The sequence below is a fragment of the Periplaneta americana genome, chromosome 13 (assembly GCF_040183065.1).
Source record: "Periplaneta americana isolate PAMFEO1 chromosome 13, P.americana_PAMFEO1_priV1, whole genome shotgun sequence".
Lineage (NCBI taxonomy): Eukaryota > Metazoa > Arthropoda > Insecta > Blattodea > Blattidae > Periplaneta > Periplaneta americana.
The window spans coordinates 39,979,652-40,268,009 of record NC_091129.1 but is presented as its reverse complement, the minus strand read 5'-3'; the positions used below and the strand labels follow the sequence as shown (position 1 = coordinate 40,268,009).

General features: G+C 36.4%; 1 long non-coding RNA gene and 1 other non-coding gene across 2 annotated transcripts; one reads left to right on the top strand and one right to left on the bottom strand.

Moving 5' to 3' along the window:
* The first annotated feature begins 64,618 nt into the window (after positions 1–64,618).
* Positions 64,619–203,296, top strand: LOC138711553 (uncharacterized). Its single transcript, XR_011335377.1, has 5 exons — positions 64,619–64,928; positions 99,043–99,168; positions 168,984–169,029; positions 198,113–198,196; positions 203,087–203,296. It is a non-coding gene; the product is annotated as an uncharacterized lncRNA (long non-coding RNA).
* On the bottom strand, positions 114,302–114,375 carry TRNAG-GCC (transfer RNA glycine (anticodon GCC)). Its single transcript has one exon. It is a non-coding gene; the product is annotated as a tRNA-Gly (tRNA).
* Positions 203,297–288,358: the final 85,062 nt, after the last annotated feature.

Here is a 288,358-nt window from a genome sequence, read left to right as displayed (position 1 = left end):
TCAAACGCAACCACACTCACACAAATCCTTGCAACCTCGCACACAGGTTCCAATAATTGCAAATTATGCATTAAGTATTCGAACGAACGCACCAACTCCCAATACACGCAACTGCACGAACCCATAGAATGCGCTCACACACTTGCAAACTCATACTTAATACCGCACACACGAACACCACTTTCAACCAACGTACACACGCAAAAAATGTTCAACCACACACACATATATTTGCAACAACACAATTGGCCATTGCACAATGCATGCATGCATACATACATACATACATACATACATACATACATACATACGGTCCACACTTGTGGAGTAACGGTCAGCGCGTCTGGCCGCGAAACCAGGTGGCCCGGGTTCGAATCCCGGTCGGGGCATGTTACCTGGTTGAGGTTTCTTCCGGGGTTTTCCCTCAACCCAATACGAGCAAATACTGGGTAACTTTCGGTGCTGGACCCCGGACTCATTTCACCGGCACTATCACCTTCATTTCATTCACCTAGATGTTGATACAGCGTCGTAAAATAATCCAATAAAAATACATACATACATACATACATGCATGCATGCATACATACGCATGTGTATATGCAAACAGTGAATATAGGTGTGAATATATCACATTATGACACACTGTTTACACATTCACTAAAGGCCTAACTGTGCAATTTTTACATAGTTTGTATGTATTGCATATAAACTGCCAATTCTTTAATAGTCTTATGTACCGGGCCTATACAAAAATCATTACTGGTTGATACAATACAGTTGCACTCTAATTTTGTGCACAAATCGCTAGCACTTGTCTGTTTCATTAAAGTGGCTACTTTCTTGTGTTTAGTCCCATTGCATCGTCAAATTCACATGCATCGTGATCTCACGTGATTTCAGGTGAATCAAGTAGGTCTACTGCCATTCTATTGTAGGAAAACTGTATATTTTAATAAACATTGTCTTCTCTTGATAAATAAAAAACCAGCTGGACACATTTTTATGTGACACAATTAATATTGCTGCTGTATCGTGGGATTAATTGCCAGTATTAGATCTTCATAGACAGTGTATGAAACAGTACATCAGATATTAGCAAGCAATCTAACATTCTGCTCACGTGATTGACAAAGACAAACACAGCTCGACACAAATACTGCCCATACATATTGACTAGGGAATAAGTGCTAGTATCATATATTCACAAGCAGATAAGCATTTTGAAATGGCAGACTACTTGAAAACATGTAAAAAAAACCGCACAAAATATACAAATTAATTATTATACGTGTATTTAAGATAAACAAAAATTACACCAATAAATACGTAAATTAATTTAAAAACATAACCTACCTGAGTCACCGGCGTGGCTCTGTCGGTTGAGGCGCTTGCCTGCCGGTCCGAAGTTGCGCTCGGGCTTGAGTTTGATCCCCGCTTGGGCTCATTACCTGGTTGGGTTTTTTTTCGAGGTTTTCTCCAACTGTAAGGTGAATGCCAGGTAATCTATGACGAATCCTCGGCCTCACGTCGCCAAATACCATCTCGCTATCATCAATCTCATCGACGCTAAATAACCTCGTAGTTGATACAGCGTCGTTACATAACCTGTCACAGCTCGGCCTCGTAAGTTCGAAAATTATGCACGTGGTTTTCAGAAAATGATCATATTTCTTGAAAACTTGATGAATGTGACACTATCAGACAAGGACACTATCAGGCAAGGACACTATCAGACAAGGACACTATCAGGCAAGGACACTATCAGGCAAGGACACTCGACATTAGTACCCTGTCAGAAGTAGGTAATTCATGATTACAGTAAAGTTATTTCCTGTAATCTACTGCTGTCACAAGTTGTCCACTCGGTTTGTCTTTCGAACTGCTGGGTGCGGCTGTACTCGTCAATGTAACGGATGCCCCGCCCCAGGTAACACGGCTTCTTCAGAAAATATTGCTCCTTTCAAGCCCATTGTGTTTCATCGACTTGAGGGAAAAAATCTTTGGATCGGCCCTTAAAAAGATGGAAGGAGACTGTAACAGGCCACTAGGTCTACTACTTGCATGGCTGATGATGATGATGATGATGATGATGATGATTGCTCCTTTCACTGCAGAGCTGTCTACTGTAAAGGAATTTGGTTCAGCTACTAGCAGTGTGAAATTAGATATCTTCTCACGACATTCCGGTTTTCAGAGGAAAACATGACTTCGAAGTAGGTCTTTGTAAAGAGTAAGCATTTTAAATGTAGTCTTGTGCAACCACCTCCTCTTTCATCCAGGCTGGGATCGGTAATGACGTAATGACTACTCCCATTTCTATACATTATACAGATAGAGTACATAACTCAGACATATGAGTAGAATAATATTTGCAGGCTTATTTTAATTTACAATTAGGCACAATCCATATCGATATCATTACTGACGTCGCCATTATCGTCATCGTTACCGCTTGGTCCAAAATTAATTATTATTTTTCCTCTAATGAACTGACGTGTCTGCAGTAGGTCTACCAATTCTACTGTCACAGCATAAAGTCCTTTCATTGTCGAGGTTTGTAATCGGACCAAATAATATCTCCCGTCGTCTTGTGTGCTCGAATGCAGTGTTTCACCTGATCCCAGGCCAACTCCACCGCAATGATGTATCAGTTCTACGTGGTACAGTAATTAATTTCTGACACTGACGCCTGAAGGATAGGCATCCACAAGAATCTGGATGTCTCACAAGATGCCGCGTGATACGGCGTACACTTAAACAGATCGACATCCTCCCTCAATATAGTCGTCGTTGGCCGCTATGCACGTCTGCCAACGTTGGTGTAACAGCTGGAAGCACCGCTGAAAGATGTTGGCAGGAAGATGCCGTACGGCTTCTCTTGTGGCAGTCATGACCTTTTCGGCCGCATAAAACTTACGCTCTCGTAGGATTGATTTCATGAGGGGAAAGAGAAAAAAAAATCGCATGGTGCGAGATCAGGTGAGTACGGAGGATGTGGCAAAACAGCGGCCTGTTGCCTTGCAAGTTCCTCTTGGACAAGGATGGAGCGATGTGCAGGGGCGTTGTCGTGTAGCAACAGCCAATTCTTCCTATGCCAAAGCTCAGGACGCTTACGACGAATTGAATTGCTTAAACGGCCAAGAATCTCTTTGTAGAGGATCTTGTCTACAGTTGCACCTTGTGGGATGAATTCTATCTGAACAATTCCATTTGAATAAAAAAAACTGTGAAAGCATCACCTTGCCTTTTGACCTGTCTTGTTGCGGATTTTTCTGTCGTGGAAATAATGGCGTTTTCCATGTGGCGGATTGTCGCTTCAGTTGCGGATCGTAAAGGAAACACCATGTTTCGTCTCCAGTTATGATCGGTTATAGCAGTTTCGCCTAATTTCTGACAGAACGTGACGTTTGCCCGTTGCTCAAACTGCAACATACTCGAGTTCCGACGCGCGCATTCAAATCACCGTCACAACAAAGACCATCGTTCTGCTTACAGTGCATGCACTCAACTGTCTCTTGTTGGGTCGAGAGACTAACTGACAAGGTATCATACCATGGCGCCACCTATGCGCTATAGTGCACCACAACGCCACTATGCGCTCAGTATTAGAACTTAATGACTGTACCACGTAAAAAGGTAATGAAGGAATCTATGACTCTGTGCTTCGAAAAGCTCGTCTACACGGCATTCCTTGACCTTTTCTTGCAAGATAATATTTTAATCGATTATTTTATGAAATGCTATACATATCTTTATAGCTGTTAATTATGCTCTCTTTTAATAAAAAAAACCCAAACACCAAAGCATCGGCAATTATTGAGGTCGACAAATTTGTACAGGAACCACTGCTATCGAGAAAGGGTAACCCACTTTCTTGGTGGAATGAAAGAAAAGAGGTATATCCAGATTTATACAAACTGGCAAAATCTCGGCTCTCTAGTGTTGCTACATCTGTGCCTTGTGTGAGAGAGTGTTTTCCAAGGCAGGACACATAATTGCGGATGCAAGAAATCGTCTGAGTGGCAAAGAGTAGAACAACTCTTATTTTTGAGTGAAAATTTATAAAGCGTTATTTTAGTTAGGGCCTACATATTGTACTCACTACTCAGTTTTCAACAAAAACATGAACAATTGTGGGAGGCTGTGAAAGGAAAGACAAAGAAGTGATATTTTAAATTATCAATAACTATTTAACGATTTGAACTGTAGTGACTTTTTTTTTTAAACCTCGGTTGTTCTGGAGTTGGAGGGGATTGCAACATGCGGCGCGATGGAATTTGTTGAGGTACGTTTTAAAAGTGACGTAGAAGTACCCATTCAAACCTTTGCCATTGACCACAAATTAATATTTACAGAACATCTACACAGTGTTGCCAATTCTCTGCTGATTCTGACAGATCTGAATTTCATAAAAGCTGGAAAATATGCTTGTATGCAATGAATTGTAATTGTATACGTTAATTCATGCACAAAACAGGTATTTGTCCCATATGTGTTAAAATAAAAGAGGGATTCATCTGCTGGCTGAGTGCTATGTGAATTATGTCAAAGTTCTAAGTTTTTTTTACAATACATATCAAGTGAATTAATTCTTCACAGTAAACATAGTTATAAAATTAGATACACAATATTATTTCATGGCAGATTTTCGCATCAGTTTAGGAGATTCTATAGTAGAGAGATTATAGTAGTTAGTCGGAACCTATCTGGTAGAGTTGGCTGCACTGCATCTACAGCACACCACTCAGCTGACACAGCACAGCCCGAATGAACGAATTGTGAATCGTGTGTGAACTTGGTGAAGAGAAATGTGAACGGTATCATTGAGCGCTATTAAAGTTATAAAACACGAATGTGCGCATTTCCCCAATTTATTATAAAAAAATTCTGTTAATCACTCAGTATGCAAGCACAAAACAACTCAAAGTCACTTTACACGTGTGTATTCAACTACAGTTGGTAATTCAGTCCATTCAGTGTTCGTTCGTTCGTTCAATTGTGCGGCACACGTGAACTGTATATGAACTATTAGTTAAAAAATAATGAACGAACTATGAGCAGTTCGTTTGAACGAGTCGTTCAAATGAACTAGTTCGTTCATGAACGACCCATCGCTACTATACATAAAGCTAGGGCAGGGCGAGGGGCATTACTCTGTGATGACGTAACAGTGCGCTAGCTCGAGCTTTTTCTCAGGTGATCGACCCTTGTTGGCTTGCAGTAGACTTGGCTTTCCTGACAGATGTGACAAATCATTTAAATGACCTAAATATTTCCTTGCAAGGTAAAGATATCCTGATTATTATTGATTTGTTCAATAAAATTAAAGCACTTCGGATGAAACTTAATTTGCGGACACAACAAATGCAAGAACGCAATTTGCCTCATTTTCCAAACCTAAGCAAATTTGTGTCTAATGTTACAGATTCACAATATGTTGCATTTGTGGAGTCATTGACTAACTTAGATAAGGCATTTGAGGAATTATTCGATGAAATAGAATCCCTCCAGTTGGATTTTCATATATTCATGTTTCCATTTTCCGTTGATATATCCACAATTCCCTTCACGGTTTAAATGAAATTAATAGATCTGAAATGTGACAGCTTTCTTGAGGTGAAGTTCAAAATAACTGAAGATATAACTACAGCAGAGCATCGATTATATGGGAAATGCCTGTTATTAATCGGTTGAGAAGCTCTTATCGTCCAGTCTGCTGTCCAAAAATCTGGAAGTTAGAATTTATAAAACAGTAATATTACCGGTTCTTCTGTATGGTTGTGAAACTTGGACTCTCACTCTGAGAGAGGAACATAGGTTAAGGGTGTTTGAGAATAAGGTGCTTAGGAAAATATTTGGGGCTAAGCGGGATGAAGTTGCAGGAGAATGGAGAAAGTTACACAACACAGAACTGCACGCATTGTATTCTTCACCTAACATAATTAGGAACTTAAAATCCAGACGTTTGAGATGGGCAGGGCATGTAGCACGTAAGGGCGAATCCAGAAATGCATATAGAGTGTTAGTTGGGAGACCGGAGGGAAAAAGACCTTTAGGGAGGCCGAGACGTAGATGGGAGGATAATATTAAAATGGATTTGAGAGAGGTGGGATATGATGATAGAGACTGGATTAATCTTGCACAGGATAGGGACCGATGGCGGGCTTATGTGAGGGCGGCAATGAACCTTCGGGTTCCTTAAAAGCCATTTGTAAGTAAGTAAGAGCATCGGTTATCCGAAACAATTGGGGACGGAGGTTGTTCGGATAACCGATATTTTACGAAAGCAAATTGTACCGTTGTGATAGGAGCAGTATGAAACAAAGAGACACTGATATTAAAAAAGAAACTGTAATACAGTATATATTTTGTATCACACGTCTTACAAATAACACAGAAAACTGACTAGCCTGGTTTGACAAGTTCAAAACGGCCATTAAAGTAGGCCTACAGTTTAGGAAAAGAAGTCCTTTTTTTGCTTTCGAGCTGAGACTCGTTTTTTTGCCGCTAAATCTCGCAAACAGCGCTAGCGAAACTCCTACATGACGCGTGCGCAAGTTCAAATTTTCCGACTGGAATGCCTTCGTTTAATCATGTTTCCGTTGATCGGTATTCGGATAATCGATGCTGTACTGTGCATTCTATCATTATGCCTCATCTGATCGTTTTTCACGTCTGCACAGGCATGCAGCAAACATAATAGTATGACGTACTTATGTGAGCAGGTTTTCTCGGTTCTAAAGATATGTGAAACCAGCCACAGATCATAGCTAAACGATAATCATTTGACATCCATGATTCGGCTGCATTGGAGTATGTCGATTGTTGCAGATATTACTCGTCTGGTGGCACAGACACACATGCAATGCCTAGCATTTTAAGTAGTGCTGTTGATCGATGAAAATATTTAATCGATTAACTTTTTGAATTTAATCAGTTGAAAAAATGTTTTAATGTACTGCAATACACAATTATTGTTAAATTTAACTTGTGTTCGGTGATAAGCATAAGTGTTAAATGTTGTATATCTGTATATATTGTATCGTTACATTATATTAATTACTTACTAACATATTTATTATGAGGGAATTTTTTAGACAAACATAAATAACAAAGAGTATGAAGACTCACCCAGTTAATACTGCTTCATGCATGATTTTAAACATGTGAGTGCATTCACATGCTCCGAATTAAGTGCCACTCTACGTTTAGTAACAATGTTTCCTGCATCATTAATAAGGAGCGGATTCCTATGTAATTAAATATTTTTCTTGCGTGTGATAAAACACAATTAACAAAGTTAAAAATTCCGAATGTCAAGTTTCAAGTTTAAAACCCGAATTTTATTTCACATAAAAACGCATATTTTCACAAAAAAATTATGTAAATACATATTTTCAGGAAATCTATTATAAACACATAGATCTTGGAGTTTTTTTACTTAAATATTTTTTTACAAGAACTTTTAAATATTTTAAAACTAAATCAATTATATCACTCAGAAATACGTTATCTTTTTAAGAATTCTATGTTTCTTCGTGTTTCTATGGACTGTGTGGTGTATCCGTGATCCATTTTTGTAATAGTATCGCCTCAAGTTCTGAGAACTGCTAGGTAACATATCAGTGTTATTATATGAGAATAAATTAACATGGACAAGAAGGATAGATTTTGCAACACATAATTAGGAATGTTTATTGTTGCTGAAGATGATTTCATTCCGCGCTTTGTTTGTGAAACACAACGGATAAGAGCTCGGGTAAAAACATTATTTAATTTAAACAAATCTCTCGCCTCTCGCTCATGTCTATGAAGTGAGGAAATACATCTTCTTGTGATTCCCTGTCATCGGACCATCAGCATAAGCTGCGTAGTGCAGACGTGGTGGCGTCGCTATAGGAAGCTTTTCTCCGACATTGTCAGTCAGTAGCTATAATTTTTTGCCTGATAATAGATGTAAGAGAAACGGAAATAAAATTTGGAGCTCTCATATTGTATGATTCGCTTACAACACACTGCGAATGTGCAGTAAACAAGAGCCCTTGTATATGCTACTTGTGGACAGTCGTGTGAAATTGTTGCCTATAGGCTATATATACAGTGGCTCCCATAAATATTCGGTTCGTGGTTGATTTTACAGTATTTTGCCATTGTTGTTTTATTCTGTGTCCAAGCGAACCTGCATTTCGTTGCAGATACATAATTTAATCACTTTGTACATAACGTTAAAGAATTTACATCGAAAGTTTAATATTTACAATGTAATAACAAATAATCGGTAAGTAACATCAAAGTTCACTCTCTTTAATATTCGGTTTTGATTTATTTGCTTTCAATCTAATGCACGTTTTCTGTTGACATCATTCTAGGGTTCAGTAGCTAACGCGCAACCATTCTGTCTACACGTTGTGTACAGCCCAGGCGAGGTTGGATTACTCTTCAGGTCGTCAAATGGGTCGCAAAGGAAACAACACAACTTTTGTGATCTATCATGACGAAGAGGGGCTAAAATACTCAAAAATAGCCAAAATATTAATGTGAGTAAGAGTACAGTTGGGGATATAGTGAGAAGATAGAGAAACGAAGGCGAAATCGAGTCCATACCAAAAAAAAAAAAAAGGTAACCAAAAAAATTAACTGAACGTGAAGAACGCTGCATCCTGAAGAAAATAAAAGAAAATCCTCGACTAAGTGCAACGAAACTTGCAGCATGTGTTCGTAAAGAGTTTAGCAAGCAGATAGGTGGAGAAACAATTCGAAGAGTTTTAAGGAAAAAGGGGTTTAATGGGAGAGTATGTAGGAGAAAACCTGACATAAATGAAATAAATAAAAGGAGGCGCTTCAGTTCATAAAGAGGAAAACTGGGGGACGATGTGATAAAAACAAATTTAACGTCTTCGGGTCGAATGGACAACAGTATGTGTGGCGTAAGGAAAATGAAGATCTCGGGAAAAAAAAAAAAAAAAAAAAAAAAAAAAAAAAAAAAAAAAAAAAATCTGTTGCCAACAGTGAAACACGGTGGGGACAACATCATGGTATGGAATTGTATGGATGCAGGTGGATTCAGTGAACTTGTTTTCATAGAAAAAGGATGGATCAGCATGTGTATTTGGATATTATGAAAAATAACTTAAAACGAAGTGCAGAGAGTCTAGGATTAAAGACAGTTTCAAGTAGGCCTGCTATCAGGACAATGATCCTAAACACAAAGCTGAGAAAGTGTATTTATGGCTTCTATACAATTGTCCGAACCCCAACACAAATCACCGAATTTAAATCCGATTGAGAATTTGTGAGAGGAACTTAATCGCAAGATCAGACAAACTCCTATCGCTTCCAAGACAGAACTTAAACGGAGATTAACGGAAGAATGGAGGAAAATTAGTCCCCAATTTACTACGAAGTTATCCAAGAGCATGAGAGCATGCCAAGGCATTGGAGGACTGTTGTGAGGCAAAAGGGGTATTCAACAATATATGAATTGAACAAACCGAATATTAATGAGGCACTATGTTCTATCACAAATAATGTATTAATGTTTACAATTTTTTATTTATGTAACAGAGAAGATTTTTTCATTTTGTTGTAATTCTATGTAATTTAACGGAGAGCATAGTTTTAAGTTTATTATAGTGCACATTTTTATTTTCATTAATTTTTTGAAAATAGTTAGTGTATTTATTTTAATCTTACATGCCAGTCAAACCGAATATTAAAGGGAGCCACTGTGGGTGGACTTACATCAAGAACCGCTCAAAATTTTAATTCCGTATCTGCACATATCAGCCAGAATCTCAGTCAGAGGTAATTTTCTGAGAAATGTTTTAAATTTTTAAAGTGTTGCCATGAAGCCTAAGATTTCTCTTAGTAAAAAGCAATGTTTTATACTTTTTTCTAAACAAACCGTATTGGTTTTGACACCAAATTAAAATGAGAGAATGAGCTACCAGGAAGTTATGTGTGCATAATATAGGGTTGATGCAAAAGTTCGTAGTGTTCTTTCACTGTGACAAAAGTTTTTATTTCAGATGTATAGAGGACAAAAATTAATCAGTAATAGATTCTCCTATATTACCTATGACTTCCTCTCAAGACTGGAATAGTTTTTTCATTACGTCTCTGAGAAAATCTGATGATTTAGAGTTAAAGAAGTTGCCCTGCCAAATTAGTGAAAAGTATCATAGTTATCAAAGGAGTTCCCTTGAAGATTGTTGGGTAGAGAACGGAAAAGGTGGATATCTGAGGGCGCAAGATCGGGAGAATATGGGGGATGTGGAATCACCACCCAACCAAGCTCCTGGATAGCTGCTTTCGTCACGTTAGCGGAGTGCGGGGGTGTATTATCTTGTTGCGGCACCACTTCATGCAAATCTAGTCTTTCAGGTGAAGCTTCCTGTAAAGCAGATTTGAATAATTTCAAGGGAAAAATTGTTCCGGGGCCGGGTATCGATCCCGGGACCTCTGGTTGAACGTACCAGCGCTCTGCCAACTGAGCTACCCGGGAACTCCACCCGACACCGTCAGCCCACGCGAACTGAAGCGCCTCCTTTTATTTATTTCATTTATGTAAGGTTTTCTCCTACATACTCCTTTTTCCTTAAAACTCTATGCAGTCTTCCAGTTCTTGTGTAGTCAACTACGGCCACAAGGCATCAGAGTCGTTATATTGCTAGGAAGCAGTTCGTAGTGCACGAAGAGTAGTTTATCCCACCGGACGCATAACATCATCTTCTATGGATGGACACTAACTTTTGTGGAGAGTGTTTTGCAGTGAAATGACAGAACTATTTCCTTGCAGTGCTCACTCCGATGGTATTCTGTCGTACACGGCAAAATGTTTCGAGCCGTCTCCGCTGCCTTTGCTCCTCTACTGAAGAAAATGTCAGAAATGTTCTTTTTTCCTTTTACTTGACAGTCCATCTTTTTTAACACGCAAGTAGCACAAACTATCTTCAAATCTGCGAAATTCAAGGCATATCTACAAACTCAGCATTACAAATAACAAATGGAAAAACGATAAACAATCTCCTAACAATGCAGTGTTGTGATTAACAAAAACGCTGCGAACTTACGCAGCAAGCTAAACTGGAGGTCGTGTAAAGAGATTTTGGAGGGTTGGTCGCGAAATGATTTACAAAATAAAACTAAAGAAGAAGAGCCTTACTAACAAATACTTACTGTACTGTGTTTTTAGAAACATAAACAATATACAACGAAATAGAAAGGAAGTTTCACTTAGAGTTATGCACTAAGTAGAAAATAATACTATTGCAACAAATATGCCTGTTTTTCAGAAAGTAGCTCTCAAATGTGGACTCTGTTCTCGATACACATACAGTGATATCACTTTCAAGTTGCATGAGAGTTCTCTTTTTTTGTTTTGGTGGAAATCATAGACGAGAAGTTTATTTTGCTTAAATAAAAAATTGTAGAGTAGGTTAGTAATTGAACGGCTACATCCGCTCCTTGTTTATGCGGATGACTTGATTATGTTACGAGAAAATCCACAAAATAGTATGGAAAACATGGGAATTTTCCTTGAAGCAAGCAAGGAGGTATGTTTGGAAGTTGGCCTAAATCCCGAAAAGACAAAGTATATGATTATGTCTCGTGACCAGAACATTTTACGAAATGGAAATATAAAAACTGGAAATTTATCCTTTGAAGAGCTGGAAAAATTCAAATTCCTTGGAGCAAAGTAACAAATATAAATGATACTCGGGAGAAAATTAAACGCTCAATAAATACGGAAAATGCATGTTATTATTCGGTGGAGAAGCTTTTATCATCCAGTCTACTCTCAAACAAGCTGAAATTTAGAATTTATAAAACAATTACATTACTAGTTGTGTATGGTTGTTAAACGTGGACTCTTACTTCGACAGAGGAACGAGGTTAAGGGTGCTTGAGAATAAGGTGCTTAGGGGAATATTTGGGACTAAGAGGGATGAAGTTACAGGAGAATGGAGAAAGTTACACAACGCAGAACTGCATGCATTTTATTCTTCACCTGACAGAATTAGGATCATTAAATCCAGACATTTGAGATGGGCAGGGCATGTAGCACGTATGGGCGAATCCAGAAGTGCATATAGTGTGTTAGTTGGGAGGACGGAGGGAATAAGACCTTTAGGGAGTCCGAGACATAGGTGGGAGAATAATATTAAAATGGATTTGAGACATGTGGGATATGATGTTAGATAATCTTGCTCAAGATAGCAACCGATGGCGGCTTTATGTGAGAGCGGCAATGAACCTACAAGTTCCATAAAAGCCGTCAGTAAGTAATTTATGTTACACGTACATATTTAAATAATAATTTTTTTCTTTTAAATTTCATCCAGTTGAACGCAACTGCATAATAATGGATTTAATATCCATCTGTGACTGCTGTATTTTCAGTGTGTTGCGGAAAGTACTTACAAAGCTGTTCAGAATTTTGCCAATTTAATTGATTGTTTGCAAAAACAAACTCAGTACTTTCAGTATCATACGTAGCTAAACATTTCAATTAATTCACAGTAATGTATCAAGTTCCTTCTTTAAGTGATGTAGACTATAAAAGTTTTTTTAACAAATCCTTTCACTTTATCCTTGGCTTTATTATGCGAGCATCTTGGCCTTGCAAATTCTTACTATTCAAAGTGTTTGAAAATATCAGTAAAGTAGGCTACAGCGGGCAACATGTAACATTTTGTGTCATTTTTGCACTGTATTTTCTATTTTGGTCGTTCTTTGGGTCGTTTCCACTGATTTTGAATAAAATTACCATTGTTTTCGATTTTACAGGGATTTGTATTTTTCGAAGGGGATTAAGTGCCCTACCAGTTCGGTAGTGAGGGTCGCATACAGAAGTCTGCCCAATTTCAAGCTTGTCAAGGAAAAAACTCTTGGTGTAAATGATGACCACAGATCGAAACGTGCCAGTTAATTTCACCAGAAACAATGCTTCTTGGTGCACCTAATGGAAATCGAGGAACTTTACTGAATATGAAAAGAGAGCGTTTTCTGTGATGGAATATTATGAAAATGTCAAATTTGTTATTACGATAGTTCAGACATCATTTATCACGTAGGCCTTTTCCTTCTGAGCTGTTACTGGGGAGTATTATGTGAGAGTTTTGAAGCACCTGTGAAGAAGAATAAATAAATACGGAGAAATATGACTCAGTATTAGATTTCAACTGTGTAGTGATGAAGATGGTTTATTTAACAACGCTCTCAAATGCATATGCTATTCAACGTCGAAATTGCACGTATTCGAACATGGGGGGGTAAATTTTGCATGAGTCCCTCCATCAGGGACGGGGTTGTTTCACATGCCGAAAATCTTTGATTCGAAACGAATATGTGAAATTTAAAGTTCTCTACATATCCATTTCAGTTGTTGAAAGTGCTTCTAAATGTACTGCGCATTCAATAACCCAGGCCATGAATGAGAGGTCACTGAGTAACATCTGTCTACTGGTCGTTTCTCGTCCAGAATACAAATTTTGTGTTGTTACACTACCTCATCTAAATACACATCTCATATGTTGATATAGAGAGCAATGAAAATCAGGATACACAAGTAAAAGAGAATCAAACCAAACAAAAGTAACAATGAAAGTCTACGTAATCATGTAAAACGATTATGAAACGCTTTAGAATAAACTTTTTGGAAGCCGTGAACTGGAATAACATTTATTATATTTTATGTATATTATGTATATATATGTATGTATATATATATATATATATATATATATATATATATATATATATATATATATATATATATATTGCCAAGATCGCTATGGTCTAATTTAGTGGTTCAGTCAGAAAGGAGCCAAATCCAATTTTCTATTTCCTTTGGAGAAATAGAGGAGGTGGTACTGAGGATTATGCTATTGTTACTATATGACAACTGTGAGCAGTATGGGGTGAAGATAAATGCGGACAAGACGAAGACCAAGGTTATCGGAAGAAAAATAAAGAATGAGGCAGTGGAATAAGCGGACAGCTTTAAATACTTGGGTAAAAATATGAGCTGCTGCAGGCAGTCAAACGAGGATTGTAATGACAAAGGAAGCTTTTAATAGAAAAAGGAGCATCTTCTGCGGATCTATGGAAAAATGACGAAAGAAGAGACTGGTTAAGTGCTTTGTGTGGAGTGTGGCATTGTACGGGACAGGAACATGGACATTACGTCAGTGAAGAGAAGCGAATAGAAGCATTTGAAATGTGGATATGGAGAAGAATGGAACATGTGAAATGGACAGACAGAATAAGAAATGAAGCTGTGTTTGGAAGTGTGCGTGAAGAAAGAATGATGCTGAAACAGATCAGGAAGGAAGAAAGGAATTGGCTTTGTTACTGACTGAGAAGAAACTGCCTGCTGAAGGATCCACTGGAAGGAATGGTGAACGGGAGAAGAGTTCGGGGCAGAAGAAGATATCAGATGGTAGACGACATTAAGATATATGCATCATATGCGGAAACAAATAGGAAGGCAGAAAATAGAAAAGTTTGAATAATGCTGAGTTTGTAGTGAAGGACCTGTCCTTGGGCAGAAGACTATGAATGGGTGTAAATATGTTTCTACTCCAATAAGCGATACACTACTTCCTTGTTAGTACAGCGGATACATTCATTTGCCGCATTTGTGGCTGCAGTGCTAGCGATCTGGCCTCTCACTCAGGCGGCCCGAGTTCGATCCTCGGCCAGGTGGTGATGGAATTTGTGATGGACAAAACAGACTTTCCAGAGAGGTTTTCTCGATGTACTCCCGTTTCCTCTGTCATTCTGTCAATAATCTCCATCTACTCCCTCATTTCATCCATCATCCATTCATATTGTCTTGTGGGTAGTACATGCTCCCGATGTTGATACAGGAAGAGCTTGGGGCTCCGGACTCGTGGGGCTCATCAGAGGGGCCTGGTGCTATCAGGACGGCCCACTGTCAGCGTCAGTTAATCAGGAATTTCTTGGGACTAATCAGGCTACTCCTTTGCGGACGGGACCTGGCTCTAGTACGGGTCAAGGCTAGGATGGCTTACCTACCAGGTCGGATCCACGAATGCCACCCAGGCCTTCTATCGGACTTGGACAACCCTCGTACGATTATATAAAGGCGCACAATGGGTCGGGCCTAGCCAAGCATACATTAATTCATCTTCCCCGCTCGCGGATGTGCGACAGTGATGAAGTTAGTATTAATGTGAGCTGAGTTACATATTAAGCCTACAGTAATATTCAAAAAGTAAAAAACACGCTGAATTTGACGTTTTATAACTGCTGTACGTTTTATTAGTTCCACTAAATATAGCCCAGATATTAAGTGAGAAGTTATATTCAGTGTAACCAAACCAAAGCATCTGAAGACGGATGAATGTATTCGCCAAAAGAGAAATACATAATTTTTGGCTTCCTCACAAATTTAATTACCTTACATCTATTCTAACTAATAAAGACCATGTAATTCAATGCTCAAAGTGATTTTAAGAGACAACGTTATGTAACTAATAGAGTAAAATATAGGAAAGTTGATGGCGAAAATGTTAAAAGATTCAATAATTATTTAGAAAAATTAACTTCAACTTCCGGTGTGGCTTAGTGGATAAAGCATCAGCACGTAGAGCTGAAAACCCGGGTTCAAATCCCGGCGCCGGAGAGAATTTTTCTCCGTTCCATTACTCTTTCATCGTATGATGACGCAGAATATCTGCATGGAAATATCATATGTACTTCGGTACATTGAAATAATATATGATATGCGTAAATCACGAAGTGATTTAAGATGGCGCTTATTCCGTCGGATCCCGGCCAACTAGTCACTCATAACGAGTGCACCTGAGCACATGTGTGGACTTCGGTCCTATGTTCATAGACATCTATGACGTAGTGCAAAGGGCGGCCAATAGAGGGAACCCAAGAGTTGGAACTCAATCAGAGACGATTCTGTTCGGCGTCGGGGTTGTATCCGGTGTGGCTTAGTGGATAAAGCATCAGCACGTAGAGCTGAAAACCCGGGTTCAAATCCCGGCGCCGGAGAGAATTTTTCTCCGTTCCATTACTCTTTCATCGTTCAACAATGAATATAACACAGGGACTTTTACAAAACTGCAATTATTAAAACTACAAATAACCTCATAGCATGCAAAATAACAATTAAAGAATGGCACTAATGATTATTAATAACTCACCACATTTATTGAAACGATAGGATAGGCCTACTTACTGTTAACATTGTTATCAAAAACTACAGGAGTCACAGCTTACTCCACTTCTTTTCGCGAGATGGACACATTGTGTAGTCTAATATAATTTGAAACAAAATATGTATATTGGCTCGCAACTAGGCTGATGCTTTTCGAGGATAAAACTGTTCTTACATTTCACGCAATAATGACAAATTGTGTGTGACGTAAGTGCTGAGTTTCCTCTTTGTTAACAAAAACAGCCTTATGCATTGATAAATAGAAAATTCAAGTGTGCCCTATACACAATAATTAAATACTAAACTCTTGGTCGTACAAACTTATTAAATATATATTTCGCTTATGCTCAGTCCGTTTCATTTTAAAATTTTTTGGGGCAATGCAGCCTCTATTCAGAGGATTTAATCATCCATAAACGAATATTACGATTTACGGTACGCCTACTTTAATTTAAATCCAAGGGAATGAGACATTTTTAGAATTGTTAAAGTCTTAACCAAAGTCTTAACCATTAGTTATTTATTTATATATAAATCAGCTTTTTACAAAAACAATTGCGAAATGTTTAAATTAAATATTAATGTGTCCGAAAAATATAATAATAATAATAATAATAATAATAATAATAATAATAATAATAATAATAATAATAAATATTTGAGGAGAAAAATTCGCTCCGGCGCACAGTGGTTTCAAACTCAAATCTGACTGGACGAAAGGTATAAAAGTTTGAGCTTCAAAACAATATAAATACTGCAGTTCTATAATCCTAAATAGTCGTGTATCTACGATTCGTATTCAGTTGCCATAAAAATTATCGTGGTCTGCGCAGGTGCAGGTAGAAGCCAAGTGTTCAGCACAGACATTCTATTCTCGTTAGCATCGCCCGGCAAGTTACCTTCGGAACATCGATGTGTGAAGATATAACATATTGCCAATCCCCTTCGAGTTTCGATGAATAAAACTACAGGCATTTCCCTACATTTTTAGTGCATTTTCGAACTTTACCATTGTGTTATTTAGTTATAATACTCATTAATACATAGAGAAGTGTTCCAGGAAAATTTTTAAAATTGTATTTGCTGTAGCAGGCCCGCAAAAGCAAAGGCCACAAAAGGCCATTGTCAGAGCAGGTTCAGCATTTACATTAGTCATTTAGGTATGTAACTATAAAGGTTTTATAACCAACTTCAACCACCTTCTCCTTTTGTTTATATTTTAGTGATGGTGGACGGAATTCCAAGAAGAGAACTAGTTGGCATTTAGTGAAAAAAAGTAATATTTTAAGAAGATTAGCCTGTGTGTGTGAGTATGTATTAATTAAAATGGTTTAGGAGATTCTGAGGGACATGATCGTAAATTAGTGCAGAAAAACGTGCTGAATTCTGAATGAAACTTAAAGAGCAATGGACTAATTGCTTCTACGTATTAAAAATATTTTCTTAAGGAAATACAAGGATTAGTTAAGTGTTAAAATGACTTTTTTTTTAAAATAGAATGTGTCTAGCAACGAAAAAAGAAAGATCGTCCACAAAGGCCGTTTCATGAATGTGCTAAGAAAAGTCAGAAGAGGGAACTGAAGCCTTTGCTGGAAACACACTCGGTTGATGAGATTGCTCTTGTCGCAGAAATTGATTTGAGATCAACATACAGGCCTGATGCAGCAGAAATGGTTCTTTGAAGAGCCAGGTTTGGCATCAAACTACTGGCGTAGATGAAGGCTTGATTTAGTGATTTGGAACCATCTTTAAAACCAGTGGTCGTCATTTCGTAACTCGCGAATCAACCCCTTAATATACAAGCGGGGGAGGGGTAAGGCATGATTTCCATCCCCTTAGCCAACACTTGTTCATTCGACGTTAAGGAATCTGGATACCCTTCTCTCCTACATTCCCTTCGCTGTGTATTGCGGGCTGCATTTTATATGACGTAATCTTTGCCGACCACTGCTTAAAACAATCGCCAGTGGGTACAGTATTAATATTGGAGAGTTTGAAAAAATACTGTTTGGGCACTGTAGAATTCTACATCCAGAAATATAAGTGGTATTACATAACGCAAAGTGTGCATAAAATACTTACCCATGGTGCACAGTTGATAAAGTAAGCCGTACTTCAGTTGGGATGATGTCCGAGGAACCCCAAGAAGTCCGAAATAAAGATTACAAGAATTTCAGGGAATAAGCTTATCACGCGCGCAAATTTTGTAGAGCCGATACGACGATGGATTTGATGGAATTTCCTCTGGCCCGATGGTAAGCAGTCTTCGTATCTAACGCCAAAAGATTAGAAAAAGTGTATCTTCTGATGCAGATCTACTGAGACTGCTCCAGGATCACGATGGTAATGATGATGATGATGATGATGATGATGATGATGATGATTGAAAATTAATAGAGTTGCAACTCTCTCAAATATCTGTAAATATTTCAAATGAGTTTATTTAACCAGAGTTAGCGGTTTTGTTAACATTGTATTAATATGTAGGCTATTTTATTTTAAAAAATAAATTATATTTGACTCAATATGTACGACTGTTGTGTATTTTTAACATATTTCACAGATTAAAATCAAATAGAAAGTATATAATGCATTTGTGATTTCGTTCCAATCCCTGCGAAAATCAGTTTCGTAAAATTATTATAATTCTTTAAAATTCAACCCCTTTAAAAGGGTGGTTTATTCTGTGCAATCGTAATCAGAGTTTACACGCGAATACAAAATGCCATTTGTAACCTGTATACAAAATTTTATGAAAATCTTTTAGAAACGAGGAGAGTTATTAATTTTGTCCCGCTAGATTTGTATTTAGAAACACTATGGGGCGCCGGGAATCGAACCCGGGTCCTTGGTTCTACGTACCAAGCGCTCTGACCACTGAGCTGCGCCGACTTCAATCCACAGCACCGGACCGAACCCTGCCCTTTCAATGTTTCCCTTTGTGGCCTGACTCCAAGTTAGGCGTATATGTTGACGTATATGTCCAATATCAACTGCCATTATACTAGGAGCGCACTCAGCTGAGTGACTTGTTTGGCCGGGATTCCGCAGTTACGTGCACAGGAATCTGTACAAATATATGCACTGCAGCTATGAGAATATTATAGATTTTTTATTAATTTCTCCTCAAGTATTAATTGTCAATATCACAGATATTATTCTGTAGGACAAATTAATAAAAAATCTATAAATAATAATTTATTTTATTTTATTTTAATTTCTCTTCTGCTAACCCAAGTCTACAATTAATGCAAATAGGCCTACATAAGTAGTAGCAGCAGCAGCGTTGTGAAATACTATTATTGGAACTGTATCATACAAGAATATGAAATGAATTGTTCATTAAAAACTACAAGACATTTTATTATTGAAAGTTTCCCGTTGTTTCCGTTAGCAACATTATAACCAAATTACCACTTGGCATAATTTCAATTTTGTAATAAGAAGTTTAAAGTGGTGTTAAAGGACTATTTTTTTCATAATATTTACTCTCATTAAGAATTTCATTGTAAATAATTAATATACTGACTTGTCCATCCCACATTGTATAAGCTTACTAAGTAATATACATCAAAAGAAATATACATTACGAAGCTTATGCGCTTACTTAAAAATAAGATATATCTTCTGTTTTGTTGGTTCTGTGTGTGCAGTTGTATGTTGAACACACAGCCGGCATAGTTCCAGCATTAAAAAATTATTTTACATCAGATTGACAGTGTTAACACGCGTTAAGCACAGCACATTCTGCTTTTCTATAACCAAACAAAAAATGGCGGTCCATAGTACCGCAGGGAGAGCTTATCAATGGTATGTTGCCTCTCTATAGTCAACTCGTTGCGCAGCTATGCAGGCCGGTTCCGCTGCTAACAGAATCTGTTGGCGCACGGCGAGCGGTCGTACGCCGGCATACGGTCAAGTCCGTACACGCTGCACTACGCAGACCGTCACACTCCTTTACCTCTTAGCTTGTAACATGTACAAAGATAATGATGTTGCGCGCAGAATGACATAAAATTGTCTTATAAATTCTTTATATTTTTATATCTATGATTGACCAAAATAATTTTGGATATTCGAAAAATTGGGGTGCGGTATTGTTCTAATTTGTATTACCTCTACCTCTCGGTACAGAACTATCAACTATTAATCCCATTTCCAATCTAAATTAACCTATCATTGTTTTTTCTTGGCAGCTAAGATTGTCTTTTCTTCCGGATTTCAAACTTGCCATTTTTTTCAATTCCAGTCGATACGAAATGTGCAACAAGAATTCATTCATTTACTGTTCTGCCCAAGGGCAGGTTTTTCACTGAAAACCCAGCTTTCTCCAGTCTTTCCAAGTTTCTGCTTTCATTTTTGTTTCCTCATATGATACAAATATCTTAATGTCGTCTATCATCTGATACAAATATCTTAATGTCGTCTATCATCTGATATCTTCTTCTGCCCCGAACTCTTCTCCCGTTCATCATTCCTTCCAGTGCATCCCTCAGTAGGCAGCTTCTTGTCAGCCATTGATCCAACCAATTCCTTTTTCTCTTCCTAATCAGTTTCAACATCATTCTTTCTTCACTCACTCTTTCCAACACAGCTTCTTTTCTTATTCTGTCTGTCCATTCCACACGTTCTATTCTTCTCCATATCCATATTTCAAATGCTTCTATTCGCTTCTCGTCACTTCATCGTAATGTTCATGTTTCTGCTCCATACAATGCCACACTCCATACAAAGCACTTCACCAGTCTCTTCCTTAGTTCTTTTTCCAGAGGTCCGCAGAAGATGCTCCTTTTTCTATTAAAAGTTTCCTTGGCCATTGTTATCCTCCTTTTGACTTCCTGGCAGAAGCTTATGTTACTGCTTACAGTACACCTCAAATATTTGAAGCTGTCCACTTGCTCTACGCCTCATTTAGAATTCGCAAGTTTATCTTCTGTATCTTTCTACCTGTGATCATGCTCTTCGTCTTATTTGCATTTATCTTCATCCCATACAACTCACAGCTATTAATTAGCTCCAGTAGCATATCATTTAGTATCATTTCCTCCTCTGCTAACAATGCCATATCGTCAGCAAATCTTATGCACTTCATTCTTCTTCCTCCTACTATCACTCCCATGTTCTTAAAACAGTTCTTTACTAAATCCTCCAAGTAGATGTTGAACAGTGTAGGTGATAAAGGCCATTGTTGATGTACTTCTCTCCCAATTTCACTTCCTTCTGACATTTCTTCTCCTATCCTAATTTTCACTCGTTGTTTCACATCTGTGTTACTGGTTTACAAAGTCGTGTAGGAAGAGGCCTTGAATTCTTATAAAATTTTTGTGCCAAATCACTACAGCAGGCTTACGTTTCTGAAGGTACTAAACACATCAGAAACATATCTGGATTATCGTAATGGCTTGACTTGTCTAGTATGTTGAATTTCTGTTTATAACGACTTTCCCTCTATTGCTGTCACAACCCCACTTACATACATGTAATAACCGTTTCAAGTATTTCTTGTTGTACCAACACCACCCTACTTATTGTATGGTCAAAAATGGCTTGTAATTTTATTTCGGCTGGAATATCAGTTATTTCAACTTTTTCTTGAGGTGGATCACATACCTTCTTTGCTCCCTACAGCTTGTCGTAGGAAGGATAAATTTTATTGCTTCTGATTTTAGAACCCATTCGTTTATTCATATATTAACGCTTAATCAACTTATTTTCCACAAAATAAGAGAAAGGTTCCTCCGGTGTACAAGATGTAGGGGGAAAATGGTGATTCATGTGATTTCTTACATTTTGGAAGACCTAGGACGGTTAGTTTCGGTCACTTGGCCTAAAACAATAGCTGCAAGCTTTTTTTTCTGACAATCGAAGAGAGTCCTGTGTTGCGAATGATAATAATTATTCTTACTTTTTGTTACGATTTTCTGGATCTTCCAATACCAGAAGATAGTAAAAGAGACTTTTAAACTCAAAGTTGTTTTTGCAATTAATTTATAAACTTTTCAGGGAACTTCAGACTTTCCTGCAACCAGTTACAATACATTTTTTTTTTCATTCCTTAATTAACTCATCCCTGAATCTCTAAACTGTTTTCTTGAAACAAATTAATACGTCCTGTAAGCATTTCTGTATACTAAATTTATTTTGTACATAATCACCTAAATCTTAGCGTTGGCACATTAGGTCTAATGGGTCCATTCTCGTCATTGTCGGCAGAAACCGTTGTTTCTGCCCTGAAATAAAATAGTTTTTTCTTCAAAGGCGCAAAGATCGACAAATCTGAAAATAAGCATTGTGAACATCAAGAGTTTACCTACATTTTCATCTGAAAAGTGCACCACTTGCTGAGACCTGTGATAGTTAAAATTATATTTGAATATGGTACATTCAATTTCGTTTATACTGTAAACAAGTCTGTATATATGGACGGATTTAACTATTTTACATTCCCTTAAATTGAACAAAAATTGTATGAATCTAAAGTACATGCCTGTTAGTAACACATCCATTTCAAAATAATACAATATAGCGCTTGAATAGCTTTCTCAATGTATCCAACTTCACACGCTAGAACCAAGTCTGGTGCGCAGCTGATGCTCCTCATCTGTAAGCCCACTTCGAGGCTCTCCAAGCAGCTGTATCCTACTGCAATCTTAATTTCTTTGAAGTTGTAGTTTAGTCAACTCTCCGAACCTCACAAGTGAAACCAAGAAGGCACCACTGAGGAGGCAAGTAGGCCAAGAGATAGTGGGATAGAGTGGCCAGTTCCTCTCCCCCTTTTCTTGAAGGATGTTGACGTATAGATGTTTATCCAAACTATAAACATAGAAATGGTCGATTTTGTTAGGATCGCTAAATTGCGGTTTTCCCTGCTAGATTGAGCATGTGGACCGATCTGCATAGGAACTCTCTGTACACATGCGAGTGAGGGAATATATTTTATTCACTGACAGTATTATTCTTCATGTTTTTAATCACATTACTGACGTAAATATTATATTATTTCTGGAATTTGATGAAGCGCTGAACAGAGTTAGAATTGAAACCTGCCTTCGAAGGAAGAAATGTTTATTTTGTTGTTGTGAGCTTAGGGAATTATTTCAGTTGATGTGATACTAAGTTTATAAAATGTTGTAATGCATTATATTGTCACTGCATAGGAAGTTGCCGACTACACTTCGATTCAAAACCCTTAGTTATGCACTATTCGTACGTTTAGGTTCGATCCGAAGGATGTTACGCTTGTGCATCTGAGGGATAATTTTTTGCGGAACGTATAAAGAATATGAGCTGCTTTAACTGAAAAATGAGTATAAAGAAACGACTTAATGTTTTAACATGTAAATAAAAAATTGATGTTTTTGTGTTTTCCCCACAATCACTTTCGTCTTTTTTTCACACTTGATATGTGGGTCATCCTAATTCATTAAGCGTGGGAATACGTGATAATTAATTGCTTAATATTTACGTTTACAAAAAAGACAGTGTTATATTGCCCATATAGAGTAATTATTAACATATTTGCACCTTTTTTATATTTCTTGTTGTAAAATAAAATAACTTAGAAAATATAACGTATTGTATTACCACAGTCTAGTACCTATACAGTCACGAAGCTCAATACGTAGGGAATATGCATCCATAGATAGTTGATAACCACATACAATGCGTAATAGTACTGGCACAGTCTATTGTTCCTAGTACCCTCAACATCTAAGTTTCGTGACTGTATATACTAGACTAAGATATTACAGAGTGATTTATATAGAACTGACACATTTCTTTCTTTAATTATTCCGTTGGAAATTCATTCAATGACCCAATTTTAGTACCAAATTAAGCAGAATGTTCTGGAGTTTCGATTCCTTGTCACTAGATGCGCAGATGTTTATGTTTTATTCCTATTGCTGGCAGCTGTTTTCGACATTTTGTGTCAACGTGAAAATGCAGTACACATTAAATCAACGACTCTTCCTTGTGAAGCAATACTGGATTACGAATTCAATTACAGCTACTCAAAGGGCATATCAGAGAGAATTTGGTGTTCGCAATCCTCCCAAAAGAAACACAATACTGGGACTGGTAAACAAATTGGAAACAACTGGATCTCTGGTGAGTGAAAAGGGCAAGCATCGTTCATCTAGGCTTCCCACGGTTGTTGTTGACGTAAGAGCACGACTGAAGCAGTCACCCAAAAAATCATTAAGACGTTTGTCGCAGGAGACAGGGTACACCTACTCAATGTGTCAGAGAGCTGCGAAAAGTGCAGGCCTAAAGCCATATAGGGTTACGGTTGTTCATCAGCTACAAGAACCAGATAAGGATAAAAGATTGAATTATTGTCGTTGGTTTCAGACGTTCATTGTGCAAAATCCTGCCATATTGTCCATCACATGGTTCACAGATGAAGCATGGTTCCATTTATCCGGTTATGTGAACTCACAGAACTCACGCCATTGGGCCATCGAAAATCCACATGTCATCCATGAAGCACCTATGCACCCGGTTAAAATCGGAGTTTGGTGCGCAATATCCGCACAGAGAATAGTGGGGCCAATTTTTTTTAACCAGACTGTGAACACTGCAGAGTACCGACTGATTTTCATGGAGTTTGTTGAGCAACTGGACGATGTAGAGCTGAGTCAAGGATATTTTCAGCAAGATGGCGCTACATGCCATACATCAAATGAATCCATGGAACTAATTGCAAGTTTCTTTGACGACCGAATAATTTCCAGGAACCTGTGGCCACCGAGATCTCCGGATTTGACAACGCCGGACTTCTTTCTATGGGGTTACTTAAAAGACAAGGTTTACGCCACACGTCCCCAGACATTGGACGAACTGAAGCACAACATCACACAGGAGATTCAAGCTATTGACAACAGAGTCCTCCAACGAGTGGCCAGTAACATGGAATGACGTGTTGAGTTGTGCCTTATGCAGGATGGAGGACATTTTCAACATTTGCTATAGAGGTAAATAATCTCCCAAAATTCCTCTACATTTTAGGTATAATGAGTTGTCGCTAGCACAATTCGTTTTGAAACAATGAAAGAAATGTGTCAGTTCTATATAAATCACTCTGTACTATATGCTATGCATTGCACTTTATTGGTCTGTCTGCATCAGACATTGCAGTTTCATATTATTCTCAACAATTGAAATAGGCATTATAAACCGTTATGGTATATTCGTCATCATCTCTCCCTCATGCCGTTCGGAACAGTTCTGCTTCAGTACTCGTGGCGGACATATTAATATCCCTATACAATTATGTAGCATTGAGCCTTGCGATATAGAATTTAATAAATAAGTAATGTCCAACTAATAGATATTTATATAAAATTTGGATATTTACAGTTAATAACGTACTAAATTTTCACATAAAATATTGGCTGCGATCAGTATGTTATAAATTAAAAAGATATAGCAACAATGAGTATCAATTATTCCTGACTGCATGATGCGTTGAGGAAGGTGGTAATGGATAGCAAACTTCACAAGACGGAAAAAGTAAACTGGTGTGATTCTGTCTTCCGGTGACATTTGCACTAAAAGTAAATAAATAAATAAATAAATAGAAGTAACCTATAGGTAAATGAGAAGTACTGTGCTGTTGATATCAGTTATTTTTACTTCATTCACATACAGTATATATACCTTAAGGAAATGGAATAATTTTACTGGACGTTATGATATGTTGGTACTACTGTAAAGTAGTGTGTTGAGCGTCCTCGTCTCCTCGTGTGATTCAAAGCGCGGACTCTCGGTGGGTGATATTTCAGTGAATGGTGAAGTGTTAACTTAATACATATCATACAGATATATCGTAATATGTGTGTGGTGAAAAATTGGAAAATACAGAGCTTCCAAGGAATTCCTTCGCGAGTTGAGAGGTTAGTTTAATGTTTATAATTATTGTAAAACATATATGGCTTCTATTTTAAGAATTGTAAAATCTTCCGTCGACAACACAAATATTACACAGTACGACAGATGTTCGATATATAGAGGAGCTACTTCAAAATACTCATTTTTCTCCGTATCACATTGATTTCTATATAGAATTTACGCTGGAAACCTTGATAGTAAATGAATCGCTGTATGAAAAAAGGGCTTCAATCCACATTTTATCGAATATGAGTTCTGCAATGCTTGGAAAAAGTGGCATAAGCAATTTGCCAGAAAAATGTTTTATTAGTTTATTGATAACTTACTGAACATCTGCTCGCTTGGGAAAAAAGATATAAGTATTTCTCCCACTATAATAATTCATACAAAAGAAAATCAAATCGACATAAACCAGTGTGAAGACAGTTTTTTCCTTCTCCTTTAAAATTAACTTTTTTGACTTGTGCGAATTTTCCCGAGCACTACAGAGTTATTGTTGAAAATTGGTATGTTACTCGTGGTTACATCGATCTGTGGTGGAAGGTAGTCAGTCGCATATGTCTACACAAAAATACGAGTTCCTAGTTTAAGTGACATGTGCAGAAATGACCTCAGTCCAGGACTGAAGTCCTCTTTGCATATAACTCGGCATATATTACGGACTTTAAAAATTACATTGCAGTACGTATCCAGTGAAAGTGAGAAAATTTATCGAAAAATTATTGCATTCATTTATTATCATAATTCACTGTTCTCTTAAACTGACTGAGAATATTGGAAATTGCTGCAAATCAATGACTTTCCCGTTGAAATGTGTCATATAAAAAAGTTTTTGTCCCTAAAAGGAAGCAAAGAGAGCTAAATTGTATTAAACTTTTTTCTTTGAAATATCTGAAAGAATAATACACTGAAATTAATGATATTACTTTACGTTCATCCTCTTGTAAATCTTATAGCATAGGCTATCGTTCCTGTCTCAAGATACTCTTATGCATTGTAGGCTAACTAGAATCAATGTTCACATTTCGCTTGCAAGGTGCAGTAACTGGAAACAGTTTTTCGAAACAAACCGACTCGGAACTACACTGTTAGGTTAGGAGTCAAAGTTTTATTAACTTAATAATAATAATAATAATAATAATAATAATAATAATAATAATAATAATAGTGGAGCAAATGAGAGGGATATGGAATACAATTTTGTTTTCTAATCCTATCGTCTAAAATATTTATGTGACAAGACACTTTTCATGATAATGCTTATTACATTTATTAGATATAAACGTAGAAAGAACATGATGCCTGCAATAGACAAAATTTTAGAAAGACCAAAGATATAAAAATGATGTGTTTATGGAATATAGTTATACTCTATGGAATACCCATAACAAAACCATTAAAAATATTATCACTGATTAACGTTACAACTTCTTTAGTGTGTTAATTATTACAAAAATTACCTGGTCGACTGGTTTCGAAGTGGTGTCCGTCACTAGGCTTCGGGCAATGACGGACATCATGTCGAAACTAGTCAAGCAAGTATTTTTTGTAATATTAACAGAGTAAAGAAGGTATAACGTTAATCGGTGATTATACAATTGTTAAAAGAATTTATCAAAGAATGAAGTAAAAAATATTATTACAAATTACAAATATATGGATATGATTCCTATTCTGCGCACTGTTCATGGAGGCCACAGCTCACATTGAATACCTCATTATGCAAGCGTTTCCTCTGGTATCTTCAAGCAATTCACTCCCACTAAATATATGTACAGTTTGTATTACTATCTTGTGGTTTGGAATGTAGGCTTCGAAACTTTTCGTCACAAGATTCTTTCAACTTTACTTCACGATGGTTAGGATTTGTTGCGAGGGCTCCGTAGCTTTCTGCTTCCTGATGTATTCGATAATAGAGAGCTGCAGATTGAGGTTTAGAACCGGTTTAGATTCGACCGACCGAATATTTGATTTTCAAGCTGTTACCCCTGACTGTATTGTAGACTAGACAGAACACTAGGTCACTTAATCATATAAGAAAATGACATTTTTGAGTACACAATCAGGGTAACAACTGAAGGAAATTTACTTTGTCTTATTGAAGAAATGTGTTTGCAAGTACTCCTACAGTTGATTCGACATATAACACATATCCTTTTATTATTATGAACATGCAATAACTTCATAAGTATCGTTTATAGGTATTTTAAACTTTGAGTCTTACGATTACAAGTTGCTTATAAATGTGTTAAACAATAGTATAGTTTTACATGGAACAAGACGTGCATAAACCATGCACATTTTTCTTACCAATAAACGCTGGCGTTTTATTATATAAAAAAAATACCAGTGTTAAACAGTATGTCATAACTCTATAATTTTATTACGTCGTAACTTTTTCTCGTCACATATCAACTAAATCTCGTTCGATTTGTATTACCCGAAAATCGATATTACATAGGTGCTTACTGTTCACGTAACATATCGCGGATGGTTTAGAGCACATATCTCACACAGAAAGAAATGAGAAGTGGGGGAAAAAAATACTATTTCCAAATTGCGAAAATACAGAAAAATTAAGTACCATATAGGTCTACAGTACTTTAATACGTCATTGTGTATATTAATAAATGTCTTGCATAATAGGTAGGCATTATATTAATGTCATAAGAATAAAAATTTAAAGAAATCCATAGCGATACAGCCCTGAAGAGTCAAGACCGACCAGTCGGCTGCTGGCCTCACGCCCACATGCCGACGCAGATGTGGACGATCATCCAACCAAAATGGAGGTATCGTGTGGTTAGCACGATGATCCCCCCAGCCGTTAGAGCTGGTTTGCGAAATCGGATTTTCGCTACCTATCGTAGTTCCCCAAGTGCCTCACGATGCTGGGTGGGCACCGGTCCCATACACTGGCCGAAATTTCATGAGAAAAAATATTCCCCCATGAGGATTCGAACCAGCGCGCATTCCGTAACGCGAATCCTAAGCAGGATGCCTTAGACCGCGACTCCACGGGGACAGCCATAAGAATACTCAGCTCATATTTTACAATATCGTAAACGTATGTTTTGATCATAAGTAGGACGAGATATATGCGGTACTTATTCTGGCAAAAAGGGCAAAAAGAAGATGTAGATTATATAGTCAACTGTCCGAAGACGGGTCTGATGCCTAGAAGACGCCACTTTTAAAGTAACTAGGTCAAGTGATGATGGGGTAGAGTGGTCAGTTTCTTCTCCCCCTCCATTGCATGCATTGCCGACTAGCTACATATTACACAAGTCAAACTTGAGTTATGAAGCAAAAATTTCTAAATAATGGTTATTGAAGGAGACAAGTTTTCTGTCAATTTATTTCAAATAGAAAGTATGTTTTATTTATACCGAAGAAAATATAATTTAACCACTTATAATATTCAAGCACTTAGATTTCCACTCGCACCAGAGCCCTGCTTTCTTATGTTCATGAATACTTGACGCCATTTTGTAACTTCTTTGGTGTAGTTTTTGCAGAGAATTATAAGAAAATTTGATTCAAAGTATCTGTCACCATTATTTTTAATTATTCAAGTTAGAGGCAAGTGTATTTAGTAACGAAAGTCAAGCGTGCTTTAATCCATTCTCTACCCCAAGAGGACAGGGAAGGATATATTAAAAAAAAAGGCATGACACATTTATTTCCCGAATTCGAACACAGAATATATATGCCTAATATGGTCACCGTATTCATAGATCTAGGTATAATTAAAATTAAGTCAATACTTCATTTCTTCCCCATGTGCGAAGACTTCGACGTGATATTAAAATTTGTGGTTCAGAACTTTTAGAACCACCTGATTAAAATATTCTTTTACAATTTCAGTAACAATTCATATATATTTGTTGGAGAGTCTATATTTTGCTTTAAAATTCTCATCGTTGAATTTAAATGGATAAAAAGGATTTTTCTACTGCTGTATTTTTCTATAGCCACAATTATTTATGCCATCAAAGCCTTCAATGATACCTGGATTTATTAAAATCGTTTAAATCTACCATATAGCAAACGATCAGCTGTTTACGGAGTCGCGTCGACCTGGTTGGCAAGTTGGTATAGCGCTGGCCCAAGGTTGCGGGTTCGATCCCGGGCCAGGTCGATGCTTAAATGCGACAGGCTCATGTCAGTAGATTTACTGGCATGTAAAAGAACTCCTGCGGGACAAAATTCCGGCACATCCGGCGAAGCTGATATAAACTCTGCAGTTGCGAGCGTCGTTAAATAAAACATAACATTTTTACGGAGTCGGCCATCTTGTCCTTCTGTACGAGCCTTACACTAGGGGGATAGGTTGTGTAACGATTATCATCTGTAATTGTACACCTCTTATATATAGAATAGCTTATACGTTGTTTATTATTTACGTTTTACGTTCCAACGGTGTATAAGTCCTGTGTAACCTTCATACTGTACATAGTTTATTAGTAAAATGAAAATGTATAACTAAAAATAAATTGTTATTCATATATAATGCTTTTTAACTACTGTAAGTACATATACATTATTATTTCACTGAGATGTCATTTCTAAGAAAATAGAATGTGAGTTTTAAGAAAGAATATACCATAATTTTTAGCAAAATAAAATGTAAGTTACTTTCAGGTTTCTGGGCGCTGTAGTGTCACACTGCATGTTGTTCTTGAAGATAGGTCATTGAAATATCTGGAAGACACAATGACGTGATCCGCCTTAACTGCTTTATTTGAAAGCACATTTGAAGCCCATCAAGACAACCTATGAACAGTGAGACAATTCAAAACTTATTTATGATTTAGAATGGAAAAAGGGACCTGTTGTCGCCAAAGTAAATTTTACAAGAGAGCTGAAAAGCGAAGTTAATCGAAATTAAATTATTTTGTTTTCTATTTTAGTTTCTTACAACTATTTCATAAAGATATACCAATAATAAAATTTCACTAAATATATGTTCAAATGACAAATATAGTTTGGATTATGTAAGTTGAATTTTAACCATCTTTTCTCAAAACACTGTTTTTCCTACTGGAATTCAGAATGTTACATCCCTGTCGAATTTTTAGATTGTTGGGTCAATTTTGTATTAATGGCTACACTGTTATTCTTTACAAGAAGAATTGAAAAAGTCGACTGAATTTTTCCGACAGTAGGTTCCTTTTCCCTTTCCGCATCTCATTTGTTATATAATTTATACAGTACAAATCTGTAAAAAATGTTTCTAGTCACAAGAGATTTTCTTCTATTGTTGTCAGACCATTTTTCCAAAGCGCACCTCCCACGTTATGATGCTAACTGAAACATAAGGAAGGAGTTACGATAGTATCCACGAGATGGAAGAACCAAATAGTGATGACTTGCTGGTATTCCAAAACCGCCTAGTATTTCATATCCTCTCTTTTAGTATAATAATAATAATAATAATAATAATAATAATAATAATAATAATAATAATAATGCAGTGATAATGTATTCTCGTGTAAGGCTAATATAAGATGTTTTGTTTTGTTGCAGGTAAGCGACCCCTCCATGTGTCCAGCTCTGTCGACGTCGACTGTAAGGTAACTTTTTTTAAGTATTGACTGGGTACGTTCCTGTGGGAAATCTCTTTATTGATGAATGTCTTTCAATGAGTACAATAAACATAGTAATTAAAAATATATATATTTCGGATACTGTAGCCTATCGTCACGGGTTATTTAATTCTTCCTTTTCGATGGAAGAAACTAGGAACCGTATGAGAAAAGTGCTGACGTATCACGTGATTACCGTAGGCCTAACACGTAACATTCAGAAAACGGCGTCTAACTTTATTATACTCGTATTATATAGAACGACGTATCTCGTAAATCGAGCCGCAATCTTTACGTTGCAGAATTTCAGAAAATCTATTTGTGAATTTTTTTAGTCGACAGTGTTTATATTCTGGTATTAAAATTGGTGTGAAATTTCCACATTCAGTTGTGAATGAATCTACCGTCGGAGAGATATAGAAATACAGCCGTAAAATCGTCTGTGTAACCTTTTTATCTGGTTAGTTGGTCTGTAATCATTACAGTGATTGCAATATTATAGTGATAGTGAAAAGTTTTAATGAGTGAAAAGTTTATAGTGTCAGTGAAATGTGTTCTACTCGTATAGCGTCAGTGAAGTGTGCCATAGTGCCAGTGCAGTGAGTGAGATGGGAGTGAAGTGAAAGAGTATCAGTGCCAAAGAGAAGAATGGAGCGTGCGAAATGGACAGACAGAACAAGAAATAAAGCTGTGTTGGAAAGGGTGGGTGAAGAGAGAAGATAATGCTGAAACTTACCAAAAAAGATGTAAAAGGATTGGTCTGGCCACTGGCTGTGAAGAAACTGCCTACTGAAGGATGCACTGGAAGGAATGCTGAACGGCAGAAGAAGAAACTATCAGGTGATAGACGACAGTAAGATAATATGGATCATATGCCGGGACTAAGAGGAAGGCAGGGTGTGGGAAAGAATAGAGACAGCAGGGTTTGCAGAAAATTATGAATGAATATAATATAATATAATATAATATAATATAATATAATATAATATAATATAATATGTTATAACATAGTATAATATAATATAATATAATATAATATAATATAATATAATATAATATAATATAATATGTATTGTTGTATGTATGTATGTAATGGCAAATTAGGTTTACTTTAATTAGGTTATTTTAAATTATTATTATTATTATTATTATTATTATTATTATTATTATTATTATTATTATTATTGTTATTATTATTATTATTATTATTATTGGTGGTGGTGGTAGTAGTGGTAGTAAGTAGCAGCAGCAGCAGCTGTAGTTATTCTGTGTAGTTATGCCGCCAGTGCCACCGAGTGTTTGCCCTTTTGCACTTTGAATAAACACATACAAATAAACAGTAGATTGATTACGAAGATATAGCCGTTCACCCCTTATTCTAATGGACGCCTACATTTAATATTAAAGGACAGTGACTTGATCACACCGTGACGTTTTTTGATAATATAGGAACAGGTATAGACAATATAGTTGTGTAGATATTTTAATATTGCGTCTATTTTTTGACTAATTTAGTAAAGTGACGCACGTGGGATGCGAATAAGTTTTTCGTTGTCTGCAGAAATATCCCATATAAGGCAAATATAATAATTTGTTAGGATATAAATAACTTTCAGTATCTTTGTAAGAATAAAGAGAAATATTTCAAGTTAACAGTAAATATTAAATTGATATTTGCAGATTAGCAGATTTTACAGTTTAATAATTAATTCTGTTTCTAGTACATTAAAAAGCCTACCGAATTTCTGAAAGTTTACCCATTAATATATACATGTGTAGCTCAACTGATGAATAATTGTTTAGGTTTGTAAACTGAGTCATTTGCTTGCTATGTACTGTGTATTTTTTTTTAGAGCCACGAACGTAGCTCAGTCGGCAGACTCGCTAGCCTGCTGATCCGGAGCTGTAGAATGTTGCCTCATCTCTCTCTCATTTGAATCACACAAGCAGGAACAAAGTGCCAATACCCATTTTTGCAATAAGCAATATGGAACTAACTCCAATGTTGGCCTTCTACTCTGTGTGAGTCAAAAACTGATGCGAGCTACACCACTGATCTGAAAGAGCATTTCAGAATGTTAATAATGCAATCATTACTTTCGTAATAGTATCGATGTTGAATTTTATCTGTAACGATTTGCTAAACAGCTGTAGCTCAAAAGCTGTATTTTGGACTTGGTTCCATATTGCATAAGTGCATCCTAAAGATTAGTAGAGTCAGAACTTCGGTACAACATTGGGTGAAATCTAGGAACATTCAAACAGTTTCTTGTTTCTCATTTTCAGATTTTATTGCTTCCGGGATTTAAATGAAAGTACAAGATTTGTTTCTACATTTACTTATAGGCAGAACTTCACTTTTGTATAAAAAATCGCTTTAATTTTATGGCTTAGCCCACGAGACAGACTGCCTCGACTCTCGTCCTGGTATTGCCCTTGCATAGCCTAGTTGGTCGCCACATCGTGTGGCGTGCTTTTCTAACAGATGTAGGGGCGGCAGCGTGAGGAGCGTAGATGGCTGGAGCGGCGGCAACCAAGAGGGCGGCAACAGGGGCGGCGAGGGCGTGGCTGATGGAGTGCACGCTATAGGATGTTCAGAAGGGCGTGGCTGATGGAGTGCACGCTATAGGATGTTCAGAAGGGCGTGGCTGATGGAGTGCACGCTGTAGGATGTTCAGAAGGGCGTGGCTGATGGAGTGCACGCTGTAGGATGTTCATAAGGGCGTGGCTGATGGAGTGCACGCTGTAGGATGTTCAGAAGGGCGTGGTTGATGGAGTGCACGCTGTAGGATGTTTCGAAGGGCGTGGCTGATGGAGTGCACGCTGTAGGATGTTCAGAAGGGGGCGACGGTGCCACTCCGGTCGTGGTGGTACTGACCAGCACCAGGAGGGCGGTGAGGGCGTGGCTGATGGAATGCACGCTGTAGGATGTTCAGAAGGGCGTGGCTGATGGAGTGCACGCTATAGGATGTTCAGAAGGGCGTGGCTGATGGAGTGCACGCTATAGGATGTTCAGAAGGGCGTGGCTGATGGCGTGCACGCTGTAGGATGTTCATAAGGGCGTGGCTGATGGAGTGCACGCTGTAGGATGTTCAGAAGGGCGTGGTTGATGGAGTGCACGCTGTAGGATGTTTCGAAGGGCGTGGTTGATGGAGTGCACGCTGTAGGATGTTCAGAAGGGAGCGACGGTGCCACTCTGGTCGTGGTGGCACTGACCAGCACCAGGTGGGCGGCGAGGGCGTGGCTGATGGAGTTCACGCTGTAGGATGTTTAGAAGGGGGCGACGGTGCCACTCTGGTCGTGGTGGTACTGACCAGCACCAGGTGGGCGGCGAGGGCGTGGCTGATGGAGTTCACGCTGTAGGATGTTCAGAAGGGGGCGACGGTGCCACTCTGGTCGTGGTGGTACTGACCAGCACCAGGTGGGCGGCGAGGGCGTGGCTGATGGAGTTCACGCTGTAGGATGTTCAGAAGGGGGCGACGGTGCCACTCTGGTCGTGGTGGTACTGACCAGCACCAGGTGGGCGGCGAGGGCGTGCTGATGGAGTTCACGCTGTAGGATGTTCAGAAGGGGGCGACGGTGCCACTCTGGTCGTGGTGGTACTGACCAGCACCAGGTGGGCGGCGAGGGCGTGGCTGATGGAGTTCACGCTGTAGGATGTTCAGAAGGGGGCGACGGTGCCACTCTGGTCGTGGTGGTACTGACCAGCACCAGGTGGGCGGCGAGGGCGTGCTGATGGAGTTCACGCTGTAGGATGTTCAGAAGGGGGCGACGGTGCCACTCTGGTCGTGGTGGTACTGACCAGCACCAGGTGGGCGGCGAGGGCGTGCTGATGGAGTTCACGCTGTAGGATGTTCAGAAGGGGGCGACGGTGCCACTCTGGTCGTGGTGGTACTGACCAGCACCAGGTGGGCGGCGAGGGCGTGGCTGATGGAATGCACGCTGTAGGATGTTCAGAAGGGGGCGACGGTGCCACTCCGGTCGTGGTGGTACTAACCAGCACCAGTTGGGCGGCGAGGGCGTGGTTGATGGAGTGCACGCTGTAGGATGTTCAGAAGGGGGCGACGGTGCCAATCCGGTCGTGGTGGTACTGACCAGCACCAGGAGGGCGGCGAGGACGAGGATCTGGAAAATAATGCAGTAGGGTCAATTGCGATATTATTGCACAGGCTTGAAGTCTTTTGACATATCAGATACTGTTAACACCATGGTGAGAACACATTAAAATTATCACGTGGTTTATATTAAATATTTCATACTAGCATATTTGGTATTACTTTGTTTTAACATAATATGTTACCATTGTACTACAAAGCAATGTAGTAATATGATATTTTCAGTGCTTAAACTTAATGATATGATCAAGTAGCACAAGATTTGAAATATCTCAAAGTTTTATATGTAGGTACTTGCAGTGGAAGTAAATAATTGCCATTAAGATATTCGTCCTTCTGTTGACTGGCTTCGTGTAGTTTACAAATTTGAGAAGTGTTTTGAGGAGTAGCATGGGACTACATTAAACAAGTTCAAAAACCTAGCACAAACATTTGCTAATATATTGAACGAAAAGATATCGAGTAGGCCTATAGATCCATTCGTTATTGAATGTTACTCCACAACTCGATCATCATGAAAGCCCTCAACAAACGCCGGCAAGGGCAGAAAAGTACAACTAGCCGTAAAACAGCGAAGAAAATTAAGAAAATCGTCAAGTATGTAATATGAACACAATAACATAATATTCTTCTTAGAGAGTCATTCTGTATTATTTTCATATCCTCACATAAGTGTTTAACGAAGTCTAAAGAGTCCACAATACTTGAAAAATTGTTTGCGTTCACAATGGTATTTTTGTGAGTGTCATAAATATCTTCGGTGCATTGCTTTCCATAGTACTACGAGGCATGTTAAAAGTCCAGCCTTGACGGCAAATGACGTCACGAGGGGTGTGATGGCCTTACATTCTATTCTATTTTCCTTATTGGAGGAGGCTAGCTAGGATAGCGAAGTATAATATGTAGAAAATGACTGAGATCTGAAAATGAAATGTACACAAGAAACAGACATAATAACGAAGATATTGGACAATGGAGCAGTATGTTTTAGTAACAAGTATTATTAGAAACAGTGTGTGTTCGATATGAGTGAACTGAAATGCAAGAACAGAGTCCTAAAATTGTCAATTTTGAATGTTCTAAATTAACATGTATAATTAACTACCCTGAGACCAAAAATTGCATTTTTCACATTTTTGTGTGTATGTCTGTCTGGCTGGTTGTTTGTTACCTTTTCACGCGATAATGGCTGAACAGATTTATATGAAAATTGGAATATAAATTAAGTTCGTTCTAATTTAGATTTTAGGCTATAAGACATTAAAAATACTTTATTCAAAAGAGGGTTATAAGGTGGCCTGAATTATATAAAGCGAAATAAGTATATCCAATTTTACTGAATGAAAAATGTTACACAACAAAAGTCTCTTTAAAAACTATGTCCGATAAGTTTTATTCTATGCAAAATTTTGATAGAACTGATATTTAAAGAGATATGAGTTTTAAAATAAAAATACGTTTTATCAGTGGCGCCTGAGACAAATAGGCTATAATGAAATGAAAACAAATGACTCAGTCTATTTAAGTCGAACTTGCATACAAAAAGCGGGGAATATTATTCATTTAACACTATTCTTATATGGATACATTTTTATTCTATGATAAATGTTTTTTCAATATTAATATATAGAGTATGTTTGTGTGTTTTTATGAAGTAATCTCAGTAGCTACTTAACCGATTTGGATAATTCCTTCACTATTTGAAAGTGTAATTTCTCTAGATGGAGATAATACTATATGAGGACTGAGTTAAGATTAACATAGATACTTATGCACAGAAAACTTGATATTCTGTCGAAACATTGCATAGCTTGACTATATAAACTTCATTAGGTTCACGTAAAATAGGCCTACTCTTAATTTTATACACTTCAGTTTCTTTTTGTCCAGAGAACATAATGGTACTTTTAAACAGTTTTGTCGCAAAGGTGAATAATTTTACTGAACCAAAAATATGCACATATGAAGTAAAAATTAGTATTTTACCGCTGAGCTCACTGCAGCTGAGTTACTTTAAAAAGTGTCACGAAATTGCATTCCTGCGCTAATAATTTACCCATATTCGTTTCCTGTGTTTCTTAAAATAATATTTATGTGCCACATTCATTTCAATTTTTAAATTCACATAAACAATGATGCACAACCAAACAAGTTGGTTCAGACGGCAGAGTTTGAGACTCGCATTCGGGAGATCATGGGTTCAAACTCTTTTTCCGACCAATTTGACTGCGGTTTTTCATGGTTTCTCTTAGTTATAAAGGCAAATGCCAGATTGGAAATTTACTTGCCGTGATTCATCCCCGCCTCAATTATTATCAATATAGGCCTAATAAACACATTAATCAAAATCTATGATCAGTTACATGAACACAAGCCATCTACAACACACAATACAAATAGGAACTCAACAAGAGTAAAAACGGCCTGCTGATATACCCATACATTCTAAACACGCGACATGACCACAGATGGCTGATGTCAAAGCGTGTATAAATAAACTTAAATTATAAAAGATACACATTGCGGGCAACATAAAAAATTAACTTCATACACAATCCACGCTATATTGAAATTAATTTGGAGTGATTTATTAAAGGATGCATTGAAGACTAATTTAGAAAAATGTCAAACCAATTATGCTTCATCAAAAGCGGATATTCTCTGAACCAAATTATCCTATTTTAGTTATTTTAAAATAATAATAATAATAATAATAATAATAATAATAATAATTAAGAAACATGTGAAAGGAATATTATCCTTGCATCAAATGAGTGCTCTCTGGACCAGATGATCGTATTAAATTATTGAAATACAATTTCAATGAAGTGACATATTAAACGATTTATCCATCTCTCTGGACCAAATATCCTATTTTAATTGTGTAGTTACTTTATATTTATTTCTAACAAGTGCGTCGAAGCACATGGGCATGGCTAGTATATAAATTAGATGGATGGATATATAGCAAATTTACAATGAATAATAAATCATCACGAGTTTAGAAATATACACTAATTTGTATAACTAGTCAATACAAAATAAAATATTTCGGAATATGTATGATAAGACTTCCTTGTGTTAAATTCTAAAGTACCTTGTTTACATGTTTCGACCTATTTATGAGTCATCCTCAGAATTGGTCGCTGTTGGTCTTGGTTTGTCTGTATATACAGACACACGAAAACACACCCCAACGAAATTCTCAACACACAACTCAATTTCAGAACACACACACTCTTTGACTCTACACTACACCACACGAACACAACCTCACAGGAAACAAAACAAGAGGTGCCAAGACCAACAACGACCAGTTCTGAGGATGACCCATAAATAGGTCGAAACATGTAAAGAATGTGCGTTAGAATTTAACACAATAAAGTCTTATCATACATATTCCGAAGTGATACAGTGTTCAAAGTTGTATAATCAATATGTATAAAATATTTATTAATTAGAGTTATTTCTCTTGAATCAACCATTCATTGTATAACCGCGGATGCTGGCATAAATTTTACAATTAATAAATCAAAATTACCAAATCAAACTTCCATTAACAATAAATTAAATTATCATTAAGATAAGCATAATTATTATAAACCACGTTCTGCCCCTACCACCCATCACACTGTGCTGGTGGTTCAGCCTCAGCTGCTGCCACACAATGCACTGTGTAGCAGACTGGGGCGTCTTCTTATTTATAGCTGAATATAAATTAAGACATTAATAAGAATTCGTAACCCAGAAACTGTTGATGTCAGACAGACGTGATCAACCATCCATCAGGTACAGGAGTAACGTGTGATCCAATGCAATGCAGAACTGTTGACCTCACGGCCACATTTCAGGCAGACATGATCAACCATCCATCAGGTACAGGAGTAACGTGTGATCCAATGCAATACAAAACTGTTGACCTCACGGCCACATTTCAGGCAGACGTAATCAACCATCCATCAGGTACAGGAGTAACGTGTGATCCAATGCAATGCAGAACTGTTGACCTCACGGCCACATTTCAGGCAGACGTGATCAACCATCCATAGGTACAGGAGTAACGTGTGATCCAATGCAATACGGAACTGTTGAGCTCACGGCCACATTTCAGGCAGACGTGATCAACCATCCATAGGTACAGGAGTAACGTGTGATCCAATGCAATGCAGAACTGTTGACCTCACGGCCACATTTCAGGCAGACGTGATCAACCATCCATAGGTACAGGAGTAACGTGTGATCCAATGCAATACAGAACTGTTGACCTCACGGCCACATTTCAGGCAGACGTGATCAACCATCCATCAGGTACAGGAGTAACGTGTGATCCAATGCAATGCAGAACTGTTGACCTCACGGCCACATTTCAGACAGACGTGATCAACCATCCATCAGGTACAGGAGTAACGTGTGATCCAATGCAATACAGAACTGTTGACCTCACGGCCACATTTCAGGCAGACGTGATCAACCATCCATCAGGTACAGGAGTAACGTGTGATCCAATGCAATACAGAACTGTCTTCCTCTACAAATGACTTGCTTATATACACGAACAAATGTTGGAAAAGCTTCGATAATAGCAATCGATTACAAATTCCGCGAGTATACACGCGTATTTGCTTTCCAATTATTTGAAACATTGAACATTAACATACAGGCCTACGAGAATATTGTCACATTTCCAAAGTATACTTGAATTGTACCAACTCTGAAATCTACTCCTCGACATCTACATACTTATATACTTTCTTGAACATTACACATTGCATTCCATTAACATTTCATTAAAATTTAGAACGTCCAGGATTAATAAAATTATTGCATACCGTACATCTCTTTGATTTCATTTCCTTCATAACAATATTTTTTTTTCTCTCAATTTTTTTCAAGCTCATTGTGGTTGTCGCATTTTTGCACATAGGCTACACATTGAATATCAAGAAATTCCAAAACAAAATGTGACAAATGCGACTGTAGCTTAAACATTAGTTTGAAAAAATATTAATTGTGAAATTGAGTGTAATATTCTAAATGTAAAAAAAAAAAGTGGCCATAACTTTGTGAAACCCAAACGATCTCATAAAGGGAGCGGATGTTTTTAAGTTGGTTATTTAACGACGCTGTATCAACTGCTAGGTTATCTTGCGTCAATGAGATTGGTGATAGCGAGATGGTATTTGGCGAGATGAGGCCGAGGATTCGCCACAGATTACCTGGCATTCACCTTACGGTTGGGGAAAACCCAACCAGGTAATCAGCCCGAGCACAACTTCAGACCGGCAGGCAAGCGCCTTAACCGCGCCGGTCAGGGTGGATGTTGGTGATAATTAAGATGCCCTTAAAGTAATGGAAAAATGACATGAAATGAAAAGCAAAGACATTTAAATATTATACAATCAGGGGTGGTCCATGTCAGTGCCTTCATTCTCAGTCTCTTCCTCCCGCTCTTTACTTTTGTCACCAATCTTTCTAGATGAGGGAGTATGAATGACATAACAAAAGCGGGAGCAGCGTGCATTCTTGCAATCTTTGTGTTAAAAATACTGTCTACTACAGTACATCCCTTCCGAACCATAATGGGGACACAACGTCTTGTTGTGCAGGAAACGGTAAAATTTTCTCCCTTTTCAAACATAAATTCTAAAGACATCGGCGTACCGACACAAGAACAATAGCGGTCAAAGTCCTTGCTGCCTAGCAGTTATATTACTTCTGTTGTGTTAGATGAAGCCTTTAGGGGAATGAGGGGTGGACTCAGAATTTGTTCCAAACTAAAAAACTCAAACTTCACTGTTGTTCACTTAGTCAGTAGGTAATTACTACTGACCTGTTTGCTTAGAAAAAAGTAAAATGCTTTCCTAATGATCCAAAAGTTCTTCGAACTATTAAAAGTTAACAAAAAAAGCCGAAAAAAAATATAAAAATGACCTATTAGTTAAAAAACGTCAAAATGCAAGAAAAAAAAATGCAATATAACAAATTAATTGTTACATTGATATTAACATAGAAAGGATTTCTATATTAACAGACATAGGCCTACTACCAGTGTGAAAAATAAGATGACTTGTCATCAACATCCGCCCCTACGTCAATACGTTCAGCTGTAATTTTCTGAAATCCAGATCAGCTGATATATGGTCACAACTTTTAATAAGGAATTTATTAGTTTTGAGCACTATGATAAATATTGTGTTCTCTGCTAATACAGTACGACGCTCTCTGTATACAGCATGAGACCACGACTACACAACAGCAACGACATTAATGAAATGAGTGTTTGCAAATAAAGAGTGGCACACGCAGGAGGGAGGGAGGAGAAGTGGGCTCCATTTAATAAAATGAGTGTTTGCAAATAAAGAATGGCACACGCAGGGGGGAGGGAGGAGAAGTGGGCTCCATTTAATAAAATGAGTGTTTGCAAATAAAGAGTGGCACACGCAGGGGGGAGGGAGGAGAAGTGGGCTCCATTTAATAAAATGAGTGTTTGCAAATAAAGAATGGCACACGCAGGGGGGAGGGAGGAGAAGTGGGCTCCATTTAATAAAATGAGTGTTTGCAAATAAAGAGTGGCACACGCAGGGGGGAGGGAGGAGAAGTGGGCTCCATTTAATAAAATGAGTGTTTGCAAATAAAGAATGGCACACGCAGGGGGGAGGGAGGAGAAGTGGGCTCCATTTAATAAAATGAGTGTTTGCAAATAAAGAATGGCACACGCAGGGGGGAGGGAGGAGAAGTGGGCTCCATTTAATACAATGAGTGTTTGCAAATAAAGAGTGGCACACGCAGGGGGGAGGGAGGAGAAGTGGGCTCCATTTAATAAAATGAGTGTTTTGCAAATAAAGAGTGGCACACGTAAGAGGGAGGGAGGCCAAGTGGGCTCCATTTAATAAAATGAGTGTTTTGCAAATAAAGAGTGGCACACGCAGGGGGGAGGAAGGAGAAGTTGGCTCATGCATTCACAAAAAAGAAAAGATAATAGAAAGAAAAGGAAATGTTTGTAATATTGGATTGACGTGTATAATTGCGGGAATTGTGTGATGATTAAAGCATTGAATTTCAAATAGGCATCAATGTGAATCGATCTTCACGATTTGTAACGTTTATTTGGACTGTGTTTAATAGCCCCAACCATTCCCGCCAGCGAATCGCTTTCAACACTGTCTGTACGGCTCAGTCGATAGAGATAGTTCTTCAGATTCAGTTGATTGTGGATAGCCCCATCCGCAAACTATGCGGCATTCGAAACAGGGAAAGAAATTAACTCATTTGTTTGCAATGTCCGGGAAATGCGTTGTTTTGAGTGTTCTAAAGGGAAAAAGTGACAACATATAGGCCTAATAGAATTCTAGTCATTAGATAATTAACTAATACTAATTAGGTGGTATATCTTTGTTGAGGTGTTATGTGTTATATCTGGATATGATAACCTCATCTTGCGGTTCTATAAGGAAATGAACTGAATATCTGTAATGCGGGTCAAATGATTAACAATTTCCTTAAAACCTAGTAGGCCTAGGTAAGAGATGCAGCCACATAATATAATATAAATATTACGTTTTGTTGAATTTTCGTTTTTGATACCTGCTTTTGAAGCATTAGAAGTATTTGGCGAAGATCTAGCTACTTAAATAGGCTAACACTAATTAGAAATACTTTTCAGAATCCGAATCGTGCTGAAGATGAAATTAAGAAACGCATACGTAAAAAAAAAGATCTCATCATCACGTAAATAAATAAATGATATGTTTACAATTATTATTAATTGATCACTAGTTTAGAAAATGACTTCGAATTGTATAGCTAGTCAATAAGTAAAGTAGTTAATAATCTGAATTGTTTCTTTTGAATCACTGTACTGCTGCTACATCACTGTCTATGTACTATGTAGCAGAGCTATTTGTATATATTAAGACATTAATAGTAATCTATGCGCGACAGCCCATGTAGTGTCCTCCTGGAAACTCGGCATTCTATCTGGCTGAGTGTCCACCTAAAAAAGCGTATTTGCAAGGGTTACGGAAACCCAACAAACCAAACATAACATGTCACTGATCGTTTATTTTTCTGTCAAAATATTGGCAGCACTGCTACACTAATTTCTAAAGCCCTCTGATAGATATCTATCGTAATTAAAACTCACAATATGTAACGGATTGACATTTCTGTCAGTAAAAGGCAAAATGTGACGTCATTTTTGTAGTTTTTCAGGAGCGAAATGTTAGAGATTGAACGACTGCTTAAAATGGTAATAATTATCATGTTTCATAACAAAAACTAATAGAAATACATATGCATGTCATACGTTACCGCAATAAAGATACTATAGGGATACACCAGACTTGAGGGCTGCCAACTAGCCGGAAGTTTGGCGAGTCTCAACACGAGGCCGTTGGCCGGTATCAAGCTTTAAAGACTCAATTTGTGGCCGGCCGGTTATTTCATCAAGCAAGTTTAAGAACTTACATTAAGAGCTTTTATTGAATAGGCTGAAAGAGATTTTCCTGTATTTCGTGTAACATTTTCCACTCAGAGCAGCTAAAGATAAGGGAATTTCCAGTTTTACTTGATGGTTGCAACTAGATGCAGATACTCCCCGTGCTTATTGAATGCAGTGGCTTCCTCCTTTGTGAAATATGAATATTTGGGGGAACGGTGTAAATATGTTCAGGATAAAATTGCCTCTGAGGAATCTCCACGGATAATAATCGTGTTTCTGAAGCGTGTATTTAGTGTCATGAATAACATAGTATGTAATGATGAAGGGAATCGTTTAAGTGTGGAAATACTAAAACAGACTTGCAGAACTGGGCGATAATTGTGGCAGACGTCACAAGCCGGAATTCGTCAATCACCCTTTCTTCCGCCCCACTCGTCATAAACATGGTAGGGTAGAGGGGATTCAGCTATATTCAGTGCCTGTGCTCCATCCCTCTCTTACTCAGTTCTGCATCCCTGTACTAAGAGCTGAGCATTGTAACATGGAAAACCTTAAATCTAGTTGTGCAGAATTCTATCGCTTTATAGCAGAAGAAAAATAAGTTCTTAAAGGTGTGGCAGCGAGCTCAAATAGGAATTATAAAAGTGAATTTGAAGCACTGATGCAAGATTTCTCACATAACATGATAATTAAAAGAAATTTATTCATTAGTTGAAACTGTATTTTGTATATTCATATACTTTTATTCATGGAAACTTGCAGGTGTAAAATGACCGGTATTTTTATTTACCAGAGTCGACAACTCCTAACCACATCGGAAAATTTCAATTTCGCCAAAAATTGACATATAACCTTTTGCTTAGAACTATAGATTTTTATGTGCGAATTGTTTGTTGAGTGGAATTGTGTAAATGCAGTGTGTTAAATGTGACATATTTACTTAATTTGTGACTTGTGTACATTCATAAAGTTATTCCATTTCTAAGTTCCATATGATGAGTTAAACACAAAGAAAATCAGATGCAATAAATGTTGTGAGTAGCAGGATCGAAGAGTCAATTCATCGGGTATTGTATGACTTTATAATGATTGAGACATCACTATTGTTAATTGTTTTTATTCATAGCAGTAAGTGGGCCTTTACTGGCCGGTATACCCGGTGGAATTGAAATAATCCTGCGAATAGCCCATGCTGTATGTAACAGAAAAGCGTAATAATGTATTGGCGGAGAGTTCATAGTTTTCTCAGAGAATGTTTTTCCCAAATGTTTAACACCTTCTTATTCGGTAACTATTGAGACTAGGATAGTGATTTTTATCCATATCGATAGAAAATCTGATAAATAATCATTTATTTTTTTATTTTTTTATTTTATTGGGTTATTTTACGACGCTTTATCAACATCTAGGTTATTTAGCGTCTGAATGAAATGAAGGTGATAATGCCGGTGAAATGAGTCCGAGGTCCAACACCGAAAGTTACCCAGCATTTGCTCGTATTGGGTTGAGGGAAAACCCCGGAAAAAACCTCAACCAGGTAACTTGCCCCGACCGGGATTCGAACCCGGGCCACCTGGTTTCGCGGCCAGACGCGCTGACCGTTACTCCACAGATGTGTACATCATTTATTCCTCTAGCGTATTTCAGTAGCGTGGACGGTTTTCATGTAAGTTTAGTTTTAAAACCACTGGACGATGCGAACAGATTGCAACGTTGTGTCAGAGTGAGGTGGAAGGTAGCTCCCTCGGGACACAGATCTAAGCTCGTTGACCTCTTACATCTGTAGTACGAGAAGAAAGAAGAGCGTGTTAGCGGCGATGTTGCCGAAACTTCCAAATTGATTTTCTAATTAACCGTGCATTTAATCACAAAACGTAATATGTGTTTTCTTTTCATTTCAGTGTACCATGTCGTCTCTTTCAATCTGCAGGATTATTTCAATGCCACCTTGTATAAAGATTGGCGCCCTAAGGAATAGAGGCAGGGGTTCGGGATGACCTACAAGCCACAAGTCGTGCTAAAGATGTTTAGGTTTAGTGTAAAACTGGTCTATGCGAATTATCCGAACATTAAATTGATGTAACAGTAGAGGTATAAGTTCCATGGCAGATGCATCTTCGGATGTAAAAAGGTAAAGGTATCCCCGTAACATGCCATGAAGACACTAGGGGGGCATGGAGGTAGAGCCCCATGCTTTCCATGACCTCGGCACTAGAATGAGGTGGTGTGGTCGGCACCACGCTCTGACCGCCTTTTACCCCCGGGAAAGACCCGGTACTCAATTTCATAGAAGGCTGAGTGAACCTTGGGGCCGTTCTGAAAGTTTGGCAACGAGAAAAAATCCTGTCACCACCTGGGATCGAACCCCGGACCTTTCAGTCCGTAGCCAGCTGCTCTACCAACTGAGCTACCCGGCCGCCGCATCTTCGGATGTATCAAACAATATTTGGCACTAGTCAAAGTTGGGATTGTGAATATCCTGCACTATGAGTCTGATACTTCTTCTTCATGCGAGTCATCATTCCACATACTTCTGAAATTATCACGTATTGCAATTCTCCTTTATTTATAGTCGCTAATTTGCACCTGATTTAATATTTTTATATTTTAATAATTCTGAAAATTATGGTAATATGCAAAGAGAAAGGATTGTTGAAAAGATTACAATGACACCACTGCTAACAGGAGCGGAGCTTCAAACTGGGCTGGGGAGGACATTTTTGTATAGACTACTTGGTTTTTTATGTATGATTTTCTTATTATAATGCGACATTTCTATTAGACAATAAATTTGAAACTGTTCCAGAAAAAAATTTGTTTTCGCTACTTTATTCATTATACGCATGTACACTACTTACTATTTCTATTTTAAAACCACGCCAGACTAGAACCGTCTTTAATGAATTGATGATTAACGTGGTGAACAGCAAATGAAAACATTTAGTTACTTTACTGTTCAAGCAAATTACACATATTTTAATACTAATTGTTTATCAATCTGAGGCTCTTTTATATTATTATGGTCACTGATAGGATACTGTCTGGGGTTTGTATAATGTTACGAATGTCAGAATTATAAACGCAATCCGGCCGGCTCTGTACAGAAGCATCTATTGTATTCCTTGATCAACAGACTCCTAGTGTTGTAAATCTTTGGTCTCCAGATTTCTTCTAATTGTGATGCAGAGGTGTTTGCACGTGCCTCAGCTTTATTCTGGGGGCTGTGTACCGTCTGTTCAAAAAAGGTACAGGCTTGGATTATTCTTCAGTGCAATATTTTTTAAGATGCGAGTACAACATAGTTTTATTTTTCATGTTGGCTTGGTCAGTTTTGATAACTAGATATGTTTATGCAATTTCTCGAGGTAGGCTCTCCTAGTCCCGAGGTAGAAATTTTACATGGAAATTTTTTACTCCGCCGGGGATCAAACCCAGGCAGACGCGCTGCACAGAGTTAACTCGGCGGACGACTTCATTGAAATAATGATAGAGAAGACGTCCCCTCCTATTTTCTTCTATAAAACATCCTACAACGAAAATAAATAAAAACAAGTGCACAAAGGTGTTCACAGGCCTTTCTGACTCTCCTATACTGAAGCTCGTCTACCCAAGTTTTCAGCCAGTAAAAAGGACCTCACGTAGCGCTGTGCTGAAGAATCTCATGCAGAATATGCGTCATTTCTTATATTACAGCTTGCACGCAGAAATTAATACAACTTATTTAAAATGTGCTTACAGTCTGGCTTTGTATGTAGTTTAACTTTTTTAGTGTAAAATGCAACTTGGTTATTTGTTCATTGTTAAGTAAATGGAAGTAAGGAATGAAATGACTGCTGGACATTTTCATCTAAAATCTGTAATATTCATGTAAATTGCCTATATATAACATTGAAATAAGCTCTACTATATATAAACCGAAAACTAAATATCATTTAAATTATTTTGGTAAAATTGTCAGTGCAGAATCACGTCATTTCAAATTGAACTCCATTTACAATTCGCAATAACAAAATTTTAAACTTTTGAAAGGAAGATAATAATAATAATAATAATAATAATAATAAACTGTTCATTATAACTCAAGAATATCCAATAACTAAAATTTTCTATGTAATTTTCAAGTTTGTAAACTATAATAAATAATGGTAAACCTTTAAACAGCAATTTCTCAATAATGATATTCGTACATGTAATAGTTTTACACTAGTACGGTGATCTCTTTCAGTTAATTTTGCACTAATTTCTGTCATTTTGGTGCTTTTTATTATTTAAAATTTCATTTCCTTTGCATAATACAGCAGGCTATTAAAAGTGATTATCTATGTTTGTAAGTGTAATTTATTTTTAAATCTACTGCACTATGGAATGTTAAAAACCTGGCAATGTATGGTACTTTGTGTCCTAGATAAATTTGTATGTTTTGTAAACTTGTTTTTGAGTTCAATTTCTCATCTCCCTTCGGATGTAGCAAAAATGTTCTAGCCAAGTTCCATGATCTCGCCTGCTATCTGTATCAATTATTGCGATACCACCAACAATGTTGCAGTTCTGTTGAAGACTCGGAAAGCCTGCTATATGTCAGAACCATCTATAATTTGTAGACGTACACACTCACTCTACTGATTTTCAAAGTTTGTTTATTATTATTATTATTATTATTATTATTATTATTATTATTATTATTATCACTCCTAATTAGGTATAAAATGTTTTTCACTTCGTATTTACAAGATTTAAAGTTCGCTGAGTTTAGGCTAATGCGCACATACTTAATAGATGTTGTGTTTTATTACATACTACAAAAAATTATTGTTTATGTACTTTTTTGTAGAACTTTATACTTGGCCCAACCGTATTTACACCCTCATATTTTGTTATATGTCTATAGTTTTATTTGTTTATATTTTTTTTGCACAGTTTACATTCTTAACTTGTCTTCTACAGTTATATTTATTTAAAATTATATTAAAAAATGTTAAAAAGAAATAATTCAGGAGAACAGTAATGTTATGGTGACCGGCAGTTTGAAACCAAAACTGGCTTTCTATGCATCTTAAATATTTATAGAAAAGATAATCGCATGATATTAAAATGTGTACAATATCCTAGATCTTTCACACCATAAAGCGGCAAAACATTGTCGATTGCTATCTACAAATAGGCTAATTGAACTCATCAGAATACTGCTGAAGTATGTTGTTATTGGATTAATGGATTATTTATTTTTGTTACAATTGACATCTGCTTTATGTATTTATTTATTTACTTTTATCCCGTAATAAAAACATAAATGCTTTTATAATTATCTTAAGTGGCACAGTCATTGTATATAAGTGCCTACACGGAAGTCTGAAATTCAAATAAAAAAACTTTGAATTCCGTAATAAATTACATACATCAATACGCCTACTCTGAATTTTGATATCCACTTACTTTTGTACAAATTAATATCGAAAAAGTACACGTGACAACCAAACCAAAGCACTATTATGCCAAGTTGTCAATACCGTTTTCAAACATCGTGCTCTATTTCGCATCCGCTTTGACCTCCGCTCAGCGTTGCCAAACGTAAGAAAGCTCCGGCTGTAACTCTGTGTAAGTACGTATTACCACAGTCTAATATATACAGTCGCGCAACTTCAACACTTTTTTTGCCAACATTCGCGACACTAGCGCCCAAGCGGCAGGCAAGGCACTGGTCATAGGGTTGATACAGCCAGCACGTGCTTTAAAGGGAAGCGAGATGTTATAATGACGTTTTAATCATGCGTCGGAATAAAGGCAATGTGTGCAATGACGAAAATCGCAGTAACAACAAGTTTAAATCTCCGAATTTGTCGTTCTTGAGATTCCCTCAAGACCAAGAGAAAACCATAACTCAGTCATAACCAATAATCCACGTTGTAGGTAGCCTACGTATTGTGTTCTATAAAACACTATTTTACTACTTATCAGTTACCTATTTGTATGTCAGGAAGGACAGTTTAATTAAAACCAAATAAATACCTGTTACAGTATATTATTTTTTGCAGAGATCATGTGTAAATGTGTAACCATTCCGATTTTGGATAATGTATCTACAGTTTTTAATGCAAATAATTCCATAATTTTTGCATTCGCGTTTTTTTCTTTATATTTTTCAAAAGTTGAATGTTATATAGCATTCAAGCAGGGGCGTATTTTGCGGGCTACCGGGGCTACCGGCGGTAGCCCAAGGAAATTACAAAAGAAAAAGTTTATAATATAACATAATGTAATAATTTTGTATTATTAGTTTTACCATAGTAATTAAAATTAAAGTAATTGTTAGATATATTTTGTGTAATAATAGGGTCAGCGGTAGCCCAAACCCTTTAACCAGTATACGCCCCTGCATTCAAGTAGGTATCATGATGTTAATTTTGCAAGAATTCATGGAGTATAGTAATCCTTTTGCAAAATATTCACTTGTTGAATAAATCCAGACTCTGTCGATAAATTTCTGATGTGTTGGTGTACATTCATGTGGCAGACGTATTAAGTTCTCAAGAGCCTTTTTAAATTTAATATAAAAAGCAATTCTTTCTGTAATAATTTGGATGACTGTTATTGGTGTTGATTTTACATTCCCAGTGATTATTTGAGCCATTCAGTGCAGAAGTGGTGTAAGTCAAAATCAGGTAATGAGGTTTAAAGTAAAAATTCTGTAAAATACAGCGCAAAGTAGCAATTAATATATCCTTCGTGCTATTCACTGACTATTAATAGTTTAAATACATTCAATATTAACTGCCGCTTTGCGCTGTATTTTACAGAATGTTTACTTTAACCCTCATTACCCATTTTTGACTTACACCACTTCTGCTCTGAAAATAAAATTAGGCCTACATTTTCTGAGTTAATTGAAGTTACAATTTTTCCAACAAAATTGTGTGTTCATTTATTTGTTCTCACCTACGTCATATTAACAGTAAGTGCATGTAAATTACGTATTATATAGATAGGATAAGTTAAAATTAGGCATTATGTGTGAAAACTGGAAATGTAATGTAAAACGCGGTAAACTTGCCATAAAAATTTAAACCATAACATCAGCACTATTTGTGACACAAAATAATAAAGGAAATACCGGTTCTTAAAAAATGGAAAAATAATGAACTTCATATTAATGTTTAAATCCTCCCCTTTTCTTTATTTTCAAGTTTACCTCAGCGGCCGAGTTTACCCCAATTTGCGGTATGCAAAATCGTTAATTTCTCAGGAAATAGGGAGAGGAGTTCACCACGCGATGTACCCTACGAGATATTCCCTACAATTTTATTGCTACTACTTCTTACTCTTCACACAGGAAATACAAAGTTCCAACGATTCATAAATATATTTAGGAATGAGTTGAATTAATCGACCACGCAACGAACAATTATATTATTTCAAACCATGATACGTGATTAGGGCCATGATTCAGTTGTAAGGAGCAGAAAGAATTACGTTTATTCCCAACTTCTGAAAATTGTAGATTAACTGCGTGTGAAATTCTTCCAGGATTCTAAAGTAGAATTAATAAGAACCATATACACTTATTGTATAGCATAAAAATATAAAATAAATTACGCAAAACCCGTTTTCTGATGTGTTATCATATGTCGTGTGCACACTTTTAACTTGCCTGCCGCTAGAGGGCTACTGTCGCGCCAGCTGTCAAATGTTGGCATATTTTATACGTATGAGTTGCGCGACTGTATCTATTAGACTGTGGTATTACCACTGTCTACTACACAACTCATATGCCTACATTTGACAGTAGCGCTCCAGCGGCAGGCAAGTTAAATGATAACACAGAAGATAAACGATACCGTATTTCGCGCAGTAATGGGGATGCCAAGTAACGCAGATGTAACATTCCACAGAAGTTGCGTGCTGCCAGCACCTACACTTTTCAAAATGCAGTGAACACAATGTGCTATTATTGTTAACGTACACATAAAATTAATCGAAACTTTTGTTCATTAAATCTAATCTTCTAAAACTTATCAGTATTTTCTACTCCTGAAAGAAAAAAATTAATGCAAGACGTAAGGTGGGCAAGTAGGCCTAAAGGCAAATAACTTGTATTACTTTAAAAATAATATTAGGCCTACATCGATTGTACGTCATTTTCCACATGTATTTAAACTATTCTTTCTCACATACGAATAGGTAACTGATAACCAATAAGTGTTTTATAGAGCATAATTACCACAGTCTGGTATATACAGTCACGAAGCTTGAGTTGCGAGGGTACTAGGAACAATAGACTGTGTCGGTACTATTTCGCATTGTCTGTAATGAGGCGATAGTAGCGATCCTAGTGGTTAGCAACTATCTATGGATGCATATTTACTACGTGTTGAGCTTCATGACTATGTTAATACTAACGTGTTGGTTATGATTACGTTATAACTTTATGACCTGTCCTGGTCTTAGGAATTCTGAATAACTACAGACTCGGAGAGATTTTAGTTTTTTGTTACTACAGTTTACAGCACTGCACACCTTTATTTTATTCAGAGACATTATTAACAACCCACGCCCTTTTCATAAGAACATGCTGGCATTAGCGATATTGGTCTATGCTAGCAATCCCATGATCTTTTGTTAAAATTTATTTGTTAATTGAAATTAAAATTTCTTCATGAAACCTGTGTACTCATTTGTTCGCACATACGTCATATTAGCAGTAAGTGCAGGTAAATATCGTATAAGTAGGATAAGTTGAAAGCAGGCCTACGTGTGGAAACTGGAAATGTGTTGCAAACTGCGGTAAACTCACCATAAGAGAACCAAAATACCTCTATTGTGACTTAAAGTAATAAAAAATGCCGGTGCTTAAGGAAATAAAAAAGTGAACTTCCAAATATATTCAGTGCATCTCGTACGCGTTAAATATAGTTTTTTGTTATCACGTTTAAATCAGCTGTCGACGTTACCCCAATTTATGGTATGGAAAATAATTATTTTCTAGGAAATAGTGTGGAGTGCGCCACTCGGTAAGATCTGCAACGAAGCAATATTGCTGCAACCGGCTAAGACTGAAATGACGTCCTTGTTTTTGAGGCTACTAATATTGATTTTTTCACAGAAAATACGTACAGAGTTCAAATATATATTCAGAAATAAACTGAATTTGCCATCGAAAAATTATATATCTCAAACTACGATTCACTTGCAAGTAAGAAGCAGAAGGATTTAAGTTTATTCTCATTTTCTGGAACTTATAACTTTGTTTCTGATTAATTGGGTGAAAAAGTCTTTAGGGTTCTAAAATAGAATTAATAAGAACCATATACAGTTACTGTATGGGATAAAAGGATCAAGTATAATTTCTTTGCTCTGTTATGTATATTCTACAATATTTAACTTGCCTGCCATTGGAGCGCTACTGTCGCATCAGCAGTCACGAGTTGGCAAAAAAAAGTGTCAAAATTGCGCGACTACATGTGTTAGACTGGCATTGCTGTTGATTAATGGCTGCACTGAATCGTGCCTTGCGCAGTCTCTCTCGGTTTATGGAGTGCAATTCCATTTCTCTCAGGAAACGTCATACAACGTCCCTACTGTAAAATATGTGAGTTGTATTTACCTGTTCAATTTCACATCACGTTCAAAACTAAAACTAAAATTTAATTTCGCTACAGATTTATTACGGCTGCTTACTTCACCACATTATAGTGGAACACGTTTGAGGGCCTAAATTATGTAAAACAGTTTAGGCGGTCCGTCAAAATGAAATATGAAACTCAGGGTGTCTGTGACACTCAAAAGGCTGCAGCCTCTGGTCTAGTAACAGAGATGAGATGGAGACTGGAATTCATAAGTCGAATGTGTGAGCTCATACCTTAATTTTGGTGGGGGGGAGGAGGGGGCGAGGACGGCCGCTGCCCCTGTTGTTCGGGGTCTCCCCCCCCTAGCGCAGGGGTGTTGGGCACTTCGGCCGGCGGCAGCTCCTCGCACTCTGTGTAGTCAGTCACCTCCATTACCTCCTCTGATGGTGACCTGAGGTTCTCCTCCCTGGGGTGCATGAACTTTCTGCTTCTCTTGAGGAGCACTTCGGTGAGTGTCGCCGTCGGATCTGCTCCCTCCAGGTCGCCGCTGTAGGTCTTGTAGCGGTAGGCGGCGTAGGCCAGGCCCGCCAAGCCCGCCACCCCAAACACCCGCATACCGTTGGAGAGGAGCCTTCCTGGTCTCACAGACTCCCTCACCCTGGGGTGGTCGCTAATTCGATTCAATAACCCTCGCACTCTAGCAAACATTTTCTTGCTCCTAGTTCAGAATTCACGTAACACAGCAACGCATTGCTATTGTTGCCATGTCTTTTCTCTCTCTCCATAGACATTTCGGTTGTCGTTTCCCTGGCTACCATTCATGTAACGTAAACCCTTCCTCTTTTTATAACATCCATACTAGTGTTGATGCAGTCCTATGGTCGGCCTGGTATAGCGCTGGCCTTCTCTGCTCGAGGTTGCGGGTTCAATCCCGGCCCAGGTCGATGACATTAAAGTGTGTTTAAATGCGACAGGCTCCTGTCAGTAGATTTACTGGCATGTAAAAGAACTCCTCCGGCACAACGGCAACGCTGATATAACCTTTGCAGTTGCGAGTGTCGTTAAATAAACCATAATATTTTTATGGACCTATGTTTTGCCTGTGCTGCAGGCATCACAGAACTTGAATGTTATGAATCCATTAATATATTGTAACGTGTGACGGCTTGGATCCCAGAGCAGGCCGCACATTAATGAGCAGTTTGTTACTCCGCGAAGATGACTTGTTCAATTCTGTGGATATCGATTTATTTTTTTTTTATTTATTCATCCACTACTTTATTTATTAATAAGTAATTCATTCAGTCATTTCTTTTCTCATTTATATACACATTCATTTATATACGTATCCATATATATATTATGTATTCATTTGCTCATTTATGTATTTAGACATTTAAATATTTATTAAGAAATTTACATATTTACTTACAAATTTACATAATATTTCCTCATTCATTCATATATTTAATCATATTTTTATATTTACTCCTACATTTCGCCTATATACTCGAATTTATTCATCCATTTATGTATTTATTCATCCACTTATATATTTATCCATCTACTTATATATTTATTCATCCACTTTTATACATATTCATCCACTTATAGGCCTATTTTATTTCATCAAATTATAAATTTATTCTTCCATATATACATTTATATACTTATTTATTCATTCATTGTTATATTTTTCATTCATTTCACATTCATACCTTCATTTTTAAATTATTCATTCATTTAGACATTTATTCATTTATGTATATAATGCATTTATTCACTCGGGGTTTTTCCGGGGTTTTCCCTGAACCAACTGAAGCAGAATTGCTGGGTAACTTTTGGCGTTGGACTTCGGATCCATTTCGCCATCATTAATCCACATACAGTATAACAACTATAATAATAATAATAATAATAATAATAATAATAATAATAATAATAATAATAATAATCATAATCATCATCATCATCATCGATACCACAGCCCGGGTCAAGTGCACGGTGCGGCATGCTGTACTTGTACAAGAGCGCGGCCTTTCTGCTACCCAACCAATCACAGAATAGGAGTGGTAAGCACAATTACACTCAGGCTGCAGTGTAAGCCTTCGGGTCCCTCCCCCGTACAAGAGGAAAAAAGAAGAATCGTTTAGAATTTCCAGTGAATTTAAATTAAATAGCTTACACATTCATCGTTACTCCGATATGAAAACAAAGCAATTTCTTTACGTCTGTAAATTGAATTTCAACAAAACAAAAGTTGTGAAACTAGACCTCCTCAGTTTCACGTACTTTTTCAAGTAATAATGAATTGAAAGCAGGAGCCGTTACACACTGCCTGTTCACAAAGTTCTCTGCCCTTTATAGGGCTATACTACATCTGGATTTCACATGTTTCATTCGTGAGGAGAACTGTTCACAGATGCGGCACACGGCGCGATTCACGAGGACTTGCCGCCACTTACAGAGCCTATTTCCGAAGACATTCTGAGCAAAAAATATCACATAAACATTTGCCCTAATCGCAATACTTTCAAAATTACACAAATTTGAAGTTCTTTGTAAAATACTTTTTTTCTTTAGTTTTAAGGGTAACAGAATATTACAAATAGAGAATGAACTAGTCAGAAATATCATTATTTAATTGGCTAGTGTTCTGAAGCAAAAATGTGTTCTCAGTTGCTTTGCACATTATTCTTACGCACTTACCACAAAAACTGTTACAAATCATACGACTTTAGGAACTTAATTCTTTACAGTTTAATTATGGATCCTAATCTACAGTCTTGAAGAATTTACTAGAGTGGCGTGATTTGTAAGAATTCTTGTGAGAAATGCGTAAGAAAGTGTAATTTTATAGTTAAAAATCGAACAAAAAATTTGTACGATGCCACTATGGAATTCACAATACACTTTTAGCTTCAGAATATTAGCTACCGGTAATTAAAGAAATGATACTCCTGAATAGTTCATTGTTTATCTGTAATATTCCTTTACCCTTAAAACTCAAGAATAAGAATAATGGGATTTTGCAAACAACTTCAAACTAGTGTAACTCTGAAAATATTGAGATTAGGGCAAATGTTTATATGACAATAAATCTTGTCATAAATTGTTATTTAGTAAACTGTCCGAAGACAGGTTTGAACCTCATAAGTGACACCAATGAGGCATCACCGTGAAGCAACTAAGCCAGGAGATAACTGGATACGGTTGCCATCTCATTTCCCCCTCCATAGCATTCATCGATGACTAGTAACATATTTCACTAATCAGATGTGTACAAACAATTGTTCTTCCTCTGACATATAAGGGATGTATTGCTGTTTATATATATACGTATCAGCCAGAACCTCAGTCAGAAATAATCTGGTAACTATAAATATAAAAAAAGTATAATTGGTACTTGTCTACTTCATTTCTAAGTCTGCTTGTCTATTTTCTAAATTCAAATTACGTTAAATAAATCCTATTCTGTTAACGGGCTAGGGTCTCTATATCCAGGAAAAATAAAGTAGGCCTATACGTCACTTCTTTGTTAGTCTTACGTATGCTGCACAGTATTTCACCATCATAACGGCAAAATTAAAGGAATATAATATATATATATATATATATATATATATTTATATATATATATATATTTCTTTCAACAAAAGAACCATTTCCCATGTGCGTTTAGAAAGAGAGAGAGATACGCCTCAGGTGTGCCAATAGTACGGAAGTTACAAGTCACGTTTTTTTCACATTTCTCTACAGGAGTTGTGTATCCAGTTTATAATGTTGAGATCACTGGCTCCCAAATTGAACAGCCGACGAGTGGCCATTTGTTTGGTAGAGCTGAATAAGTATGGTTCTTTCGTGTGCTGCTTTTAATTGCAGCAATGCACACGGATGTAACGATAAAGAAGGAAGGATTGTTATATTTCACTGGTTAGTTAATCCATAATTTCTACGACGAATTTTTCTCCATATTATATCCATATATTTTTGTGACAGAGGAAACTTGAAGCATGAAGAGTCACATGCCAAGTACAATAGTTGTCTTCTGCAACATAATATGGACATTATAAACATAGTTAGCAGAACGAAAAAACACAGTTATTATCAGTGTCTATATTTGACAATTGTAACACAAGAAACTTTAGGCTTACTCAGTTATACTTCACAAAGTAGTGGTTTGTAAAGAATAATTTATTAATATGATTTTTATACAGTACATATTTGAAGAAAAAAATTGGGGTAATTTCGAAACAACAAGAAACGAACAAATATTTCATTTTACGTAGTATGTACTAATTATTTTAAAGTAATAGACCCTACTCTTTCATTGTTGGTCAAGCATTATTATTTACTGTGACCATTGGTGCACAAATGTTGAAGAAAATATTATACTCCCAATTAATTACATGCAGTAGGACATTGTGAAGTTTTTACACTGAAATTATTTCTTTGCTGTATGTCAATATAAATTATTAATACATAAATTAATCTTATAATTTAAATTGACATATAGTTTATTTGAAAACGTTGAAAGCAAGTATCGAGAAGTTGGGAGCGTTATTCAAAGAAATTAAAAGTGTAGTTCACAAGCTGTGAAGCGACTATATTCTCTTTATGTCAGATTTAGAGATTTATTAATATCAGTATATTGAATTAATATTGTAACGTGAGGTGGAAAATTTGCCATTATATATTTTTTCCAGAAAATTTTTCCGCCTTCCAAATAGTTGTTTTCTTCCTTCCTTACGATTTCAAGAGCCTCACATGTATTCCTCACTATATTCTCATCACTTACCAGTTTATGAAATGAAAGTCGTAAGTCGTCTAACCTTTGATGGCTGTGTTAGTACAGACTCCAAAACAACGCCATTGTCAAGTACGTTTTGCCGTGAGAGTTCTGATTAAGAAGTAAGCGCTGGCAATATCATATTTTGAGAACTTTACTAATCTGATCTAAATTGCCACCTCACAACACTATTACCTCGACATAGGCTGATGAAAGCCTTTCATTTTAAAATAATTATTATTGTTGGCTGAGGAAAACATTATAACAATTATGTTATATGATTCGTAATTTCTCTTCTTCGTTATCTGTGAACTCCTCACTTTATTTATCATAACTCATTCACAGACACAGCCAAATCGGCACTCGTACTGAAACAAAAGCTGCTGCAGGTATTGTATAGCCCTGTCGCGTTCTCCTCCAAGGCGATTCACTCCCTCCAGGTAGGGGAATAGAGACTGCACATCGCACAGAGACAGTTGCACAATGTGCAGGGTTTTGACATGCCTGGCCTAGGGATTTAGTGATATGGTTTCATTATTTCCTTATTTATTCTGACCCTATTTGGATTATTATTTGGTTAATTTAATTCTGTTTTATTATCTAAATTTATTACTCTTTCGTCTTCACTTTCATTCGTTAAATTGAGGTCAGAGTTTAGATTATATTGGCAGCCCCATTTGAACTTGTATGTATCTAAATGTGTGAGAGTTGGTTTGGTAATTTATATTGGATATGTTATTCGAATTGTAATTTCAAATTATTCTTATAGCTTGAAAACTTTTAGGTCTAACGAGATCTTGAAATAGACTTCATCTTCCTATTCTCAAATTTCAATTATTTACCATATTTTCACATTCACTAAACTAGAATAAAAATTAATACTTAACGTTGCCTTTATGAACTCGCTAGCTTGGTTTGACAAGGTTCTAACTTCAAGAACCATTATGCTGAGAAAATTGATTTTAAAGTTTCATTATACTATAACTTTTTTATTTATGAATATTTTTCTAAATAATTTTATATACCTTCTTAGATATCAATGGAAAGTAGTTTTAATGAGTTCTCTTTAAAAAAAAATTCTTTTTAAATCGTAGAATCTGAGGTAGTGAAAATGCAGTTAGAACCTTGCCACTTGAAATTTGACGCCTCAGGAAAGTTACAAAGGTGTAAGTGCACATAGAACCTTGTCAAACTAACGTTTTAATCACTATTAAAAAATGTGTTAGTTACAACTCCAGATTATAGGGACAAAAAAATTTAAATACCGTAAATCTATGTTGAAAAAAGAACATTATGGTATCAACTATAAAATAATATTGGATTGTGACACTATTTCAAACAAGAATGTATTTAATCTATACTAAGTGGGTCACTGAGTACTAACTTGTCTTGCAGAGCCATGAAAGCGATAGCGGCTTTGATGTCCTTTTTCAAATGTGAGAGTTCAATTTTATTATTATTTTGAACTTTTGGTTTGATATTCAAAATACCTATTGATGCTGTGGAACCGGGTTCGACACTCCTCTGTGTTCATTAAAATTGATATTAGCAACTTCTTTTGTTCATCTGTCTCATGGGTTAATTTGTATTTGATTTCATGGTAAGGCTTATGTGTTTTTGAACTTCACAATATCTAGTTGGGAGAATAGAACAGTCTTGTAGGCCCTAATTTAATACCTTTACAGTTACTGAAAAATCCTTGATATCTTATGCTATAATTTGTATTACCCGATAAGAGTTACGACGGTTCACCTGCTTTAACAGTCTTATTAGATCTATTGGAGAGTAGCAGACTGCAGAAAATAATAGGTTCTATGAAACTCTGCTCGTTCTATGTGAGTATTTTTTTGGCTACGTTTATGTTTGCATTTTGCCTGACATTTTTGGTATATTTACAGTTTCTTATGAAACAGATTCTCCTATCCTCTACGATTCACACAGTCTACACCTTACCTTCCTGATGTGCTTTCTTCCGCATATTACATTTCCACGATACTGGTTTGGCCATAACCAGGGAAAGGATTTATATGTAAATACATATTTACTTATAAAGCTAATATAATTTATATTTTGCATTATCTTTATGTTTCACAATGTGTAGGGTTGAAAAATCCTACTTTTATTTTCCATATTTTTCCATATTTTAGAGTTTAGTACATATTTTCGTCAATTTCCATATATTTTCCATATTTCATATAAAACAGTCCATATTATATTAGGTTTAACAATAAAACAAAACAAAATTCCATTAACTTTTAAAAATACATTTCAACAATAGAGATTTAAACACATGTTCAGTAATCCCTTTAACATCAGAGTTATTTGAAAATTAGCAGTCCTATCAACAATGGGAAAGTAAGTTACAAAACTGTATTAATTTAATTTAAAATTTTTAACAGACTTCAGTTGTGCAGCTCAACAGTTAAATGCCAGTCAGAGTACACATAGGTTCAGTTTTGTAAATCATACTATAAAGACGGTAAATATGCCAAAAGTACGTCATTCAGTCAATTTAAAATCAAAACTAACAAGTTACATTTCAGAATTTAAAGAAGATGGTTTATCAACTGACAATAAAATATTATTTTGTAATTTGTGTCAGTGTGCAGTATCATCTACACAAAAGTTCCTGGTGCAACAACACATTACAACTAGTAAACATCAGGCCAACAAACAACTAAATTCCAAGCAGAGACAATTGTTTTTAACACAACCAACAACATCGAATGTAAGATCTGAGTTTAACATCGACCTGTGCCGTTCTCTCATCTCTGCTGATATTCCTCTCTACAAACTAAAGAATAAGGTCTTCAGGGAATTCCTTGAAAAATATACTCAACATACAATCCCGGATGAGTCAACACTTAGGAAGACGTATGCTCCATCCATCTACGATGAGACAATACAGAAGATAAGAGATGAAATTAAAGATAGTTCAATTTGGGTTTCCATTGATGAGACTCCCGACAAAGAAGGTAGACTTGTTGGTAATGTAGTTATCGGTTTGTTAAGTGAACAATATTCTGAACGAATTCTTTTACATTGTGATGTTCTAGAAAAGTGCAATAACAAAACTATAGTTAAACTGTTCAACGAAGCTATGGGTATCCTGTGGCCAAAGGGTATTATGTACGATAATGTGTTATTCTTTATTAGCGATGCTGCCCCTTATATGGTCAAAGCTGGACAAGCATTATCTGTTGTATATCCTAAATTGACTCATTTTACTTGTGTGGCGCATGCATTTCATCGTGTGGCAGAAGTGGTCAGAGACAATTTCCCTAAAGTAGATTTGTTGATTTCATCAGTGAAAAAAGTATTTCTCAAAGCTCCCAGTAGAGTTAACGTGTTGAAAGAAATGTACCCTGAAATTCCATTGCCACCAAAGCCAATTGTAACTAGATGGGGTACATGGCTAGAAGCAGTTGAATATTATGCCGAACATATAGACTCTATTAACAATGTTCTCCTTGCATTGGACTCTGAAGATGCAGTCTCAATTGATACTGCGAAAACAGTTACCTGTGACATAAGTGTGAAGAATGACTTAGCTCACATTCAGCATACATTTTCATGCATCATAAAAACGCTCAAAAGTCTCCAAAATAGGCACCTTTCACTATCTGAAAGTTTTGAAATTATAAATAGTACTGTGGAACAACTGAATCGTGGTAGAGGTAAAGTTGCAGATGCAGTAAGAGCTAAGGTGGACACTGTACTTTCAAAAAAACCTGGATATGAAGAACTACAAAAGGTTGTTGCTGTGATGAGTGGTGAATCAACAGTGAAGATTAACTTGGACTTATCCCCAGCAGACATTGTGAAATTGAATTATGTACCAGTTACTTCTTGTGACGTCGAACGCTCTTTTAGTCAGTATAAATCTATCCTCAGAGACAATAGAAGAAGATTCACTTTTCAGCACTTGAAAGAAATGTTTGTAACCTATTGTTATGGTAACAGACAATAAAAATTGTGTTTTGTTGAAACTACATTGGAAGATAAGGTACGTCCATTATATTTTTTGTTTAGTTTGATTAAAATGTACCAATATTTAACGTACATAGTCATTTTTTTATAATTTTAAGTCCATATTTAATTCCATATTTTGGTAAAAATCCATATTTAATTCCATATTTTGGTAAAAATAACTACATATATATTTACATATTTCATATATTTTTAGTCCATATAAATCCGTTCCCTGGCCATAACATTCCGTACATTCTTCTTCTTTGGCGTATTTTGAAGTGGTTCACGATTTGTATTAGTTTCAATTCCAACCGTACTCCTTCTTTCTACTTCATTTTCATCAACATCCGTTTTAAAACTGTTTGTTGTAATGCTACTTTTATATTCTGCTGTTGCTGTCGCACAATAAATATTCACGTTCGACGGTTGAGGAATAGATCTTCACATAATGTAGGAAATTTTAGCTGTTCTACGTCATGATGTCTTTTTTACTTTCTTCCTCTAATGTTTAAAACAACATTATAAGTTACTTACTTTATAGGCCCACAGACTTTCTGAGTTTTATGTTCCTGTTAGTCAAGAAGTAACACATTTATAACAGTAACAGAAAATAGTAATAAAAATAATTTATTGAGCTCACTGTGTATACAAAATTTTAAATAACACAATTATAATATTATGTGATATGGCAAAAAGGGCTCATAATTAAGGTTACTCTAAAAGAAAACTAATTCCGGAATGTGGTATGTGACAACAATGTCTAATGGATAACTATGACACTCATACAAATTTAATTCTTGCGAATATTGTTAACTGGTTCGACTTTTTGGACACACTGTAGTTACAGAAATAATTCAATTTATTACTTAGCAGTATTTTCATCACTACTGGTTAGTCTCGGTAGAAGTAGGTGGGACGAAATCATCTGAATCACTGTTCGAGAAAATATCTTGCTCGGATTTATTTTCACTCATGACTGTATTATAAGATTCAATCTAACAGATCATAAATAGAGTCACTTCAGGAAAAATTATTTATACGAGTATCCAACAATGAGTAGATAACAAAGAACGTTTAGTAACAGGAATGCGCTTTTAAACCGCCAACACAGCAGAACAAAAGCATGAGCTGTGGTTTTGTAGTTACAACCTTGTCAAATTAAAAAAATAACCAATTTCATTGCAGATAGAACTATGGCACAGTACTAATTTCTTTGTTTGTCAACAGATAACGATAAATGTCAGTTTCCTATAAAGATCTGATTGAATGAAAGGTTATGAGTACACAATCTCAATTTCACCGATTTTGTCAGTTAGAATCTTGTCAAACCAAGCTCGCGAACTCTGTTGTTGCTGTCTGAATTTTAATCTCAGTTTGTGTTATTTGACGATCCTGTCAGACCTCCAGTAAAAATTTCTTAATTCTTGTTCGCTGCCAGTTAGCCAAATGTTTCTCTTGCACCTGAAGCAACTTGTTACAAACTGCATCCCAGCAAACTTACTGCCAGAAATTAAGCTTATTGTTTGAGGATAATGTAAAATTATGCGGCGAAATTTTTTTTTTTTTCAGATAAGTTAAGGTAAGTTAATTATAACTTCATTGTATGATTGTTAATGTCCGCAGTAAGCCGCTGCAGTTACAAGGGTGTGCTTGGCAGGCAGGCGAATTATTCCAGTGATAAGTAGGCACAAGTGATTGGCTAGACAACTCACTGTGATACATTTTAAGTTTCCGGTAAGATAATTTTGCCAGTCAGTCAGAAGTCGGGTTGTTTATTTGCCAACCTGTACCAGACAGGTACCAGCTGGTAGTTACCACTCTACTACTTTATTCACTCTGATATCCGTACAGATGGAAAAACAACACTGACGTTATTGTGGTCAAATGATAGGCAATTCACATAAAATTTCCCTTGTTACTATTTTCAGTTTAATATATTTTGAAACATCCTGTGAATTCGTATGTGTATTGGTAAACTGACATCAACGCCATCTGTACACAGAGACTTTCTAGCTTACAGTATTTCATCTGTCGCACAACTTCAGTGCTTGCCTGCGTTCGATTGAAGTATCTGCCGTAATATAAGCCTTATTTTCGTATATTATGCTAGGCCTACTGAGTTTATTTCAAGACTAGGAAGAGTTTTAAATTTCTTTAAGAAGTTACGCTGAAGCGCTGAAATCAAGACGATCTCTCTTCAAGATCGAGTTCCCCAGTATTATTGTGTAGTGCGTGGTTTTCCTTGACAGTGTTCGTTCGTTGGAATCTGTTTGTGTGCACGTAAATAGTTTCTGTGGACTGAGTTTAATTAAAGTTCGGTGTAAACCTGAAGATAAAGGAACAGATTAAGAAGGGAACGGTGCAACATAACGGTGAGTTACATACTGATGATTTACAGCAGAAGCAGTTCAGATACTTAAAATAGTTATGCATATAAAGAAGTTTTGTTTTTTATCACGTTTAACCTCCAAATTACAAAAAAATATATTTTTTATTGTAGTATGTTTGTCATTATAATACTTCAAGCTACTGGCTGTGTATTATGTTCCTTTATGTTATTTTAAGAAAAGTGTCATACTCAGACCTCGGTCTATTTTTTATTTACGACAGGGGCAAAAATACTTACGCATTATGTAAGAAATATTTACTATATGTGTGCGATTCATGCGTTACAAATAACTGATTTAGTTCATATTTCTAACGTGAATTCGGACTATTCCAGAGAATTCTTCCTTAGAATTTGTGTCAAAGTAAATGTTGAGTGTTTGTTTTATATTTTTTAGTATAAGGTAGAGTTCTTGGTCCGGTATTACTCTTATTGTAGAACTGCATCGTTGTGATATTGCAGCCATTCTTAAAGACTACTTTAACACTGCTTTAATCACGCGTTCCCTTCCCTACTGATGTGGATCTGTGTTTTCAATAACCGCTTCGGTTTGTTTTGTCAAGTTTTCCCGAACTGTAAGCAGAATGTCAGATAATCACATGGCGAATCTTCAAAATAAACGTGAAACGCACATTATACGTCACTTAGTATATACAAGGCATACAAAAGGCCTAACCTAACCCAACCTAACCTGTCACAGATTCATATACACAAGGCATAAGAAGAGCATAAACAAAGCTAATGTAACCTAACCTATCACAGATTCCTGCACCGAAAAACTTACAAATATTCAAGTTGCAAGTTTGAGTATTGCGTGCTATAGAAAGCCTTCTTCGTGTCCACGGTGACGTCCGCTAGCTTTGTCGAAATTGCGGCCATGACTTATTAAGCAAAACGCACTAGCTTTGCGCAATACGTAATCGCATTGTGGAATATGCTTTTATACATTTACAGCTGTGGAAAGACAGTCCAGTATGTGCGAATATTTATTTTATTACCGCGTAACAATCCCACTGCTGGTCTGTTCTTCATTTAATTATAAGGAAGGACAGAATTTGGTCGGAAAGGTGGACACCGGTCCCACAGTGCCTTTCACAGTTTGTTGGAGTGATTACGTGACTTTTCCCGTGTGACGCGTTGGTGATTACAAGTATTCCTACTTATTGCAATTCCACTTTTATTATTTTTGAATGAATTCTCTCTTTTAAGAATTAAATTGCCGAGTCTTTCATTTATGTTTTCAGTAAACTGTTTAAATGATATAAACATAAAAATGAACACGAATGAAAGGTAATTTTAAAGATATGATGGAAACACCTTGCGTACACGAATCTGTAACAGGTTAGGTTTGTTTAGTTTAGGCTAATGTTATGCCTTGCACATATATAAGAAAGAAGTGCGCACAAACGTGCAATTTAGTTTGGTATGATTATTTCTCTTTACTATATTCCACCAGTGACTTCGTTCTATTCACACATTTACTAAAATGATATTTTGGACACACTTCGTTGCACAGTTTGCACACGCATTCGGGGGAAGGTTCGTGGTACTCTGATCTTCTGCACAGTTTGTGGTGAAAACCGTGAACTGCTAGCCTTGTTATGGCGCTTCGTAATTTGTTGTTCGGCCCTGTCCAGTTGCGGTTGATCATCGCGTCCGTTCCATAGAATTCACTTTCTATTTCCGCCTTCTTCTCTTGCATGACCGTGCGTAGTCTAAGTTCTGCTGCGGTAGATGGCAGCATGAGTCTGCTTCGTAGTTCCTCTATCAGGAAGGGTTCTCGCGCGAGTTCGTACGCCATTCTGGAGGGTGCATATTTTGAGATTCCCAGTGCTGCTTTTAAGAACCTTGCTTTGACGTTCTCCATGGTCTTGAGGTCATTGTAGTTTAGCCGGGTCCATGTGATGTCCAGTCCATATGACAGTATAGGGAGTATCTTGGCATAGAAAAGCTGCATGGCTGTTGAGAGTGCTAGTTGGGTAATGTCTGTTATGTCGTGGATAGCTATTACTGCGGCCGTTGCTCGTTCTTGAGTGTGGATTCTGAAGCATTTTGCTGTCGTCTGTATCGTTACACCAAGGTATTTAAATGCATTTGTAATTTGCAGGGGTCGATTTTGTATCCAGATTGTGTCACTTTTTGCTATTCTTCCTCCCTTTCTGAATACCATTTGGACAGTTTTCGACTGGTTTATGAGCAGACCGTTTTCGTCAGCCCAAGCTGAAAGGTTGTTCATGGAGACCTGTAGCTCTCTTATGTTGGTAGACCCGAGCACCATGTCGTCTGCGTCATCAAAGAGAGAGAATTCGATAAACCGTGTAAGAACGGATGTAACCTAAGCAAGCTCTGTAGCTGTTGCAAAACCGCGCTACAGAAAATTATACACCAGGAGGTAATAACACAACAGCTACTGACAAAAAACGACGAGATAACAAACAACAACCCCGTAATTCAGAAGCTAACGCAAAAAGTCGAGAGCCTGACCGATTTCCTACAAAACAAGCTAAACACGACAATTGAGATGAAAATTCAAAACGCGACACAGAAGCTGAAACCACCAGCACCAAGACCACCGGTGATGACGGAGGAAAAGGAGAGGATAGTAGAGACAACACACCATATCACCGCGGAAAAGGAAGAGTTCCCGCCATTAACAAGAGAGGGACACGAGAGGACCACAACTGAAATCGAAAATGACGCCCAAGACAAAATGCAGATCAGCGATGAAGAATCATGGACGGAAGCAAGACCCAGGAGGAGACAGCAACAACCTAGAAGCTCGGGTACGCTGACAGGCACCGGAACGGAAGACAACGTCCTAAAGGCAGCAGAGAGAAAGGCCTGGCTCTTCGTGGGAAGGCTGAGACAGGAATCAACACCCGAGTCAGTGAAGAACTTTCTAAGTAGGAAGGGAATCGCCGAAGAAATTATATGCGAGGAACTACCAACCAGAGGCAGCACCAAGGCGTTCAAAGTAGGAATTTCATTCAACACCCTGGAGACGGTGAGCAAGGATGAGTTTTGGCCAGCAGGGATAAATGTGAGGCGCTTTCGTTTCTTTCGGAGAGGCGGGGGAGCACGCCTCGATTAGAACCCACATCACGCCACGAAATAGACAAGACAGTGGAAGAGCGCAATGGACCATGTTTCTGTGGAACATAGAAGGCCAAAGAAACGTAATGAGCATCGTCCCGGAAAACATATTACAAAATTACGACATTGTAGTCCTTACAGAAACCCTTGCGAAGGAGCCTGTCGACATCTCAGGAAAATACGCCACCCACGCACCAGCAATACAGACAGCGGAGGGCAGGCCCTCAGGAGGAGTATCCTGTTACACCAGCCCCAGAATAGGCCAGAAAATCTTTGAAGAGACAGAGGAAAACGTAGTAATCATGAAGACCAACTTAGTCACAATCATAGGCCTCTACTTCAGGCCTCAAACTAATATCGCACAAGTCATGGATACAACGATGAACTCCATCAAGAGTACTGCATCAAATGAAAGAATTATACTAGCCGGCGACTTCAATTGCAGATTAGACAAAAACAACCCTAGAACCAGGATATTAACAGAAACACTAGAAGAAGAAGGCTTCACGCTCATAAACAAGGCTCAAGAGAAAACATACATCGCCCCAAACGGCACCAGTACAATAGACTTGGTATTTGTAAGAGGAAACGACATAGAAGTACAAAGACAAGAGGTTCTCGCCACATCAACACTGACCCCACTCAGAAAATGCCTTGCACATATCAATTGCAATTCCACAAAAAATACCTTATAAATTCAAGAATATTTATTTCCGAAACCACCGGAAGTACTTCAGTCTTAGTTTCACCACAATTTAGTATATACAGTTGCGAAGCTCAATACTTACTAAATATGCAAATATAGACAGTTGAAATATGCATCCATAGATAGTTGCTAGCCACCAGGATCGCTACTATCGCCTCGTCACAGACTCTTTCCCTAGCAGACGATAAAATGTATTGTACTTTCGATATCATGTTGTTTTGAAAAATTAACACCTTCCTTCCACTATTGAAATACGAAATACATAAGGTTTATATATTATTTTCATAAAGTATATATTATATTTTATAAACTCACCTTCCTGGATCTTCGGAAGAAGGATAACTCTGACCTCTTTTTATTACAATATTTATAGTACCTCAAACGTCTCCTTGTCCCATATTATTATTCAAATTATTGTATTTTAGCCATTTAAAGATATTACAACCGATAACGAACATTTCACAGTTTACACAACTTTTCACAACAATGCGAAATACGGCACAGTCAATGCCTTTTCGATCTAGACCAGGCCGTAATATATGTTCGGCTTTCTATTTTACTGTATGGAGCTCAGTGAATTATTATATTATGACTTCATTGCGTATCATAGCTAAGTTTTATTTAGTGTAATGTGTCCGTAAGTTCCCTTTACTTCTTTTTGCATAATATGTTGCAGAAATAATTACATAACTGTGTTATTTTAATGTGGAGAGAATTTTACATTTTAACATAATCTTTTCGCATCAACATTTTAAGTTTAGAATGGAAGCTATTTTGAAGTTTAATAAAAAAAGAATTTATTTTGTGATTTTAATATAGCACATCTACCTTCCTTGATAAAGACAGAAAATTTATCATACCACCCTTATGAAATTAGTGTACGTACGATTGTTACTTCGCCTCTTAGGTAGTAGATAAATACAGTAATCCAATACTCAATTGTAGTATTAAAATACAGACAAATTGAATATGCGAAGTGTTATACATGACATTATGCTTAATTATAATGTATAATTGCGAATTTAGGAATATAAGCTATAGTAAACATAACCTATAATATTTCCATATGAATGGCAGAGCATTGGAGACCACTAAAATTAGACAGAAAGGGGCAACTGGGACATTAAACATAACCTATAATTTCAATATATTTAAATATTCGTGTGGTGCAACTGAAAATTATTTCATCGTGCATAAATGTACAATAATTTCGCAATATTTAATCGAAATAAAGGCAGGTAGGTCTATTACACATACGAACAACGTAATTTTCACACCAAAAATAATATTACACCTTAACTCGCAAGGAATTATGTCTGAAGTGTCTCCTAATCATTGTTTTAAAGCCACCGGCGTGGTTCAGTCGGTTAAGGCGCTTGCCTGCCGGTCTGAAGTTACGTTCGGGCGCGGGTTCGATCCCCGCTTGGGCTGATTACCTGGTTGGGTTTTTTCCGAGGTTTTCCCCAACCGTAATGTGAATGCAAGGTAATCTATGGCGAATCCTCGGCCTCATCTCGCCAAATATCATCTCGCTATCACCAATCTCATCGACGCTAAATAACCTAGTAGTTGATACAGCGTCGTTAAATAACCAACTAAAATAAAAAAAATCATTGTTTTAAATTGTATTAATGGAATTACACTACATTTTAGAGAAATATATGTTACTTTTGATGCATTCCAATTAATTTATATGGTTGAAACGCCGCCCTTCGTGACCGGGTTAAGTGAGTCACATGGTCTGCCTTACGGCTTGTATTAGATCACGATGGCAGTGACACAGTCTATTGTGCCTAGTACACACAGCGCTCCAAGCGGCTAGCAACTATCGCAAGAATGCAAAAAATCACCCCAAGCTTCTCGACTGTATATAGTAGACTGTGGTTTCACCAATCATACCATTCCATCATACATTTAAAATTGCCGAATACAATTTTAACCTACTGTACTTCAGTGGATAATTATTACAAAACGAACACAGAAAAATTAATAACATAGAGCGCGTCAACATTGATTCAAATTGTCATGAGAAACTTTCCATACCGCTTGCAGCAATGCATCAATGCCGATGGAGGTCATTTGCGTAATGTTATATTCAAGACATACAATGGCAATTCATGTAGCTACATCTAACTGCCATAAATACAATTTCGTAGTTATGCATATGTTTTGATAATTGTATTTTTATTTTGTAGCCTACTATTTCCTAAGGCCGCCTTGTATTTAAAATAATAATAATAATAATAATAATAATAATAATAATAATAATAATAATAATAATAATAATAATAATAATAATCTATACTAACAATAAATCTGTAGCCGAAATTTTTCTGGTAATTTTCGATTTTTCAAAAATAATTGGTGTCAACATCATCCTGAAACCGGAAAATCGCTTTTTTTTTATATTTGTTTGTATGTCTGGATGTTTGTTACCTTTTCACGCGATAATGGCTGAACCGATTTATATTAAAATTAGAATATAAATTAAGTTCGTTGTAACTTAGATTATAGGCTATATAGCATTCAACATACTTCATTTAAAAGGGAGGTTATAAGGTGGCCTTAATTGAATAAATCGAAATATCTCGCTTATTATTGATTTTTATGAAAAATATTACATAACAAAAGTTTCTTAAAAAACGATTTGCCATAAGTTTTATTCTATGCAAAATATTGATAGGACTAATATTATTATGATGTACTGAAGTACATAATATTTCTGTGCAGGAATTCTGCATTACCATATGGCGAGATATATCCGTTTTGAAATAACAATGCTTTTTATATCATGGCCAGGTCAGATTAAAATACGGTAATAAAGATGAAACAAATGAGTCTGCATTTATTTAAGGCGGCCTTGGAATTCTTGGACAACAATCGAATTAATATACGGATGATATGATATATGTGTTTATAATATACTATAGTCCCGTCGCTCTAATTTCCGGCAGCCAATCACGTTGCAGGTCGGCTACATTTAAACGTGTGCGCCTTCTGATTCGCTGATGAAGTTGTTAAGCATTTCCTAAGGCTGGATAAATACTTAATATAATCGCCCGCCATTTTGGCTCTTTCGTTGGCGTCCGCAGAAAGCACACGAGAACGTTATTTGCCGCTCAATTGTTTGCTGAATTACAGTGCGTTTGATTTATTATCATAGGAGCTACGACATGATGATGTTTAACTGTGTGGCAAATAGATCCCTCGTCTGGTAGCTCGGCAACGAAAGAACAAAAATGGCGAACATTACTACCTACCTAGACTTTATAGAGCCTTCACTTCCTAAGACGTAAGCAAAGAGGAGGAGTCACGCCGGGAATAACAGCGTCGCGACTATAAATGTTATTATATTATAAAGAGAGAGAAATTGTGTGTTTGTATGAGGCAATCTCAGGACACTATTTAATAGATTTAAATAATTCTTTCATCATTGGAAAGTGTAGTTCCTTTAGATGGACGTAGGCTTTATGTCATTACAGAAGCTCATGTGTGAATCGATGACTGGGCACAAATGCATATAAGGTAGGACTAAACAGAACCTTAGGCACAGCAAATTTTGTATAGTGTCGAAATTAATAATTCATGAAGAGGTCCACTGTATTTCTGAAGACGACTCTCACAGAAGAGCGGATATAATAGCAATAAACAGGCAACAACAAAAGGCTATTATCATAGATCCAACTATACGCATGGACAGAGATCTAAACCAAGCTCATCAGGTTGATCAGGAAAAGAGGTCCGTTTATGAACCTTGTATTCCCTACCTTAGTGCCAAGTATAACATCCCTCTCTTCAATTGGTTAGTGACAGGTTTATTTTTTGGTGCTCGGAGTTCTTTACCAAAATTTACATATCATTTTTTAAAACAATTATAAATATCATCTTTTGAAATTCAAAAAATCATCTCGCAAATTCTCAAAGATTCCCTGCAGATTATACAATTTCATTTATACCACTCAGAAGGCCTTAATTAAGGATATGCTCATATTAAATAAAATCTTTTTTTTATCAGTATAATTTAGTCATCTTCTAAGATTTTATTTTGCAATTGATAATCAATGGTGCTTAATTGTTACACTTTATTTTTATAACACTATTCATATTTAATTAATTGTATTTGTTTGCTATTCATTTCCGGATCCTCGTGGTCATCCTTGATTAAGGCCGGATGAGTTTCTCTCTCTCTCTCTCTCTCTCTCTCTCTCTCTCTCTCTCTACTGCAGTTAAAGTTAATGCTATTTGGAGGTGCCGTACTGAAATTTGATGCCTGATTTGCGTTGCGTTTTTTATGAAAGAATGAAAGCCAGAGATGGAATAATTTTAAAAATATACACGTGGCACATATTAAGTATTAATTATTCAATAACATAACGTACATATTGCTTAATTACGTATTTGGGTGAGCTATGGCAATGTATACTTAATAGGTAACTGTTGTATGTAGTGCACAATACTCCATATTGACTAATCAACAAACCAACATCTTTAGCATGACTTGTGGTTTGTAGGCCATCTCAAACCCCGAACTCCACCCCTCTGAGCGCGAGATCTTATATACTCGGTCAGTTACGGGCGAATGTTACAATAAAAACAATTAACAACATAGGTGCCTCAGTCATAACATCATACCAGATGAAACTATGAAGTAATTACATAATTGAAATACGGCTATTTGGTCTAGGGAGCATCCGTTTCCGTTGCAAGAGTAATTCGCTTAACATGTTTGTAAATTATTTTTGAATACGTTGCGCTGCTGGAAAAGTTTTTCTTCCTGAGATTCAAGAGTCCTCGCAACCAATTAGAAACTTAGGTAGGTACTTACAGCAGAACATCTGTTATCAACACACGTTTTAAATAATACAGGGCAGTACAACACCTTATTTCAAATGGTATCGTTCGGTGACAAAACTTCTTCCAACAACCCTCAGTTCTTACAAATATACTCTATTTCAGACGCTGTTAGGTCTAACATAATACCAAGCTTAAAAGTAGAATTAATCGAACAACTCCAGAACCCATTGCATGGTAATAACAGTTACATTCATAGTTCTAAATACAACTTTGAAAGTAATTTAGGAGCAAATTATTTGTTAACTAACAATAACAAAGCTGTATTTGGAAGTATAACACATTTAAGTCAATGATATTTATTTATAACAAGTGCAGCGAAGCGCGCGGGCACGATTAATAATAATAATAATAATAATAATAATAATAATAATAATAATAATAATAATAATAATAATAATAATAATATCATCGTTGTCATTATTATCTATGCCATTTCAGTAACTTTGGTGTCGATGATAATGAAAATGTCTTTAAAACCTTTGAATATCCTGCAGTTTTAAAAACTACGTTGTATTCTATATCATTGTACTAATCAAAGGAGCAAGAGGACGCGTGCCCTCGAGAAACTCGAAGCTGAGTAGCTGCCTCATGCGTGAAGCAGTAAGCCTATACCAGTGCTGTTGTGCGGTCTCTCCCTCGTGTGTGCAGGGAAGCTCCACGTGCTGAAGTCAGCTTTGTCCGCATCGCTGTAGGCTAGATATTGTACAGTTGGTGTTATGATATTTCTAATTCGTCTGCAGTCATTGTTCCTCTTCTGATCCAGAAGACTACAGCCAGCAGTTTTTCGTACAAGTCTCATTTCTGCAGCAGTCAATCGTCGGACATCTTAGAGTCGAATAGTCCAGGCTTCACTGCCATAGCAGAGAACTGGTCTTGACAAAAAAAAAATTATATTTCAAGTCTTGTGCAGGGATATTTTTACTTAAATTTTTATTGTGCCTCAGTTTTTTTAATATAATTCACTCCCACCCCTTCTACTAATGAAGTTCCAACTGTCCTCCACACAGAACCAAGGCCGCATTCAGTAAACAGTACTGAGTTAGTAAGTATAGTACGTTCCAGAAATATGTTCGCGTTTTTCAGTGACGAAAGAGCTTTTAATATTGAAACATATTTTCCACAGGTACTGTCGTCCGTTTTACTACATCGCATCGCGATTTCCCTCACCCGCTTCTGCTCGCCCCTCTATAAAGGCTAGTGGCTGGGCTGTCTTAGCTCTTTTCTGAAAACATCAATTTCTTCTAGGAATTGGACGTCTACGTAATATTATACAACTGTTTAAAATAACTGAAATAAAAGCGCCTCGTTAAGTAATTAACTGTCACGTGATTCCCCCCCTTTCTACGATCCTGCGACATAACCACTTGGACGGACAGTAGATAGCATGTCTGAGTAATTTTACCTGTGCGGGTCGGGCAGAAGTGAAGATTGAATTTACAGTACGTAAGGTACTCTTTTATAGAGTAGGTACAGAATTATTTCAACATGAGTTCCTAGTACGAAGGACGAAACTCGCAATTGGAATTAGATGCAATAGTCTACAGTGCGATAATATACACAAAAGAACTGAAACCTCTATCGAAATGAACGGCCACCATTTTCAAAAATGTGTTTAAATATCCATATTATGATTATTTTTTAGTTTAACTTTTCTATATTGTACGCTAATGTGTTGTAGGCAGAATATTATACACGGTTAATGAATACGTTCGCATGGATAGCTCAGTTCGTAAGTAAAAACACTCATTGTTAATACTGTACTATATTTTGATTAAACAAAAACCTAATGAAAATTATCAAACTCAAAATTGCGATATTTCCTAGTTTACGTAAATGGATGAATTACTTTTCTTCCCTCCTATAACTAGTAAATTTGTTTACATTTTACGTGAGTATCATCGAACTCCAGTCGTGGAAGGGGATAGCAAACGGTGTTTCCGGTTCTCAATCGTTAATATAAAGGTTTAGTCAGGTTGATATTTAAAATGTTAGTAAAAATAAAATTGTGTCCCTGTATGTCTTTGTACTTTTGTGACTGTAAAGACTTGTTTAATGATTATCTAAGATTTATTATAATTTTCGATTTTATTAGAAATGTCACTCTTCATTGTACGTTAGGGTGTAACTTAAATATCTGAAGGAGTTGATCTGATTCAGTATGAAATTATCGATGTAAATCTTGAATAATATCAAGGGAAAAATTGTTCTGCGGCCTAATATCGAAGCCTGGACCTTTGGTTAAACGCATCAACGCTCTATCAGGGAACTCTACCAGATACCGATCCAATTTTCCCCTCTATATCCACATACCTCAAAGTGGCTGACAACCGTCAAGCAACCAACATTGAGTGCACACTAACTCTGACTTAATTGTGGATTTCTGGTAACGAACAGAGACGTGTATCATGCAAATTATATTATCAGATCAACTTTACAGGGAGTTATACCTGAAAGCTTGATTTGCATAATAAGTACACGTCACTGTTAGTTAACAGAAAGCCACAATTTAAGTCATACAGAGTTAGTGTGCACTCAGTGTTGGTTGCTTGACGGTTGTCAGCTCACTTTCAGGTCTGTGGATATAGAGGGAAAAATTGGATCTGTGTCTGGTAGAGTTCCCGGATAGCTCAGTTGGTAGAGCGATCGTACATTTAACCAAAGGTCCCGGATTCGATACCCGGCTCCGGAACAATTTTTCCCTCGAAATTATCCAAATCAACTGTATAGGGAGTTATACCTGAAAGCTTAATTTGCGATGTAAATCTTACTTCTCACGGGTTGTCTACCCTTAAAAGCCATTATTTTTGTTGAACTTTCTAAATTGAAGACATTATTACAAAAACAGCCCTAGTCATTTTTAATGAAATTGAATTAAGGACACATTTCCCACTATTTCAAATGTTTACAGACTCCGTAAATGACACATGTCAGGTGCAATAACCACAAGGATAAACACCAGTTGTATGGAAACAGCTGACGTGTGTTGTTCTGTTTGTTTTTATTGTTCTCCTGAAAAATAGCAATTTTGACAAGGGTTGTTTTTGTAATAATGTCTTCAATTGTAAGTTTTTGTTATAAGATATAGATGGTGGTTAGAGTATTGCAATTCATCTTTGGTATCGCCAAAAGGAACTTGATCAAGAGTATCAAGAGCAGGCCTGGGCACTCACAACTTGTTTGAGACATGCAGATCCCCACTCCACCGACGAGCACACGGGAAAGTAAGCATTGTATAAGGATGTTACCAACTTTCGGCTTTTGCTGGTTGCCTGAAATCTATCACTGATGCACAGTGCCTGCTGTCCGTTGTTTATAAGGCAGTGTAGTCGAAAAGCACATGGGGTGGACTGGGAGTCACGAGTTCCTTTCCATTTCTCTTTTGTGCCCAGGGCTGATCCACAGTGTTATTTCCTTGCAGTGTGATGGATCCATGTACTGTCAAACGCCAGCGTCGAATGATGGGACTGATACTGTAAATAATAATAATAATAATAATAATAATAATAATAATAATAATAATAATAATAATAATAAAAATTGCAAGAAAAAAGAACAAAATTACCATGAAAAATAAAGTATTTATTACCAAAGTATTTAGAAAACACAGAAAAAAGCAATATCACACACAAGAGTCGCTGAGTACGTTCATGACACTAATATGATGTGTGACCGCCTTTAGCCAACAATATCTCTTGAATTCTCTCAGGTATACTTTCTTGCAATTTCTGGAGAACTGTGGCAGGAATATTCCTCCACCTGCCACAATGTAGTTGCAGACTTTGGCTGCTTGTTCGCCTTCTCTTTGCCCAGATAATGCCAAGGACACTCGATAATATTTAAATCTGGACTATGAGGAGGCCAGTCCAACGGCTGAACGTCTCCTTTAGCTAGTTTTTGCTGCAAGTAGTTTTCACTATATTTTCTGTGTGCTTAGGATTATTGTCCAATTAATCGCAAACCTTACGGCATTGCATGATGAATCAATATTTGTTTGTATTTAACAGCTGTCAGCTCACCTTGAATTCTTATTAATCACCAACACCGTTAACTCCATATTTGCACACTACCACCCCGTGTTTCATAGTTGGTTGCAGCATGCCTCCTCTAATCGTTCTCCATTCTTCAGCTTGACATACTGCCTTCGCTGACTTCCGAAGATTTCGAATTTTGATTCGTCGCTCCAAAGGACTTGTTTCCATTATTGTCTCCCTATAGTTTGTGTTCTCTTGCGGATGATAATCGCCTTGTCCTATTACCCTTCCGTAAGAAAGGTTTTTTTTTGCAGTAACACGTCCATGAACACCACTTTTGATGAGTGGCCGTCATACTGTAGATGCATGTACTGTAGTATTGCAGTTTTCAGAAAGTTCTGCTGCCAGTTGTGCACTTGAAGCTGCTCTACTTCTCAGGGCTGTCACTTTCAGATATTGTTCTTCCCTTGCAGTCAATTTCTTGGGTCTGCCACTCCGCTTTCGATCATCTCCTGTCCCCAACTGTAGCTTTTCCCTCAGAATCTCCTGTACTGCGCAACGCGATACACAGTTTGTAATGCAATACTTGCTTGACAATGATACTGCTCACTCAAAACGCAAATTTTGTATCCCATTCAACTGAAACTTTTACCATAGCTGCTTTTTTTCTTGTTCAACCTGCTAAGAAGAGACTCAGTCTATCACTAACTTCAATGTTGTTCTATTCTTAAAGAAACACATTCATTTCATCTAGTACACAGCACTGACTGCAACTTGTTCTGTTTATATGCAATTTGCAAACACAGCACTCAATATACCCGAGCGAGGGTAGTGTGATGGGTCTATAAAGGAATGTGCTGTTTCCATGGTTTTACATTAAGCTTGGTTTTCGTGACGGATACGAATTCTTGTACTTATTTCACCACTAAGACTTCATTCTAACTTGTTTTACACCACTTTCATTCTCAATTCTAGGAATTAGGACACAATATAAACGTATTGCATTGGGTGCCTAAGACTTTTGCACAGTAGTGTGTGTGTATATATATATATATATATATATATATATATATATATATATATATATATATATATACAGGGACATCATTTTATTTTTACTAACATTTTTAATATTAATCTGGGTATACCTCTCTATTAACGATTGAAACAGGAAACACCATTTGCTACCCCTTCCACGACTGGAGTTCGGTGATATTGGCGTAAAATACAAATGACTTTACTAGGTATAGGAGGGAAGAAAAGTAGTTCATCCATTTATGTATACTAGAAAATATCGCAATTTTGAATTTGATAATTTCCATTAGGTTTTTGTTTAATCAAAATACAGTACTGTATTAACACTTTATATATATATATATATATATATATATATATATATATATATATATATATACTGTATATAATATGAGTGACAGGGGGCGTACCACAATTATAACGTTTTTTCTTATACACAGTAAATATGTAAAGCTGCTCTATGTGAACAGAACGCGGATTGATTATGACCGTTTCATACAGTCTGGGCTATATTCAGTCTGCGCGTGTTAAGCTTATGAGTGCACAAGACAGAGCAAACAGACCAACCGTAGCTGCGTAACAGTGCAGAGACAGTACACGAAGAACAATACTGTGAATTTATCTAAATTAATACATGAATATAACATAAATAGAATAGCAAAATTATATACTTAATGTCAGAATGACTGAATGAATTTGAATTTTCGTATGCCGTAACTACGATTGTTGGTCTCTCCACTGAACTCCCCAACTGCCGGGGCGCTAGGGACTCTGCGGACAGCAGTGTATAAATTGACAAATCGAACTGAAACCCTGACCGAGTTACTACGTGAGCGCTGGCTGTCTTGGGGAGGAGCAAGTGAGAAAGCACGGGGGGAAGGGAGAGAGCACTATGCACTATGTACTTGCAGGTCCACTCACAGTTTGTCAAACCTGCTAACAAAAGCATTAAAAGGTTGACTAGTTGCTTGCAATGCTAGCATAATGGAACCTTCCTAGCCGACAGTCGAGGCAAAAATGAAGAATCCGTTATTGTGGTAATACTGGAGAGAGGTTCTTCTACTGGTCGCGATGCCCACACACACCCTCTCAGATATTTACGTGGTGATTGGTGACTGAATGACGAGGAGTGAGGGAGAGAGAAGAAAGAAAGAGAGAGATTCCAGAAGTTGGCGTGTTTTACGGGGTTTTTACTTGAAGTTGTCGAACTATAGTTGTTTGTACCGGTGTAGTAGTGCGTTGCGTGTTGACTGTCGTTTGCCGATAGATACTTTCAGTGATGCATAACATTTTCTAAAACTCCATAAACCAGTTGCAGCCATGGAATTCAGCAGGTGTGTCCAGTGCTTCATGCAGTCTGCTGTGTGACTATCCTTCCGCACTCTGCGCCGTCTTAGAGCTTCATTGACTATACTCCGTTCCATAATGTCTGACAGTAGATGTAAAAGTTACTGGCAGAGGTGAAAAGAAGTTAAAAAGTGTTATGTTTTATTTAACGACGCTCGCAATTGCCGAGTTTATGTCAGCGACGCCGGTGTGCCGAAATTTTGTCCCTCAAGAGTTCTTTTACATGCCAGTAAATCTACTGACATGATCCTGTCGCATTTAAGCACACTTAAATTCCATCGATCTGACTCGGGATCAAACCCGCAACCTCTGGCATAGAAGGCGAGCGCTATACCAACTGAGCAAACCAGGCCAACTGGAGAGAAGTATGGCCTCATTCCATTGGTTGTATATCAATATACTTCTCTCCTCATCTGTTAACAATGTTTACTAATAATCAAGGAAATACGATTGCATGCTATACAAGTTCAATACAAAGATGGATAGCAGTCCTATGGATAAACAAAATTCCTTGGTACCAACGAAACGAAATTGGACCACAACAAGGTTAAATCAATATTGAGTACAACCCTCTTCAGATTATACATTATACAATACATAGCAATAGCCGAAAGAAGTACCAAAAGCAAAATTTGAGCTGTCTAATGACGAAATGCAATATAGCAGCGTTTGTCAAAAGTTTTTGATGTGGGGACCACTTTTTTAAGTCGGAACAGTTCCGCGGACCACCTTACTCTTGTTCCCTTCGAAAGCAAATTTATCATTTTTGTAGCATATTTTAATAGTCTACCAGTATACTTATATTTTAAAATAGAATTAATTAAAATTAATTAAATTAAATTAATTTTATATTAATATTAACTAATTAAGCTAATGTTAATAGAATATAATTCAATTTTGTTTCTTTAATAATTCAAGGCTATAAGAGTTTGGATAAACTTTAACTTATTGACAAAATAAATAAATAAATAAATAAATGTTGGTAGTCACATTAACGAGATGCATGAGCCTGCCGATTCTTGCACAGTTGTTCTATATTTGGACGTATGCTGGTAAGCTTAAGTCGGAGATCGTCACATACATCGAGTCGATTTCGGTAGCCTACTTTGTTTTTATTAGAGTTAGTGATGAAAACCCTTTCTCTCACAGATACGTAGAAGCAAACTGAATTACAATCTCTAAAGCACCATTGTACAGTTCACTGTATTCTCTTTTCACTTGTGATGAGGTCCAGAAATTGACCATACCTTCCGCTTGGAATTTAATTTTAAGCCCGGGCTCATTCGAGAGTTCAATTAACTGTTCTCTTTCACTCAATGAAAGTTTCTTAGTTTAAATATCGCAATGAAAGTGATCAAGAACCTATGAAAATTCGTCATATTTACTTGGAAAATAAGTTTCAAATTGTGACGTCAGAGTTGTATTATTGGTATAAGTGACCATTTCAATGTGCAGACGGGTGTCGGCAAAGCTATTAAGAAAGTCATCAATACATGAAAAGGTTCGGTCCTCTGTTACGAATTTGGGTGGTCCCTGGCTAAGTTGCAGGGGCGGCGCCAGATGTGCACAGAAAAGATGGCGAGACACACCATGTTCATAATGCTTTAAATCCGTCTTTTGTTGTTTAGAGTAGAGATAGGGTAGATGGATAGGGTAATAAATTTCATAAAATGTCAGTACTAGGAGAAAAGTGAAAGGTGATTGTCATGTGTCATTTCCAAACTCTGAGATTTTCAGCTATGGAGTGATACTCAGTTCGTTTGAATTTTATTGTTTCTTCTGTCTTTTCTGAAGGACCACAAGGGCAGACCTCAAGGACCACAGGTGTTCCGCGGACCATAGTTTGAGAAACGCTGCAATATAGCATATCAAAATTTAAATGTATACAATAAATACTGTAACATCTTAAAAAGATTGGTTGGTAAAAATAACACTACTCAACAAGGTTTTCATAACATAGACAAGAATAATTATTTTTACGTAATTTGTATGTCCTGATTACGAATATGGCATTGAAAAAGTGCCTACACGTCACATTTTTTCAGAAACGCACATTTTTAGTTAGTGAATTGTATAAAAATGTGTTAAAATCTAGCCACTTTGAAAGAGGTTCTTTTCTTTAACAAAGATCTTTTACACAATTATATATTATTTCCGTTCTTTTAAGGTACCATTTGAAACATACTTTCACTTTTGTGGGTTGAATGAGTGTTACCCTTAGCGATGGTTTATTGTTTTATTACCCTTATCATGCAGCTGCACATCTGGCTATAACTGACTAAGGGAAAGGAAGAAATACGTTCGCTGTTGTATCGTTAGACAAGAAATGAACAATTTAGCGATTAGTTCGATTGTGGAAGTGTTGTGAGCGGTGCTAGTTATTCTGTAATATTATTAAATGGATCGCGGTCGTCGTTCATGTAAAATTTTTTCCAAATAGTTTGTGCATTGTTTATGGGGAATTAACTTTGAAATCACAACATCGATCAATTACAGACAATGTAAAAGAGACATATTACTTGTATTTTGGCTGTAAAGTGGATGGACAAGACAAAAATTTGGCACCACACGTGTGTTGTGTAGCGTGTTACGTGAAGTTAACAGAGTGGCTGCGGGGGGAAAATAACATGTCTTTTGCTATTCCAATGATTTTGCGACAGCCTACCAGTCTTATGGAAGATTGTTACTTCTGTATTACCAAAACAGAGGGATTTTCAAAGAAAACTAAATATAAAATTGTGTATCCCAATCTCCCACCAGCCATAAGACCCGTGCCACGTTCTCCTGAACTTTGTCCCTATCCCTGCACCCAGTGGGCAAGATTATGTCATTTCAGAGGAACAGGAACTATCATAATCTTCAGACTACCCTTCAACTTCCGCTGATGCCGTGCCACATTCTCCTGAACTTTGTCCCTATCCCTCCACCCAGTGGGCAAGATTATGTCATTTCAGAGGAACAGGAACTATCATAATCTTCAGACTACCCTTCAACTTCCGCTGATGCCATCCACATTCCTGAATATCGTAGAATACGACAGGCAGAACGTAATGATATAGTTAGGGATTTAGGTCTTTCCAAGCAACACGCTGAACTATAAGGTTCTAGATTACAAAAATGGGATTTATTAGCAAAAGATATCAAGATGTCCGTGTTCATAAAACGAAACAATAAACTGACTAGTTATTTTGTAATGGAAAATACTGTTTGTGCCTGCAAAAATGTGAACGGGCTTATGAATGAATTAGATATTGAATATAATCCAGAAGAATGGAGACTGTTCATCGATTTGTAAAAACTAAGCTTAAAAGCAGTGTTATTGCACAATGGCAATACAGAACCTTCCATCAGTGGCTCATTCAGTCACTATGAAAGAAACGTATGAAAACATGCCACTAATATTGAATGCAGTAAATTGTAATGAACATCGCTGGGCAATTTGTGGGAATTTGAAAGTAATAGCTTTTTTGCTTGGATTACAAGGAGGGTTTACTAGGTTATGTTGTTTTTTATGTTTGTGGGGCAGTCGAGCAACAGCACAACATTATGTGGTGAAGAACTGGCCTATCAGACAAGGTTATATTCCTGGTGAGCGTAATATTAAATATCCTCCGCTAATGCAACGTGAAAAAGTGCTTCTTCCTCAACTGCATATAAAACTAGAGCTAATGAAAAATTTTTTGAAAGCTCTAGATAAGAGTGGAGAAGCCTTTCAGTGCTAAAGACTTTGTTCCCTAAAATCAGTGATGCTAAATCAAAAGAAGGCATATTTGTCGATCCATAAATTAGAAAACTTTTGAAGGACAGCATTTTTGAGAAAAGACTTAACCCCAAGGATTTACCAGCATGGCAATATTTTGCATCAAAGGTTTTTTAGAGAATCATAAGGCAGAAAATTATCGCCAATTAATAGAGACGTTTCTAAGAAACTAAAAAAAAATGGCCTGCAGTATGTTACTGAAGATCCACTTCTTACATTCACATTTGAACTTCTTTCCTGAGAACTTGGGGACTGTAAGTGATGAGCACGGAGACCGATTTCACCAAGACATTGCTACAATGGAGCAACGGTATCAAGAAAGATGGGATCAAGCGATGATGGGCAATTATTGCTAGTTTTTGAAAAGAGAAGATTCCAGTTCTCATAAGAGAAAAAATTAAGGTAGTTTTTTTATCTTTTTTTTATTTTATTGCATGAAGAGTGGCCTTTATAAGTCGTAATAGCTGTTCCGTTATTACTGTATCAGTTTTAACATATCTAAGCTGCCCTTGGAAATTTTCACACAAGAAATGAGAACAAAATAATTTGTAATAGGTCAAAAATCCTGATTTTTCAATGTATCAAGTAAGTATCTATAACACAAGAATGTGACGTGTTACGAACCTTTCGCTATCATTTTCGTGTTCAGCGCATGCGAATTAGTTAAGATCAGCCTATTTTATCAATGTTATGGAAAAAAAGTTCAAATTTGTTGAGTAGTGTAATTGGTAGATACAATGCGCGTACTGAATACTTACAAAACATAATAAATCAAACTTACATAGTTTAGTTTATTTACTTACACTATTGATCATATGCATGCAGTAGAATTTATCAGTACATAAGAGAAGTGCTAGTAATAATCACTAAAATACCAAAAAATAATTAATAGAAACAATACAATGAAACCTGCTAGAGCAGAGGAAAACAACGTACAAGTTTCCCCCTTACTGAAATTTTCTTCTGCAAGTGAGCATGGAACAGGAAACAGTAATTTTACTTGCATTCCAGGGCGAACGTGACAACATTTATTTGTGCAATGTCTGCTAGCATAACTGTGTTGGAAGACAACAAACTAATTCTCTCTTCGTATTGCTTGGATCCATTGTTTTAGGATTTCAGGACAAGAATGCAAAATTAATATATATATATATATATATATATATATATATATATCTCAAGATTCTAGCCTAGGCTTACAGTATCACTTCGTTTTACCCTCGGTTTTCTCGTAACAAAAGCAGAATAAACTTAGGCCTAACTATGGAAATGGATACCACTTCTCATTCTTTGGTCTTCTGAACAGCCAAATGTCACACAACGTCTCTCAATTTTGTTTGTCTTTATTGCGCTTATAGAACATGAACGTATAATAATAATAATAATAATAATAATAATAATAATAATAATAATGATGATGATGATGGTTTATTTTAACTGGCAGAGTTAATAGATCGATTATTGATCAGATTTTTTGTATTCGACAGGTATTGGAGAAAAAATGGGAGTACAAGGATACAGTACATCAGTTATTCATAGATTTCAAAAAGGCATATGACTCGGTTAAGAGAGAAGTTCTATATAATATTCTTACTGAATTTGGTATTGCCAAGGATATAGTTCGATTAAATAACGCAATTTAACGTTAACACAACCTGTAGGTCTAGGCTATCTTTGACTTCCTTAGGTAGGGACCTTGGTCAGGTGGTTACACTCTTATTGTAGAACTGCATCATTGTGATCTGCAGGAGTATTACATCCATCTTAGAGACTACTATAACACTGCTTCAAGCACACGTTCCCTTCCCTACTGATGTGGAGCTGGGCTTGAGCGTGGTTTCGATCCCCGCTTCGGCTGATCAACTGGCTTTGTTTTCTCAAGTGTTCCCGAACTGTAAGCAGAATGTCAGATAATCACATGGCGAATCTTCGACCTCATACTCTTCAAAAAACATCTCATTATGACTAATCCCATCGACGTTAAATAAGCTTGCAGCTAATACAACGTCGTTAAATAACCGGCTACAAACGTCTTATATCAGCCAGGGAATATAATAAGTTACGTTACAAATACATTTCCTTAGACACGAATCCTGTTGCTCCAAGCCAAATATGATTTAATTTTCTCATTCTTTCAGGAGCGAGAATTTAAAGTTTTAACGACTGTATAAAATCATAGTATCGTGTTTCACACCAATTGGTTAGAGAGAAAATCATAGAAATAAAATATGCAAGTCATATTTTGCCACAATAAAGATAATATTAGGATGCAAAACATACAGCAAAATCTTTTTTTTTTTTTTTTTTTTTTTTTTTGCCCAAAATTGATCCATCATATTTGCTTGGAATCACAAAATTTCTGTACGGCCTATATGTAGAGGCATTTCGTCTTCATTTGTCAAGGAATTTTCTATAGCATTCGACACTGAAGATTTTATTGATGCAAAATTGTGAAACAAAATAGTCTAATTTTTAGTAGGAAGACAGTTCGGAATGTGAAGAATTCGTATAGGATGTCAGTTGACTTGAAAACACTAGAAAGTAGGTAAAATGAAGAAATAATTGATCGGAACAGATAACCTAAAACTGATTATTTAATACGTGCAATGAAGAGGAAGAACATTTAAAAATAAACGTGAAACGCACATTATATTTCACTTTGTATAAGCAAGGCATACAGAAGGTATAAGCTAACCCAACCTAACCTACACAAGGCATACGAAAAGCTTAAAGTAAGCTAATGTAACCTAACCTGTCACAGATTCCTGCACCGGAGAACCTACAAATATTCAAGATGGAAGTTTCAGTGTTGCATGCAATAGAAAAGCCTTTTTCGTGGTCACAGTGACATGTTTGCTAGCTTCGTCTAAATTGTGGCCATGAATTATTACGCAAAACGCACTAGCTGTAGTCCCGCGCCGTGGCGTCCCGCCTAGGACCCGCGTTACGGAATGCGCGCTGGTTCGAGTCCTCATGGGGGAAGAAATTTTCTTATGAAATTTCGGCCAGTGTATGGGACCGGTGCCCACCCAGCATCGTGATGCGCTTGGGGAGCTACGATAGGTAGCGAAATCCGGTTGCGAATACCAGCTATAACGGCTGGGGGGATCATCGTGCTAACCACACGATACCTCCATTCTGTTTGGATGATCGTCCACCTCTGCTTCGACATGTGGGCTGAGGCCAGCAGCCGGCTGGTCGGTCTAGGCTCTTCACGGGCTGTAGCACCACGGATTTTATTTATTTAACAGTAACTCAGTGGTAGAGCGTTGGTACGTTAAACCAAAGGTCCCGGGTTCGATACCCGGCTCCGGAACAATTTTTCCCTCGAAATTATTCAAATCAACTTTACAGGGAGTTGTACCTGAAATCTTGATTTGCATAATACACGTTACTGTTCGTTAACAGAAAACCACAATTTAAGTCACACGGAGTTAGTGTGCACTCGAAGTTGGTTGCTTGACGGTTGTCAGCCCACTTTGAGGTCTGTGGATATAGAGGGAAAAATTGGATCGGTGCCGGTTAGAGTTCCCGAGTAGCTCAGTGGTAGAGCGTTGGTACGTTAAACCAAAGGTCCCGGGTTCGATACCCGGCTCCGGAACAATTTTTCCCTCGAAATTATTCAAATTATAGTTTCCTTGACTTCTAAATGTAGCTAACTGTAAAATCATTATTATTATATTTTTCATAATTATTTCGTAATAAAATAGATATTAATGTATATTTAAGTATGATATAAGCCTAAATCTCTATTGTAATTATTTTGTATTAAAATAGATATAGACGTAATTTAAAGTATAATAAGACTAAATCAAAATACATATTTTCTGTCCTCCTTTTTCGAACAATGTCTTCCTTTTTGAAACTTTGTGTCCTCTTTTTTTATCGATGTGAATCTGATCATTCTAAGTACCGGGAAGATGTAGTGTGCACCTTGTCGGCTTTTGGAGGAGGTGGAACTGCTTATAATCAATGATTTAATGACTGGAAGAATTTAGAATCACGAGTAATTCACCTTGAGAAGGCAACTGGTTATATGAATTGTTTGATAACTTTGAAAAAAAAAAAACAGCAAATTTCTCGAGAAGAATTGATTTGAAAATAAGTCGGCAAATGGAAATAATTAAGTAGTGGAGGACGTTTTGAAACGAGTAGTTGCAATCGTAAAAACATTGGCCAGTCGAGGGCTTCCTCTTGAGGAAAAGACGACAATTTTGGTTTTGTGCATAATGAAAATGCAATGATGTGTCTGGAGTTAATTAGTGAGTTTGATCCATTTCTTGCGGAGCACATGTTTTCCTAAAGCGGCAATAAAGGGAAAGGTTTCGTTTCCTATCTTTCCTTTTGCCACGTTTGAGGAATTCATTAAAATAATGAGAAAGTAATCACATTTATTGTGTAAGAACTTAAAGTAGCAAAGTATTATTTCATAAGTGTTGATTCTATCTACACCAGACTTATGTTATGTTGACCAGATATGATATGTGAAAGAAGATGGAACTCCTGCGGAGCGTTTCTTCCGTCTCATTCCTAATGGACTGATCTGAAGAGTTACAACGAGCGGTTTCGATTCACTAAACGACCTTGAAACTGATGTAGCAGATTGCAGGGGATAGCCATGTGACAATGCTAGTAATATGTCTTGCAAGTACACAGGGCTGCAAGCAAGAATTATTGAAGTAAATCCACTGGCAAAGTTCAGAATGTGCGCAGGACATTCCTCATATACAGTGCTACTGAATCTTGTCGGTCTTCTTCCACGTTTTTTTTAATGTCTTTTAGAAACTTTATGTATTTTTCTCATTTGAGAAAGCATTTGGAAACGTTTGAAAAAGCAATCAAAAGTCCTTCGCCTACTCGTTGGTCAGCTCGTGATAATGTCTGTCGAAGTCTTCTCGAGGGATGGAAAGAGATAATTTCCACTTTGTTTGACATTGAAAATGACATCACCCAGAACAATTTCACGCGATGCGAAGCAATTGGGATTCTACGACAACTTTAGTCACTGCAGATTAGAATCATGACCTGTCTATGGGGTGATATTCTTACAAGAATGAATGTCACACGTAAGAAATTACAAAGTGTGAACATTGATATAGGAATTGTGTGTGAACTGTATGGAAATTTTGAAGAACATTTCAAAGAACTAGAGTTATTCTATGATTGCTGTCAAGAACAACGCAAGAATCTGAGTGAAGTTGATGTATATGAGAAAGAGACATGGAGGAAAAAAAAAAAGTCCCAGATTTTTCGACGTCAGTCCAGGCGAAAGTGACAATGAAGACCAATGCAATCCTTCGGTGAACTTCAAAACATCTGGAAAAGATGTCATAAAGGGAGCGAAAATCTTTCACGAGCACTTTTCAACCGATATCGAGCCTGCATTTGTTAACAAACATTTGCACTTCAAAGAACATCTGAAATCAAATGGCCAAGAAATTACTTCTTTTATACAACTTTCACAAAAACTTCGACAGGATGACTTACAGTGCATATAATATCCTAAATTGGATATTGCTGTTACGATTTTTCTGTATACGATGACAGCAATCTGCTCTGCTGAACGATCGCTTTCGGCTCTCAAACGATTGAGAGGCTACCACAGACGATAATGACAGAAGAAAGGCTTAGTCACTTAGCAGTTCTACAAATTTAAAGTGATATTACGTTGACACTGAACTATGAGGATGTGATAAATACCTTCGCCGAGCGAGGAGCAAGACGTAGAGCATTGCCACAGGTGTTGAACTGCAGCGTCTGGGAATTTCTTTGAATATTCCCAAAAGTTCTCACAGTGAACTAGTTCTGCATAGTGCCGATCAAAACTCTGAAAGTAAGTATGAGCCTCCTGAGAGACACATGCTGAAATGTCCTTTGCCTCAACAATCCTAATCGTGCTGAAACTACCACGTTTACACTGCATTCATGTTATTAGTGTCCGAGCTATCTCTGACACTATTTGTTGCACTAGAAAAACTCTGCTCACTATTTCTTGCTCTCAGTGGATCAGTCTGTCTTGACTGTATTTATTTTTACAGGATTTCTAAATAGTACATAATTCTATGAAAGAAATAAGACCTAAAAATAAATTCATCGTCTTTCACATTTAGTCTTAGTCCCCTTGCTTCTTGAATGCTGCTGTCTTTAATTTAGAGAAACATTGAATTAATGAGTCTTTGTGTTCATACACAATATTCACTGTACACGAGTTGGAGTATCAGTAGAAACTTTCTTTGTGTTCATACACAACATTCACTGTTCACGGGTTGGAGTATCAGTAGAAACTTTCTTTGTGTTCATACACAACATTCACTGTACACGAGTTGGAGTATCAGTGGAAACTTACTTTGTGTTCATACACAACATTCACTGTACACGAGTTGGAGTATCAGTAGAAACTTTCTTTGTGTTCATACACAACATTCATTGTTCACGGGTTGGAGTATCAGTAGAAACTTTCTTTGTGTTCATACACAACATTCACTGTTCACGGGTTGGAGTATCAGTAGAAACTTTCTTTGTGTTCATACACAACATTCACTGTACACGGGTTGGAGTATCAGTAGAAACTTTCTTTGTGTTCATACACAACATTCACTGTACACGAGTTGGAGTATCAGTAGAAACTTTCTTTGTGTTCATACACAACATTCATTGTTCACGGGTTTGAGTATCAGTAGAAACTTTCTTTGTGTTCATACACAACATTCACTGTTCACGGGTTGGAGCACCAGTAGCAACCTTCTTTGTGACAATATCTTCTAAGTATTCCGCTCGTTGCGGAGACGTGTTGAAAAATGTAGGAATGCGTTACAAAGTACCAAGAAAATACTCTAGCCCTTGAATGTTTGGACGCCGCACGTCCCATGACTAAATTTAATTGGCGAACTGAACATTGAATTTAGTACGCACTTGGATAATGCCGCTGTATCTCTGCTTCACCACTCATAACACCTGCGCCGTCATACGGTGCAGTTAATTTATTGGGCGTTTTTATAATGGAGTCTAGGTTTTTTTTTATAATGCATACAGATATTGCGTTACAATTTTGCCTATTTGGATTTTAAAATCCTCAAAATCTTTCGTACGGTGTACTATCTATTTGGTACCTGAAAACCACAACTAGCTTAGCATGACCTGACACATCAGTTCATCGGTCATTACTGCAGTGTTTTCTGTTTTATATTTCTTCTCGGATATTTTTCTGGTAACTTCTAACGTTTGAGATGGGCAGGGCATGTAGCACGTATGGGCGAATCCAGAAATGCATATAGAGTGTTAGTTGGGAGACCGGAGGGAAAAAGACCTTTAGGGAGGCCGAGACGTAGATGGGAGGATAATATTAAAATGGATTTGAGGGAGGTTGGGTATGATGATAGAGACTGGCTTAATCTTGCACAGGATAGGGACCGATGGCGAGCTTATGTGAGGGCGGCAATGAACCTTCGGGTTCCTTAAAAGCCATTTGTAAGTAAGTAAGTAAGTAAGTAACTTCTAACATACAGTGTAGTAATTAATGTATGGTTTTTTATGTTTCTTTAAATATATTATTGCAATTAATGTGTTCTTTCAAATCACAGCACTGTCCAATTCGCTCACAAAATCAATTAGTCCACCAAAAATACTTGAATTTACCGATTCCTCACTTTCATCATGGCCGCGTAAAGCTATTTCAAAGGCATCACAAAACCTGCCACAGCCTATAATTCTTGATAAAATATATCTGTTCTTTTCAATTTGTTTGATATGCTTTTCCAGACTTTCATGGTAGGTGTTGCTCAATATAGTTAAAATGTTTGTTCTCCGTAAAGTATTCAAAGTCACCACCTTATCGATATGTTTTCTGTTGGTCTCGCGTTTTTTTATTCTTTTCTTTTCGTACATTCAGTCATATCACAATATTAGTCAGCCTAGTTTTGGTCCACATGTCTGCACTTCTAAACAGTGCGGATGGAAAACAAAAGAAGGCATTTATAATACAGAGCTATAAACAGAGGAAACTCTAATATTGAAATTCGTGCATACTCACAACCTCTTCCGCCTTTTGCTTTTTGTGTCAGATTCAAAACTGAAGTTGGCCTTCAGAATTTTTTTTTATTTTCACCATTTCTTCAAAAATTTTAAGAGAAAACGGCGTAGTCAATAAGCTTTCAACACTTCATGTTTTAGTTTCTTGAGCGTAACACAACATTGAACAGCACTAGTAGTATACAACAGAACGCCATAAAACTGAGGAAAACTGAGTTGAGACGGAGGAGGATTGCATCTCTACAAGGCAACCAAAGTTACTTTTCCTTTTTATTATATTATCAGAATAGTTCAGTAGCAGCAGATGAGAAAAAAAAAAAGGAATGAATTAAGAGAAGAAGGCAAGGAAGGCAGGCAAAAAGTATTGATTAAAACATTTTTTTCATTGTATTAAAATAAAAATGATCAACATTCTACGTTATTGCTGCTGTGGGAATAGCATTGCATTGTTGACGCGCGGCAATTCAAGCCTGAAAACGGGAAGAATGGCCGCGATCCGAGCAAACTCACTGGAGTGGACCTGGCTTCGTGTTTCGCAGCCCGCTCTGTAAGTAAGTAAGAGACACCGAAGGACTTGGCGCATGCGCAGTCAGTACAGTTCAGCGTACGAGGGCTGAGCACTGTGCAATGTGGGTTCCGTACTTTCAGGCGATGTGAATTGTCGCACATCAACGGAAGAATCTTCGAGTCAAGACGTGCATGTCTACACAGCAGCGGCAGATTTTCAGGGTAGGCAAGGGAGGCCGTGCCGCCCTTAATTTTTTACGAGAACACAATATGGCAGTAATAATTCCAGCAGAATTAAGATCACAGACAAGTTATAGCAAATGACGAACATTTTTCCTTTTATATTAATTTTACTATTCACTACGACTAAGATGTAAGTTACGTAAAGTCGACCACATCCAGTTTGTGATGACCGCTCGCTATACTGTAGATAGTACAAATAATTCGTACTGAAAAATAACAGATAGCGCTGTAACCTGTACAGTAGACATCTAGCAGCCTGCAGTGTCTATGCGAGAGCAGGAGAGAGGAGTCGGCTAGATGACGCTACTCCCCAGTAACCATGACAACAGTAGTTCAACCAATAAGATAGCTGGTTAGAGGAGTGTTTAAACTTGACTAGAACGCGCGAGGGGAGCCGAATTTGGAGACGTCCTACCCACCGCTGACAACTGTATTGCTGTACTGCTTATAGTCACAGGCTGCATTGAGAAGCTCTCTCTCTTTCTCTCTTCTTGGTTTTAGAAAATTGAGTCACGTGTAGACAGTTTTCTATCCTTGAGTAAAAGTTTTCATTTATGTTGTTAGATTTTTCTCTTGTTTGCGGGTGTTCCTGTTATTTTATTGTTTTGTGTTATGAGTAGACATCGGATTTTTAGGCACTAAAAATTGCAGTTTTAGGCGCCTAAAATAAGCTCAAAATTTGTAAAATTAGGCTCTATTTTAATGAAAATAGGCATTTTAGGCACATCAAGGTATCATACTTATTTCTTTCACTGAAATTTTTAGTTATACACTAAAATACGCACAAAAAAGTATGTTTAAACATTAAAAAAGAATACTATATTATATTTATAAACAGAGCTGCACAAATTTAATATATTGAAACTAATGAAATAATGATTATTGATATCAAGATTACTCATTTTAAGTTATTGAAATTCAGTTCCATGCTCAGACTTTATTATAATTATCTGCACAGTACACCACCAGAATTTTTTCTAAATTCTCCACAGTTAACCTTTGCCTTTTGTCACTGAGAATCATTTTGAAAGCAGAAAAACTTCTTTCAACCGAAACTGATGTGAGAGGCGCAAATTTTAAATTAGGTACAATAGAAACATCAATACTTACTGGAACATTTACACTTTCCCCCGATATCACTGTTGATACTTTTTCCAACAATGAAAATCCTACATTCTTATTTAATACGTTGTCCCACTTATTTTTAACTTTTTTCCCAGTTTCGCCCAAAGCAGAATGTATGTTCACTTGAGCTTCCTTTACTATTGCTATTTGGCTACAAAGAGATTGTTTTTCACGTTCTAATTGTTCAATGCTTGCAGGTATGAAAGAAAAGTTTGATGTTATGTAGGCAATATCGTTTTTCACTCGTGAGTCATTCAGACAATCTTTCACTGCTTTCACACACGCTGCACTATCAGTTTCAGGTAATTTATCAATAACTGTGACCACTTCTTTAAAATACTTAGAATAATAAACCACTGACTGAATCCAGGTTCCCCATCGTGTAACAACCGGCTGAGGTGGGAGTGGGATATCTGGAAAGTTCTCTCTGAATATTGAAATCCTGGATGGGGCTTTACAAAAACATTTTTTTGTGTTAGAAATAAACGAACTGACAAGAGGAAATTCATTCCGGATTGTTTCAGAAACCCTCTGAAGGCCATGTGCTAGACAGGTTACATGCGTAAGGTTAGGATAAAATGTTTTAAGAAGTGGAGCTGCAGCAACCATGTATGAGGCAGCTTCAGTACAAAACAACAGAACTTTAGAATCGTCTATATTACCTGAGTATAAAGACTGTAGGCCTTTATTTACAAAATAAGCAATGGCTTGGCTATTCACTTTCGAAAGTTCCTTAACACATACGAGGTGTGGAATCGAAGGTCCATCAGGACTAAGTTTTCCTACTACCATATTTGCTATATACCTATTCATAAGATCTGAGGTTTCATCCACAGAGACCCATATGTAAGAATCACCTATATCCTCCTGAATGGAAGCTAAAGTTTCATTGTATATTCTGTCTAAGTAATTTTTTCTTTGGGTCGACTCAGATGGGATATTTTGTTTGCAGTATTTTTGTAAAAACTGTCTTAAAACCGGATTTTCAATTGCATTCCAGGGAATGTTAGCAGCAACAAACGCTCTGGTTAAATCAGCATAGAAATTGCTGCTGAGATTGGATGAAGTGGGCTGTGTTAGTAAAGTTTGTTGCAGTTGATTTTTCTGCTGAGCTTTAGCCTTATGAGCCGCTCCTTGCACATGCTGCTTTAGGTGGCACTTCTTTTCTTGCGAAATCTAAAAATGTAAAGTATACTGAATTAAAATAAAATCCTAATTGTTGTATTGCCGTATTTCTATCACAAAGTTAGTGGGTTCGAACAATCAAAATTTTAATACCTGCAAATACTTTAACTATCGGAATTTAAAAGGTTAAAGTGTAGTGGTCTTAAAAAGAATTATACCTCAGGATAGCTCAGTCAATGTATAAATATTATAGGCCTACTCATTAAAATTAATAGAATTTATATATTTCAACTATTGTTACATACCTGTTTGCTACAAATCTTGCAGCATATTATTTTTCCATCATAAGTGAATTCTGAATATTCTGTTAGCCATTGCCGGATCAATGTAGATTTTGCACTTATATTTTTCGGCATTATCGCGTTAAACTTCACAGGAAAACGTCCTACCGCTCAAAACTTCTCAACACAAATAAGGTGAGGGAAAGAGCAACTGTTAACGAGCATTCAAATGAACCGTTGTTATTGAGATTCAATTGGACAAAAATACAAAGTTCCACTTATTGTTGCATTTCCTGGTAGTGTTAACACTAGGAGGGCCATTCTTTTAAATATTTTGTAACGGTTTACCCTACTAATTCGCAGTTTTACGACTTTTCATAAATATTTCAAAAACACTCTTTCTCCAAAAATTGTGATTTTATGACACTCTGAAGGGCAGTACAGCTAATCGGTTTCAGACCGAAAACAGTCATTTTTATAGTATAGTATATCTCTGAATCGGTAGCAGCACATGTTGTGATTGTTGCCTGCTTCAAAACTAAGGTTGGTTCTTTGTCGGCATTTATGCCTCCAAACATGTTAAAATCGGTGAAATCTATTGCGAGTGTCGTGAGATTCAAAACATTTTGTTTCCTTTATCAATGGTTTCATGGCCGGAGTGAAGCAAACTTTCCACTTTTTAAATGCCTTAAATTTCGCAGTGAATGCATGTATAAATTATAAAAAGTAAGAGTAAAATGCGAAACTTTACAGTGAGTTAGGCATTTTTAGGCGAATATTAACAAATTAGGCTCTAATAACCGTTTTAGGGCATTTTAGGGCACTATAAAACTCTTTGAATACCTTTCAATTTCCATGAAACACAAATATTAATAATCATTTATACTTTTCTCCTAAAGAAACAAAATAGGCATTTGCCCTAGAATCCGATGTCTGGTTATGAGCTGTATTTATTTATACAGTATTTTAAATATATCGAAGTTTAGAAACAAATGCAGATTTGTCTCTAGCTTCCTCTAGTAGCAGTTGTTCAGTATATTGTGACCTAATGGATCGGTTTGCGAAGAAAGAGGATCGTCGAGTTAATTTGCTGTAAAATTAACCTATGTAATAGTAATGAGAAAGTCCCGGATTCTTAGGTTCGAATCAGTTTTGTTGCTATCTCCTTACTCTCGAAATATTGCTTTTGTTATTCGTTTTATGTAGCAAAGCGTAACATTCTTAAATGCAATATGACCTAAAAGACCTAATTCATAGGTTAGGACTTAAAGTGTCCTAAAGACAGGCAATCTTACTAAACCGTTGTAATATATTAACAGTATGTTGTTTATTCCCCCCCCCCCCGTAAAATCATATAAATTCCTAAACGTAAGATTTAAAATCCTAAAACATAAATTGGAAAATCTAATTTTAGTTTCTTAAAATCTATAAATTCTGGGCTTGGTAATGAGGTACGTCACAGGCTTTATATTTTTATATTCTCATCAGTCATGTGTTGGCCTCCTCAATTTTCAAACCCACCGTCCGCTACTGCTACACAGACACATAAACAAACTAGACCCAAAACACATTACACACTAGAAACTGAGAACAACGCATCGTAAATTTTTTAGACATCACAACAACAAAAACAGACAACAAACATATTTCAAAATCTACAGCAAAACCCACTACTACGTTAACACGTACACAACACCTCCAATCACCGCACACAACACTAACACACAGCATTACGATCCATGATACATAAACATGCCTATGAGCCAATAAGACTATAAGGAAGAAATACACACTATCGAATACACAGCACAGGAAAATGGATACAACCACTACATAATAGATATCATAAAAAAAGACAAAACACAAACAAAGAAACATAACACATATACAGGGACACATAAATACATCACAATAACATATAAGAAAAAAAACACATATAAGATTGCATCATTTTTCAAGAAACTAAAATACAACATTGCATAAAGAACACAGAACACATCACAAAAATACGATGAAAGACTAATGGAACGGAGAAAAATTCTCTCCGGCGCCGGGATTTGAACCCGGGTTTTCAGCTCTACGTGCTGATGCTTTATCCACTAAGCCACACCGGATACCAGGCGCCGGAGAGAATTTTTCTCCGTTCCATTACTCTTTCATCGTATTATGACGCAGAATATCTGCATGGAAATATCATATGTACTTCGGTACATTAAAATAATAAATATGATATGAGTAAATCACTTCGTGATTTAAGACGGCGCTTATTCTGTCGGATCCCGGCCAACTAGTCACTCATAACGAGTGCCCCTCAGCACATGTGTGGACTTCAGTCCTACGTTCATAGACATCTATGACGTAGTGCAGAGGGCGGCCACTAGAGGGAACCCAAGAGTTGGAACTTAAAACTGAGACGATTCTGTCCGACGCCGGGGTGGGTATCCGGTGTGGCTTAGTGGATAAAGCATCAGCACGTAGAGCTGAAAACCCGATTGAAATCCCGGAGCCGGAGAGAATTTTTCTCCGTTCCATTACTCTTTCATCGTATGATGACGCAGAATATCTGCATGGAAATATCATATGTACTTCGGTACATTAAATAATACACATCACAAAAACATATAAACTCACAAACAGAGGCAACCTCACAGGTGTATGTAAACTATCATGCAGCATGCAAATCTAGCTTTGAGGTGAAGTTCACTGGGAAGCAGACTTGAATAATATCAAGGGAAAAATTGTTCCGGGGCCGGTTATCGATCCCGAGACCTTTGGCCAAAGGTGGAGTGGAGTCGTTATTTATTCAATCTAAATAATTTAATAGTCCATCAGTGACTCATACTTTGGCCATATTCTATTGTTTTTATGAGCTTTTTATGAGTCCAGTATTCAATATTACTCTGAGCTGTGAATTATAAATGATCGATTTTCTCTAGAAAATTTGCGTCATATTTTCTTTTTTCCTACTTCTTAAGTTTTTCCATGTGAAATTTCTTCTCACCTGTTTTCCTCATATCTGCTTCGCCTGCCAATATTAATGATCAATGACATCAAAATAGTTTCATTACTCTAAAGAATTTTATGCTCGACCATGCCGAAATGTGGTAATTATACACCTGGTAGAAGCACTTTAATGGACCTCATTAAAGTACACCTATTCATTAAAGTTCAGGTCTTCCGCCAATCAGAACATACCATTGTAGCAATATGAAAGCGCAAGTAGCGATTTCACCAATTGCACAATAAATAACATACATTTGAAATAAAGTTAGTTCTGTTACTATAATAATTAGCGTTAATTGTAAATAATATTCAAATAAATTCAATTTGTCATCTCGTTTTTCAATGTCGAATTCAATTTCAAGGTTATATCAAGATTAATGTTTATTTTATTCTCTAGATTATATCAAGGTCAATGTCGACATTTGTTTCTCGGAAAAAATCAATACTTTCGCGTCTGCGCACATCTCACAATTTATGAGGTAAGCTATTGCACAAGGTCAGTTCCGCTCCTCACTCAGATAACAATAACATGAATACTTATGAATAATTTCAAGTTAGAAATATGGTCGAGCATAAAAAGTCGTATGAAACTTGGCTATAATGGTAATTAAGACGCTCGTATGAAAATTATGAAACTCGCTTGGGCTCGTTTCATAAACATACTCGCGTCTTAATTACTACCATTATAGGCTCGTTGTATAATATACTATTATACTTCTGAGTAAGTGATTTTCAAACCCCTGGCGTAATATCAATACATTGACATTATGGTATTACGTTGCTACTCATAAGGCAGGAAATATTAAATTATGTTAATGCGTTCTTTCAGTAATATTTTTATAAAGTTTAAAGAGTAATTGTTTTGAGTTACTGCAAGTATAAAAGTTCATATGTGCACTATATTCACATTGCCAGCAGGAATAACATTTTCGCATGTGCACAATATGATTTCCCCTTTCAGCTGCCCTAATCACGAATTAAGACGTGCCGTTCTGGTAAGATAATTTGTTTCTATGTTGCAGGACTGGTGCAATGCCACGCAGGTATCCAGCGCCACCATCTGCAAGCACCGCGTCCCTCATACCACGTGTTCTCCACAGACTACGTCAATTACGACTTCGTGGGACTCTGCATAAAAGCGTACAGCCGTGAGTACACACTCAGTAGATGTGCGTGCTGGTCTGCCACATCCTAGACTTAGTCTGGTTTCCTCACAAAGAGGCATAATTTACATAATGTTAAGACGAAGACTATAAAAAATGTTCTTCCCAAAGTACGCCTCAGGAGAACAAAAAGAACTCCTCTGCGCAAATAGTGACGGGGGATGATCTGTGCAATGAACGCGTGTCGAGGAAGGGTTGCATGCAAGGGCAGAGGAGGATTACTTTAGCTTCTAACTGAGCTGTAGTTAACATGTCAAGTGTAAGAAAGGAACAATTTTGTGATCAGGAGACAACTCTTAATTAGTGAGGGAATATGACAATCTGTACAACGCGTTGTAGCAAAACGGTAAGAGAAAGTGTTGCGGCACGGCAGCTCTCACGGGAGTTAGGAAAACCACCATACAACATACAGCATGCGACAGAAGTACTGCAGTAACCATCTTCAGAAAGTACTTTGTATTTGCTTCGTCCTTCATTATTATTACTATTAATGCTGTTAATTTTTTACTTGTACAAAATCGTACAATTTCTACGCGTTTTGTTGTTTTTGTTCGGGGTTCTATTGTACTGCAGTTATTGAATGTAAGTGAGACTACAGGCGTGCTTTGAATTTTTTTTTCAAAAATTGTTTGGAATATTTGCATAATTTGGGATATATATATATATATATATATATACCAGCACTATTGCATAATATATAAATATCTCTGCAACTATTTGGTTGTGGTTTAGCGTGTTTTGTATGCCCAGTGGTCTATTTATAGACCCTTGCATACTCAACTACATTTGATTTTTTACTGGCGCCACATTGATTCAATATTAATGATCATTATAAATATATCATGTAAGATGTTAACTAAATATGCAAACATTTTATCTTCTTTCAAAGATAAGAATTCATTAACGTATCTTAGTTCGCATTAGTTAGGTATAAAATGATGTTTCGCTCTGTAAAGAATATAATTATTTTTCCGTGTTATATTGTCTCGATATTGCTATTGGTTTGTGATTTAGTAGTGTCAAGGTTACTACTATTGCTTGCGCAAGGAATACACAGATGTATGTAAATGAACTGAAACAGCTGCGGTGTATAGATAGACCGCTGGGCGCTTATGGTATCACGTCAGAGAGAGGTGTGTCATTGCAACAGTTGATATCAGCCAGTGACTGTCGGCAGTAGGACTGTGCAATTGCAAGTAGATTAGCATCTGAAAATTGCCTTACTCTTCGATCTCCAGAAATGTTATTTCATACATTAAATTGGAAATAAATGTGATAAAGTGTACGTCCGCAATGTAGGCTATACATTTTTGAACAGTGGATTTATCTCTTTTTACTTCTAAGTACAGTGGCCTATAAAATGTGCAATAATATTTTTCGGCCAATAATGAAAACCACGCATTCTATTTTCACCAACATAAGCCTATAACAGTAAAGAGGAAAAAAATTGAATATTGTAATGGTACGATATATTGCTTCATTTTCTTTCGCAATATAATGTCAGATAGTATCAGTTTTCACTGATTTCTTTTGTGGCTAGCATCACATTGAGTTTTTCTATCCTCTGTGTATAAAATCTCTCGTAAGGACACGGCAGTGATAGGCAGCAGACTTGTGCATCCTCGGGCTCACGACACATAATTTGATATTTTTTTTAGAAGTAGAGACCTTTTGCTCCACCTTCAGAGCCTTGGTTTCCGGGTTACAGAAACTGTGAGAGAAAACAGAATGGACGCCTGTCTTCTTCAGGATACGAAATTACTGCAGAATTCAGTGCTAGAGTCGTACAATTATGCATTTGACACTAATGGCGAAATTCTGTTCGTGAAGTGGGATGACAACAGATGTTTATCTGAAGAATCAAACTTTGATGTAGGGATTTCTGCAAGCAGGTGGGACAGAAATGTGAGACAGAAGATAAGTGTGCAGCAACCACTGGTTATATTTAATTTAGTAGGTTATTTTACAACGATATATCAACATCTCAGGTTATTTAGCGTCTGAATGAGATGAAGGTTATAATGCCGGTGAAATGAGTCCGGGTTCCAGCACCGAAAGTTACCCAGCATTTGCTCATATTGGGTTGAGGAAAAACCCCGGAAAAACCTCAACCAGGTAACTTGCCCCGACCGGGAATCGAACCCGGGCCACCTGGTTTTGCGCTAACCGTTACTCCACAGGTGTGGACCACAGGTCATAAAGAACTACAGAAAGTACATGGGTGGAGTGGACCATCATGATTGGTTAGCAGGGAAATATGCCACTTCAATCCGTGGAAAAAAGTGGTACTAGGATCTCTCTGTCAGAATGCTGGATATGGCAATAATAAATGGTTGGATTATCTACAGAAATATACAAGGACGAGACTCCCTGGACATATTTGAATTCCGACGATGCTTGGCTGTTCAATATCTCAAGATGTTCTTTAACTGCAAGAGAATGGTGCGCCCTATTTCATCACCTCGAGGAGTGAAATTTGATACGAGGATAGATAGTAGAGGTCATTTCATGGCAAAACGACCCTCTCAGGAACACTGCCGGATGGAATGGTATAAATGCAGACCAGTAACATTCCGCAAGAAGTTTGATGTAACTCTTTATGAAAGATGATTTGAGCCTTACCACACTCGGTAAAGACAGACATTCCTAAAATAAATGTTTCATTATTGCAGCTGCATTGTATTGTTGCATTAAATACTAAAACTGTCATAAATAAATTTATTTATATTGGTGTAAACTTTTGTGGTTATAATACATTAAATACGTAAAAATATATTTACTTTATTTCAAATGAATACACAGATATTGTAAGTTCCCAGAGGTCTATTTATAGACCGGGTGATTTTCACCTACATGGTGCACGGCAGAAGAAACGAAACACATTCTTAGCATCTTATGGATAAAATTTATGGAATAGATACGTTCTTTTCGTTTTTTTTTTTTGAATATATAAATTAATTTGGGCTTTAATGGGTAAATGTTTGTTTTATAAATTGGCGATATTTTTTAAGATTGTAGTGGTTGACTTTTTTCAAAACAAGTTTAGTATTCTGTGTTTTTAGACATTTAAGTTTTTCTAATCTACTTTATCACATATCCTCCAAAGTTAAAAATTCACAACATACGTACGTTTTTCTTAGAAGCAAATTTTACAACTTATCTGCAGTATTACATTGGTTGCTGAGCTCTCGGTCCAAGTCATTTGCATAATAACTTTGTTTTGCTTGGAATTAATACAGTCTATCATTTTTTCCTTAAAAAGTAATCGGTTACAAAGAAAATTCTCAAAGTTATTTTGAGAAAGCCATTGAGGTAAAATTTACAGGCAATTTATTGCCCCAATAACTTCTACTACACGGAGACATTCCTAAGAAGGTCTATGAGATTACAAAAATACGTTGTCTTAATCAATAAAACATGAGTTCATAGAATTGTTTTGTAAACAAAACAGATATGATTAGACGCAATAATATGTGACTGCAGTGAATGAGATACAGAAATGAAATTGAACAAGCACAAATTTATTTGCCTATATGATACGAAGTCAGAAGGTGGAATCGTGTGGAATGGTATTAATATTTGAGAAGACGTTTTAAGTGAAACATTTTATTCTACATGAAGTCTTACATTTACTGAAGATAAGTGAACAGTGAGATATCGTATATTTTAAATTATGAATTTAAGCTAACTTAAGAATTGCGCATTATTGCACCATGACACTGGGGTTCAGTAATTCTCTAACAGAGATAAATATTATTTTTGAAACTCGATTTGCTTGCTATAATGGTAATTACATAAAGACACAATCAAATTCCGTCCCTGATCCCGGAGTCACTGGGCGGCTGTGGCAGCGTGACTGGGCGGATGTGGCTGCGTGACTATGTGGCAGCGTGACTAGGCGGCTGTGGCTGCGTGACTATGTGGCAGCGTGACTAGGCGGTTGTGGCTGCGTGACTGGGCGGCTGTGGCTGCATAACTGGGCGGCTGTGGCTGCGTGACTATGTGGCAGAGTGACTAGGCGGCTGTGGCTGCGTGACTATGTGGCAGCGTGACTGGGCGGCTGTGGCAGCGTGACTGGGCGGCTGTGGCTGCGTGACTGGGCGGCTGTGGCTGCGTGACTGGGCGGCTGTGGCTGCGTGACTATGTGGCAGCGTGACTAGGCGGCTGTGGCAGCGTGACTGGGCGGCAGTGGCTGCGTGACTATGTGGCAGCGTGACTATGCGGCTGTGGCAGCGTGACTGGGTGGCTGTGGCTGCGTGACTATGTGGCAGCGTGACTAGGCGGCTGTGGCTGCGTGACTGGGCGGCTGTGGCTGCGTGACTATGTGGCAGCGTGACTATGCGGCTGTGGCAGCGTGACTGGGCGGCTGTGGCTGCGTGACTATGTGGCTGCGTGACTGGGCGGCTGTGGTAGCATGACTAGGCGGCTGTGGCTACATGACTATGTGGCAGTGTGACTAGGCGGCTGTGGCTGCGTGACTGGGCGGCTGTGGCTGCGTGACTATGTGGCAGCGTGACTAGGCGGCTGTGGCAGCATGACTGGGCGGCTGTGGCTGCGTGACTGGGCGGCTGTGGCTGCGTGACTATGTGGCAGCGTGACTAGGTGGCTGTGGCTGCGTGACTATGTGGCAGCGTGACTAGGCGGCTGTGGCTGAGTGACTGGGCGGCTGTGGCTGCGTCACTAGGCGGCTGTGGCTGCGTGACTATGTGGCAGCGTGACTAGGCGGCTGTGGCTGCGTGACTATGTGGCAGCGTGACTAGGCGGCTGTGGCTGCGTGACTAGGTGGCTGTGGCTCCGTGACTATGTGGCAGCGTGACTAGGCGGCTGTGGCTGCGTGACTAGGCGGCTGTGGCTGCGTGACTATGAGGCAGCGTGACTAGGCGGCTGTGGCTGCGTGACTGGGTGGCTGTGGCTGCGTGACTATGTGGCAGCGTGGCTAGGCGGCTGTGGCTGAGTGACTATGTGGCTGCGTGACTAGGCGGCTGTGGCTGCGTGACTATGAGGCAGCGTGACTGGGCGGCTGTGGCTGCGTGACTGGGCGGCAGTGGCTGCGTGACTGGGCGGCTGTGGCTGCGTGACTATGTGGCAGCGTGACTAGGCGGCTGTGGCAGCGTGACTGGGCGGCTGTGACTGCGTGACTATGTGGCAGCGTGACTAGGCGGTTGTGGCTGCGTGACTGGGCGGCTGTGGCTGCGTGACTGGGCGGCTGTGGTAGCATGACTAGGCGGCTGTGGCAGCGTGACTGGGCGGCTGTGGCTACATGACTATGTGGCAGTGTGACTAGGCGGCTGTGGCTGCGTGACTATGTGGCAGCGTGACTAGGCGGCTGTGGTAGCGTGACTGGGCGGCTGTGGCAGCGTGACTAGGCGGCTGTGGCTGCGTGACTATGTGGCAGCGTGACTGGGCGGCTGTGGCTGCGTGACTATGTGACAGCGTGACTAGGCGGCTGTGGCTGCGTGACTAGGCGGCTGTGGCTGCGTGACTGGGCGGCTGTGGCTGCGTGACTAGGCGGCTGTGGCTGCGTGACTATGTGGCAGCGTGACTAGGAGGGCTGTGGCTGCGTGACTATGTGGCAGCGTGACTAGGCGGCTGTGTCTGCGTGACTATATGGCAGCGTGACTAGGCGGCTGTGACTGCGTGACTATGTGGCAGCGTGACTAGGCGGCTGTGGCTGCGTGACTATGTGGCAGCTTGACTAGGCGGCTGTGGCTGCGTGACTATGTGGCAGCGTGACTAGGCGGCTGTGGCTGCGTGACTATGTGGCAGCTTGACTAGGCGGCTGTGGCTGCGTGACTATGTGGCAGCGTGACTAGGCGGCTGTGGCTGCGTGACTATGTGGCAGCGTGACTAGGCGGCTGTGGCTGCGTGACTATGTGGCAGCGTGACTAGGCGGCTGTGGCTGCGTGACTATGTGGCAGCGTGACTAGGCGGCTGTGGCTGCGTGACTATGTGGCAGCGGGACTAGGCGGCTGTGGCTGCGTGACTATGTGGCAGCGTGACTAGGCGGCTGTGTCTGCGTGACTATGTGGCAGCGTGACTAGGCGGCTGTGGCTGCGTGACTATGTGGCAGCGTGACTAGGCGGCTGTGGCTGCGTGACTATGTGGCAGCTTGACTAGGCGGCTGTGGCTGCGTGACTGGGCGGCTTCTGAGAGGCTGTGTGGCAGGATCAAATTCTGGGTAACTTTCGATGCTGGACCTCGGACTCATTTTCACCTACATTATCACCTTCATCTCATTCAGACGCTATATAATCTAAGATGTTGATACAGCGTCGCAAAATAACCTACTAAAAAATTAAATAATCTTTTATTCGGAATTTTTTATTTTTTTATTTCTGTGTGTTAAAGTTTTTCTAAAAGTGATTTTGTTAGAAATAATGATTAGTTAGCATTTCTTCCAGATGCTCGTTGCAGTATAGGTGATGTTCGAATAGAGTATTTGAATGTCAACAAATGACTAAAATCAGGTTTATTAGTTTTTTATTCGGTTGTTTAACGAAGCTAGATTATTTAGCGTCGATGGGATTAGTGACAGCGAAATTGTATTTGGCGAGAAGAGGCCGAGGATTCACCATAGATTACCCAAAATTTGGAAAAAACTGAACTAAGTGATAATCGAACCCACGCCCGAGCGCAACTCCGGATTGGCAGGCAAGCGCCTTAGCAGATTGAGCTATGCCGGAGCGAATTTTAATTTTCATATTTTTTTATAAAATAATTTTTATTTTATTAAAAGCAAACGTTATTGAATTGCTCATTTTTGTAGGCCTATGTATTGTATTCTAATATTTAATTTTCAATAACTAACTGAAATTATTTCCAATTTATATTATAGTACTTCGACATTCATTGCTTGTAAATGTGTTTTCCTTACTTACTGGCTTTTAAGGAACCCGGAGGTTCATTTCCGCCCTCACATAAGCCCGCCATTGGTCCCTATCCTGAGAAAGATTAATCCAGCCTCTATCATCATATCCCACCTCCTCCGTCAAATCCATTTTATATTATCTTCCCATCTACGTCTCGGCCTCCTCAAAGGTCTTTTTTTCTCCGGCCTACCAACTAACACTCTATATGCATTTCTGGATTCGCCCATACGTGCTACATGCCCTGCCCATCTCAAACGTCTGGATTTAAAATTTCTAATTATGTCAGGTGAAGAATACAATGCATGCAGTTCTGCGTTGTGTAACTTTCTCCATTCTCCTGTAACTTCATCCCTCTCAGCCCCAAATATTTTCCAAAGCACCTTATTCTCAATCACCCTTAATCTCAGTTCCTGTCTCAAAGTGAGAGTCCGAGTTTCACAACGATACAGATCGTAATGGTAAATATGAACTCAATGTTGGAGCTGCTGCTTGTCGTGGCGAGTGAGGCGGTCAGTAGGCTATAGGATAGAAGAGGAGAGACAAGTTACAAGGGCAGTGGGTACTGAATATGATAGAAATTACGATTTGTAGTGTTTAGGTTTTGCGAGCTGCTGTTGAAACATTGGAAATATTTGATGCAGAATCTGTACTAAACACTAATTATGAATATTGTTCACAATCTGAATCGTGCTCAAGATGAACTGGAGAAACGCATAACTATGTACAGGGACGACCAGCACGGATGTGGATAAATGAATAAATGAATGAATAAATAAAGTAGGTAGGTAAGTAATAAAGTAAGTAAGTTAGTAAATGGTACATTTACAAATAGTCATAATTTATCACAAGTTAAAAATGTATAACACCAATTTGTATGACACATTCAACACAAGACACAAAGCACTTGATAAACGGAGTTGTCTCAACTCTACTGGCTCTACCCTCACACTGTTTATAGAGGTTCAACCTTATCCCCAGCCACGCAATTAACTTATACTGTACTATGTAGCAGAGTGAGCGGATAGGTTTCCGTCTTCCTACCACTATTTATAGCGGAATATATATTAAACATTTTATAACAATAAGTGGCCAATGCCAAGGAAGAAACTGCTGACTCCTCACGTCCACTGGCCCGTATCACCCAACAGATATGGGAGTAACTTGTGTCAGCACGATAATGTTTGCAGTAAATTAAAGCATTATGTAATACTAACACAGAACAGAAACTTGCAAATGTTTTCGTCTACTTATGGCTGACTTAAATACAGGAACAAAAATTTTCAAAAGTTTTCATAATAGCAGACTATTACACATTTCTCGAGTCTATACGAGTGTTTGCTTTCCAAAGATTTGAGACATGAACATTACTACGGAGACCTGCGAGGATATTACCACATTTCCACACTAAGCGTGCATCGTACCAACTCTGAAATCTATTCCTCGACTGCTACCGATAATGTGTTGTTACATACTTTCTTGAACACTGATTGGCCTTTCTACCCCTTTAAGGGTTCATTATAATTTAGAATCTCCATATCTAATAGAATTATTTCATACAACTTTGTGATTCATTTCCTTCATATTCATGGTTGTTTCTGAGCTATTACGAATCTTATTGTTTTTGTTGCATTTCTACATTGACTGTCCATCACAGTTTTAGAAGCCCCTTAGTCAAATGCGACACTACGGCTTAAAACCCGTATGATATATAAATTTGGCAAAATATTAATTGTTAGGATGAGTATAATATTCTTAATATGCAGTCATAACTTTGTGAAACGCAAACGATCTCATAACGCTTCTCTGTAAAATTCTGAAATGCAGATCAGATGATATATTGTAAGGTGACGACATTTAATAAGGAACTTATTAGTTTTGAACCACACAATGAACCTTGTAGGCTATTGTCTGTTAGTTGCGTAGGACTAACACATATTCTGATCACAACATAATTGTTTTGAGGTATTAACTATTTAAGGTTAACAAGGACGTTCAATAAAATGAGAATGTTTAAAAACAAAGAGTGGCACTCCTATGGGAAGGGGGTAAGGGGACTCGAATAAGAAGAATGGAGTTGGAAAAGAAAAGAAATAAAGAAGAAAAAAAAGAAAGATAAAAAAGAATGAGGAAAGACGTGTATTTATCTATTATTTTGCGATTTGTGTGGTTTTTAAGTTACTCAGTTTTATACTGGATCCATATGAATAGATTTTTACAGTATGCTTTTATTTAAAATATCTTTAATGTTCGAAGAATCGTAACTTGTATTTGGAGTGTATCTAAACATTCCCACCAGGTAATTAATTTCTGTTCTTCATCCACGTTTGAATTTTAGAGCTTCGATGTTGCTTTTATCTCTGATTACGGATAGCCCGCCCAAACTACATTTGTAGGAGTGCCACTGGAAACAAACGAAAAATATGAACTCACCTTCTATTGTTACACTGGTAATTTTCTTTCTTGTAATTATGATCTGTAAAGAGAAGAAAAAACATTCTGTTTAAATACAGGTAAGCGAGATTAATTAGATGAGATGCAGGCATTGAGCTTAATACAAATTGGGTCATTCCATGCAAGATTTTAAGATTATCCCAGCGATGCCATGAATTTTTTGGGCTTTTAATATAATAATGTTGTTATGAAAATAAATTAAACTGCCAACTATGGCCGCCATATCATTAATATTTTAGTCATACGGATGACTGAAAAATGGGTGGCAGTTACATGGTATCCATTATTTAAAATATTCTAGACACCCTGTATGAAGTGTCATCAAAACTAAACAGACCCATTGTAAACCTGAACAACCATATTTTAATACCTTAAAGACTAATCCGAATAATATTAAGGCGTGCTCATAAAAACACCTCATTGAAAAAAGAAATAGTTTTATATTCGAATGCAACAAATTGAATTCATGCGAATTTCATTCGTATTGAAGAAAATCTTATTCCTAATCCATCTCCCAAGTTTTATGACTTTATCTAAAAAACCTGTGAATAATTAAATTAATAAAATTATTAATTTTTGTTCTGACGGTTGAAAATCGCTTGCTATATGTGGCGGTCGTAGACTTCATTACGATGAATAATCTCAAACGTCCGTCCCTGACCTTGATCGCGCAACATTCTGTGCGACGGGAGAGCCTACCTGCTGAGCTCCTTTGTTCCGATGAGTTATTTTTATTAAAATCTGACATAATATTTAAGTTACTATTCTGAAATTTTCACAGTGGAATCAATATACCCTAAAGAATTAAGCACATATTTTTTCGTCTGTAAGAATGAATTGCATTATATGTTCTATATTTTTTTTAATTATTTTACGGTGGGTAACTACTAGGTATTTAAAAATTATATATTCGTTTTAAGGGCATTTGTAAACAAGGCTCTCATTTTTCGAATTGCATTGAAATCACTTTTCCGTCTTCCTTTACATAGTGAGAAAACTTCAGTGAATGAAACCGTGTTCTTTGTTAAACCAATATTTTAAATTGTGATTGCTGCCAAACTATGAAATATATAAATATAGTATTGCTTGAAATTCATATTTAGAACATGCAGAATAACCTGCTACAATATTTTTAACTTTTGAGACATCATGGTTCAAAAACATACTTTTTTGCATGGAATGACCCAATTATGCTTGGGCGTGTTTTACCAGCGGCTGTTGAAATATTAGAAATACCAAGTGTACAACTGCGTACTCAACAGTAATTAGAAATATTATCTGCAATCTGAATCTTTCCGGAGCTGAAAGTGAGAAACACATACGTACAAAGATGAAAAGGCTTCATCAGCACGTACATAAATAGATTAATAGATAAATAAATAAGTAAATAAATTAAATTAATTGAATAAATTAATTGAATAAAATAAATAAATAAATAAATAAATAAAATAAATAAAATAAAAAAATTAAATAAATAAATAAATAAATAGATAAATAAAATAAATAAATAAATAGATATATAAATAAATAAATAAAATAAATAAATATATATAAATAATTAAATAAATAGATAAATAAAGAAATAAAATAAATAAATATATAAATAAATAAACATATAAATAAAGAAATAAAATAAATAAATATATAAATAAATAAATAAATAAATAAATAGATAAATAAATAAATAAAATAAATAAATAGATAGATAAATAAATAAATAAATAAAATAGACAGGCAGGCAGACAGACACACAGAGAGACAGACAGCTAGATAGATAGATAGATAGATAGATAGATAGATAGATAGATAGATAGATAGATAGATAGATAGATAGATAGATAGATAGATAGATAGATAGATAGATAGACAGACAGACAGACAGACAGACAGACAGACAGACAGACAGATAGAGACGTGGACAAATTATTTGACTAAATTAATTATATGTGCAACGAAGCTGTATTTATCGGTAGAAATAATGAACAAAAATGTATTTTGCACAGATGTAATGAACAGAAAATTGAGTCTGGAGGTTACTAATATTTTGTGAACATTCCCTTATTCTTTATTAACACGTTGATTTTGTCAGGGATGCTGGAAACCAAAGTTTGACACTTTCTTTGAAAATCAGCATCATTTAGCCAGATATCAGACAGTGCTTGAATGAGTCCATGTTTTGTTGTAAGCCTCTTTTTGTTCACTTTCTTCTTCAGTGTAGATCAGAGATTTTCAATTTCGTTCTTGTCCGGTCTTCTTGCTGGCCATGGAAGAATATCTTTTGCAGTAGTATATAATTAAAACACCAGTAGTACCAACTTAGCCAGAAAAAAAATATGCTTAACCTTTGGAAAAATATACCAGAAGGTGTAAACAATCATATTTAAAACAATGGAGACTCTGAGAATTATATTGATAGTTGATATGACGAATTGTATTATGTTTCCAAGAAAAAGTTTTAGTCTAATAATTTGTCCACGTCTGTAAATAGATAAATAAATAGGTAAATAACTAAGTCTATTGCACAAATAAAACTTCTTGCAGCTGACCGGGATCAATATAAGAAATGGATCAGAGGCAACCCCTCCACGCTGCTTAGGCGGCAATAAGGAGGTAGTGGAAGAAGAAGAAGAGGGAGAAGTAAATAAATAAATGAATAAATAGATAAATAAATAGATAAAAAGAAAACATATAAATAAATAAATATATAACTAAATAAACAAATACATGGTAAATTTACTATGAGTAGTAAATCATCACAAGTTTAGAAATATAATACCAATTTGTACAAGACTAATCTACACAAAATAAAATGCACTTAATATTGTGTGTTATTTCTCTTGAAACAACTGTACTGGCTCTATCATCACACTGTGTATGGCTGTTATATACTGAACTATGTAGCAGAATGGGCGGATGGGGCTGCTTCTTCCTACACTATTGACAGTTGAATGTGATTAATAACCATCACGTCCACATGCCGCGGATCATCCAACAGATAGGGAATGCCTCAAGACTTTCTGAGCCAAAGGGAATAAGTAGGGATACTTGGAATCGTTCCTGTTCCAGTGCAATGTATAAATTTGTTCGTCAGCATATGCCTGACTTATAAACACGGACAAGACTTTGGAAAAGTTTCAGTAATACCAATCGATTACAAATTCCGTCAGTCTGCATTCATGTTTTTCCTAATGATTTGAGACACCCAAAACTAACATACAGGTGTACGAGAATATTCCATATTTCCAAACTATACGCAAATTGTACCAGCCCTGAAATCCATTCCTCGCCATCTACGGATACTGTACTGTTACATACTTTCTTAAACATTGCCCATTCCATTCCATTAATGTTTTATTATAGCTGGCAATCTCCAGAACTAATACACCTCTCTAATTTCATTTCCTCTATAATCATTTCTGTTTCTCAAGCTGATTGTGGTTGTTGCATATCTACATTGAACGTCTGTCACATTTGTAGAAGCCCCGTGGCAAATTGAGACAAATGCCGCCATGGCTTAAACTACGTTTCGTACATGAAATTGGCAAAATATTAATTGTGAAGATGAGTATAATATTCTGAATGTGGCTGTAAAAGTTGTGCTGATAAACGGACTCATAACGATTAGCTGTAACTTTATGAAATTCCGATCAGATGATATAAGGCCTCAACACTTAATAATAAATGACTGTTTGAAAACAAAGAGTGGTATTCCCACGGGAAGAGCGGATAGGGGCTCATGCGCACCCAAATAAAAAAAGAAGCAGGAAAAGGAAACAAAAAAAAAAAAAAAAAGAAGAAGAAAGAAAGAAGACGAAAGATTTATATTGCTTTGATGTGTATGTATCTATTATTGTGGGAAGTGTGTGATTTCTAAAACATTTAACCTTATATTGCATCCACGTGAATAGATTTTTACAATATACTTTCATTTAAAGAATGTCAAAATGTTTACGATGTTCGAAGGTTCGTAACTTATATTTGGAGTGTATCTAAAAGCCCCAACCATTCCCACCAGCGAATTACTTCCTATACTTCTTAGTCCCTCCGCTCTTTGAGTAAGGAAACAGTTTCACAGCTTCAATGTTGCTTTATGTATCTGATTACAGATAGCCGCCCAAACTATATTTCTGGGTTTGCCATTGGAAAGAAGTAACGATAAACATGAACTTACCTTTGTTATATCTGACAGTGAATTTTGATGTGATGTTTCTAATCTGTAAAGAGAAGAAATAACATTTTGAGGTAAATAACATTAATTAGATGAGATGAAGGCATGGAACAAAACAGAAATTATGCTTGGCCGTCTTTTAGGTTTTTTTCCAGATGCTGTTGAAACATTAAAAATATCTGGTGTAGAACTGTGTACTTAACAGTGATTAGAAACATTGTTGACAATCTGAATCGTTCTGGAGTTGGGATTGAGAAACGCATAGGTACAAAAATGAAAAATATCAAATCATCACGTAAATAGATAGTCTAAATAAATGAAGAGCTGAGAGCCGTGGTGGACCAAGTGCCATTTTCATGAAACTGAGAAAAATTGAGGTAAAGTTAAATACATAAGATAATTCATTGAATACATATTAATAAGTAATTATTAATTTAATATATAAAAAAGATATTGATAAAATTGCATATATGACATAAAAAGAAAGAACATATATTTCGACCTAATTATAATATCATGAAATTACACGTATTTCAAAGCCCTGGAGTTGGCCCATTAGGGCAGTACATTTATCTTGTCTAACCAATAATGTGCTAGTGGGCCATCTCCTAAAGCATTTCTAAATTTAGGAAAAACTGCGTCTGGCTCATTTAGAGAATATCAAAATTTAATTTTCATTGGTTCAGCTGATTCGCACCTCAGCCATTTATTTTTCATCCATTGGACCTTGTTACCATCTGTATTGTTTTGCACACCAAGAAATTGCATTTCGCAATATCTTTTGATATCAAGGAAGGTCGACTGTTCCATTTTCTTTACAAGAAAGTCTTTTCTTTCTTTTACAGTGTTGCATTAACACACACAATCGTCTACGATAAAGAGATGTTTGGCTTTGCAGTGCCAGGCAGAAAGATCGCCAACATCCTCTCTGCTATTAGGGATTTGTTATTGCAACAAGGAGATAATGAGATTGCTGGGTTACTTAACAGCATGCCTCTGATAATATCAATCATTCCTAGGCCTATTTGTTTGCAATTAAATATGCCTATAAAACTTATCAATACCTTCAAACAATTATATCAGAATGCGCATTCACGAGTACAAATAAACGGGTATTTTACGAAACCAATCGCCATACAAAGGTCCGTGCGTCAAGGCTGTCCAATGTCAATGATATTATCTATATGTGCATTAGAAACGCTGCTGAGGATGCTGACCTTTTCCTTGTGTAATAACAGACAGATGGTGTCTATAACACCGGTTTATGCCTATGCCACCGATGTGATTATTTTATGCAAAGAAACAACAGATCCTCCTCGTATTCAGGAAGTGCTACAGGTAGCCTATTCCGAAGTGCGTCAAACTCTGTCTTTAATTTTACGAAAACTACTTTCATGGCCCTAACTCCAAAGGGGCAAACGATATCAACTCGATTTACTAATGTTAATGAAATGAAAATTTTAGGGATACTATTTACACCCAATGTTATGGATGTTATTGAATTAAATTGGAAGGATATTGTTAATAAATTCAGATATGGAATACAAAGACATCTCAGTCGAAATTTGAATGTATCCAAAACGTGTGGCATATAAACACGTTTATTTTAAATAATTTCAAGGAAAAACTGTTCCGGGGTCGGGTATCGATCCCGGGACCCTTCGCTTGGCGCGCGAACGCTCTACCGACTGAGCTACCCCAGGAACTATACACGACACCCTCACAAAATATGGTACCTTGCGCAAGTTCTTCCGATACCCGAACATACAACTCAACAAATTGAAAAAATTTTAGGATTCTATTTGTGGAAAGGTTTCGTATTTCGTATCGCACGACCTCAGTGCAGATTGTCGATCAAGGAAGGAGGTTTACAATTAACTACTGTAAAATCTAAATGTGATGCTCTATTTATAAAATATATATTACGCGCTGTCCACAGTATAGACACTTTAGTGTTCATATCTAACTATATTTCTTCATTTCATGCATCCAGTATGACAGGTCTTTGAAAAAACTCATCACCAGTGACGCCAAAAAATTGTTGGAAGACACAAATATTGCACCAGAACAAATAACTAAACTGATCTACAGCTACTTACAAGACCAAGTGAAGTTGTTATCGAATGTAGAATGTAAATTTCCTAATAAGAACTGGACGAAGATTTGGTCATATTTTAAAATACCATCAAGTTGGAAATGGGAGACATGCGTTAATTAATGGGATAATTATGAAGGAAGAAACTACAGTGAAACCTGCCTTTGCGGTCACTTCATTTAAACGGCCACCTGGCTAAAAGGCCAATTTTCTCTGGAACAAATTGGATTTGCCATAAGATCAATACAAATTCTCTCTTTATTTAGCGGCCACCTCATGCGCCGGCCAGTGGCCGGGGTCTATTTGGATTGGAACCTGACTATAACAGTCACTGTCCAACAAGAAATCTTTTCACGGATACTGTCTGACCTATTTTTTCGATGGTTAGAGGACAGGAAGCAATATCACGAGGACAATACCTAAGTGTACAACAGTACACCCTCCATATCTTGGGGTTAGTTGGTTACAGTTTTATGACTCTTTTGTCACTTTCCACTTCGACCCTGCACAGCTATAAATTCATACTCGTTTTTGAAGGATTGAAACACTGATGTTTTCCATCGACAATGTCACAGTATGCTTCAGGTCAGTAGTTAACCATTCGAATTTTTTTCTCCTCTTTCTATCTTTCTCTATTTGGACCAGCTTTTACGAATTTTTCTTCTTTTCATTCAGTTGATTCAGAGAAACTGTGAAGTTAGTTTGAGAGAGAAATCATGTCTAACAATAAATCTAGAGTAGTTTAGAGGTGAGACGAGAAATGATTGAAGAAAGTGAGAAGGGAACATCTGCGAGAAAAATTGCACAAATATTCAAATGTGGAAGGACACAAATAAACGGTATAATTAAGAATAAAGATGAAATATTAAAAGAATTGGGGAAAAAATATGCCAAAAAAGAAGAGAGAATCTGTGTTTAGTAATGTGAATGATTTAGTTTACGAATGATTCAAGTGTGCCAAGGCGAAGAAATTGCCAGTAAGTGGGCCTATGATTCAAGAGAAGGCTCTTGAAATTGCCAAAAAAACTCAATGTAAGCAATTTTGTTGCTAGTAATGGGAGGTTAGAGTAGAGTGCTTTAGAGAACGGCATAACATTGAATTTCGTTCTGTGTCTGGTAAAGGAGGTGACATTGCAACCAATGTTATTGAAGAATAGAAAAAATAGACTGCCTTCAGTTCTGCAAGAATTGGAAGAGGCTGACTTTAATATGCACGATTGTTGTACGCGCACAGTAATAAAAAGTCAATGAAATTCACTATTTTCATAAAAAACCTCAACCTTAATCAAGCGGCCACCTGATAAAACGGCCATTTTACAAGGTAACTTCAGATGGCCGCTTTAGACAGGTTTCACTGTACATGTGTCACATTGTTCCAACTCCACAGTGCAAGACATGTGGGAATATTGATACAATTAGGCACAGACTAACAAGATGTTCAGAACTTAAAGTGGTATTTGGTTATGGTACAGCAACAGCTAAACAATGTGCACAAGGCAAGAAACCCGAACACGAATCTGCGGATCGTTCTTGAACTGGACTTGCCACAGACTCCCCATTATTTTAGTATATTGTGGCTTGCAATGGGTTTTATTATTATATGCTGCAAATCAAAACAATAACTTCACCCGAACTCAGAAGGATATATCTACAAACTGGTGTACACGTTAGAAAAAAACTTCAAATTCTAGACTTTCTTACGGAAGAATAGTTAGGGCCTACTGCTTTGAATATTTTAGCGTTGGCAACACAGAGTGACGTCAGCATTAGGAACACAGGGCGACTTCAGCTTTGGCAGCACCGAGGGGGGGAGGGAAGTCGGCCATGTGGTAATACACTGCTACACGTGTCTGCATCTGGATCCTGTTTTTACAATGTATCAACAATGTTATTTAATTTGTACCACTGGCCTTTGTAATGTGACTGCTAAGAATGAAAGTGTTCTTTCTTTTCTTCTCCAGTGAAGATAGTAAATTTGAATTAATTTTTCAACGTTATTTAGGCAAATGAAAGTGTGTATAATATGAATAATATGTTCCTATCGTTTAGGTATAGTGTGATGTAAGCTCTTGAATTATTGTTGTACTAGCCGTACCCGTGCGCTCCGCTGCACCCGTTAGAAATAAATATAAAGTAATTACATAATTAAAATAGGACATTTGATCCAGGGAACATTGGTGTTTGATAGAAGGATAAATCGTTTATTATGTTACTTAATTTAAATTGCATCCAAATAATTAAAATGCGATCATTTTGGTCCAGAGACCACTCATTTGGTGCAATGACAATTCCTTTAACATGTTTCTTAATTGTATTATATTACTGTATATTATATTGTATTATATTATATTATATTATATTATATTATATTATATTATATTATATCAGAAGTTACTGTAATAACATTATAGCATTATGTCCATCTAGAGAAACTACACTTTCCAGTGGTGAAATAATAATTAATTATACAAATCGGTTAATTTAGCTTCCGATATTACTTCATACAAACACAGAAACATTCTCTGTAGGCTATCTTTCATACCTTTCGATTGTTTCTGTCCAAGGCCCCTTATAGACGAAACCATTTGTTTTTTAATTCATTACACGGCCTTAGATGGCAGTTATTTTAATTTTAAAACTCATTTATCTCATTAAATATCAGTCCTATCAAAATTTTTCAAGGATTAAAACTTATCGCAAATTATTTGTAAAGAAACTTTTGTTATGGAACATTTTTCACAAAAATCAATAATAAGTGAGATATTTCGATTTATTTAATTCAGGCCCCCTTATAACCCCCTTTTAAATAATCTATTTTGAATGCCATATAGCCTAAACTCTAAGTTACAACGAACTTAATTTATATTCCAATTTTCATCGAAATCCGTTCAGCCATCATCGCGTGAAAAGGTAACAAACATACAGACAGACAGACAGACAAAAATTTCAAAAAAGCAATTTTCGGTTTCAGGGTGATTAATTATATATGTTAGGATCAATTATTTTTGGAAAATCGAAAATTACCAGAAAAATTTCGGCTACAGATTTATTATTAGTATAGATTACTAAAACAGTAGTAAATAAATAATCTTTATCTTAAAAAAAAGTGCGGTAGTAAGTGAGCGAGTCGATTTCTAACCTGCAGTGCAGCGTTACTGTCGTTACTTCATGTATTAAGTCTTTCTAATATGAGCCGTTCAGAGCAAAAGTGGTGTAAGTCAAAATTGGGTAATGAGGTTTATAGTAAAAAATTTTGTAAAATATAGCGCAAAGTAGCAATTAATATGTCCTTCGTGCTATCCACTGAATACTAATAGTTTAAATAAATTGAATATTAATTGCTACTTTGCACTGTATTTTACAGAATGTTTACTTTAACTCTCATTAACCATTTTTGATCTACACCCTTTTGCTCCGAACCACTCATATGTATGCTTTAGTTGAATTGTACACTCCATATAGACTACCAAGAGTAACAACTGTAAAATTGGTTATATTTCATTTCAACAGTTTATGTTCCACCGAAGTACACTGCACTTCGCATGTTCGACACCTGCTCTTGTTCACATCTGACCGCTGTATGGTTGGAGCGTAGGCAACCTTGTATACATGCAAGGAATTGTTTCATCTGTAGGTAAAGTTACTACATAGTCTGTAAAGGTTTATTTTGTAAATAGCGATATGTCAGCAACAAATGATTTAAGGTAGAATACATTTTAGCATTAAAATATTTTTTTCATATTTTGTCAAAATAAATGTCATATTCTGGCAATTTCGATCACATTATGCCGGTCTCTAAGAATGAGAAAGCACGTTCAACTGCTCAAGGCATTACATAACAGCCTTCCTTCAAATTGTTCTTCTGTGTACTGTTATAATAATGCTTATTATGTAATTCATTTGTTAATATATCACAAGATTTCATGTATTGTAATATGAATAGTGTTGTATAAATTATGTCTTATATTACTTACTTACTTACTTACAAATGGCTTTTAAGGAACCCGAAGGTTCATTGCCGCCCTCACATAAGCCCGCCAGCGGTCCCTATCCTGTGCAAGATTAATCCAGTCTCTATCATCATATCCCACCTCCCTCAAATCCATTTTAATATTATCCTCCCATCTACGTCTCGGCCTCCCTAAAGGTCTTTTTCCCTCCGGTCTCCCAACTAACACTCTATATGCATTTCTGGATTCGCCCATACGTGCTACATGCCCTGCCCATCTCAAACGTCTGGATTTAATGTTCCTAATTATGTCAGGTGAAGAATACAATGCGTGCAGTTCTGTGTTGTGTAACTTTCTCCATTCTCCTGTAACTTCATCCTGCTTAGCCCCAAATATTTTCCTAAGCACCTTATTCTCAAACACCCTGAACCTATGTTCCTCTCTCAGAGTGAGAGTCCAAGTTTCACAACCATACAGAAGAACCGGTAATATAACTGTTTTATAAATTCTAACTTTCAGATTTTTGGACAGCAGACTGGATGATAAGAGCTTCTCAACCGAATAATAACACGCATTTCCCATATTTATTCTGCGTTTAATTTCCTCCCGAGTGTCATTTATATTTGTTACTGTTGCTCCAAGATATTTGGATTTTTCCACCTCTTCGAAGGATAAATCTCCAATTTTTATATTTCCATTTCGTACAATATTCTGGTCACGAGACATAATCATATACTTTGTCTTTTCGGGATTTACTTCCAAACCGATCGCTCTACTTGCTTCAAGTAAAATTTCCGTGTTTTCCCTAATCGTTTGTGTATTTTCTCCTAACATATTCACGTCATCCGCATAGACAAGAAGCTGATGTAACCCGTTCAATTCCAAACCCTGCCTGTTATCCTGAACTTTCCTAATAGCATATTCAAGCGCGAAGTTAAAAAGTAAAGGTGATAGTGCATCTCCCTGCTTTAGCCCGCAGTGAATTGGAAAAGCATCAGATAGAAACTGACCTATACGGACTCTGCTGTATGTTTCACTGAGACACATTTTAATTAATCGAACTAGTTTCTTGGGAATACCAAATTCAATAAGAATATCATATAATACTTCCCTCTTAACCGAGTCATATGCCTTTTTGAAATCTATGAATAACTGATGTACTGTACCCTTATACTCCCATTTTTTCTCCATTATCTGTCGAATACAAAAAATCTGATCAATAGTCGATCTATTACGCCGAAAACCGCACTGATGATCCCCAATAATTTCATCTACGTACGGAGTTAATCTTCTCAAAAGAATATTGGACAAAATTTTGTACGACGTCAACAAAAGTGATATTCCTCGAAAGTTACCACAGTTGGTTTTGTCCCCCTTTTTAAAAATAGGCACAATTATGGACTCCTTCCATTGTTCTGGTACAATTTCCTTTTCCCAAATAGCAAGTACAAGTTTATAAATTTCGCTATATAATGCACTTCCACCCTCTTGTATTAATTCTGCTGGAATTTGATCGAAACCTGGAGACTTGTACTTTTTCAGATTTTCTATCGCAATTTCGACTTCTGAAAGTGTGGGTTCGGGTATAAATGGCTCAGCAGTTTGTATTTCAATTTCGTCCCGGTCATTTCTATTTGGCCTATGTACATTTAGTAGTTGCGCAAAATAGTTTTTCCATCTGTTTAGGATTGATGGAGAGTCTGCAAGCAAGTCACCATTCTCATCCTTGATCACGTTTACCCTTGGCTGATATCCGTTCTTAAATTCCTTTATACCCTTATATAAATCTCGAATGTTTTTATTCTTACTATTTGTTTCTACCTCATTCAGTTTTTCCTTCAAGTAACCTCTCTTTTTATTCCTAAGTGTACGACTTGCTTCCCGTCTTTCATTGAAATAATTATCTCTCTTCTCCTCAACTGGATCCTGTAAGAATTTCAATTTTGCCTGTTTCCTTCTTTCTACTACCATGCAACAATCTTCATCAAACCACGGTTTCTTTTTCTTAGTTTCATAATAACCTATGCTCTGCTCAGCTGCAATTTTGATACTATCTCTGATATTTTCCCACACGCTAATAACATCTAATTCTTTCTCAACTTCGTCGGAACTTTCTAAAGTGGCAAACCTATTCGAAATTTCGACCTGATAATTTTGCTTAGCTTCCTCGTCCTTTAATTTCAAAATATTGAATTTAGTAATATTAACTTGCTGCTCTACTCGCTTGGCTACTGATAATCTTTCTCTTAATTCTCCAATCACCAAATAATGGTCAGAATTACAGTCTGCACCCCTGAAAGTTCGAATATCTACTATACTAGTATGTCTCCGTTTATCTATCAAGATGTGATCTATTTGGTTGTGTGTCAATCCATCTGGAGAAGTCCAAGTATATTTATGTATATCCTTATGGGGGAATGTTGTACTTTTGATAATTAAATTTTTCGATGTGGCAAAGTTGACTAATCTAACTCCATTGTCACTACTAATTGCGTGTAGGCTCTCTTTTCCAATAGTTGGTCTAAAAATATCCTCCCGTCCTACTTTAGCATTGAAATCCCCCAATAAAATTTTCATGTGATATCTAGGGAACTGATCAAAAGTATGTTCCAATTCCTCATAGAAGCTATTCTTTATATGGTCGTCTTTCTCTTCTGTAGGGGCGTGAGCATTTATAACTATGATGTCGCACCATCTACCCTTAAGTACTAAATAAGATAACCTGTCACTGATAAATTCGACCTTTTTTACTGCTGATTTTATTCTTTTATGAACAAAGAATCCTGTTCCTAATTGGTGATTATTGTTTCCTTCCCCATAATACAACAAGTAATCTCCTATTTGTGATATGCCATTCCCATCTAACCTAACCTCTTGTACTCCTACGAAGTCTATTCTATATCTAGCTAGTTCTTTTGCTACTAATGTTACCCCTCCTGTTCTATAAAGACTAGTTACGTTCCAAGTGCCAAATCTCAAAACCTTATTTCTTTGCTGTGGTCGTGCCAGAGAATCAGTCCTATTCCGAGGCTTATTATAGGGATACGTAACAAGCTGTTTTTTACGGTGATGGGTTGTTAGCCCTTCGCCCAACCCCCAAGCTGGAGGACCACCCCTTATCGGCTGTCCACGACTGCTTATTCAATATATTCGCAGCTACCCTCCATGTCTTATATTATGTAAGTTAATACATAAGATGCTAGCTAATTTAATTTAGTGATGTCACAAACTATTTTCAAATAATTTTTGTTTAACCTACGTATATAAAAATTAGTGTTAACGTGCTGAATCTTTTTCGAGGGCTAATTCCTCTTTTCATTTCCTCAATTTCTTTTTATTTCTATATAGATGAAATCGTGTTTTATGTCAGATACAAAGATGCATATAATATTTCTCAAATTATGTAATACTGTATCATTTACATTCGCCTCTTGTCGGTTTTTTAACAGTTTCATAACAGAAAATGCCCATCTATAAACGGGTGGTATTGCGAAGCTAGTATTATAAACTATTTCATAATTAGCCGTTAATACAGTTCCAAGTGAACATTTGTTCGGTCTTAATGTTATTATAACTAACAAGCAGTCGATTATATATCAGTATTAATAATTAATTCCTGTCGCAGTTAATAGGTGTTCAGTTACCAAAGCTGTAAAAGCTAAACGTTTCAAATTCTTCCAGATTCATAATATAAATTAATTTTATGCTCGACCATGCCGAAATGTAGTAATTATACACCTGGTAGCAGTCCTTTAATGCATGTCATTAAAGTACACCTACTCATTAAATTACAGGTGTTCAGCCATGACGAGTCAGCTCTGTACCGTTATAAAATCGCAGGTATCGATTATTCTCGGATATGCAATCGAAAGAGAATTAGCGAAAAGTTACGGAGGCCGGAAATCCAATACTGTCGCAGAAGGTTATGTTCTGTTACCGTACTATAATAATTAGCGATAATTGTAAATAATATTCAAATAAATTCAATTTGTCATCTTGTTTTTCAACGTCTAATTTAATTTCAATGTTATATCAAAGTTAATATTTAGTTTACTCTGTAGGTTCTTATAGGCTGTCAAGGTCAATGTGGACATCTGTTCCTCGGAAAAAATCAATACTTTCGCGCCTGCGCACATCTCACAATTTACGAGGTATTGCTCAAGGTCAGTTAGATACAAATAAAATGGATAATTTCAAGTTAGAAATATGGTCGAGCATAAAAAGTCGTATGAAACTCGCCTATAATGGTAATTAAGAAGCTCGTATGAAAATTATGAAACTCGCTTGCGCTCGTTTCATAAACATCCATACTCGCTTCTTAATTACTATCATTATAGGCTCGTTGCATAATGTATTATTATTTCTTCCCTCAAACACATTAACAAATCAATACTCTCGTCTTCTACCACTTGTTTATAATCATATTTATATTTTAGATCATAATATTCAGGCCTGTATGTGAATAGGCCCACATACAGTATTTGTTTGTCCAGTAGCCATTAAAAGTTTGTAACATATTTACATACCTCTGGTTGAGGTTCTGGCTGATATGTACAGTTGTCAAAAGAAAAAGTGGCCGCTCTCCTGAAACAAAGTTCCCTTCGGGTATCTTCGCTACAATTCGGAGACAGGCGATGTTACATGTTGGACCACTATGCCTGATATCTACAGTTATAATTGAAGTAGTCTGTGTGTTATTCGATAGCGTAATGGTAACGTTCCGGCCTCTTATTCGTGAGGTCCTGTGTTCGGATACAACCTCGTGCTTTTCAATGTTCTTTTTTGTTCTCATTTTAAGAGAGAGACAAAATATACATAATTGCTCCTTCCTCTTTTACGATTATTTCAGTAATTAACATCAGGTTCATTAATAGATTATGCCACGACTTTATCATTATGACATTGTGGCTGCAAATGGTAAGAAAAAATATTTTAATCTCAATAAAAATATCTTTCGTGGCATAAACAAAACAAATTTACTGGCGTCGCCCTTAGAACATTCAAGCAATTAAGCGTTGAAAAAAGCAAAACAAAAAGCCACAACTCAATATTTAGTCTATCTTCACCTTATCTCGATCATTTTGCAGTCGAGTGGGCATGGAATTGACAAGTCTTTGCAAATAGCGACTGTTCTTAGATACGATATTCCAGGTATTCTGAACATACACACATAAGTGTTCTGCCCATGGGCAGATCTTTCATTGCAAACCCAGCATTCTCCAATCTTTCCTATTTTCTGCCTTCCTCTTAGTCTCCGGCTATGATCCACATATCCTAATGTCGTCTATTATTCTTTTCAATAAGAGATCCAACCAATTCCTTTTTCTCTTTCTAATCAGTTTCAGCATCATTCTTTCTTCACCCACTTTTTCAAACACAACTTTATTTCTTATTCTGTCTGTCCACTTCACACGCACCGTCCTTCTCCACATCCATATTTCAAATGTTTCAATTCGTTTCTCTTCATTTCGTCGTAATGTCTATGTTCCTTCCCCATACAATGCCACACTCCACACAAAGTACTTCACTAGTCTCTTCCTTATTTCTTTTTCCAGAGGTCCGCAGAAGATCCTTCTTCTTCTATTAAAAGCTTCCTTTGTTCATGTTTGCAGTTTTTCTTGGGAAGGATAAATGCAGTAACTTCCCGTTGCTTTCCGCACACCACTATGTCTTTCGCATCTTATTAGATTCCAGGGGGCCCAAGCATGGAGATGAGGAGAGTGGATTTGACTAACTGGGCCCTCCGGACTTCACCGAAAGTCACTGCAAGGGTTAAATATTAGTTCTATCAGGATATTTGACCCGATCAGAGACCGGGAAATCCCAATTAGCCTTTTCCCCCCCCCGCATCCTGGACTAGCTTCTACAAATCATCGGAAAGTCTTAGAGTGTGATTGGGCCAATTTTTCCGCAAATGTTTCCACACTTTTGCCCTCGTAGCTCAGCGGAAGAACGTCGGAATTTAGATGTCAACTTCTCAGGTTCAATTCCTCGTTACTCCTTTCCATTTTATTGTGGCTCAAGATAGTATAATGTAATAATACAAAAAGAAAAACTAATACCAGTATTATGCAACTGTATTGTTCCAAACCTAATATTAAATTTGTTATTTATATCGCTAAAGAACGATAACTGAATATAAATTATGTCTCGAATATTATTTACGTCGCTAAAGAACGATTACAATAAAAATACCTTTAATTTTATTTATACAGTATCACTTAAGAATGATAACAGAATATAAATGATAAATATCGGTTTGTTTAATATAAGATATCATATAATACGTATTTAATTATCTAAATAAAATAACCTATTTTACAAAGAAAAATGGTTATTTATATTATAATAATTACTTGCATTAAATACAGATTATTTATATCGCGAAAGAACAATCACAATGTAAATAACTTTAATATTTTTTTATAATGCTAATGAAGGAAAACAGGATGTAAATGCTAACTTGAATATTATTTATATCTCTAAAGAACGATAACGGAATATAAAAACGTGAATATTATTCATATCATTATAAAACGATAACAGAATACAAATGACGACTTGAATTTTATTGATATTTCTAAAGAACGATAACAAAATATAAATAACTTTATATCGATAAAGAACGATAACAGAATGTAAATGATAATTTGAATATTATTTACATCGCTAAAGAACGATTAAAAAATAAAATGAAAAATTGAAGAAGGTCCGAACCCACAACCTTCGAATCATTAAGCAAACACTCTACCGCTGGTTTACGAGATGCAGATGGGGAACACTTTCAGAGTTCCGGAACTGCTTGTACAAGCACATGCATCGTGTAACATCGCCGCGATCCGAAGTGGACATAGAAAATATTCGCTGTTCACGAGTGCGGCCACTTTTTTTTTTTGACAACTGTACGTCTATTATCACTTGACGATATGTGTCAGAGGAAGAACAATTGTTTGTATGCATCTGAAGTCTGATTAGTGGAATATGTAGCTAATCGGCGATGTATGCATTGAAGGGGGGAAAGGAACTGGCCACCCATTCCATTATCTCCTGCCCTAGTTGCCTCGTAAGTGATGCCTTATCTATGTTACTTATGAGGTTCAAACCTGTCTTCGGACAGTTGACTTAATAACAACAATATATATTTACAAATAATGATATTTGGAACGATATAAAACATATTTTATTCTCCATAACACAACCGAGAAAGAAAATAATATTATTTAATATTTCTGCAAATTATATTTATTTATTTGTTCGTCTGTTTGTTTGCTATTTATTTATTTATTTATCCATGACCATAACAAAAACATGCCTTTACTAAATACTTTTGCGTTTGTAAAGTAGGCTTTTATTCAACATTACTTTATTCCACTAGTGAGATAAAGACTTTACCTCACAGTTTGAACTTTATCTCACAGTTCATTAGTATTTTCCTAGTACCCGGGCACACACGTATACTTTTCCATTGAACTATTACTCAAGAAATTAATATATTAGTTACTAGATGTCACTACCTCTACTTCTTTATTACAATTTCTTAAATATACATACACTCAATCTCCTTCTCTACCTACTACGTCGTAATTTGTGCATTGCATCCATATCTAATATGGCGCTAGGGGAACTTCATTTAAGTTAACCAAAACCATTCTCCTTTCTCTTTAATTTTCTAGTGAGGACATTAACAAAATTTGTCTAATGGTATTGAGAGATTCATGATCCATTTTACACAATCACTTGTATAATACTATGTAATTTTTTTTTTTACTTCATTTCATTACTCTTCAATGTACTTTCATCTCATATTTCTCCGAAATCAAATTGTACTTTATTTTTAAATTTACCATTGTTCCATATTCTCTCCGCAATCACATTGTATTTTTAATTTAACCTCTGCTTTGTTTTCTGGATCCTAGTGGTCAGCCGTAGATTTCGGCCAGATGTCCCAAATTGTGGAATCTGTTGTTTTAAATTCCGTAATAATTTACCTTTTGTTTTGGGATGCGAAGTTGGGTTTATAGGATTTAATAACACGCGTTAGTCAACTGAGCTACACAAACACGATGATTAATTACGTTTTAATATTTCTCTTAAGTTTACAGAAGTAAAATTTGAAATTATTTTAATCACATTAGTCCCGTGAACAATTCTAAATAATCCCTGAAACGTCAAAAAGATGAAAATACACATTTAAAATGAAAAAAAAAAATTACATAATAAATCATAATTTGTTATTTATCCAACGCCTTAGATAGGTCTACCATTCTTCACTATTCATGGTCTCCTAAATCAATGATCTACCTAGTACACGTATCGATTTTAAAATCCATGCCATGATATCTGATTATATGAGGACTTATTTTCAACATACTTTCTTTTATAAAACATAATTTTTCGTTATGGCCATGGATAAAATTACGTATGGTACTTGTGAGCGTGATCTTCATTGAGCTCGTGTAATAAAGATACACTTACCTCACAAGTACCATAAATAACTATTATTTATTATCTCTCTGTCTATGTATATATTTAATTATGTTAAATGAGAGATTTTATGGTTTTATATTACTAAATTTTTGCATCTTTTTTCTTTTAAGTAAAATGAAAGTTGTGAACCATATCGGCTGCTTCAGAGGTTAACTATAGAAAAAATTGATTATTGAAAATAATGGAAGACTTGGCCATCAGTAAATTTAGCAGCCTTGCATAGTAGTAGCGGTATGTGCAAACGAAGGGCGCTCAATCGAAAATGTAATGTCGATGTATATAAAAAACTCTTGGATTTGGGGATGTGAAATAACAAATAGGTTATTTTGTACGAAGTCTGAGGATAGACTCAGTGCGTTAGCTGTGCTGTCCATTGAAAATAAACTACTGAGGGATATCCCGAATTTTAAGCGGGAAGTAATGGGTAAGTTCGCAGTACAGGAGAGAAGGGTGAACTTTTCATACAGGCATCCATACTAAAACTGCGGACTATTGTTTTTTTATAAATATTTAAGAGCTAATATTATAGTAATTTTTCATGTATGCTTATTTAAATGTTTAGTAATATTAAAAAAATGAAAATTGCACACCTAAGATAAAAAGTCACAAGCCACTACTGGTTGGAATCTCTGATTAAACTTAACTTTAACATGTTCTTTGATTTTTTGAACTAGAAGTTTGAGGGGGCAGGATTTGACAGAAAAGGGATCGCTTGAGGGACTTCTCTTGGCTTGCAAATCTTGCATACCTATATGATAATTTTAGTTTTTTTAATTTTTCTAAATTCAGTTTTCAGTGTTCAATATTAAGTGTTCACTGTTCTGGTAAGACTGAAGCAACAGTAAAGAAGTTCAACTTTTGGTGTCGCTGAATTGTCAATAGAGAATTCGATTCATTTCCCACTCGAAGTGACTTTCTAGCAAGAAATAATAATGAACTCTTCTTCGATATCGCAGGAAAAAATAGAAAGAATGTATTGAAATTAATAGAATATTTTCCTTCTCGTAACTGAAAAAAAAAAACAATTGGGTGAAAACCTTTTCTTGGTGACAAAAATAGTTTGCTCGACAAAGAAGAGAAGCTGTTAAAATTAACTTCTGATTAGATCTTAATGATCAACTACCGTGATGTAATGTGAGTGGCATGTACAACCGTGTGGCCCGAATTGCAGTACAATATTTAAATGTCAACTGCAAGAACATAGTACTTGTGTCCCTAACAAATACGGGAGTAAATTTAATGTTGAGCTAGACTTGAACGAGACTTCTCCAAACTGACAGCTGTAATAAGGTACAGCCATCACATTATGGTAAATATAATAAGAAAAAGTAATTTTATTTTTCTCAGGAAACGTCATACAATGTAAAGTATATTACATTTGTGCGAGATCGTGCGTATTTGCTTGTTTTCCGCACAGAACCAATACGCGGTAAGTGTGAAATACCACATTCAGTATTCCCAACGTAACACACATAACAATTTCCCTCTTCTTACCGCTTAAGCGCGACATTCATTTTACTGCTTTAGGCTTTTAACATATTATTTTTAGAGACGTTTAACATAGTAATAATTATAAATTGGAAACTTACCATTGGAATTTCACCTAAATTGCAATGTTAATTATTGTTTTTAAATATTTGCAAAAATTAAGTAAAGTCTACTACTCCACGAAACTTATTGCATTCCTGATACAAGTAGGCCTAACATTAAGGAAGCCGTGAAAAAATCTACAAGATTCCAGATGCCGATGTTATTACTGCAATATGTTACATAAATAATATTGTTAAAATATTAAAATGAAAAATAAATCATTACATAACCTTAGCGTTTGTTTTAAGTTCGCATTTATAGACTGGGGGGAAAAAAAAAGACAGACGTATATCACGGCCTGCTAGAGTATAGTAAACACAGAAAACATTTTATAGCAACAATGTTGAAGAAAGATATTTTGGTTTTCCGAAGTTGCCGTCATTAAACAGAAACCAAGATGGAGATTTCATTGCAACTAATTAGAAATTCGTCTTTCAGGTATGTAATAAACGATCTTCGCACAAAATAATGTACGATACACGAGCGGTATGTTTGTTTTCATGTTCTCGGAAATTAAAAAAGCTCAACTACGTTTCGCTTTTTCAATCTTTTCCTCGAACATGAAAACGTCAACATACCGCTTTTGTAATGTATATTACTATTATACTGTATTTACCTATACAATTTCACATCATATTCAAAAGCTAAAACTAAAATTTAATTTTGCTACAGATTTATTAAGGATGCGTACTTCACCACATTATGCAAAAATTGAATGATTGGAACACGTTTGTGGACCTAAATTATGTAAAACATTTTAGACGGTCCGTCAAAATGAAATATGAAGCTTACAGTGACCGTGACACTCAAAAGGCAGGAGCCACTGGTCTAGTATAACACAGTACATTATAGTGTAAGCTCATACCTTTATTGAGGAGGGAGTGGAGGAGGGGGCGAGGACGGTTGGTCTTCCCCTTGTGGCCCCAGTTGTTCGGGACTTGACATCGGCTCCCCTTCGGTGCTGGGCTCATCTGGAACTTGTACCTCCTCGTATTCCGTGTATTCGGTCACTGCTATTACCTCTTCGGAAGGAGTGTAAAGGGGTTCCTCCCCTAACCTGGAAAACTTCTTGCTCTTCTTGAGGATTACGTTTTTCAGATCGGCCTGTTCTTCTTGCGAAGGGCTCTCGGAGTTACTGTAGCGGTATGCCGCGTATGCGGCTCCCGCTAAGCCAGCTAGCCCCAAGAGTCGCACTCCGTTCACGAGTCTCGCCGGCCTCATTCTTTGACGTTCCTTTAGTTGTCTGTATAAACCTCTCACGCGGGCGAACATCTTTACGAATCTCATTCAAAAGTCATGTAACACAGCAACGGCGTCGCTATTGTTGTCATGTCTTCTCTCTCTCCATAGAAAATGGCTATAGAGATTTCGATTGTTGTTTCCGTGGAGATGTAAACCCTTCCTCTTTTTTATAATATTCATTTTAGTGTTGATATAGTCTGGGTATACTGCTTGCCTTCTGTGCTCGAGGTTACGGGTTCGATCCCGGCCCAGCTAGATGGCATTTAAGTGTGTTTAAATGTGACAGGCTCATGTCAGTAGATTTACTGTCATATAAAATAACTCCAGCGGGACAAAATTCCGGCACATCCGCTACGCTGATACAACCTCTGCAGTTGCGAGTGTCGTTAAATAAACCATAATATTTTTATAGGTCTATTTTTTGTCTGTGTTGCAGGCATCATAAAACTTGAATATTATGGATCCATTATAATTATATTGTAACATGTAACGGCTTAGATTCCAAGAGCAGACCTACATGATGAGCAGTTTGTTAATCTCGAAGCTGCCTTGTTAAATTCAGTGGATATTGATTTCTTGTTTATTTATTTACCCACTAGCTATAAGCACCCTGCATTGCTCGGGTTTTCCTTTTGCTTCAGACTTAAGCAGATCTCGGCAACTCAACTATAGAAGAAAAGAATTACTGTCTTTACTAAGCTTTATTAGTCCCTAGAGATTATTTACATAGCGTCACTTAAACTAATGACCGTCTTAGCCAAAATATCTGCCAAGATTAGCACAATTTAAAACAGCTGAAGGCCAGGCACAGAAAAGAAAACATGTCATCATGTATCCCTATATATCCACACAACTCGCGTGGGCTGACGAAACGCCAGAGACCCACATCGAGTGCACACAAGCTCTGTGTGACTTGGAATTGTGGTTTTCTGTCAACATACACAGTGACATATATATTATGCAAATCTAGTCTTTCAGGTAAAGCTCCCTGTAAAGCAGATTTTAATAATTTCAAGGGAAAAATTGTTCCGGGGCCGGGTATCGATCCCGGGACCTCTGGTTGAACGTACCAGCGCTCCACCATTGAGCTACCCGGGAACTCCACCCGACACCGTCTCAACTTTTCCCTTTATATCCACACAACTCGCGTGGGCGTTGAGACGGTGTCGGGTAGTGTTCCCGGGTAGCTCAGTTGGGAGAGCGCTGGTACTTCAACCAGAGGTCCCGGGATCGAAACCCGGCCCCGGAACAATTTTTCCCTTGAAATTATTCAAATCTGCTTTACAGGGAGCTTTACCTGAATGACTAGATTTGCATAATATATACGTCACTGTGTACGTTAACAGAAAACCACAATTTCAAGTCACACAGAGCTTGTGTGCACTCGATTTGGGTCTCTGGCGTTTCGTCAGCCCACGCGAGTTGTGTGGATATAAAGGGCTAGTACGTTCAACCAGAGGTCCCGGGATCGAAACTCGGCCCCGGAACAATTTTTCCCTTGAAATTATTCAAATCTGCTTTAGAGGGAGCTTTACCTGAGAGACTAGATTTGCATGTCATCATGTACCTTACTATTTTTGTTTTTAATCATAAATGAAATACTACGGATATTATTTATGGAGTAAAACCCCCTTTATGTCGGGTTAAAGTAAAATAGCGTATCTAAAATAATGAAAAATTATCAAAACAATAAAAAAAGTGAATTGACCTCAAGTTTTTCTTTCTCGTTAAAAGCAATTATTTATTATGTAAATATTTCACTTCTTTGGTTTTTTAAATTTTTTTTATAAAGTAATATACAAAATATAATTCATACTTTCTCTTTTTTTTCTCTCTCACTCTCTGTTCTTTATATACACATTTGCAGACAAAATTATATATTCATGTCATTTCAATTTGTATAATAACGACCAAAACAATAATTTATATACAGCTACGTAATCGTCCAGTCCATCACTCCCGCACCATACCGATCCGGAAGAAACCGTCACTCTATATTGTAAGACGTTATTGTTCTGTTTACTCAAGGAGATAGAATGCAATTAGAATAAAAATTAAAGAAGTAAAGAAACAACATATTTCACAATAACTACAATCACTATGAGAGTGTTATAAAAAAGAATGACGGGTGCAGTTTATGAAACGAAACATTTCATAAGAAATTAAAGGCTAACGAATATTTGTCATGGCGTCTTTGTCTGTGAAAAAACTTAAGTTTTTTAGAACACATATAATCAATGTAAGTCTCCCTGTTTATAATCTCCTGATAATGAACAGTAAAATACACGTATGGGCTATCGTCCAAAGGACCGCAACATGTTTATCAGGTGGAAATCAGGCCATATCAGGTGATAGTGTTTGAACCAGTCGGAGAATTTCGACTCGATTCGGCGTATATAAATTAACAGTCTCTCCCAAACCGGCATAACACGAGAGCAGTAGACTAGACGGTGAATAATCGTATCTTGTTGACCACAGGTCGTGCATCTATCAGAGTCAATCATATGGATGCGATGTAAACGTTCTTTAGTTGGCAAGATATCATGCGTGACCATGTACCAGACATACCGAATATCAACAGAAAGAAAGTGGGAAGTGATATTTTTCCAAACTTGTGACAACTGAACACCTGGTATCATAATTCTTGCTATACGCATTTCTGGTTGAGGTAAAGAATTAAGGAGACAATTGTAAATATATTTAGAATATACCAAACGAACGTCCATTTTCAAAAGATCCAAGTAACACAACTCAAGAAGCAATGTTTTTAAGTGTACATTATATGTTGGTAACTGACTTAAGTCTAATGGGATTTGGAGATCAAGCTACGATTTCCAGTAGTGCAACCATGACGTCGAGAAAGATGCACCTCCCTCTTGTAGCTAAAGATTCCTATTTAAGAATAAATCTCCTGTACTGCGCAACGCGATACACAGTTTGTAATGCAATACTTGCTTGACAATGATACTACTCACTCAAAACGCAAATTTTGTATCCCATTCAACTGAAACTTTTACCATAGCTGCTTTTTTCTTGTTCAACCTGCTAAGAAGAGATTTAGTCTATCACTAACTTCAATGTTGTTCTATTCTTAAAGAAACACATTCATTTCATCTAGTACACAGCACTGACTACAACTTGTTCTGTTTATATGCAATTTGCAAACACAGCACTCAATATACCCGAGCGAGGGTTGTGTCATGGGTCTATAAAGGAATGTGCTGTTTCCATGGTTTTACATTAAGCTGGGTTTTCGTGACGGAAACGAATTCTTGTACTTATTTCACCACTAAGACTTATATATATATATATATATATATATATATATATATATATACACATACACACACACACAGGGACATCATTTTATTTTACTAACATTTTTAATATTAATCTGGGTATACCTTTCTATTAACGATTGAAACAGGAAACACCGCTTGCTACCCCTCCCACAACTGGAGTTCCATGATACTGGCGTAAAATACAAATGACTTTACTAGGTATAGGAGGGAAGAAAAGTAGTTCATCCATTTATGTAAACTAGGAAATATCGCAATTTTGAGTTCGATAGTTTTCATTAGGTTTTTGTTTAATCAAAATACAGTACTATATTAACACTTAGTGTTTTTACTCACGAATTGAGCTATCCATTCGGACGTATTAATTATGCAATGTATATTATACTGTCTACAGCACATTAGCGTACAGTATAGAGAATGAAATTAAATTGAAAAATAATCATAATATGTATATTTAAACACATTTTTGAAAATGGTGGCCGTTCATTTCGATACAGGCTTCAGTTCTTTTGTGCATATTATCGCACTCTAGACTATTGTACCTAATTCCAATTACCAGTTTCGTTCTTCGTACGAGTAACTCATGTTGAAATAATTCTGTACCTACTCTATAAAAGAGTACCTTACGTACTGTAAATTCAATCTTCACTTCTGCCCGATCCGAAAAGATAAAATTACTCAGACATGCTATCTATTGTCCGTCCAAGTGGTTTTGTCGCAGGGTCTAAGAAAGGGGAGGGGGGAATCACGTGACAGTTAATTACTTAACGAGGCCCTTTTATTTAAGTTATTTTAAACACTTGTATAATACTACGTAGACGTCCAATTCTTAACAGAAAATATTTTCAGAAAAGAGCTAAGATAGCCCAGATACTAGACTTTACAGAGGGGCGAACAGAAGCAGGTGGGGGAAACCGAGATGCGACGTAGGCAAACGGACGACAGTACCTGTGCGAAAATATGATTCAATATTGAAAGCCCTTCCGTCACTGGAAAACGCGAACATATTTCTGGAACGTACTATAGCCACTAACTCAGTACTGCTTACGCACCCTCGGCTCTGTGTCGTGAACGGTTGGAAGTTTACTAGTAGAAGGAGTGGGAGTGAAGTACATTCAAAAACTCAGGTACAATAAAAATTGAAGTAAAAATAAAATGATGTCCCTGTATGTATTATATATATATATATATATATATATATATATATATATATATACTGTATATAATATGAGTGACAGGGGGCGTACCACAGTTATAACGTTTTTTCTTATACACAGTAAATATGTAAAGCTACTCTATGTGAATAGAACGCGGATTGATTATGACCGTTTCATACAGTCTGGGCCATATTCAGTCTGCGCGTGTTAAGCTTATGAGTGCACAAGACAGAGGAAACAAACCAACCGTAGCTGCATAACAGTGCAGAGACATTACACGAAGAAGAATACTGTGCATTTATCAAATTAATACATGAATATAACATAAATAGAATAGCAAAATTATATACAGGGACATCATTTTATTTTACTTCAATTTTTATTGTACCTGAGTTTTTGAATGCACTTCACTCCCACACCTTCTACTAAGGAAGTTCCAACTCCACACAGAGCCAAGACCGCAGATAGTAAGCAGTACTGAGTTACTGAGTATAGTACGTTGCAGAAATATGTTCGCGTTTTCCAGTGACGAAAGAGCTTTCAATATTGAATCATATTTTCGCACAGGTACTGTCCGTTTGCCTACGTCGCATCCCGATTTCCCCCACCTGCTTCTGCTCGCCCCTCTGTAATAGCTGGGCTGTCTTAGCTCTTTTCTGAAAACATTAATTTCTCTTAGGAATTGGAAATTTACGTAATATTATACAGCTGTTTAATTTAACTTAAATAAAAGGGCCTCGTTAAGTAATTAACTATCACGTGATTTCCTCCCTTTCTACAATCCTGCCAACTCTTGCAACTCCTCCATCTTACTGTTAGTAGCAAGAGAGCACAGAGAATGAGTGACAACATATTAGCCTAGCGTTACCATATGGTAACGTAAGAAACAATGTATTATATCCACAACAATGTTACGGATTGTAAACTTGTGCTTGATGTACACGAATACTCAATCAACAATAAGTAAAATACCACAACAAACATTACAATCAAGCTCATCAAAGTAACAAATAAATTATCTTACTTCTTGTTGCTCTCCAAAATTGCTGCTGAGAAAGCAACATCTAAATCGCGCAGCTGCTCTTGCCCAACTGGTATAATAAATTTGTAATTTCATAATGTAATAAGAAAGAACCAATCATGTAGCTTGGATTTACAAAGAAAAATTCCAGTTTTATTAATTAAGGACGGGTATGAAGCAAGTTATATTGCTTTCTGCACTGCGTTAACATATGGTAACGCTAGGTTAAAATGGGTTATTACCATCGTGCACATACGGTGGAGTAACAACAATGATCCCTTTATCGGAGAGGTTTGTTATTATTCCTGGAAAACCTGACTTCATCACCACCTTCTAACAAAGTCAATAATCAGCAATCAGTTGTTATGAATGTGTCACTCGATAAGCCTCGGTAGCATTTAGATTTGAAGGCCACCATCTGATCCACATTGTGTGGCTGTTCCACTTCTAAACAATTAATTGAGTAGCTTAATATCAAAGACGGACATCTGTCTTCTCCATAGTTTTGATCTAGAGGCAATTTTTTAATTCACTGTGTTCTTTGTAATATTTAACACAATTTATTTTATAAATATGTTAGAGTTTGCATATGGTTTCACTATAACTGGAAACGGCATGAAAAATTGCATAAAAAACCACAGCTACCTAAATTTCGATTGAGGTCAGATGTCCGTCTTTGATATTAAGCTACTCAATTGTCACTCTACATTTTTCAATATTGCAGGCATTGTTTCCTGAATACTTTCTCTGCTAGGCCAAAACCCAAAATTACAGTAACCATTGTGGATGTCGACAACATTAAAGTGGCGGTAAAAATACATTATAATTATTATAATTGTACGATTAACTCCAAACATCACCCTCATAGCAGAATACGACAATCCAGTTTTCATTTTTATTGGAAAATATGAGTAGACGATTTTCTTTTCTAATCTTACTCTTGGACAGAATTTTTCGAAAGCTTTCGATGTGAAATTCACTAATAAAAATGGCAAAAATAATATGTATGGTCTACATCTTGGGGCTTTTCGACTATCTATGGTACCTATTTTTGGGTTAAATGATAGAATTGGAAATATTTCGTATTTTGATTCTCCTGGTATGATTGTGTTTCAATTGGCAGCAATTTTAACAATATATTCGAAACCACAAATGTCACTCCCATTAAGTCTGGTAGTTCTGGCTCATATTTTATTGTAGAATAATTTCGGAAACCTTGCATTTCATTAAACATATCATCTGTTCCTGAACGCTTGTCATAACATTTCTTATGTGACTTCAGTTAGGCATGTAATGGAATAGACACTTGAGTAGACACTTCACACAATTCAATTGTGAAAGAAAATAAATATCGATATGAATACATTTAAAATAAGTAGCCTATATTATTATTTATTGTTGCTAATATTATACATAATATATATGTAAAGAACTCAGTAATTATGCACTTTTTGAAATTTAAATTATAAATTCCTGTCGTTGTTAACTTAATGGTTATTTATAAACATAATACTATATACATTCTATTTCTTATATCAGGCCTAGTATATAATAATAGGCCTACTATGATTACAAGCAGTGTAGCCTTATTTACTTTCGTCTGCGTACTGCATGGATCCACAATTAGCGTTGTTTCGCTTCAGGTTTCTGTTTTGGGAATGAATAAAAACAATATCGGTTGGTATGTTCCTATAAGCATTACTACACTCAAGAACACAGTAATTTTTTTTTATTTATTTATTTTTTTTTTAATCCACCACCAACAGAAGCATGCTTCCAATTACAGGTGGCTTACACAGATGTATACACAAAATACATAATACATAATACATACATAATACATAATACATAATAAGAGAGAGAAAAAAACAACAACAAAACAAACAACACAAACAAAAGAAAGAAAATACATGATGGTAATAGATGCTAGAATATTATAATATTACAGTTAATATAGTGCCAAATGTCAATATAATGATGCAAAATTATTTTAAAAACTTGAGTAAAAACATTATAAAACACTTCTTCATAATTTAAATATCTAAGGAAATACAATGCTTTTTAATATTGTATGAAATTTTTCAATTGTTAAACTGAAATCCAATTGAGAATCACAGTTTAAAGACTGAGAGTTGTAAGTATTACACATAACAAACAATAGAGAGTTCTGGAAGAAAACAGTTCTAGGAATAGGAATAATAAAAGGTTGCCTATGACGTAATTCTGTTCTTTTTACATTGAACTGAAGCAATTTAAGAAAATCACAGTTATTCAATATACCATTAACAGTCTTATAGAGTAAAATTTGGCTATTTATTAATCGTCGAGATTTTAAAGTTTTATAATTAAATTCAAAAAGTAACTGATTATATGAAATTTGCTTGTCATAAGATGATACGTGATATTTTTTAAAATATAAATAACGTAAAAATCTTTTCTGTATCCTTTCTATTTGCATCTGATGGGACTGGAACTGAGGTGACTATATTACAGACGCATACTCTAGCTTACTTCTAACCATAGTTTTATAGAGAATATCAATAGTATTTATATTTTTTAATTCTTTTGTATTTCTGATTATAAATCCTAATTTTCTATATGCATCAATTACCACATGATTTAAGTGCATTTTAAAACATAAGTTGTGTGTAAAATAAATACCCAAATCCTTAAATGATTCTACTCTAGGTAACTTCACACCATTAATTTCATACGAATTTTGAGGAACTGTCTTATTTTTAGAATATGTCATAAAGCAACATTTATTAAGATTTAACAGAAGAAAATTATCGATACTCCGTATTTCTAATCATTTAACCTGAGATGTTAAGTATATTCATACGCTTCAAGCACAACTCTATCGCTGCTGTCCCGCAGTTAGTAACAACAGTCGCCACCAGAGGAGCGTGCACGGTGCCTATAGCCTATGTAGAGGCATTTCCTCTTAATATTCTCCGAGGGGTTAACTATAGCTCTCGACACTGACCATTTTATTGACGAAAAAAAGTGAAAGAGCCTAATTTTCAGTGGGAAGGTAGTTTGGAATGTGAAGAATTCATATAGGACAGCGGTCGTCAGCACAGAGCACCCTGGGGCTAACGTCACTTACCCGCGGAAAACACAGTGCACCATGGTGCACTCGTAGCTGCTAGCGGGTATGCTCTCTACCTTTTCTTGCTGCACGACGGTGCACACGGGATGGCTCCGCTTACCCTTTTCACATTTCAGCGAGTGCTGACGACCACTGGTATAGGACGTCAATTGATTTGTAAACATTAGAAAGTAGGTAAAAAGTGGAAATAATTGATCTGTACCGATAACCTAAAAGTGATTATTTAACACATTAAATAAAGAGGTAGAACACTTCAAAATAAAAGTGAATCGCACTTTATACTTCACTTAGTATATTCAAGGCATACAAAAGTCCTAAACAAACCCAACCTAACCTGTTACAGATTCGTATACACAAGGCATATGAAAAGCCTAATCTAACCTAATATAACCTAACCTGTCACAGATTCCTGTACCTTAGAACTTACAAATATTCAAGTTGGAAGTTGCGTGCTACAGAAAAGCCTTCTTCGTGTCCACATTGACATGTTTGCTAGCTTTGTCTAAAGTGCGGGCATGAATTATTACGCAAAACGCACTAGCTTTGCGAAATATGGAATCGCATTGTGGAATATGCTTTTATACGTTTACAGCTGTGGAAAGACAGCACAGTATGTGCGAATATTTAATTTATTACCGCGTAACAATCCCCCTGATGGTCTGTTCTTCATTTAATTATAAGAAAGGACATAATTTGGTCGGAAATGTGGACACAGGTCCCACAGTGCCCTAAATACTTCGTTGGAGTGATTTCATGGCATTTCCCGTACTAATATCTCTTGAACTTCATCTTATTATTATTGAATAAATTATTTTAGTGATAATTATACGAATCTGCAACAGTTTAGGCTAATGCTAGGCCTATGCCGTGCATATATGATCAATTGCAACTACACAAAAAAAATGCATTACAAATTCAACGATTTTCACTACCGAAATCATCGGAAGTACTTAAGCCTTAATTTCACCAATCATACCTTTTCGTTGTATCTTTAAAATTACCGAATAAAATTTTAACCAACTTAAATCGGTAATTATTACAAAACGAACACACAGAAATTATAAAATAGTGCGAGTCAGCATTGATAGTGGACGATTTGCTTGTGACATTTAGTATTCAGATTTATTTTAATTTTTTAAATTATTTTTCGTAAGTCGTGTGCTGTGTTTAACCCCCCCCCCAAAAAAAAACATCTCCTATAGCGTGAATTTGTCCATGTCCACTTTGGGCAGCGCCTGATCCACACGGCTAGGGAAAGGATGTTATTTTGCACCTAATTTACCCCTTGTAGGTATATACTTTTATTATAAACAATTATTTAAAACACTTGATATATAAAGATACAGAAAATGGAACAAACAAAAGCAAATGAAGAATATAGCGGAGTCTTGCATAAGATATTCCTTAACGTGTAAATGTAAGATGCGAAGGGGACTATGGACTTACCGTAAACAGGAAAGGCCTTCCGCCTCCCTGTCAATATGAAGTGAGGCAAATGTCAGGAACCTTAGGGCCATATTCATAGACATTCTTAGCGCGGGCTTCCGGTGAATGATCAGCGAACTAACGTTTTTCGTATTCATAAACCAGTGTTAGCGATATGATATGATATGAATCCTGTACAAGTAATCACTCGATAGCCGGGGCTAGTTTAGCACGCTCGTAGCGCGGGCTAGCGAAATGTCTATGCATAGCACCCTTAGTGTTTACTTAAGCGTGTATTGCTTGTACGATATGTTTAGTATGGCGACCCTCTTCAGGAAACAACGCTCCTATTTCTTCAGAAGACGAGGAGGAGTAGGCCTACAGCAGGCGGTATTTATTTTTCTTTTCATATGATGTAGATCACGGAGATTGATGGCTTATCCATTGCCTACATATGACTTCATAGGTAGCAATCCTTTGGTGTGGGATTAGGAGACATTGCGGCCCACTCAACGGGGCCTCGCTGACCTAGCCAGCTCTTTGGTAACTGGTCATCAAGACATTGATGTACGATTAAACCATGATGCGGTGGAACACCACCCTGCAGAAACATTGCAGGGAACTTGCAGTCGTCTTTCAGAACTGACACACTCCTCTAAGAGCGTGAGTCTTGTACTCCTCGTCGATCAGGGTACCTTCGTTAAAAAACGAACCAACGATCCTCCCACCCATATTCCACACCACACTGTTATATTGTTCACACCCTGCATCTTGGACGGTAGCATCTGTTCAGTCACTCCACAATCGCCAGTTCTGCGTGTTGACCTCACCGTTCACATAAAAGTACGCAATGTACGTTGCAATTTCTGGGTTCGCCTCGATCCTGTTGAAAGAATATCACCATTGTTCCTGATTTTTCACACATTCTGTATTCTGCAGCCTCCTCAGATCGATGTCATCTGTTCACAAATTACGCACTACGTCCTGCTTCATCCTATATTGACCTGATGATCGAATTACTGTTGATATCGTGAGTCACCATAGTGCCATCCGTCGATTCTGCTACACAACTCCCTGGTCTGACGCAGCCCGCTATGAAAGCCCCTCCGTCTCCTGAGAAGCATTCGGCTACCTCAGACAGGTGCCATCTGCGATACTACGTCTGCTGCATCTCCTGGTCGAACAGAAACTATTAAAGATATTAGATGAAGTTGAATCCAAGGTCCAACGCAGGAAGTTACCCAGCAATTCTGCTTCAATTGGTTGAGGGGAAAACGTCGGAAAAAACCAAACATGGTTTCAACTCTGGACCGGTTATTTTCACGGTCGGACATGCTAAGCGTTATAACTTATAACACAGCGGTGGGGTGTATTCTTTCGTTCGTGCATTTAAGTGTTCCTCCCTTCACTACAAACCCAGTATTTTTCAATTTTTCGGTCAGTCCCTTAGATTTTGTATGATACTACAATATTATCCTGTTATAAGGTTTATTCTAGAATAATATAACGTACAAAAACCAATTGCAGTAACAGTAGTATTCAGGGTTTCCATATGTATGGCTATAGTAGTATGCATACGACTATTTTGACTATTGTATGGGGTGAAGCAAATACTAATCAGCATTTACCGGTCTCTGATTGGGTCAAAAACCATAATAGAACTGATATTTAAACATTGTAGTGAATTTCGTCGAAGTCTGGAGGGTCTAATTAGTCAAATCCACTGTCCTCATCTCCACATTGGAGCTCCTGAAATCTCTTAAGGCGAGAGAGAGAGAGAGAGCATAACATGATGAGTCTTCCGACGGTAAAAGAAAACAGGAAAAATTGGAGGATGCTGGGTTTGCAATGAAAGGCCTGCCCTTGGGCAAAACACTATGAATGAATGTACGAGTACTACAGAACACTATGTCATACGAAATTTTATATTTCTGTGATAATAATTGTTGTAGGTGTTCACAGAAATGTGTTTTTGACATAGTGTGTGCAAAATTAGTGAGGTGAGAAGTAGCCTACGACAATTGTATGCTGAAGTACGATAATTTTCATAAGTTGGTACGACGGTTACGTTTCCTTAGGCTGACACCTTTGGTAGTATTAGAAGCTGATGATGTATTCAAGAAGATGGAATCATACTTAGATTATATTTTCACCATCACACTGAAAAGAAGACTGTTTGTGTGACTGCAACCTGTGTATATTTTTGTGTGGCTTTACTTTGTTTATAATGTTTTTTTCTCTCTCTTTTTTTGTGTAACTTTACTTTGTATATAGTGTATTTTTTCTGTTTATTTCTATTATTATAGGCCTATTTGTATTCCTGGTGTTGTGGAAGAGAAGGCCTGATGGCCTTAACTATACCAGAATAAATTAAAAAAAACACGACGATTTATTTTATCAATTTGTTTCGCTTTTATAGATTATAACAAGGCTTTTGATGATAGAGTTGACCTTGCGGTCAATGGTATAATCCATCGGGAGGCTACGTCAACATGAAACACTGCAATATGAACGTATCCATGACATGTCCGATGAAGACCTTCTGTCGTTGTAGAGAGGGATAGTTATTATGGAAAATAGAGATAAAACGTAGGATCCCGTCTGAGTTAGTGTTATACGAAGTCTTTACTAAAGCATTTAAGCGATGGTTTAAAATTCCGAATGGTAAGAGTGAGATAATAGAAATAGAACGGTGAGTTAGACAAAAATGTCTTCTTTCACACGAAATGGGTCACAGTTCTAGCATCTATCCGCAATATTAGGAACCCGAATCACGTAAGTGGATACGCTCGCTCGCTCACTCGCTCGCTCACTCACTCACTCGCTCACTCACTCACTCACTCACTCACTAACTCACACAATATCTTAACGTATATCTGGACAAACAAAGTATGATTAACGAAGACTTATTATTTTATTCATAATAAAATGAAATTTATAGTTTAAAAATCACCAAGTGGTAATTAGTCGGAATAAAAATGACTGACAAAACAATTTATCGATTGAATATAGTAGTCAGTAATTTTAATATGAAGATATTATGAAAAAAAAAATGCATTTATTTTGTAGGATCAAAACTGTTTCAGGTTAAAATTGAATTGCGTAATGAAATATTGGAACAATCAATTACTTTGAAATTCTTATTGTGTATTGTAACTAATGAAAATAATTCGGAGATTGAAAACAAAATAAACATGTTTCATTGACTTTATGAAACAAGACGATGTACTTTGGGCAGATTAGATAAGAAATAAGCATTACAGAGTGATGGTTCTACCAGCAGTGAGAGCTGGGTATTGCGGAAGGATCGAAAACGTAAAACTTCGGCTAGGAATTGAAGCCGTTAAAGTAGCTTGCGGGTTACACATTGGACAAAAAATTAAGACATAAGAAATTCATTAAAAGTGTTAAGTTTAATTCAAAAGATAAAATATGACTATATGTCCGGAACAAGCAGGTATTACAAAACTAGAGACGTACAGAATGTAACAGCTTAGTAAGTTGAGTTTACCTAAAATAATAGGTCCTTTGTAAAAGCAGATTTGATGTTTAAATCTCTGATTTGTAGGCAACTTCTCTCCTCAGGTGTGTAGTGAGACAATACACTCTACAGGAGAAAGCTGCAGATTCCTACTGTATTGGGGAGGAGATTTATTGTTGTTATTAATTCGCTCGCAGGAGAACACTAGTATCCGGTCTGTTGGTGCATTTGCAAATTGAGTTTTATGATTTAATGGTGCGGGAACGATATACAGTAGTACGGACGTTGGACATGCTGTTAGCGAATGGGGCAAGTGGACGAAATTAGAGACGAGCAGCTGCCTTTATAGTAACTAGTGGCTTGTGCAGCAAATGCTGCAAACTAAGTTCATAAGAAGTTCAAATAAAAATTGCTCAGATTTATTTTCAATGAAGAATACCAGACATTTTGAAAGTTATTTGCATCCATAATAGTGAAACATACTGCCTCTGGATGTTTTTTATGCCAAATACCTTTCCTTGAACTTACTCGTCTTCAGTTCTTGAGTTTAACTGCGAAATAGCAAGTAACAACGTCAAGACGATCAGCGAGTTTTTCATGTCGGAGTAATGCAGTAGCTATTTCAGGTCATTGCGGATTGTAAGTGAAAGTTAAGAAAATGTAAGGTTTGTCATGCTTTGAACAAAATACTTATCATCTTGGTATAGCTGCTGCATGTTTCGTGAACTACCTGAAATGTAGAGGGCAGAATCACTTTTTCCCACTACGAGATCTTGCTGAGGTGATCAAGAGACTAATCTCGTAGGCCTCTTATTTTATCAGTACGTAATACGTACCTTTTGGTCTTTTATTAGGAATTGTAATTTTTACGCTTCCTCCAGACAGTACTGATCTACCAAATACCGCTGGATTAATTTTTGTAACAATGAATGTTATCCCGTATATTTTCTGTAATATAGGCTGTTCTGAGGAATCTATTGCTGAGATGCGGAAAATGAGGCGAATGATATGTCAGAGTTGTAGAATCTTATATGCGCCCTAAATAAGATTGTCCATCGTAAATCGTTAGCAGTTTCAGTGTTTCATTCGTTGCTGGTTGCGGGAAATAAACTTACTCATCACGGTAGCAAGAAGTGAAATGGCATGCATATTTTTTCTTAAAACAAAATATGCTTGGCAGCGATCACAAATCTAATCGATTAAACCAAAGAAATATGAAATTAATTTTGATATAGTTTAAAGACGCAGCTAAAATAGGAAGCATGACTCAATTACTACCAAGGAAAATTAGAGAATCAGACATAATTATTTATATCACACTGCCATTAAATATATGAAAAAGATCCACACCATTTGATTAATAACTATAAAAGTATTTCATATTTAATCATAATATTGTTACCTTACGTAAGTTTTATAGTTTTCAGTAACATATATATAGCCGTTACTCAGTAAATTATAGAAATGAAGATCTAATATAAAATATTCTTTCTCTTCGTCTACTTACATAAAGCCCCAAAAGGTTTCACTTTCGTACCAGCATTGTGTTTTGCATTAACTATAATAATATTTCATTTTAATGGTAATGTCATCAAACATTCTTAGGTTTTGTAGTTCTTAATATCCAATACACAGCTGTACTCGGAAAACTACAGACCAGAGAATCAGACCTAATTATTTTTATACGTTATCAAAAAATTACACAAATGTGAAAGAATCTGAGCCATCTGAACTCTATGTCGGCAATCCTGTGGGTTATGGGCTTCGTGTAATAGTCTATTGTTTATTGTAATGCGTGTTTTGTTTTATTTTGAAATGCAATTAATTAGGTCTCAAAACTGACGAAAGATGGATTTTTGAAAATAGGAAAATGATATAGGAAAATTGACATTTCACTGAAAACTACTATTTTTCTGAAAAACGTTGGGTTCGAAGCTTCAAACTGAGGGGTCATTTATTAAAATCCGTTCAGCCATTTTCCCGTAATTTCCATTACCAGTTCAAATTATATATATATATAGATTATAAGTATCCGAAAAGGCGACAGCAATCCACGGCCGATTTAGAGAGTAAGAGACACTGCAATATGAACGCATCCATGACAGTCCGACAAAGACCTTCTGTTGTTGTAGAGAGGATTAGCAGCAGAATCTCACACCAGTACGAGAACTGTGGCTCGAAACTTGCATCTGAATCACATGATGGTCCGTCGAATTCTTAAACGGCATCCGTTTAAGCGACACACAGCTCAGGCTAGAACCTAGTGACTATGACCGCCATCACGAATTTTGCGAGTGGTTTGTGAAGCAGGTTGGATTCCAAATCATTACCACAATTACAATATGCCATTTTTTGGCATTACATTATTTAGTTTTCTTATCTTTTAGGTATGTGTTGACGATCAAAACTCCTAAAGACAAATTTTATGGACAGATAAGTGCACTATGGGGAGTGAGAGCAATATCAACCGTCGCAACGAACACCACTACGCAGACGCCAGTCCACATAGTAGGAAGTATTGTAGGTGCACATGCAAGACCTATTGCGAGAGCTGTTATAAACGACCAGATTATTGAGCCTATTTTATCTATGAAAACAGCAACGGCGCAGTATATTCGACCTTTCTGACCCAGCATTTGTGTGTGTTACTCGATGTTGTCTCTTAACATATGAGAAAAGGAAATTATAACAGGTGATACGCTACTGAGGGTAAATGACGGCAGTGAGCAGTATGGGAGGAAGAACAAGACGAAGACTATTGTTATCTGAAGAAGAAGAAGAAGAAGAAGAAGAAGAAGGTGCCAATTCCAAATGAGGTGGTAGAACAGGTGGACAGTTTCAAATAACTTTGGGTGTACTATAAGTAGTAACATGAGTAGCTGTCAGGAAGTCAAGAAGAGGACAGCGATGGCGAAGGAAGCTTTCAATAGCAAAGAAGTAACTTATGTTCTGAGGACCTCTGGAAAAAGAAGCTAAGGAAGAGACTAGTGAAAAGGTTTGTGTGGAATATTGCATTGTATGGTGAGGAACATGGGTATTACGACGAAGTGAAGAGAAACGACTGGAAGAATTTAAAATATGGATATGGAGAAGAGTGGAGCGTATGAAATGGACAGACAGAATAAGAAATGAAACTGTACTAGAAAGAGTGTGTGGAGATAAGTACAACATTCCCCATAAGGATATACATAAATATACTTGGACTTCTCCAGATGGATTGACACACAACCAAATAGATCACATCTTGATAGATAAACGGAGACATACTAGTATAGTAGATATTCGAACTTTCAGGGGTGCAGACTGTAATTCTGACCATTATTTGGTGATTGGAGAATTAAGAGAAAGATTATCAGTAGCCAAGCGAGTAGAGCAACAAGTTAATATTACTAAATTCAATATTTTGAAATTAAAGGACGAGGAAGCTAAGCAAAATTATCAGGTCGAAATTTCGAATAGGTTTGCCACTTTAGAAAGTTCCGACGAAGTTGAGAAAGAATTAGATGTTAATAGCGTGTGGGAGAATATCAGAGATAGTATCAAAATTGCAGTTGAGCAGAGCATAGGTTATTATGAAACTAAGAAAAAGAAACCGTGGTTAGATGAAGATTGTTGCATGGTAGTAGAAAGAAGGAAACAGGCAAAATTGAAATTCTTACAGGATCCAGTTGAGGAGAATAGAGATAATTATTTCAATGAAAGACTGGAAGCAAGTCGTGCACTTAGGAATAAAAAGAGAGGTTACTTGAAGGAAAAACTGAATGAGGTAGAAACAAATAGTAAGAATGAAAACATTCGAGATTTATATAAGGGTATAAAGGAATTTAAGAACGGATATCAGCCAAGGGTAAACGTGATCAAGGATGAGAATGGTGACTTGCTTGCAGACTCTCCATCAATCCTAAACAGATGGAAAAACTATTTTGCGCAAGTACTAAATGTACATAGGCCAAATAGAAATGATCGGGACTAAATTGAAATACAAACTGCTGAGCCATTTATACCCGAACCCACGCTTTCAGAAGTCGAAATTGCAATAGAAAATCTGAAAAAGTACAAGTCTCCAGGTATCGATCAAATTCCAGGAGAATTAATACAAGAGGGCGGAAGTGCATTATATAGCGAAATTTATAAACTTGTACTTGCTATTTGGGAAAAGGAAATTGTACCAGAACAATGGAAGGAGTCCATAATTGTGCCTATTTTTAAAAAGGGGGACAAAACCAACTGTGGTAACTTTCGAGGAATATCACTTTTGTTGACGTCGTACAAAATTTTGTCCAATATTCTTTTGAGAAGATTAACTCCGTACGTAGATGAAATTATTGGGGATCATCAGTGCGGTTTTCGGCGTAATAGATCGACTATCGATCAGATTTTTTGTATTCGACAGATAATGGAGAAAAAATGGGAATATAAGGGTACAGTACATCAGTTATTCATAGATTTCAAAAAGGCATATGACTCGGTTAAGAGGGAAGTATTAGATGATATTCTTATTGAATTTGGTATTCCCAAGAAACTAGTTCGATTAATTAAAATGTGTCTCAGTGAAACATACAGCAGAGTCCGTATAGGTCAGTTTCTATCTGATGCTTTTCCAATTCACTGCGGGCTAAAGCAGGGAGATGCACTATCACCTTTACTTTTTAACTTCGCGCTAGAATATGCCATTAGGAAAGTTCAGGATAACAGGCAGGGTTTGGAATTGAACGGGTTACATCAGCTTCTTGTCTATGCGGATGACGTGAATATATTAGGAGAAAATACACAAACGATTAGGGAAAACACGAAAATTTTACTTGAAGCAAGTAGAGCGATCGGTTTGAAGTAAATCCCGAAAAGACAAAGTATATGATTATGTCTCGTGACCAGAATATTGTACGAAATGGAAATATAAAAATTGGAGATTTATCCTTCGAAGAGATGGAAAAATTCAAATATCTTGGAGCAACAGTAACAAATATAAATGACACTCGGGAGGAAATTAAACGCAGAATAAATATGGGAAATGCGTGTTATTATTCTGTTGAGAGCTCTTATCATCCAGTCTGCTGTCCAAAAATCTGAAAGTTAGAATTTATAAAACAGTTATATTACCGGTTGTTCTGTATGGTTGTGAAACTTGGACTCTCACTCTGAGAGAGGAACATAGGTTCAGGGTGTTTGAGAATAAGGTGCTTAGGAAAATATTTGGGGCTAAGCGGGATGAAGTTGCAGGAGAATGGAGAAAGTTACACAACACAGAACTGCACGCATTGTATTATTCACCTGACATAATTAGGAACATTAAATCCAGACGTTTGAGATGGGCCGGGCATGTAGCACGTATGGGCGAATCCAGAAATGCATATAGAGTGTTAGTTGGGTGACCGATGGGAAAAAGACCTTTAGGGAGGCCGAGACGTAGATGGGAGGATAATATTAAAATGGATTTGAGGGAGGTGGGGTATGATGATAGAGACTGGATTAATCTTGCACAGGATAGGGACCGCTGGCAGGTTTTTGTGAGGGCGGCAATGAACCTTCGGGTTCCTTAAAAGCCATTTGTAAGTAAGTAAGATAACATTAAGATAAAATTGATCGTATGCAGAGACTGAAGAAGGTGGAAAGGATGGAAGATTGGAGAATGCTGGATTTGTAGCAAAATACTTGCCTTGAGCAGGAAACTATTAATGAATGAATCTTTAATCTGTTAATCTGTAAACCAGGGGTTCCCAACCGGTGTGTCGCGTAGCTCCATGGAGTGTGTCGCGAAAGTTTGGAATTCAAAAATAAATTTTATGCCATCCAGAAAGTCTCTTAACAACGCATTTTTTATTTGCAACAAAGTCTTTAGTATGGTACATTTTATTTTGAGACAGACTTTACCAATGAAACGTGAACACCTGCAATAATTAATATTTGAGGAGAAAAATTTGCCCCGGCGCCGGTGATCGAACCCGGGTCCTTGGTTCTACGTAGCAAGCGCTCTGACCACTGAGCAGTGCATATGTCTGTACAGATTACTGTGCACTTAACTGCGGAATCCCGGCCAAACAAGTCACTCAGCTGAGTGCGCTCCTAGTATAATGGCAGTTGACATTGGATACACGTCATCATATATGCCTAACTTGGAATCTGGCCACAAAGGGAAACATTGAAGGAGGAGAATTCGATCCGGTGCTGTGGATTGAATTCGGAGTAGCTCAGTGGTCAGAGCGCTTGGTACGTAGAACCAAGGACCCGAGTTCGATCCCCGACGCCGGGGCGAATTTTTCTCCTCAAATATTAATTGTCAATATTACAGATATTATTCTGTATGACAAATTAATAAATATATAATATCTGCAATAATGCTAGCAATTCGTTTATTGTTTCCACTTATTAACAAATGGGCCCTAGAGTTTAGAATCGTCAGAACATATTGTTCAGTTTCATTATGAGCGACTATTTTATGAAATGTGCTTAATTTAGATTTTATCATGGACAAATTTTTAATTCGAAATCAAGCTCTGGGTTAGAATTGGATAACAGTAATGCTGATTCGAACAATGTGCGCGAAAATTCCCTCCAGGGTTCACAAAAACGTACTGCGTTCTGTAAGCAATATGGCTTTGCGTGACGTGGAGATGAATGTAAGCAAAATACCGAGTGTATTATATGCGGAAATGTTTGTCAAATCAGTCGATGGTGCCGAATAAACCAAAAATACATTTAGAACTGCCGTTTTCAACGTCATATTTGTGTGAATCAGTATTTTCTACCATGAAAATAGTGAACTCTAAACAATGTAAGAGACTGCTGCATCTTGAAGATGATTTCGTGTCCTGTGAAGCATAAGCCACGTATAGAGAAATTCTGTGCAACCTACCAAGCGCAGACTTCACATTAATTTACTGTAAATAGGGGAGTTCTCAAAAACGATCATAAAAATTTTTTATCGGACATCCAGCATAGATCAGTTCGGATTTTTGACACATAGCCTACCACATTTGTTTTTTTTTTTCTAATGCCAATCAAGTTGTTGCTTGTTTTTGTTGTTTTTTTTTTTTTTTTTAGAATTTTAGATTGCGTGTTAACATCGACCTATCTACTACACTGGATGTCCAACAGTACATAAAAGTCATCAGTGCATTTTTTCTGTTGGAACGCGCTGGAACGGTGTTCCGACACTTTTCTTGTATTTTCTATCATGAAAGCGAAATATGTATGGATAACTATGGTTTTAATTTAATTTTTCATTTAATTCCGCTTACACCTTGAAAGTCTTAGTTGGACGAAAAGGAGGATAAAAACCACAAAATTCCCGTGCAGTGAACAGTAATTGTCTCCCCTACGCTATAAAATTCTACAGAGTTTCACCACCTTTTCCTGCAAAAGAAAATCACTGGTTGTTGTTATTAATAAAAACAAACACATGTGCCGCGATATCGTGGGCGTTCAGTAAAGTGTCTTCAGTCAAAAAAGTTTGGAAACCTATAAAGGATCCACGGAGAAATTAACCGTGATTTTGGAATCTAAGGGAAACATAATTTTGTAAATGTGAATTGGTCACATTTTGAAAATCGCAGTTTCACTCATGTTACAATGTCATATTATAATATGTTACAAATTCCCTTTTAGGGTAATTCCGGGGGAGATAGCATGCGGGTGAGACGACCAACCGCTCTTATTTTTATTCTAATCTTCTGTTTCCAATGAACATCGGTTTGCCGCCAGATGTTAATTAAACGAAGTGATTGTTGCACCTGCGAATTGTAAGGTTATTATTTCCGCGTTTTGTAGCCGTTCGTGAGTCCGTGAGCAAGCAATAATTTTTCACCTTCTGAAATAACAATAGAGAAATACTGCATTTTGTGAGGAAATTTGCTGGAAACATTATTAAAGAGGTATGGCATCTTTAAACATTCTATCTTAACTGTATTTCTTCTCTTCAGTGTTGCCAGTTTTTATTACGCGGTATGGCCATCTCTCCCGTAAAAAAGGAGAGATGGCCAGCATTTTTCCGGGATAGATGGCATACAATTGAGGAATATTATTATGTTAAAAGTATCGTTATTTCTAGATTCCGATAAAATATAAAGCAAAGCCCGGCAGCAACCGCGTCTTTGGAATGAAGATAACTTACACCGTGCTTTTGAAGTCATTAAATATGGCACTTCTGTACGTCAAGCCTTCATTACATTTCATATTCCAATAATAGCCCTGGAAAGTAGAGTTAAAACAGACAATTCTACAAAGAGGCAATGCCAATGGATGTAGGTTTGTTCGCCATATTAAATACGCAGGAACATAGATTTTCACTTACAGGGACCGATGTCTATAGTCTCGCTTACATTTTTGCTGAAGAACTTGTCAATATTCTCTGACTGGCTGACAAGCAAGCATTCTGATGGGAGCAGATGAAAAAGTTATATTTTTTCACCATGTTAATAACGTCAAAAGTAGTGCTTATACAAATTTTGGCCACTTGACCGCAATTACGAGGGTCGTAAAAAAAAGTTCGCCAGGGGTCGTTAACAGAAAGAAAACACAATTTAATTAAAAAAAATTATTGGCACAGACACGGCAATTGTTGAGCTATTTTTTCAGCACATTCCACACCGGAATGAGACATCTGCCATATCATGGGATCGGTGGAGAGGTGCAGGCGGCTGTCCAACGCTGGTTTCGATCCCAGGAAGCTGACTTCTACGACACAATGGTACAAAATTCGATCCCATGGTATGACAAATGTCTCAATTCCAGTGGGAGATACGTTGACAATTAGCGCAACAATTGCTGTATCTGTTTCAATAAATATTCCCATGTAATTGTGTTTTTTTCTGTAAACGGCCCCAGGGAAAATCACTTTCTGGATGGCCTGGTAATTACGGTCGAGTGGCCAAAATTTGTATAAGCACTTCTTTTGACATTATTAATATGGCGGAAGAAAAAAAATACTTTCTTATCTGCTCCCATCACAATGTTTGCTTGTGAGACAACACTTCCTATCCCGGAAACCAACTGGAAAAGATACTGTTACTTTGACCTTTCAGGATTTTGTTTCATTAACATGTTCATAAGGTCCCGCGTCGTTGCCTAAGACATCCTGCCTAGGACTCGCGTTACGGAATTCGCGCTGGTTCGAGTCCTCATGGGGGAAGAAATTATCTCATGAAATTTGAGCCAGTGTATGGGACCGGTGCCCACCCAGCATCGTGATGCACTTGGGTAACTACGATAGGTAGCGAAATCCGGTTAAGAAAGCCTGCTGTAACGGCTGGGGGGATCATCGGGCTAATCACACGATACCGCCATTTTGTTGGATGATCGTCCACCTCTGCTTCGACATGTGGACGTGAGGCCAGCAGCCGGCTGGTCGATCATGGTCCTTCATGGGCTGTCGTGCCTCATTATTATTACTATTATATTATTATTATTATTATTATTATTATTATTATTATTATTATTATGTGTTCATAAGCGTTTCAATTTATTTCTGTGTTGTTTTAAGGAAAATTCACTAAAGGAGGAAAAAAACAAAAAATAAAGTTGTTGAAAAATTTCAAACAATCATAATTATGCACTTAGACACTATATTTATGTGTCCAGTGCATATAACCTAATTGTTTTACAAAAAATTGTTATGAATTTACTTAAAAATAATGGTGGCTATCTATCCCTATATCCTATGGCCGTCTCACCCATATATGTTGGGTGAGATGGCCAGTGGCCTATTATATTTCAAACCTATTTTTTTTATTACATCAGTGAATTCTATGCGCCCTGAGGCACTGTAGTGGAGAAATATAACCTAGAAGGAACTTATTTGATTTGTTTCGTATTTCTTTTCCAATCGGTTACCCTGTTCTAAGTGATTTAAAAAACTATGGCCATCTAACCCGGAATTACCCTAATTAGTTATTGTTGCGTTACCAGTTTACGAGTAGCTATTCGTCCCTCAAATCATTCCTGTTCAGAGTGGCTGTTAAATGTAAATTAGTTGAGGTTTCAGTAGAACTTAGGAAATCAGCAAATCGATCCTCATTTTCCCGTTTTTATGTACGTACATTGCTGCTACAACAATGTGGATCATTGTCTCTGCTGAAGAATGTTAAAAGTAAATCAAATTTTAACCACATATCTGAGAAACTGACAGAAGGATCACAATTAAATCAGAAGTTATGTTTGAACCTTCATTATACTCCCAGTGATACTATACTTGAGTCTTGGGAGTCTGGTACTTCATTGTAAATATTAATTCCAGTAAATAGTATGAATAGAAGATAGGAATTTATCGTTGAAATTTCTCCTTGGTGCATTGTTTGCAAGAACACTTTTTCCTACTATACTACAAGTGCATTATACCAGCGCGCTTCATGCTGGATGCATAGAAGAATTGGAAAAAATATTTTTCCATTTGATTTATCAACTCTGCTGACTAAAATTAAATTTAGACGATGGAGGAAAAACTGATAAGAGCGTCTGAAGAAAATTTCACAGAGTTAGCTTGTAAGATATCTAAAAAGTCAGAGTTTAATTGCAAGGAAAAAATGAGGGAAACACAATTATAAAGTTTTCACAAGCAGGTATAGCGATGAGAGTGGTGCACGTATAGATTTGCCTTTTAACTTGGCTGTCCACGGCGTGCCTATAAGTTATGATCCAGACTTTGATGTAGTCCTCAGAGTTCCATAGGTGTAGTGAAGGTCCGACTATATTACAAACATCAAAGATCTGAGAAGACAAACGGAAAGAATCCCTCAAAATTTCTGCAATAATAAAAAAGTCTTAAAACCCTGAATAACCTGCAGTTTTGAAACTGCACTGTGTTCTATATCATTATAGGCGCCGACTATGGTCTGTCCAAAACAACTTCCGACCTGACAAATGGCGCCTTTAGCATGTTACCATGGCAACCATTCAAATCAACCAATCACGAGACGCGTAACCATGGTAACGGGACGGTGTTGCCGTGTCTATGTTTACAAATTGCATGTGAATACCACGGCCTAGTGGTGAATACAGTCGCCTGGAATGACTTTGAGTTGGCTGGTTAGCGCGTGCTTTGTGTGAATTAAAATATTATTTAGTTGTATTATTGTTTTAGTGTATCGATAATTATTGTGTTTAAATTATATTACACGTATTATCTTCGTTGTCATTGGTGGAGTGTGTGGCTAGTGTCCATTTTATAGTTTCTGCGAGAGTTTCTAAACAGGTGATTTGTGCAATGTCGGAAGGAAGGAAAGGCAGGCGTAGAACAAAGAATATTGGACAAGGTGGCTCGTTAAAGAGTCAAGCGAGAGAGAGGATGTGTGATTGTGTGGTATGTAAGAGATTATTTTGAGAGGGAGAAAGATAAAGGCGGGCCTCTTTTATGTACCTTTGGCGCAAGTCGTAATGAGAACTGCTGCTTGTGTTAAAATTAATAAGAGCGTTGTTATCGATATTTGAAAAGAAAAAAGCAGTGCAGATTTTTAATCATAAATATGTTTATAGTTTACAATTTTTTCAACGTCTTTTTAACAATATTACATTGAAGAATACCGACACTCGTAAAAGCAGAGGCTTCGTATTAAATTTAAACCTGTTTTTACAGTTTACAGTCCTTTCGACGCTTTTCTAACTGTATTGCATTGAAGAATACTACTACTACTACTACTACTACTACTACTACTACTACTACTACTACTACTACTACTACTAATTATAATAAACTAATAAAAATAATAATATACACAAGTTTTAATGCCTAGTGAATCAACAAATTGGTTAGAAATGTATGTGTTCATGTCAGCTGTTCATTACTGCACTCTATCGGCAGCGCGCTCGCTTATACGAAAGATGGGCAACATGACAACACTGCTCCCCTCTCTCTGTAAACTGTCAAGTCGGAAGTAGTTTTGGTCAAGGTATACACGGGGTAAGAGGACGCGTGACCCAAGAAACTCACCGCTGAGTGAGTCAGCTGCCTCACGCATGATAAAATTATCATCCTTTCAAGTAGTAACCCTAGGGCCTGTTACAGTCTCCAACCATCTTTTGTGCGGTCTTCCAATGAGTCTTTTTCCCTCGTGGTGTATAGTGAAGCATCTGTCTGGGTCAGCCGTGGCGAAAATGTGACTCACGAGCACATTGTGGCTCGCAATGATAGCTGTGCAGTTCTCTTGCTTTCTACTTCCCACAACCCCCCTCTCACTCACTGGAGTCAAACTCCGTTCCATTTGTTTTTGTCTCTGACTTGCGAGTGGCGTATCGTCGCAATGTCTCTCTCGAATACATGTACATCTACAAAAACGAAATTTTCAAGTAGGATGGGAGGACGCATTTTTTTTTTTTTTTTTTTTTGCCAATATGGTGAGAATATTAAATGTATGATTTGTTCACGGTTGTATAACATAAAACGGCATTATACTACATTTTACTCATGAAACAATTAAATATTAAGTGTTGTTGTTATTATTATTATCATTATTATTATTATCTCTGTACGTCGATCCTTTTTCAGCAGATGTATAAATAATGTGGTTAGGTCTTCAATTTAAACTCACAGATTTACAATGGGATGTTAAATGAAAGCTAGATGAAAGGACTTGACAAATGTTGAACTTTTCAAATCTTTGCCAAAAAATAAATATTTGAAGCTTCGTTCTTTCGCTTGCTCTGTTGAAGCCCTGTTCGCTACAACTTATGTTTGTGAAAAATTGTTTTCAACAATGAAAATAGTAAAAACCAAAATTAGATCACAACTGACAGACAAATACCTTCGTGATCAACTACGACTGGCAGTAAGTGACATTATTCCTGATTTTGAAACTTTGTTGCACAGACATTCTGAAGACAGTTAATTTTAGGTTGTGATAATGTGTAATATATTTCATTGCTCATTTCTTTCTTCGTTACACGTACTAAACATTAGTTTGTAGCCTTGTACTGTATAAAACTGTATTTATGTACTTGACGTAAGGAAAATGAAAATGCGTTAATAAGTCAGACAGTTGCTTCACTTCCCCTTCGGGTGTCCACCTCCTTCCACAGGTGCTACGCACGTTGTAGGTTACACAGTGGCTCGGCGCACGATGCCATTTTCGCCACGGCTGGTCTAGGTAGTCCGGTGCGCTACATTTTTTGCAAATACTGAAGTCAGTTTTGTCCGCATTGTTATAGATATTGTACAGTAGGTGATATTTCTAACTCGTCTGCAATACCAGTGTTCGTCTTGTGATCTAGAAGACTACAGCCAGCAGTTCTTCGTAGAAATTTTATTTCTGCAGCTGTGAATCGTTGGTCATCTTATAGTCGAATAATCCAGGCTTCACTACCATAGCAGATAACCGGTTTTTACAATTTTTTTTACAATTAAGCCTTGTTTATCTTTGTACTTTTGTGACTGAAAAGACTGGGTTCATGATTCTCAAAGATTTATTATAATGTTTGGTTTTTATTAGAAATATCACACTCTTCAAGTATCTTAGGGTGTAACAAATATCTGAAGGAGTTGGTTGATCTGCCCCAGTATGAAATCGATGTAAATCTTACTTCTCACGGGTTGTTTACTCTCAAAAGCCTTTTTTTTTCTTGTTGAAATTTCTAAATTGTAAGTTTTTGTTGTAATATATAGGTGATTAATAGAGTATTGCAATTCATCTTCGCTATTGCCAAAAAAGAACGTGATTAGCATATAACAGAGTATCTAGAGCAGGCCTGGCACTAGTAACTCATTTGACACGCTGCAGATTTCCCCTTAAGTCTCCACTCCACCTTCCCCGGCTGAGAAAAGTACACAGGAAAGTAAGCATTGCTCAATGAGATATTGTAACTAACATCTGTCCATTCTTATTATTATTATCATTAATTTCTCTAAATAGATTTACAAAACTTCTAATGGCAATTACATTAATATTCTCATTATAGAAATAGAAATATATATATTCTCCCTGTAACATAGTCCTAGTAAGCTTATATTAAATCAATTTTAATCATTTTACTAGCTATCTCAAATATTAAATTAATTATAATTCATTGAATTAAATTAGCTCATAAATTAAGTTACTACTTTACCTTATAGATTTACCTAAATTTAAATAAATGTGTAGTGAAGAATATTGCTGGAGAACCTTTGAAGTATAGTGTAAATATTTGTAATTTAAATTTATGTATTGTATTGATTAAGGCTGGTTGAGTGGAAGAGAAGGCCTTATGGCCTTAACTCTGCCAGCGAAAATAAAACATTATTATTATTATTATTATTATTATTATTATTATTATTATTATTATTATTATTGTATAAGGCTTTCACGAAATTTCGGCTTTCGCTGGTCGCCTGAAATCCTTCATGATTCACAGTGCCTGCTGCCTGTTTGTTTATAAGGCAGTGTAATTGAACAGTACATGGACGGGGGTTTCTGAGTTACTTTTCACTTCTCCGTTGTGTCCAGGGCTGACACAGAGCGTTATTTCCTTGGAGTGTGATGGATCCATGTACTGTCAAACGCCAGCGTCGAATGATTCAACTGATGTATAATAGGGGTGACAGAGACCAACTTTGTCGGATACCGCGATAATTAAAACAATTTTGTTACGTAAATATGTAAAGCTACTCCATATGAAAAGAACGCGGATTAATGACCATTTCACATTATAATCGGAGTCATGTTCACTCTGCCCGTGTTAGGCTTATGAGTGCACAGGACAGAGGAAACAAACCGTCTGTAGCTGCATAACAATCTAGAGACATTAAACGAGCCTTAATACGTATGAATTTATCTAAATTAATACTTGAATATAACATATTCATAACGTAAATAGAATAGCAAGATTATATACTTAATTTCAGAATTATTGAATTAATTTGAATATTCGTATGACGTAACTATGATTGAATAATTTCGAGGGAAAAATTGTTTCGGAGCCGGGTATCGAACCCGGGACCTTTGGTTTAACGTACCAACGCTCTACCACTGAGCTACTCGGGAACTCTAACCGACACCGATCCAATTTTTCCCTCTATATCCACAGACCTCAAAGTGGGCTGACAACCGTCAAGCAACCAACTTCGAGTGCACACTAACTCCGTGTGACTTAAATTGTGGCTTTCTGTTAACGAACAGTGACGTGTATTATGCAAATTAAGATTTCAGGTCCCAAAGGTCCCGGGTTCGATACCCGACTCCGGAACAATTTTTCCCTCGAAATTATTCAAATCAACTTTACAGGGAGTTATACCTGAAATCTTGATTTGCGTAACTATGATTGTTGCACTGCCATCGTGATCTAATACAGGCCGTAAGGCAGACCACGTGACTCGCTTAACAGCTGATCGCGAAGGGCGGTCTTTCAACCGTATGAATTAGTTGCAGTGCATGAAGAATAACATATATTTCTCTGAAATGCAGTGTAATTGCTTCAGTAAAATTTTAAACAGTGACTGTGAGACACTTGAGGCACAATTTACTTGCAATTTAAGGTATAATATTATTTTTGGTGTGAAAATTACGTTGTTGCAGGCAAAGTTCGTATGTGTGATACCTGCCTTTATTTCGATTAAATATTGCGCCCTTATGTGGTTAAGTGAAATTTTGGTCTTATAAACAGTAGGCTAAATATGTCTAATAATATATATGTGAAAGGAAACATTGACTGGCATGTAAAGTAAGTTGTGATTAGGCCTAAGTGCAGCGTTACCGATGTTACTTTTTTTTTCCGGTTTAATTATCACCATGCCCCATAACGCGTAGTCATATTACATGGTTTATTGAAACTTGTTTATCAATTTTGTGTTCATAGGTTACTCTCGTCTAATCCATTATTGTTAGTTTACCGTATTTGTCTTATTAAATTTAAATTATTGCGCCCTTTTTATTTGTGAATAACCTACATTATACGAGTAAATAATACGAAGTTTGATAATATACACAATTTGAACTAAAAACGAGATAGGCTACATAGGCCTATAGTATATTACGAAAAATTATAGCCTATAGTTTTCATTACTGTTGCAGTATCTAGAATTGTAATTAGTTGAAATAAAGCACTTATGCTTCATTACGAAATTCTTGCACATTCATTTATGCACGTTTCAACAATTTTCAGTTGCATCGCACGCATATTTTAATGTGTTGAAGTTATAGGTTATGTTTATTCTATAGTACTTGCCTTATTTCCATATTCGCAATTATGCATTATAATTAAGCATAACGCTACGTATAACTTATAAATGAAATTTGTCTACACTTCAATTGTATTTATTCGTTTCAGACGGTACTCCAGTCTGAAGTCTGATTAGTTTAATATGTTACTAGGGCTAAACTAGCGCTGAGGTAGTTCCCTTCGTATTCATACATCTTGCATATACAAATTAGTTCGGTTCGTTCAGGATTTTAATATGCCTTGCTTATAGGATCAAATACATCTCCACAAAAAATAAATTCAACTGTTTTCAGTTCAGAAATTACCGGAACTATACCTCAGCGCTACTAAGTAATATAAAGTATGTACATTTCTTAGGAGGGACTGTGGTGAATTTTCTACCTATAAGTAAGGACGGTAACCGTGTTCTGAAGTTTATCCTAAAAATATATTCTTCTTTATTAAATCTCCAAACAATTTCCGTTCTCAACTTAAGCCTAAAATGTTGACGCAGATAGGTTATGTTAATATGGTAAATTTTCTTCACATAAAAATAACACAGTTTTATTTATTATTCCTGCCACATTATGCAACACATAAATGGAACTTATGCACATATTACATTGAATAAAAATTTAATTGTATTATTTATTTGTTCCCTACTATACTGGGTTGTAATGAATTGTATTTATCTAACCTACCAGATTAATACACAACTATACATACACTAATTTCATAGGAGGGACTGTGGTAAATTTTGTACCTACAAGTAAGGAAGGTAGATGTGCTAAATTAAAATCACAATATAAATAATTCTTCTTTATTAAATCTCATAATAGCTTCCATTCCAAACTTAAAATGTTGATGCAACCAGGTTATGTTAACATGTAAAACTCCGTTCACATTAAAATACACAATTTTGTAATTATTTCTGCAACATATTATGCAATAAGAAGTGTGAAGGGGTCTTATACACACATTACACTAAATAAAATTGAGCGCCGACACGCTATAAAGTAATATATTTCACTCAGCTCCGTATACTCAAATAGAAAAGCCCGACTCATCGAGTGACGTCACACGACCTGCATTACGGCCTGGTCTAGATCACGATGGCAGTGATTGTTGGCCTCTCGCACTTTCCACTTAACTCGCCAGCTGCTGGGGGCGCTCGAGTTGGCTAGGGACTCTGCTGACAGCAATGTAGTTGTTGTGTACCGGTGTAGTAGTGCGTTGCGTGTTGAGTGTCGTTTGCCGATAACTTTCAGTGATGCATAATATTTTATAAAACTCCAAAAACGTGTTATAATCATGAAGCTCTGCTGCGAATTCAACAGATATGTCCAGTGCTTTTTTATTTTTATTTCAATAGGTTATTTTACGACGCTTTATCAACATCTTAGGTTATTTAGCTTCTGAATGAAATGAAGGTGATAATGCCGGTGAAATAAGTCCGGGGTCCAACGCCTAAAGTTACCTGGCATTTGCTCATATTGGGTTGAGGGAAAACCCCGGAAAAAACCTCAACCAGGTAACTTGCCCCGACCGGGAATCGAACCCGGGCCACCTGGTGTCCAGTGCTTTAGTGACCACATGAGGAGCTCGGAATCAAGACGCGTTATGTCCACAAATCAAAACTTTTCAGGAGAGTCGAAAAACTAAAAGCTCCTAAACTTCTGAAAAATTTAAAGTTTTGAAAGCAATTATATAATTAGAATACTACGCAAAATTAGGTGGCACTATTGCGCAAAATCAAACAAAATTATCCAAGCGTAATATTTATATAAGAAATTTTGAAAATCATGGACTTAATGCGTTTTGTTCCGAAATTACGGACTGAAATCGTTTTGTTACAAACATATATTCAAAACACTCATTTAAGCTGATTTTTTTAATTGTGACTACATTCCTTTCCAAAGACTCTTATACAAATACAAAGTTAACTTTGAAGACAATTATTTTATTAAATTATTAAATTATGTTTACCTGTTTTAGCAAGCAACATAGAATGAAAATTTAATTTATTAAATTTAACTGTCATTGTTGAGTTCATTTCAGTCATATCATTGATAATCCAGGCTCTTCTTCCATACACTCACACTCCACTATTTCATCTTCCTCACACTGATCAGAAAGTCCTTCTTCATGGTCAATAACCTTGACATACAACTGCAGCTGATCTTTGTTTTTCCAATTTTCACCAAATCTTTGTTGCAATAACTTTTTTATATCCAACAATTTTTCTGCTTTTATTTTATTCCTTAATGGTACTAAGGGTGGGTCAAACCTCTCAATATTTTCAATGGCATGACCTCTCTTAAGTATTGATACTGGACATTTACTACGGTCATCCATTGTGTAAGTATACTCCAATTTTACATTGATGTAATGTTTGTTTGCTTTCATTATTTTCCTGAGCCTAACTCTCTTCATATCACTTATGCCAACTGGCTTTTTCAAGTAATCGCACAGATCTCTGAAATTGTGTATATGCCAATCCTCACCCAACACGTCAATGACACCGACTGTACCGTAAATATCATGATTTTCTTTTGGCGTCAGTATTTCTGCATGTTTCCTGAGGCTTTTCTCCAAAATACCAAACATTCGGTCTGCTGGCAAAAAGGAATGCCCTCGCACAGGAAAAGTCATACATATTTCCTTCAATGAATCTGGAGATTTATTCAACAACCACCAATACAAAGCATGGACAACATGTGCATTTCGATTTTGACCAGTGCAACCGTCGGAGAAGAGTCTCATGAGGGAAATGTTTTTTTTCTTTGAAATTATAATTTGTTAGGAAATGAGTCAGAGCAGAGCTAACTTCAATCGCCCCTCTTTTTGCCTGGTTTTCTGTCCAGTAGTAAAAGTTGGGAAATATGTTATCAATGTCAGTAATGCACAAAGCACAGTAAGAAAGCTGTTGTGCGTAGTATGCCTCCCCAATTGCTAGCTTTGGTAATGGCTGCACTTGTTGGAGGTTAAAACATAAGGACATACTATTCTGAGGATCTTTCTTCATAATTTTGTGAAATGTTTTCGCTCTCAATTTATGAGCAATTAACTCAGCTTGTAGTTCCAACTTCTTTTCTGGAGTATCAGCACATTAAATTTGGAATTTCGTCCTGATGCAAAAGCTACAAACGTCCGTTGCAGGAACCGCAAACCCCAAGTTGAAATTTGTAGAAAAAATGTTATAAAAAACATTCTTTCACCTTTAAAGAATGTGGAACTTCAGCATTGTACATTTTATGCAATCTATATATGTTCAGTTCCGAAGCAAGGTAAAGTCTCTTACTTTTCCCCCTTGAATAATGGCTTTCTCTGGCTTTGAGTTTAGGAAGAAAATTGATTACAGACTGTTTTTTTTTCTGCATACAACTTGCTTTTGCGGTCACCCCCTCTCCTCTCAGTGATGGGTTTACACATTACTGACTTACCAATACTGTTAGCTCTGCTTTGCCCAATACTGAATAAAGTTCTAAAAAACTTACAGCATATTGGAAGTGTTTCATCATGAACTCTAACTTAATACCTGATGAACATCGAGTTTAATTTTTCACCATCCTTCCTTGGACGACGTCGTTTCAGAACGGACACAGACATCATGAATCCCAGAAGTCTATCTTGCTGCAATTTATCATGATGATTAAGGACTATTTTTCTTTGCTGAATTAGGTAGAACGCTGCGATGCTGCAGCATCTGTATCTTCCTTCCTTATGAAGCATGTCAGGATCCTTGTCGGTATATCAAAAAATTTCAAAATTATGATTATATTACGTGATGGACTATGCAACAAACTTAAACAATATTGCATCAATTATTGCGTGATTCATTATCACAATATCATAACGGGTGAATTAAGGAGTCAATTCTAACTCATAAACTCATATGTAAAACTGTATGTAGAAAAGTATAATAGACTCACCTGTTTTCTTGTTCCCTCTTTCGTTTCGATGTTCCACTCTTCCGACGTTTTCGAGCTCCTGTAGAGTGCTCCCCAACTGGCACACCTTCTTCCATGATTTTATAACATACGTAGTGGTTAAAATTTTGTAATGAATGCAGCTAATACTCTATTAGCCCTTTCGTGTAAATTCTTAAAAAATATTAAATCTTTCACTTATTTCCAGAAGCTGTATTAACTAACCCCTTGCCTACTGAAGTCTGGTCAGCAACGTGATGCGCTCCCAAAGCGTAGCCGTCTAGACATGACGTCTCGGAGACCCTGCGACTTTTATTTACAGTTTTAATTCAAGCTGTCATATTGAGTTTTTTGAAGCTGTCTATTTAGAGATTTGTTGTATGTTGTAAAACGACCTTTCTTGAAGAAGAGGAGTTATTTTGCTCTAAATATACGCGAAAGGTTTTCTAAAATTCGTAACTGTTTAAATAGAAGTGCATTGAAGTTGTCCTGCATCCCAAGTGGAATCGACAAAGTTTAAGAAAGGGAGTGAGAATCGAGGTCTTTTAAGAGTTATTGGCAGTAAAGTGACATGACAGAAAAGGTCTGTCTACGAAGCACAAGATTCACATGGTCAACATAAAGGAAAAAAGGGTAACAATGAAGGGGAAGAAACGGTGGTGAAACTGAAGGGCGTAATAGAGTACAGTAACGTTATGTTGTGGGTTCGCCGTCAGGTCAGCGTCAGAATGAAGTCTTATATCCCTTCCTCATTATGGCAAAATACGTAAAAAAGACTGCAGAAATGTATCCTTCAATATAATATTTATGGTACCGGTCCTTTTCAGCTTGTCAATGTCTACGTAATTGCATGTAAGACCGTGAAGGGAAGCAAACCCAGGCAGGAAAGGATCTTCACAAATCGACTAGACCTGAAAGCAGACATTTTATTGAGGTTTAACCTTGCCTAGCTGCAATGTTAGTGGAAGGGATGCTGGTGTTACGACGACAATGTTACAAGCAAACTGTCGGGCTCATTTCCCCCCCCTTCCCGTCATATACCTATCACCCAAAGAAAAAGAAACCAGCGATAACCTGCAAAGTTTTTAAATCTCACAAGAAACAAGCGAAATAACGTGGGAGTGCAAACAATGTTTTGTACTGGAGTCTTTCGAAGCCTACCATACAGTTCAAAATATAACTAAATTATGAGTATAATATCACAGTTTGTAGTAAAAGAACCATGTTTATTGCAAACGACCTCCACCTGCTTTTAAATGCCACTTACCGCACACCACTAACTCACTGTCTGCGCGTGGGGATTTAAATAGAGATTCCAGGCAATAAACTCGTCCTTTTAAATCTTACTGCATGGACCTAAAGGTAGCAATAAAAAAAACTTTAGAGAAGAGTCAACAATGGACATTAGTTAAAGAGAGGAGGCGAATTAATTACGTTCATTCTGGTGTACTGCTTTCGTTAGAAAGAATACGTTCTGAATCAGACCCTCGATTTCAGGCTGACTTTAAACAGGCTAAAAATGTCAATTGCAACAAATGTCAAGCGTAGCATGATGAAGCGCCTCTAAAAGAACGTAAATTCGAAAAAAACGCATTTTCGATAAAATGTGGACTTAACGCGTTTTGATTCCGAGCTCCTCACATGTAGTCTACTGTGTAACTCACCTTCTCCACTCTGCGCCGTCATAGAACTTTGTTCTTTGAGTATACTCCGTTCCATAATGTCTGACAATAGATGTAAAAGTTACCGGCAGAGGTGGAGAGAAGTATAACTGCTATTCAACCAATGGCATAGATCTCATTCCATTGGTTGTGTAATAATATACGTCTCTCCTGCTCTGTTGGCAATGTTTACTTCTCCTGTCAGGCATTATGGAACGAAGTATAGGAGCAATACATCATTCTATCGTGTGATACAAAAGGCATAGACTCGATTCCCAACTTTAATTCGTTAGCAGCATCGCAAAATGAATGGTTGTGGTGCATGTGTGTGTTTATTTGTCAATTTATAGCTTTAGAATGGAACGCCTTTATTACCTCCTAGTGAACACTCTTATTTAAGTATGTCCATATGCTTTCAGTATGTTTTGTCACTATGCTAAGTTTTACTTATTGTTAGATTAACATAGTACAAAAAATCAAAGCAACTTTTTCAGTCTGAGAATATTGCAACAAATTATTATTAATGATCCATTCAATGTGATGTTAAGGCACGTAGGTTCCATAGCTTAGGCTAATTTTGATTAATATTCGCAGCGTCTGTCGACAGAAAACTTGCTGTAATTTATCGAAGGGTATAAACACACCATAAGCTTGGGTTTCCATTATCAGCTTAGTAGTTGTAGTTGTAGTTACTTGGGCAACTCTCCGAAGACAGGTCTGAACCTCATGAGTGACACCAATCAGGAATCACTCAAGAGGAAACTAAGCCACGAGATAATGGGGTAGGTATATAAACTATAGGAGGGTCAGTAATGTAATTTTTTACATTTTCCTTTTAATACCAGCAATACTAATTTTGCCTCTGATTGAGGTTCTGGCTGATAGGCTATATACATCTATTAACAGGCAGTACATCTCACTTGACGATTTCTGTCAGAGAAATAAAAATTGTTTGTATGCATCTCAAGTCTGATTAGTGTACTTGTAGCTAATCGGTGATGTATGTAATGGAGAGGGAAGGGAACTGACCATCCTACCCCATTATCTCCTGGCCTAGTTGTCTCATAAGTGGAGTCTTGCTGGTATCACTTGAGGTTCAGAATTGTCTTCGGACAATTGACTAAACAATAACAATAATAATTTGAGGGCGAGTAGGTTTCCAGGTCAATTAATTTTGGCTAAACTAGCGCAGAGATGGTTCCAATCGTACTCCGTTAATAAACCTCTATTGTTGTACAGCTGCTTCTTCAGCCTTACCAACATAACTAAGCGTGACATTAGGAAAGTTTCACGCCAGTGTACACTGGATTTTTTAAAGTTATGTTTTGTTAGGTTACAGCTTTGATTACATTAGATTAGATTAGATTAGATTAGATTAAGTTTGGTTAGTTTAGGTTTTTCTGAATTATTGCGTATCACGTTAAGGTGCAATTGTATATACATTCTTGGCTTCTAGTCGAGTCATACCTATTATAAAAAAAAGTTCCGATGCCAATTTCACACTGAATGTGAGGATCGGAAGTTGCTGTGAAAGTAGAGGCTGGCGGAGAAGTTCAGGAAGTTGAAACGTGTTAAGTTAGGTTAGCTTAAGCTTTTCGCATGCTTTGAATTTACGAATGTGCGACAGGCCAGGTTAGTTTAGACTGAATGTCTTGCATGTCGCATGATGATCAGAACTTCATAACTCCTAGAAACAAAATTTTACAGGGAAGCAAAAAACTATCTAGATAACGAGGCTTTTACGCATTCTTAACGAAACACTGCGATGTTGCAATAAAATCAGTCTTCTTGATGATGAGGTATCTGATTTTCTATTGCTGTTTCATTTTGAGCCATAAATGGAATTAGGCTACGTGATGTTGTTTCTTAACTTCCCAACCAAAAATGGACTTACGAGGTTTTGAATGGAAAATTGGTGGGAGCATTATTATACTGCTAATAATTCTGAACACAATTCTCTTGATTATTAACATTATGTTTATTGAAAAACATAATTATAATAATGTAATAAGTAAAAACAAATTCTAACATCTATATAGACAAAAAATACATGAAATACGAAACAAAAATAAAACTGGAGATTAAAGCGGTAATAATTAATTGCAATCTGCCTAAACTATTTCCAACTAAAGATTGAAGTAGACGTAAACAAAACCGAAATGTATTACTCCGCAATCGCAAGCTAGCTACCAAAGCAGCCACCAGGGCACATTATTTTCAGTAAGTGAGTACGCAGGGCAGCCACTGTCCGATATATTGCAGACATTTCAACACATTCATTGAACTAACCCGTAAAATGCTCACGAAGGGTTAATATTTATTATTTCTCTACTGGGAATAGTGGATTTTCTTTTTCTGTAGATTCGTGATTAAATGTTATTCTTTGAAGAGTGGAGAATTTCTTTAATTCTACAGAAATTTATTTGAGGTTGGCAACACTGAATCTCGCACTGTGTTATACCAGCTGTGTTGATGTGCTCTGTGACGCTGCAAGTCACCTTGGGAGGGATTTAATGCCTATTACGCATGCGCGTTGTCATAATACACGTTACAATGATTTAACACGCAATGTCTGAAACTACTAATATAAACATGTTGTTTAAATCGTAAGAAAGTGTTCTTATAAGCATGTTTAATTCACTCGTATTCCATGTATATTATACATTTTATTATTTTAGAAGGAACTATTTTAACGTGAGGAAGAAGATGATAAGCATAAGTTTGGAGGCGTTATGCGTCCAATAGCCAATGAGGAACCATTATGCCACGTGCATTTATTTACATTTACTTCAATCTTTAGCTGGAAAGAGAGTAGTTATGAGGACCAGATAGTGGACTTTTCCCGTATCCTATTTTCACCCAGCTCCTTACACGCCATTCTCCAATGCAGAGTGTGTTAAGAAATATGGTCTTACAAATATGAACCCTTTTATCATTAATTAAAAAATGATAATGCAACGTGTATGATCTATGGCGTATTTCTGTTGTATCTCTGGACATCCTCTGATTTTATTTGTCGTAGAGTGAAAATATTTAAAATTTTGGCTTCACTTGTCGTTTTCCACTGTCTTTGTTGCATTTCCACTTACCAGGTTCATTTTTACTGTACCCCTACTCGCTCCTTGTTAATGCTCCTCTTCCACGTTGCTTTATCTATTTTCCACCAGCCACTGGGATGTCACCACTTCATATTTTTGCGTCTTACGGTGTTTGAAACTACGGTATAAGAGTATAACCAATTGGAGGTATAAAACAGTAATAACTACTTGACCTACCCATTTTTAATACATAATATGTATAATTTTGAAATACAAACCTCATCAGAATCATTTTCTGAGGAAATGCCATTGTCGTTTTCACCAGGTACGTATGCTTTATCTTTCACGCTATCGTCACTGTCAGACTCATGATTTCCAAGTCATGTTCAGTCAGTTCTGCAATTCAATACAATTAAATATTAAAATATGTACAATGAGTGATTCGTGATGTTGAGCACGCTGTCTACGTGTGTGCAAGTTGGTGTAATTTCGGCGACATGGGGTAGCTGATAATAATAATTGCATCATTATTAAAAAAAATGCGTTATAGCTCGAATAACAAAGCATTAGAAACATGATAATAATAATAATAATAATAATAATGATAATAATCATAATGATAATAATAATAATAATAATAATAATAATAATAATAATAATAATGGTGGTGGCAGTGGTAGTATATTGTCGTATAAGACTAATGTGAGATGTTTTGTTTTGTTTTTTGCAGGTAAGCTTCCCCATCATGAGCCAGCTCTGTCGACGTCGACTGCAAGGTAAGTTTTTTTTTTAAGTATTGACTGGGTACGTTCCTGTGGGAAATCTGTTTAGAGATGAATGTCTTTCAACAAGTACAACGAACATAGTAATTAAAAAAAGTATTTCGAGATACTCTATTACCACGGGATGTATAATTTTTCCTTTTCGATGGAAGAAAGTACGGACCGTATGAGAAAAGTGTTGACGTATCACTTGATTACCGTAACACGTGACATTCAGAAAAACAGCGTCTTAGAACTTACCATAGGCCTACTATTATTATGTAGAACGACGTAGCTCGTAAATCGAGCCGCAATCTGTCTGTTGCAGTAGCCTACTTCAAAAAAATTCTTTTCTGCATTTTTGTAGTCAACAGTGTTCATATTCTGGTATTAAAATTCGTATGAAATTTCCGCATTCAGTTGTGACTGAAACTTCCATCTGAGAGATATTAAAATACCGCCGTAAAATCGTCTGGATAACCTTTTTATGTGGTTAGTTGGTCTGTAATCATTAAAGTGATTGCAATGATCACAATATATAGTGATAGTGAAATTTTTTGATCAGTGAAAAGTTTATAGTGTCAGTGAAATGTGTTCTACTCGTATAGCGTCAGTGAAGTGTGCCATAGTGCCAGTGCAGTGAGTGAGGTGAGAGATATCAGTGCCAAAGAGAAGAATGGAGCGTGCGAAATGGACAGACAGAAGAAGAAGTGAAGCTATGTTGGAAAGAGTAAGTGAAGAGAGAATAATGCTGAAACTTGTTAGGAAGAGAAATAAAAGGAATTGGTTGGGTCACTGGCTCAGAAGAAACTGCCTTGTGAAGGATGCAATGGAAGGAAATGTGAACGGGAGAAGAGTTCGGAGAAGAAGAAACTATCAGGTGACAGACGACATCAAGATAATATGCATCATGTGCGGGGACTCAGAGGAAGGCAGGGTGTAGGAAAGATTAGAGACAGTTGGGTTTGCAGAAAATTATGAATTAATAAATAATTGAATGAATGTAAATTATAATATGTATGTATGTAATGTATGTATGTATGTATGTATGTAATGTAGGCTATGTATGTAATGTATGTATGTCTATGGAAGTTGTAAAGGCAAATTACTTTTACTTTAAGTAATTAGTTACTTTAAAATATTATTATTATTATTATTATTATTATTATTATTATTATTATTATTATTATTATTATTATTATTATTAAATGTAATTATTCTGTGTAATTATGTCTTCAGTGCCATCGCGTGTTTGCCCATTTGCAGTTCTAATAAACACATACAAGTAAACAGTGCACTGACTACGAAGATACAGCCGCTCACCCATCATTCTATATGACGCCTACATTTAATATTAAATGACAGTCACTTGACCACACCATCACTTTGTGATGATGATGATGATGATGATGATGATGATGATGATATGGGAACATATACAGACTATACAGATGTGTAGGAATACTAATATTACATCTATTTTGTGATTAATCTACTCAACTGGCCCACGTGTTTTGCGAATAAGCTTTTTATATTAGAGACGGCCTTTCGTTGTCTGCAGACATTTTCCATATAGGGTAAATATAATAATTTCTTTGGATAGAAATAACTTTCAGTATCTTTGTAAGAATGGAGAGAAATATTTCAAGTTGACAGTAAAGATTGAATTGATATTTGCAGATTAGCACATTTTGCAGTGTAATAATTAATTCTGCTTCTAGTACATTAACTAGTCTACCGAATTTATTGAAGTTTACCAATTAATATATACATGTATAGCTCAAAAGATGAATAATTTTTTAGGTTTGTATGCTATGTAGGTCTACTGTATATTTTTTGTAGAGCCACCAACGTAGCTCAGTCGGCAGACTCGGTAGCCTGGTGATCTGGAGCTGCGCTAGGGCTTGGGTTAGATTCCTGTTTGGGCTGATTACCTGATTGGGTTTTTTCCGAGGTATTACCCAATCATAATGCAAATACCAGGTAATCTACGGCGAATCCTCGGCTCACTTCATCTTGCCAAAAAAAAATATATATATATAATCTTGTGAAATCTTGACTTGTTTCACATCTTAAAGCTCAAATGCTAAAATAAGTTATATGGAATACAATAAGTGAAAAGAAATGGAATGAAAAATATGCAGATCCGACCGATTTAGATGAAGCCTGCAGCATGGTTTCCTCTGAAAGGGAAGTAAGGCTGGGACGTCCGTGCAGAAGATTTCCGACACGTAAAAGAAATCTGTACCTCTCAGAGTACTTTGGGCATATACATTGAAATTGGACTCTGAATAGCCTCTGCAATAGAGAAGGTCGCTGTAATGCAGTCATTACCAACTGGTCGAGTTGTGACGTCGGAGTACGCTTTTCCTCTCTGAGAAGGGGCCCGGAGGAATAGTCAGAGTCGATCTCGGAGCTGTGGCGGATCGTGGATTGTCAGAGCTACTAGCTCTGGTTGAATGTATAGGTCTGATAGTGTAATGTAGAGAATGAGTAATATAGGCTACTGAAAGGAAAGTAGATATCGGTTCCTTCGATTATTATGAAGCCGTGCTGGCAGCAGTATTGAAATCAGATCTGGGTATACATACCAGTAATACAAAGAAATGCATAAATGAAAAAGTATTAGGTACAAAATTATAGTTATTATACATAATAGAAAAATACAGTACTAGTAGTAGTGGTGGTTGTGGTGGTTGTGGTGGTTGTGGTGGTGGTGGTGGTGGTGGTGGTGGTGGTAGTAGTAGTAGTAGTAGTAGTAGTAGTAGCAGTAGTAGTAGTAGCAGTAGTAGTAGTAGTAGTAGTAGTAGCAGTAGTAGTAGTAGTAGCAGTAGCAGTAGTAGTAGTAGCAGTAGCAGCAGCAGCAGCAGCATGTACATATTTTCATATTATACACGGTATGCAAGGAATACCATACTTAAACGGGCAGTGTCTTTTGTCTCTCTTTTTTTTTAATTCCCATTAATTTATGAAGAAACTACAAATATGTAGAATCTACGTTGTAGACCTGCCAGTTCATGCCAAACATAGATTAGTCTACACATTTCATTGTACAGTACCTGTATTACTTAACCCTACTATTTCATCCGATACTTACTTACTTACAAATGGCTTTAAAGAACCCAAAGGTTCATTACCGCCCTCACATAAGCCCGCCATCTGTCCCTATCCTGTGCAAGATTAATACAGTCTGTATCATATCCCACCTCTCTCAAATCCATTTTAATATTATCCTTCCATCTACGTCATGAAGTAAAAAATGACATTTCATCTGAAATTAAGGCAATATTTCTCTGTCTCACTTAAATTACTCACTTTCAACTTTACACCAGAAAATATAAATTCATTTAGGGCAGAAGAGTACTGCCATTTTTCTGTCATTTGTCTTAAGCACTTTGTAGACAACTGTAGTACTCCATAAATTTATAAACATTAGGACTTAAAAACTTCCTCAGGGCCACAGTTTTCAGTTCCTTTGGGTATCACATTCCTTTCTTGCTACGATCCCGTAAATCCACTTGAATTTTCACAATCTTTACGGTAGATAAAAACATATCACATAAATTTTTAATTTGCCGCTATTTCCACCCGCAAGCTGAGAATCACGACTGTTTTCTCTTACAGATGACAATGAGAATACTTCACTTTGTACATGCTGTTTTTTAAGTAATTTCAATTCCCTCCATCTTACTTTCCTAGGATTGTGAGCTGATAAATCAACTTCACTTTGAACAGAAATAGTTATTTTGGGAGACACTGCAGAAATTTCAGGGTTGGTGCAATTACTTGCATTTTCATTTATATCTTCAACCTAGAAAATAAGATATAAAATTATTTAAAGACATGTAGTTCTGTTATCTAGGTTATATAAGGTGACTTTCTACATAAGTAAAATATGCCTATCTACTAAATAACTCCATTTAGCTTGGGTTTACTTAAAGGGTTTTTAATAAAATGCCGCCCAGGAATATAGTTCAGTCTAAAAATAAGTCTACATGAATTTAGGTACATTAAATATATCAGAAAGATACCAAAATTATTTAAGTATAGTAGCGTGTACCTGTCTCGTTCCTATTATTACTTATTAGGTACTGCAAACGCTAAGTTAAACTGGTTTGCCACACACCACTGCTTCGATCAGGTCAGGACTTGAGAGTCTACCTGGATTGCTACGGAGAACGCGAGAAGGTCGCTATGACGTCACAGAGTATTGAGTTGGAAGTGAGTGCTGTAATAATTGAAGTACTGATATTGCTACTACTGTCTCTACCGATATTAAATTTGAACAGTATTCTATCAGGGAGTAGATTATTTGTAAAAGACTGGTGATCTTATAGAAACGCTGAGGTTTTATATTTGGTTGAAGATCTTATACCGATACTTTTACTTTGAAACAAAATATTATGCAATATTTACGTTGAGTGTTACAAATTAATGGAATCATATCAATGCATTACTTCATATTTTTCAGATTTATGCAGAGCGTCTCGAGATAGTTTCTTAATTTTTGTTTCGGGCTGTAGTTGCCTTTTATAGATGTATTTTTCTTTGTGTCTGAAGTGCAAATAGAACTGATACATCTCTGGCTTACTTTTTGTAGGCCTGTATGAATATTGATTCTATTGCAAGTCACAAATTTATCTGAGTTCTGTAACTTAAAAGCAATATTAAAATTTTCGCCAGAATTTGTCGGAATTCTCTTGTGGTTTCACTTTCCTTCACACCACTTACGATAGTGCCCCGAGAAGAGAGCCTTAATGGTAACATCACAATCTAAATATAATGTATGTGAAATCTGTTGCCTACTTTAGTGGCTTTGATATTTATGATAGTTGATCTATCAAAGTTTCTACAGCTTCTGTTCAATATTTGTTGTATCTCTCGTTGCGTTGGTCACTACGCGAAGCTGTGCTGACATCTTTAATCTGCTTCTGGATAGTCCATATTCCACTACAGCTGGTATGTAGTCTATGAACATGCGCTTGCATACGTTTGTTTGAACTCCTTTTACTTTCACCGTATGCATAAAGAACACAATTCGTCGCGATTTCCTTTTCTTCACGTACCTGTATTGGAAGATACAAAAATAATAGAATAGTCATAGAAATTTCTAAGACCACAGTATTAGAAATAACCCTACATGTAAGTCTGAACAATGTTTACTTAAGATTTCTTTATTGCTTACATTTTTATTGCCTGAAACAAGTGCGTGTTGTGGACAAGATGGCTTCCCATATCCCAAAAAGAATTCAGCCTCTGATTTAACGTATTCCAGTACTGGTTTGGCACTCGCATGGTGGCCAAAGTTGTATTCTTGGAATCGCATTTTCTCTATGAGCTCTCTTATGTTCAAGGCCTAAATTCACTTTTCATTTTCTTTTATTTCTATTATTTTCGTTTCTCTCTTTCTCTCACACTCCCCCCTCTCTCTCTCTCCCTCTCCCTCTCTCTTTCGAATCCTGTCTCTTTTTCAGGCGAGAGTTCATCTCCCCGTGAAAGACTTAATCCTGAAAACTGAAAGAGAGGAGGCTTATGTGTTTCTACTTTATGCACACACATTCCATGATGCACAACACACGATGTTTCCTAATCACATACTAATTAAAACATACCTGTCGATCGCTGTTCGTAACATCGACACCTGTGGAGTAATTGTTAGCGCGTCTGGCCGCGAAACCAGGTGGCCCGGGTTCGATTTCCGGTCGGGGTAAGTTACCTGGTTGAGGTTTTTCTGGCGTTTTCCCTCAACCCAATATGAGCAAATGCTGAGTAACTATCGGTGCTGGACCCCGAATCATTTCACCGGCATTATCATCGTCATCTGATTCAGACGCTAAATAACCTAAGATGTTAAAAAAAAAAAAAAAAAAAAACATAGCCTGTATCTGGGTTATGATCAGGATCATCTATAGAGCCGTTCGGGTACATATAAATAAAATTTACAAATCACACCACGAGACTTTACTACTTAAGCAGAAGAACGTCAGTCCTCGGTACATCCATTACGCTGAATTCCGAAGTTGTGTTACGCAATATAAATGAGTGAGTTAGAACTTCTGTGCCACAAAGCAGCGGCAAGAAAACCATCTTTTTAATGTGTTATTATTCTCAGTACAGATGCAGTGAGATACTGGAGGGAGGTTGGAGAAGCTCCACATGAGGTCGAAGACATTCAAATTAGAGTCGTGCACAACCAGTTACGAAACGTAGGAATGATATATTGCTACTGAACGCCTGACGCTATAGACAGTACGCGAAGCTCTTCCGTCTCGCAGAGTAGTCCAATGTTCGGCGTAATGTCCGATTCTTTCTCGGATGGACGATTCTGGATCATGAAAGACAGATAATATTGAGTTCCAAGAATTGTTGGAAGGACGCGATTATCATCGTGTACGTTTCAGTTGATATTTCCGAATCTCTCCGCATTGGTTGGTTGATTGATTGCATTAATTTATTAATTAATCCATCCATCCAAAATATTATGTTTTATTTAACCACGCTCGCAAAAGCCGAGGTTATATCAGCGTCGCTGGTGCGCCGGAACTTTGTCCCGCAGGAGATCTTTTACAAGCCACCTGGCCCGCGATCGAACCCAAAACCTCGGGCATAGAATGGCAGCGCTATAGCAGCTGAGCCAACCAGGCCGACTTCATTAATTAATTAATTAATTCATTCATTCATTCATTCATTCATTCATTCATTCATTCATTCATTCATTCATTCATTCATTCATTCATTCATTCAGCAATCCAGGAATTGAACAGCACTCATCATGAAGCTGCAATCATTAGAGCTTGAGGGTGCTTTTATTTTTATTAACAACTTTATCTCCTTAAAAATAATTTATTAGTAAAATAATAATACTCCACTTAAAAATCTAATTAAAAGACTATATATTGCCTATATTAACACCTACTCTTCCAGAGGTAGCCAATGCGTTTTGAGTTTAAAGTATGAACGTTAAAATAGTGAGTACTTATTTGCTCCTCTATTTTGTAAGTGACTGCAATTTATTTTATTCTTGTATTTGTTTACATGTGAGATTTTATCTAAGCTTTATGCTTATTTCCTTTGTTACCGTGTCCATTAGTTGATTTATATATTAGTTATGAAAATAAATGTGCCAAACTGTCCAATCAATGATGATCTTATTCCAATCTAACACTTTTTTAATTAGGAAAAGTATATTTCCTTCAATTTTTACTCAATTAGTGTAGTTTGAAAATGTCATCAGTGTTCCTGTAAGATGAAGTGCACTTGGTGTTCTGTCCTATATATCTGTGGTTCTGTCTAGCCAGCAAGACATCAGGCGCAACCTCTTGAAAGGCGGATATTCGGTTGGATGCTCAACCTCGCCGGTTGTTGTGTGACCGGTCAAATATAAACCGGTTTTAAGCGCTGTTCTGAAGCTCTCTAATTCAAATACAGCAGTGATGTTAACGTTCCTGCCACTTTCAGTTTCTTGATTCATTTCGATTTTACTATGCCCTTGAAGTCGGGATGAATACATTATTAGCAACAGATATACGCAAAATGTTTCTCAGATTGTCACTCATCCTCAATCTTGTTGATCTTTTAGAAGTTTCGTAACAGAAAATGTCTGTTCACAGCATACAGTATGTACAGTTACCCTTAAAAAGAATGAGACGATTCTTGGTCGTCAGAAGTTAAAGTTCTACAGCGCGGTTCACTCGATATCGACGTAACGATACATAACATGAGAAATAGTACAAGAATTGTTACAAGGACTACAACAAGGACAAGGACCAGAATAAGGATCACGAAGAAGACTGCCATTTAAGGCCAGGATTTCACAACATAGCTCGAGTCACAAAATATCATTGCTTCACTGTACCGAGTGGCAAATGCCTGTTAAGGGATCTACATTCTGGACTGCTGCTGTCACTGTCTTGTCTCGGTAGCTCATATAGTGGCGTGTTGGTTCCGCTGTATAACCGAAACGTCTCGTGTTCGATCCCGGGTAAAACTTTTTTTTTGAGGTGTAATTAATTTGTTCAGAGTTCCTCGACTGTCTAATTTGTCGAAAAATATGGAATAATTTATGCCCAATTTCTGGGTTTTACAAGTTGGCTGAACCTCGTAAAAAAAATAAATAAATAAAACTTACTTGGAAGTTAAAAGTATTCTTCCTCAAACAAAAATCATAAGAAACAAAAATAGACCTGTTAACTTAAAATCTTGTCCACATGCCATCAGCTTCTATTACAGATCTAAGTCGATCCGGCATGGATGTCACGAGATTGTGAAATAAGTTCTGATCCCCGGCGAGATCTTCCCAGGTGTCAACAACTTGATCCCACAATTCGTCTCGATTTCGAGGGCGTCGGTGGGCATAGGGACTATCCTTCTCTTTTTCAATTCCACCCATAAATTTTCGATGACATTCAAATCAGGTGACTTCGGAGGCCAATTAATGATTTCGATCTCGGGTCTCCTTTGAAACCATCTTTGAATGCTTGCAGCATAGTTCACGGGATGGCTATCCTGCTGGAAGAGCAATGTTCCTTCGGGAAAACGTTCTCGGGCGGAGGGAAGGAATATATTTTCCAGAATGTGCTCGTAAGTTCCCGCATTAAACCGGCCATAGATGCTTCTATAACGCCAGGTCCATCGTAAGACATCCACCCCCAACACGATATGCTAAAGCGCCTCTATCTTTCACGTCGGTGCACATAGCGCTGGTCATGTCGGAGACCATCCTCACGATAGACACGGACAGGACCTTCGTAATCACTCGAGATGGTTGTTTCGTCGGAGAAAATTACATTTCTCCAATCGAAATCCACTCGATTGGTAGCGAAGGCAAGACGGTCGACAGCTTGTGCTTCCCCCAATATTTCCATTTGCGCAGCCCTCCGGCTCCTAATACCGCGGTTCCTCAACCTGCTGATCACAGTCTGTGAAGAGCCGGGAAAGTTAGATACTGCTCTTATTTCGTTAGCAGTCCGAAAGGGGTCCTGTCGAACTGTCTCGAATAAGAGAGCATCCTCTTCCAATGAAGAAATCCGCGGACACCCAGGAATAGGGCGATTTTCGACCTCCCCTAAATTTTGGTAACGATAAGCCACCTCGCGGCTGTACTTCCAGGAACACCGACCAAACGGCCAGCAGATCTAGCCCCATATCCAGCCTCAACTAGAGCTATAACTCGCTGTCTCATGTCACGTCGGTTCGCCATTACGATGAGAAATGAGGGATGACGATAATACTTTAGTGTAGACAATGACTATTTAACGTGATATAGAATTATTGAAATAAGAGGCATCTTGCATAGTAATAGTTAATAAATCAACCCTAAATTAAATATCTAAATAACAGGATATAACAGGAAGTCCAACTGTTGCGAAACTAATCAAATTAAATCTAAGCTGAAGTAGCACAGCCATTGATAAATGTTTTGTACACAGAATTAGACTGAATTAGTATTCGACAGAACCTATAATCAATGGCTTGTCTGAACATGATAAACAAATCCTAAGTGTTTCCAATGTCACTGAACAATTTCAAAATATTAATTTAAAAACTAAGAAAGGATCGTAAATGTTGTATCTAATGATTATTTACATTTATGTCTACAAAATGAATCTTGGAAAAACGTATATGATACTGGTACTACTGATATTAAGAGTTAATGTATTGCATTTTTCACTTAATTTCATAATTACTTCAGTGGATTTTCTCCACTCAATGTTGTGAAAAAATTCAAAAGTAAAAACATGTAGATAACGCAGGGACTTCAAAATCTCATGTATTAAAAAGAAGAATCTATATGTAATGAGTTTCAATGTAATGATCCTCATGTTCTTAAATGCTGCAAGGAGTACAGTGTAATTTATCAAAAATTATGAAAGAGGGAAATAGAATATATTTGAATAGAAAAGTACAAAATTCAGATAATGCAATTAAATCTATTCGGAATATTATTAAATTTAAACTTGTAGATATCCTAAGAAAGAAAATATTTTTTCACTAAAAACCAATGATTATAAAGTAGAGGATCCCAAATCTATTGCAAATTCTTTTAACGTATTATAGTATATAGTACAGAAATATTATTGACAACTTAAACATTCAAGATTTTGCAAAAGATACTGCAATTGGTTACTTAACAGATGCATTTAATAATTAGTATTAATATATGTAATTAGTCAATAACTGCAACAGTGCTTTTCCATTCAATCATAACATGAATAAAATTGAATGCATACTAAATTAAACACTATTGCAAACACGTAGAAAAAATAGTTAAAATTAACTGAAGGTGTGAGAATGAAATAATCTAAAGCCATACTTTTAACAAAAATTGTTTTGTGCGAGTGCATTTCTTACACATATGGGAAAGCTATTAATAAAATATTGTAATAATTACTCAACAAATTACATAGCCTAAGGACTCTAAACCTTTGTAAAAGTTTGTCTATTATTATATATATTTTTATAATTTCATTTTAAATGTTAGTTTTTAATATATATGCATTTACATTGTATATGTGTGTGTATAAATGCATTCATTAGATTAACGTTTATAATAATATAACTTGTAATTTTGTATTGTTTGCGATCATTAACACTTAATCTCAGGACTTTGTAAAACTCTATTTCAACGTTACTTAGCTATTTCAACGTTATTTACACAAAAAAATCGTTGTATAGACTAAGAATCGAACTCGCACTCTTCTACACAACACGCAGAAGTCTTACCGTCTGAGCTATTGAAACGACATGAAAGCTTTCCTTTCTGTGCGGAGTGTCGATCTAGTCATGAAGGTCCATTGTCGATTTAACTACACGATTTATGTATATATTTATCTTTCATTTACGTAATATTATCATATTTTTTGCAGTTTTTGAAGTGAATTTCGGAACGATGCTAGTAACAAACCAAATAGTCTGAATTTAAGTAACTCATTATTCGTTATCTTGTGTATCGGTGCTCTGGTCTCCGATCATGCGCAGTGTCTCACATCTGAGACTTAGGAATATTCAATCGTCTCATCCTTTTTCAGGGAAACTGTACATGATCGTATGAGGTTCGACCGAACTCCACGCAATTTTATACAACTATTTACTGAAAGAAAACCATTTATAATTAAATACAGAAAAAGTAATTAAAATTATAAAAAAGCAATAAACTCGCCACATAAAGTATAATAAAATAAACGAAATGAATAACAAATAGTTGAACCAGTAGAAAAAAATATAACAAGAGTTCTTCAATAATAATTGAATGCAATCACATTCAATTATTATTGACATGCCACGCAATAGATTGCCTAGATTACTTAAACACCACACCCCATCAGGCACAAAGATACCAAGGAAGACCATTGAAGAGACTCCTCGACATCTGATTTGAGATCGGATCAGATCAACAGTGGTCCGAAGGGGCCCGAAGGCTTACACTGTAGCCTGAGGCTTATTGTGTTTACCACTCCTATTCTGTGAATTATTGGGTAGCCGAACGGACGCGCCACAAAAAAAAATGTCCTTATATATTTTACAGAAAATAACATCGTATGATTTTTCATGTAATATCCATGGAAATTGCTTAACCCAATATAACTAGTTGAAAACTACGACACTTTTTCCCTTTCACTTTTATCCTTCGTTGATCCTTGCAGCGATGATGAACATGAGCTGCCTGATCATTAGGGCTATGAAAAGGTTAAAGTTAAAGCTAATGATGATACCGAGTATAGCTGCGGAGGGTGACCACATTCCACCAGCCGCAACTATACTCGGTACCATCACTAGCTTTAACTGCTCCCTTTTCATAGCCCTACTGATCATACTGTGTGTGCGTGCGTGCGTGCGTGTGTGTGTGTGTGTGTGTGTGTGTGTGTGCAGACCTTTTGGTGTCACTTATGAGGTTCAAACCTGTCTTCAGACAGTTGACTAAACAACAATAATAATTTGTTATTACAGTCAAATAATTTGTTAATATTATTGAACTATAGTTGTTTAGTGAACTGTCCGAAGACAGGTCTGAATCTCACAAGTGATACCAAGAAGAGACCACTTATGAGGCAACTAGGCCAGGAGATAATGGGGTAGGGTGGTCAGTTTCGTTCCCCTTCATTGCATACATCGCCGTCTAGCTACATATTACACTAATCGGACTTCAGATGTATACAAACAACTAATGTTCTTCCTCTGACACATATCGTCAAGTGATGACTAAGGTTCGTTTCGCCATACGAAACAACAGATGTAACTGGGAGATTCGTAGGTCATGTTACCGCGGAACATTGCCATATAATAGTATAAGGATGTAGACATACCTGATATTTCACATTTTCAGTTTGTACTAGCTAATTTTTGAGGTCGATAGGAGTTTTTCTATATACAACCATTTTCTAATGAAGGGGAGAAATGTTTAATTGGAAACACTACAACGTGATCATCAAATGTATATTGCATAAAAACCAAAATATAAAGGTCCACTGTAATTCCATAGAATTTTGTGTTTGTTTTAAATTCTGTTTTTAAGTTTTTGTTGTCATATAATTTTTGGAGCTCTTTTGTTACAATAATACTCTGTTGTATAGGCCTAGACTATATTATGTAGAATTATTTCGTATGTCAAACATTTACTGAAAGAATTGTTTGCAGTTGTACACAATTTTATTTATTGTACCTCCATATAAGATACACCAGAGAAACGGAAGTACCTAGCACTTCTTTCCGTAGGTATAGTCACTGCATACCTAAGTTTTGTTTAATGTGACCAAATATTGGGCTTTACTAATGAGGCAACTAAACCAGGAGATAATGAAGTATGGTGGCCAGTTCCTTTCCTTTCCATTGCATACATCGCTGATTAGTAATATTATTCCAGTAATCAGACTTCAGATGTGTACAAACAATTATTGTTCTTCATCTAACACATAGCCTATCGTCAAGTGAGATGTATTGCCTGATAGTAGGTAGGCCTACATATCAGCCAGAACCTCAATCAGAGGTACGCAATAGTTGATAAACTTTAATTGAACTGAAAAAATGATAATCATAGAAAAAGAAACGAGGGCACCATTGCATCGTGTGGGGATTCGCTTATCCAAATGCAATCGATCTGGTTGGCGAGTTGGTATAGCGCTGGCCTTCTATGCCCAAGGTTGCGGGTTCGATCCCGGGCTAGGTCGACGGTATTTAAATGTGCTTAAATGCGACAGGCTCATGTCAGTAGATTTACTGGCATATAAAATAACTCCTGAGGGACAAAATTCCGATACATCCTGCGACGCTGATATAACCTCTGCAGTTGCGAGCGTCGTTAAATAAAACATAGCATTTAGCATTTAGCTTATCCAAATGCAAGAAAGAAAGGAAGGAGCAATGTGAGTTTCGTCACTAACATGTTCACAGCGATGGCTGGCCCTCTCTATGGATTTTAAATAACCATTTTTGGCTTATGTATTAGTTTATCTTTCAAACAATTTAATTATTTTTTAAATGAAGAATCTGTCTCTTCCAATTATTATTTTGAGGGGCGAGACCCCACTATTAATGTCAATGGGGGCAACGCCCCTGGTTTTATGAAAGTTGAGGGGACAGAAAGTGCCTTGTCCTCTCAAATCAGCGCCTATGGAAGATATTATTTTGGAACTTATAATGTTGGTCACCGAGCGGGCTAGCGGTGTGGTAGAGGGCTGGCCTTGCATTCGGGAGGTCCGGAGTTCGATCCTAGTGGCCGATAATCCTGAGGTTTTTCATGGTTTCCTCAGTTATTTCCAGACAAATGCCGGGATTGTACCTCTTGAAAGTCCGGCCATGGACGCCGATCCTTCCCTTAATCCTTTCATATGTATGAGTGAATGATGTGTTATGTCTTAAATGTTTGTGTTGTATCGGAGGTGGCCCTGGCATTGAACTGATCCCTCATCCAGGGAGGCCCTCCATGTCCTTGTGTGGTCAAAAAAGTATGTATGTGATCCAATAGATTAATTCCTCTCCCGGTAGGTCGCGGCCCTGTAAGGCCCGTGTGGCGTGCGTCGTGTAAATGAACCTATAGTCCCGTCGCTCTAATTTCCGGCAGCCAATCGCGTTGCAGGTCGGCTACATTTAAACGTGTGCGTCTTGTGATTCGCTTATGAAGACGTTATTCATTTCTTAACCCCTTTACTCCCACTGTTCCCAAATGGGAACATGCATTATTTACGGCGTAAATGATATGAGAGGACCAATAATCATCTTATTTTGTTTCTTATGTGTCAATAAGTAGGAATATATAAGAAACACCAACATTTTTAATAAAAAATAATTTGGGCAATTCTGAAATATTTATATTCCAATCATTGAAAGTGTCTTGGGATCAAATGGGTTAAGACTCGATAAATACTTAATATAATCGCCCGACATTTTGGCTCTTTCGTTGGCGTTCGCAGAAAGCACACGAAGACGTTATTTGCCGCTCAATTTATTTGCTCAATTACAGTGCATTTGATTTATTATCATAGGAGCTACGACATGATAACGTTTAACGGTGTGGCAAATAGATTCGTCGTATGGTAGCTCAGCAACGAAAGAACAAAAATGGCGAACGATACTACCTACCTAGACTTTATAGAGCCTTCACTTCCTAAGACGTAAGCAAAGAGGAGGAGTCACGCCGGGAATAACAGCGTCGCGACTATAAAAGGGAGAGGTTAAACTAAGGGAAAGAAAGAAAGAATAATGTTGGTCTACAATTAAAATAAAATTAACGGTTAATTCGTTCCATTTAGGCTAGGTTTATTTTTCGTTCAGCATGTCGTTGGCTTACAATATGAAAGAAACATATTTTTAAAGGGGAAAAAGATGCTTTGAAAATCTATATCGTGAGTACACTTACCATGTAAGTCATAATTTATCATCTTGAGCTATAGGTTTTATGTAAGCCGCGGTTATATCAAAGTATGTTCAACAGTGGAGGTCTTTTATAACGCGCCGACATTATAGCGGTGTCGAGTTTGAGTCGACTGCATGAGGATTAATTTGATATAATTATCGCTTGTTGCATTTATTGATATGAAATATCTGCCGTCGCGCCGGTCAAGAACAAAATTTATACTGACTTTAATATTTAGAACCTGACATAGATATTATGTTTGCAAAAAGAAAGAATAGTTTATATTTTTTTCGCTATACAAAGAGGAGAATGGCTACTCGTATTAATGAATTTCATAAAGAATATCATTTTTATACAGCGTGTTCATTAAGTATGGAATATCACTCATAACTTCTTAAATTTTATTTGTGTTATACAAAAGCTGTTGAAGATAAACCATACAATATGATACTAGTGTTCGAGAAAAGTTATTCAGGCATATAGAATGTGACAGTAAACTTTATTTTTTTAAATGGTATTCTATTTTAAGATTTACATATTACGAATCTCCATTAAATTTTATGTATGAATATGTATAAATTTTACTCATTTACTTGTTTCATGGTCATCAAACTTGAGACAAATTTAAGTATGCAAAATCATGTTGAGTAGACCATAAAAACAAAACACTATCATTAACCAAACTTTGCAAGAGATACTGAAAATGAGAATCATTCACAGCCAAACAATGTCTATCACGAAAACAGTCCGTTGTCTTCCTCACAGTTACATGACTGACCTGTTCCATCTCATATTATAATTATTCCATTAGGTCTTCAGTATTTTTCGGTTTATCCCATAGGCCAGTGGTCGTCAGCATTCGCTGGAATGTGCAATGGGTACGCGGTGCCGTCCTGTGTGCAACGGGAGAGATAGAGAGCATACCCGCTAGCAGCTACGAGAGCACTATAGTGCACTGCGTTTTCCGCGGGTAAGAGAGCTAGCCCCAGCGTGCTCTGTGCTGACGACCCCTGCCATAGGCGAAGAGAGAATAGTTTCCTTGGGGGGGGGGGGAGAACCAAAACCATAGAATCCCGATATAACAAGGTTATGGGGGACATTATTTACCTTCTCCCCCCGTTATAGCTTGGCCGTGGTAGAATATATCGGAATATAATCATTTAATAAAGGTATTTATGCTCGATCATGCCGAAATGTAGTAATTATACACCTGGAAGTAGCCCTTTAATGCACCTTATTAAAGTACACCTATTCATTATAGTTCAGTTGTTCAGCCAATGAGAAATCATCATTGTGGCATTATAAAACCGCAAGTATCGATTATTCTCAGATATGCAATCGAAAGACAACTAGCGAAACGTCACGGAGGCTGGAAATCCAATACTGTCGCAGAAGGTTATGTTCTGTTACTATAATAATTAGCGTTAATTGTAAATAATATTCAAATAAATTTAATTTGTCATCTCGTTTTTCAATTCTAAATCAATTTCCAGGTTATATCAAGATTAATGTTCATGTTATTCTCTAGTTTATATCAAGGTCAATGACATTCGTTCCTCGGAAAAAAATCAATACTTTCGCGTCTGCGAACATCTCACAATTTAGAAGGTCAGTTACGCTCCTCACTTCGATAACCATAACATGAATACTTATGAATAATTTCAAGTTAGAAATATGGTCGTGCATAAAATGTCGTATGAAACTTGCCTATAATGATAATTAAGACGCTCGTATAAAAATTATGAAACTCGCTTGCGCTCGTTTCATAAACAAACATACTCGCGTCTTAATTACTACCATTATAGCCTCGTTGCATAATGTACTATTTCGAGGGGCATATCTCTTACAGTGTTACATCCATATCCGCGATGTTTTGGACCGAGTTGTATAGGGCTTGAACTGTAGATCTACTACAAATTTTAATAGAGTGTCATTTAAAACAATCTCCCTATTTTTCTCTCTCATACCCAAACACATGTATAGCTACATCAATAACACTACGTAACGGTGCTAACAGAAACTTTTTTATCTGAAGCTTATTGTAATCTCTAATTATTTTACTTAATCTCTCGTTTTTAAGTTTACACATTATACCAGGATTACTTTTCTTTTTTCTGCATTGTTCTGCAGTATGTCATTCATATTTCTCCAAGTGGCGGCCTGAACATCTGCAGACTTCTAACATTTGATTATAAGCTGTTACAAAAAAAAATTGCAATGCTTCCATTTCTCAAATGAGTATAGAAATTCTTACACATTCAGAAATTTAAACTAAATACAGTAGGCCTATTACAGTCCAGACACATGATCTGAAAACAACAGAAACATAATTATAAAGAAAAGCAAGAAAAATCTTTTGCATTCAATATTTTATAGAAAACAAGAGAGTTCAGACAAGTTTTGGGCGGCAGTGCCCCCCTATGCCCCCCATAACTCCGCCTATGGTTTATCCTGATACACTCTGGACTTTAAATAACTTCAAAGAAATAAATTATACTGTGGTGTGACCAGATTTCTCGAATGTCAAGTACATAAAACGTTTCACGTTAAAAGATGACAAAAAAGACTTTAGTGTTGTTGAACTGAAATATAAATAAAAAAAAAATGAGGTGCACTTATAACCAAGAGATTTTAAAAATGGGGGGTGGGACATCCAATAAGTCTGGGAGTGACTCGGCTATTGTGTACGCTCCCAGCATATAGTGGTTTGCACCGAGGGACTCGTTTTATGGGGAAAAAAAGTATAATCGCCGGTTAATAGTCAGGACAATACAGCAATACGACGACGTACAGTGTATTTAGATAGTCTAGTTGGCCAAAAGTCATTTCTCGAAAACTAATTGCTCAATTTTCATAAAATTTGGTATGCAGCTTCAATTAATGACAGTGAGTAAAGTTTTTAAACAAAATAACAATTCTATAAAAAATAGCAATTATTGTAAAAGAATATTTTTTTTTTCGATTTGAATGAAAAAGTAAATTAATATTCATAATGTGATATGCACCTAAAATTGAAAGAGTAAGAGGAAGGAATCTTCCTATGTAGGCTACCATACTCGTTCAGAAGTAACATGCGTCGCCATCACAATCTGAATCCTCGCTGTCAGTTTCTCGTTCGATAACACCGGGTAATGTAGGCTCGGAGAGTGTTGCTCCTCTTGAAATCGACCGCGATTTTCTCCCCTTAATTTCCATAAGTGTGATATAAGGGTCCGAAGAAATAAGTAGCCTATGGAAAATATCGGTATTTGTGTCTTTCTTGATGTTTTCTCGTGAAGACTTCTCTGAAACGTGTATTATTATTCTTTCTCGTCTTCTGGGCTTCCTCAGATAATATGTAGTTGACCAATAGGTATAATAGTGTGTCCTATGATCTTCTCTCCATAAGGCAAGAGTTTGTGAAGGGTTGCATGAATATGATAGCATTTGTACAGGGACATCATTTTATTTTTACTTCAATTTTTATTGTACTTGAGTTTTTTAATGTACAGGGACATCACTTTATGTTTACCAACATTTTTAACATTAACCTGGCTATACTCGGAAACACTGTTACCCCCTTCCATTACAGGAGTTTGATGTTACTAGTACAATATGTACACAAATCATTTTACTAGCTATAGGAGGAGAGAAAAGTAGTGTATCCATTTATGTTGTAGGGAAATACGATATTACGATTTTCAGTTTGATCATCACTTTTACGGAATTTATCAAAATACAGTAGAGTAGTAACATTTTTTTTCAAAAACTCAACTTTTCAGGCGGCTATGTTCGTTATGTAATGTCTACTTTATTTAGAATATTAATTATTGATGTTATCATACAATATAGAGAGTGCATTTAAATTGAGGGGGTCATAAGTAAAGGGCTGTAAGTGCACTTAAGTTACTTTTGAGAAAATGGGGTTTAAATATTTAAGCTTTCGTATAATCGGTGAAATTTTTTATTTAAATTTTAATGTGTGATGCGATTAAAATATCCCTTTGCCAATAAAATTTTAGATACTTTTGCTTACACTGGATGCACTTAACTCATGTTATTACAAATGTCACTAGCATTCCTTTGCTTCTAGCCACCTCAATTCAAAAAAGGCTAATCTGAATTTTTAAACAAGTTGCTGAAAATGGTTGCCGTTCATTACAATGCAGGCTTCAATTCAGTACGCATATTATTAAAAACATTTTGAAGCATATTCTCTGAAATTTAATTTATCGTTTCTTGAATATAATTTTTTAGTACGATATTATTAATATAGGTTCTTTCTTCTATAGAAAACGCAACCATATTTATGAAACACACTATACACTGCAGTGTTTACTCCACTGCTTGAAGACTTCGACTGCAACAGCGGCCGTAAGTTTGTGTGTCTGACGGGAGCAAGGACATTAGTGAAGGGGTGAGAGTGAAGTACATTCAGAAATGCAGGTACAATAAAAATGCAAGTAAAAATAAAATGATGTCCCTGTACTTCACTCCCACCCCTTCTACTAAAGAAGTTTAACCGTCCTCCACACAGATCCAAGACCGCATAAACAGTCATAGTAGCCTTACGGTCATAGTAAACAGTACGTTCCAAAAATATATTCGTGTTTTCCTGTGACGAAAGAGCTTTCAATATTGCATCACTCTCCATTTGCCTACGTCGCATCCCGGTTTCCCCCACCTGCTTCTATTCGCCTCTCTGTAAATGCGAGTGGCTGGGCTGTCTTAGCTCTTTACTGAGAACATTAATTTCTGTTAGGAATTGGACGTCTACGTAATATTATATCCATACAATTGTTTAAAATAACTTACATAAAAGGGCCTCGTTAAGTAATTAACTGTCACGTGACTTCCTCCCTTTCTACGATGCTGCGACGTAACCACTTGGACGGACAGTAGATAGCATGTCTGAGTAATTTTATCTTTTCGGATCGAGCAGAAGTGAAGATTGAATTTACAGTACGTAAGGTACTCTTTTATAGAGTAGGTACAGAATTATTTCAACATGAGTTACTGATACGAAGTACGAACCTGGTAATTGGAATTACGTACAATAGTCTATAGCGCGATAATATGCACATTAGAACTAAAGTCTGTATCGAAATGAAGGGCCACCATTTTCAAAATTGTGTTTAAATATCCATATTATGATTATTTTTCAATTTAACTTCATTCTCTATAGTGTACGCTAATGTGATGTAGACAGTATAATATACACTGCATAATGAATACGTCCACATGGACAGCTCAGTTCGTGAGTAAAAACACATTGTTAATACTGCACTGTATTTTGATTAAACAAAACCTAATAAAAATTATCAAACTCAAAATCGCGATATTTCCTAGTTTACGTAAATGGATGAACTACTTTGTTTGTATATTACGCCAGTATCATCGAACTCCAGTCGTGGAAGGGGGTAGCAAACGGTGTTTCCGGTTCTTAATCGTTGATCCAAAGGTATAGCCAGGTTAATATTAGAAATGTTAGTAAAAATAAAATGATGTCCCTGTACAAGTGTAGACATATGTTTACATTTGATATAGGACCCTCACAAGAGAACGAAGGTTGCATTTCTCCGAAAAAGTAATTTACCACTTCGATATTATATTTTGTAGAGTGTTATAAACACGCCTATCCAAGAACTGAGCATTAAAGACAGGATTGTGAAATATGATTTTGCCCGGCTAGCTGCTTGGACTGTTCGACAGCGTGCAACGTTCATTGTTAATCTCCCTCCCAAACCACTAACAAAAGTGGTAGAGTAGAGTTGTCTGGAGAAAAAGTAGGCTAGTGTAATCTACCACTTACTATCATAATGTAAACCGGCCTAGGCTGCGTACCAGCTTCGCAATGACGTAGCGAGGCTTATGATATGGAATGAAATTTTCGAGAGGGGGGCACTATGATCCAGCACTGCTACCTTTCACGATCTATTGTGCTAACCCTCACGCTTTGGTGCATTCTCAAACCCACACCGGTTGACTACACTAAGGTTCGCTGCGTATCCAAGTTTCGAGCAGGTCATTCCAGATCTGACGGGGACTCGAACCCGGACCGCCTGCGTAACAGGCTGAAGATCTGACTACTCATCCACCGCAGTGGGAGAAGAGGCTTATGGGTTCTCACGCTGCGAATTCGTGTGCATCAGTAGCTGAACGCATGTTGTGACCAATGGATCTCGCCGTCTGTTTGCTACTTTTGGAAGAGGAAGCTAATGATGAAGAAGAAATTAGACAAAATTGGAGAATGCTATGTTTGCAGTGAAAGGCCTGCTCTTGGGCAGAAAATAATGAATGTATGGTTACTGTTTTACTGCTAGATGCAAGGTTATTTACGACCAGAAGACCGTCTTTGCTACTCCACGTATTTAAATTCTGTTTTTTTTTTTATTATCCTGAATACTTTATTATTTTCTTCATAATCTGTTCTTGTGAACCCTTATATTGACCTCCAATACTTTGCGTATATTATATTCCGTTCTCCGCAATCTATCGTTGAACAGTCAAGTAGAATAGCTGTTTGTAACGACCCCAACGAGTAGGCTGTACTTCTCACCCCGTCTTTTTCTCACCTGAAGACGTAGATAGAACCAAATCTTCGAAACGTTGTGAATTCATTTAAAATGGAACAATGGAAAAAAAGTCTAATCTACACCTCTTCTTTACAATGCATCATTGTTTCTTTATCTTTTAAATAAAAAACTATTTAAAGAAGCCTCGCACAAATCTGTCAGGACGAATCGGTCCGAGGCGACGCTGCAAGGTCTCTGGTAGGTTACACAGAGAGTGTACGTCGCAGCTGTAGAAATCACTCGCCGTAGGCTAGCGGTGACCAAAGCGGGTGTACTTTAGATCTTTTCCCTAGAAGGATAAAATTATTAAGTTTTATATCAATTTTAATCTTCTTAATGTTTAGATGAGGGTAACTATTTATTAGTTGTTCATTTAATAATAATATTGTAGAAAAACTGATTCAATATTATGTGCCAACGAACTGTTAAACGCCAGGAATTGACATGTCTTAAATCATAGCCAGGAAGAGAAAGATGATATAAATAAATGTGAGGAAATCAGCTACCTAACGGGGTTTGAAATATCTCGTGCACTAAAGGCTTTTAATAGAGCAGAATTTCTCAAAAGAGTAATGATTGCAATAGCTTAAATGACCTGACCATAGGAAGCTTTTAATTTTGAAAAACTACGAATTTCTCGACCAAGTATCGAGAGAAGAATTTAGAAAATTCCTGATTATATTCAAGAGGAAGATTAAAAAAAGGAGCAAGAAAAATCGTATATTATTCACTGGCTCTTGATGGCAGCAGTGACATTACTGATACAGCAAAGCTTGAGATTTTTATCCGCGGGATTGATCAAGATGTTAGTAAAGGAACCACCACTGATTGTAGTTTTCATGCCAAGTACCTTAGCTTCGTCTCCTTACTTAATAGGTTGTCTGTCGCATGTAATCACTGCAGCTCGAGTTTTGGTCACCGCTGCCATAGGCGGAGATGGAACGATTTCCTTGGAGGGGGCACAATAGGACGATAAAATAAGCTAATTCATAGTTATTACTAGGGACTGTACTTTTTTCCACAGAGCTACAAGATTAAGTATTACTGAAATACACCCACAAAACGCAAAAAATGGTGAAAAATTAGAATTTTCAAAATATAACTATTTTGATAGAGAATTTTCTCCTCTTTAATTTGATATAAGAATTTTCGATTTATGCCTTATGGTTTTTCATATAAGTCCCATTTTCAAAAATTCTGCGTCATCAGCCACGGTCACTTACACGAAGATCACTCCAAAAGTAATGTACAACATTTTTTTAAATTTATTTTTTATTCTAAACCTTTGCAATTTATGGAGGTCATAGATACATCCTTCCCCCTTGTATTCAAATTTAAGTCGTTCCCTCGTGCACGCTACTAAAGAGTGGCTCAGATGTGTTGGTCCAGACTTTTATCGTGCAGGTATACAGGACCTCATTCCAAGGTGGCGTAAGGCAGATGAGTGGTGCCGGGATTATGTGGAAAAGTGACGTATTCTTCCTGAAGGATGTATCTACATTATATGAAAATAGCAAATCTATAGGATAAAAATGTAATTTTTAAATAAATATTGTGGATTACTTTTGGAGTGATCCTCGTAGCTGTCAATCCCCTCGTCCAGCATTGCTTGTAAAATAAACTTCTTTCTAGTCCCAAAATAGATGCATAGATATCAGGGCATGATCATTAGATTGAAAACACGTTTTTACATAATGAAGTAATTTATAATCTTTCACTGTTAGTCACAAAACTGTAAATGTGTGTGTCAGTGATGTTGTACGCCATTTTAATAAGAGTCCAAAAGTAGAAATTAAAATTCTGAGGAGGATGGACATAAACCCTGGGACAAGCACCATCGCAGGATTTGTTGTATCAATGAAAAATAAGGACAAAAATGCCAAAAAAAAAACATTTATCACCTGAAGGTAAAACAAGGAAGAAGTATTTGAGAGGCAGAAAGAAGCTGAAACTGGACCGACATGAAGCTGCTTAAGGGGTGACATATGATAATGGAGTCTTCTAGGCTCTGAAAGTTTGTGGCTCATTTCCTGTAAATAGTAATTTTAGAATATTTAATTCTTTTAAACATGATATCTCAGCCAAATATGCTGATACCAAGAAGATATTGGTGTCATTTTGAAGCTTGAACTGTCTCCTAGTGCCTGACAATGAGTAAAATAACGTTAATATTAGTTAATAATTATCTATGAATTTTTTACATGATTTATGCAACATAAAATAATATATTAGTATAAGTTACATATATGGTAATATTTAATTAATGTAAATGAAAATAAAAAATAGCTCTATGTCAGGCACTAAAGAATAGTTTTAGCTATAAAACAGTGAAAAAATGTCTCTATCTTAAAAACTGCATGAGCTATCATGTTTCAAGTTGCATGTAAAAATTATTAACAAAATAATTTTATAAACAATTTAGATACAATTTCAAGGGATCTGTTCACTTCATTCTCTTTCTGGTACCATTCTCAATTGCATAAAAATTTTACAGAGCAAAATTATGCAAAACAAAATTGTTTGTATGTGAAGGTGTGCAGATACCTTAAGTCGACGACGAGAGTGAATCTCGCAAGCGAAGTGTTTGACTGATTGCTTATCGCATTTCTGTTTGGTGAAGTTGGGCAGAACAAAACGTGGACCATTTTAATAGTTACACTAATATTTACACTATGTACACTAAAATACGCTATTTTTACTATTTATACTGTAATGAAGATTGTAGATCGACATTGATCAACATGATTTACAGTATTAAGCTCATGTGCAGTGTTGCGTATTTTAATGAAAGGTATTTTATTTCATAATACTATAGCCTACTTATTTTGTAAATAGTATATAATAATGTAAATATATTCAATTGATGTAAGCCTACATTCTTTATGATAATGTAAATATAAAAATAGCTTATTCTAGTTTACAAAGTGTAAAGAAGCCGTCAGACATGACTACATTAAAAGCTGATTGTCAAAAAGAGTGCTTTCGTTTCTAGAATATGATCTGTCTTCAAATATTACTTTTATAGAATATGATTTTTATTTTTAATATAGCCTAACAATTTTTCTTCATTATGCTAATCATTCCTTTGGTCCAAATTGTCTTATTTAACTCTAAATTGTAACTGTTTAACTCTTAGAATTACTTGTAACAAAACACATCTACATTTTGTTCTTATTGTCATTATTATTATTATTATTATTATTATTATTATTATTATTATTATTATTTCATTGTTTTCCATATTGTTGTTATTCATATTTGCTATGTACCTATTTTTATATTAAATCCAGACTTTGAGGTGGGCAGGGCATGTAGCTCGTATGGGCGAATCGAGAAATGCATATAGAGTGTTAGTTAGGAGGCAGGAGGGAAAAAGACCTTTGGGGAGACCGAGACGTGGATGGGAGGATAATATTAAAATGGATTTGAGGGAGGTGGGATATGATGATAGAGACTGGATTAATCTTGCACAGGATAGGGGCTGATAGCGGGCTTATGTGAGGGCGGCAATAAACCTGCGGGTTCCTTAAAAGCCATTTGTAAATAAGTAAGTAAACCCAACCATGGAGTGGGCCATTTTAGTCCCACTCTATGCCGGTCCCAAGGCAGAAAATGGGGAGGGTGAATGGCTGGTCATTGAGTCTCGATGGAGGTCCCTATGCCGAGCAAGGGCCTCTACTAAATATCGAGAAATGTTCAAGTTGGCAGGTTTCACCTGCCTACACGACTAGCAAATCCTAGCCCCATAAGGGGAAGGGTGAGAGCGAGTATCTGGCGCTTTAAAAAGAGACTTACTCGGCTAAGGAAAGGTAACCCTAACAGAAGGTTCCCTGGCCCTCCAGGATGGGGGTGACCGAGGGGCTAGCGACCCCTCGTCGTAAAAAGAACCATGCTACGAAACCTCAAGATTCTTGAGGTCTCAGCCATGAGATGTAACGCCATGGAAGAAGAAGAAGAAGAAGAAGAAGAAGAAAGTATATATTTTTATATTGGTTGATTGGAAGAAAAGATCTTATGGCCTTAACTCTACCAGTAAAAATAAATCAATTGAATAGATTAGTAAATAATTTAAATTGTAGGAAAAGTCATGTAGTATCAGTCTTTATCAACAGTAAAAACCACCGGCGTGGCTCAGTCGGTTAAGGCGTTTGCCTGCCGGTCTGAAGTTGCGCTCGGGCGCGGGTTCGATCCACGCTTGGGCTGATTACCTGGTTGGGTTTTTTCCGAGGTTTTCCCCAACCGTAAGATGAATGCCAGGTAACTATGGCGAATCCTCGGCCTCATCTCGCTATCACCAATCTTATCGACGCTAAATAACCTCGTAGTTGATACAGCGTCGTTAAATAATCAACTAAAATAAAATCAACAATTATCTGACTAGAGAAAAATCAAAACTCGAGTGGGATTTAATTGACTATTACACGATTAGAAGAAATAAACTACTCTACTTACTTACTTACTTACTGGCTTTTAAAGAACCCGGAGGTTCATTGCCGCCCTCACATAAGCCCGCCATTGGTCCCTATCCTGAGCAAGATTAATTCATTCTCTATCATCATATCCCACCTCCCTCAAATCCATTTTAATATTATCATCCCACCTACGTCTCGGCCTCCCTAAAGGTCTTTTTCCCTCCGGTCTCTAATACAATACAAAATATTGACTTACTAAAATTCTATTTCACCAATGTTAGCTTCAAAACGTTTGAGCGAAACCGCCATTTTCAGTTCACTATCTATGCGGTAAACAAATGACGAAAGCAAAGCATGTTTTATAATACCGTAAAGAATTTGTAGTTTGAAATGTTGGCAAAGAAAGAAACATATGGTAGGAAGGTGATAAAACAGAAGAAAGTATATGAAGATTAGAAGAAGTAAAGCACTCTAAAAGGAATAGCACCAGGAATCAAATTATTTGTCTCGTAGGAGTTTTCGTAAAGATGGTACGTTTATCTGATCACAGGAGTCAATATTTGCCAATCCAAGTTTATCCAGACTTGCTTGTATTTCATTGGTCAAATCACGTGTATTTGAAACATATATGTTGTTTGTCTTTGCAAGCAATTTGAAACCGTTGATAAACTCTAGAAAAGCTTCCCAGCTTGCTTTATAAAGACGAAGTCCTTTGTATTTCTTAGGCGAGTAAAGCATATTGTCTGACGTGTCGGATGGAAGATTTAAATTTCTTTTACTGTAGTTCTGATCGAAATCCAGTCATGCGGACAGAGGCAATACGGTCAAGTGAGCGATGCTCCATTTAAAATAATGAAAAGAATAAAAATCCGAACGCGGCGTACGGATCAATTCCGGTAAGTTGGTGCATACCTTTAAAAATACGTTTTAAATATAAAAACGACAATATTTAAATCCCCTTGCTGCCGGTTGACTACATATAACATCGAAAGTTCTCAACCAGAGCCTCTCAACCCAAGTACTACAATTTTCTTCTTACCTACATCAGCGAATATACTCTATGCTGCCTACATCTTCTACTCACTGATGCTAGTTCCATTTTTTCAATCTCTATGAAATTGCGTTCATCGCTCTACATAGCAACCGATAACAACGCCGTCTTCAGCAATGAAAATTACGTATTGGATCGCCATTATGATATATGATTTCGTTTAAATCAAGCAAAGATAGCGGTTTATGGAGAATATGTGTGTTCAGGAGCTCGGTTCGATTCCCATGGGACAACCAGGATGGACCTCTTCCCACTGAGGTAAGTTTTCTAAGTTATATTAAGATTCCTGATTGAAAACTGCAACAATAAGTAGGGAATGAAAACATTTACGTTTTGTAGTGTCAATCGCGATTCTAGGAATAAATGTGTATATTAAGGGCTGATAAGTAAGCCTCGCCTGGACAGGTATATTTAAAAACACTACCGAACACGCGCGATGCAATTTAAAAATTACTGATGACAATGAGGTTTTTGGTTTTAATACATTAGTACATTGTTTTATGACTATCTTATCAATAAATGCAAACCAAATAAATCGTATAATGCAGCGTTTCTGAAAGTTTGGAATTCTGTGAATCGTAAATTGTATTTAAATAGTATTTTAAATTTGGAGAATAGTGGAAAATGTATGCAAAGCCACAAAAATACGAATCAATAAAGACATTAAACATCACCAATAATCCAAAAATATTTATATTCAATCATACAACTTATTTTAATGTAAATAAAATAGGCCTAATTATAATTTAAAAGGTAATACAAGTGACATACGCATTTGATTAACAATGTTCATATATATATATATATATATATATATATATATATATATATATATATATATTTTAACGTAATGTGATATCGTTACTTAACTTAATTTCGATTAAATATGCATTTTTGAAATTTTGATTTTAATTGGTACACTTAAGTGTTTTTAAATGTATTTTTTTATTGACATCAACAATCTATACTTCAATATTATGTAAAAATCTTCACTACAATTTTAATGCAGTGTATTTTTCAAAAGAAATATCAGTGTCTGAAGATGCCATACTGAATGGCGAAAACGTTAACAATTTTAAAATATAATGTAAATTTATAATTGAAGAGTCCACTGCAAGAATGATGGATGTCATTTGGAGTACATTTTTCAGGAGAAGCAATTGAAAGTTTGAAATGCTTAGCGCTCAAAGCTTAACTGTGATTTTCCGATCATTACTGGACAACGACTATCAGTGTTAATGCCATATAACTCTCTATGTACATTCTATATGTCTTAAGCTATGCAATGACAGTCTTGGTTCATTTCCGACAAGAAAGTGACATCCATCATTCTTGCAGTGAACTCTTTAATTTTATAATTTACATTAAAATAAGTTCTATGATTGAATACCATTCGTTTTGAATTCATACTGCACTTATTGGAATTTTAAAAAATGAACTCAAAATCACCAATAATAATTATTATTATTACATAATAGTAATTATTATAAAATAGGCCTAAGATATTAACTATTACTATATTTATTTATTATTAATATCATTAATATTATTAAAGATTTAAAAATGAATATAATATTTATCAGTTTCATATCTGGATTCTATACGTATTTATTCTGAAAACAAATTACCGAAATAGGCTATATGCAGACGCAGAAATGAGGCTACAGGTTTCCGCCCTAAAACCAAATGATTATACAACATTTTGTAGCCATGTATAAATGGAACATATTCATCACACCGAACAAAACAATTAAGTACTAGATTGTATATCATTATGCGTGTTAACTATTAGATACTATTAAAATATATTAACATTTGCATCGTAAGGATTATTTTGTTTTCTTTATTATTTTAAAGATTTTATAAAAGTTCATAGTAGGCTTACTGAGGCGTGTCTCAAAGCTCAAGTCTATACTACATGTTAGTGGCTAGCAACTAGCTGACTTGTAAACTATACACAGGGTTTCCAGATTTTAAATCTACCAAGGAGGGACATCCTTTTTCATCATATAGGCCAGTGGTGGGCAAAATGAACGCAACCCACAAGACAGGATTTAAATGGCAACTACATACTGTGGGAGGGGTTGCTCTCTACAGTGCAGTGACGGATTTACAGACAGTTGCGCCACTACCTACCATATGTAATTAGAAGAGTTCATTCACGTGATATTTAGTCATTTTTCAAAGCAATTTCCTCGAAATTGGGATTTATATCTGTGTATGCTATTTTCAGTTGCGCAAGGAGATGAGCATCGCTTAAGCGGGATGTGTGGCTGGACTTCATAAACTTCATTTTAGAAAACAGCTATTCGCACTGGTAAGTTGATGAATACATACCGGCATTTTCCATAACTATGGTCCTGGAACACAACTATGGTTCACGATACAACCATTCAAAGATCATTGTAGAAGTAACATACAGTATATAGTTCGTAGATAGTTGCAGTGACTTGAATTCAATATAGATAAACGAGGTACTACGCTATGGAGTACAAAATTTGAATAGTTGCATCGTGGACAATAGTTATGTTCCAGGACCATAGTTATTGGAAATGACGGTACTCATTATTTTTGAAGCAAACTGTCTAACTAGTAGATATGTAGTACTGGACATCTTTTAAAAAATTTTAACCCCCAGCAGACCTTCATATTCTGCTTTCAAGAGGCTATCATTCTGCAAAATCAGTACCTCTAACTGCAATTCTGGGATAAGATTTTCAATTTAAACATGAAAAGGAGTGGCAAAAATATTGAAATCTTTCCCCATCCCTTGAAAATCATCGAATCTGTGTTCATTGAACTCGCATAACAGGTGATCTATTATAAGAATTACATATTTAAGTTCGCGTCCTGAATATTTGTAACTGATCCTAAACATGAGAAATGAAAGAACTGCCTTTCTTGTAAATGTGATATCCTCTCGATTCATATGATTCTGCGAAAGACATTGTATCACTAATGAAGCTCCGAATTCATATTCATATTCTTTATTTGCCTGTAAGTACAAGAATACAAGAGGCCTCGTCAATTTAATAATATGAAAAACAATATGTCAATATTTAAAATATTAAAAGAGTAAAAATAATAAAATTTATAGCTAAAATACTACATCGTTTTCCAAAAATTCATTCATACTATAAAAGGGATTATTTTGTAGCCATCTCTTAAGCTGAAGTTTAAATTGTGTTTCATTAAGTGCCTTTATATTTGTTGGTATCTTACTATATACTTTTAATGCAGTAATTATATAGCTTGATTGTGTTTTTTGCAACCTGACATGTGGTACGTTTAATTGATCATTATTTCTGGTTTCATAGCGATGCAGATCAGCTATACTTGTATAATTAGTAATATTCTTGTTTACGTACATTAAAAGTTCAAAAATATATAGATTGTAGATTGTCATAATCTTTTCATTTTTGAAAAGAGATCTACATGATAGTCTGGGTGGTGACATTTTTAAAATACGAACTGCCTTTTTCTGCAGTAACAAAATGCAGCAATCCAGTATAATCCGCCACGTACACGCGCAGTATTTTCATGGATTGGGAGAAGGGGAAGGTAGGGGGTAAGTTTGATGCTTCGCTGAGGTCTGACATCACTGCGGCAATGCCGCAGGAATGCCCGCCATTAATATAGGCTTATGTTTTGTCTTAAACAGTCAATGACGGAAGTAGCCACGAGTGGGGCTACTTCCGTCATTGACTATTAGCAGAATGTGGTGCCCACAAGTGACGAGGTAACACGTTAAAGTACAGAGTGTCCAACATGCCCGACTGTCCAACAGACCCTAGTTTACCCTATGGGCAGAATAGACATTTTCATGTTTGTATATAAGTAAAACAAAATAAAATAAAAAATTATCCCGCCGCTGAAGAAAGTAATATAAATCTCAAAAATGCAATTGAAATAAAACACATTTGTGGATAAATTACAGTTTTCCAAGTACAAAACATCTGGCCGTAAGTTACATCATGTTTGTCTGGCGTCTTTCTGAAGGGCTTGTGGCAATAATGTTATGCCAAATTAACTTGAGGACTTAATAATAGTTCTGTCTGGCTTCACATGTGACAAAATATTTAAATTTCAATATTTATTAATAGATAACATTGACATAAAATTTATTGATATACTTAAATTCATATTTAGTTTGTGTCTTAGCATATTGCTGCTCCAAACCATAATTTGACATAAAGTATACATTTTTAGAGCTTCTCACATATCTATCACTCGACTTCAGTATTTTCAACAAACTTTTTAAATTCTCTGTGCCATGCATTTCTGATGATTGTCTCTTTTCAAATGTTTAAAAATATCATATTTACCACTGAATCCGTTGTTACAAACCTTGCACTTGCCAAAATATTCATTTTTTCAATATGCGAACCTACATAATTAAGAATCGAAGCGGGACTCGGGACTTTTACATGAAAATCGGGACATGTCCCGCCAAATCGGGACATCTGGCAACCCTGAGTCTATACACTAGAGAGATTTGAATATATGTGCTGGAATCATGGCTTTCTTCATAGACTATTCACAGTACAGTGAAACCTCTCCTTACGGACACCCCCAAGATACGGACACTCCTCATATACGGACAGATTTTTATGTCCCGACTAAAATAATATAGAAATAATGATAAATTTAACTCTCGTTTACGCACACTCTCAAACACGGACACGGACAGCTGTTTCACAGTCCTAAAGCTTGTTTTACCTCCTGACTGCGGACAGAACTTGGATTTCAAGATCTAATGTGTTACAAAAATGGAAAATTAGTACAGAAATTCCTTAACATGAAAGAAGACAATAAGGGTCTCGTAGGCTACCACTAGCCCAGCCGGCTACCCCTTGTTAGCTGGAAGCAGGTGGATAAACAAACTGTCTGATGAGTCCAAGGTTTCCGTGATCGTGAAATTGTATTCAACACATGAGAGGGTTAGTAGGATTATTCTCTTCACTTCAATCAGTTGTTCTGTTTCTAGAGATATGGCACCTTAACGTACAGGTTGAGTTGAAAACTGTAAATTACAGTACTGCATAACTGTAGACGTAGAATAAAATTGCATGGCACAGTACTGTATTTTCCTCTTTCGGTATTATCTACTGTAGTTCAAAGTCCCAAAGAATTTACTATAGTACTGTATGCTGTTTCTATCTGATGCTTTTCCAATTCACTGCGGGCTAAAGCAGGGAGATGCACTATCACCTTTACTTTTTAACTTCGTTCTAGAATATGCCATTAGGAAAGTTCAGGATAACAGGCAGGGTTTGGAATTGAACGGGTTACATCAGCTTCTTGTCTATGCAGATGACGTGAATATGTTAGGAAAAAATACACAAACGATTAGGGAAAACACGGAAATTTTACTTGAAGCAAGTAAAGCGATCGGTTTGGAAGTAAATCCCGAAAAGACAAAGTAAGATGATTATGTCTCGTGACCAGAATATTGTACGAAATGGAGATATAAAAATTGGAGATTTATCCTTCGAAGAGGCGGAAAATTTCAAATACCTTGGAGCAACAGTAACAAATATAAATGACACTCGGGAGCAAATTAAACGCAGAATAAATATGGGAAATGCGTGTTATTATTCGGTTGAGAAGCTCTTATCGTCCAGTCTGCTGTCCAAAAATCTTAAAGTTAGAATTTATAAAACAGTTATATTACCGCTTCTTCTGTATGGTTGTGAAACTTGGACTCTCACTCTGAGAGAGGAACATAGGTTAAGGGTGTTTGAGAATAAGGTGCCTAGGAAAATATTTGGGGCTAAGCGGGATGAAGTTACAGGAGAATGGAGAAAGTTACACAACACAGAACTGCACGCATTGTATTCTTCACCTAACATAATTAGGAACTTAAAATCCAGACGTTTGAGATGGGCACGGCATGTAGCACGTATGGGCGAATCCAGAAATGCATATAGAGTGTTAGTTGGGAGACCGGAGGGAAAAAGACCTTTAGGGAGGCCGAGACGTAGATGGGAGGATAATATTAAACTGGATTTGAGGGAGGTGGGGTGTGATGATAGAGACTGGATTAATCTTGCACAGGATAGAGACCGATGGCGGGTTTATGTGAGGGCGGCAATGAACCTTCGGGTTCCTTAAAAGCCATTTGTAAGTAAGTAAGTATTGTATACTGTATTTAAAATTAAACTACAGTAATGCATTTCATTTAAAGCGTGAAAGGATACATAATGCATAGGCCTATTATAAATTTACTGTTAGATTGATGAGCCTCCCTCCATAATAAAGGGCACCTCTCACATGCGGACAGATTGTTACGTCCCTTCGATATTCGTAAATGAGAGGTTTCACTGTATTATCACAGTCTAGTATATACAGTCACGAAGCTCAATAGGCCTACGTAGTAATTATACATCCATAGATAGTTGCTAACCACTAGGATCGCTAATATCGCGAAATAGTATCGGCACAGTCTATTGTTCCTAGTGCCCTCACAACACAAGCTTCGTGACTGTATATACTAGATTGTGGTATCGAGAAGGACCCAACAACTTAGAAATCTGGAGCATCGAATAATGGAAGTGGTGCAAGATATTCCTAAAACTGGTTAAATCATTCCTTAAATGGTTTCTATGATCGACTGACACATTGTCAAGCAGCTGAGGGATACCAATTTGATCACATAATTTAGAAGGTGAGCTAGATTTGTTTTGTTTTTGTTAAGGAAGGAATATTTTATTATTTTAATATTCGAGACACTTTTCTGTTTTCCTTGACTTAGAAACACTGAATTTGTACAGAAGTATCAAGTGTGGGTACTTTTTGAAAAGCTCTTAATGAGCACTATTAAAAAATTACAAAATATATTGGGTGTTCCATTTAAAATAATAGTTGGAGTTGGAGGTACTTCCGGTTAAACCGGAAGTAGAAAAAACTCAGTAATATCATTATTGAGATCTTAGTATATGGTTATCCTCACATACCAAGTTTCATATCACTGAATCGTATGCTTCAAAAGTTATTTAGATGGTACGGGACTTTTAACTAACCCAGCATAATAGTTTTGTAGTATTTTGCCTGCCTTAACAATGTATGGAGCAACACATTTTCATACCGAACAGCACTAGGCCTTAAAAGAGACATAGATTTGTGAAAGAGAGTTTCAATTGAAAAGTGGTCTACTTTTTGGAGAAGCTATGTAGTTAATAAAAATGTCTCCCATGCTTTGTTACAGTGGTCATCAACTCGATGCCCTGTGACGTCATCTCAGCCAGCTCTGAAGCCCGCTGCGCTCGTGTTTCGCTGCCGCGGGCACAGCGGGGGCTTGCGATGGTGGCTGCTTTTTCGTGATAATAAATATTTCTCATACTGATCAAATTAAACTTAAAGTAATGTGAATAATGCCTAATACTAGTATTTACATTTATGTTAAGTTAGGGATGAAATGAAAGCTGAATAAAACTAAATACTGTACTGCATTTTAAATTTCTACTTTTTCTTTTCATTTTCTTAATGCATGACCATTAGTAAGAATATTTCCTGATCTTCTGTAATGCTAATTTTACGACATTTTTAGCCTCTTTGCTGCGTACTGATTGCTCAATATTATACACTATGATCTGGCCAGTGCATGAACTGAGAAAATTTTGTAGATTGTAGTCAAATGAATTAGCTAGTTCTGTGATGGGATTTACTTATTTTCATTAAAGAAAACTATGTTCGTATATGAATGTGGATCCGAACATGCACAGTCTGTCGAAAGATGCTGATGAAGCCTGAGAAATCTGACTAATGGAAAATGTGAATAAAAATCACACAGACTTTTTCCTGCTTTTATACAGTACGTATATCACCACATTATCAGTCTGTCCTTTCTAGCTGAAGCTAAGCAGGAGCACAATCTACATCCACAGTCTATGATAGAGAGAGGGAAAAATAATATAACGGTACTTTCGGAAGAGTTCCAAGAAAATAACCGTTCCAAAGAAAGAACTATAGGTCGGAACACTCTGTTCCAAAATAACAGTAGGAGTTTATGACAGACTCTTACTCATAGGAACTGGAGTACTGTGTAACGTACCGTCCAACTATCTTGTCTGGAACACTCCAGGTACTCTCTGAGACCATAACAGTTCCAGCCTAAATGTTCTCCTTGGATGTACAATAGTTCCTTCAGAATTGAATATGTTGGAAGGAGAGCGAAATTTTTTACTACAATGAATTTGCGGGGCGCGTTTCAATATTAAATGATCACTCTGATTCGCCAATCGGCTTCAGTTACATTGTTTGCTACTAATATAGCAATAAGAATAAAAAAAATCAAATTGTGATATTGTGCCTATTATTATTATTATTATTATTATTATTATTATTATTATTATTATTATTATTATTATTATTACTATTTCATAGTCACTCTTTTACTATATCAAATGAAGAAAACAATTATACAAATTTATATACCGCACGGTATTGCGTTATAAAATTTGTATATTGTAACATATCTGCTTTCTGAAGGAAGGGATGATGAACGGGAGAATATTTTGGGACAGAAGAAGATGATAACGACATTAAGATATTATATAGATTATATGCGGAGACTAAGAGGAAGGCAGAAAATAGAAAGACTGGATAATGCTGGATTTGGAGTGAAATACTTGCCCTTGGACAAAACACTATGAATGAATGACAGTGCAAATGTAGCCCAGCTAATCTCAATGTTTATTACCAGGGAAAGGGACTTGGAGTATTATAACGAATGGTGAAACGTAATATAGATATTCGTAGCTCAGAGACTGTCAAGCGAGCTGCATGGACGAGTACAGTCCACTTGATACAAACTTACACGTAACGTGCTGTAAACGTATTTCAGAATAAACAATTGTAATAATTTAATGACGTATAGTGGCCTACATACATAATCTGCATTTCATTTTGAACTACATGTGTTTTTCTTGGCAACCACAAGACACCAATAAACATTACAAATATACATAATTAAATATCAATCTCTGCGTCCTAGAGTATCAGTGGAAACTTGATGGCTGATAGACAGTTGTCTTCTGCATGGAACTCGCCTCTGAATATGTATGTTTTTCTGTCAGGAGTGTGTTAAATTAAAACATTTATTTACAATATCATGAAATATGATAATATGTATATAACGTATATTACAGTATTTACAATATATGCAATATACTACAATGTTTACAACATACCCTAATATAGTATCATTAAATGTAGAACAAAATGTAGAGCCAAACGAATTGGCATTTTCAATTAATGCTATGTTTTGTTGATGAAACAATTATTCCTGCTGTGCCTTGTTATAATAAATTGTAAATATCATTTTCAAATTTTCAAAATACAACTTTGCTCTGTTCCAAGGAGGGACATTTTTTAACATCTGCAGAGACAATTGGAGAGTACTTGAAACAAGATACGTCAATTAAATTCACATGTTGAATGATGTCATTGGGACACGTCTTTGTTAGTGCATCTGAAATTCGACTAAGAATATTGTACCCATCACTTTTAATCAAAACTGTCCATTTTTTCACCAACACGTTTTCCTACTTCACCTTCTACTACACTCAGTTTATTTGCAATAGTCCTCATAATACTTATTTGCTTAACTAGTTCTACTCCTGACTATTCTAATCGAATAATGGCATCCGGTAAATATAAAAAATTGACTTAATATCCGTGACTTCTTTTTCGATTGTTCTATAATTTAGCAGTTTCTGGCGTATTTGAATCGCAGCCGCGTCATCGGGATCGAAAGACTGGACCACTTTCTTCACAGATTTGAGGTGATATGCATAATAATTGCAAGCTTCTAGCCATGATCCCCATCTCTTAAGAACTGAACATAGGGGAAGCGACAATTTAGGGAACTGTTTCCTGAATTTTGATACTCAATCTGGAGCTTTTACAAATATAGGCTAGTCTTTCAATTTTGTGTTGTTAGTTGGTTTCACTTTCGGCATTGTACCTGCACTTCACTACTCTGAACTGCAAACCTGCATGTTGACGTTCTTATGCGACAACTTTCCCGTTCACCTGTTGTTGACGTGCAGAGATCTGCGAGTATGTCATGGAGGGGAGGACTTGGTATAAGGGGTTGTAAACAAATGGCTGTGTAGATGCCAATACTAGCTTTTACTGCTACAAATTCCGTTCCCTAATTATTACAAATAAATTATGAAGCTTTAATAGAGACTAATATCACGTAGTAGTAGTATCCCTTAGTTAACAGGAGGAATGATCAAACCATTGAGATGTTTTATAGTTTGTATAAATTACTGTTACATCTGACTGTAACAGCTGTCGTGGTTCGAATTGCATTATGGTATAAGATTTTTTAAAACGGAACTAGTTCCGAAACAATATAAAATGTTGGTGATTATTACGTTATGTCAGGCGCTTGCTGTTATTTCGGAACTGATCTTTGGAACTAGTACTTTCTTGGAAACGGAACTCTTGGAAAAGTTCCAGAAAAAGAACGATTTTTCCCAATGCTAGGCTATGAAAATCTTAAAATCTGACATCATACGTTCAAGTCTTGAAACTGTGAATGAAATTCCTGACGACTATTGAGACATACTACTTCTATCCAACATTGCAGCTAGCTTCTGCCAAGAACCGCTACTGAACGGGAGATAGGGTTGTATAATGCCGAGCACGAGGTAATGCACGCTTGCCCCGTACGGAAGCAATGATGAGCGCCCTTGCCCATTTTCGGTCGAGTTGACACATAGAGCTGAAAACTCGGGTTCAAATCCCGATGCCAGAGAGAATTTTTTTCTCCGTTCCATTATTCTTTCATCGTACAGTTTTTATGGAGTTCAGATTAATTTGAGAAGCTACTGTCTTAAAGAAGGGCACATTTATCGCATTTTATTATTTTTACTTTATAACTACCGAAACGTTTTTTATTTTTATGTTCAGCGTTATGTTTTTAAATGCAACATAAATTTATGTTAATAAGGAGTATTTTGTTTCATTTTGTTTATCATCTCGCAACCCTCCCTCAGCTCTTTACACGACCCGCCAGGAAGTCGCGACCCCCACTTTGGTAACCACTGCTCTAGGTTATCCTAATGGTTAAGAAAACAAAGTGCTACGAAATGGCTTTTCTGTGCTCTTCATTTACCCACATTTTTCTTGTTTTCCTTAAAATAATATTTATGTTCCACGTTAATTTTTATTTGTGTTTGCCTACAACGTAAACAATTATGCACAATAGAACCAACACAAAAAATTACATTCATAGGTTACACAATCCACGCTATTGAAATTAGTTTGAAGTGATTTATTAAGGACAATATCCAAGACTGATTTAGAAACATGTTAAAGGAATTATTCTTGCTCCATATGTATGCTCCGTGGACTAAAATTATGGTACTTTATTGTTAAGATACTAATTCAATTCAGAAACATGGTGAAGGATTTATCCTTGTGCAAAATCGGATGCTGCCTGGACCAAACGATCATATTTGTATTATGTAATTACTTTATAAATAAGATTTGTTCCAGCACAGTTCAGAATTGATTCTGAACTAACTGGTCATGTGCAATATCTCTTGCGTTCCGACAAGACTTGAACTGATTCTGAACTGTTCCTGAAGTCGCACTTTGGAACTCGTTCGGAACGAATGAAATTGGTTCTCGATTAAGAGCAGGAACTGGGAATTCTGAACTGCTGACGCATGCTCAGATGACTTAATCTGAGGTTGAGGTTAAAATTCTTCGAGACTGGGCAGGTTAAAATAGAAAAATAGTCGATCTGAGTGATTTGAAAGGAAATGTGATATATTTTATGACGAATTAATTTCGAAAGATGAATATAATTTTAATATGAGAAGAAACTCCGAAGGCCGTGAAAGAACAATTTTATTCAAGAAACGTTCCAACAACGTAAAATCCCGAAGTAGTTCTGAGAACGTACTCAACTAGCGCCTGCGTCCAAAGAAGTTCGGTATTGGTTCATAACTCGTTCTGAATTACTGAATTACTTGCTGGAACAAGACTATTGTTCCATCTGTTAATGCATTAAGTCAGCGGTCGTCAGCGGAGTGCACGCTCGTGCTAGCGTCTCTTACCCTCTAGCCCTCTAGTGCATTTATGGGAACGGACGGGTAAGTAATATTTCAGTGGCGGCTTTTTGTTCGTACCATAAATTACGTAGGCCTAACCCAGTGGAATTCAATAGTACTAATAGTGTAATGAAGCACCCAATGTTCACATGCGTATTTAAGTAAGCATATTTTACATAGTTAATAAATACTCAGGATTTCCGTTTTTAATGTCAAATAACTTAAAAAAAAATCACCTCTGAAATTCTAAAGTCGAATCAAAGGAGGAGACAAGCCACAAATCCTGATATTTCACTGGAATGTGAGGAAATAATTTCTCCGGACTAAATTCTATGACAATGTATTATTCTAATGGTAGGTAGCTGTTCAAGACAGAGTTCTTCGGTAGTGTTTATTATACATTCTTTCAATAAATCACCATCCGTGAATGGTCGGAATTTTCTTCCAAGACGCAGAGCAATTTTGTAACTAACTCGAACACTGACGTCATCTTCATGAATGTCTTCCTGTGAATAACACAAAATACTAAAAAATCCTCAAGAACGCTAATGTGAGCAAGGCCGGCAGCATACTGCATGGAAATTCCTCGGTCAACCTCGGACCGTCTCGGACGGTATCGACCTGTGATGTCACCTGAAGTTTCGTCCACTAGCGGACAAGATCGCACATTTCATTCTTCGCATGCGTGAACTCTGCTGTACACTCACTCATTCACGTGATTTGCTGTATGTCCAGCGTGGGTTATGTTCAATAATATAATGTTATTGTTACATTGTATTTACGAGCATTTTCCAATTGGATTAAAATGGATACAGACGCAGATAGACTTGTTATGTGCATGCAAGGACCCCCACTTTTTATTATACGTTGAAAAAAAATATCACTAGGAGAAATGTAATATATAAAGTACGGAAAGAAGTTTTGAAAGAAATTTATGTACTTATGAAACCAAGTATATAAATTTTTGGATTTTGAAGATGAATCGAACAAACTTCTATTTACGTCATTTTCTTCTTTTAAACGCATAATATAATCGATCGTTGCTACGATTTTGTCGTCGGTTGCTATCAAGTCGCAATTGAGAATAGCAATGTATGAAAAGAAACTACTTACATCGTGGCGAAACTCTGTTCGAAACTGTCGACAGTTCTAGAAAGTCCGAAACAGTCTTGTCCAGTATCAGATGGTCCGAGACGAAACTGTCTCGTCCAAGACACTATGTCCGATGCAGTATTCTGCGGGCCTAGGGAAACCTTGTCTGACTAACTGCACATCAGTATCGGAATAATAATAATAATAATAATAATAATAATAATAATAATAATAATGCTTGTCATATATTGGTGTTTTTAACTGCTCCACCATTTCGATTCTTTCGTCGTCTTTAATTTGTCGTATTCATTAGCATGACAGTTGTCATAGTGACGCTGCAGGTTGTATTTTCTTATCTATCACATGGTGTATCTTACTGCAAATTAAACATATTGTTACATTTTCAAACTCTGTAAAAAAAATGCCTCCTCCCATGAAGGATTAAACAACATAGGGGTGGAAGATCTACTTGAATCACTATATGAACTTTCTGCCATCGTGTACGTATACAAACCACCCACAAGTGTATAGTACTTACTACTCTAGTCTCCACTGATCGTCCGCATCAACTAAGGCCAGATTCCTTCCTTTCCATTCCTCGAAGCATGCACGGAGGTTCAGGCTTCCTTGCTCTCTTCACCCAATACCCCAGGGATTTCGAACAGCGCTCTCGAGCTGTGAACTGAAGAGCCTTCACTCCTCCCTTACCGTGCAACGGTTCAACACAGGTAGCAGGCAGACCGGGAGAATGATCGTAGACAAAAGCGAAACTACTAAAGCGGCGGCTGGTACTTAGATAATTTTTATACATCTTACTAATTTTTAGGAGCTCATTTTGGATTTTCGCTTGAAAACTTTGATGAACGAAGAATGTAGGTCTACATGAGGCTGGATGGATGAATGGATGAATGGATGGATGGATGGATGATGATGATGATAATATAATAATAATAATAATAATAATAATAGTAATAATAATATCGTTTTATCTACTGGATCATTCATGAATGTTGTTCGTTAGTGGCAGAAATAAATCATCATAATAATGTTGCTAATTCATGTTTAAAATATAGACTTTATGTGTATGTTGTAGCAGTGCAAGTTCAAAAACGTAAACTGTTTTGATGTACAAAATTAATTAATCTTATTATGATTTGAAATTTGTTCATACTTTTTGTTACAGATTCAAAAATATCTTCTCCTCGAGTTCGATCCTTTAGTAAAATGACATCTATAAGATCTTAATGGAGATTGAAATCTGAATCGACATCCCTTATGCATATAGCTAGCTGCGCCGTATCTTTGCGGTCGGTACTTTCATCAAGAGCTAGTGCATAACAAGTAAAAGTTTTCATTCTTGCTATCAGTTATCCATCTAAGTTATCTCCCATTTCTGTCATGCGCTCAGTAACAATATTACGGGACAAACTTAGAGATTTAAAAACATTCTAGACATATCTCTTTTGCCTTTTCACGAGCGGAACCGAATAATTTTTCTGCTCCATAAGCTTCAGCATGCATTGAATTAAAATGCATTTTAATATTATTATGTATGTATGTATGTATGTATGTATGTATTTATTCACACTGCAATGGGTATATACCCGGTGGCAGTGGTAACTAATTACACTCAATAATGACAATAATAAACTTATTAATTAAAAATACAATTAATGATAATACTAGTAACTAATAATAATAATAATAATAATAATAATAATAACAACAACAACAGGGAATATACTAAATTAAATGAAACGATCACTTAAAATAACATTTGAAATATTCTAATTTGTATCTTAAAACTAAGATCGAACTAAAACCCACGAGTATATGTTCATATCTGCACAAGTACCTTTCAACATTACACTCATTTCGCTGTCAACTCACTCACTGCACTGGAACTACGACACATTTCACTGATTCTATCCTGATTTCACTAACACTTCAAAAACATTTCACTGTTCAAATACTTTGCACTGCCACTATGACCTATAAAGCTTCAATGACAGGAATACGTTTCACTTACACAGCACACTTCACTGACACGACATACTTCTTCACTGATACAACACACTTCACTGACACAACATAATTCTTCACTGATACAACACTTCAATAACAACATATCATTTACACCCTTTAAGTACTGTGTATAATTACCGTCTATTAGTAAGGTCCTTAAGCCTATTTTTAAATGCATTTTTAGTTGTTGGTAAAGCCTTTAGTAAGTCTGCAGGTAAAGCATTCCAGTCCCTGATAGTACGATTGAGAAAAGAAAACTTTCCAGTGTCCGTCCTCTGTCTTCTTTCCCTCAATTTATATGAGTGGTCGTTCCTTGAAGAGTAATTTGGCGGCTGCAACCTATTTTTTATTTCTCTCCAGGCAGGCTCACCTCTGTGTGTTTTGAACAGTGCGCATAATCGAATTCGCGTTCTCCTGTCCGTGAGTGTGTCCCATTTAAATGGTGAATTTTTCCGACAACACTTAAGAGCCCGTTTTTGAATCTTTTCCAGTGTCTTAATCTGTAAGGATCCCAAAATGCAGCACCATATTCCATTACTGGACGTACTAGTGATTTATATGCAATCTCTTTGGATTTATCAGAACCTTTTCTTAGTACCCTCATCACAAAGTGTAACGCTCTCCATGCTTTTCCCGCTGTATGTGTAACGTGTTCCCCCCAGCCGAGATCGCTGCTAAATGTTATTCCGAGGTATTTACATTTGTTAACTTCCGGAATGGTTTCACCCCCTAACGTATACGATGTGACTATTTTATTTCTTTTCCTTGTAAAGCTGATGGCTTTGCTCTTTAGAGAATTTATTTTCATTTTGTTGGCTATTGCCCAATCATTTATTCTATTGAGGTCATTCTGGAGAAGAGTAGTATCTTCATGGCTTTTTATTTCCCTGTATACCATACAATCATGGCTTATGTATCAAAGTTTCTTCCTACATATTAAGCAACGCTCCTTTCCGCCCTTTAAGATAAATAAATGTTTATCTATCCATTCACTATTGAAACATCGTTCCATATCCATGCCAGCCGCCAGAGTTGCGTACAGAACACTGCTACAGTAAGGGTAGACTGGCCTCACCGCTCCAGCTCAGGTAGTAAGCAGTACCTAATCGTTTCACACCTTGAGAGCGCTGTTCGACATCCCTGCAATACCCATTTCAGCGAGTGCTGACGACCACTGCATTAAGTCATTTTGACAAAGATACCTATTGTTATTACTCGACCAAGACCAGGGGAGTCCTGCAGTCCGGAGCCGTGGCGCTACTGCTCCTGCGTTCGTAATACCGCATCGTGATAGTTCACATTACGCTCGCGGCTTCGTCTTCTCGATCTAGTTATAATTGTTTTATTTGCCATAAATGACCGAGTGTATAAGGACTCGCATTGAGAGGGGTGGAGGTAGGGTCGGGTGAGTTTGGGATGGCCCACAAGGCACACGTTGCGACGCTACGCGTCGTGCTAAAGATGTTGCTTTGCTAATTATCCTATATGGAGGGTTGTGCTTTATGGATCTTTTTCCTAGGTACTAATATAACTTTGTTGGTGAAGACATAGGGTCGATTTCTAAAACACGGACGAAATCATGGTTCCAAACCTCGGTTTTTAAACCGCGATCGAGGTCTGAACCCTTATGCGATTTCTAAAACAAAGTCAAGATGCGGCTTGAGAAGAAACCGAGATTCGTGGATTTTATATATGGGAACGGAGCTTAGAATCGATTTTTATTCTTGTAAACTGTCGATATTAGAAATAAATGAACATCGGGATTAATATTTTTATTGAATTGCAGTAATGCCCTGCTAAGGGTAAGTGCCGTATCTACAAAAGCAAAGTATCGAGAAAAATGAGTTTAAAGTTTTCTGTACAGCCCCTTTCGATTTTTAAGTATGATTACATAATTTATGTGGTTTCCAGCTATATACGACATTACAAAATTACTGAAAGAAACAAAAAATTATATTAATTCCGGCATTTAATAGAAACTGCAGATACCGCTCTTTAACACAGCATGACTTAATATTGTGACAGCGACGTGAGATTCGAACTCACGACCAGCGTCCAGCAAGAGAGAAGATCGCGCGGAGCACTTTGGGAGGGCGCGCGGCGAAGAGGGGAAAGGGGCCAACGCGGCGAGAGAGTGGAGCGAGAGTGCGCGCGCATCTGGTGCTGGTAGAGAGGAGAGGGCTCGGGATTTTTCTGGAGTGCCATCTCTAGAGACCTGTGGAACCTTCGAGGCTACGTCGCTGTGGTTATAAATTACGGACGCGAAGGAACGACAGCAGTTTGCAGTTTTTCAGTTTTCAGTTGATTAGTCAGCCAGTCAGTGAGAAAGCCAGAGCAAGCAAGCCAGTCTTGTGTACCGGAGTTCGACTCGAGTGTGCGTCCGCATCTGCGTCAGCATCCGAAGGCCTGAGTTCGAGTGCAGTGGACCGCAGTTGGAGGGACCTGAGTTCGAGTGCAGTGGACCGCAGTTGGAGGGACCTGAGTTCGAGTACAGTGAACTGTCTCTGGAGGTCTGTGGTTCGAGATACTGTGAACTCGAGTGACTGAGCTAGAAGAACTGTGAACTGAGAACTGATAGTTCTGATTTGTAAATAGTGCTTTGTAAATATTAGTTAAGATTAACAGTTCATTGTTGTTCGTACTAGTCCAAGCAAATTGTCATTGTCGTCGGTGGAGTGCTATAACGAATACTGTGTTAAGTGAAAATCTTATTGTTGACGAGAGCGTTTAAGGCGAATTGTAGAAAGGAATTATTGTTGTGGCGAATAAATTACATTGTTGTTACTAATAAAATTCACAATATATAAATATCTGCCTTAACTACAAAATGCCGTATGTTGCCGCCCTGCTATGGAAAAGTGCGGTATCTGCATAAAATTAAGAAATGAAGGAATAGGCATCCAGAACCATAAGGGCCCAAAGTACGGAATCGAAGTTCTGAGAAAAATTCACATTAATTTATGATATTCAAATTATTATTCAGATTTCTAATATGTTAGGTTTTGATTTGTTCATGGTACAATCTTATACGTCCCACGACATCTATTAAAATATGTAAGAACATGCATATATGCTAAAATATACAAATTCACCATAGTGTGCTTCAGGCCCTTATGATTCTAGGCGTCTCTTATGTTGAAGTTCTGAAGTTGACGATTCTCTATTTTAATTAATAATGCTACATGAATAATATGCAATAGCAAATATGCAGAAATCCATTAGTAACAAAAATTGAATACATATGATAAATCCTTTCTAATTATTTCACAACATGACATTATGAGTTGCAAAAAATCACAATTTATGTAATTCATGAACAAAATTATAGTATTAACAATGTAATATTGTTAATAATAATCAATCTTTAAACATAAGTATGCACAAAATATTTACTGTATTAGTAAATCTCGTCAGAATTTAAGTCTGTTTTCTGGAATGCCTTCTTTCAAGGTGTTCTCAATTCTATTTCTTCTCAAGATGAAATCCACAGGGCTTATTCAGATGTTCCGGGAATTGCGTTCTGTGTTTTGTAACTTTCAGTTTCATTATACAGTATGTTGTTTTGTACTCCAATACATAGTTACCTCTCACTTATTTCCCTTGAACGATATCCTTGAGGTAAGGTAGTTTGCAGTTTTTTTTCTGATGGGCAGTGGAATCTTTCCTTTGTGGAAGTTTGTGTGATCTATCTTTATTAGTTCCATTTTTCCATCATTTTCATCTTGACAAGCATCTACAAAATCGTCAAAGTCGTATGTTCTTTTCTGCTTTTTGAGAGACATTTTGACCTTGGTGTTGAATACTGTAAGCAGAATAAATGTGTATCCTGGTTCAAAATGGAAAAGGTTGATTTCTTGGGCAGCTATTTCCTTGGAATTCACCATGAAGACCAAGAAAGAATACAGACACCAATTCTTGTTCTGGCTTGAATAATTATCTACCCAAATTACCATATTTTGACATTTCTGTGTCTTTCAGGAACATGTAAAACGTACTTATAATACTTTCCTTATTTCTTCCTGTAATATAACTTCATTCCATACAAATGGAAAAAGGTTTCAATTTAGATTTCTTTCCCACTGAAGCGAATGTTTCATGATAAGCTAGAATTCATAAGTTAACTTGCAACACTTGAATTAACATTTTAATTTTCTATCATGTTGGATAAAGAACGTTTTTCCAAAGCTAATTTCACTAATTGTTTAGATCTAGAAGAAGTAGACATAATATTATAATTGTTTTTAACACAGATTGTTGTTTAATATAACACTGACAGGTGCAAAGCAGAAAGCGGCATGTGGATAAAAAGAGTGTGACAATGCTAAGAAAGACCGCGGTATATGCTTGGTACTAAGCAACAATGCAGTATCTGCAACTCACATACCGCACTTTTGCGTAGCATGAGACACATACTGCAGTCTTGCTTAGTTTACTAGCGATTTTGTGCAGATACGGCAAAATGAAAAGCTTATATTTCATTTGTCATTAGAGATACCGCATTTTTACCTAGTCCAATGAATTTCTGATAGCACAAAACCCTATAAAGTGCGAAAACCCCATTTTTCAATTTTCCTGCAGATACGGCACTTTTGCTTAGCAGGGCAGAGTAAGTTGCAATACATTCTTTTGTTCTCAGCTAAGGTATTGTTATATTTTTACTAATTTACAGAATATAGCCTATGTGAGTTTAAAATACTAGGTTTATTTAATATTTAATAGGGAACGGATTTTTAGGTACCAGAATGATATTGCCCAAATAATTAGAACAAATCGAGTTGTAGTTTATCATTTGTTCATAACTACTACCAACATTAACTACCTGAAAACGCGGTTCTAAGGAATTAATAACCTAATATTAATTGGATTAAAATTTCAATTGAAACTAACATGTAGTATGGTTCTATTTTCGCATATACTAGACTAGTACTGCGTGGAAAGCCCCAGTAGCATAAAACGTAAAATAAGAAGACAAAATAACGTTTATTTCATATTCTTATAGGCCCACATCAATTTCGAGTATTAAATAAAATGTCCACAACCACTGTAAAGACTAAGAATTAAGTTATATCGTCTTATAGGCATAAAGGTATACTTGAGGGGTTTCCCGGAAAAAGGGCGTATACGTCAATATGGCGAATTGAGATACATGCAATCTAAGATTTTAAAACGGACCTGAATAAAATGTTATACACGCATGCAGCCCTGTCCTGTAGGTATGTACAGTAAATCAAAACAAAATTTCGCTACTATAATATTATTCACTACATTATAAACCGTTTTCCCGAAGAAGGGCGTATAGGTCTATCTGCCTTTCTTCCGGCAAAGCCCTCAATTAGTATAAAATATATATCTTACTTCCTTGAAATCAAAGGTGTAAAAAAAATTATCAACCCTCCGCCTCTTGCATTTCGTTGTAGATTATTATTTAGTATTCTTGCTAAATTTTGCGTTGATTCCTTCGAAAATCGAAATATTCGCCTGAAATTATCGTCGTTATAAAGTTACAAAGGATTATTCCAGTCTCTCATCACTCTAATTCGGGAAACTAATACCGTAGATACAAATTTTCCTTTGATAATTATCCAGCTGATCTACTATCTCAGTCTTGTATAGCCTACATGAAGCCGTGGTTTTAAACCTACCCCAGCCATGGTCTCTGCTTCAGACCATGGTTTCGAGCTATGGCTCAGATAAATGAAAAAGTCCTCGTTTCAAAAATCTAAACGGGGTTTAAAGCCATGGCCGTGGTCTAGACTTCGTTTTAGAAATCTACCCATAGTGTCTCTAGAAAGGTATGTTACAATTTTCAAATTATTTTCAATGATTTAAGTACGTTTTTCCTCCAGAGTGTGGTGAACAAGTTTCATGAAGTAATAATAATAATAATAATAATAATAATAATAATAATAATAATAATAATAAAAAATTACAAATGACTTTTAGAGACCCCGGAGATTCATTGCTGTCCTCACATAAACCCGAATCGGTCCCTGTTCTGAGCAAAAATTAATCCAGTCTCTTATCATCATATCTCATCCATTTTACTATTATCCTCTCATCTACATCTCGGCCTCCCCTCAGGTCTTCAAACTAACACTCTATATGAATTTCTGGATTCACCCATAGGCCTACGTGTTACATGCTCAACGCATATGAAATGTTTGAATTTAATGTTTCAGTTATGTTAGGCGAAGAATGCAAGGCGTGCACTTCTGCGTTATGTAACTTTCTCCATTTTCCTGTAACGTCATCCCTCTTAGCCTCAAATATTTTCCTAAGCACCTTATTCTCGCCGACCACACCACCTCATTCTAGTGCCGAGGTCATGGAAAGCATGGTGCTCTACCTCCATGCCCCCCAAATGCCTTCATGGCATGTTACGGGGATACCTTTACCTTTTACCTTTTACCTTATTCTCAAACATCCTTAATCTCTGTTCCTCTCTCGAAGTGAGAGTTCAATTTTCACACCATACTGAAAAACCGATAATATAGCTGTTTTATAAATTCTACTTTTCAGTTTTTTTTAAGTAGACTTGATGACAAGATTCTCAACCGAATAATAGCAGACATTTCCCGATTTATTCTGCGTTTAACTTCCTCCCCGATTATCGTTTATATTTGTTACTGTTGCTCCAAGATATTTGAATTTTTCCAGCTCTTCAAAGAATAAATGTCCAATTCTATTTTTATATTCCCATTTCGTGCTAATTTATGTTCTGGTCACGATACATATTCATTTACTTCATTTTCTCGGGATTTACTTCCAGACCTATCCCATTACTCGCTTCAAGTGAAATTCCCGTGTTTTCCCTAATAGTTCGTGGATTTTATCCTAACATATTCATGCCATTCGCATAAACAAGCAGCTGATGTAACTCGTTCAATTCCGAACCCTCTGTGTTTTCCTGTACTTTCCTAATGACATATTCTAGAGCTAAGTTAAAAATCAAAGGCGGTAGTGCATCTCTTTGCTTTAACCCGCAGTGAATTGAAAAAGCCTCAGACAGAAATTGGCCTATACGGACCCTGCCATACGTTTTACTGAGACACATTTTAATTAATCGAACTAGTTTCTTGGGAATACCAAACTCAATAAGAATGTTACACAAAACTTTTCTCTTAAATGAATCATATGCCTTTTTGAAATCTATGCTTTTGAAATTTTTTTGCTCTAGAATATGTCATTAGGAAAGTCCACGATAACAGAGAGGGTTTGGAATTGAACGGGTTACATCAGCTTCTTGTCTATGCGGATGACGTGAATATGTTAGGAGAAAATCCACAAACGATTAGGGAAAACACGGGAATTTTACTGGAAGCAAGTAAAGAGATAGGTTTGGAAGTAAATCCCGAAAAGACAAAGTATATGATTATATCTCATGACGAGAATATTGTACGAAATGGAAATATAAAAATTGTAAATTTATCTTTTGAAGAGGTGGAGAAGTTCAAATATCTTGGAGCAACAATAACAAATATAAATGATACTCGGGAGGAAATTAAACACAGAATAAATATGGGAAATGCGTGTTATTATTCGGTTGAGAAGCTTTCATCATCCAATCTGCTGTGAAAAAATGTGAAAGTTAGAATTTATAAAACAGTTATATTACCGGTTGCTCTGTATGGTTTTGAAACTTGGACTCTCACTTTGAGAGAGGAACAGAGATTGAGGGTGTTTGAGAATAAGGTTCTTAGAAAAATTTTGGGGCTAAGAGGGTTGAAGTTACAGGAGAATGGAGAAAGTTACACAACACAGAACTGTACTCGTTGTATTCTTCACCTGACATAATTGGGAACATTAAATGAGATGGGTAGGGGATGTAGCACGTATGGGCGGATCCAGAAATGCATATAGAGTGTTAGTTGGGAGGCCGGAGGGAAAAAGACCTTTAGGGAGGCCGAGACGTAGATGGGAAGATAATACTAAAATGGATTTGAGGGAGGTGAATATGATGATAGAGAATGGATTAATCTTGCTCAGGATAGGGACCAATGGCGGGCTTATGTGAGGGCGGCAATGAACTTCCGGGTTCCTTAAAAGCCAGTAAGTAAGTATAAATAACTGATGTACTGTACCCTTATACTCCCATTTTTCTCCAATATCTGTCGAATATAAAAAAAACCTGATCAGTAGTCGATTTTTTCGCCTAAAACCTCACTGATGATCTCCGATAATTTTATCTGTATGGGTATATGGAGTTAATTTCCTCAAAAGAATATTGGACAAAATTTTGTACGTCAACAAAAGTGATATTCCTCGAAAGTTACTACAGTTAGATACTGTACAGCAGTGGTCGTCAGTACTCGCTGAAATGGGTAAAGGGATTTGGTGCAACCTCAAATGCCCCGTTGCGCAGCAGGCAGAGAAGGAGAGAGCATACCCACCAGCAGCTACGGATGCACCATAATGCAGTCTCTTATCCGCGGGTAAGAGACGCTAGCCCGAGGGTGCTCTGTGCTGATGACCGCTGCTGTTCAGTTATGGACTCCTACTTGTTTTGGTACAATTTCCTTTTCCCAAATAGCAAGTACAAGCTTATTTCACCGGATAATATGTTAACACTCTCTTGCATTAATTTTACGCACTAGAATGTGATCGATACCTGGAGACATACTTTTTCAGATTTTCTATCGCAATTTCGACTTCAGAAAGTGTGGGTTCGGGTATAAATGACTCAGCAGTTTGTACTTGAATATCGTCCCAATCATTGCTATTTGGCATATGTAAATTTAGTAGTTGTCTAAAATAGTTTTTTTTATATTTGTTCAGGATGAAATGAGAGTTTGTAAGGAAGTCACAATTCTCATTCTTGATCGCGTTTACCCTTGCTGATATCCTTTCTTAAATACCTTTACACTCTTATACAGGGTGAACAATAAGCATGGAATATTGTTAATAACTTCTTAAATTTTAATTTCGCGAAAAAAGTTTTATACAAAAACTATTGGAGATAAACTATACAAAATTATGCCAATGTTCGAAAAGAATTTGTTTTTCAGGGCCGGTTTCACCAAGCTTCAGGGGAGAGCATGGTATTTTTTAGTGAAAAATGAGCAAATTAAAAAAAAAATCTTTAAAATACTCTGTGATGTGTGGAATGCATAGCATAATATTTTGTGGGTATTTGTGTCCTTATCAGATGTTGAGACGCCACTGTTAAACTTTCTGCGTTATGGATTTCTAAATCACTCGCCCCATTTTATTGTTGTTTCCGGTTTAATTGAATTTTCAAAAAAAAAAAAAAAAAATCTTTAAAATACTCTTTGATATATGTGGAATGCATTGCAGAACATTTCGTGGGTATTTGTGCCCTTATCGGATGTTGAGACGCAATTTTTAAACTTCCTGCGCTATGGATTTTTAAATCACTTGCCCCTTTTATCGGTTTACGTTAACTTCAATTTTTTGCTGCATTGCCAGACAAAAATGGATATAATTTCTGAACTATTAAAGATACATGCATGAGATTTAGAACACACATTCTTTAGACTATTAGGAAACTTTTCTCTGTAACAGAATGTTGTTAATTGATTTCATTTTAAAACTACGTCCGTTTGTTTGCAAGAAAGGAATTCAGAAAAGTGTTTTAAATTTTAATTGTTTATTTTACAAACGTAGGGAGGAATATCAAAATTCTGTCACAGACAGTTTGTAGAGCATGCTATTTCAAGTACATTTAAAAAAACTGGATGAATCTACCTTTAAAAATGGTTTAGATATATCGGTTAAACCGGAAGTACAAAAATCTCGGTAATACCATTATTGAGTTCTTAGTATATGGTTATCCTCGCATACCAAATTTCATGCCACTGAACCGTATGCTTCAAAAGTTATTTAGGTGGTGCGGGACTTTTAACTAACCTTGTATATTTAATTTGAACTGTAGCGGAAAATTTTATGAAAATTATACATTCTGTGAGATTGTGTGATGTCTCAATCGAAAGCTAATAATATTAATATTGCGGGAAAATCTAAATGGTTTGTAGCGAAGTTCATAAAAAGCTTTGAAATTTAAAAAAGAAATGTACGACCGTCGCAGTAAAGTGTATACCGTAAGAGGAAATCTTACAGTTCGTTTTGTAGTGTTGTGCAGAGGGCCGTGATTCATGTAATGTACTTTATCTTCATTTAAGTTTTTAATACAGCTTTTTGAGGTGTCAGTAATGTGGGGCTTTGTATATAGGAAAGGCTACGTTTCAAATAACAAAACATCGTGTTTCCTTAAAACGTTCATAAATGCAGTTATCGAAGCCTTCTGTACATGCGAGATGTTGACGTCACAATGTCATGCTTTTCGGGACATCGATAATAATTGTTTACCGATCATCTTTCAACTGTCATGTATTTTTTTCGTGCTTCAATATTGTACGTATGATTTTTATCTGGTGTTACTAAAAAAGTAATAGTGTTGTTAAGTTGTGAATTTAGTTCTTCTTCATGAGTTCATTAATATGAGTGTAGCTGGTCCATCAAGAAAATGTGGTTGGACGTTTAGAAATGTAACTGCATTAAGAACTCATAAACGAATAGCCTACGTAGAAAATGATGTTTGTAACAACGTTTCAAGAAGTGAAATTTTGCATGAAGAAAGTATTACATATTACGATGTGAAATAATTTAAAAAATATGTACGTCCATCGCAGCAAACACGTATACCGTAGGACATCTTGCAGTTCATTTCGTAGTGTTGTGCAGTGGGAAGTGCTTCAAGTAATGTACTTCATCTTCATTTGAGTTATTAATACAGCTGTGTTAGATTTTTTAAGGTCATGAATAGTATGATTAATGTGGGACTTTGTGTATAGGAATGTTATTGTGATTTTCCATTTTTATCAAGCAGCAGTTGCTGCTACAAGCCACTAGAATTAATTTATAACCATTCATTAATAACACTGGTCAACAAAATTAAACATTTTTTTGTTAAAAGATAAAGAATGGGTGATTATTATATCATTTTTCGTGCTGATTTCAAATTTGTTTTCAGGGCTTTTGAATAATTATATGAAATGAAGAGTCCTCTGCAAGAGTGATGGATGTCATTTGGAATACATTTTTCAGGAGAAAGAATTGAAAGTTTGAAATGCTTAGCGCTCAAAGCTTAACTGTGATTTTCCGATCATTACTGGACAATGACTATCAGTGTTAATGCCATATAACTCTCTATGTACATTCTATATGTCTTAAGCTATGCACTGACAGTCTTGGTTCATTTTCGACAAGAAAGTGACATCCATCATTCTTGCAGTGGACTCTTCAATTGTATAATTTACATTAAAATAAGTCATATGATTGAATACCATTCGTTTTGAATTCATACTGGACTTATTGGAATTTTCAAAAATGAACTCAAAAATCATCAATTATTATTATTATTATTATTATTATTATTATTATTATTATTATTATTATTATATAATAGTAATTATTATAAAATAAGATATTAACTATTATTATATTTCTTTATTATTAATATCATTAATATTATTAAAGATATAAAAATGAATATAATATTTATCAGTTTCATATCTAGATTCTATGCGTATTTATTCTGAAAACAAATTACCGAAATAGGCTAAATGCATACGCAGAAATGACGCTACAGGTTTCCGCCCTAAAACCAAATGATTATACAACATTTTGTAGCCATGTATAAATGGAACATATTCATCACACCGAACAGAACAACTACGTACTAGATTTTATATCATTATGCGTGTTAACTATTAGATACTATTAAAATATATAAACATTTGCACTGTAAGGATTATTTTGTTTTCTTTATTATTTTAAAGATTTTATAAAAGTTCATAGTAGGCTTACTGAGGCGTGTCTCAAAGCTCAAGTCTATACAACATGTTAGTGGCTAGCAACTAGCTGACTTGTGAACTATACACAGGGTTGCCAGATTTTACATCTACCAAGGAGGGACATCCTTTTTCATCATATAGGCTATAGTACTTATAAATAATTGATTAAATGGTGATCTTACTCGTGTTAATTGTGTAAGCATGTGCGGCTTACAGCTGTTTCGGTGCTTCATCACACCATCCTCAGAGCCTACTAGATCTCGGCGTCATCTCGAACTTCGCTGCCTGTTGTGTGGGTGCGTGTGATTGTTGAAAAGTGTTGAAATGTGGTGTCAAATAGTGTGTGTGTTCTGAAATTGATCTGTGTGTTGAGAATTTGATCAGTGTGTGTTTTAGTGTGTCTGTATATTTCATATTGTTCTAGTGTATTGAGTTTTTGGTTTTTGGGTTGTGTGTGTGTGTAGGATTTGCATGTTTGTACTTATGTTATTCTATGAGTGGTTAGCATTAGTTATGTCTTCGGCATATGTAGATGTATTGTGTCCTCTGATTATTGCTTTAATATGTTCTTTGTATAGAGTTTGGAATGATCTGCCTGTCTGTCCAATGTAGAAACTGTCGCAACTATTGCATGCGAGTTTGTATACGCCTGTGTGGTTTTATTCATTTGTTTGTGTGTAGAGATGTCTTTGTAGTGTGTTTTCTGTTCTGTGTGCTATGTTGTATTTCTGTTTTCTGAATGAGGATGCGATCTTGTGTGTGGTTTTGTTGTCGTATGTTAGTGTGATGTATTTCTTGTGTTTTTGTGTTTGTTGAGTTTTTGTTTTGTCTTCCTTATGATGTCTATTGTGTTTGGGTTGTAACCATTTCGAGAAGTTCGAGATGACGCCGAGATCTAGTAGGCTTTAAGGATGGTGTGAAGAAGCACCGAAACAGCTGTAAGCCGCACATGCTTACACAATTAACACGAATAAGATCGCCACTTAATCAAGTATTTATATTCAAGTGTTAAAAGTAGTGTACGAAAGATTCAACATGGATTATAGTACTTAAATGTTTTGTGTTAAAGAAAGAGTGATATCAATATGGGCAGAATAGACATTTTCATGTCTGTATATAAATAAAATAAAATAAAATAAAAAAATTATACCGCAGCTGAAGAAAGTAATATGAATCTCAAAAATGCAATTTAAATAAAAGACTTATTGTGGATACAGTTTTCCAAGTACAAAACATCTGGCTATAAGTTACATCATGTTTGTCTGGCGTCTTTCTGAAGGGCTTGTGGCAATAATGTTATGCCAAATTAACTTAAGGACTGTCATCACGTGACAAAATATTCCAATTTTAATGTTTATTAATTGATAACATTGACATAAAATTTATTGATACCTAAATTCATATTTCGTTTGTGTCTTAGCATATTGCTGTCCCGCACCGTGGCGTCGCGATCTAAGGCATCCTGTCGCGTTACGGAATGCGCGCTGGTTCGAGTCCTCATGGGGGAAGAAATTTTCTCATGAAATTTCGGTCTGTGTATGGGACCGGTGTCCACCCAGCATCGTGATGCACTTGGGGAGCTACGATAAGTAGCGAAAATCCGGTTTAACAAACCAGCTATAACGGCTGGGAGGATCATCGTGCTAACCACACGATACCTCCATTCTGGTTAGATGATCGTCCACCTCTGCTCCGGTATGTGGGCCTGAGGCCAGCAGCCGGCTGGTCGGACCGGGCTCTTCAGGGCTGTAGCGCCATGGATTTAGCATATTGCTGCTCCAAACCCATCATTTAACATAAAGTATACATTTTTAGAGCTTCTCATATATTTATCACTGGACTTCAGTATTTTCAAGAAGCTTTTTCAATTCTCTGTGCCATGCATTTCTGATGAATGTCTCTTTTTAAATGTTTAAAAATATCATATTTACCACTGAATTCGTTGTTACAAACCTTACACTTGCCAAAATATTCATTTTTTCAATGTGCGAACCTACATTATTAAGAAACTTAATTTAAATTTAATGTAATTATTTGGGCCTAGAAGAAAACGTTGCTACGTAGCGATAAAATTATACAAGTGATGTTAATTTTCTAAAGGCGAGACTTTTTGTGTCCCGCCTCGAATCGAAGCGGGACTCGGGACTTTTACATGAAAATCGGGACATGTCCCTCCAAATCGGGACATCTGGCAACCCTGAGTCTATACACTAGAGAGATTTGAATATATATGCTGGAATCATGGTTTTCTTCATAGACTATTCACAGTACAGTGAAACCTCTCCTTACGGACACTCCTCATATACGGACAGATTTTTATGTCCCAACTAAAATAATATAGAAATAATGATAAATTTAACTCTCGTTTACGGACACTCTCAAACACGGACACGGACAGCTGTTTCACAGTCCTAAAGCTTGTTTTACCTCCTGACTGCGGACAGAACTTGGATTTCAAGATCTAATGTGTTACAAAAATGGAAAATTAGTACAGAAATTCCTTAACATGAAAGAAGACAATAAGGGTCTCGTAGGCTACCACTAGCCCAGCCGGCTACCCCTTGTTAGCTGGAAGCAGGTGGATAAACAACCTGTCTGATGAGTCCAAGGTTTCCGTGATCGTGAAATTGTATTCAACACATGAGAGGGTTAGTAGGATTATTCTCTTCACTTCAATCAGTTGTTCTGTTTCTAGAGATATGGCACCTTAACGTACAGGTTGAGTTGAAAACTGTAAATTACAGTACTGCATAACTGTAGACGTAGAATAAAATTGCATGGCACAGTACTGTATTTTCCTCTTTCGGTATTATCTACTGTAGTTCAAAGTCCCAAAGAATTTACTATAGTACTCTATACTATATTTAAAATTAAACTACAGTAATACATTTCATTTAAAGCGTGAAAGGATACATAATGCATAGGCCTATTATAAATTTACTGTTAATTGATGAGCCTCCCTCCATAATAAAGGACACCTCTCACATGCGTCAGATTGTTACGTCCCTTCGATATCCGTAAATGAGAGGTTTCACTGTATCATCACAGTCTAGTATATACAGTCACGAAGCTCAATAGGCGTACGTAGTAATTATACATCCATAGATAGTTGCTAATCACTAGGATCGCTAATATCGCCTCATTACAGACAATGCGAAATAGTACCGGCACAGTCTATTGTCCCTAGTACCCTCACAACACAAGCTTCGTGACTGTATATACTGGACTGTGGTATTATCTTCTTTATACTGTGGACTATTTTTCTAAAAGCCATAAAATTACGATATGCTGTACCACGAAATTAGGAATGCAGTGTCCTAATGCAGTTTAATACGAGTTATCAGCTGTTATTTTTTGAAAATTCAAATTCTGTGTTTATAAACAGTTTTCCAGTAAACAGTTCATGAAACTTGGCTCTTAGGTTTATGAACTGAATAGCAATTTCCTCAGACACTATAAAATTACGTTTAGCTATCAACAATCGAAATATATGTGAATAAAGACCTGAAATATTACAATATTGAAAACATGTAACGCAGATACTAACAATATCAATGTTCCACGTTAACGTGTTATTCTACATTGAACTCACATTTTATTTCCAAAGTATCATCAGTAGACAGTGGATGCGGGATGACATCGTTGAATGTAGGTGCACATTTACTATATGTTCCATTTTTTTTCATTCAGACCATTGGCTCATCAGGTTTTAAACGTAAACAGACGACTTCAGCATGCTACTGTATCTCCGTACAGTCAGAAGGAAAAGAAAAATGACGTACTGTAGTACATATCTTGCAAGGTTCAGACCTCGTCATCATTGATGGAATTACCAGCGTTGCAGTAAACGACGATATATTATCATAAGTTGTCAAAGCTGAATCGCCTTCGCCTATCGCTTAAATCAGTCATGTCAATTGATGCTCATAGGAACAAGCGCGCGCTTTAGAGCTCAGGAGAGCCTGAGCGCTTTACAGCGGAAAGGAAAGAGACAGACGAAAGAAGTAGTATATGCCGCTTGGTCGAGCTATATTCAGGGATGGCCAGCACTGATTCAATAGATAAAGGGAAGAGAACTTATTAAAACTGTATCCATGGTAGTTTCTAGATCTGTCTGAGAAGTGTAAGTGCATTATACGAATGAAAGTTTTAATTTTAATGCTCATTTTTCACAAGTTTGATTTTCTTTATTCAAAAGAAGTATTTTCTCAACTTTTTAAATAGAAAAGTGAAATTTTCAGATATAGGCCTATTTATTTAGTAGCCTTACAGAATGTTTTCGTAAATCTAATAAACCGTAAATACGTATTACTGAAGATAGTGTATTGAAAATTTTGAAAATATTCATATGGAAATTGTTTGTAAGGAAATTAATTAACAGTGCAACTACTGTTACATCATAAGAAAAAGATACGTGCCCATGTGTTGTAAAAATGTCAGCTCTATAGCTTCAGCATATTTCGAGAAAATAATTTATTGTATTTTACGCCAGTATCATCGAACTCCAGTCGTGGAAGGGGGTAGCAAACGGTGTTTGCGGTTCTGAATCTTGATCCAATGATATAGCCAGGTCAATATTAAAAATGTTAGTAAAAATAAAATGATGTACCTGTAGTATTTTGCCTGCCTTAACAATGTATGGAGCAGCGTACGTAACAAAAAGCAACACATTTTCATACCGAACAGCACTAGGCCATAAAAGAGACATAGATTTGTGGAAGAGAGTTTCAATTGAAAAGTGCTCTACTTTTTGGAGAATTCGGTAGTTAATAAAAATGTCTCCCATGCTTTGTTACAGTGGTCATCAACTCGATGCCCTGTGACGTCATCTCAGCCAGCTCTGAAGCCCGCTGCGCTCGTGTTTCGCTGCCGCGGGCACAGCGGAGGCTTGCGATGGTGGCTGCTTTTTCGTGATAATAAATATTTCTCATACTGATCAAATTAAACTTAAAGTAATGTGAATAATGCCTAATACTGGTATTTACATTTATGTTAAGTTAGGGATGAAATGAAAGCTGAATAAAACTAAATACTGTACTGCATTTTAGATTTCTACTTTTTCTTTTCATTTTCTTAATGAATGACCATTAGTAAGAATATTTCCTGATCTTCTGTAATGCTAATTTTACGACATTTTTAGCCTCTTTGCTGCGTACTGATTGCTCAATATTATACACTATGATCTGGCCAGTGCATGAACTGAGAAAATTTTGTAGATTGTAGTCAAATGAATTAACTTAGCTAGTTCTGTGATGGGATTTACTTATTTTCATTAAAGAAAACAATGTTTGTATATGTATGTGGATCCGAACATGCACAGTCTGTCGAAAGCTGCTGATGAAGCCTGAGAAATCTGACTAATGGAAAATGTGAATAAAAATCACACAGACTTTTTCCTGCTTTTATACAGTACGTATATCACCACATTATCAGTCTGTCCTTTCTAGCTGAAGCTAAGCAGGAGCACAATCTACATCCACAGTCTATGATAGAGAGAGGGAAAAATAATATAGCAGTACTTTCGGAACAGTTCCGAGAAAATAACCGTTCCAAAAAAAGAACTGTAGGCCTAGGTCGGAACACTCTGTTCCAAAATAACAGTAGGAGTTTGTGACAGACTCTTAAGGGGCCTTTACACCGAGGCAACTAGTTGCTTACAGCATGCGATCGTTGGTTGCCACGCAGCATGCTGTCGGGAGCAATCATTGCAGCATGCTGCCGACTCATTTACGCCCATTGCGATTGGTTGCTTTAATTTTTGAGCGAGTTTATGCAGAGATGTCGGTGCAGACAGATGCTGGTGCTGCCTATCTACTTTTGAACAGGAGGAGGAAACTTATTTAGAGAAAGATGTGGCGCAGGCAGATCTTCATAAATAGTGATATACATCGCAATGACTTTTTAAATAAACTCCTTGCTGATAACGCTTACCTGTTCAGAAATTTTACCTGAATTAGTAAAGAGGACTTCGATTACCTTCTCATTTCAAAATCCAATACAAATTATTTATCGAGGTAGTATACCAGCTGAAAAAACTACATTACACATTTTTAATGTGTTCGGTATTTTGTGTATTCCAAAAACATTACTTTTGAATGTAGAGAACACAAAACGGGTCAGGAAGTTTCGAGTGTGAAAGACAGGATGAAACAATTATCCCGGGGCATGGCGACAGGCATTCTAGACCTTCAGAGACTTCCTAGAAGACCGAAAGAAGCAACAAAGGTTATCAAAAGCCTACTTCGTGTCGAGTGAAGGAAGTGTCCCATGGCAAGGCACTTATATTTAGACGTGTTTACCCTGTTAAAATTTGGCATAAAACTGAAGATTTGTGCTAAAAGTTAAAGTATTTATGGAAAATGTTCATTGCTTCATGTATTATTGTGTACAATAAAAACATTGAAATAATTAAACCGGCTCTTTATTATTTTCCTGACAATGCATTTATTTCATAACAGGTATCCTATTATTGTAATTTTACGTAAAAATGCGTTTGATCACTAATATAGTGATTTTATGTACACTAAATACAAACATTTGCCTCGGAATCAATATTCTCATCAGTTAAAGTCACTTTCTTGGCGCGTCAACATCAAGAAGAAAGCACAGTGAAGCGAAATGCACCCACTGATCACCCTGAGCTGACCAGCTTTTTTTCTTCCTGTAGCTGTGGAATGTTGTTCTCAAGTTTTTTTATTTTGTCTTTAGCTTCCTTTACTGCCACAATCGAACTTTAAAGCTATTTTTTTTCCATAACTTCAACTTCTTTCTATTATCTTTGTAATTGGGATCTCGCAAGCCCCACAAAATGTGATTTTCATGGTATTCTGCAATTAGGAGCTTTGTTTTATTTTTGTCTCTATCTCTTGGTCCTAAAGGTTGTGGGTTCGAGTACCGCCTCGGGAATGGGTGTTGTGTACGTACTAGTTTAAGAAAAGCGGAAAAACAGAAAAAATAGAAACGAAAAAAAAATTATCCCAACATATCGTGCCGCATGCGACTGGACTACTGAACCCATCAGCGGTGGATAAGCTTGCGAACTGAAGCAACCGGCGGATTGGCGCCGCAAGCCGTATGCGACTGTGCTGCCACCCTAAACAAGTGAGCTACCTGCAGCATGCGATCATGTCGCATGCTGCGTGATTGCCTATGGTTGCTTCAATGTAAAGCCGCCTTTACTCATAGGAACTGAAGTACTGTGTAACGTACCGTCCAACTATCTTGTCTGGAACACTCCAGGTACTCTCTGAGACCATAACAGTTCCAGCCTAAATGTTCTCCTTGGATGTACAGTACTTCCTTCAGAATTGAATATGTTGGAAGGAGATCGAAATTTTTTACTACAATGAATTTGCGGGCGCGTTTCAATATTAGATGATCAATCTGATTGGCCAATCAGCTTCAGTTACATTGTTTGCTACTAATATAGCAATAACAATTTAAAAAATCAAATTGTGAGATTGTGTCTATTATTATTATTATTATTATTATTATTATTATTATTATTATTATTATTATTATTATTATTACCATTTCAAAGTCACTGTTTTACTATATCAAATGAAGAAAACATTATACAAATTTATATACCGCACTGTATTGCGTTATAAAATTTGTATATTGTAACATATCTACCGGGAGAATATTTTGGGACAAAAGAAGATATCAGATGATAGACGACATTAAGATATTATATAGAACATATGCGGAGACTAAAAGGAAGGCAGAAAATAGAAAGACTGGAGAACGCTGGATTTGCAGTGAAATACCTGCCCTTGGACAGAACACTATGAATGAATGACTATGGTAACATAACAGTGCAAATGTAGCCCAACTAATCTCAATGTTTATTACCAAGCTGCGGATTTTTAGGCACTAAAACAGTTGAAATAGGCAGGCAAAATAGGCATTCAACATTCTAAAATAGGCATTTAAAAAGGCACTAACAAATTTCTAATTCTCGATGGCTAACACGAGCGTAACGTAGCATTACAGACTACTTTCTATAGGAATATCATTATGGCAGTGAATAATTAAATATTCGTCCAAATGTATTGAGGACTGATGTCTATTGTCTGTAAGAATGTTCTTAAATTGGGACAAACTCCCACTTCACGTGAAGTGATGGGGCAATACTTCAGGGATCCAGTTTCAGCTGGGGACCAAACCAGTGGGAACGAGGTAATGTCAATGTATTTTCCAGTCAGTGCTTCTGATGACTTTTGCTTTGGCATATCTCCACAGTATACTTCACGTATTACAGCAGAAAACTCAACTGCATACTCAATTCACAATCTCACAAAACGGATACACAGTTTAAAACAACTACCCAAGTCAATTAACACAGTCATTCATGCGGTTTTCGAAATACATTTTTTCTTATTGGTTGATTTTAAATTATTCGAATTTCTCCGCGCTCTGCTGGCAGGAAAACGTAACACTCATAATAAAATTATCGATAGTGCTATAACACTTCCCTCAGCTAGATAAAAAAAAACAAGTTACAGATTCAAAAAATGTCGATAGAATGGACAGTAAATTCAAGTATAATATATAATACGGATATTTAGGCAACTTTTAGGAATTTATAAGAAAATAAGCATTTACTAGTGAAATAGGCAATTATAGGCACTATAGAATTCGCATATAATACTCACAATGTCTTAAAATGTATATGTAACCTAAAACCTTCCGCCTTCAGGTTAAGGATTAAAATAGGCATATAGGCATAAATCCGCAGCTTAGTAATTACAAATAAATTATGAAGCTTCAATAGAGACTACTATCACGTAGTAGTAATATCCCTTATTTAACAGGAGGAATGGTCAAACCATTGCAACGTTTTATGGTTTGTATAAATTACTGTTACACCTGACTGTATAGTCGTGGTTCAAATTGCATTGTGGTATAAGATTTTTTAAAACGGAACTAGTTCCGAAACAATATAAAATTTTGATGATTATTACGTTAAGTCAGGCGCTTGCTGCTATTTCGGAACTGTTCTTTGGAATTAGTACTTTCTTGAAAACGGAACTCTTGGAAAAGTTCCAGAAAAAGAACGATTTTTCCCAACGCTAGGTTATGAAAATCTTGAAATCTGACATCATACGTTCAAGTCTTGAAACTGTGAATGGAATTCCTGACGACTGTTGAGATATACTACTTCTATTCAACATTGCAGTTAGCTTCTGCCAAGAGCCGCTACTGAACGGGAGATAGGGTTGTATAATGCCGAGCACGAGGTAATGCACGCTTGCCCCGCACGGAAGCAGTGATGAGAGCCCTTGCCCATGGATGGGCAACTCGTGTGCTAAAAAACCTTGAAAGAGAGAAAGGCAGACGGAGCCAGCCGCAGCAGTTACAAGTTGATTGTAGTTTCGCTGCAAAAGCCACGGTGCGCTCTGGCGGCTCATGCAAGTGATCGTGATATCTATTCTATGATTTGAATTTCAGAATGACGCATGGTACAATAATTGAATAGTTACCCCGAAAAGAGATCTAACCCACAAACGACAAATTGTTGAGGAAACGAAAAAAACATTTTATTCTTATTTCAAGGTTAATATCTTAAGCAAAGCATACATACTTGCAATAGTCCATTCTATTTTAAACACATTTGAGTCAAACTATAGGCAAAATAATATATTACTATTAAATATTAACAAATTAATGCAAAATTGAGTGGAAAAACGATCTATCCCTGAAGAATGGAAAAATGATCTAACCTACAACGAACTTAAAATCTATAACAAGAAGTGTAAAAGTCACAATCAATGATGATTCAGTTTCAAATGTTATATTGTCTCAGCTACTTTGAGAGCTTTTTTATGAAACATCCGTCCCATTGTCACTCAGTTATTCTAAGATTTTGGTAGAATTCATGAAATTGGGGAGGAATGAACTTGCACATATGCAACAAATCCACTTTCTTTGCTTTCTTTATTGCCATATCTTCATTGTACAGTTGAGCTATAACTGTTGGGAGTGGAATTAGCTTATTACGTCGTTTGTGGGTTTCCAAGATCTCATAGGTTTGCCATGGTTGAAGAATATTATGGCTTGCTCGAGTTCTGAAAACTGGATCCAAAAGCATGAAGTAATCTTAAATTTAGGATCTCTTTTAAGCATGCCAGCTATGAGTGACAGATCAAAAAATCTTCTGTGTCCATATAGTATGCGGAAAATCCCTGTCGCAGGGATAAAAACTATGTCCACTAACCAAGAACTTCTGATGAATGGTTGTAAAATATTTATTCCTAATGAGGTAATGATAGAGAGCTAAGCATCGCCAGTTATTATTCTGAGCGATGCAACGATCGTATGTTAGTTTGTAGAAGTTCTGGAATAACTGTTTCTTCATATCAGGAAGAACCTCTACACACTGATTACGACAGCGGCATACAGTAACATAAAAAGTGTGATAATAATAATAATAATAATAATATTAATAATAATAATAATAATAATAACCTGTATTGTACAAAAATCAACATACAGCTTACGCTTCAAATAAGTGTGAAAGCAAAATATTTTTGTAAAATTAATACTATTTTCTCCCTCCTAGTTTTCAATAAATTTTCATATTGGAAATAATGTGTATTCGACAAAACATGTTTTTAAAAATGGTTTCACGCGACGTAATATGTGTATGTTACCATGTTGCCTAAATATTTAATAAAATATTACCAATGAGTCGGACTACAGATCTGAAAAGTAATAAAAACAGCTTGTAATAAAAATTGCGGTTACATCAGTGTTCCACTCACCGATTCTGATACACATTTTCCCGACACAAAATACCCTTTTCTACTCATATATGGCTTCCCAGCATTCCTTAAGGCTTTATTCTTATTATCCTTCCATTCATGAATGTTTATTTTGCGCTTCCGGCCTTTATTGAATTGTTTTTCAGCACTAATACTCACAGCTTGTTTCCCTACTTCCGCCATTTTAGAACAGATAGATCACTATTCGCCGGAATCCCAATATTGAAACAAAAAAATTAACCTTTGAAAGAGAAATTATGTCACTTTACGTCCGCCAGGCGATGGCATTTCTTTGATAGATCACTATTCCACTGAAAACTCATCTTTCGATTTTTTGTTGGTTAGATCTCTTTTCGGGGTAACTATTCAATTATAGTAATTTTAGACAGACTATACCTAAACACATAACAAAATTATATTATTTTCTAGCTTTGTAAATTAGTTTAGTACTGGAAACACAAACTGAATACAACCTTTTGAAGATACAACAAATATAGCTGCAACACTTATTTATTATTACACTATTTGTTAATATTTCTTATTATATGTCTTATTTGAAACGTAGAACGCGAGAATTTACAAATCTTTATACATTAAAGAGGATTCCTCTGTTCTCAGAAAGGTAATAGTCTATATACGCAAACAATAACAAATTCAAGGAACTATTTTTTACATGTCACGGCAGATGAAATAAGCTTACTTCTGATTTCTTTATTTATTTTGAGTGCTTTTACACTTCTTTCTTGTATTAAACTCTGCCTCAAGCACATATAGTATATATGGAAGCAAAGAGTATATTTGGAAATTCTTACTTAGGCAACATTATAAACAGTTCGATTCCTGATTTTGCTGGCATCTGAGTGGCGTGCTGTTCTGTAGATTTATTAATTCAAGCTATAAATTTTCAGGATTTTCTATCGGCGGCGTAAGCCAAAAATATTTCAGAAAAATTTCGATTCCTTGTCAATTGTCACTGTTTCTCCAAACTTAGCAGTAGGTCTTGAAGTAGGGTCTTATATTTGATAAGAAGATTTTCTTATCACTCTTCAAGATAGTTTATAGTCAAAGAAAATGAAGTTAGATATTCTACATGATACTACCACATTTCAAATTTATCCATAAACGTTCTTAGCTAGTGGATTATATGTCGTGCAATTCTGTAACTCGCACGCACAACGTGCTAATGATATTTGATTTCAGTCTCACCTTGTTGATATCTCATTTTTACCTTTAGCTGTTCTAAAGCAGATGCAGACAGTATTTCTTTACTAAAACCTTCACTGTTTATTTGTAACATAAAATGTCATGCGTAAGAAAGTGTAATAGAATACAAGCTTTACCGCTCTTCTTAATAAAAAAAATGCTCTTTTTACTCGTAACTAAAGGGAAATGATCTAAGGATTATATTGTTTTTCACTTAAAACGAGCCGCCACTCACTGCAGACGCAATCGAATTTGTGTCTTGAAAGAACCGCACACAGACAGTACAGCTAGTACAGAGTCCGTTGTACCTGCACTGAGATTGTGTTGACACTTTGAGAGCACGAGTTGCCCACCCATGCCCATGCCCGTTTTCAGTCGAGTTGACGATCTCTGCTTTATTAGGTGACAAAACACCTACAACCGCATTAGCCACACGTTTTCCTAAAACATCACTAGTCTCATCAATTGAAACACATATTTTGTTGTCACTTACATGTTATTTAATTCTGTTCATGCCGTCGTTATAACACTGGGTTACATATTTTTTACGTAGCTAGCACGGATTCGCTCGTAATCTGCTGATGTGTGTATTTCTGAAGAAAACCTCTAAAATCGGGATCACTCAATTTCTTTAGAGCAGCTGTGACTCATGAGCACATTGTGGCTCGCAATGATAGCTGTGCATTTCTCTTGCTTCCTACCTCCTCCAACCCCCACCCTCTCACTCACTGGAGTCAAAGTCCGTTCCATTTGTATTTGTCTCTGACCTGCGAGTGGCGTCGTCGCAATGTCTCTCTCGAAACCATGTACCTCTACAAAACGAAAGTTTCAAGTAGGATGGGAGGACGCATTTTTTTGCTGCCAATATGATGAGAATATTAAATGTATGATTGTTCACAAGTATTGCGAGGAAAACGGTTGTATAACATAAAACGGCATTATATACATGTCACTCATGAAACATTAAAAGGTTAAGTATTATTATTATTATTATTATTATTATTATTATTATTATTATTATTATTATTATTATTATTATTATTATTATTATATCATCATCATAATCTCTGTACGTCGATTATTTTTCAGCACGTGTACGAATAATGCGGTTAGATCTTCAATTTAAACGCACAGATTTACAATGTGATATTAAATGAAAGTTAGATGTGAGGACTTGACAAATGTTAAACTTTTCAAAACTTTGCCAAAAAATAAATATCCGAAGCTTCGTTCTTTCGCTTGCTTGTTGAAGCCATGTTCGCTACAACTTACGTTTGTAAAAAATTATTTTCAACAATGAAAATAGTAGAAACCAAATTTAGATCACGACTTACAGACAAATACCTTCGTGATCTACTACGACTGGCAGTAAGTGACATAATTCCTGATTTTGAAACTCTGTCGCAGAAACATTCTGAAGTCAGTTAATAGGTTGTGATAATCTATGTTTTCTTGTTAATTTCTTTCTTTGTTACACATACTAAACATTAGTTTGTAACCTTGTACTGTATGAAATTATATTCAAGTACTTGACGTAAAGAAAATGAAAATCCGTTAATAAGTCAGATAGCTGCTTCACTTCCCCTTCGAGTATCCGCCTCCCTCCATAGGTGCTATGCACGTTGCAGGTCACACAGTGGCTCGGCGCACGATCACATTTTCGCCACGGCTGCTTTAGAGGCATATTTGCACTGAGCATCATGTTGCACATGTCTTTGAAAAACGTTTCGTTTAGACTCGAACAACTAGATGATGATGATGATGATGATGATGATGATGATGATGATGATGATGTAGATGGTGCCTCAGATTTCATTCCAACGCATTTCCTGTGCGATGTACTGTTGCAATGTTTCTCTATAGCCGAGTTCTGGTTTTTATTTCAATTTTACATACATTACACACGATAATATTGTCTTCGTTAATATACATAAAATGTCACTCCTATACTTCATTGCACTTCGTATCTCTGAGCGAATTGAACGTTTTGCCTTCGACATTATGAATGGGTCAGCACAACACTATTCAACGCGTACTAAATACTTGAGCAGGATAACACAACTGCCCACATTACGTTGCAATGTTACTATGAACGGACCGGGTTCCTTCGTTCTGTTTGCTGCTGTACTCGCCAAGTACACAAAAGACGGAAAACTCGGCACGTGCCATATAGCCTACTCTGATACGAAACAACTTAACTTTTCCTTAAGTCATCCCGCATACACTGTGACAGATTTCATAACCCCCAATTTTATTGTTAATGAGGTATCCATGTTTGTTTAGTACAGGCCTACAAGTCAACAATCAAGCAAGAATTTTCGTTTACTGACTACTACGGACTTGATTGCTATTCACTACGCAGCTTTGGATCGTAAATTCTGATGTCACATCCGGCTATTTAGTCAACAATCTAGTACACTTCAGCTGAAAATGTAGCTTTGTGACACGGCCTGTATAGCGAATGTGCAATTTAAACTAAATTTAAAATGCAAATTTTTGATATTGTATATGCATTATTAACATAGTTTCAATTCTACAGTTACACCTCTTCAATAAATGTGTAATAATAATAATAATAATAATAATAATAATAATAATAACAATAATAATAATCGTATTTTTGCGAGCGTTGTCAAGGACGGGTATTTTCCCTGGACCAAAAAGTAAAATACAAATTAAGTAAAATTAGTATATTACCATGGACCTAGTGGAGCTGGTCATTTTCATTCTCTAGGTCAGTGGTTCCCAAACTTTTTGAAGACGTGACCCATTTTTGGCCGAGGCATTTGTTTGCGACACCCCCCCCCCCCCACTACCGTACTTGTATTTAACTCCATTCAAAAATACAAATTCCTGTAAACTCTAAAAAGACAATTGTACTCTAAAACCAGTAAATACCATCCAACCTTTTACTTACCGATATCTGCAAGATGAGAAATCGGATTATGTAAACCTATGTTCCAATACCCTTTGGCTTCTTGACTGGTCTATCTTATTGATATGTATTTTTCGAAACGTAAACGCTTCAAATAGTAGCTTTCAAGACCAAGATGTCGATAGAGAAGTTATAAGGAAACTTGATTTCTAGTCGATATTACTTGAAAAAAAGAAATTTGGTTCATACCAGTGCACTAAAAAACTCGTGAAAAATGTAGTTGTGTGCCGTATGATACGACAAATATAGAGTTTGTTTTTTGTGGATATGCAATTATGTTTCCATAATTTTAAACAGCTTTTTGAGTATTTTCATGGAAGAAACGCAAAACAATTATGACAGTCATCGATGGATATTGAATCTGTATTTAGACAGTTCCGTACAACTGGGTGTAATTTAAAAAAAATGTTAAGGAAATACTTACCGGTATTGAAATATATATGAACTGATGGAATATTGAAACTATACTTTTTTCGCCGAGCGTAGATCAGTTTTTGCTTTATATCTTGATATCGCAAAATGAGCAACTAAATTTTTTATAGCATTTGCAAATTCGTATTTATGCAAAATAAGTTTCTAGTCTATGATTGCCATCAAAAGAAAATCGAGCAATTGAAAATGATAACAGTTTGTATGGATATATTACTTTAATGTACCGAAATACATAAGAAGTTTCCATGCAGATATTCTCGGTCATCATACGATGAAAGAGTAGTGGAGCGGAGAAAATTTCTCTCCGACACCCGGATTTGAACCCGAGTTTTCAGCTCTACGTGCTGATGCTTTAACCACTAAGCCAGACCGGATTCTCATCCCGGTGTCGGATCGAATCGCCTCAGTTTAAGTTCCACCTTTTGGATTCCTTCTAGTGGCGTAGTGCAAAGGGCAGGCCACTAGAGGGGACCCATTTACACACAAAAATCACTGCAAGATATTCGAAAATACCTCAATAGACCCGTATAGTACACAAAGGTTTCAATCTGCGGGACATGGATTGTCTAACGCGGTGAAAGATTGTCGTTTATTTCCCCTGTTGCAGCAAATATCCGAGTAAAAATCTCTTGGAAGATCAATTTTCTTCCCGAAATAAAACAAATATAAACAAAAAAATTAAAGAAAAATAAAAAAATACACATGTGAATCTAATACTTTGTCCACATGCCACCGGCGTCTATCACTGCCTGGCATCTTTGGGCATTGAGTCCACCAGATCCCGGAAATAGTTCTGGTCTTCAGTGGGATCTTCCAAGGGGTTACAGGTCATTTTTCCGAAATCAACTTTTCGAATGCCAGTTTTTCCGAATGTCCTTTTTTCCGAGTGAACATTTTTCCGAATGCCTCCTTTTCGAATGACCATTTTTCATAGGATCTGTTTTCTGAAATCTAGAATATTAAATGAAATAATTGATAAAGTTACGAGAACATTAAATTTATTGTGATTTTACAATTAAAATTGAATTTATTAGATGGCCAGTATTTCTTGCCTTTTCAGAACCTTAAATTGTACCCAATTATTCTCAAGTACTGAAGACGGCGGTTTTCTTCCTTGTATGTTTCGTATTCCAATGTTATTGCCCTGATTCTGTTTTGTACTGCTATCCAACGCTTTCTTGGCTGTGCTTTTACCTTCCTTCCCAATCTCATTTCTACTTTTCACCAACTCTGCCTGTGCTTCCTCTCTATTCGGAGCATGACAGTGAGGCGACACATCAACACTTTTAAGAATGACTATTTCTTCATCATTTCTATCTGTTATGGCTCTTGCTGAACACTCCTTCCGTCACAGTCTTACACATTCCCAATATATATTTCCACCAGGACCATTTTTACCTTTATAATCTATACTGGCTTAGTTAAAAGTCCTGCACCATCTAAATAACTTTTGAAGCATACTGTTCAGTGACATGAAACTTGGTATGTGAGGATAACCATATACTAAGAAATCAATAATGATATTACCGAGTTTTTTATACTTCCGGTTTAAACGGAAGTAACTCCAACTCTATTATTTTAAATGGAACGCCCAATATATTAGTATTGTCCAAAAATCTGAAAGTTATAATTTATAAAACAGTTATATTATCGGTTCTTCTGTATGGTTGTGAAATGTGGACTCTCACTCTGAGAGAGGAACATAGGTTAAGGGTGTTTGAGAATAAGGTGCTTAGGAAAATATTTGGGGCTAAGCGGGATGAAGTTACAGGAGAATGGAGAAAGTTACACAACGCAGAACTGCACGCATTGTATTCTTCACCTGACATAATTTAGAACATTAAATCCAGGCGTTTGAGATGGGCAGGGCATGTAGCACGTATGGGCGAATCCAGAAATGCATATAGAGTGTTAGTTGGGAGACCGGAGGAAAAAAGACCTTTAGGGAAGCCGAGACGTAGATGGGAGGATAATATTAAAATGGATTTGAGGGAGGTGGGATATGATGATAGAGACTGGATTAATCTTGCACAGGATAGGGACCGATGGCGGGCTTATGTGAGGGCGGCAATGAACCTTCGAGTTCCTTAAAAGCCATTTGTAAGTAAGTAAGTAAGTAATATATTAGTATTAGTATTTATTTATTTAACCTGGTAAAGATAAGGCCGTCAGGCCTTCTCTGCCCCTCTACCAGGGGATTACAACTATAATATAAACAATAAAATTACAATTAATATTAAATTTACAATTACAATTACAATAAAAATTAAAGTACGACAAGATTACCTGATTAATGAAAGCTAGACATTTTATCATAGAAGTTAAGAACAAATTATATTTTTGTATTTACTGAATTACAAATTAAACCTACAATAACAAAAATCTATAGTGATGTAATTACCGGATATTGAAATATTTCGTGACATATTAAGAGAACTATATACAAGAAACCATGTCTGAACGAGTCTCAATTACTGACCAACTGCCTAGTAAGTTTGCGTTTGAATTCAATTTTATTTCGACAGTCCCTGATGCTAGCAGGTAACGAATTCCAGAGTCATGGCAGGGCTATTGTGAAAGAGGATGAGTATGAGGAGGTGCGATGATATGGTATTGTTAGTATTGTTTCATGGCTAGAGCGTGCGTTCAGATTGTGGTGGGAAGAAAGGTAAGTGAAGCGAGAAGACAGGCACGAAGTAATAGAAGAGTTCAAGATTTCGAAGAGAAGTGGTCATTAAGAGGTTTTCGAAAAGTACCCGCACTCGATACTTCTGTACAGATTCATGCCCGTGTGCACCATTCTCGATTAAAATTTGACAATGGTTAAGTCGGCACTTGACCATCTTCAACGCCAATTTGCTGAGTATCAATCTCGATCAAAGTTAAACAAGCGAGTTGATGATGATCAAATTTGATCACGGGTGTGGGACCGATTATCTTGAATTGAACATGGTCAAGTCGAGAAAACCAAAATGGCGGCACGATTTGACGTGCTTGATGGAATTGAAGATGAAATTATGTATCTTGAACACGCAAATCACTGCGGAAATAACAGAATTGGTGTTATTGTAGAAAGAGTAAGTTTGTAGATGATTAATAAAAATGTTTTTTTTTCTCAGAATAGACTAATGTTTTATGTATGTTTCTGCTTTGGAAGATCGTGACTTTACTTGAGGACAAAATATTATTTAGGCCTAACTGTCCAATTTTGTTAACATAATAATAAAGTAGTTATTCTATGCCGGTAATAATATAGCAAAACTAAATGACAATTTTGTAGAATCCGAGATTATCACTTATTAGCTATAGGTTTGCCGTTTGAAACTATTAGGACCTACATGACGTTTTTGACAATTAGGCTGTTTACACTTGAATTAAGAGAAATTACACGGATACTTTCCTTTCCCTCTTACTCCAAAATTTCAAACCTGTGAACACAAAATAAATGGATAAATTTCAGAACAAGGATACATTCCTTTCCCTCTTAACCTACTCCAAAATTCCAACCTTGTGCACACAAAATAAATTGGCACTAAAAACTTCCTTTTCGTATGCATGATGATGCGTATTCGACATACACAGACGAACTGTTTTTTTTTTTTTAATAATTGTTAGCGAGGTATTCGTATACTGAAATTTTCCCAAATAAATTATTGGCACTGAAATGTGTCTTTTCGTAAGCAAGATGATGAGCATTCGACAAACACATACAAATCTGCTCTTTTTAGTAGCCTGTTTCAAGATAATTGTCAGTGAGGTATCCGTATACTGAAATTTTCCCAAATAATTATTGGCACTGAAATGTGTCTTTTCGTAAGCAAGATGATGCGCATTCGACAAACACATACAAATCTGCTCTTTTTAGTAGCCTATTTCAAGATAATTGTCAGTGAGGTATCCGTATACTGAAATTTTCCAAAATAATTATTGGCACTTAAATGTGTCTTTTCGTAAGCAAGATGATGAGCATTCGACAAACGCATACAAATCTGCTCTTTTTAGTAGCCTATTTCAAGATAATTGTCAGTGAGGTATCCGTATACTGAAATTTTCCCAATTATTATCAGTAATATGAAATAACCACTGTATAAATTACGTTACAAATTATGTGGAATTATGTAAACATGTATAACTCATGTGAATTGTGAGGTTAAATCCAACCAGGTAGCCTGCTTTTCTCTTAGAGAACTTCCGTCAGAAGGCTACTTTTATTCTGTAATATGGATGCATAATTGCTGACGAGTTCTAAAGGAATTCCCACTTCAAACTGTGAGAAGTTCGGTGCTCATTTCTTTTTTTCTTCCATGATTATTGGAACTTGTTATTTGAAAACAGCGAGGATGTTTGAAAGCAGTCCGACAAACAAAAACGAAGCGATAATTGACAGCGTGCGTTCGTTCGCTATTTTATACGCTGTAACCTAGCGCTCAGATGATTCTTCTCAAGCGAGCGTACCGTCAGCTGACGGTACTGAGTTGATCGAGGGAAAATGTCGGTGCACCGCATCTGTAACTTGATCATTGTCAAGAATTAACCATGTTTCCGTGATTGCTGATAAACGGGCTAGATGATCGAGAATGGTGTACACGGCCATCAGTGTTGCTAAGTCAAGAAAACAGAAAACTGTATCGAATATTAAAATAATAAACGCACCACCTAAATAACTTTTGAAGCATACGGTTCAGTGATATGAACTTGGTATGTGAGGATAACCATATGCTAAGAACTCAATAATGGTATTACCGAGTTTTTTATACTTCCAGTTTAAACGGAAGTAACTCCAACTCTATTATTTTAAATGGAACACCCAATATGTTTTTTTTATTTTTTAATAAAGCTCATTAAGAGCTTTTCAAAAAGTACCCCCACTTGATACTTTTGTATAAATTCAGTGTTGCTAAATAAAAATGGAAGTGGTGCAAGATATTCCTAAAGCCTGGTTAAATCATTCCTTAAATGGTTTCTATGATCGAGTAACACATTGTAAAGCAGCTGAGGGCTATCAATTTGAACACATAATTTATAAGGTGAGCTAGATTTGTTTTGTTTTTGTTAAGGAAGGAGTATTTTATTATTTGAGTATTCGATACACTTTTCTGTTTTCTTGACTTAGCAACACTGAATTTGTACAGAAGTATCGACTATGGGTACCTTTTGAAAAGCTCTTAATGAGCACTATTCAAAAATAAAAATATATATTGGGTGTTCCATTTAAAATAAGAAAGTTGGAGTTACTTCCGGTTAAACCGGAAGTAGAAAAACTCGGTAATACCATTATTAAGTTCTTAGCATATGGTTATTCTCACATACCAAGTTTCATATCACTGAACCGTATGCTTCAAAAGTTATTTAAGTGGTGCGTTTATTATTTTAATATTCGATACACTTTTCTGTTTTCTTGACTTAGCAACACTGAATTTGTATGGAAGTATCAAGTGTGGGTACTTTTTGAAAAGCTCTTAATGAGCACTATTCAAAAATAAAAATATATATTGGGTGTTCCATTTAAAATAAGAGATTTGGAGTTACTTCCGGTTAAACCGGAAGCAGAAAAAACTCGGTAATACCATTATTTTCTTCGTATATGGTTATCCTCACATACCAAATTTCATGCCACTAAACCGTATGCTTCAAAAGTTATTTAGGTGGTGCGGGACTTTGAACTAATCCTGTATATTTAATTTGAACTGTGACGGGAAATTTTATGAAAACTATACATTCTGTAAGATTGTGTGATGTCTCAATCGAAAGCTAATAATATTAATATTGCGGGAAAATCTAAATGGTTTGTAGCGAAGTTCATAAAAAGCTTTGAAATTAAAAAAAAAAAAAAAAATGTACGCCCGTAGAAGTAAACCGTATGCCGTAAGTAGGACATCTTACATTTCGTTTTGTAGTGCTGTGCAGAGGGCCGTGTTCATGTAATTTACTTTATCTTCATTTGAGTTTTAATTTAGAAATCTTCTCACTATTTGTGAGCTGTCACAAGGAACAAAGAGTACTTAAACACATAAATATTTACAAGTTCAGTGAACCATACAGCTTTTTGAGGTTTTTTGAAGGTCGTGAATGGTGTCAGTAATGTGGGGCTTTGTATATAGGAAAGGCTGCATTTCAAATACCGGTAATGAAATTTCAAACAATAAAACACCGTGTTTCCTTAAAACGTTCATAAATGTAGTTATCGAAGCCTTCTGTACATGCGAGATGTTGACGTCACAATATCATGCTTTTCGAGATATCGATAATAATTGTTTACCGATCATCTTTCAACTGTTACGTATTTTTTTCGTGCTTCAATATTGTACGTATGACTTTTATGTGTTACTAAAAAAGTAATAGTGTTGTTAAGTTGTGAATTTAGTTCTTCTTCATGAGTTCATTAATATGAGTGTAGCTGGTCCATCAAGAAAATGTGGTTGGACGTTTAGAAATGTAACTGCATTAAGAACTCATAAACGAATAGCCTATGTAGAAAATGATGTTTGTAACAACGTTTCAAGAAGTGAAATTTTGCATGAAGAAAGTATTACATATTACGATGTGAAATAATTTAAAAAATATGTACGTCCATCGCAGCAAACACGTATACCGTAGGACATCTTGCAGTTCATTTCGTAGTGTTGTGCAGTGGGCAGTGCTTCAAGTAATGTACTTCATCTTCATTTGAGTTATTAATACAGCTGTGTTAGATTTTTTAAGGTCATGAATAGTATGATTAATGTGGGACTTTGTGTATAGGAATGTTATTGTGATTTTCCATTTTTATCAAGCAGCAGTTGCTGCTACAAGCCACTAGTATTAATTTATAACCATTCATTAATAACACTGGTCAACAAAATTAAACATATTTTTTTGTTAAAAGATAAAGAATGGGTGATTATTATATCATTTTTCGTGCTGATTTCAAATCTGTTTTCAGGGCTTTTGAATAATTATATGAAATGAAGAGTCCACTGCAAGAATGATGGATGTCATTTGGAATACATTTTTCAGGAGAAGCAATTGAAAGTTTGAAATGCTTAGCGCTCAAAGCTTAACTGTGATTTTCCGATCATTACTGGACAATAACTATCAGTGTTAATGCCATATAACTCTCTATGTACATTCTATATGTCTTAAGCTATGCATTGACAGTCTTGGTTCATTTTCGACAAGAAAGTGAATTAAATGTGAAGCACAGGAACGCCATTTCATAATTTCAATTAAGAAACACGCCAAACGAATTATCTTTACACCAAAAAGCGGATGCTCCCTGGACCAAAAATACTCAAATTCAATCTTCTAACACGATTTTTTTTAATACTTTCGTTTTAAGTTTATTTCAGTGATTTTGAAAAAGGTAAGAAGTGGTGTTCCTGTAATTCACAATCATCCATCATTCTTGCAGTGGACTCTTCAAATATAATTCAAACCTTTCTAGTATTGAAATCTTGTAACATTTTATCTAAAATCATATTTATTTATCTAAAATATGTGTGAAATATGTTTTAGACTATACTTCGCTTGAGAAATATCTCTTTTGAGTGTCCAGCAGTAGTCTGACAGAATATTTGGGCTCCATTTTTTCTGGGAGTGCTTGTCCAATTCAGAAAAATCCTGATGAAAACGCTCCACATGTTCATCGCTCACTACCGAAGGTTTTGAGAAAAGAAAAAAATAGATGAGCATCCAAAAAGTTATTTTGAGAGATATGACATCCCATCACATTACAGTTCTGAATCATCTCGCTGACAAGTTCTCTGTAATCTTCTGATCTGTGGTTTCTAGAAAGTAACAGTCTGTTGAATGATCCTAGGTACTCGGCATACCATTGGAACTGGAAAAGGCATATGACGGGATCTTTTTAGCCAACCAGTTAATAGAATCACATGGAGCGCAACAGATTTCAGGGGACCTGTTCATGTTATCTATTTTGCAATCAAAAAAATACTCGTAAGCTCTTTTAACTAGTGTAGTAAAATTCAAAGTTAACTAATTACAAACTTAACAAAAATTGTTTATCATTTATACACTATTTCGAGGTATGTTTCACTTTATAAGATACTTTTAGCACACTCAAAATTAGGACAAACTAAAGACAGGTTATGAAACTTGTTTCATGAATGTAAGTTCCAACTCAACTCAGAATTAATACTAACTCACATAGTCTTAAATAAATTTATTTTTATGAATTCTGACTTCACAGGCAACAATGATCTAAAGTTATGAGTGAATTGTTAAAGCAATAAAATGAAATATTCCAAATATTTTCTTTTTCATTAGCATGTTAAGGACTGTATATAGCAATAAAAATATAAACGATTTTTCTAAAGTGACAAAAAAATGGTGGGTGGTAGAAAAATTCTGATTTCATTTCTGCAATTAGCAGATGAAATTATATAAGAAACAGCATAAATTTTACATTTAACAAAATCACTATTCACCAGTGTAATTTCATAGCCCGTTTACCTGAAGTAATAATTTGTACATCCATTGCGACTTGGTAATTTCAAGACTTGTTCATTTCAAGATATTAATGAATACTAATAATTTGGAGAAACGTCCATTCGGAATAATGGTCATTCGAAAAAATGATCATTCGGAAAAGAGGGTTTCGGAAAAATGGTCAGTCGGAAATTTGATTTCGGAAAAATGAGTGCAAATCCTTCCCAAGTAGCCAGAACTTGATCCCACAACTGATCTGGATTTTGAGTGGGTTGTTTCGATATTTTCGATATTTGTCAATCTCTTTTTCAGGCCTTCCCGTGTATCATCTTTGAATGTTTATGGCGGTGTACGCGGAGTGTTATTCTGCTGAAAAAAACTAAATTTCCTTGGGAAAGAAAACGATTATAAATTTCATGAATCCTGTTTTTGTGCTTCTGTTTTAAAGCCAGCGCAAACAATAACAATCCCTCTGGATCCATCTTCTTGACCATTTTGTAGAAAATGTCTATTATGAACCATTATTATAGCATCTAGTGTGCCCATGTTCATATCTTATCGCTAGCTATAATAATGCACAAAAGCATAGCGCTGTATGGTATAGCGTCCGGTGTAGACTATTAAGCATAATAAAATATTAAATGGTAATTAAGATTTAAGTTACATATAGTTAAGAAATAACGATTTTCACACCCAATTCCTTTATTTATAAGTCACAGGGCAAAACATATTTCCACAACTAATGCGAACCATGTCTAATTAATTTCAAGTAGGCCTAAATCAAGTTAAGCCCGGTTCAGACGGTGCGTGTTTCTGTGATGGATTCCAAGGTGGCTGCGCGGATGGGTAACCTGCATGGTCACTTGCCGGAAGTAATGCGGTCTGGTGGCTCCGTGGATGGCTAGCTTGCTGGATTTCGAGGGTAGGTTCCTTGCGATTTTTCGTGATGGTTTGCAGGCTGGAACCAAAGATGATCATATAATATCACCTCTGAAACCATGTCGCCATGTTCGTTGTTTTCCAACTAAACCTGTTTTTTCTATATTCTTTAGTTTCTAAGAAACAAGAATTAAATATCGGACTTTAGCTATTTTGTACTTATGGCTTAATTACTTTATTACGACATTTACTACGGTTAATGTAGGACTTTAGTTGTTTTTCACTCACGGTTTAGTTTCTTTCTGACCATGAGTGTTGGCAACAGATGAAACAGCAGATGATTTTCCAATTTGAACTGTGAAAAGAGCCAGCTCCGTGTGAACAACTTCCATCACCGTAGCCAACACGGGAGCCACCAAGTGAGCACGCAGGGCAGCCATCAGCGCAGCCACCTTGGAATCCATCACAGAAACTTGCACCGTCTGAACCAGGCTTTAATGTCCACTTTCGAGATATAGTCATATCCTGGAGTATTGCATTTGTTAATATGGAATGTTTTCACGGATGGCTTTATTCTAGCGGACAGAGTGCCTGTTTCGGAATCAGTCGGTCGTATGTTCAACATCGCTGTCATGCATTCCTTTATTTTTATTTATTTTTTTTTATTTTTGTTAAATTAATTTACTTGCGTGGTAGCTGGTGGCTAGCCGACGGAAGAGGAGGCCTACACCTCAGACCGTTGGGGAGACAGGGGCTGTTGGGGTGGAATGGTACACGGATTTGGAAGGACGGCAGGACTGGTCGTTAGAGTGTTAGCGGTTAGGTCGGTTCGGCGTAGGTGTAGTCGGTGGACTTGCAACATATCCCAGGGTGCATAATAGGTCGCGGTGCACAGGGATATTCCCCTCCAGTCCTCATAGAGAGAAAAAAAAATTAATTTACTTATTTATTTGTTAGTCAATTATTGGGGATCATCAGTGTGGTTTTAGGCGTAATAGATAAACTATTGACCAGATATTTTGTATTCGACAGATAATGGAGAAAAAATGGGAGTATAAGGGTACAGTGCATCAGTTATCCATAGACTTCAAAAAGGCATATGACTCGGTTAAGAGAGAAGTTTTATATGATATTTTTATTGAATTTGGTATTTCCAAGAAACTAGTTCGATTAATTAAAATGTGTCTCAGTGAAACGTACATCAGAGTTCGTATAGGTCAGTTTCTATCAGATGCGTTTCCAATTCACTGTGGGCTAAAGCAAGGAGATGCACTATCACTTTTACTTTTTAACTTTGCTCTAGAGTATGCCATTAGGAAAGTTCAGGATAACAGAGAGGGTTTGGAATTGAACGGTTTACATCAGCTGCTTGTTTATGCGGATGACGTGAATATGTTAGGAGAAAATCCACAAACGATTAGGGAAAACACGGGAATTTTACTGGAAGCAAGTAAAGCGATCGGTTTGGAAGTAATTAAATCCCGAAAAGACGAAGTATATGATTATGTCTCGTGACCAGAATATTGTACGAAATAGAAATATAAAAATTGGAAATTTATCTTTTGAAGAGGTGGAAAAAGTCATATACCTCAGAGCAACAGTGACAAATATAAATGATACTCGGGAGGAAATTAAACACAGAATAAATATGGGAAATGCCTGTTATTATCCGGTTGAGAAGCTTTTATCATCCAGTCCGCTGTCAAAAAATCTGAAAGTTAGAATTTATAAAACAGTTGTATTACCGGTTGTCCTTTATAGTTGTGAAACTTGGACTCTCACTTTGAGAGAGGAACAGAGGTTAAGGGTATTTGAGAATAAGGTGCTTAGGAAAATATTTGAGGCTAAGAGGGATGAAGTTACAGACGAATGGAGAAAGTTACACAACACAGAACTGCATGCATTGTATTCTTCACCTGACATAATTGGGAACATTAAATCCAGACGTTTGAGATGGGCAGGCATGTAGCACGTATGGGCGAAATGCATATAGAGTGTTAGTTGAGAGGCCGGAAGGAAAAAGACCTTTGGGGAAGCCGAGACGTAGATGGGAAGATAATATTAAAATGGATTTGAGGGAGGTGGGATATGATGGTAGAGAATGGATTAATCTTGCTCAGGATAGGGACTAATGGCGGGCTTATGTGAGGGCGGCAATGAACCTCCGGGTTCCTTAAAAGCCAGTAAGTAAGTAAGTAAGTATTTGTTAGTCCCGCGCCGTGACGTCGTGGTCTAAGGCATCCTGCCTAGGACTCGCGTTACGGAATGCGCGCTGGTTCGAATCCTCAGGGGGGGAAGAAATTTTCTCATGGAATTTCGGCCAGTGTATGGGACCGGTGCCCACCCAGCATCGTGATGCACTTGGGGAGCTACGATAGGTAGCGAAATCCGGTTGCGAATGCCAGCTATAACGCCTGGGGGGGATCATCGTGCTAACCACACGATACCTTCATTCTGGTTGGATGATCGTCCACCTCTGCTTCGGCATGTGGGCGTGAGGCCAGCAGCCGGCTGGTCGGTCTAGGCTCTTCACGGGCTGTAGCACCACGGATTTTATTTATTTGTTAACAGTCTTTACCGCACATTTACGCTGAATTCTTTTCCCTGGCACTAGTTCTAACTACTAAGGGACGACATACAACTGCACATTGTCTTCTTTCTGGGACTATACGACAGAACGTTTTTTCTAAGATAGTACCTGCTACATCATTTGCGTGCAGGCCAACAATGAAGCAACGCGGTTACAAAATAATAGTGAATGGAGAAAAAAGTACTATTATTATTATTATTATTATTATTATTATTATTATTATTATTATTATTATTATTATTATCGCCATAATTATAGCTTTGTAATCATTGCATTCCTGATTACAGTGGTGACTCATTTGAGGCAGGATGATATTTTGTATACAATAACTACAGGGTTGGGCAGATAAAACCGGCCCGTGTTATGACATTGATAGGTACTAATGATTTGAAACAAACTTCAAATGGAATGAAAATAAAACGCATTTACCTTAATAATAAATGTTGGAAGTGCCCTCCATCTGCATCTAGACACGTCTGTGCACGTTTTAACAGGTTCATGAAAACACGTGTCAATTCCTCATGGGTGATAAATTCATTAATTCGCGCCGTAAGGTGAGGAGTCCAGACAGAAGGAGTTCTGTTCCTCGTTACATTTTTTATGGATTCAGTCGTACGCCATTTTCGCACCAAATCTTGAATGCTGCTTTTCGCTGGTACTGAGCGAAGCGGATATTTGTCTCTAAATAATTGTTGTGTTCCCTTAATAGAGCTGGTCTGTACGTACGCCTCCACAATGAATATTCGCTCTGGTATTGAATAAGTCATGCTTATTTAAAAAACAACTCTTTACATGTGTTTAGAACGTCTGACTTTTAAACAGCAACCAGAAGAGGTTATAAGCAACAATGGCGCAACAACAATGACACAAAACACGCGAAAGATACAGTATAGCCAACATAATTACATTTTCAAGAAAAAAGAAAGAAAACAATACTCTATATAATTTATTTTCCAAATCATATGACATGAGATGGGGCCGGTTTTATCTGTCCAACGCTGTACAATTTAGGTATTTTAATATACAGAGTTAGATAAAGTCCCGCACCACCTAAATAACTTTTGAAGCATACGGTTTAGTGACATGAAACTTGGTATGTGAGGATAACCATATACTAAGAACTCAATAATGGTATTACCGAGTTTATTCTACTTCCGGTTTAACCGGGAGTAAGTCCAACTCTCTTATTTTAAATGGAACACCCAATATATTATTTTATTTTTGAATAGTACTCATTAAGAGATTTTCAAGAATTACCCACACTTGATGCTTTTGTACAAATTCAGTGTTGCTAAGTCAAGAAAACAGAAAAGTGTATCAAATATTAAAATAATAAATGCACCACCTAAATAACTTTTGAAGCATACGGTTCAGTGATATGAAACTTGGTATGTGAGGATAAGCATATACGAGTACTAAGAACTTAATAATGGTATTACCGAGTTTTTTCTAAGTAATTCCAACTCTCCTATTTTAAATGGAACACCCAAAATATATATTTTTATTTTTGAATAGTGCTCATTAAGAGCTTTTCAAAAAGTACCCACACTCGATACTTCAGTAGAAATTCAGTGTTGCTAAGCAACTTCAATTTCAGTGCGACTAGCATTTGTAATGGTCATCTTAATATATAAAATTGAATGTGGGTATGTATGTGTATGTGTGTGTGTGTGTGTGTGTGTGTTTGTATGTTCTCTATACAAATCTACACGCTTCGACCGACATGTGCCAAAGTTTGCACATTTTTTAATCTTCATAACCAGGAGAAGAACATAGGCTACATTAAAATTGTGCAAATGGAAGTTAAATTCATTAAAATTAAAAAAAAAAATAAGAATAAATAGATCAAATCTTCATGTATAATATTAAAACGCAAAATCTGCTACAGTCAATTGTTCTTTATTATTGTCTGATATATTCAACATCGACTTTCACGAGGCCATGGAAATTTTAACAAGAAATTAAATTACATTGTTGTTACAGATCATGAAGGCTGAAACTAGATAATTCATTCATTAAATATCTTTACGCAGTCCAGGACCGTATTATGAATTCCTCGAAGCAGTTCTTTAGATAGTGAGCAAATTGTTTTATACAACTGAATTCTAGAATTCTTTGAAAGTACAAGGATTGCTACCACATAATTTACTTAATATTGAATAACCAATAGTACTATTGTGAAATATTGACCCACCAAAATTATGCACGAATAAGAATTGGTGTGAAAAACTCGTAAGAAACGTAATAGAATTGGCAGTATTAACTGCAAAAATAAAAGGAGATGTTTTTATTTCACGTATTGCTAGGATACTCATTCAACTGCAATTTCAATGCCACAAGCATTTGTAATGGTCATATTAAAATTAAGCTCAAGGACAGTTGCTCAAAGTTGCAGACATTAACTTAAAAACTGCATGTTTTTCACATCCTCAACTATATATTATACAAAGAAGTGAAAAAAAAAAAGATTTTACACATATCAATAAGCAATTCAATGATACTTTTGCCATGTTGCTAATGTGGTATGTGAATGTACATAAGCCTACTGAAAATACATTGTATTAATTCTCAAAATATTGTTATTCACGTTGAAAATTTAGTATGTTAAGTGTTGTGGAAATAAAAATCTCTTAATTTCTAAAATACCGGTAGGCCTATACTTTTCTCAGAATATTAGTCTTTATGTTAAAAAATGACTTATTGCGAGTTTATATTGTATCTGTATTCTGTGTGTAAAATTAGAATTAATATAATATGAATAATTTCAAGGGAAAAATTGTTCCGGGGCCGGGTATTGATCCCGGGACCTCTGGTTGAACGTACCAGCGCTCTACCAACTGAGTTACCCGGGAACTCCACCTGACACAGTCTCAACTTTTCCCTTTATATCCACATAACTCGCGTGGGCTGACGAAACGCCAGAGACCCGATGCACTCGATGTGGGTCTCTGGCGTTTCGTCAGCCCACGCGAGATATGTGGATATAAAGGGAAAAGTTGAGACTGTGTCAGGTGGAGTTCCCGGGTAACTAAGTTGGTAGAGCGCTGGTACGTTCAACCAGAGGTCCCGGGATCAATACCCGGCCCCGGAACAATTTTTCCCTTGAAATTATTCAAAATCTGCTTTACAGGGAGCTTTACCTGAAAGACTAGATTTGCATAATATATACGTCACTGTATACGTTAACAGAAAACCACAATTTCAAGTCACACAGAGATTGTGTGCACTCGATGTGGGTCTCTGGCGTTTCGTCAGCCCACGCGAGTTATGTGGATATAAAGGAAAAAGTTGAGACGGTGTCAGGTGGAGTTCCCGGGTAGCTCAGTTGGTAGAGCGCTGGTACGTTCAACCAGAGGTCCCGGGACCGATACCCGGCCCCGGAACAATTTTTCCCTTGAAATTATTCAAAATCTGCTTTACAGGGAGCTTTACCTGAAAGACTAGATTTGCTTAATATAATATGTTCTGAATTTATGAGATATAGTTTCAAGTTATATAAAAAAACTGGATATGATATAAGTGAGTGTACAGCGTTCAAGAGGTAAAAAAATCTTCCAATATAAATTAAATTATATATGTATATATTGATTCAATGCTGAAACTGATCAGAAAGAGGAAAAGGAATTATATTTTCGTTGGGTTTTACTTTGTTTATAGTTTGATTTTTCTATTACTTTATTTGTATTTCTGGCGGTGCGGAAGAGAAGACCTAATGGCCTTGCTTATCCCAGAATAAATAAATAAATAAATAAATAAATAAATAAATAAATAAATAAATAAATAAATAAATAAATAAATAAATAAAAACAAATAAAAACAAATAAATAAATTTAAAACAACAGTTTAACGTCAGGCACAAGATGAAATGTTTTCTTTTCGGTGCCTGATTTACAACTGTTTTAAATTGAGTTAATCCTGGCAGGCATTTGGCTAAGGAGTTTATTAATTAATGTAAGTGACGTTAAAGAATCATCTTTATGGGCGAGGAAAGCTTAGTAAAGACAATTCGTTTTGGTTGTGTATAGTTAGGCTTCCGAGATTTCCGAAAATTTAATAACCAGTTTAATTAAAAATATAAGCAGAAAGGAAAACCCGGGCAACGCCGGGTGCTTTCAGCTAGTATTAAAATAAAGCTCAAGGACAGTCGCTCAAAGTTGCAGACATTAACTTAAAAACTGCGTGTTTTTCACATTCTCAACTATATTTTATACAAAGGACTGGAAAAATAAAAGAAGAAAATTTTACACATAGGCCTAATCAAAAAGCAAATCAATGATACTTTTGTCATGTCGCTAACGTAATATGTAAACGTACGAAAGCCGACTGAAAATTACACTGTATTAATTTTAAAATATAAGTTTCTCAAAATACAGGGTGTATCTATATATGTGTCCTGTACTGATATTCATGTACGAAAATGTGTTACTGCGAAATTCTATCTGTATAATCATGTTGTCAATGTAGTATGTTATGCGTTGTGAAATAATAATTTTTCAATTTCTAAAATACCGGTATACGTCTCTCAGAATATTATTATTATTATTGTTAAAAATGACTTATTGCGAGTTTATATTACATCTGTATTCTGTATATAAAATAAGAGTTAATATACTGTAATTAATATGATTTATTTGTTGGATAATTATAATTTCTCAAATCATATAAGAAAAACTATGTATGATGTAAGCAGGCGTACAGCGGTCAAGGGGCAAAAAATCTTGCAGCCAGAAACTTGCTAATGAGTGAACATAAAGTGATACTAGGTGTGTGTATAAGCACTGTATGTTGAAAAGTGATGTTTATGGAAGTTGTAAAAATAGTGTTGTTGAATGTATTGTAAAGTAATAGTAATATAATACATTGAACTATTTAAGTAGTTTTTGCAGACTTTTGCATTGCTCTGTATACTAAATACCCAAAGAATACAATCCCAATTATCTAACTGTTGGCTTTATTTTCTGTCTCTGTTTCTTTATATTTTAATTGTGTAGTGTAAAATAGATCTTTTTCACTCTCTATAAACTTTCTAATTCGTTGGTTAACATCAACGAATTGGTTAAAATACTTCGTTCCAGTACTAGTACAAGACCACCGTATAGGGAATTTTAAGTTTGGACACTTGATGTAGCATAACTGATTTCAAACCTTCAAAGCAATTTGAGCATGAGAGTCTGCTTTTTCCTTATAGTTGGCGTTGACATTAACCAGCTAGCAGTCGACACAGTGGAAATAGAACATATACAATTAATACATCTAGGTACATTATGTACTCAAAGAAAATAAATTAGACTGATGAAATAATAAATCCGTAATTAACTGAAATGTCTGGACTCTATAGAGTTCATTTATAATGAGAGTTGAGACGTTGACCTCAACAACAATTAAAACATGTAATGATTTGATAGCGCTGAAAATGGAAAAACAAATCTCCTATGAGAAGTAAAATCATATAGCTATATATTGCATACAAATATTAAACGAATATGATACATAATTTTGTAATATATTACAGTATTTTATAATATAATTTTACACTGGTCAACAGTCATTTTGCGCAAGACATAAAACTAACAAATTCTTACCTAATTTCGACTTCCTGAATTAAAAAATAACAATCAAAATGTTCCATCCGTTCGGGTTTTCGAGATGCACAATATAATTCATTTTATATGCATTCTATTTTAAAAAATCACCGTATTTCGTGTGTAGTTTTATAAATATGACGACCCATTATGTGAAAACAATATTAGTATAAGTAGCCACCATGTTAGAAGCACTTGTAGAAACGGAAATTATTTTATTGCCCTTTTACAAGTCTATTTGGAGGGGGTGGGGAACAGGTTCGCGGTATGAATTCGCTTGAGTTTACCTGATTTTACTTGAGCTGTGCATTTCTGTTACTGTGAGCTTTAATGCCATTACTGTAGTTTATATTTTGCAACAGACCACCTTAAGAAATGCGACTTTTAAAAGCGGAAATTCTTTTATTGGGAGGGGAAGACACAGATTCACTATATGAAACCGCTTCAGTTTACCAGGAGATTTCCGTGGTGTTAGTATTCTTTGTTAAGACGTGTATTTCTTTAAAGTGTGCTTTAATGGTAATATTCAAATTACGAATAGTTTATATGTGCGGATTTGAAAGTTATAGCATTGCTTTTTGGAATGCAATTAGGCTAGCCTACACAAAATTTTGCTGTTTTCTGTGCGAATGGGACAGTCACGCTCGAGATAAGCATGATAAAATAAAACGACAATCACTAAACGACATTTCATACAAGTTGAGAGGATGCGAAGGCATTTCTTTCCCCTTCTACTAGCCCTGAGTTCGTGAGTAACAAACACTACGGTAGCTGTTATTGTCGGACCATCGAATCTATGCCCCTTCAGCGCTGTCGTCGTTCTTGGAAAAGTTAACGCCTCTTCTCACCCCATTTCACCCGTTTCTCTCCCACTACATCAAATAGCAGGCCAAGAACCTTGCCGAATAGGGATGTTGCCAAACTTCCGTCAAACAGTATCATATCTCTTGAATATTGCTTATAATACTGTAAGGTTAATTATTACTTATTCATAATTTAATTTAAGTAGGTCTGATGACGCTGATTGACTTACGCAAAATGCTATCACTTGCTTAATAATATTTCTTTCACCACTCCATGCTACAGTATTCATGTTGAGTTGACAACACTGGACTGCAAGTGCAAATAAACTGTCCCGCAAGAAGGCTCAAAATTGTGAGTAGTGGGGGAGAGAAAGGGAGAGGGGTAGAAAAGAGAGAAATAGGAATACAGGGAGAGAAATGAATTACCGAGGCTGAAAAGGAATTAAGGTTCAGTTCGCATATCTTACGGGGGCACAGATCCGATGGTAGGACTATACCTCTTATACCTTTTAACTTTACACACAAGAAAATAAAATATTAAATAAGGTACTTAAGTGAATATAAAATACGACACAGATGTTTGACAATTACGTGTTTGAGTATATTTTAGTTTCGTTATTACAATATTTTCAACTAATAATTAATTAAATTAAGGAATGTTAGTTTGTATTATGAAGTCGGAGGCAGCGACACAGTGCAGATTGTCCCATTGTGTATGCTAGAGTACGAACTAGCTGTGAAGAAAACATTTATCTTCTCCTGTCAGTAGCTCTTTAATGTGCCAGTTGATAAAAACAACAATAAAATGAAATACAAACGCTTAGTATAGGCTTTCGAAATATAGATTACCGGTAAACATTTTCAATAATAAGAATTTTCACTATGTTCGAAGTCAATTAGTCGAACGTCAGTAAGATGTATAGTAGCACATTCCCCTTCAGGGATGGTAAAGAGTGTGAGTAGAGGGGAAGGCCTATCAACCAAACTGAAATGGGATTAGAGCCAGGGAAGAAATATATTATACATCAACCCCTTGTACCTCAAAGTAAAGTAATTTTACTCCCTTCACACATTAAGTTAGGGTTAATAAAGAATTTTGTTAAAGGGATGAATCATAAAACTGAAGCATTTAAACATATCCAGGAAAAATTTCCTGCTATTAGTGAGTCGAAAATAAAAGAGGGAGTTTTCAATGGACCACAAATTAGAGAAATAATGGACAATCACTTCGAATCTTTGTTGGAAGGAAAAGAGAAAGCCGCCTGGATTGCATTCAAGGAGGTTATATTAAATTCTCTGGGTAACCGTAGTAGTGAGAACTATGCAGAACTAGTGCAAAATTTACTGTTGGCGTATGAAACTATGGGTTGTAACATATGCCTGAAAATTCACATCTTTCACTCCCATCTTGACTTTTTTCCCGAGAATTGTGACGATTTCAGTGATGAGCATGTTGAGCGCTTTCATCAAGACATTTCAACTATGGAAAAAAGATACCAAGACAGTGGAGTAGGCCTACCAATATGCTAGAAAAGTATTGTTAAACTTTATCTCGTGATTTACCTGATGCCCGTATGAAAGAAAATGCAGAAAAAGAAATCTGTAATCTTCTGATTGTCATTATATAAGACAATATTTTGAATAGATATAAATTCCAAAATTTCTCAAAAATCGTAACCGATAACTGCTTTTTATTGCATATTCGTATTCAGAAGGCTCAAATTATATAGAAAACATGTATCACATGCCCAGAGCAAAAAGAGGTTAAAATTTGTTACGCAGTGTTATATGTAAAACATAATAGTACATTATGCAACGAGCCTATAATGATACTAATTAAGACGCGAGGATGTTTATGAAACGCGCGCAAGCGAGTTTCATAATTTTCATACGAGCGTCTTAATTATCATTATAGGCAAGTTTCATACGACTTTTTATGCTCGACCATATTTCTAACTTGAAATTATTCGTAAGTATTGATGTTATTGTTATGTGAGTGAATGCAATAGCCTACCTCATGAATTGTAAGATGTGCGCAGACGCGAAAGTATTGATTTTTTCCGGGAAACGAATATCGACGACCTTGATAATAGTAAGATGAGCATTAGTCCTGATATAACCTTGAAATTGAATTCGACATTGAAAAACGAGATGACAAATTGAATTTATTTGAATATTATTTACAATTAAAGCTAATTATTATAGTAACAGAACATAACCTTCTGCGACAGTATTGGATTTCCAGCCTCCGTGACCTTTCGATAGTTGTCTTTCGATTGCATATCCGAGAATAATCGAAAACCTGAACTTTAATGAATAGGTGTAATTTAATGACATGCATTAAAGGACGCTACCAGGTGTATAATTACTACATTTCGGCATGGTCGAGCATAAACATTAAGTTATAACAGTTAGGTTATCACTAAGAAATAAGGAAAAGCTGTGAACTTGAATTTCTTCAAAGCAAAGCCTTTATTGGATTATGCAACAAGGTAGGCGATGTTTGGATCCTGTGTCTCAACTCGTATATTCAATTATTGAGGAACTTTTGGCTGTGCTCGATTACACTAACATCTAGCGCTTGAAAGTGGAACTAACGCCGACGGAGCTAGAGCTGGAGACGGAGCGAGTAGAACTGTTGAGTAACTCTGTTCTAGCGATTTAATGCGCTATACTAAAAGCAGTGGCGGCTCGTGAACTTAGTAAACTAGCGTGCTACAAAAATAATTATTATTGACTTACCCATCAAAGGCGAAAGTTAAACTCCATTCTCCGGCTTTCTTTGCTGGCAAACTTTTCTATCACTTTGGTATTGAAATCTCCCATATTATTAATAAGTTTTTTCTCTATTGAAAGCATAGCAAGAGCTGTTAACCGTTTTTGGTGCATAGAATTTCTGACAAAAGTTTTAATCCTGTTTAAAGTTGAAAAACATCTTTCGGGTTCGGCTGTTTTCATGGGTATTGTCACTATTATTTTAAGGAGGTTTGTGATTTCGCTAAATGTATTCTGAAGATTGCTACTATAAATAAGCTGAAGAAGAGGGACGGCGCCATCAATATTCTTAAAGTCTGGTCTTTCATACAGCACAGAGAGTTCGGTGTGTAGTATTTCCTTGTTTAACATAGGGTAGTTCTCTACTGTCAGATTAAGGATATCTTGAGGAAATTTCTTAGAAAATTCTTCGAAGTTCGCAGAATCCAGAAGGTTTGCTGCATCAAGATGACTTGTTTTCTCAAAACGATCGCGTGTTTCTGTAGTAATGCGATCACAGACTTCCTTTGCATCCGGTACACGGCATGATTCAATTCGTCGACGCTTGCTTTCACTATCCGTTTTTCCCGTCATGATGTCATTCACTTCATTTCGAACATGTTCAACTGCAGTGATAAAATTTTTTACATTATGTTTTACTTTTAAGGTGTCGATTTGCCTAGACTGAATTTGGTTGTAGAGAATATCGACATGGTACATAACTTTATGGAAGAACTGCAACCAGAACAGAAATTCACTATCTTCTAAATTACGGCGAAGAGCTTAGGCTTCATGAACTGTGTTCTTGGAGTAGGATTTTTCTAGCTCAGAAAAACACCCTTTCAATGGTTCCAAATTCTCATACACAGAATTGACGGTTCTCGACTTGAAATTCCACCTAGTAGCCGAACTACCTCATGCGTCGCGATGTCACATTTTCTAATGCAGCTACACGTTGTGGCGACCGTGAGAAAAAAGCTGGGAATGCAGAGAGATTGCAAAAAAATATTCTTGCCGACTGGTTTTGTGACGCAGCTCTTTCCATTATCAAGTTGGATTGGTGAGCGTAACAGTAGACATAATGTGCCAAAGGAAAATGTTCTTTTATTTTGGACTGTACCCCATTAACTAAACCCCGCATAACTGATGCTCCATCATATGTCTGAGCAATTATTTTATTACGGGCGGCATCGGTGTCAAAAACTTCTAATTCCTTAAGGATGCATTCAGAAATTTTTGTGGCTCCTTGGCCTTCAGGATTGAAAAAACCCAAAATCGCTCGTATACTTTTCCTTCGAGTTCGTATCTGAACACTAAAACTGTTTGTAAATGCTCAGAAACGTCTGTAGTGTCATCTGCCATGAGAGCTATGAAGTCAGATTGATGCAGTTATTTCTTGATTTTGTCATGACACACTTCTAACATGCATTCCAACAGCTCGTTGTGAATAATTTTAGAGGTGCCTTTGAATACAGTACTGCTCCCCATGTGTTCCTTCACAGCACTGTCAATGCTACCGACTAAGTCAACAAGACCACGAAATATTCCCGGATTTTCGGAACTTTCTGTTTCATCGTGGCCGCGCAATGCCAGTTCAAAAACACCACAGAACTTTATGCAATCTATAATTATAGATAAAATATATCTATTTCTTTCTACAGGGTGCGTCAGAAAGAACGGATGGATTTCACATGGCAAGAAAATTGTAAAGATTCATCAAATCAAAAATTGATTGTTATCAACATATTCACCAATACATGCAGTTTATTTATGGAAAACAACATTATCCATATGATGTCCTTGGCTTTCAATACAGGCATCGAGGCGTTTTCTGATGTTCGCCATCACTTTCACAGTCATAGCTGGTGCAATTGCCACGATTTCTTCACGAATCGCTGTCTTCAGTTCGTCCAGTGTATGTGATCGATGTTTACAAACTTACGCCTTCAAATGGTCCCAAAGAAAGAAGTCGCAGGGCGCGAGATCTTACCGTAGCCTCGGACAATCTCAGTGCAATAGAATTTCGTCCGGGTGATTTCTTCTTTAATGTTGAACCTGTGATACGAAATGATGCCACCCACCGCAAAATTGTATTCAGAGTTGGAATCCTAGCGTGAAATCCTATGTCGAAATGAGTCCTGAGTGGCGATCACAGACTCTTCATTTTTCAAAAATGTCTCTACGATGAAAGCACGTTGTACACCAGACCAACACCATATTCTCAACTGAAACTGCATTCTATGGTTGACCCAACAGTCGTGGTCCCCCTCACTATATCTCTCTCCTCGTTGCGTATCGATAGTTTGAAATCCATATGTTCTTTCTGACGCACCCTTTACTTGTTGATTATGCTTCTCTATGGATTCCTGGTATGCGCGACTAAGCCTAACTGCAATGTTGACTCTGCCTAGGGCACTGAGATCGACGGCATTATTGATGTGCTTCTTACTCTGTGAATGTTTCTTAGCATATTCATACAAGTGTCCAAGATCCTTCACTCCACCCCTCGACCAGGAATCAGTACTCCCAAACAGTAAGCAAGGGAAACAAAATAAAGCGTTTCGAATTTCACATCCACACAACCATTCATATCGTTCGTATATTTCTCTTTTAAATTGTCTATTATAAGAACGAGATTTACTATCGCTTGCTGAACAATGGTTAAGTAAGGCGTGGGTCTACCTAAATTCTTAACTTCAACCCTCTCCTCTAACGTTCTAGAAGAGAACGGTTTCTTTAATGAAGATTCAACGGAATTCATGTCAAATATTCGCACGTTGAGCAGCTCTCACTAATGCTTTTACACAGATTTAATATTTCACATTACACATTCGCTAATTTACCAGATTGTTCTGTAACAGTCACTATTTACAATAACGAAATCACACTGTTTTCCAACACCTGCTGTACTAGGAGCGCTTTCAGAATAAGAAGGCATATAAGGCGGAGCTAGTTGACGCCGGTCTATGTCGACTAGCCAATGCTAGTGAGGCGGTGTTGCCCAGTTAAATCGTCGCGAAGCCTCGCTGAAGTGTCGCGTATTTCTTTCTTTCTTGCGCACACAATAGTTATACCCAGGATTGTATTTTAAGCTGTATCATTCGATAGAGCTTCGAAATCTGAATCTGACGGTACAAGAACGGAATTCGTACGTCACCTGGTTCGCATGTTATCGCTTAAACTGGTAATATGCTGTGAAGTCTCTCCCTGTAAACAGAGATCGATTTGTTTCTTTTGAAATTCAGACGTGGACTATTTCCTGTGCGTACTGAAGAACCTTTATTGAACAATAATAGTAGCAATGTCTCTTGAAAGGATTCAAGTGGATCTAGTGTTTCGTATGCTACACGCAAAAGGAAAATTCTACACTCACAGTCGAAGGTAGGCTATGGTAGAATTTATACTTTCCACCGTAATATTACACACAGCGTAAGAAGAAATATCGCAAAAAGTATGAGGTAATTGGTTGATATTGTAAAGATCAACACCCTCCTCCCTTTTTCAATTATTAATTATAAGAAAGAGTATTGACAAGCTCCCTTAAGAACAATGGAACCTTTTAAGATGAAACAATAATTAATTACATTTCCAGTGGCACAACTATGGGGGTGGTGAGAGGGTAAGATTTACCCCCAAAAAATTAGAGATGTAAATAATACAATTTCTACACTCCTAAAATATTAGAAAGCTTTATAGTATAGTTTTTACCTTTCTTTGTGGCCAAAATTTAAAGTTTATAATTTTTATTTTATTTTAATGACATAGAAATTTTTTTTTATTTTATTGGGTTATTTTACGACGCTCTATCAACATCTAGGTTATTTAGCGTCTGAATGAAATGAAGGTGATAATGCCGGTGAAATGAGTCCGGGGTCCAGCACCGAAAGTTACCCAGCATTTGCTCGTATTGGGTTGAGGGAAAACTCCGGAAAAAACCTCAACCAGATAACTTGCCCCGACCGGGATTCGAACCCGGGCCACCTGGTTTCGCGGCCAGACGCGTTGACCGTTACTCGACATAGAAGAACTTGAAAGTCATTTTACTATAGTAACAAAAATAACAAAATTCGAACTATTGCATTGAGGCAGTGGCACGAAGTTAATGTTCTTTTTGTCTGTTCAATACATCACAACAATGAATTGGACGGAGTTACGCAATAAGAGACTAAGCGACAGACACCTGTTTTCGAAATATTGACCATTAAAGTAAATATGGTTATTTATTGAACATTTTACACAAGAACTATTGTAACAGTCATACTATTAAAAATAAGACAAATAATAATAAGAAAAAGCTAACCGATTTTTAATATCAGACCAGCAGCTGAGTTTTTATAAGTGCTAGGTTTTGGTTTTTTCTATTTATCGATCGAAGTATTATTAACATTAAGCTGTTGTTATGAAGCGGTCTGTCGGTAAATTATTTCAAGATCACAATAAAAACGACAAATGGAAGAGAACGGTAAAAACATACAGTAATATGTTTACTGTATATATTCTGTGTAATCTTCACTTTGTTCTTATCAGAAGTGGACATTTTGTAATTGATTACACGATTACAGTCACAATTACTAAAACTATTATTTATCAGAAGTGCCAAGGAGGTAAAAATATGAGGTAAAAATCATGTTTTAAATTTATTTTTCTTTATTGTTTACTATAAACTTTATAAACATAGCATTATAAATCCCCTCCCATCACAATGATGGAAAGAATTGTCATGAAAATTGCACATGGCAGAATTCTTACATCTCCCCCCAAACAAACTACGTTGTTGCGCCACTGCACATTTCACTCATAAAATATATATTGCCATGCTAGGGCCGAGGAGATTTTATAATTCCAAAATTCAATTGGCATATTAAAAACTTTGAGTTACGATGCATTTATTTTATTCTATACAGTGTACACTTTTACTTAATAGGCTATAGAATGTTTACCGTCAATATTTCCAATACGGTATTATTGGGTTGCGGTTTTACATTCACTTGTTTACATACTGAATTATACTTATATTGCCATAGACCACAGTGATAAAATATAGAACCATGGACCTCTAGGTAGGTGTAAGCTAGAAATTAAATTAAATTAAACTAGATAGGTAGGCCTATGCTTAATTTTAACAGAAACGAGGTAAAGAATCTTCATTTTCAATATGAGTAATAAATTATGTATTTAAAGGTATGCTTACATAGTCCGCCCTTACAAAAATACGCTTACTGTAACGTTCTGTTCCCTTTTGGAGAAATGAAGAGTAAATTCATGACTGCTGTGCAAGGAGGTTTGGACATTTGAATGCACTTTCTCGCTTACAGTTTTTCAGGCGAGAATATCCACATGCCAGGCAGTGTAATACAATCTTAATTTTTTCTCTCTCATTACGAGCAACAAAGTACACTACGTTTTTACATATCTGTCGCTTTATTTCGCAAGCTAGTGATTCCAAGATCTACCGATTTTTAAAGAGACTAAATAATGAAAATTGGAATAAAAATGACTTTAGTAAGAGTATTTAAACATAAGACACAATGATGGAAACAAGACTCTCCCTCCGCTAGCGGATATTTTCCGTCCTTGTCACACGTATCTGCTGACTCTGTCTTTCACATGTGCCAACGCTGTACAGCAGCGAGCACTGTATTGGCTTAGCCCATACGCGTTCTTATTCTGAAACCGCTTATAACACCACTAACCAGTGTTGTCAGACCTTTAAAAAATATTTCCGGAGGTTGTAATGACAAAAATCCGGAGATTTATCCACAATTTCCGGAGGCACTTTCGAAAATCACATAAAATGTTATTATAACCTTCTATTACAATACATGAACCTATAATAAAAAGATTTCTACTTTAATTTTTTTAATCACCAATTTGATTAGTAGTTACCACCTTCTTCTCCTCATTGATGTTTTTCCAGACCAGATATGTTCATTTTTACGTGTTACATATTTTATATTTAGGGAAACTTTAATAGTCAAGTTATAAAATAATAACAAAACTTTAACTATATAATGTTCATCTATCAGTTTTAATGTATGCCAGAGATTGATTTTTTTAAAAAAGTAAATAATTTCCTACATTAAAAAATCCGAAGATTACAACATTATTTCCTATTTTTACGGGAAGTTAAAAAATTCCGAAGATCTCCGGAAATTTCCGGAGACCTGGCAACACTGCCACTAACCGCGCTACTCTTCAAAGAGCACGCCAGAGTTCGGTTCTCACATGTAGCAGCAGTTGGCTGGGGGTTAAAGACGTGAGGGGAAACGCAATGTTAAAACAGCATTCTCCACGTGCTCAGTTTTAGTTAGCACGTAGTTAGTTACTAGCTATGTGTGCGGAATGCGCTAATGTGCAGCCGAACAACATCACAGTGTATAAAATGCAAACTTGCAGGCCGGCCTCGCTGACCCCACTATATCGTTTACAAAAGAATGAGGGTCATTTAAACAGAAGTACAGTTTTCGAAAACGAAAGTAATTTTATTATTGAATTATTTACCAGATTTTAGAAGCGTGCTACAGCACGGTAGCACGTATTGAGGAACCGCCGCATGTATGGGCGAATCCAGAAATGCATATAGAGTGTTAGTTGGGAGGCCAGAGGAAATAAGACCTTTGGGGAAGCCGAGACGTAATATTAAAATGGATTTGAGGGAGGTGGGATATTATTGTAGAGAGTGGATTAATTTTGTTCATGATATAGACCGATGGCGGACTTATGTGAGCGCGGCAATGACCCTCCGGGTTCCTTAAAAGCCATAAGTAAGTATTAATAATAAAAATAATAATAGTAATAATATTATTATTATTATTAATATTATTATACTAGAGTGTTTGATTAATAGTGAAATACGAGTAGGCCTATGTTAAAGAAGGAAGTGCGTTATAATTTCTATTCGTGTTGACCTTATTGGATTTATGTTACCTTATGAGTTATCATTTTATTTGTATTTATTTCTATTATTTATGTTACCTAATTACAGTAGAACCTCTATTATCCATGGTAATCAAGGGGGTGAGCTGAACGGTTAATCGAAAAAATCGGATAATCCGTACCATAAAATATTTTCGTAAATTTAGTAAATAATACTTTCACTTTCGTATTTTCCGCCATGATCTTGTATTTAACACGCGGGGGAGAGGATCACAAGTTCACTAATTTAAGTCAGGTTGTCAACAACGAGTTTTAAGGGGCAAGAAAATTCATTGTAATGGCTATAGGAATAGTGGAGGTCTCGTGTTGAAGACTTACATATTTTATACACTTATCCTTAACTTATATTAAATTGCACACAGTTGTAACTCTCGTATTCTGATGCAAGATGAACCATAGTTTCTCCTTCCCCAAACAAATTAATGATGTACACATTTTTCTATACTTAGTTGCTCAAAATTCGTATGAAATTAATGGTGCGAAGTTACCTAGAGTAGAATCATTTAAGGATTTGGGTATTTATTTTACACACAACTTATGTTTTAAAATGCACTTAAATCGCGTGGTAATTGATGCATATAGAAAATTAGGATGTATAATCAGAAATACAAAAGAATTAAAAATATAAATACTATTGATACTCTATATAAAACTTTAGTTAGAAGTAAGCTAGAGTATGCGTCTGTAATATAGTCACCTCAGTTCCAGTCCCATCAGATGCAAATAGAAAGGATACAGAAAAGATTTTTACGTTATTTATATTTTGAAAAACATCACGTGTCGTCTTATGACAAGCAAATTTCATATAATCAGTTCCTTTTTTAATTTAATTATAAAACTTTAAAATCTCGACGATTAATAAATAGCCAAATTTTACTCTATAAGACTGTTAACGGTATATTGAATAACTGTGATTTTCTTAAATTCCTTCAGTTCAATGTAAAAAGAACAGAATTACGTCATAGGCAACCTTTTGTTATTCATATTTCTAGAACTGTTTTCTTCAAGAACTCTCAATTGTTTGTTATGTGTAATACTTACAACTCTCTGTCTTTAAACTGTGATTCTCAATTAGATTTCAGTTTAACAATTGAAAATTTCCATACAATATTAAAAAGAATTGTATTTCCTTAGATATTTAAATTATGAAGAAGTGTATTATAATGTTTTTACTCTAGTTTTTAAATAATTTTGCATAATTATATTGACATTTGGCACTATATTAACTGTAATATTATATTCTAACATCTATTACTATTATGTATTTTCTTTCGTTTGTGTTGTTTGTTTTATTGTTTTTTGTCTTATCATGTATTTTGTGTATATATCTACGTAAGCCGCCTGTAATTGGAAGCCTGCTTCTGTTGGTGGTGGATTTAAAATACAGTAAAATAAAATAACGTGATTTCTTTCCATATCCGTGAAAAATAATTCATATAAGCTATAAGTTATGGGGTCTATGAAGTACAACTCGAACAGTAGACTGCACTGTGTAAGAGTAAATGTCTTTAGTAACACTCTCTAGAAAAAAATGTGCTAATATAATGTGCAGTACCTACTTCATATATTTCCGTAGCAAAAGAGAGAGAGAGAGAGAGAGAGAGAGAGAGAGAGGAGGAGGCAAGAGAAACGGGCGTCGGAATCTGCACACCAAAATTTGCTACCTGGATTTCGGTAACATATAGCATATTCCGAATCTCACCGGACCGGTGGACAACAACGACGTCACGCTGCAGAGGAATAGGAACAAAACTGCTGGAAGGATCGATGGCTGTCATGGCGACTGTGTAAGTTGTTATCTGTGCTACGCTAGCAAAATTTTGCGAAATTTCCGTACTGCCATCTCGTTCAAAGAAAAAAGATCATAAACAACTTATTTCTTGAACCGGTAGTAATAACTGGTCCGTCGACATTTTCGCTCATAAGCCATTAACATATGTTTTTACGTTGTGCTCATTACAAACAATACTTACTTACTTACTTACAAATGGCTTTTAAGGAACCCGAAGGTTCATTGCCGCCCTCACATAAGCCCGCCATCGGTCCCTATCCTGTGCAAGATTAATCCAGTCTCTATCATCATATCCCACCTCCCTCAAATCCATTTTAATATTATCTTCCCATCTACGTCTCGGCTTCCCTAAAGGTCTTTTTTCCTCCGGTCTCCCAACTAACACTCTATATGCATTTCTGAATTCGCCCATACGGCCTACATGCCCTGCCCATCTCAAACGTCTGGATTTAATGTTCCTAATTATGTCAGGTGAAGAATACAATGCGTGCAGTTCTGCGTTGTGTAACTTTCTCCATTCTCCTGTAACTTCATCCCGCTTAGCCCCAAATATTTTCCTAAGCACCTTATTCTCAGACACCCTTAACCTACAGTATGTTCCTCTCTCAGAGTGAGAGTCCAAGTTTCACAACCATACAGAACAACAGGTAATATAACTGTTTTATAATTTCTAACTTTCAGATTTTTTGACAGCAGACTAGATGATAAAAGCTTCTCAACCGAATAATAACACGCATTTCCCATATTTAATCTGCGTTTAATTTCCTCCCGAGTGTCATTTATATTTGTTATGTTGCTTCAAGATATTTGAATTTTTCCACCCCTTCGAAGGATAAATCTCCAATTTTTATATTTCCGTTTCGTACAATATTCTGGTCACGAGACATAATCATATACTTTGTCTTTTCGGGATTTACTTCCAAACCGATCGCTTTACTTGCTTCCAGTAAAATTCCCGTGTTTTCCCTAATCGCTTGTGGATTTTCTCCTAACATATTCACGTCATCCGCATAGACAAGAAGCTGATGTAACCCGTTCAATTCCAAATCCTGCCTGTTATCCTGAACTTTCCTAATGGCATATTCTAAAGCGAACAATACAGCAGAACTAAAGCAGAACACACCGCCATGACACAACAGTGCACGATGTCATTCGTCTGCTAATTCCCGCCCTATACAAGAACCAATCAGATTCACTGATGGCGGCTGATGGAGACTGCCGCCACCTCTGCATGTTGATGACACCGGTGGAGCATCAATGACGTCATCGGTAGAATTCGGAACACCGTGATGCAATCGGATTGCTCACCGGTGAGATTCGGAATACGCTCATAGGAACTGCACACCAACATTTTCTACCTAGATTATAGTCACATAGAAACTGCACACCAAAATGTTTTCTACCTGCTTTGCCGATACTAATCATAGTTTTAATAACTAAACTGTTTTAATTTTGTTCGAAATGAATCGTTTGTTTACATCTGAAAGTGAACGGGGAAAATTTAGTGTTGGTATATGAGGACTATAAATTTTATAAAGCCAAGGAATTGAAAAAGTTTTAAGTAATGTGGAGGTGTTGTGTTAGAAAATGCAATGCGAAAATTTAGCTTATATCTTGCTGAACAACATGAAAATCGCCAAATAAGTAATGCAGCTACGAAAAGAAAAGCCATCGATGATGTTAATAGTAAGCCATAAAACATTTCATGCTATTTGTCAAATCTTGTCTACAGAAAACCTGAAAGTGCGTGATATATCTCGAATAAAAGATAACTTATACAGATCGCGGAGAAAATTTCAGCCTGTTCTACCTAAATCGCAACCTGAAGTTCATGACAGACGGACTCATTTAAACTTTATTACTAACCGAGGCGAAGATTTCGTTCTTTTCAATGACAAAAACAGTGGAATAATTGTGTTTAACTGACCTATCTATTTATGTGGACTTGATACAATATAGATGGTGGAACTTTTCGTTATTGACTTCAGTTTTCATACCAAATGTTTACAATTCACGGCGTAAAGAATGCGGTATGGCATAGTTGCGCCCAGCGGTCAATTGGGAGGCTTTGGCATGGCATAATTGCGCCCCGAAGAAACCAGGTAGCAGAATGGACATGGCATAATTGCGCCCCGAAGAAACCAGGTAGCAGAATGGACATAGCATAGTTGCGCCCCGATGGGCATAATGCACACGAAAGTGATTGTCATAATATAAACAAATTACTTACAAATATTACAGTGATAGCGACATTGGAATTAGGTAGGCCTAGCATATCATCAATTTTACTACTTAAAATAACACTTTTTTATCGATCACACACAATAAATGAACTGCATTTTTTGTTTGTACATCGATATCTTAACCCTACGGTACAGGGTTTCGAAAATTGAAACTTTGAACGATTGTGAATTATTAACTCTTTACCCTTTTCACTAAACTTAACATTTATTTTAAATCAACCTCAGTATACGCCACAGACTGTGTGAAAATCACTAATAAAATGTCAAGACAGCTAAGACCCCATATTCCAACGGCTCACTCATTTTCAATACGTCAGTTAATAAAGTACTGCCAACCTCATGGTGTCCATTTTCACAGTAGACTATTGATAATCACTGCATAAACAGTAGAAAAACAGTTAATAAAGTACTGCCAACTTCATGGTGTTCATTTTAACGGTAGGCTGTCGATAATCACTGCATGAACAGTAGGAAAACAGTTAATAAAATATTGCCGTTCATTTTAACGGTATCGATAATTAATATTAAATCGCATAAGAAATCAATAAGGTTGGTTGATTACGAGGCTCGAGTTTCCGTAGTGTCATCGGGGCGCAACTATGCCCACAAAATAGGGACCCTTTTTATCTGCTGCATTTTATCTGACCGTAGGGCGCAACTGTGCCCTGCCCAAAGAATGATCAGTATGTCCCTTTGATTTTTTTTGTAGTTTACCTAATGAAAGTGTTCAAACGTATGAAAAGCTATTGCAGGTAATTATAAATAAATGTGCAGCGTGCAACATGAGCTTCACTCCATCTAATGTAGGCTAATATAGGGTTTGAACTAGCTATACATGTTGCAGTGGTGAAAACTTGGGAATGCGTCACTATTATAAAATACTTGTAGATTGCAGCTTCCATCTTGCGCAAGCATGGTGGCGTAAAATACAGTGTGACTGACGAAGGAGTACAAAGAAGACAGCGAGATAGGACATTAGCTCAGGATGGTTTTTGGAATAATGTATTTGAATCCAGAGGTAGTCGGGGATTCCTTCGCTATGGAACTGGCTGAGTTAAAACCGATAGATACTTACTTACTTACTTACTTACTGGCTTTTAAGGAACCCGGAGGTTCATTGCCGCCCTCACATAAGCCCGCCATTGGTCCCTATCCTGAGCAAAATTAATCCATTCTCTATCATCACATCCCACCTCCCTCAAATCCATTTTAATATTATTTTCCCATCTACGTCTCGGCCTCCCTAAAGATCTTTTTCCCTCCGGCCTCCCAACTAACACTCTATATGCATTTCTGGATTCGCCCATACTTGCTGCATGCCCTGCCCATCTCAAACGTCTGGATTTAATGTTCCTAATTATGTCAGGTGAAGACAGTTCTGTGCAGTTCTGTGTTCTGTAACTTTCTCCATTCTCCTGTAACTTCATCCCTCTTAGCCCCAGATATTTTCCTAAGAATCTTATTCTCAAACACCCGTAGTCTCTGTTTCTCTCTCAAAGTGAGAGTCCAAGTTTCACAACCATAAAGAACAACCGATAACACCGTACAACAAATTTGAACTTTGTGTCTGCCCTTTAGATGAAAGTATGTGATTCTGTATAAACAAAAGGTGCTTGATTCATATCTGAAAACCAAAATGGTCCATCACGTACCGTTTTCTTAGGAGACCCGCTTTTCATATTTATACAAATTGGTCAGAGAGAAAATTAACAGTGACACTCATTACGGAAAACACATACACTAAAATGATTTTTTTGGCCGTTTCCGCTTGTAGGCATCTGGTGGAGTATCCCTGATAGTAGATGAACAATATTCAGCTAGCATACTTCCATTCCATCGTCCACTGAAGCGCTTTTCAAACATAGCAATGTCCTGGTGGAAGCTTTCGCCTTGCTCAACACTAACTGCACCCAGGTTTTGAGGGAAAAAATCTAGATGCGAGTCCAAAAAGTGTAGTTTTAAAGACATATTGCAGCCTATAACACGAAAGCATTTCACCATGTCACGAACAAGATCTTCATAGTTTTCAGCTTTCTCGTTTCCAAGGAAACTTGAACATACTGATTTAAATGCCTGCCAGGCTGCTTTTTTTCCTTCTGATAGTTTATTTTCAAAGTCTCGTCGTGCATGACTGATTTAATTTGTGGGCCAATAAAAACCCCTTCTTTTACCTTTACCTCACTTAAACTTTTGAATTTGTTTCTGAGATACAAGAAGGCTAACCCTTCTCTGTCCAGCGCTTTTACAAAAATTTTCATTAAACCAAGTTTAATGTGCAATGGTGGAAGAAAGACATATTGCGGATTCACAAGTGGTTCATGAGATATGTTTTTGGTGCCAGGAATGTAGTTTTGTCGTGGAGGCCACTGTTTACGGATGTAGTGACTTTTTCTGTCACAACTATCCCATTCACATAGGAAGCAGCAGAATTTAGTGTATCCTTGTTGCATGCCTGTTAATATCCCAATAACTTTTAAGTCTCCGCAAATGTGCCATTTGAATGTAGAGTAGTCAATTAATTTCAATATAGCACTCATTACCTCATATGTTTCCTTGGTATTTACAGCAATATATGCTATAGGAACAGAAGGAAAAACATTGCCTATATGGAGGAGTACTGCCTTTAGACTACATTTGGAAGAGTCAATAAACAGGCGCCAGTCTCCTACAATGTGTTCATGTCCCAATGCCTGAAATAACCCATTCACATCACAGCAATAAATAATGCCTTCTTTCTCCGCAAAATAGTGCCCAAAATTGCTTTGTCGTCTTCTAAATGAAGTCATTTTTTACATCTTTATCTAGCAGATTCCAACCTTGTAGCATAGAACCCAGTAATTCTGCATCTGTTTGAGAGAGTTTTAAGTCCCGTACAAGATCGTTAAGCTCTCCCTGTTTTATTTCATGATGTACACATGTCATAGATGGAGAGGGTTGAAAATCTGGATCTTGACCGCATCGGGCATCTGAAGTGTCTTCCTCTGAATCAAGAGTATATTTATCTGGAGCTGTAGGTACAGGAAGGTCTTCAGAATGAGAAACTGGTCGCATAGCGGAGGGTATGTTTGGATACCGCATACAGTGTTTGGATTTGGGCGTGAACCCCTTAACATCTGTCAAACAAAAGTAACAATCCGTTATGTGGTCTTTTGGTTCGCGTCAAACCATAGGTACACCAAATTTCATTGCGCTACGTTTTCCTTATAACCACTTTCTCAGATTCCTGGAGCATGAATTGCAGCATATATGTGGAGCCCAAGACTTATCCTGATCTCCAACTCTGCATCCAAAGTACAAGTCATATGCCTTTCTAACCAATGGCGACAAGCTACATTGTTGAGTCTTGAGTGTAACTTCGCCACACACATAACAAAATAAGTCAGGCTTATTTTTACATTTACGAGACATAATGCATTGAATGTAGTTCACTGTGTCCTTAGGCCTTAAAACACTTAACAGCACTCCACAAACAGCACTTTCAATGAGCAGTATCACGTGGTGAATGGAAACAAAAAATTACATTTAAAATGCTGGAATTATGGTATGATCAACCTGGCAGTGAATGACTGATATAGATACATATTTCTAAATGTGTCTAAATCTATCCCTGCACTGAAAATGTTTGATAGAAGAAGCAGGATATTCGAAAAATAATTTACATTAAGGAAACATAGCAATATTATCGAGGAAATACATAAAATACTAAATTTTGGATTTTTTAGAAAATGGTTCGTCTTAGGCAAAAACCGAGTACAGATTCATTATTTCCAGCCATAAATATACAAGAAACACATGTTTTCATGTAAAGGGCATTTTTCATGCTGTACAGTGTAATATAACTGTTTTATAAATTCTAACTTTCAGATTTTTTGACACCAGACTGGATGATAAAAGTTTCTCAACCGAATAATAACAGGCATTTCCCATATTTATTCTCTGTTTAATTTCCTCCCGAGTATCATTTATATTTGTTACTGTTGCTCCCAGATATTTGAACTTCTCCACCTCTTCAAAAGATAAATTTCCAATTTTTATATTTCCATTTCGTACAATATTCTGGTCACGAGCCGATAGATACAAGACTTGAGAAATCTGCAGATTATTTACTAGAACGTACATCTCCGAAGATGCAGTTTTCCCTTCCACTGTATGGGCAGCCATGGCTGCATCGACCTCTCGCACAACAAATGGCTGTGAATCATTTCACAAGCATTTTAATGTCAGTTTTTACAGCAGTCGTCCTCATTGTATAAATTCGTGGACATACAAACTGATACTACTTACTACTTACTGGCTTTTAAGGAACCCGGAGGTTCATTGCCGCTGTCACATAAGCCCGCCATTGGTCGCTATCCTGAGCAAAATTAATCCATTCTCTATCATCATATCCCACCTCCCTCAAATCTATTTTAATATTATCTTCCCATCTACGTCTCGGCCTCCCTAAAGGTCTTTTTCCCTCCGGCTTCCCAACTAAAACTCTATATGAATTTCTGGATTCGCCCATACGTGCTACATGCTCTGCCCATCTCAAACGTCTGGATTTAATATTCCTAATTTTATGTCAGATGGAGAATACAATGCGTGCAGTCCTGTGTTGTGTAACTTTCTCCATTCTCCTGTAACTTCATCCCTCTTAGCCCAAATATTTTCCTAAGCACCTTATTCTCAAACACCCTTAATCACAAACTGATACTTATATTAAACTGCAAAGCAATGAAAGAAGGAAGTAAGCGAAGATTCAATGTAAGTCAGCCAAATGCAAAAGAAACATATTTTGTAAATTGTGCAGTTTCCGGGTAGGATTAGTATAATCCTTGTGAATCAGTGTGCAGTATCCGGGTAGGATTAGTGGGTCCCTCGAAAAGCGATGTGCAGTTTCCGGGTAGGATTAGTGTAATCCTTGTGAATCAGTGTGCAGTATCCGGGTAGAATTAGTGGGTCCCTCGAAAAGCGGTGTGCAGTTTCCGGCTAGGATTAGTATAATCCTTGTGAATCAGTGTGCAGTATCCGGGTAGGATTAGTGGGTCCCTCGAAAAGCGGTGTGCAGTTTCCGGATCAAAGTGTGCAGTTTACACCTACCCAAGAGAAAGATAGTCGGCTAATCCATCAATCGGTTAATAGAGTGGCAGATAATCGGGATTCTACTGTACTTTAATTTATCAATAATATTACTCTCCACCAAAGAGAGCATGGTTGTATGGAAGGCTAGTCACGTTACAAAATAAATAAGCATTATGTTCTTCAGTTCAAGGTTCCACGTTTTATTGATTATTTTATCCACTTTCCGTAATAATTAATAATGATGTGTGTTATTCTTAAGGGCTTTAGGCAGCGCTACATGGAGCCCGTTTCTTTCTATCTTCTTTTTCCTTTCGTCTGTGATATATAACAACACTAAAGGTTAAATAGGCCTTTCATATAAAATAACTCCGCAAATACCTGTAATCACGCAAATAAAATTTGCAACCGCCATTTTGTAATGAAAAGAAGCATTTTTTTTTCTCGTCAGTTGACAAAGCGAAACGCTTTACTACAAAGCTTTTAAAACACGCTTCGTTTTACTTTCAAATTAGGTTCTAAAATCGACTTAATCTATCCAAATTTTAAATCTGCCGCCACAAATTTGTACTCGGTACTGTACTAGGATCACCCGAGTACTGACGTCACAGTACCTGCTCCGAACCGAACCACTCCTTCCCCAGCCCTAGACAGAGCGCATGAACACAGAAAAACCTGAAGCGCCTTGATGTTAGTGAGACCTCAATATTTTGTTTTATACAGTATTTGATTACTCGTTCTTGCATAATTGCTTAAGTTGTTCACTTCATTAAAATATTCAAATATTTAATATTTTTTTCTTTAAATATTAACGCATTTATATTATATATCTTGATTACACAACTTTTAACACTGTATCACTTCGGAATATGTATGGTAAGACTTTCCTGTGTTAAATTTCAACGTACCTCGTTTACAGGTTTCGACCTATTTATGGGTCATCTTCAGAACTGGTCATTGTTGGTCTTGGCGCACTTGTTCTGTTTCCTGTGAGGGTGTGTTCCTGTGGTATAGTGTAGAGTCAAAGAGTGTGTGTGTGTGTGTGTTTTGAAGTTGAGTTGTGTGTTGAGAATTTCGTTGGGGTGTGTTTTCGTGTATCTGTATATTTCATATTGTTCTAATGCGTTTAGTTACTGGCTCTTTGGTTGGATGTGTAGTATTTCCATGTCTGTGTTGATGTCTCTGTGGGTGTGGTTAGCATTTGTGATGTGTTCTACATATGTGGAGGTGCTTTGTAATTTTGTTATGGCTGTGATGTGTTCTTTGTAACGCTTTTGAAACGATCTGCCTGTCTGTCCTATGTAGAAGTTGTTGCAGGTGTTACATTTGAGTTTGTATACGCCTGTGTGGTTGTATTTGTTTGTTTGTGTTGTTTGTGCGTTGAGATGTTTTTGTAGAGTGTTATTTGTTCTGTATGCGATGTTATAATTTAATTTCTTGAATGAGGTTGCAACCTTGTGTGTGTTTTTGTTTTCGTATGTTAGTGTGATGTATTTTTTCTGTTCTTGTGTTTGTGTTGTATTCTTATGTTTTTTGTGATTATGTTTTGTCTTACGTATTATATTGTCTATTATGTTAGGGTTGTAAAAAATGTTATGTTTTATTTAACGACGCTCGCAACTGCAGAGGTTATATCAGCGTCGCCGGATGTGCCGGAATTTTGTCCCGCAGGAGTTCTTTTACATGCCAGTAAATCTACTGACATGAGCCTGTCGCATTTAAGCACACTTAAATGCCATCGACCTGGCCCGGGATCGAACCCGCAACCTTGGGCATAGAAGACCAGCGCTATATCAACTCGCCAACCAGGTCGACGTTAGGGTTGTATCAGTTTTCTTGTGCTATGTATTTGATTGTCACAGGACAGACAGGCAGATCGTTTCAAACACGTTACAAAGAACACATCACAGCCATAACAAAATTACAAAACACCTCCACATATGTAGAACACATCACAAATGCTAACCACACCCAAAGAGACATCAACACAGACATGGAAATACTACACATCCAACCAAAAAGCCAGAAACTAAACACAATAGAACAATATGAAATATACAGACACACAAAAACACACCACAACGAAATCCTCAACACACAACTTCAAAACACACACAGTCTTTGACTCTACACTATACCACAGAAACACACCCTCACAGGAAACAGAACAAGTGGCGCCAAGACCAACAACGACCAGTTCTGAAGATGACCCATAAATAGGTCGAAACATGTAAACGAGGTACGTTGAAATTTAACACAGGAAAGTCTTACCATACATATTCCGCTTTTATATTTCTAAAAAAATTCTTAGTCAAATATAGTCTGATACAGGTAGCAAAACTTCAGAGTGATACCTGGAAAACCCTGGACTCAATTTATCTAGATCAGGGACTTAATTCACATAAGGTTCGGAAATTGACCAGGACCCGTGGGAAGAACTGTTTTCTTACCTGCACAGTCGCAACATTAAGGTTCATCTCCTATTACGAAAACGCAGCCAACAGAGTATAGAATGAAGTTAAAACTAATAAAAGAAGAGGAAGAAGATCTCTAAGCCAAAGAATTTTGAAATTATTATTCTCAGAAAAAGAAAAGATTTGTGGTTTTTATCTTCTTCTTGTTCCCTTCAAGTATTAGGCCAAATGGCCTGTTACGATCTCACAGTTGATTTTCAATCCAGCGCTTCTTTAGACGACCGAGAGATCTCTTCCCGTTTGGACGATAGTGGAGCATGACTTTTGGGATTCTATCTCTATGCATGCAATGCAGATGATTTATCCAGTTGTTCTGATAATGTTTTACGTGATTAATTACAGGTTCTAGTTGTAATTCTTCCATTACATCTTCATTGCGTTTGTGATCCCACTTCGTATATCCCGCTGTATATCTCATAAATTTCATTTCATTAGCCGTTATTCTGCTTTCGTCTTTCTTCCTCAATGTCCATGCCTCACTGCCGTAACAAAGTACGTCTTGTAAAGGCGAATTCGAGTATGCCTTTGTACTAGGGAAGGTTTCATAATGGTGTTAATTATTCCCATTGTTTTGGTGTATTTAGAAATTTTCTGTGAAATGTCTACTTCATCGAAAAAAAATCAAGTAACATAAAAGGAATAAATAACTGCAGCGTAAAATGGACGTTATATGAATTTCTTCAGAAAACTTAAAAATACGCTTTAAATATAAAATAATATGAAAACGACAATATTTAAATCCCCTTGCGGCCGCACAGTGTGTAATTTCAAGCAGCTAGCCGGCCAAAAATCAATTTCAAACCCTATCTTTAATGCTAAATTCTTATATAGACGTGTTTATAACACTCCAAAGTATACTATCAAAGTGTAGACAGATGCTTACATCTGTTAGTGGACGCTCACAACAGAGCGAAAGTTGCATGTCTTCGATAAGATCATTTACGCAGCAGAGGCGGGCGCAAAGTATGTGTTTGGATGGTGGAAAGTAGTAACGTTAATACAGTATTTTTTCTAATACAGAGTGTGGATATGTTATAACAAGGTATATACTTACATACAAGCTGATTTTCGTGACAAAAATTATTATCTTATTGTCTAGAATAAGTGTCTGGATAAACATGTGCAAAGAGTTTGAGTTTTACCTTATTATATATTTCGAGTTGACTTTTAAAAGTTGTAGCCGTCTATCACCTCGATAAAAGTTTGTAGAGATATTCATTATACTTTTCTGAATAAGATGTCGTGATTTTTTTCTGCAAACAGGTGCAGACAGAGTAGCTATTAATTATTTTCAGACACTATGCGCTCCTTAATCAGGAGAGCTGTTTTCCAGATGTGGAATAAGAGCGAGATAAAAGTGAAATTATCAAATATAATTGAACATTTTGGTCTCAAAGATTACTCTGAAGACATTTTACAGTCAATAAAAAATGAATTAAATTTCTATGCCCGAAAATTCGATTACGGTGGGAAAAATACAGCAGAAATGAGAAAAATGTCTTAAAATATAATGCGCTATGTTTCAACCAAGATGCAAAGTCTGAAAATAAAATATATAATACTTTTCCATCTACTACAAAACAATTCCAATTTGATTCTGCCAGTACAAGCATTTGAGGACGTCCACGTAAACTTTTCGGAGACTTAGCGAAAGATCAAAACGGAAAAAAAAAAAAAAAACTAGTCCACATTTTAAAGAAAGAACGCCAGAAGAAAAGCTTTCTGTTGCCCATATGAATTTCAGAACTTCTAGGAAAAGAGATGCGGCCAATATTGTAGGAGAGCTTCCACTTGCATTACTTCAACGTGCGACAAAAAAAAAAAGATCTTGCTTTGATTACTGATCTACAGTTGACCTCAAATCAATGTAAAAATTTAAGGGAAATACAAAATCTTGTAACAGTTAATTTAGATCCACAGTTTTACTTATTGCGAAACATTGAAGATAGGATAGGTTCAGGCAGGAAAGGGGACTACCTTGTTGACATGATAAAACAAAGCAGTCGCAATAAAAAGGATGCAAATATCGCAAGAATATTTTTCAGGGAGATTTCCACTTTCGCATATATTACGGGAATAGATGGAAGTCTAATAAGTCGTTTACACATAATATATCAGAAACCTTTTTCATGCGGTTTCGCAATACTGATGAACGGGCATTTGACATGTATGCAAGGGAGACAAGGGAATTATATTTATGCTTGCACAAATAGTATTATATGCCTACAATCCTTCACAAACTCTTGGCTCATGGACAGAAGGTCACAGGACACTATTATACTTACTGGCAAACTATCTGAGGAAGCCCAGGAAACGAGGAACAAATACTATATTAGACTTTTCAGAGAAGTCTTCGCAAGAAAAACATCAAGAAAAACACAAATGCCGATCTTTTACTCAGGCTACTTATTTCTTTGGACCCTTACATCACCAGCTTAAATAAATTAAGAAGAGGAAATTGCGGTCGATTTCAATAGTAGTGCTGCAGTTGTCTCCAAGCCTCCATTAGTCGGTGCTGTCGAAGGAGAGACTAGCAGCGAGGATAGGCTACAGATTCTGATGGGGATGCATCTGACGTCCGAACGAGTAAGATATGAAGCAATATTCCTTCGCCTTACGCTTTCAATTTTAAGGTATTCCACATTATGAACATTAATTCCACATTATGAACATTAATTTATTTTTTTCACACGAATCGAATTTTTTTTTACAATATTACTATTTTTATTTTCAGTAAAAATAGTTGCTATTTTCATTTTCATTATTAAAAACTTATTCACTTCAATAATTGAAGGTATATTACATTTTATGAAAATTGAGCGATTAGTTTTCGAGAAATGATTTTTGGCTGGCTAGACTCGCTAAATTACACACTGTGGGGCGGTTGACTGCGTTTAACATCAGGTCGAAAGTTCTCAACCCAAGCACTATCAATTTTTTTCTTACTACCTTACCTACATACGCTGCCTACAACTTCTACTCACTGATGCTAGTTCCATTTTTTCAATCTCTATGGAATTCGCGTTCATCTGTCAACGTAACAACGCCCAAACAACGCAGTCTTCAGCAATGGAAATTACGTATTGGACCGCCATTATGATATTTGGTTTCATTTAAAGCAAGCAAAGATAGCGGTTTATGGAGAGTATGTGTATTCCAGAGCTTGGTTCGATTCTCAGGGGACAACCAGGATGGACCTCTTCCCACTGAGGTAAGCTTTCTAAGTTAAATTAAGATTCCTGTTTGAAAACTGCAACAGTAAGTAGGGAATGAAAACATTTCCGTTTTGTAGTGTCAATCGCGATTCTGGGAATAAATGTATTTATTAAGGGCTGATAAGTAAGCCTCGACTGGACAGATATATTTAAAAATACTACCGAACGCGCGCGATGCAATTTAAAAATGGTGACAGTGAGGTTTTTGGTTTTAATACATTAGTACATTGTTTTATGACTATCTTATCAATAAATGCAAACCAAATAAATCGTATAATGCAGCGTTTCTGAAAGTTTTGAATTCTGTGAATCTTAAATTGTACTTAAATAGTATTTTAAATTTGGAGAATAGTAAATTATATAAATTATATAATTATAAATGTACATTATAGTTTAAAAGGTAATACAAGTGATATACGCATTTGATTAACAATATTCATGTATATTTATTTTAACGTAATATGATATCGATACATAATTTCAATTAAATTGCATATTTCAAATTTTTATTTTAATGGGTACACGAGTGTTTTACCGTTTTTAAATGTTTTATTTTTAATATTGACATCAACAATCTATACTTTGATATTATGTAAAAATCTTCACTACAATTTTAATGCAATGTATTTTTTCAAAATATATTTCTATCTAATTATTAATGTCTGAAGATGCAATACTGAATGGCGAAAACGTTAACAATTTTACAATAAAATGTAAATTTATAATTGTATAATTTACACTACCGGTCAAAAGTTTTCGATCACCTATCACAATTATGGATTTGTGGTTAACAAGGATTTCGTTTTGAATAGTCCAACATATAATGCTAATATTTATTTTGTTGGTCTATTTAGTTTTTCGAAGTGATCGCATATTGAAATAAAGTATATAGTTGTTTTCATAGCTGATCGAAAACTTTTGACCGGTAGTGAACATTAAAATAAGTCATATGATTAAATATCATTCTTTTTGAAAACCTGAGCGTCCCTAACTAATCCCACTGTATTAAAATTTACATATTCCGAATCTCCATAAAATGTTACGTATGAATTCGTAGAAAATGGGAGTATAAGGGTACAGTGCATCAGTTATTCATAGATTTCAAAAAGGCATATGACTCGGTTAAGAGAGAAGTTTTATATGACATTTTTATTGAATTTGGTATTCCCAAGAAACTAGTTCTATTAATTAAAATGTGTCTCAGTGAAACGTACTGTACAGCAGAGTCCGTATATGTCAATTTCTGTCAGATGCGTTTCCAATTCACTGTGGGCTAAAGCAAGGAGATGCACTATCACCTCTACTTTTTAACTTTGCTCTAGAGTATGCCATTAGGAAAGTCCAGGATAATAGAGAGGGTTTGTAATTGAACGGGTTACATCAGCTGCTTGTTTATGCGGATGACGTGAATATGTTAGGAAAGACCCACAAACGATTAGGGAAAACACGGGAATTTTACTTGAAGCAAGTAAAGCGATAGGTTTGGAAGTAAATCAAGAAAAGACAAAGTATAATAATTATGTCTCGTGACCAGAATATTGTACGAAATGGAAATATAAAAATTGGAAATTTATCCTTTGAAGAGGTGGAAAAACTCAAATATCTGGGAGCAACAGTAACAAATATAAATGACACTCGGGAGGAAATTAAACGTAGAATAAATATGGGAAAAGCCTGTTATTATTCGGTTGAGAAGCTTTTATCATCCAGTCTGCTGTCAAAAAATCTTAAAGTTAGAATTTACAAAACAGTTATATTACCGGTTGTTCTTTGTGGTTGTGAAACTTGGACTCTCACTTTGAGAGAGGAACATAGGTTAAGAGTGTTTGAGAATAAGGTGCTTAGGAAAATATTTGAGGCTAAGAGGGATGAAGTTACAGGAGAATGGAGAAAGTTACACAGCATAGAACTCCACGCATTGTATTCTTCGCCTGACATAATTAGGAACATTAAATCCAGACGTTTGAGATGGACAGGGTATATAGCACGTATGGGCGAATCCAGAAATGCATGTAGAGTGTTAGTTGGGAGGCCGGAAGGAAAAAGCCCTTTGGGGAGGCCGAGACGTAGATGGGAAGATAATATTAAAATGGATTTGAGGGAGGTGGGATATGATGATAGAGACTGGATTAATCTTGCTCAGGATAGGGACCAATAGCGGGCTTATGTGAAGGTGGCAATGAACCTCCGGGTTCCTTAAAAGCCAGTAAGTATGAATGCGTAGAAACTTTTTACATTCTCCTGTTTCTTGTCTCCTAATTACTTATGAAACTTGTTTCGTGGACTTCAGATTTGACAAAAATGAGTATGGGTAAAATCATGTTGAGTAGGCCATAAAACTAAACAAAACACAATGACTAACCAAACATTAGGGTAGGAGGACATATTTCCGGACTTTTCAGATATTTCTTCACATTTCTCATACTACAGACCTGCAGAATTGTAGCTCCTCAGAGCGACTGCTTTACTACCCCTTCTTACCCCACCCACCTTTTCTATCAGTGCGGTCATACGTTCTAGTTACGCTCGGCTGCATCAACATTCATTCTCGCGGCGGCAGGTATACAATACGCTATCAAGAATTACAAATGAACAGATAATAAAATTCTTAGAAACATACCTTTAGAAAATAAGAGAAAATAAATAAGTTAAAAGACATGTCTACCTATGTATATATCGTCCTTTTACTAGTAAAGCCGAATAAGTCCGCTTTTTGTGTAAAATAAGTTAAGAACAGTCCCCGACTTGTCTTTCCGTGCTCTGTATTCTACTAAAATGAAACAAGTCCGAAATATTGCATGCATGCAACAAACCAATTACTTTATTTGAAGAATTTATTATGATTTTTCGTGCATTAATAAAGCTTTAATTCCTGTTTTTACAAAACTTGCATTACTGGTTTTAACTGGGTTTACTAGTAATAGGACGATAAATAAATTGTAAGTTGATAAGTGAGTGATAGCTATATGACCGGATGTCAATGCTGTCATTAAACATTGTAACACACTCCAGCTATATATATATATATATATATATATATATATATATATATATACTGTATACACACAATACGCGTACTGCAGTTTAAAAAGAACTGGAACATAGCAAAGTCTAAACCCGTGAAAAAAATACTACTTCCAAAGGAAATGGGAATATGATTATTTTATTGTTAAAGAAGCGTAAGAACTGTCTGTTTACTGTGCCCCATCCAATTTATTTCTACTCGTCATTTCAATATTAAACCACATTTCAACAAAGCCCATATTAAGAATTATGGAATGCACAAACTTTCGGGTAAGTTCATTATTACGAACTGTATAGTGATTATTTATTTATATCCTGTTAAATTAAGGACGTCATTCGTTGTGTTCATTTTGAATGGAAATTAATAGTGGCTTTCAAGGTTCATTACTTAAATGCTATAAATTTATGTTTCCGTAGGTGATGATAGGAGGCAAGTTTTCGAAAATCTAAAGCAGGTTAGGTGCAAAGAAATCTCAACGAAGCTACCGACAGGAAATCTAGCATAATTGTAAACCTTAAAACGAGATAACGCATTATAAATACAATTAATTTATTACCGGTACAATTCTTTTCGAAAATTACAGTGCCGCCACAGGCAGAGAATGTAAACAACTCTACGCGGAAGTCGATAATCCCCAATAGAAGTGGAGTGAGGCTGACGTCATATTTCCCCTACTTACGGGTTCTGCAGGCCTGTCATACTAGGTAAGCTTTTGGTAGCGACTAAAATCGTGATTGTGTACCTTAGAGTTTAAAATATCAACACTCATATGCTAAAATGACTGCATTTTATAAATGAAATCATAGATAAATATTTGGAAACTCCAGTATACTTGTCCGGAAATAGGAACCACTGGACATACATCCTTGAACATAGCTCCTATTTCCGGACATTGAGATTCTAACATTTTAGGTGTTTATTGTTATAGATAGAGTTAACAAGAAATTAAGGAACAGATGCATTATAGGCACCCCCAGCTATATATCTCCTAAAAAAATGTCAACGGAAGTAGCAGTTCGATAAATGAAACTATCGACATTGAACTATCGGTACCTATTGCTTGAATAATATTGAGAAACAAAGTTTGTTCGCATGTCACAATGACGGGTATTTCAAACGCTACAAACATAATTTGGAAATATCAAAGTGAAATTGACAAAAAAAAAAAAAAAAAAAACAAAAACTTCATACAGCGTTAAACTGCATGGCAAACAATTGTAATTATGGAGTTATTATTCGAATATTTTTAATTTTCGTGTGTTCAAACAAAGATATGTTGTATTCGTTTTTATGTGATTTATAATAGTGGATTAGGGCTCGCTCTGCCGAGAGGTATGTCTACACCACGGAATAGAAAAAGCATCCCCCCCCTCAAAAAAAAAAGCAGCAAGGTAGTAAAGACGTGGTAGTAGAAATAGGGAAGGAAGAAAAACATCGCTCAATTCTTGTTCGAACATGTACATCGAAAGCTGATAGTAAATTTTATCTACCTTCCAACATCCAAAAACGATTAGTAAGACAATTGATTGGGCGGCTTCGCCCCCAACCCCCTCTTTGTATGGTTAGGAGGGTATTTTTGGAATTGTAAGCCTCTATGTAAAAAGAACGATAGAAAACCAAAAGTATTAATTTGGGGCTTCGCCCCCAACCCCTCTATTTGTTTCATTAGGAAACTAATTTTAGAATTATAAGCTTCTAACTAATTAGGCCTAAGTAAAAAAGCGACAGAAAAACAAAAGTATTAATTGGGGGCTTCGCCCCAAACCCCTCAATTTATTTAATTAGGAAACTAGTTTTAGAATTGTAAGCTTCTAACTAATTAGGTCTATGCAAAAAAAAAAAAAACAGAAAAACAAAAGTATTAATTGGGGGCTTCGCCCCGAACCCCTCTATTTCTTTAATTAGGAAACTATTTTTAGAATTGTAAGCTTCTAATTAGGCTTATGTAAAAAAGCGACAGAAAAACAAAAGTATTAAATGGGGACTTTGCCCCAACCACTCTATTTGTTTTATTACTTACTTACTTACTGGCTTTTAAGGAACCCGGAAGTTCATTGCCGTCCTCACATAAGCCCGACATTGGTCCCTATCCTGAGCAAGATTAATCCAGTCTCTATCATCATAGCTAGCTACCTCCCTCTAATCCATTTTAAAATTATCTTCCCATCTACGTCTCGGCCTCCCCAGAGGTATTTTTCCCTCCGGCCTCCCAACTAACACTCTTTGCTGTGGTCGTGCCAGAGAATCAGTCCCATTCCGAGGTAATATTTGAAGGTTTCGTAACAATCTGTTTTTTACGGTGATGGGTTGTTAGACCTTCGCCCAACGCCCAAGCTGCAGGACCACCCCTCATCGGCCGTCCACGATTGCTTAATCAATATATTCACAGCTACCATCCATATCTGGAGGCCGTTTCCTCGATATTTGTTTTATTAGGAAACTATTTTTAGATTTGTAAACATCTAGCTTATTGGGCCTATGTAAAAAAGAGAAAAAAGGTAAAAGTATTAATTGGGGGTTCGCCCCAACCTCTCTATTTGTTTTATTAGGAAATTATTTTTAGAATTGTAAGCCTCTAGCTATTTTGGCCTATGTAAAAAGCGATAGAAAAATAAAAGTATTAATTGGGGGCCTCACCCCAACCTCTCTGTTTGTTTTATTAGAAATTATTTTTTTTAATTGTAAGACTCTAGCTAATTAGGCCTATGTAAAAAGTGATAGAGAATAAAAGTATTAATTGGGGGGCTTCGCCCCAACCTCTTTATTTGTTTTATTAGGAAACTATTTTCAGAATTGTAAGCCTGTAGCTAATTAGGACAATGTAAAAAGCGATAGAAAAATAAAAGTATTAATTGGAGGGCTTCGCCCCAACCTCTCTATTTGTTTTATTAGGAAACTATTTTTAGAATTGTAAGCCTCTAGTTAATTAGGCCTATATAAAAACCGATAGAAAAATAAAAGTATTAATTGGGGGGCTTCGCCCCAACCTCTCTATTTGTTTTATCAGGAAATTATTTTTAGAATTGTAAGCCTCTAGCTAATTTGGCCTATGTAAAAAGCGGTAGAGAATAAAAGTATTAATTGGGGGGCTTCGCTCCAACCTCTCTATTTGTTTATTGGAAAACTATTTTTAGAATTGTAAGCCTCAAGCAAATTAGGCCTATGTAAATAGCGATAGAAAAATAAAAGTATTAATTGGGGGGGCTTCGCCCCAACATCTCTGTTTGTTATATTAGGAAACTATTTTTAGAATATTAAGCCTGTAGCTAATTAGGCCTATGTAATAAGCGATACAAAAATAAAAGTTTTAATTTGGGGGCTTCGCCCCAAACTCTCTATTTGATTTATTTAGAATTGTAAGCCTCTCGCTAATTAGGCCTATGTAAAAGCGATATAAAAATTAAAGTATTAAATGGGGGGCTTCGCCCCAACATCTCTGTTTGTTATATTAGGAAACTATTTTTAGAATATTAAGCCTGTAGCTAATTAGGCCTATGTAATAAGCGATACAAAAATAAAAGTTTTAATTTGGGGGCTTCGCCCCAAACTCTCTATTTGATTTATTTAGAATTGTAAGCCTCTCGCTAATTAGGCCTATGTAAAAGCGATATAAAAATTAAAGTATTAAATGGGGGGCTTCGCCCCAACCTCTCTGTTTGTTTTATTAGGAAACTATTTTTAAAATTGTAAGCCTTTAGCTAATTGGGCCTATGTAAAAAGCGATATAAAAATAAATGTATCAATTGGGGGGCTTCGCCCCAACCTCTGTATTTTTTTTATTAGGAAACTAGTTTTAGAATTGTAAGCCTCTATCTAATGAAGCCTACGTAAAAAGTGATATAAAAAATAAACGTATCTATTGTGGGGCTTCGCCCTAACCTCTATATTTGTTTTATTAGGAAACTATTTTTAGAATTCTAAGCCAATAGCTAATTAGGCCTATGAAAAAAGCGATATAAAAATAAAAGTATTAATTGAGGGCTTCGCCCCAACCTATGTCTTTTATTAGGAAATTATTTTTAGAATTGTAAGCCTCTAGCTAATTAGGCCTATGTAAAAAGGGATTGAAAATAAAGGTATTAATTGGGAGGCTTCGCCCCAACCTCTCTATTTGTTTTATTAGGAAATTATTTTTAGAATTGTAAGACTCTAGCTAATTAGGCCTATGTAAAAAGCGATAGAGAATAACAGTATTAATTGGGGGGCTTCGCCCCAACCTCATTATTTGTTTTATTAGGAAACAATTTTAGAATTGTAAGCCTCTAGCTAATTAGGCCTATGTAAAAAGCGATAGAAAATAAAAGTATTAATTGGGGGGCTCCGCCCCAACCTAGCTATTTGTTTTATTAGGAAACTATTTT